The sequence below is a fragment of the Bos grunniens genome, chromosome 8 (assembly GCF_055505025.1).
Source record: "Bos grunniens cultivar Pamir isolate PY7600 chromosome 8, Bosgru_T2T1.0, whole genome shotgun sequence".
Taxonomy (NCBI): Eukaryota; Metazoa; Chordata; class Mammalia; order Artiodactyla; family Bovidae; genus Bos; species Bos grunniens.
This window is the reverse complement of record NC_141172.1, coordinates 109434486-109657622: the sequence shown is the minus strand read 5'-3', so window position 1 is coordinate 109657622 and position 223137 is coordinate 109434486. Positions and strand designations below refer to the sequence as shown.

The 223137-nt window shown below is 50.5% G+C and overlaps 1 protein-coding gene across 38 annotated transcripts; it reads left to right on the top strand.

The window, feature by feature from the left end:
• Window positions 1–5329: 5329 nt before the first annotated feature.
• On the top strand, window positions 5330–189281 carry CDK5RAP2 (CDK5 regulatory subunit associated protein 2). Of its 38 annotated transcripts, none has more exons than XR_015168771.1 (38): window positions 5330–5575; window positions 15393–15460; window positions 18860–18927; window positions 33745–33855; window positions 37730–37806; window positions 48148–48271; window positions 51129–51283; window positions 56687–56849; window positions 57953–58006; window positions 58824–58943; window positions 61644–61736; window positions 68733–68951; window positions 91247–91417; window positions 91970–92110; window positions 103071–103168; window positions 108903–109033; window positions 111129–111238; window positions 113344–113472; window positions 119663–119758; window positions 121559–121746; window positions 128042–128474; window positions 133810–134041; window positions 137039–137227; window positions 140695–141271; window positions 143680–143912; window positions 150219–150267; window positions 152806–152978; window positions 158740–158859; window positions 164303–164419; window positions 166836–167025; window positions 167911–168032; window positions 169085–169333; window positions 171749–171899; window positions 172942–173207; window positions 175658–175801; window positions 185297–185423; window positions 188730–188776; window positions 189186–189281. XR_015168771.1 is itself a non-coding variant. In XM_086413932.1 (38 exons), the coding sequence occupies exons 1-38, from the start codon at window positions 5520–5522 to the stop codon at window positions 189260–189262; spliced, it is 5790 nt and encodes a 1929-aa protein (XP_086270058.1). In that variant the 5' UTR covers window positions 5330–5519; the 3' UTR covers window positions 189263–189281. The 38 variants fall into 38 exon arrangements, 36 of the variants coding, with proteins under 36 accessions (XP_086270058.1, XP_086270059.1, XP_086270086.1 ...); XM_086413932.1 differs by having other exon boundaries at window positions 171822–171899; window positions 189191–189281; XM_086413933.1 differs by having other exon boundaries at window positions 171822–171899.
• Window positions 189282–223137: the final 33856 nt, after the last annotated feature.

The following is a 223137-nucleotide window of genomic DNA, read 5'->3' as shown; positions in this document are numbered from 1 at the left end:
AGGGGAGCCTCAACGTTTAAATCTAATGGGCTGAATCTACAGATGAGAAAAGAAGCCCAGAGAGGTGCATTGGCAGATCTAAGGCCATAGGTGCTGGTATGTGTTACCCTCTGGAGCCCAATAATCTACATGCTATCCCCTCGATACTGAGTGTTTCTCACCCCCCTCCCCACCTGGAGAAGAAAATCAGCTGGAGTTAATCTGACAGCCGGGCACTGAGCACAGCGCAGTGTGGGGCCAGGCGTCGTCCTGGAGGACAGCATCCTGTGGGGAGACGGGGGCACTGATGGGAACTGCTCAAGGGCTGCCGCTGCTGAGGGCTGGCTGGGAAGAGAGCTGTGAGCAAGGGGCAGGTCACGGGCCAGAAGTACTGCGGACCTGGGACCAGACAGACCTGGGTTCGAATCTTGGCACACCTCTGTGTTCAAAGGGCGACCTGGTCAAATCTAGGACAATTTGTGTAACAGAAGAAATAACGATGGTAATATGTTCTAACCCTCAAGGTAAAACAAAGATCCACGAGTCCATCCTGATTTAAATAAACAAACTGGATAAATGAAGGAGGAGAGAAAGCTCTCCCTCACAGTGGAACTCCAACGAGTAAAGAGAGAAGGGATGATGAAAACGCGACGGCATCGATGGGCGAAGCACGCTGTGAGAATGTGGGTAAGAATTATCAATGGGCGCTGAAATAAGCGGGTGAAAATCTGATGAAAAATGGGGTATTTATGTAGTTTCAAATATCACCATGATTTTTATTAATTTTAAAAAATAGCAATTTTATCATGGAGAATCCTCGCAGACATCACCTTACTCAAGAACACAGAGTTAACAGCACCAACTGAAGGGACGTGTTAACATCGTCTACCTCCTGGGCTTCCCAGGTGGCGCAGTGAAGAATCCATCTTTACTGGTGCAGATGATAAAGATCCATCTGCCAATGCAGAAGATGCAGGAAATGCTAGCTCAACCCTGGGTTGGGAAGACCCCCTGGAGAAGGAAATGGCAACCCACTCCAGTATTTTTGCCGGGAAAATCCCATGGACAGAGGAGCCTGATGGGCTACAGTCCATGGAGTTGTAAAGAGTCGGACACAGCTGAGCGACTGAGCACGCACACGCCTCCTGGTGGCCGAGGGAGGCACAGCATCACTTGTGCGGCACTTTTGCCAAACGTGCACGGCCTCAATGAGCCCAGATCACTGGCAGGGACTTGCCTCAAGTGTCAACATCATGAAAGACATGGACAGAGCACCATGGAGTCCTGGATGGCTCCTGGGCCAAAAAAAGGCATTAATGGGAAAACTGATTAAATGTAAATAAAGTCTGTAGTGAATCATATCATATCAATGTAATTTCTTATTTTTGACAATTGTGCTATGGTTAGGTAAAATATTAGTGTTTTAGGAAGCTGGGTGAAGGTTATATAAGTAAATCTCTGTACTCGTTTTGCAACTTTTTCTAAGATTGAAATTATTTCTAAATGAAAAGCTAAGAAAGAGAGAGAGAAAGGAAGAAAGTGTGGCTGTTGGCAAACCTCTTCCCTTCCCTGAGCCTTACTTTCCTAAACTGAAGAGCAAGACAGCCATCCTAATCTTCTTCACAGTGTTGTAAGGATAAAATGAAACAGTGCAAAGTAGCTGTGTGCGTGAACTGATGCTGTAAAAACTTATTTTTGCTGCTAGTAATGGCAGCGCCTGTGTCTTGAGGGTTCTACCCTAATGAGAAACATCTGGCTGCAAGCGACTTCCTCCCAGCCATTCGATATGACCTTGCCCAAGGAAATAATAATGCCAGCTTTGTGGCTGGGTGGCTGTCGTCAAGGAGATGGCGCCAGATAGCCCAAACAGCTGGTGGTAGTGACGTCACCTCCAGGCTTGACAGAAAGAAAGGCCATGGTGAGACAGAGACGGGGCAAAGGGCTTCGTCCCTGACCATGAAAACAGGAAAAACAACTTCCCAAATAGCCCATCTTTTGTGCAATTGATTCTATTTTCAGTTTCAAGGTTCACTATCTCTTTAGCACACAAGCCAGGAATATGGCCATTTGCTGAACAGGCAGTAGACTCATCATAAGGAGAACCCCTCCGGCTCTTTCGTCTTTAGCATTTCCAAAGTATCGAACTTAACCGTGTCAGCTCAGCATGGTCTCTCCCATTTTACACAAAGGAAAATCAAGGAGGAGCCAGAGAAAGAGACCCAGGTCCCAGGATAAGTTGGACGACCTCCCAGAGTCAGGATCCCGGCACCTAGACTTCAGGTCCTGAGTTGCCCACATCTAGATTCATCTCGGGGCTGCCTGGAAGCAGGTGTCTAGGTTGTAGAGTCTGGTGGACATATCTCTGAAATACTACTGTCTAAATGTAGACCTCACCTCTCAATCCCAAATTCTAAAGTGGAGAGAAGCAAATCGAGAGGACAGGCTTCCTGAAACCATTAGAGCTTTCAGGAAGGGTCAGAGGGACCTGGGCTCAAGTCCCAGCTTTACCACTTACCAGCAGGGAGACCTCAAGAAGGTTACTTTTATCTCTTTCAGCCTCAGTCTGCCCATCTGTAAGTGAAATGGGGATAACGGTAGCACCTTATCCGGAGGGTGGTTGTGTTAGATGCAGTAGCATTTGTGATGTCCTTAGCACAAGTGTCGCGTAAGAAATGTCAAAATGTACACAACCCCTTCCTTCTTTCCCTTCTCAAGAGCTTTCATCTGCTGGACGGAAGTTAGTCCCTTCATTCGGGAAGTAATGATTTGTAACTCAGCCCTCCACACCGGAACAGAGCTGGTTGTGCATTAGAAGCTTTGAAATCAACACAAAGAAATCTCCTCTAGATCTGTGAGGTCTTGAGACAGCCATCCAGTCCAATCCTCCCATTTAACAGCTGTAGGAACTGAGGCCCAGAAGAGGAGCGGTCTGCCAAAGATCACAGGGAGTCAGTGGTGGAATCACGGCAGGAATCCCGACACCCCAGCCTCCCTGCTTTTGGGCACGCTCATCTTACTGAACTGTTGGTTCCAGGGGATCGAGGACTGCCCCTTCCCTGCATGCCCGCTGGTTCCTGCCCACTCTCTTTCAGGCTGTTATTTTATTGCTGATTCTGGAGGTGGGTGAAGATCTGGGGATGGGAGAGGGACAGGGGCAGTGATTTGTCACCTTCACTAAGGGGTGTGTGTGTGTGTGAGAGAGAGAGAGAGTTGGTGGGGGATGTGGGAGGGAGAGAGATGGGATTACCATTGACTAGGTAATAAAGGAATCTGAGGTCATCTCCACATTGTCACAAATACCTTGCAGAATAAGATGCAAACTATTGTATATAGAACGGATAAACAACAAGGTCCTACCGTATAACACTGGGAACTATTCAATATCCTGTGATAAACCATATGGAAAAGAATCTGAGAAAGAATATTATACACGTGTGCACACACACACACACACAAACACGCATGCTCAGCTGTGTCCGACTCTTTGTGACTGCAGGCTCCTCTGTCCTTGGAATTTTCCAGGCAAGAATACTGGAGTGGGTTGCCATGTCCTCCTCCAGGGGATCTTCCCGACCCCGGGATTGAAGCGTGTCTCTTGTGTCTCCTGCATTCGCAGGTGGATTCTTGACCACTGGACCACCAGGGAAGCCCATATACATACATACATATATATATATTTATATATCGTGTCCGACTCTGTGTGACCCCAGAGACGGCAGCCCACCCGGCTCTCCCATCCCTGAGATTCTCCAGGCAAGAACACTGGAGTGGGTTGCCATTTCCTTCTCCAATGCATGAAAGTGAAAAGTCAAAGTGAAGTCTCTCATTCGTGTCCGACTCCTAGCGATCCCATGGACTGCAGCCTACCAGGCTCCTCCATCCATGGGACCTTCCAGGCAGGAGTACTGGAGTGGGGTGCCATTGCCTTCTCCATATATATATATATATATATGCTTCCCTGGTAGCTCAGATGGTAAAGAATCCACCTGCTTCCCTGGTAGCTCAGATGGTAAAGAATCCACCTGTAATGCAGGAGACCTGGGTTTGATCCCTGGGTTGGGAAGATCCCTTGGAGAAGGAGACATATACACACATATATACATATATGCAACTGAATCACTTTGCTGTACAACAGAAACTAACACAACATTCTAAGTCAATGATACTTCAATAAAATAACTTGAAGAAACCTTGCAGGATAATATTAGCCCCATTTTCCATATTGAGTGAACCGTTCATCAACATATATATTTAAACCCCTGCTGGGTGGCAGGCAAAGTGCTGGGTGTTGGAGATACAGCCTGAACAATTCTGAACAGTCTCTGCTCTCACAGAACTTCCAGTCTAGTGCCGAAGACATAAAAAAAAATTATATACAGAAGTATGGAATTGCAAAATGTGGTAAGTGCCACAAACGGGAAAAAAATAGATTGCTAAGAATACATAAAGGGTTTGATGTAGATCAGAGTATTAAAGAGGCCTCTTTTGGAAAGAATGAGGAAACTGAGGCTGAAGGAGGCTGGGTACATCTACCCAGTTATTCATCTTTTCAGGTTATTTTTATCCGGCTCTCTGAACTCTCCTGACAGTGTGCAGAGGAAGGTAGGAACACCGAGATGAGGAGAAGGTTGCTTTCACAGGTCAACCTCTGCCAAAATGATCTAGTGATTGCTGTGTGCTTTAAGAAAGGCGGCCAGGGCTCGCAGAGAGCTCGGATATACTCATAGTCCGCAGGAGCCACGGATCTGTCCTGTCCAGACTTCCGGTGCATGGGGTTAGGCGAGTCTTTCCCCTCATTTGGCCTCAGTATACTGATCCAGGTGCATTATTCGAGCCCTACAGGTAATAACAGTTCAGTAGGTGAGAGGCTGGAGAGGGAGTGTCCCTGACCACTAGGCTCATAGGGATGCGCTTATCTATTTCAAACCAAGTGTGCAAATTACTCGAGTTGGGAATATGTAGGTAGGATTTTTCTAAAGCGAGTCCCGCAACCGATTAACGGAGTTTCAGTTCAAGACGGAGGCCTTTGGAATGCTCAGACCCTAAGGTTCGGAGTATACACTTGATTAGGAGTTATGCGGATCCCAAGAAGTAGGTGCTGAATTCCCATCTCCCGCTTAAATTAACGGCCCAAATCTGGTTCAGCCCTCAACAAAGATGGCACCTGCGCTAGGCTCGGCCCGCGTGCCCTCACTAAAAATGGCGGTCCACCTCTCTTTCCTTTGGTCTTTCTGGTACAAGTGCAGGCTCTCTGCCCTTAGTTAAGATGGCGTCCCGCCAGCGCTTCCCTGCCCGGTCTCCTGGCCAGTCCGGTTGGCTTCACCGCGCGCGCTTCGGCGACCCCGCCTCGTTTCCGTAGGAAGAGGCTCCGGGAAAGATGGCGGCCGCTGCGGTTTGAATTCCAGCGGCGCCGCCGGAGTCCGAACAAGAGCTGGGTTGGAGGGGGCGGGGACCTGGGGAGCCGGGCGGGTCGCGATCCCGTGGGGGAAGCAGTGGCGCCGTCGCTAGACACCAGCGCCACCACCTCCTTTGTGTCCACGATGGACTCGGTGTTGGAAGAAGACGTCACCCTCCCCGGGACGCGTAGCGGCTGCAGGTGCGGCCCGGGCTTTGTGGGTTCGCGGTAACCGGGCCGGGGTTCCCACGGATGGGGGTTCGCTCCATCCGAGACTCGAGGTTTGCTCCTGATGGGGTTTGAGGGTTCCTGACGTGGAGAGTGTGTGAGATGGATTTCTTCGGGGGCGATCTCTTTGGGGACCCGCCCACTGATAACTGAGTGTAGGTGGTTGAGGGTCCCTACCTGCATCGCCCCCATGTCTCATTTTGGGACATACTTTGAAAAGGAGATGAGGGACAAGTAAGGGGTTCTCTGAAAGAGAGGGAGATGGAACCTCTTGGAGCATGCAGTTAGTGAGGGCTGGTTGAGGGACGGGGACCTTGAGGGTACTTGATGCCTCTTTGTGGTTTGGGGGTTTGCTTTCCTTGTCGGGAGTGTAGTTGGTCTGTCCAGACTTTGCTTATGGTTCACATAGTGTCCACCAAGACTCAGGCCATGGGGTGCAGTGGTTAAGAACCTCGGCTGGAGTTGAACAGAACTGATTCAAGTCCAGTTCTTTAACTAGCTGTGTGACTTTGATGAAATGACTTAATCTACTTTCCCATCTGTTAAATGGGGCTGGTAGTAATATCCACCCAACAGAGTTGGGGTGAGGATTAGACGAGAAGATGCTTGCCCAGCAATTTGCTTGGCAGGTGTAGTGCCTGGCATATTGTTGCTGCTGCTAAGTCGCTTCAGTTGTGTCTGGCTCTGTGTGACCCCATAGACGGCAGCCCACCAGGCTCCCTGTCCCTGGGATTCTCCAGGCAAGAATACTGGAGTGGGTTGCCATTTCCTTCTCTGATGCATGAAAGTGAAAAGTGAAAGTGAAGTCGCTCAGTCATGTCCGACTCTTAGTGACCCCATGGACTGCAGCCCTCCAGGCTCCTCTGTCCATGGGATTTTCCAGGCAAGAGTACTGGAGTGGGGTGCCATTGCCTTCTCTGGCCTGGCATATTATCAGTGCTTTAAAAATGATTTGGTCCCACCATTATCACCACCACCATCGTCGTGGTCATCAACAACAGTAGTACAAATTGGGGGATAATGGCCGAATGAACCTGTCCCAAGAGGCAGTTGGAGACCACTGCTGGTGGGTTGGGGTCTCTCTTGGGAGGAAGGCCTGAAAAGGCCCCGCACGGCTATGGAGTTGGGCCCCTTTGCTTGTCTGGGGCTCCCGGATGGGGAGAGGGTAGAAGGACTCAGAGGACAGCCCAGAGAATCTGTGGCATTTGTCTAGTTCTGCCAGGAACAGGCTGCCTCTTTTGGTCAACAGATCCTAACTGAAAGGGTGACATGTTATTTGTTGTGTGCATATCTGGATGCTTTTAAGAGTCAAATGGACACAATTAATTCCTGAAGAGCAGACATTAACAGGTACTATCTTGGCCAAACCTGGACAAATGGTTGCTCTGTTTATTGAGAGCCTAACACAGAAACCATTTATATGGATGACAGAGGATGAGATGGTTGGATGGCATCATCGACTCAATGAACGTGAGTGTGAGCAAACTCTGGGAGATGGCGAAGGAGTGGGAAGCCTGGTGCGCTGCAGCCACGGGGCCCCGAAGAGCCGGACCTGACTTGGCGACGGAACAGTTTTATCAGACACAGAGTCAGGCCCTTTGAAGCTCCTGCTGGTAGAATCCTGAGGCGATTTGTCATGTTCCTTTCTCATCGTCTTTCTGCCACTGCCTGGGTGTATTGTGGGTTTCCCTGGGAGCTCAGTCGGTAAGTGGTATATCACCCCTCACCTGGATTGTCCTGGTTGCCTTCACACCTCTGATAGCCTTTTATACTACAGCTCAAAAGCGCATTTTAAAAGTACAAATCTGATCATCACAGTCTGCCGCTTTATATGTTTAATGCCTTTCACTGCCATTAAGTTTAGTAAAGTCTGCTATTACTCAGGGCTTCCCAGGTGGCTCAGTAGCAAAGAATCTGCCGGCCAGTGCAGGAGACTCAAGAGTCTCCCTGGGTGGGGAAGATCTCCTGGAGTAGGAAATGGTTAACGCACTCTAGTATTCTTGCCTATGAAAATTCCATGGACAGAGGAGCCTGGAGGCCTGCAGTCCACGGGGTTGCAGAGAGTCAGGCACATCACTCTCTCAGGCAGCTTTTCACATCTCAGTACCAGTTTTGGAACCTTGTTCAGTCGCTCAGTTGTGTCCTACTCTTTGAGACCCCGTGGACTGCAGCACACCAAGCTTCCCTGTCCATCACCACCTCCCGGAGCTTGCTCAAACTCACGTCCGGTGAGTCGGTGATGAAATCCAACCATTTCGTCCTCTGTCGTCCCCTTCTCCTCCTGCCCTCAGTCTTTCCCAGCATCAGGGTCTTTTCCGATGAGTTGGCTCTTTGCATCAGGTGGCCAAAGTATTGGAGCTTCAGCCTAGACCTAGCTGGGTTTCCATCCCAATTCTGACACTTAACAATCATGTGACCTTGGGCTCACCCTCTGTGAGCCTCAGTTTTCATCATCTGTAAAATGGATGAGTCTAAAAGAGTTTAGCCCAATGTCTGACCCAGAGTAGCAACTCAACAAAACATCAAATATTTTCCTTGCCCTCCTTTCCCTCCTTTGCTGGTAACCCTGGTGCTGCATAGATTCCTGAGCTAATCTCTTACCTGCTTAAGACTCTCCCTGGCTCCCTTCTGCCCTCAGGATCAAGTTCTTTAATGTGGCTTTTGAGCTCCTTTGTACTGTGGCCCCATCCACCTCACTAGGCTCCTGTCTTCCCTCTCCCTTCCCTGTCTCCTCTCCAAGCCTGTCACCCCGCTGGCTGCCAAACTGTTATGAATGATCTGCCTTGTTCTTTCTGCTGCTGGGCCTGGGTGCCTGCTGTGCCTGCCACCTGAATTGCCCTCTCTCCTCTGCTTTGCCGCCTTATTTTTCACGTCTCGGTTGAGATGTCACTGCCAGGAAGCCTTCACTGACGTCCCCTCTCCCCACCTGGGCCCTCTATTCTCCTTTAGCCCCCCATCACTGATGTGTTCACAGCCCTTATTGACATCACTGAATTTTCTCTCTTTTTGACCACATCATGCCAGATCTTAGTCACTGGCCAAAGATCAACCCACGTCCCCTGCAGTGGAAGCTTGGAGTCTTAACCACTGGACTGCCAGGGAAGTCCCATGACTTCACTGAGGTTTATCGACTAATGCAGTCCAGTCAGTATATAATTTGAGCCATGTATGTAATTTAAAGTTTTCTAATAGCCACATTAAAAGCAGAAAAAGAAACTGCCGAAATTAATGTTAATAATGTTTATTTAACCTAATATTTCCATATATTATCATTCTAACTTGTAAACAAATAAATAGCAATGAGCTATTTTGCTTCCTATCTGATCTTACTGAGTCTCTGAAGCCCGGGATGTGTTTTACAGTTACCACCCTTCTCGATTTAGAGGAGCCACACCTCAGGCCTCAGTTGCTCCATGAACTGGCCGCCGCAGGCACAGCTGTCAACTTGTCTTTCCCCCAGACTCGACTCTTACTTCGTGAGAACAGGGCCTGCATTGTGACCATCTTTGTAATGCGACCTCCTAACCTGGTATCTGGCTCATGGTAGGGGCTCAGTACCTGTCTGTTAATTCCCTGAATGAACAATGGTCCGGAGAGGTGACGATTTTATTTACTTTTTCCAGGTGAGGACACTGAGGTTCAGAGGTGAAGTGAGCACCCTGAGATCCCACCAAAAAGTATGTGATCAAGCCAGGATTTAAAATCCAGCTACATATTCCAAAGCCTGGCTCTCGGTGCCCTATCCTGCCTTCCAGCTAGTTCTCTGAACCGATTCTGAGAGGATTCTGGGAGGATTTTGTGGAACTGCTGTGGGCTGGAACTGGCCCTCAAAGAGTCAGCTTCTCCATCAGGTGGTCCTAGTGGAGGAGAGAAACCCCTGGAACGTGAGGAATCTTTTTATGCTGATATGGATACTCTCCTGCTTGGTAATTTCCAGGCCCCGGTTGTAGAGACTGAACTGAAGTCTGATTGTCCTCGGCCTTTTGTTGCGTCAGGGCAGTGTGCCCTCTTGAGGCTTGATCACCGGTGGGTGCCCCAGGAGCTCCGGCTCTGTGAGGTTTAGGCCTGGATCCCGGTCCCTGAGGCCCCTTCATTAGGTCCTGCCCGATGGTGTCGAAAGGACTGGCTTTGTACGGCGCAGGACGCCTGCGTCAGAATCCTGCTTCAGCGGGGTACTAGCCATGTTGCTGGAGTTTTTCACGTAACTGTCCTAATCCTCAATTTCTCTTCAGTGACAGTTTTCTGTTTTGTTGGGTGACTTTGTGGACGAAGCAAAGTTGTATGTTTTAAGCACCTAGAACCGATGGGGGAGTACGTTCAGTGTCGGATGGTTTTTGTTGAGCTGTTACCGTGTTGTAGCGTTTTCTGGACAAAGTCCTCTGTGCCCACTCCCCTGGGTTCACCCCTTCGGTTTCATGCCCAGGATTCTGCCTCTGCCTGTGAGTTTCCGAAGGCCTGGCCAGGCCTGTTCATCTGTGGGTTCCTTAAGCACATGGCCATTAAGTGCCTCCTGCCTGGTTAGGGGCAGACCGAAAAAAAAAAAAACGTCTCCTATAGGTTTGTACACAGTTCTTTCTTAGGCGAAGAATACCTTCGTGGATTTTGTAGAAGGAGATTGAGAAAGAGGATGGCGGGATGAAATTTCTGGTGAAGGCTTGAAAGCCTGATCCAAGGCCGACCTCGGACTAGAGGTACCCCTGGGCTGTGAGGTTTGGGGAGACGCTCCCGGTCGCCAGGGTTAGCTCAGCAAGGGCAGGGAGCTGTGTGTGGCTTCTTCCCAACTGGATCTTTAGGAAGAACGATGTCTGGTACATAGTATAGGCTCAACAGTTATTTGTTGAATGAATCAGTTTTGTTCAGCCTCTATTTGAAAAGATAAATACCGTGAACACAGGCTCCCCATTTTGTAGTGAAATGCTGCTTTATAATCTGCGTGAAAAAGTGCACAGCAGAGTGTAAATGGTGCAACTTGTTGGAAGACAGTTTGGCATTAAAAATGTGCCTTGTGTTTTTTTAACAGCTTTACTGAAATGTGATTTATATGCCATAAAGTTTACCCATTTGAAATACACTATTCAGTGTTTTTTTTTCCAGTATATCTACAGAGTTGTGCAATCATCACCATAATCTTAATTTTAGAACATTTTCATCATCCAAAAAAAACCCTGTGCCCATTAGCATTTACTTCCAGTCTTAGCTTGGGCTGCTGTAACAAAAAACTGTAGACTAGGTAACTTACTGACTACCTGCGTGCATGCTCAGTGGTGTCCAACTCTTCACACCCCCATGGACTGCAGCCCTCCAGGCTTCTCTGTCCTTGGAGTTTTCCAGGCAAGAGTACTGGAGTAGGTTGCCATTTTCTACGCCAGGGGATCTTCCTGACCCAGGAATTGAAGCCATGTCTCCTGTGCCTCCTGCATCGGCAGACGGATTCTTTACCACTAGCACCGCCTGGGAAGCCCATTATTGACAACAGAAATTGGTTTCTCACAGTTCCTGCATCTGGAAGTCTGAGGTCAGGGTGCCAGTGTGGTCAGGTTCTGGTGAGGACCTCCTTCTTACTGTATCCTCACATGGTGGAGAGCAAAGAGAGGAGGTAGGAGCTCTGGAAATGCTTATAGACACCAGTGCCATTCCTGAGGGCTCCACCGTCTCCAGCTCATCTGGTCTTAATCACCTCCCCAAGGCTCACCTCCTGATACATCCCGTAGGTGGGGGCTGGGTTTTATCACATGAATTCCAGGGGACACGTTCAGTCACCACACTCCCCGTTTCCACTCCCTGCCCGCTTCCTGCACCCTGCTGCTGCTGCCGCCGCCAAGTCGCTTCAGTCGTGTCCGACTCTGTGCGACCCCACAGACGGCAGCCCACCAGGCTCCCCCGTCCCTGGGATTCTCCAGGCAAGAACACCTAGGCAACCACAATCTGCTCTGTCTATTGGTTTGCCTGCTCTGGGCATTTCATAAAAACGAGACGCTACAATGTGTGGACTCTTGTGAGATCCCTCGGTGTTGTAGCCTGTGTTAGTACCTCACTCCTTTCTGTGACTGAGGGCTGTTATAAACATGTACCCGTTTTTGTTTGTTCATTGGTTGCTGATATTTAGGTTGTTTCTGCTTTTCTGGCTCTTTTGCTATATCAACATTTATGTGTGTACAAGTTTTTGTGTGGACATAAATTTTCATTTCTCTGGGAGTAGGGTTGCTGAGTCGTGTGGTAACTCTGTGTATTTAGCATTTGGAGGAACTGCTCAGCTCTTTTCCAAAGCGGCGGCACCATCTCACACTCAGCATCCTACACTCTGTGTGAGGATCCTTATTTCTCCATGGCCTTGCCGGCACTTGTCATTGTCTGTCTTTTATTGTGGCCATCCTGTGGGATGTGGCATGGCATCTCACTGGGGTACTGATTTGCATTTCCCTACCAGCTGACCACGTGGGACATTTTTTCATGTGCTTATTAGCCACTTGTATATTTTCAAATCCTTTGCCCATTGAAAAAATATAACTGTATTTAGACATGGCAATTCCACTTCTTGTTATCTGTCGAAAAATCCTCCTGCTTGTGGACAATGAGACCCGTATAAGGAGATACAGCATTGTTTGTGAAAGGAACAACTTGGAAAAAAATTGAGTTTCCTACACAGTACCTGGTAAATAGACATCCTTTTTAGAGGTCTCTTTCAGACTGTGACCCGTGTCAACTTGTGAAATTCGATTTAGTAGGTTGGAACCAGAATTAAGCAAAAAAGAAGAAAGGAACAGAACAGCAGGCACTTGAAGAATGAAGGCTAACGTGTTTCCTTCTGTTGGTTGGGGTCAGTGAGGTTTGAAAAACGCTGCTGTAGAATGCTCTGCAGGAGTTAAGGACGCTGCTGTGGATCTGTTTGTACTGTCGTGAAAACATCTCGACACGTTCAGTGAAGACTCTGCAGAATAGTGTGCGCTTACACACGCGGAGAAAGGTCGGGAATGTCTTACTGACGAGAGTGGTTCCTTCTTCCGGGAGACCAAGATGCGAGTATAGTCAAGAAGAACTCGTCCGTCTCTTGCATTTATGTGTAGTTTTCTCTCATTAAGAACAGATGACCCAGAGTGAAAAGCACGCTGTTGAGAGACAGACCGGAGTGTACTTGGTGTGCGATTTCTGAATGGGACGTGCAGTCTGATCCAGGCCGCTCACAGCCCTTCGTCGGTGAAACGCTTCGGGGCCCTCGCCTGGACGGCCGCTGGTTGGGTGCCGCCAGGGCAGGCCCCGTTGGCAGCGGCTGAGCGAGGCGGGGCGGCGGCGAGGCGCAGGGGTGTCGGTTCACTTGCCCGCGGGGCTGAAGGCCCTGCCTCGGGGCGCTGGGCCCTCACCGCGGCCCTTGAGGGCGTGTGGGGCCGGGGTGGTACGCAGGCGAAGAGCATGGGCTCTGCAACCAGGCCGGCTGCGGTCTTTCAGCGTAGTCACTCTGCCAGGCCTCCCTTTTCCTCACTTGAGACAACGGCAGCCCTGAAAAAGGACTGCGGAGCCCAGGTGGGCTGTGGTGAGGAGGCAGTGCCAGGCCGCCCATCCCTGGGCGCGGGGTCCGTCTGTGCAGGCGCCCCTGCGGATGGCGGCCGCGGTTATGCTGTGCTCTGCAGGTGAGGACGCTGACCCTGACCAGGTGCCCTCTGAGTAGGAGCTGAGTGCCTGGAATGGGCCCTGAGACACCGGATTTTGGCCTCAACTTTGCTACCCAACCCTGTGTGATTTGGAACACATAAGCTCCTTCCCTTCCCGAAACTTGGTCTCCTCCATCCACACCATGATAAAGTCTCACCTCAGCCCTCTTTCTTTGCCTGGGTTTGATTTTGGATGGGGACCCAGAAAGCCCCAACCTAGGCCCAGAGTGAGGGATCAGAATGGATACCTAAAGCTGAAGGCTTGAAGCTGGAGGTGTGGCTGGAACCGACAGAGAGCCCTGATGCCCGAGGGTCACGACATTTCAAAGGGGGAGCAGGTAAAGCCCACATGGAGGTTTGACGGGAGCCAGGCCGGAATTTCTGCGTTTAAGAGCGGTTTCTTCTAAGAGTTGCAGTGTCAAATGGCATTTTTCATGTTTTGCCTCTTGGAAACTTGTCTAAGACCAGATTCTTTGGCTTTGCCTGCCACGTGGCTTTCAGCCGTGACTGGTGTTGGCTTGAGTCACTGATCGGCCATTTCCTCCAATGGTAGCGAATTAATGGCTGTGATGGAGAGAAGCCCAGACTTGGGGATGTAGAGACCAGAGTCGGCTGAGCTTCCCAGGAAGCTGTTTGTGTAGTTTTGGGGCCACTGAGCCACCAACTGCAAAGAGTGGTGGCAAACTTTTACAATTTGTTTAGAAAATGGAGTTTGTCCTAGTGATACTGGAGGGAGTTGAGAATTATAAAGAGTTAAAAAGGGAAATATTGAATATCTCTCCTTTTCTTACAAATTATGCTTTTTAATATTTCACTTGTTATGTGTACTTATAGCCTCCTAGTTTGCAGGAAGGATTTGAGGTGACTTTAGTGTACATGTGTTTTTTTTGTCTTTCAGTAATTGAAGGCATATCCTACTTAAGTTTGCTTTTTTTTTTCCCCTCCAGTTATCCTCATAGCAGACACATTTTATGTAATCATTTTCCTGATGCTGAAATTTTATGATATCTAATTCTTTTGCTTGATTCTGATGTTGAAGTTTCATTCCAACTCCAGAGTTTGATGATCAGACAGCATTGTCCTAGGAGCAGGATGGATCTGTATTTAGAGGCCTGGAAAGAGCAAATTGCCAAGAAGTCAAGCTGAACTTCCATCAGCTCCTAGTTTACAGCTTGGGAGAGGGAGGCTTTGTTGGGTTTTAGACATAAAATACTTGGATTCTGGACTTAGTTCTCTGACTAACTGCCCTGTGACTGGCTAGGCCACTGAAATAATCTTCCTTTGTAAAATGCATAGACCCTCAGGGAACTGGCCAGTTCTCGGAAGGTAGATCATTTACAAGTTATAGAGCGTTGTATGTTTCATGGTGACAAGGGTACTTTGCGCCCATTTATGGAATACTCACAGTATGCAGGGCACTTGCTAGACACTAGGTGTCTTGTTTAATCACCAATTACTCCGTGAAGTAGCTGCTGTTCTTTTGCAGATGAAGGAAGCGGGGTGGGAAGAGGTACTTGGCGGAGTTTAGAGCAGGAGTCAGGGAACTGCGTTTTGTGTTGAACCACACAAATCCTATCGTGGATTAGTTCTTAGCCTCCAGACTCACTGAACCTGCTTGTATAATTTAGCCAGTAAAACTTCTGGAATCAGTGAATTTTGCATTTTTGTTTGATGTTCTTAAAGCATCCAGATTAGTACCTGATACTTTTAAGCTCGTAGGCATATTGATAATGATGATAGTAGCACTGACAAAAGCAACGGTCGACGCCTCCCGCCGGCCACTCCTGTGTGCTAAGTGTTTATATGCACCAGTTTATTTAATCTTCACAGGTCGAGGGGTGGTGGCCCATGTACTGAATTAGTAAGAAAGTGTGACTCGAGTGCATGAGGAGCTTATGTTTGGCCCGGTGCCTCCGCGCCCGGCCCCTCGATGGCACACGGAACGCTTGCTGTGTGAATGAATCCCTGACCGAGCACCCTTACTCGGGCGTGAGCCACAGCCCAGCCCCGGAGCCTGGGTTCCTCACTTGCGCGCTGCCTGCCCTCAGGCTGGTGCCGCTGCCGGTCGGGGGCAGTGCAGGGGGTCCAGCAGGCTCTGCTGTTCAGGTGGTGACCCCTCTTTTGTCGCCCTTGTTCTCTCCTAGTGGCCTTGCCCTCGGTGCGCCAGATGACCCGGAAGGCATCAGCCCTGACCCTGGTTCGGGAAACGGTGGTAAGTACACAGAGTAAGACCAGGGGACGTGGATGCTTGGCCGTGAGGGCCATGAGCCTTTGAGCTGGGAGTCTGGGCCTGAGCTGCAATGGGTCCAAGGCCCAGTGCTCCCCTGGTGTGGCTTGGTGCTCCCAAGAAGGGCGCGGTGTTTAATGTAAATGTTGACCTGCTCCTCGCCTCCTTTCATAAGCACCAAGCTAGGGGACTGGATGTCCTTTGGGCCACACTTCGTGAGTTTCATTTCTCACCACCACGCTTGCATAGGGGGTTCAGCCAGTGTTTGCTGAACTGAATGACCAAGGGAGGTTGGGTGTTGAGTCGGAGACTCCGTCAGGTTCAAAGGCTCTGTTGGGTCCTGCTCCCGAATGGCTGGAGGCCCTGGAGGGCTGCTGTCCAGACCTGAGCGTGCCAAGGCCTTCCTGGCAGGCTGCTGGGCTCCGTGTGCTGGCTGGGGCCCGGCGTTCCTACGCGGGCCTGCCCTTCGGAGACACACAGCTGGGTAGACCACAGGAGACGGCACTGAGCAAATACGCAGTCTGCTGGGTTGAAGCTGGATTGTGAGGAAGCTTTCTGTTCTGCAGTTTGGGTTTTGCTAAGCCTTCCTCATAATTTTTGTTTCTGAAAGAAAGTGGATGCCCTCATCAGTGTCTGTGGGAAGTGCTAATAATTTGCCTTGTTGAAATATCTTAGAGATATTTTGACAGGTGTTTTTTTCCCCCCGTCTCCAGAGTAATGAGATTACGGGCAAAAAGAAGGAGTTTTTAGAGCAGATAACCTAAGTTTCACACGGTGAGAATATGTTAATTCTCCCTCAGGTTTTCCTTTAGAACCTGGCAACTTTTACTTTAAGCATGCAGTGCAACAGTTCTGGTTATTCTGCCTTCTGCCCCCAGGCCGTTGGGACCAGAGACTTGATCGGCCTGCTCCTTAATTCAGCCCTGGTGTGTTTCCTGCCAGGCTCGGGGCTCCGCTCCGCACTGGGGTTCAGCCTGGATCATGGCTCCGATCACGCCTGGAAGGCAGGCAAAGAATGGTCGCGCAGCCAGCTGGGGGTTGAGGAGCTGGGCGATGGGCTGAGAAGCAGGTTTCCCCTCAGAAAGGAGCGGGGCGGCCGGAGTGTCCCCGGCAGACGACCTGGCCTGGAGACCTGGAGGGTGAGGGGCCCTGGGCGGGGGCACGCGTGGGTGATAGAGCCGGCCTGTCTGAGCAGCAGGCAGGCGGCCATGTGCCCTTGGCCTGGCGTGCGGGGCCTGCTGGCCGCCCCTGCCGGCTCCCAAGCCTCTTCTCTGCTGAGCCCCGAGCGCCATGCCCTCGCCATCCTCTGGCCTTCGCCCCCCTCTACCGGCCACCCCCTGAAGACTCAGCTGCAGCCTGCGCCTCCCCGGCTCTCCCCAGGCTGCCGTCCCCAGGCTGCGTCCCTGCGCTCTCCTCTCTGAACCTTGCGTTTTCGCTGCAGTTCATTGCGTTTCTTCGTGTTGGCCACTTTAGGAGTATCCCGAATCGGACCGCTCCTCACCTGCCTTCCTTGGCCTAAGCACCGTGACCTCTGGCCTGGATTCTCCCCGCTTTCTCCTACCTGGTCTCCTCGTTTCTCTCTCAGCGCCTTTCATAAAGATCTGTTCTTAGCAAGGCAGCCAGAGGGAGCCTGTGGAAACCGAAGTCCCCCACGCTGCCCCTGAGCTCGTGTTCTGAGAGGCCCTACTCAGCCTGTGTCCCAGCACCTGCTCCCCCCTCTTCTGCTGTCCCCCCCTTTATTGCTCTCCCATCCATTGGCCTCTTGGCTGGTCCTCAGGTCCCCTAGGTCCCTGCCACCCCAGGCCTCTGTCTGTGCCCTGTCCGAGTCTGCCCAGAGGTCAGCCCTTCCTCAGTTTAACCCCCTTATTTGTTTGTTTGTGGTTTTTTTTTTTTTTTTTTGCCATGGTGTGCAGGATGCAGAATCTTAGTTCCCTGACCAGGAATCCAACCCGTGCCCCCTGCATCTTGCCCTTGCACTGGGAGCATGGAGTCTTAACCCCTGGACTGCCAGGGAAATCCTCAACAACCTCGTTTGAAACTGCGGCCCCCACCGCCCCCTTGCTACTGGCGCTTCCTGTCCTTAGCCACGGTGTTGTTCTCCATAGCATTTATCACCCTGGATATGCTCTGTAATCGCCCTCGTTTATCGTCCGTCCCTTCTTTCTGGACTGTTGGCTCCTTCTTTTTGTTTTGTTTCTACACTGGCACTGGGCAGAGAGTAGGCCGCTGGCACCCACTTGGGGGAGGAGTGAATTCATTCGTTCACTCAACACACATCTTGTTAGCGCCTGAGCAGTGCCCAGCACCTGTGCCACGCGGAACCGTCGCTCACACGTGCCCCTCTTGCCTGCTGGGCGCACGATCGCCATTGCTTTCACCGTCGCCATTCTTTCGCCACTGCTTCCCCAGCACCTCACCTGGCGCTTGGCCCAGTGGAGTGGTCTAATAAATGTTTATCGAATTAGAGAAGCTGTGGAAAGATTAGGGTTTTGGCTGAGTCTGGAATCGCCCTGAAGCAGCGATCGGCAGTTTCCGACTGCGGCCTGCTTTTGAAAGTAAACTTCTGTTGGAACACAGCTGCTTGGCTTTTGAAGCGTCGGTGGCTGTTTTGTGTTGAGTGGTTGTGACAGACTGGGGGCTTTGTGTCATCTGGCCAACAGAACCTGAAATATTTATTGTCTCGCATTTTAAGAAAAAATGTGCCAACCCCTGCTGTCAAGTCAGACAGGCTTTGTTTTAATTGCTGACGTATGAAGATGACATCCCACCCAACAGAACAGATTAAGGATCAGCAGGAGGCGTAGGTATCACGGCAGTTCTGCTTGCTTGCTGCCTGCCCCTTTGGGTCCATCTTCTGATACTTAACAGGGGGATTCCCTGGTGGTTAGACAGTAAAGAATCTGCCTGCAATGTGGGAGATGCGGGTTTGATTCCTGGGTCGGGAAGATCCCCTGGAGGAGGGCATGGCACCCCACTCCAGTATTCTTGCCTGGAAAATCCCATGGACAGAGGAGCCTGGCCGGGTACAGTCCATGGGGTTGCAAAGAGTCAGACATGACTGAACAACCCACACCTTTTTACATTCTTCTGACATTTACATGGTTACGTTGGGGCCAGTTTAAGTAATTTTTAAATATTTGAAATGACTTAATGGAGAAGGCACTGGCACCCCACTCTAGCACTCTTGCCTGGAGAATCCCATGGATGGAGGAGCCTGGTGGGCTGCAGTCCACAGAGTCGGACACTATTAAAGCGACCTAGCAGCAGCAGCAGCAGACTCAAATCACAAGACAGAGTATAATGTGGAAGCCACCCTTCCCCCGTGGGGTGTGGGGCGGTTTGCCCGTTGTGATGTTTTCCTGTGTCTGTTTTGCTTTTTTATAGCGCTCCCAAACGTGTCGGAAGAAAAGGTGTCTCCCACCAGAGCGCGGAACATGAAGGACTTTGAAAACGTAAGTAGAGACACTGAATTAGCATCCCTCACGGCTCATGTCTGTGCGCGCTGTCCAGCAGACCCACAGGGAGCCTGGGTTTTCGAGAAGCATTCAAGCAGGACGAGGCAGGGTCTGGAGGAGTGCCGGGGCTTGTGGGCTCTCTCTGGAGCACTGTGACATTCCTGCACGGCTGGCCCTTTGCACACAGGCCAGTTATGGGTTCTGACAGCATCAGTGATTTCCAGCCTTGGGGAGTTTGGTGTATTTCTGGCGTCCTGAAGGTGAAGATGTCACCATGGAGCACAGTTGAGAGGCGCTAAGGTGTTTCACGGGCTTCCCCGGTAGCTCAGCTGGTAAAGAATCCACCTGCAATGGAGGAGACCCCAGTCTGATTGATTCCTGGGTTGGGAAGATCCCCTGGAGAAGGATAGGCACTCCAGTATTCTTGGGCTTCGCTGGTGGCTCGGGTGGTAAAGAATCTGCCTGCAGTGAGGGAGACATGGGTTTGATCCGTGGGTCAGGAAGATCCCCTGGAGGAGGGCATGGCAACCCACTCCAGGATTCTTACCTGGGGAATCCCATGGACAGAGGAGCCTGGCGGGCTACAGTCCAGGGGATCGCAAGAGTCAGACACGACTGAGTGACTAAGCGTAGCACAGCAGCAACATGTGTCAGGAGCTTCCCTATGATGGAGGGTGTGCTGTTCGTGGTCCCCTCTGAAGCTGTCCTGTGACTGAGGTTTTCTGAATTAGCCCCATTTTACAGGTCAGGACTCTTCAGACCAGGAGAGCCTCACTCACGGGCGCATAGTGCATGAGCGACAGAGCTGGAATCTGAGTTTGGGTTTCTAATGACTCTAAAGCTGTTTGTTCTCTCTACCACGTGGCGCGGCCTCTGCATCTTGCAGGCTGCGTCTCTGTTGAATGAAATGTGAGCGATGTGTTCCCAGGTTGCTGTGGTAATTGTCTGAGAATGGATTGCTCGGCGATGGATTTGACTTCAGTGCTTTCTGTCTGCCAGCATCTGCGTTTCATTTGTTAGTGGATGGGGTCTGTTGTCAAGTAACAGGAAAATAAGGTTATTTCCCCAATTCCAATTCTGCTTAACAAGTTACCTGCTCAGTGTGCTCATTTATCATGGGAAGAATTAGACCCTTCTTCATTTGTAACCAAATGAAATCCATACTATGCAAGACATGGGAGGTATTTATCAGGGACAGGGCGCAGGACGCAGAGGGAAGGACGTTCCTCAGCCATGTTTCTCTCTCCCCAGTGGCCTTTCCCGAACAGAACGGGCCTGTCTCTGGATTTAATTCAGAACACTCATTACTGCTAATAGTTATCTGCAAACCACCAGTGACCAATTGAAGAAATGACTTGTCAGATCTCTAATGGAAACAAGTAATTCTGGAGCGTTGAGTTGTTATAATTTCAACTGTACAACCTGATATATGCTGTGGGGTCTGGGGCCTCAAACAAATGAGATTTGATTATTCCACATCGTGTATAATTAAAATGTGCTCCACTATTAAATGGTTGTTCGTGTTTTATCATAAGAGTAATAATAGCTACTGTTTATTGAGCTCTTGCTCTGAGCTGGGAACTATAAGTGTTAAGCTCTTCATATATATTACTTTAATATTGAAGCAGCTCTGCGAGATACAGAGTTATTTAATTTTTGAAAGGCACAGCTTTGATTTTTGTTTCTAGATGGAAAAACCTAACAATCTTAGAGATTTAGCTTCACGTGTTGTCACTGCCTTTTGAACTGGGAGAGATCTGAGAATTGAATCCAGCTCCCTTTTATGGACTGTAGCCCACCAGGCTCCTCCATCCATGGAGTTTTCCAGGCAAGAGTACCAGAGTGGGTTGCCATTTCCTTCTCCTGAGGACCTTCCTGACCCAAGGATTGAACCCGGGTCTCCCGCATTGCGGACAGACGCTTCACCGTCTGAGCCACCAGGGAAGCCCCTCGGGAGAGAGGAGACATGGAGGCCGAGGGACGCGCCGGCAAGGCTGTGCCCGGTGCAGCTTGTGCCCTGGGCCACGGCCTCGGAAGCCAGGCCGCCTGCCCGTCCGCTTCTGCTGGGTGACCTTGGGTGACCTTACCCTCTCTGCACTTCCTTTGTCTTTAAAATGGGCATGTTACAGTTTCTGCTTCCCAGGGCTATCGTGCAGCTTTCTGAGGGAAGGTACGTGCAGCGATATGCCCGGCCCTGAGTCCGTCCTGTGTGTCAGGCGTTTCTCCTTGCGGTTACGGTTACGTTTATTGTTACCGTTTTTCTGCTCTGTCACGTGACTCACATTTCCCTTTCTCAGGTGTGTTCTTGATGACCCAAATACCGATTTTCATAAAGACAAGGGAGAGCCTTCTATGCCAGCATGTTTTAGGGTTTATGTTTTGGCTTTACGACTGTGCTCCTTTGGCTGCTGTTAGGGCTTTTTTATTTTTTATGACATTAATATTTTTTATTGTAGCACTTTCAAGAACAAATTCTGCAGTTGAAATTGAAATGACAGCGTGGTTCTCAGTGTCTCCCTTTCAGGTCTTTATAAGTCACTGAAAATCCTCATCTGGCCTGAGCTACTAAATGCAGGGTCTCTGTGTTGGGATGCTTACAGGAAATGCTCTTGGCATCTAATGCTGATTTTAAAGTTCGCATACATATTAAAGAGGGGGCTATAGCACTGTGGGCTTAAAGGGGAAACTCGTGATTTCTTTTATCCTAGTCTTGGATTACGGATACCTGAACATCAGAGTCTGGTAATGACGGTCTGGCAAAACACAGGCCTCTTGGTCTTGCTTGGAGTTTAGCCATTCGTCAGTGGGTCTTTTCATTCGTCAGTGGGTCTTTTCAAATCCGTGTCCTGGGACAGGGGCTAGGGAATTTGCAGCAGATTAAGGGCCCATCAGGAGACTCACAGTCTGTTTAGGGAGATGGACAGGAAAATCATGCAGTGATTGAGGTTAAGTCCAGGGCGCTGTGGGGCGTAGAGCGGGGCCTGGTCCTGGCCCAGGGCACTCTGGGCAGCCTCCCCGGAGCACGTGTTCTTGAGTTGGGTCTCACCAGGACTAGTAGGGATTAGCCAAGGTGGGAAGACTGGGAGACGACCCCAGGCAGAGGGGCTCACACGTGCCAGAGACACAGAGAGAGCACGACAGGGCATGACGAGCCTGGGAATCCAAGTGCCCTTTGGTTGGAAGGAGGCTTAGGGGGTGCTTGAGAGAAGTGGGGCTGTTGAAGCAGGCGGGGGTCAGATTCTGCAGGCTCTTGTATGTTACGCCGCTTTGAGTTTTGTGCTGAAGATGAAGGGGCGTCAGTGGTAAGTTTTAATCTGGGGAGGGAAGTGACTGGAGTCACTTCACAGATGAGCCAGGCTGGGTGCCCTGAGGCCGGAGGTGCTGTGATCAGTAAGGAGGTGCAGTGAGTGGTGGGGTCTGGAGGCGTGGAGAAGAGAGTCAGAACCGCAGTGCTAAAAGAGCTCCCGGGACCGCCTCATCCAGGCCCTGCATCTGGCACAGGGGCCTCGAGCCCAGCGACGGGCAGGGACTTACATGGTCTTTGAACCCAGGCCTCTGTCCTTCTGCTGCACTCGGCGTTCTGTGTCCCTTCTCACACCTTCTTGTGAGTCTGTCATCTGGGGATCTGCTGTCTGATCCCTTCCTCAGCTGAGCTGTCGTCATCTGAATGGCCGGCCTTACGGTAGGAGGCTGGCAGATCAGTGTGGTCTTCAGTGGGAGCCTGCCTCGTCGGTCCTTCTGGGTGATAACGTCACGGGGAGTGCCCCGGACCAGAGGAGGCCGGGCTGAGCAGCGTTGTGTAAAGGACTCTGCTTCTCTGGTGTGACCGGTTCCAGGGACTACTCTCTGTCTCTCCCTTTGTCTCTCTCAACATGTTGTGAGTGAGCGGGGAGACCCAGAATCTGGTTCAGCGTGTCCCGTCCGGGTAGCTGTTCTTTATTCACAGATAGAAGCGTTTACTTCTGGCTTTTACTGTGACATGTATAGCTTTCTGTCTCTGTTGATACAGGTGGGTAGTATTATTTAATGGCCGTCTTAAGTTCATAAAGACGTGTGCCTAAAGGGGTGGGTTGAACCGTAATTTATGTAACCTCTTCCTGTGCGACGTTCAGACTGTGTCTAATTCCTCACTGTGATAAACAAAGCGGTGATGAGTGTCCTGGTCCCGTGTCTTTGTACACTTACGTGTTTTTTTTCCCCTTGGGACAGGTTCTGCTGCTCTTGTCTCCAGCCCAGCTGCCCTGAGGTTCTGGTGTTTGTATCGGGGCGCTTATTCTGTTTTGTTAAAGTCTTGGTCTCAGCGAGCCAGTTGGTCAGCGTTAGTGTTTTATCCGCGCCACGGCTAGGAGTCCGCATCTCCAGGTCTGCCCTGTGGCCTGTGTGTCCTGGGTGTCTTCCTTCCGGGGGTGGCTCCCCTGCCCCCTGGCCCCACCTGGTGTGTGTGGCCCCGAAGCTCTGAAGTAGCGGCGTACGTGGATACGACGCGTACCTGGGAACGATCAGAGGTGGGTGTTAGGTCTGGTGCTGTCACACTGGCAGGCCTGTGACCCCGTTTGTCCAGGTGGCTTCTAGAGCCTTCTCTGTAACGCGGAGCTGGACGCGGTCTTCCACTCAGAACTGGTGGCGAGGGCTCCGTGAGTCCTGGTGTGGAAGGCCCCTCGCTCGGTGCCTGGCGCGCGGCCCTCAGTGCCCGCTTAGCTCTGTCCCGAGGACCCTGCCTCAGCCAGCTCCCCCGCCTTCTGCTCGTCCGTTGTCAGTCTCCGCTGACCCTGCTGTTATGTTTCTTTGACCTTGGAGCAAAATCCCTAACTGCTTGCCGTGGCCCGTGTGGCCCTGCCCTGTGTCACCGGCTGCGGCCGTCTCCCATCACGGCCTGCTCTCCAGCATCTGGGCTGACCTTCCTCAGCCACGTGGTCGGGCGTTCAGCGTGCTCCTCCCTCTGCTGGCACTGTCCTTTCTCTTCCTCCTGAGCGTCAGGATCCTTGAGCGCCATGGCTTAGTCTTTACGTGACTTTATAGAGAGGCCGTCCGTAACTCCCTTCCCAGGTTTGCTAGGGACCCAGCACTCAGCATGCAATGTTTTCCACCGTGAGTCTTACGACTGTTTGCAATTATGTATTTTATTGGTGTGATTGCTTAACTTTGTCTCCTCTACTGTGTCCCTCGTGCTCAACACCCAGCTGAACAAGATGGTAGTCGATAAATTCTTATTGATAAAAATAAATGTGTTACTTTGTAAGCTGTAAATTTTGGTTGCCTTACCTGTGAAATGGGAAAGTAATATTTAACGCCTAGGGTTGTGGTGAGGATTAGGTAACATGCCAGGACAGCGCGTGGCATCCCGGGTCTTAAGCCGATGGGGGTGGCTGCCGTGTTCTTGTGGATCAGGTGGCTGGAGCGGTGTAGCAGGAGGGAGGGGCATGCAGATGCCCCCCAGAGTCTTAGGAGAGCAGGCAGTGATGAGGGTCAGGGGAGGCTGAGAAGGAGAACGGGGCGCCTTGAGAACCAGGCAGGAGAGCAAGAATCATATGGGGCGCAGGTGGGCAGAAGTGGAGGAGGACTGTCTGGAGCTGGCAGAGTGACTGTTACCGGAGCTCTGTGTGGTTCTGGCTCTGCAGGAGATGGGGCCCATCAGGGCCAGAGGTCTTGGAATCAAGTCTGTAAGTGTTCAGCGCAGAGGTTCATCTGTGTAGTAGGCTGGTCTCCTGCATGCTGGGTCAAATGCTCTGAGTGCTCAGGCCTCTGAGTGTCCTGGCCATGCCCTCTGCAGACCTGGCCAGGTGGTGGCCTGGGCAGTGTAAATTTTTACAATCTTTTTGAAGGCCATTTGGAAAGAGATTTTGATGGTCATAAAAATAATATTACTCTTGAGCCCGATAATCCATCTTGGGGAAATTCATCCTGAGGAAAGAACCCAGCAGAAGAGAAAAGCTGCGAGCATGAAGGTGTTGTCACATTGTGTATGATTGTGAAAAATCGGGAACAAGGGAGTTATATTTTACATTTGTCATCTCTTTGGCTTATTGCAACAAGCTTGTGATGAAGGTGTTTCCCAGGTGAGGAAGCTGAGCTTGAGATTCAGTGATTCACTCAGGAGTTTAGCGTGATCGAGAAACAAAAAGAAGGCCAAATGCACAGCTGGTCTTTCTGGTCGGAAAGCCCGCAGGCATTCTTCCGGAGCACACTGAATGCGTGCGTGCTCAGCAGGGAAACGGTTAAGCAATTGAATGTAAATCAATTCAGTGGAGTTCAGTGCAGTCATTTTAAGTGATAATTATGGGAATTCTGTAGCAACATGAAAATATTTAAGACATGTTAGGGGAAGCAATGGATTATACAGATTCACTTATGTTACAATTTTACCACAAATGTGTATTCATGAGCAAAGGCTGAAAGAATATACAGAGAGTAGATTTCAGAAGATAGTTGCATTCCGGGCGTTGTTTGGGTTCACTTTTAAAGTCCTGTTGTTACTCCAGTATTGTTGGCTGATGAATAGATGTTTGCCTAGCAACAGTTTTCTGGGTGTTTTGAGGACACTGGGAGCGTACTGGAATCAGAAGCGAATCCCAGGGGGTCTTCTTCGTCTTCCTAACCCTGCTCAGCTGCTGCTGGCAGAACTGTCTTACATGCGGTGTTATTTACCAGAAATGAACTCTGGGCAGCAGGATTTCGTGGTTTTTGTGATGTCTGGGTGAATGGTCTAACAGTTTTTGGACTTTCAAAGAGGATAAAAAAAATTACCGGTTGCTCGAAGGTCTGTGTATTGAGGCTTGAGCGAGAAGTGGATTCGTTCTGAAAGTGCTCCTGTGTTTTCTGCTCGCTCAGTGCCAGGCTCTGCCAGGTACTGTAGGTCATGTGGTTGTCACAACACCTCTGTGATATTGATCCTCTTTTTACTGATGAGCAGACAGGGACTCAAAGACGTGCAGTGGTTTCCCCAAGGTCACGTGGCTCACAGGTGACAGCGTTGGGAGTTGAGTCCACTTCCGGCTCCACTGACTGCGGGGCCCCTGCCCTCGGTCCTTGTTGCCTGCAGCCCAGACGTGCCCTGGTGGCTGAGCCTCCGCTATGGAGTCCCAGGCCCTTGCAAGCTGCTGAAACTGATGGCCAGGTCACCAGAAGCGCGACTCCTGGCTGAGAGTTCGGTTGGTTGGAGTTGCCCTGATTCTTGCTTATGTTGTTGGCTTTCGTCTTTCTTCCCTTTCTGATGGTGCCCTAGGCACGGAAGGCCTTTGACAGGGAGTGGGAGGAAGTCACGATGACCAAGTAGAAGCCTCAGAGAGTGTCCTGCCACTGAGCTGGGACCGAGTTGGGATGGCTCCTCCTTCGGAGGCTCCAGCTCCGTGGTCCCACTCGGGTTGCCAGGGCTGGAGCCTGGCGAGTACAGCTCTCGTGTTCACCTACTTTTGAGCGCTGAGTTTCTGAGTCATATTTGGTGGATTTTCAGGTATTTGTCCCTATTGTATGGTAAGCTATTTTCAGTGTTTCCACTTTTTTTTTTTCATTTCTTGAACTTACTTCAAGTGTAGATGAAAAGTACAAATGAAAAGAATATTAGTGTTTTCAGTTCTTACGCTGTGTCAGGCACAATACTGAACATCCCCATTCATTTCTTTTAATCCTCGTAATAGCTCTCTGCAAGGGGCATTATAATAATCCCATTTTTACAGATAAAGGAGCTGAGGCACACAGAATAAGGAACTTGACCAAACTCACTTGGCTCGTAAGGCAGCCTGGACCGGCTGACTCATTCATTCAACACATGTTGATGGGGTGTCCGTGTCCCAGATACTGTGCTACAAATCTCAGGGGAAACAGCCATGAGCAGATAGATTGCAAAGGTCCCTGCCCCCCACAAGTGGATGATCTTTGTATAACAGGCGTGATAGCAAATAGTGCATGTGTAAGGATCGAAGGTGGAGGCAGGTTGTGACAGCTTCTAATAAGAAGGTAAGCGTTCTGCGTGAGAGAGTGACTTGGTGGAGGTAGTGGAGATGGCCCTCTTTGGAGCCAGTAGTTAGGAAGGGCCTTTTGGAGCCTCTGACGTTTAAGCTGAGATGGAAGCCTGAGATGGAACCTCCCGGCAAGGGCTGCAGGAAGAGCTGTGCGCGCAGACAAGGCCCGGCTTATGTGAGGACTGGGGAGGGTGGAGCGTTGCCAACGAGGGGTAGGGCGCTTTACGGCCGAGCGCAGAGCCAGATCACACAAATCTGCAGCCACGGCACCGAGCTTTTTTTATTTTAATTTTTGCAGCCCCGTGGACTGTAGCCTGCCAGGCTTCTCTGCCCATGGAATTTTCCAGGCAAGAATACTGGAGTGGGTTGCCTTTTTCTCTCCAGAAGGTCTTTCCGACCCAGGGATCAAACCTGAGTCTCCTGCATTGCAGGTGGATTCTTTACCATTGAGCAACCGGGGAAGCCCAGGAACTTTTATTCTAAGAGGGATGGAGGAACTTCCTTGGTAGTCCAGTGGGAAAAACTTTGCTTTTCAGTGCAGGGGTTGCAGGTTTGATCCCTGTTGGGGGAGTTAAGATCCCCCATGCCTTGGGCCCAAAACTTAAAAACAGAACAAAATCGATCAAAGACTTTAAGAATGGTCCACATTTTAAAAAATCTTTAAAAAGTGATAGAAAAAAGCAATGTCTGTCTGACTCTGAGGCCTGTGGGTCTCTCCTTGCGTCACATGGCCTTCGAGAAATTGGTAAATATGCCCGGCCTTCTGACCGCTCCGTTGTTATTATGTATTAACGACTATCTCTTTATGTTGTAGACTAAAATACAAAAGAGGATATGGTTCCCCATCTCTTAGAGACGGATTGGGTAGAAAGGAAATCACCCGGCTGGTAGACTGCAGTGTGGTAGGCTGCTGTGTAAAGAAATTAAAGGGTGTGTGGAAACATCCAGCAGGACCCCAGGCCAGCTTGGTGGGGTCATCAGAGAAGGCATGATGAGCGCTCTGGCATTACGCAGAGAACGAGACTGGCATTGTTGCAGAAAAGTTGCTGCCTGTATTTCATTTTATTCACTGGGGCTTGGCTGGCGTTTGCAATGACCTTCTGAAGGCTTATTTACCTTTTCTCATTAAAAAAAATGTTCTTCACCTATAAATAGAACAAGTATTCTTTCAAGTGTTGCTGAGAATTTTAGCAGCATGCACAATGTGGGCATTCTCAGCAACCTCCATAAATAATTTATTGGTAGCCGAGTAATGGAATAAGGTTTCTCTTTATAGGAAGCATCTGGCGGGGTAGACTTTTTGTTTGAATGAATGTTTTATGTGCTGTTTCCTTAAAACATTTAAAAGGGAGGCTTTAATGAACCTATCAATAGCTTGTTGCTCTGTTCTTCTTAGCCACAGAATTGAAACTTTAAGTGTTAACAAGGGGCCAGGGCTGGAAAATTTGGAATGTACTTAATGTAGAGTATGCTTATCATTTTCTTTTATCAGTCATAAAAGTATTCAAAAATTTATTAAAAGGAGTATTATGCGCTATTACCAATTATTTTTTAAAATGTTGAAGAAAAGCCCCAATGAATATGTATTTATGGTGATGTAGTAACATTCAAGGACAGCTATTAATATTTTGCTATATTTTATTTTTGTTGTTGTTGCTCAGTCTCTAAGTTGTGTAACCGCAGGGACTGTAGCACGCCAGGCTCCGCTGGAGTTTGGTCAGATTCGTGTCCATTGGATTGGTGATGCTATCTAACCAGCTCATCCTCTGCCACCCCCTTCTCCTTTTGCATAAAATAAACCCCTGCAATTTTAAGTGTTGGCTAAGTTTTGACATACGTATACTCCCTTGTAACTTTTGTCATAATCGAGAAATGTATTTATTTGATTTTTTTTTTTTGGTATATGTGTATATAGTTGTAGGCTCGTGTGACTGTCAACCACAATCAGAATGTTCCAAAAGGCCAGAAATCCCCGAGTGTTCCCTCTCTGTGGTCAGACTCTTCACCCAGCCCTCTGGCGGCTGTCCCTCTATTTCCAGCCCCTGTAATTTTGCTTTTTCCAGAGATCATATCCACGGAATCATACAACTTGTAATCTTTTGAGGGTAACTTCTTTCCCTCACCGTAATATCTTTGAAATTCATTCACGTGCCGTGAACCACAGTGGCTGAGCGCTTTTCCACCGTGTGGCCGTGCACTTGATTCATTCACCTTTTGAAGAGCGTTTAGTTCTCTCCATGTTTTGGTGATTATTCATAAGGCTGCACTAAACATTCCTGTGTAAGTTTTTGTGTGTTTATGTGTGTGGGCATGGGTTTTCACTTCTCTAGGGTAAACACCTAGGACTGGAGTTGCTGAGTCATATAGTAAATGTAGTTTTTTTTTTTTTTTTAGTAAGAAACTGCCAAACTATTATTCACAGTGATTGTACCATTTTGCACTCCCATCAGCAGAATATGAGAATGCCATTTGTTCTACGTTTTCATCAGCATTTGGTATTATCAATTAAAAAATTGTTTTCTGGCCGTTCTAATAGATGTGTAGTGGTATCTAAGATGCTTAAAAATCTTTTCTTGTGCTTATTTGTCATCTGTGTATCTTCTCCTGTGAAGTGTTTTTTCAAATCTTTTGCCTATTTTTTTGTTGTTTTTTTTAATCGAGTTGCTTCCTAGCAATGACATTTTGAGAGATATTTATGTATTCTAGATACAGTTCCTTGGAGAAGGAAATGGCAACCCACTCCAGTGTTCTTGCCTGGAGAATCCCAGGGACGGGGGAGCCTGGTGAGCTGCCGTCTATGGGGTTGCACAGAGTCAGACACGACTGAAGCGACTTAGCAGCAGCAGCAGCAGATACAGTTCCTATGTTGGATTTATGATTTGCAAATGTTTTCTCTCACTGTGTAGCTTGTCTTTTCATTCTCTCAGCACTGTGTTTTTCCAAAGCAAACTTTTAAAATTTTGATGAAGCTCAATTTATTGATTTAAAAGAAGGGTTTCCAATTCATGAATTTGGTAAGTCTCCTCACTTATTTAGGTTCTTGATTTCATCAGACATACATAATGTCTTACTACATTTGTTCTTACAAATTTTCCTTTTTGGAGATATTGTAAATGGTATTTAAAAAATTTTCAGTTTTCAATTGTTTGTTGCTAGTATATTGAAATATGATTGATACCTATATGCTGACTTTGCTAAACTCACTTAATGAATTCTGGGAGCTTTTTTGGGTAGATTCCTTGGAATTTTTTGTTTTCATGTTGTCTGCACATAAGGGTGGTTTTACTTCTTCCTTTTCAATCTGGATGCCTTTTATTTTTTTCCCTTGTTTTATCACACTGTCTGGAACTTCAAATACATTTTGAATAGGAATCATAACAGCCAATAGCCTTTCTTTATTATTGATGTTAGGGGAATAGCATTTCGTTCTTCATCTTTAGTAAATATGTTTTTTGTAGATGTGAGATTTTTTTGTATATGTCCTTTAGCAGATAAAGGATGTTTCCTTGAATTCCTAGTTTGCTGAATTTTTATCTTGAATGATTGTTGAGCGTCTAATACTTTTTCTGCACGTTTTGCTATGATCATATGTGTTTTTTCTTCTTTGGTCTTTTAGTTTGGTGAATTACATGGATTGACTTTGGAATATTGAAGTAGTGTTAGATTCCTGGGATAAATCCCACTCATGATGTGTTACTATGTTTCCAATTTTCCAAAGAAAGGCAGTACCAAAGAATGTTCAAACTATTGCACTCATCTCACATGCTCACAAAGTAATGCCTAAAATTCTCCAAGCCAGGCTTCAACAGTATGTGAACTTCCAGATGTTCAAGCCGGATTTAGAAAAGGCAGAGGAACCAGAGATCAGATTGCCAACATCCATTGGCTCATAGAAAAAGTAAAAGAATTCCAGAAAAACATCTACTTCTGCTTCATTGACTACACTAAAGCCTTTGACTGTGTGGATCACAATAAACTGTGGAAAATTCTGAAAGAGATGGGAATACCAGACCACCTGACCTGTCTCCTGAGGAATCTGTATGCAGGTCAGGAAGCAACAGTTAGAACTGGACATGGAACAACAGACTGGTTCCAAATAGGAAAAGGAGTATGTCAAGGCTGTATATTGTCACCCTGCTTATTTAACTTCTATGCAGAGTACATCATGAGAAACGCTGGGCTGGAGGAAGCACAAGCTGGAATCAAGATTGCTGGGAGAAATATCAATAACCTCAGATATGCAGATGACACCACGCTTATGGCAGAAAGTGAACAACTAAAGAGCCTCTTGATGAAAGTGAAAGAGGAGAGTGAAAAAGCTGGCTTATAATTCAGCATTCAGAAAACAAAGATCATGGCATCCAGTCCCATCACTTCATGGCAAATAGATGAGGAAACAGTGGAAACAGTGAGAGACTTTATTTTCTTGGGCTCCAAAATCACTGCAGATGGTGACTGCAGCCATGAAATTAAAAGATGCTCGTTCCTTGGAAGAAAAGCTATGACAGACCTAAACAGCATATTAAAAAACAGAGACATCACTTAACTGACAGAAGTCTGTATAGTCCAAGCTATGGTTTTTCCAGTGGTCATGTTTGGATGTGAAAGTTGGACCATAAAGAAAGCTGAGCACCGAAGAATTGATGCTTTTGAATTGTGGAATTGGAGACTCTTGAGAGTCCCTTGGACTGCAAGGAGATACAACCAGTCCATCCTAAAGGAAATCAGTCCTAAATATTCATTGGAGGACTGATGTTGAAGCTGAAGCTCCAGTACTTTGGCCACCTGATGCGAAGAACTGACTCATTTGAAAAGACTCTGGTGCTGGGAAGATTGAAGGCGGGAGGAGAAGGGGACAACAGAGGATGAGATGGTTGGATGGCATCACCGACTCAATGGACATGAGTTTGAGCGAGCTCTGGGAGTTGGTGATAGACTGGGAAACCTGGCGTCCTGCAGTCCATGGGATCGCAAAGGGTCGGACACGACTGGACAACTGAACTGAACTGAATTTTTAAAAATTTAGTTGAGGGTTTTGAGTCTATCATTTAGAGGATTTAGTCTGTAGTTTTCTTATAATATTTTTGTCTGGTTTTATGAGGGTAATGCTGCCCTCCTAAAATGAAGTGGAAAAGTTGCCTCATTTTCTGTTTTCTGGAAGAGATTGTATAAAATTGGTAGAGATTTAAATATTTGGTAGAAATTGCTACTGAAATCATCCTGGAATTTCCTGTTGTTATTCAGAGTCCCCCAGCTGTCTCCATATAGCGTAAAAAGATTTCAGGAGTCACTGTATGATTTTATTGTTCTTCACAGTCAGGCCTCTGTTACTTCCATTCATTAGGAAAGTCCCCAGCCCTCTTTGTCTTGAGATTGTCATGGAGATTCCTGAAGAGTCCGAGTCTGTTGTTTGTAGAGCGCCCTTCATTTTGGATTTGTTTGATTGATGACTCTTGATTAAACATTTTAAGAAAAGCTGTATTCATTTGTGGTTATTTCTGGCTGCCCTGGGTCTTCCTTGCTGCGTGCAGGCTTTTTTCTCTGGTTGGCGGCGAGCAGGGGCTGGTCCTTGTGGAGGTGCGAGGGCTCCTCACTGCTGTGGCTTCTCCCGGCGCGGAGCTCCGGCCCTGGGTTCACGGGCTTCAGCTGCTGCCCGGCTCAGGCTCAGTGGGTGTGGGCTTAGTTGCTCCATGGCGGGTGGAAGCTTGCTGCACCAGGGATTGAGCCCGTGTTCCCTGCATTGGCAGGCGCATTTTTATCCGCTACGCCACCAGAGAAGTCCGACAACTCTTGACTAGTTCAAGGTTAAGGGTTGTGGGTGTTTGGGGGATTCCTTGGCAGTCCAGTGGTTGGGACTTGGTGCTTTCACTGCCAGGGTCCAGGTTCAGTTCCCTGGTTGGGGAACTAAGATCTCACAAGCTGTTAAGTTGCCAAAAAAAAAAAAAAAAGAGAGAAACAGAGAGAGAGAAGATTATAGGTATTTTAGCATTTTTAAATGAAATTGCTTACTTTCAGTGACTTAGTTCAGGAGGCACAGCATGTCGGTCTGTCCCACCAGGGGTAGTAGTAATATGTTCTGTTGATTAGGGTGATGTCTGCTAGGCTTCTGAATCGTGACGATATGTTTCCCAAATGATAAGCCGTCTGTGGGGTGGCCATCGTGAGACGGTGGGAACGCGCGCTTCCCCCAGTGCGTTTGTGTGCCAATCTCGGCCCGAGTCATTTATTTCTACGTGTGTGTGTGTGTTAGTTGAGTGTAGCAGTTGTATAATGGTGGTTTTCTCTTCCTGCTACTCTCTACATTTATTAACTTGATTTATTTTGTAAAGAAGAGCCTCCCTTCTTCCTTTCCTTTCCTAACTTGCTTTCAGTGTGGAGTCATGAATTCTCTCTCTGCACTCAGTCGACTATCATTCATTTCCGTGCTCAGACTGTCCTGCATCTGGCTCTTAATCCTGGGTTTGTGCGGTTGTAGCAAAGCTGAGCACACCCCACTCCAGTACTCTTGCCTGGAAAATCCCATGGATGGAGGAGCCTGGGAGGCTGTAGTCCACGGGGTCGCTAAGAGTCGGACACGACTGAGCGACTTCACTTTCACTTTTCCCTTTCATGCATTGGAGAAGGAAATGGCAACCCACTCCAGTGTTCTTGCCAGGAGAATCCCAAGGACTGGGGAGCCTGGTGGGCTTCCGTCTATGGGGTCGCACAGAGTCGGACACGACTGAAGCGACTTAGCAGCAGCAGCAGCAGCAAAGCTGAGCTCTTACTCCCTGTGTAGCCCTGGAAGCTATGGGCGTCATGCAAGTCTCGTCCCTCAGACCTTATTTTCAATAACTCATCTGTGCTTATTTTCTAGCAAATCACTGAACTGAAGAAAGAAAACTTTAACCTAAAGCTCCGCATCTATTTCCTCGAGGAAAGCCTGCAGCGGGAGCGTGGCGGCCGCACGGAGCGTGCCTGCAAAACCGTGAGTGCCCCGCTCGGCGCTGCCGCGCCTGGCGTCTTTCCTCATGGCCATTCGAAGCAGCAGTTCGATTAATGTTTGTTCTCAGACTTGGCACGAATAGATAGCACTGCTTTCCTTTTATTGGATTAATTACAGGGAGCATAAAGATAATAGAATGACCTTAATACTAAGCAAAGCGATACAAGATTAATTTTAAGGGAGTCTTTCTCTCTTCTTAAAATGGAATTCTGACTTAGCATATCTCAATTGCCGTTTTCTCATTATTTATAATTGAGACAAAGAGTGAAATGGTGGCATGTCTTTGGAACTGAATCCTGTTCTTACTCACTAGCTTGTGTAACTGTAGGCAAGTAAGTCCCTTCAGCTGTCTGGGCTTGCTTCCAGAGTTAAGTGATAACCCCTCTGTCCTGGGGTTATTTGTGTGGATTAAAATGAGTTGGTAGATGGAAAGCCTCAGCACACAGTCAGCCCTCGCCAGTGATCGTCACTGTCTTGTTGCAGCTTCCGTCGGCAGCCCAGAGTTACGGTTGTCATTTTTTCTGTGATAACGACTCTTCTGTATTCCTTGCATGCTTGCTTATAACTGTCAGGAAAACAGTCTATTCCTATCTCAAGTCTTGACCCAGAGGCCTCTGCCTGAAAACAAACCGTGGTTCTGGGAGTTGAAAAAAGAACTTGGCTCTCTTGAAAAGGCAGGAGTACAAACAATATTTTAGTGCCCCTTTCTTGACTTTCTCTAGGAGATTAGCCCTTGGCCTGAGACTTATTCCATTTTTTTCCCTCTTCTGAAGTTTGCACCAGTGGAAACTTTTGAAGGAGGAAAACGAACCCTCCTTGAGTTGTAGTGGGTGGACTTAAATGGACTTGTCTTGAAGATCGATTGTATTGTACTTCTGAGCCTTCTCAAGAATTAAAAAGCTCCCTTGTCCCTCAAGACCCAATTGTTTTTTTCCTTTATTGTGGGAGAGAAAGACAATGAGGATTTTTGGGAAAGAAGTGGTGATGCAATCAAAATTTTAAAGAAAAGCCTGTCACCTAAAATATTTCCTACTTATGTATGATTGTCATGTACCTCAGGACAAATATGGGTGTTAGGAAATCTCAAGGAAGGTAACTGCCTCCTCTTGGTCAGGCACCTGTCCTGGGTGTTTGTACCTTCATCATCTTCTTTTCATTCTCACGAGTCTTGTCCCGTGGAAATGATCCTTATCTAGCAGGAGAGGAAACTGAAGCTCAGGAAAGATCAGTAGTGCGCTTGATGTCGTGTAGCTGCGCCGTGAGGTGGGCTTTGAACCTGGGTCTGCCTGCCTCACTGTGCCATGTGGTTTCAGCTCTTCTTTTTCCATTGCTTGGCTAGATGGCTTGATTTGATTGTACTTTTATTTAAATTTTAATATTTTGGATAGATGTACATGGTTCAGAATCAAAAAGTGTAGAAGGTATATGCTGGAAAGACTTTCTTCCATCCTTGTCCCCTGGTTCCCTAGATCTAACCAATATGATTAATTCTTCAGGCAGAGAAGTTTTATGTGTATGCAAGCAGCCATTGCGTGTATGTATATTATGAATCAGCACCCTTTTCACGTAAACGTGAGCATGTTCTGCTTTGATGTTAACAATATCTTGCATATGTTGCCTTAATAGTGGTTTAAGAGCTTCTTCATTCTTTTTTATAATGATATTCCATTTGATACTTAAATGGTGTCTTGATTTTCGGTTTAGAAAGTTCGATCACCATGTATATAAGTTTATAGCTTGAAATATCAGGCTCGCAAAGAATAATCTCACGGACATGTTAGCTGTGTAGTCTTGTAAATTCGCTGGTCTGGGGCTGCCAGTTGGTTCATCAGAAAGCAGACCACTTAGAGCATATGATGTCAGCTGTTACGTAGAAGCTCTCTGCCCTTTGGAGAGCTGGAAGAGGACTCTTCTCTTTGAAGGGGTTTCTACAGTTTTCCCAAAACCACAGTTGAAGACGTTGTGCGCTGACACCCAGTGTGCTTTATGCAGAGGTCAGTTTTTTCTAGGAAAAGTTCTGCAGACATGGCTTCCTTAGTCTCCGTTGTTTGGTGGTGAGGAAAACAGCGTCGCCTGAGCCCTGTCTCCTGCCGCGGCTCGTTTGTTAGCTCATCCAGCCCTCGAATCCAGCAGGGCAGCTGGGCCTCGTGTTTGCCGTGTGACCCCCTGAGGGATCTGAGAGGGCCGTAGGGACTGTTTCTTCCTTTTCTTTTCTAAGATTTCCCCCACCCCCCGCATTGTGATGAGAGCTCTTTTTTTCTTTTAATGTTTATTTATTTGTCCGTGTCTTGTGGCACACGGGCCTTTGTTGTTGCACGTGGGCTCTGTGTAGTTGCAGCATCCAGGTTCTTGGATTGTAGCTTGCAGGCTCGAGTTCCCTGACTAGGGATCGAACCTGGGCCCCTGCGATGGGAGTGAGGACTCTTAGCCACTGGACCATCAGGGAAGTCCCTTGGGCTTATGTTTCTGAGGTCAGTTACAGGCTCCCTCTGCTGCCTTCGTGTTGGATATGAGCAGGAAGGCGGGGCTGTCTGCCTTGCCGACCACGGCGGCCTCGACGCTTAGCCGGTGCTCGGTCTGTCACAGGGGTCGGTGTGTGTCTGTCACGTGAAGGAACGAGTGGACGAGCGTCCGCTGACTCAGCACGGTTTCTGCCCAGTAAAGAGTGGAGACAGAATTTGAAGCCAGGTCTGGCATCGTTGATTCAATGGACATGAGTTTGAGCAAACTCTGGGGCATAGTAAAGGACAGGGAGGCCTGGCGTGCTGCAGTTCACGGGGTTGCAGAATGTGAGACACGACCGAGCGACTGAACAGTCGTCGAGTCCCAAGGCCGTGGCCTTCCCATCCTGGCAGACTTCTCAGTCAGGGGTGCTCTTCCCTTTGGGGCCGTTTCGCTGAAAGGAGGGAGGCATGTCCTCTAAGATTGTAAATCGTACTGGAAATGTTATTTTTATTTACAATGATACACATGTACTAGGGAATAGACTGTCAGTTGGTGTACATTATTGGAATAAAGCAGGCACAGGATTAGGGAAATCTGGGATTTGCAGCAGCCCTCTGCAGACCACACACTTGGACCCGCCTCTGTGCTGGGTGAATTCATCTAATCTGTCTGAGGACATCAGTGAACTGGCTCTCAAAGCCTATCCCTGCCCCACAGCCTCATGCTGTGATCCATGTGCCAAAGACCCTGCCTTTGGGTTGTCACAGGAGTTGCAAGCCCAAGGCCCTGTGTGCCTCCCTTCGTTTAGGTCAGTTAAGAGGAAGCTGGCGGGAGAGCCCTGTGGCGCCCCCTCCAGGCAGCGGGCCCCATGCAGTCGCGGCTCTTTGGGAAGGGGGTACCCCGAAATCTCACACTGAAATGAGACAGGCAGTGATGTGGCTTCCCATCCGCATGTTTTTTTGAAGCTGCAGCACATTCCCACTGCTCCAACCACCACATGCATGATTGTAAACAACCAGAAGTAATTGCCTCGGAATGGGAAAAACAAACTGCAGAATTGCTTGTAAATGTGCTTGGCGGAGGGCAAACAATTTTTAAACCAGCCTCACTTGTATGGCATGTATACCTCGATGCTTGAGTGCTCTGGCTGTTAGGTGCTTGGAAAATTTACATAATTGTTCCAAGCCTTGAGAAATCCAGGGCTTTCTTCGGAGCCCACCAGTGTTTAATAACCCCCTTTTCCCTGTGCCCCGAGGCTAATGAGGGTTTGAATCTAACATCTGCCCATTAAGAGCATCGTATCTGTTAAGAGCATCGGAGCCAGTTCACACTGAAGGTGGGTTCCCCACTGAAGGCATTCGGATGGCCTGTGTTTTACACGTTTCTTTTCTCTCCTGATCTTGTCCCGAAGAACATCGAGCTCAAGGTGGAAGTAGAGAGCCTGAAGCGGGAGCTGCAGGAGAGAGAGCGGCTGCTCATCAAAGCCTCGTGAGTACCTGTCCTCATCACCCGGCTTGGTGGTGGCGGTGGCTGGTCGCGCTGGGAGGAGAGAGCCTTGTGTTTCTAAGCCAGTTGCTCTCAGTACCCTGAGGAGGTTTTCATTTTTATTTATTTTTCAACAAACTTTTAAAATGTAATGTTGTTGTTCAGTCTGCCAAGTCCTGTCCAACTCTTTGCAACTCCATGGACTGCAGCACAGCAGGCTTCCCGGTCCTTCACCATCTCCCAGAGTTTGCTCAAACTCATGTCCATCGAGTCGGCAATGCTCTCTAAGTATCTCATCTATCTCACCATTTCCTATAAGTATGTTACAAAAATGTGACATAGGAAAATGTGCCGACGGTAAGTGTGCAGCGTGATGCTGTTCGTGGAGCGACCGGAAGGTCTTCAGGCCCCTGGGGTTGCCTTTGTGCTCCCGGAACTTACACTCCTTCACAGAGACCACCTCTGCGCTCGCCGTTAGCACCCGCATCGCTCAGTCCTGCCTGTTTTTGAACTTAGAGAACAGGAGGCGTCTGCTGCTCTCGCGCTTTTGTGTCTGGCCTCTCTCCTTAGGGATGTGTCTGTGCGATCCAGCTATATTGTCAGTTATCTCCGCAGCTCCTTCGTCTTCATCGCTGTGAAAGGCGGAGGGCCTTGGAGTCTTAGAGGGAACCCCCGGGGTGGGCGAGGCTCGGGGGCGGAGTGTGGGGCTTGACCCCCGGGGTGGGCGAGGCTCAGGGGCGGAGTGTGGGGCTTGACCCCCGGGGTGGGCGAGGCTCGGGGGCGAAGTGTGGGGCTTGACCCCTGGGGTGGGCGAGGCTCGGGGGGCGAAGTGTGGGGCTTGACCCCCGGGGTGGGCGAGGCTCGGGGGCGGAGTGGGGGCTTCAGCCAGAGTCACTAGTTTCTGTGTGTGTTTTCTGTACTAGGTTCCCTTGTAGTATTTCATAAAGGAAGGGCTCTATTGCATTAAACAAATAGAAAACTATTATTTTAATCAATTAATTAATTTAAATATTTATTGACCAGCAGTCACAGTTCAGAGAAGAGTCTGTGTCTCAACTGGTTATTCATTCATGCATAAGCATTTCTTAGGTAAATGTGCTGCGGATTTGAAAAGAGACTTCCCCTTACTCAGAGCCCCCGGGCAGCGGTGAGCATGTAAACGGGTCTGATGGGGGCGCAGTGACAGCGCATTTATGAGTACGGGGGCGACACGAGAGTGTGCTGAGTTTCACTTGAGAGATGCTGAAGACTTCCTGGAGCTGACCCACCGAGGGCCCGGCTGGAAGTTCGTGTGGTCACGCTTTGGCGGTCCTGGCGGCGGAGCTCAACGGCGGCCTGGGGCACAGCTGCCCTGCGAGGGCTTCCCCAGTGGCTCCATGGTGAAGAATCTGCCTGCAAGGCGGGAGATGCAGGTTTCTATCCCCATGTTGGGAAGATCCCCTGGAAAAGGAAATGGCAACCCACTCCAGCATTCTTGTCTGGGAAATCCCATGGACAGAGGGTCCTGCTGTCCACGGGTCACGGAGTTGGACATGACGAGCGGCTGAAACACGCCTGCAGCTGCGCTGCGCTGGGCCGGGCTCCACGGTCCCTGTTGCCGTGGCCCAGCCGGCAGCCAGCGTGGACGGCTGTGGGCTCGGGGGAGGCTAGACGGCCCCGGTCCAGGCTTCTCGGGCTGCGCTGACCTTGCACACGTGCTGTCTTCTCAGTGGGTGAGTGATGGATGAATGAGTGAACCAGACTAACCCGTTGGTGGTGGTGTTTCTGCCTTTTCTCTGCCGTGTGGCTCGCAGGATCTTGGTTTCTCATGGAACCCGGGCCCACGGCACTGAAAGCACCGAGCCCAAAGCACTGGGCTGCCAGGGGCTCCCTAATGCGTTGTTTTCGTTGGTTGCTTTTGTCATTGTTTGGGAGCAACGTCGTTCTCTGGGCAGGGAGTCAAATCGACTTTACCAAGCCGGGAAACCAGTAGTAGAATTCGGTCTGTTGCATGCTCAGCGCCCTGCCTGCTGCAGATCTTGGCCAGGACTTGTTTCTAGCCAGGCGTGTGTACATGGAGACCCAGACTCACAAAGGCTACGCGCACGCCTCGATACCAGCACACCGGGCTGAGCGTTCCATGGCTGGTGCCCACGTTTGTATGCATCGATTCCCCAAGTGCCTAGACTGGAGTTTGGGGCCCTTTCTTGATCTGATCAGCTTAATTAATTTATTCAGAAAATACTTCTCAAGCAGTTGTTACGTGCCGTACTGCCTAGGTTCCTGAGACTAGAGCGGCGGTCCAGACAGACAGGTGGGGCTTACATCCTGGCGGCAGTGGTGGGGATCGAGTACTTGGAAATACAGATCTGTAAATACAAACTGCGAAAAGAGCTCGGAGAAGAAAGGGCGCCCTGAGAGCAAGCGCAGCGGCCGTAGGTGCGTAACGAGGTCTGCGGCCGGGGAGGCGGCGTTTGCGATGATCCTGGGGGCAAGTAGGCCTTAAGGGGAAGAGGGGAGAGTCTTGGAGGAGACGGGGGTGTGCACGTCTCAGGTGATCCAGCGTGCCTCGGGACTCAGGCTCGTCTTGCAGGGTCTTGAGGCCACGCTAGAGATTTTGGTCTTTTATCCTGAGATCCCATGAAAACAGTCATGAGTTTTAAGCCACTGATACAATCAGGGCTTTGTTTTTGTTTTTAAAAAGGTCACTCTGGAGGCCGAGTGGGGAATGTTTTGTTGGGGGAGCTGGGGTGGAAGCAGGGAAGCGAGTTCAGTAGTTGAGCTGAGAGACTCGTGATGAGCTGTTGGCAGGGACTGGGTGGACATTTGGGAAGCACAGTCCACAGGGCTGGGTAAGGGGTAGGCAGAGTGATGTCAAGGAAGCCTCCCAGGGCAGAGTTTCTACGTAAGAATATTCACAGTGACTCCACTGCTCCAGCCTGCTCTCCACCAGCGCCTCGTCCCAAATGGCATGCAGATACTAAGCATGCCCTGCCCCTGCGGCTCTGGCTTTGCCCTGGCAGGACTCTCTGCTTCCCCATTCGCTGCCGGCCCTGGTGACTCTCCTGCCGCCTCCCCGCCGTAGAGGCCCAGGCTGAGTCCTGTGGCTGCTTGCAGGCCCCACCTCAGCCCCTCCGGAAACTCCTCTGGCAACCGTGATGATCCCATATGCACATCACACTTCACCGTTGATAAGATGCTTTCAGGCTCATTCACCTTCCATCATTATCCTGGGAGCTAGGCAGCTTTCTCAGAAACCTCCTTTTCATCAAGGAGGGGAATTCAGGTCTGGAGAAGGGAAATAGTGCAGCAAAACCGCTTAGAAAGACCAGAGCTGGAATTAGGACTGGAGTCCCTGACTTGTAGCCCAGCGCTAGGTTTTGGGTACTTGATTTTCCTGCATGTGATTCTCACTTCTCCAGCATGACTGTACACCTGGTGAGGCCCCGAGTCTGCTCCCCTACCTGAGTGGAGGCGGGGCCCGTGGAAAGGGCAGGGGCCCTGGCTAGCAGCCGGGTCTTTGGCTTCTGAGTCTTGGCTTCTCCGCTGTTCTTGCTTCCTGGGGCCTTTGTGTGGATCAGATCAGATCAGTCACTCAGTTGTGTCCGACTCTTTGCGACCCCATGAATCGCAGCACGCCAGGCCTCCCTGTCCATCACCAACTCCCGGAGTTCACTCAGACTCATGTCCATCGAGTCAGTGATGCCATCCAGCCATCTCCTCCTCTGTCGTCCCCTTCTCCTCCTGCCCCCAATCCTCCCAGCATCAGAGTCTCTTCCAGTGAGTCAACTCTTCGCATGAGGTGGCCAAAGTACTGGAGTTTCAGCTTTAGCATCATTCCTTCCAAAGAAATCCCAGGGCTGATCTCCTTCAGAATGGACTGGTTGGATCTCCTTGCTGTTCAAGGGACTCTCAAGAGTCTTCTCCAACACCACAGTTCAAAAGCATCAATTCTTCAGCGCTCAGCCTTCTTCACAGTCCAACTCTCACATCCATACATGACCGCAGGAAAAACCGTAGCCTTGACTAGACGAACCTTTGTTGGCAAAGTAATATCTCTGCTTTTGAATATGCTATCTAGGTTGGTCATAACTTTCCTTCCAAGGAGTAAGCGTCTTTTAATTTCGTGGCTGCAGTCACCATCTGCAGTGATTTTGGAGCCCAGAAAAATAGTCTGACACTGTTTCCACTGTTTCCCCATCTGTTTCCCCTGAAGTGATGGGACCGGATGCCATGATCTTTGTTTTCTGAATGTTGAGCTTTAAGCCAACTTTTTCACTCTCCACTTTCACTTTCATCAAGAGGCTTTTGAGTTCCTCTTCACTTTCTGCCATAAGGGTGGTGTCATCTGCATATCTGAGGTTATTGATATTTCTCCCAGCAATCTTGATTCCAGCTTGTGTTTCTTCCAGTCCAGCATTTCTCATGATGTACTCTGCATATAAGTTAAATAAACACGGTGACAATATACAGCCTTGACGAACTCGTTTTCCTATTTGGAACCAGTCTGTTGTTCCATGTCCAGTTCTAACTGTTGCTTTCTGACCTGCATACAGATTTCTCAAGAGGCAGATCAGGTGGTCTGGTATTCCCATTTTCCACAGTTTATTGTGATCCACACAGTCAAAGGCTTTGGCATAGTCAATAAAGCAGATTTTGAAATAGATGTTTTTCTGGAACTCTCTTGCTTTTTCCATGATCCAGCAGATGTTGGCAATTTGATCTCTGGTTCCTCTTCCTTTTCTAAAACCAGCTTGAACATCAGGAAGTTCACGGTTCACATATTGCTGAAGCCTGGTTTGGAGAATTTTGAGCATTACTTTACTAGCGTGTGAGATGAGTGCAACTGTGCGGTAGTTTGAGCATTCTTTGGCATTGCCTTTCTTTGGGATTGGAATGAAAACTGACCTTTTCCAGTTCTGTGGCCACTGCTGAGTTTTCCAAATTTGCTGGCATATTGAGTGCAGCACTTTCACAGCATCATCTTCCCAGGATTTGAAATAGCTCAACTGGAATTCCATCACCTCCATTAGCTTTGTTCGTAGTGATGCTTTCTAAGGCCCACTTGACTTCACATTCCAGGATGTCTGGCTCTAGGTGAGTGATCACACCATCATGAATATCTGGGTCATGAAGATCTTTTTTGTACAGTTCTTCTGTGTATTCTTGCCATCTCTTCTTAATATCTTCTGCTTCTGTTACGTCCATACCATTTCTGTCCTTTATCGAGCCCATCTTTGCATGAAACGTTCCTTTGGTATCTCTGATTTTCTTGAAGAGATCTCTAGTCTTTCCCGTTCTGTTGTTTTCCTCTATTTCTTTGCATTGATCGCTGAAGAAGGCTTTCTTATCTCTTCTTGCTATTCTTTGGAACTCTGCCTTCAGATGTTTATATCTTTCCTTTTCTCCTTCGCTTTTCACTTCTCTTCTTTTCACAGCTATTTGTAAGGCCTCTCCAGACAGCCATTTTGCTTTTTTGCATTTCTTTTCCATGTGAATGGTCTTGATCCCTGTCTCCTGTACAATGTCACAAACCTCATTCCATAGTTCATCAGGCACTCTATCTATCAGATCTAGGCTCTTAAATCTATTTCTCACTTCCACTGTATAATCATAAGGGATTTGATTTAGGTCATACCTGAATGGTCTAGTGGTTTTCCCTACTTTCTTCAATTTAAGTCTGAATTTGGCAATAAGGAGTTCATGGTCTGAGCCACAGTCAGCTCCTGGTCTTGTTTTTGCTGACTGTATAGAGCTTCTCCATCTTTGGTTGCAAAGAATATAATCAATCTGATTTCGGTGTTGACCATCTGGTGATATCCATGTGTAGAGTCTTCTTTTATGTTGTTGGAAGAGGGTGTTTGTTATGACCAGTGCATTCTCCTGGCAAAACTCTATTAGTCTTTGCCCTGCTTCATTCCATATTCCAAGGCCAAATTTGCCTGTTACTCCAGGTGTTTCTTGACTTCCTACTTCTGCATTCCAGTCCCCTATAATGAAAAGGACATCTTTTTTGGGTGTTAGTTCTAAAAGGTCTTGTAGGTCTTCATAGAACCATTCAACTTCAGCTTCTTCAGCGTTACTGGTTGGGGCATAGACTTGGATTACTGTGATACTGAATGGTTTGCCTTGGAAACGAACAGAGATCATTCTGTCGTTTTTGAGATTGCATCCAAGCACTGCATTTCAGATCCTTTTGTTGACCATGATGGCTACTCCATTTCTTCTGAGGGATTCCTGCCCGCAGTAGTAGATATAATGGTCATCTGAGTTAAATTCACCCATTCCAGATCATTTCAGTTCGCTGATTCCTAGAATGTTGACATTCACTCTTGCCATCTCCTATTTGACCACTTCCAATTTGCCTTGATTCATGGACCTGACATTCCAGGTTCCTATGCAATATTGCTCTTTACAGCATCAGACCTTGCTTCTATCACCAGTCACATCCACAGCTGGGTATTGTTTTTGCTTTGGCTCCATCCCTTCATTCTTTCTGGAGTTATTTCTCCACTGATCTCCAGTAGCATATTGGGCACCTACTGACCTGGGGAGTTCCTCTTTCAGTATCCTATCATTTTGCCTTTTCATACTGTTCATGGGGTTCTCAAGGCAAGAATACCAAAGTAGTTTGCCATTCCCTTCTCCAGTGGACCACATTCTATCCGATCTCTCCACCATGACATGCCCATCTTGGGTTGCCCCACAGGCATGGCTTAGTTTCATTGAGTTAGACAAGGCTGTGGTCTTAGTGTGATTAAATTGACTAGTTTTCTGTGAGTATGGTTTCAGTGTGTCTGCCCTCGGATGCCCTCTTGCAACACCTACCGTCCACTTGGGTTTCTCGTACCTTGGGCGTGGGGTATCTCTTCACGGCTGCTCCAGCAAAGTGCAGCCATTGCTCCTTACCTTGGACGAGGGGTATCTCCTCACCGCCGTCCTTCCTGACCTTCAACGTGGGATAGCTCCTCTAGGCCCTCCTGCACACGCGCAGGCGCCTTGAACGTGGGGTTGCTCCTCTGGCCCCTGCCCCTGGCCTCGGACGCGGGTAACTCCTCTCGTCGCCGCCCCTGACCTCCGACGCGGGGCAGCTCTTCTCGGCCGTTCCTGCGCCGTCGCAGTCTGGCAGTCTCGGCTGCTGCCCCTGACCTCGGACGTGGGGTAACTCCTCTTGGCCGCCACCCTTCAGGCATGGGGTCCTCCCGGCTTCTGCCCCTGACCTCGGACGTGGGGTAGCTCCTCTCAGCCGCGCCTGGCGCGCCGGTCGCAGCCGCCTGCGCCTGGCGCGCCGGTCGCAGCCGCCTGCGCCTGGCGCGCCGGTCGCAGCCGCCTGCGCCTGGCGCGCCGGTCGCAGCCGCCTGCGCCTGGCGCGCCGGTCGCAGCCGCGTGGCTCTGTGCTGCGTCCACTGAGCACCTGCTGAAGGTACCTGCCCTGGCCCTGAACTGCCCAGCATCAGTTACAGGAAAAGGCCTTGCTTTTCCTAAAGACCACCTCTAGGATAGGAAGAATCAAGAGGAAATGTTGAGGATTAAAAAGGATAGCGAGGGTGGTGTTCCCAGAAAAGTTCTTTCTTGTATTGGGTGGAAAGCTGGGTTAGAGCCGCTTCTCTAAACCCTTTCTCTCCTTCGGTCTTGGTGTCTGTCTCATCTCTTGCGCCAGATTCTGTAAAGAGAAGTTTCTATAAAGAAAGGGGAGAACTAACATTTTTTAAAAACGTGTATTTTTAATTGGAAGATAATTGCTTTGCAGTGGTTTTGGTTTCTGCTGTACAGCAGTGTGAATCAGCTGTAAGTTTACATGTAACCCCTCCCTCTTGAGCTTCCCTTCTACCTTCCAAGAACTAACGTTTATTGAGGTCCTACTGTGGCCCAGATCCTGGGCCTGGTGACATGCTTTATTGCATCTGATTTTATAACAGCTATTTGAGGCAGCCAGTATTCCCATTTGAGTGAAGAGAAAACTGAGGCTCAGCGGATGGGAGGACTTGCCCAGTTCTTCTGGCGGCAGAACTGGGGCTGATTTCCTCTGGAGCTCGCTCCACGTTGCCGTGCAGTAAACATATATGTTTTCTGGCTTTCTATTATTATATTTCTCAGTTACAATAAGGGAGCATTAAGAGCAAAAGCAGACATATTGTCAAGAGTAAATTTTATCTCTGTGGCTTTAAAACACAAACAAAAATAATAATTCCATTAGTAGGGGAAAATTGCACCATACTGCTGAGTATAAATTTTATTGCTACAGTAACTGTAAAATACAAAGATGATAAATGAAAAGTTGGAACATTTATTATTGGGAATACATTTTAGTGGCATAACTAAAACGCACCCGAATTGAATAATGCCAGTACTTGTTAAAAATTGTAGTCAGCCTCTTGACCATGTGTATGATGCAGACTGCAAAACACAGACGTTTGATCGTGGCTGGTATTTGCACTTGCTGGCTGTGGGGGGAGGTGGCGCGGGGTGGAGGGGAGGGTGGTGGAGCCAGTGGTTTTCTACAGAAGTTCCTGTAAAACCGAAGGGGTAAAACATTTGTGGTAGTCAGTGGAAGTTTGGGACTGGAAAAATCCTGTGTTCAAGGCTCAGGAGGGGAAAGCTTTTAAAACAGAAATCTTTCAGCCGTGTATAATGCCTCTTGAGGAGTGAATCCCAGACAGTCCTGATCAGGAAATGGTGGAGGGGATTGGGCGGGACCTGAGGACATCTCATGGCATTAATTGGCAGGTGGCCATGGTGGCCTTAGTCCCAGCCCGCGAGGATCTGTTCTTAGCTCAGACACCCGCCAAGGTGGGCAGCGAGGCCGCTCAGCGCCGCTCAGCAGGGGCCAGCACCGCTGTCTTCAGGGACACGGGCTAGCAGGCAGCACTCAGATCAGAGGAGCGACACGCGTGTTAGCATGTTAGTTCTAAGAGGTAATCATCTCATTTGTTAAATGAGGAAACCGAGGTGTAAGAGGTAGTTTAGCCAGAGTCACACTGAGGACATAATAGAGTCAAAATTTGGAAGCAGGTCTGTTCAGCCCCAGACCCCCTGCTCGCTCTTTGCAGTCGTTCACATTGAATTCCATTAAAATAATATCATGATACGGGGTGGGAGGCTTCCAAAGGCCTGTTGGTACCAGGGAACAAGATAGGAATGGAGTCTGTATTTGCAGAGACTCGTGTCTGAGATGTGGATGGCAAGCATGGCCCTCTTGACTCTCCATTGTTCTCAGTCAGAAACGCACGTGGCCTGTGCATGAGAGTGTCTGCTCACGTGGCTCCTGGTTGGAAAAATGTTATATACCCTTAAGTAGGGCACGGGAAGCTGGCGATGAATAGATTTATTCTTTTGCCGTTTTTCTGAAAAACGAGCTTTAGGTGGAGCCGTTCCTTTATTATTCTGCCTTCCGGAAATCCGTAGTCACTTTGGAAATCCGATGAGAACTGCTCTGAGTCTGTGTCTCAGAAATTCACATCTGACCCTGTTTTTCTCTTTTGAGAACCAAAAGGAAAGGCCATCAGTGGTGGTGGCCCCGTGTCCGGTCCTGGAGCGCCAGCCCCACCACCGCTGGTCAGGTGGAGCGGGCACCCCGTGATGCCCAGCGGCATGAGCTCTGGGTTTTGTGTTGGAGGTGGGGGGGCGCGAGGAGCGGGTGACCCCCTCCCCTTGGGCCCGCAGTCGCCGCTGGTGCTTACAGAACTGTCTGCTGGGTTTGAGACGCTTTCCCTCCAGTGGCCGACCTTTGCCCTCAGGTTTGTTTTCTTTGCTTCCTGACCCCTTTTCTTTCTTTTCTCTGTGGCTGCACCAGGCGGCACGTTCGGTCCCTGACCAGGGTTTGAGTCTGTGCCCCCTGCAGTGGCCGTGCAGTGTCTTAACCACTGGGCGGCCGCGGGAGTCCCCTGCATCCTGCTCCTTGCACGCTGGTTCGTCACACCTGCTCTCCGCCTTTCCTGCCAGTGGTGGAGGTGTGCTTTATCGGAAGTTTTGTGGTGGGGAATTTGGCAGTAGCTGTCAGATGTCTTGAAAATGTGCTTATCCTTTAACTTAGTAATTCCGTGTTTAGGAATTGACCCTAAGGAAATCACTGGATAGTATACAAACCACATATAAACACATACACAGATATCACATCTACGTGTTTTAATTGAAATATACTTGGCATATAACATTGTGTAGGTTGAAGGTGTACTGCATGATTGATTTAATACATTTATATATTACATTATTTCTGCTTGTGAATTACAAATATTAAAAAAAAAAAAGCGCAGCACAGGTCTGTGGGAGAAGGGCCCAGCAGATGTGCTCTGTCTCTTTGGAGCCCCTGGAGTCACCATGTGACTGTCTCTCTTGTGCATTTCACGCCTCTGCTTCTTTTCACAGCAAAGCAGTTGAGAGCCTCGCCGGAGGGGGCGGCTCTGAAGTTCAGCGGGTGAAGGAAGATGCTCAGAAGAAGGTCCGCCAGGTTGAAGATGTCCTGACCAAGAGGATACACCTCTTAGAAGAGGCGAGTCTGCGAGCCCTGAGGAGACTGTTCGTCACAGTGGGTTCATAACAGAGGGGGCAGAATCTTGTTCCTTTTCCTCTTCTCTGTAACCTGTCAGGGTGTCAGCAGAAGCAAGAGCCCTCCTGAGTGCCTCCTGGCTGCAGCCCTGCTCTGGGCGCTGTGCGTGTGGAATCCGTACCTGCGCACCCTGCACGCCACCCTTGACCGTCTGTGTCCTGCAGATGAGGGCACGGAGGGACAGAGAGAAACGCGCGTCCAGCCTTAATCCCCGGTTGGACATTCTTGTTGTTGAGTCTCTAAGTGGTGTCCGTCTCTTTGTGACCCCATAGACTGTAGCCCGCCAGGCTCCTCGGTCCATGGGATTTCCCAGGTAAGAAGACTGGAGCAGGTTGCCATTTTTTCCCACTCCATGGGATCTTCCCGACCTAGGAATCAAACCCGGCTCTCTTGTGTCTCCTGCATTGGCAGATGGATTCTTGACCACTGAGCCACCAGGGAAGCCCATTTAAACTTACAGCTGCTGGTTCTAAAGCCTGTATTTCGGCTGCCACACCACCCTTCTTCTGATCTAGTTCAGTCTTTTTGCAGAAGGGGAAGCTGAGGCCCAGCGAGGGGAGGGCCCACCTAACACAGCTCAGCCTGGAGCCGGGCTTCCTGACTCGCGTGGCCGCGCGGCCCCGGCCCCAGAGCCCAGCCTCCGGCCCCACCCTGCCCATGCTCCCTGACCGCTCTTCTTGGGGAGCCGCTCGTGTGGCCCTTCTCCCACCGACTCTCAGCCAGGTGCTGCCTGTGACTGGTGGGAGGCAGGAAGCTTCTTGGCCAAAATATATTGTCTCCTAGGTGTTAGAAAGTTTTCCTCCATGTTAAGCTAGTACTGAGGAATAATAGCAGTTCCTTCATTCTTGGTCTTTGAAGCCTTCGTTTCATCTCACTTTCTCTACCCGTAACCTTGATTCTTCTGAGCAGGTAAGAGGGGCGATGACACCTGGATGGAAACAGCAGATCCGCTTGTTCTGTGCTTTGCGGTTGATAACGGTTTTTTCCGTTCTTCCTGTTCACAGCAGCCCCAGGGGGGTGTGTAGGTCCAAAATACAGATGAGGAGACTGGCTCAGAAGGGCGGGGAACCTAGTCTGGATCATAAGCAGCTGAGCTGAAAGCAAAAGGAGAGTCTTTCGAGCACGAATTCTGAAGTTAAAACGTAATTCTGAGACTTCGGGAAACTTCACCTCTTGGCTCAGTCGTCTTGGGTTTCCCGGTTTCGTGCTCCCCGCGTTTTAGGGAAACAGCGTGCCTGGCGTGCGGGGTTGAATTCCTGCTCAGTCACCGGTTTGTCACCGTGGAGAAGACACGTGCCCCTTGAGGCTCAGCTGCCTCGTCTGTGAAATGAGGCTGAAGGCACCTGCCCTGCAGTGATTGTAATAACCTGCAGTGAGCCAGCGATTTATGGGGCTTACCGTGTCTGAGACACCACGTGTCGCGCACCTAAGAAGGGTTTCTTAGCCTTTTCATACACAGGTTTCGTTCATCCCTTCAGTAGATGTACGAGGTAACTGTCCGTCTTTGAGAACGAACCCCGGGGCCGCGGGTGCCGGGTGGGTGCCGGGCGCTCTGGCTGCAGTGCTTCCGGCTGAGCTGCCCCAGCCTGTCTCTCAGGCTGTAATTCCTGGAGTTGAGTGAGGATCACAGATGACATAAATGAAGCTCCTTGCTCAAAGCCCGGCATCAGCAGGCACTCAGCAAATAATAGGTTCTGCTGTTTTTTGTCTCAGAACATTGGTAAGTTTTCCCCAGCTGCCATCGAGACCTTCAGGCTCTCGCCCTCTTGGGAAGGCGGTGGTGGAGGACGTGCTGTGGCTGGGGCAGGGAGGGGGGCCGGCGTTTGTGGAGTCTCCTGGGATGCAGCCGGCATGTGACAGAGTCTCCAGCGACTCTGGAGAGATGGTGCTCATTCGTTTTCTGTTTCTTGTTTATTTAATTGTTTATTTGGCTGCACCAGGCCCTAGCTGAGGCGCGTGGGGTCTTCAGTTGTGGGTGTGGGCTCTGGTTCCCTGCCCAGGGATCGAACCCCGGCCCCCTGCACTGGGAGCCCTCAGTCTTAGTCCCTGGACCGCCAGCGAGGTTCCTATCCCTGTCTTACAGGTTGGGAGACGGGCTCAGGCAGGTTAGGGGCTACACGAGGTCACCCAGCGAGTAAGTGGGAGAGCTGGGTTTTGAGCCCGGTTCGATCTGACTTCCCTCTGTGTGGCGCAGTCAGAGGCTGCTGGCCAAGGGCTCACAGATTGAGACCCACCGTCAGGCGACTTTCCTGAGCACCAGGACCTTTCCCCTCACACAGACGCTGCCCACGCCATCTAGACAATTTCCCTCTGGCTTCTCTGAGCTCTCAGGAAGAGCATAGAGTTTCTCACCACCTAAATCACCTTGGAGGTTTAGAAAATGTACTTTCGAGTCGTGTAGTCATTATCTTAAAAAAAAAATAGGGGCAGTGGGGTGTGGGATGAATGTGTATGGGGATGATGGTGACTCTTAGGAATTTATGTATGTTTAGGTGTTGAGAAGCACATTTCTCTTTGTACTCATTGAAGCTGTAAATATTGATCCGATTTTTCAAAACCCCAAATACGGTTCTTGTAGAGTCTTTTCCACTGGAAATGCCTGTTACTCTTCAGGATATAAGAGGGGGAGAATGGCTGGTGAATGTATTTATTACTGATTCTCCCCATGTGTAGTACAATTCAGGGAGGGGAAATGTGCCGGAGAAAAAGTCATAAATATTTATGTTTTAATCCAATTTCCTTTCAAAATGTTCCCAATTGTATTGAAAAATTGCATCAAATGCATTTAATTTAACTCTAGGATGTGAAAGCCGCCCAAGCAGAAATGGAAAAGGCCTTTGCTGGGACAGAATCAGAGAAGGCTCTGCGACTAAGCTTGGAAAGCAAGCTTTCAGAGATGAAGAAGATGCGCGAGGGAGACCTGGAGATGGCTGCGGTCCTGGAAGGGAAGGACAGGTGGGCTCGCACCCCCGTGAGGCTCCGATGTCTGTTTGGCCGTGTGATCCACTACAGGGCCTCCCAGCTGGCCCTAGTGGCAAAGAACCCACCTGCCAGGGCAGGAGACACGACACATGGGTTCCATCCCTGGGCTGGGAAGGTCCCCTGGAGAAGGAAATGGCAGCCCACTCCAGTATTCTTGCCTGGGGAATCCCATGGACGGAGGAGCCTGCTGCGCTGCAGTCCATAGGGTCACAAAGAGTCGGACATGACTGCAGTGTCTTAGCATAGCACGGCATGATCCAAAGCAAGGGAAGGGGTCACCCCCTTCCTATCCTTGTTCCCTTCTTTTTCTACTTGGTCCCCACAGTGAGAAAACTAGGGATAAAATCAGGATGAAAGGAGAAGGAATAGGGTAGTGATATGAGGACAGAGGTGGGGTTAGTAGACAGAAATTCATGCTGAAAAGTTCTGCTTATACTAAATTTCGCATCCAGGTTTTGGCCATAAGCTTCCTGGTAGCCAAAGGAAAAAGGGAAAAACAGTCTTGGAGGGCATAGACATATTGCTCACGAGATGGAACAAGCTAGTAACTCCGGAGACACATGTGCAGCTGTCTCTGGGGGGAGGGGCCGCTCTGATTTCTGCTGGCTCTGCTTCGGCCCTCCCTGTGGTGGGACTCTCCTGGGGCTAGAGCCAGTGTGTTCCCTCCCCGGAGGTGGGCCTGCCCAGGAAGCTAAGCTGAGGTCAGAGGTGAGTTCCAAAGCACAGAGCTGGATGAACAGGGCTCTGTGGTCCTGCCCTGGTGAAGTGGGTCCAGATCTGTCACGTGACCGGCCGCCACTGAGCAGAGCCCGCCCTGGGAGGACCTCGCTTGTGTCCTGGGCTCTCACCACCCTTCTCAAAGGTAGGTGATCTAGCCGCTTGATTTCCTTCAATCTGACCTTACGTCTAGTCTGTGTCTCTAGGTCAAATACGGCCCACAGACACTTACATTTGGCCTACACAGTATTTTGGTAACTTTCAATTTGTTGCTAACATTAGGAAGAAAAAATCTAATTTCATGTGAAAGTCTAGATTTCCAGTTTCTCTTAAAAACCTGCAAGGCATGGCAGCAAAACTTCGCACCTCTGAGCTCGACTTTACTCAAACCCAGCTAAAATCTAGTCTGGGATCTGAACCCACCCTCTTTCAATTAGAATCACTCACCTGGTGTCTGGACTTACTGAGGCTCAGGTTCTTTGTGTCTCAGCTCAGAAGGGGTTCAGCGAGAGGTAAAGTGATAGGCAAGAAGTAGATTTATTAATATAAGATGCTTGTGAGAGATGGAGGTGGTCAGGCAAGAGGGCTCTGTCCTGAGGAATAAGTGGGCTACAGTTTTATAATCAAAAGAGAGTTGGAGGCGGGGGAGGGGAAAGATCGCTTTCTTCCTCATTCTTCCAGTAAAGGTCAGGCTTACATCTCTAGCTCCTCCTTTTTTTTGGGGAGGAGAGTGTCTGACCCTGTGAGGTCAAACCAGGACTGTCAGCACTGATTATTCAAATCAGCAGAAGGGTGGTGACTTGTTTTTTCTCTCACTGGATGACCTGGGGCATATTTCGTGCTTTTATTTTGGTAGCAGGCCTGTGCTGCAGTAGCTTCCTTGAGCCGTTGTCAGCTGCAGTGGCCTCCGAAGGTTCCCTAGGCTTGCTCTGTCTATATTCCCTGGCGGCTCAGTCAGTAAAGAATTCGCCTGCAATGTGGGATACCTGGGTTTGATCCTTGGGTTGGGAAGGTCCCTTAGAGGAGGACATGGCGACCCACTCTAGTATCCTTGCCTGGAGAATCCCATGGACAGGGGAGCCTGCGGGCTGCAGTCCATGGGGTCGAGTGGAGTTGGACGCGACTGAGCGACTAAGCACAGCACAGCACATAACCCCCTACTGGGACTTCTACAGCTGCCTGTATAATCATCCTGTTCCGCCCCGAGCAGCAGGGCTGGGCCAGAATCTTGCTGGACCAAGGCTGCTCTCTTAGCGGGGCGGGGGCTCCGGGTTCGCCACAATCTGCTCCTTTTCCATCCCAGTCTAGAACTTGCTTTAAGGTAACTAGAAGGTGAAGTCGTATCCGACTCTTGGTGACTCCATGGACTGTAGCCTGCCAGCCTCTTCCGTCCAGGGGCTTCTCCAGGCAAGAATACCGGATTGGGTTGCCATTTCCTTCTCCAGGGGATCTTCCCAGTTCAGTTCAGTTCAGTTGCTCAGTCTTGTCTGACTCTTTGCGACCCCGTGAATTGCAGCACACCAGGCTTCCCTGTCCATCACCAACTCCCGGAGTTCACCCAAACCCACGTCCATCGAGTTGGTGATGCCATCCAGCCATCTCATCCTCTGTCGTCCCCTTTTCCTCCTTGAGTGCAGCACTTTCACAGCATCATCTTCCAGGATTTGAAATAGTTCAACTGGAATTCCATCACCTCCACCAGCTTTGTTTGTAGTGATGCTTTCTAAGGCCCACTTGACTTCACATTCTAGGATGGCTGGCTCTAGGTGAGTGATCACAGCATCGTGATGATCTGGGTCGTGAAGATCTTTTTTGTACAGTTCTTTTGTGTATTCTTGCCACCTCTTCTTAATATCTTCTGCTTCTGTTAGGTCCATACCATTTCTGTCCTTTATCGAGCCCATCTTTGCATGAAATGTTCCCTTGGTATCTCTAATTTTCTTGAAGAGATCTCTAGTCTTTCCCGTTCTGTTGTTTTCCTCTATGTCTTTGCATTGATCGCTGAAGAAGGCTTTCTTATCTCTTCTTGCTATTCTTTGGAACTCTGCATTCAGATGCTTATATCTTTCCTTTTCTCCTTTGCTTTTCGCTTCTCTTCTTTTCACAACTATTTGTAAGGCCTCCCCAGACAGCCATTTTGCTTTTTTGATTTCTTTTCCATGGGAATGGTCTTGATCCCTGTCTCCTGTACAATGTCACGAACCTCCGTCCATAGTTCATCAGGCACTCTATCAGATCTAGTCCCTTAAATCTATTTCCCACTTCCACTGTATAATCATAAGGGATTTGATTTAGGTCATACCTGAATGGTCTAGTGGTTTTCCCTACTTTCTTCAATTTAAGTCTGAATTTGGCAATAAGGAGTTCATGATCTGAGCCACAGTCAGCTCCCAGTCTTGTTTTTGCTGACTGTATAGAGCTTCTCCATCTTTGGCTGCAAAGAATATAATCAATCTGATTTTGGTGTTGACCATCTGGTGATGTCCATGTGTAGAGTCTTCTCTTGTGTTGTTGGAAGAGGGTGTTTGCTATGACCAGTGCATTCTCCTGGCAAAACTCTATTAGTCTTTGCCCTGCTTCATTCCGTATTCCAAGGCCAAATTTGCCTGTTACTCCAGGTGTTTCTTGACTTCCTACTTCTGCATTCCAGTCCCCTATAATGAAAAGGAAATCTTTTTTGGGTGTTAGCTCTAAAACGTCTTGTAGGTCTTCATAGAACCGTTCAACTTCAGCTTCTTCAGCATTATTGGTCGGGGTATAGACTTGGATTACTGTGATATTGAACGGTTTGCCTTGGAAACGAACAGAGATCATTCTGTCGTTTTTGAGATTGCATCCAAGTACTGCATTTTGGACTCTTTTGTTAACCATGATGGCCACTCCATTTCTTCTGAGGGATTCCTGCCCGCAGGAGTCTTCCCAACCCAGGGATTAAACCCTGGTCCCCCACATTGCAGGCAGACGCTTTACTGTCTGAGCCGCCGGGGAAGTCACCTTAAGGCAACTAAAGCAGGTCGGTTTTATTGAAGTATAAGTTACATGCGGCACAACAAGTCCGTTTTAAGTGCAGTTTGATGACTTTTTGCCTCTCTAGTTGACTGTGTGATAATTTCAGGTTGGAACCCCTAGAGAGCAGTCTTACTCCTCTTTCCAAGTTTTGGGGGGCATTGCCCCCAAGCTGCCAGTTCCCGCTGTGCTCAATTATTTTAGTCCTTTTGGGGTGCCATAACAAAACATCACAGACTGGGCAGCTTACGAACGATAGAAGCTCACTTCTTACAGGTCTGGAGGCTGGGAGTCCGAGGGCCAGGTGCCAGCGTGGTTGGACCAGGGTCCTCGTCGGGGTCTCAGGCTTCTCGTTGTGTCCCCTCGCTTCCCGGCCTACGGGGTCTTTCTGCAGCTTCATTCATGTTGCCGCTCAGGAGGGTTCTAACCTCACGACTTCAGCTCTTCCCAAAGGCCCCACCTCCTAATCCCATCACCTTTGGGGTTGGGATTTCGGTGCAGGACTCGTATAGGTGGACGTGGATTTTCAGATGCTCCAATCCGCGTTGCTAGGTGCTTCAGCTGCGTTTACTCACGCCTCCCCTTCACCTCCGGCGCTCAGGAAGCTCTGAAACTTCCAAGCCGTTGCTCTTTTATCCTACCGAGATGCTTCCTAGGCTTAGCTAGAAAGACTCTTCCGAGGGTCCGCCAACAAAATGCTAATTGCTGAATGTTTTTTTTTTAAAGTAATCATAGCCACTGCTATTTGTCGAGGTCTGCTGTGTGCCTGGGGTCATGGAGCATTTTAAATAACTTATCTTCATTCCACAGAAGCGAGTGGTCCCCACTTTATAGCCGAGGGAGTGCAGACTCAAAGGTTAAATAGCTTGGCTGAGGTCAGGGAGCAGTTCCTACAGGGTAAGGGATAATTCGATGACCCAGAGAGGGATGTGCTCAGCTCTACCTGAGGGGGCCTGGCTGACCATGGGCGGTGAATGGGTGGGCATCCATCAGGTGGGGGTGGGAGCAGAGTTGTGAGGGGGTTCCGGGTAGACGGAGTGTGGTGGGGCCTCGAGCCGCAGGACGGAGGTCCCTGGAGAGGCCCTGGGGCGGAGAGGGTGGCCGTCAGCAGGGCCGCCGGCCGCCTTGGCCCTTAAGCCAGGGCCTCGAGTGCCTTGCTGAGGAGCTGGCCCTTTACCTTGGCAGCCAGTCTGTTACACGTTGCCCTGAGAAGCCTTGGAAGACGCACTCCTTGTTTTCATTATCACTGCAGCAGCTCATCTCTGTCGGTCCTGTTTCTTTAGCCTCACTGCCAGATTTCCTTGGGAGAGAAGATTTCCCGCTCCACCCCCCGCCCCCCTGCCCCGACCTGGCCCAAATTCATAATCCATGGCCGTCGCTAGAGGGGGCTGATGAAAGTCTTTGAGGAGGAGGGTGACTCGATCTGGCCATAGTCTGGCTGCTCAGGGGGTGGATTGGCCATGACTGGGCTGGAGGTGAGGGGACCGCTGATGCCCCGTGAATTCTGGCCCTTAGTCTCCCACCTGCAAAACGCAACTCTTCAGTCCTCCGGACATGTCTCCTTTGAAGGTGTCTGGCCCCATTTCCTGCCTCCTGCTCCACTGAGCTGAGGGAACAGCTTAGAATTAATATTTAAATTGTGTTCTCTTTCAGACTGATTGAGGAGTTGAAGCTGTCTTTGAAGAGCAAAGATGCTTTAATTCAGTGCCTTAAAGAGGAGAAATCTCAGATGGCATCTCCTGATGAAACCGTGTCGTCTGGAGAACTCAAAGGACTTTCTGCTGCTCTGAGGGGAGATGGGGAGGGCGAGGCTGAGGTGAGGCATGGCGGGGGTGGAGGCTTTAATTACCTGACCGGACCCCCCTGTGGGATGAGTGCATATTCAGTCCCCACAGTCACACACTCTGGCCTTCAAAATACCAGGTCCCTGTCGTGAGCTGAGGAATTAGCAGAAATCCTCCTTTGCCAGGGGCCCTGGCAGTTTTTTTCTTTCCAGTCTCGGGTGTTTGTAGAGTTGGTTAAAAATACAGTCCATACCCGAATGCCTCTGTTTTACCATGTGTTAATATGCTGTTGCCTGGGAAATTTGTTTTCATCCATTGGATTTTTTGAAGGGTGGTGTCATGGTATGTACCTGTTTTGTCGCTGGGGTCAGAGGTGGGCTTGAGGCGAGGTCTGGTCTGAAGCTTCAGAGGCGGTGGGGAACGGAAGTAACTTGCCTCGGGGCCTGGCTGTACTTGGAGTGGGGGGTCAGCATTCCACCTTGGTTAATCTTGGCACCTTGCGAGGCGGAGCTCATGTAGAGACACACTCAGAGAGTTGTTCTGTTCTCCCTGGCTCCAAGAGGTGGGTCGCTGGTACAGACCCTGTAGCCCCCGGGCCCCCTGCCCTATGCCTGGGGCTCCCACGGCCGCAGGTGGGCAGGCCCTGAGGTGCAGGCAGCCCCGGCGGAAATCTTCTGGTTCTGGTTGGACCCAGGGTGGCTGCGGGTCCGTTCATGCCTGGGGACGCTTTGGAGTGCGTGGAGCGTCTCAGTCTTTCTGTGGAGCAGGCTCGTCTTTGTCCTGACCCAGCTGTGAGCTCTGTAGCCTCCCTGGCTGCCTTTGGCCGTGACGGGCCTGCGTCCGCCCCGCCCTCTGGCCCCTCTTGCTCCCTGCGTGCTGTGCAGTAGTGGCTTTTGCCCCTTCCTGCAGCTCCTTGGTTCGTGCTCCATGGGGCTGGTCGTCAGCCGGTGGGGGTTACTTGTCTTTGCGTTCTTCCCTCGGGCAGACTTCAGGTGAGCTGTAAAGAGTGGATGCTCGGGCTCGTGAGAGCCTCAGCATCGGAGACAGAACGTAAATGGAGCGCTCATTCTCACTATTCTGGGGGAGCTCCTGGTTCGTGGGTTCCTTCCGGGCACCAATGAATGCCTTTTCTTAGGCTGCACAGATGGAGCGGGAAAAGGAGAGAAGTCGCTTTGAAGAGAGAATCCAGGTATGTTGATGCCGTTTCTGAAAGTGTCTTGAGGATGTCCTTCGGCTCTTTCCGGGGTGCAGCAGGTAGTTCTGTGTGACGGCCGGTGGTAGGCACTGAGCGCCACTGCCTGCCAGCTATGCCGTAGGCGCGTGGGAGAGGGTTTGGTAGCCTTGGCGATGACTTGGTGGAGCGGGCCTTCCCGTTTGCAGATGTGACCCAGGAGGCTCAGACAGGCGAGGTCCCGTCCCCAGGTGCAGCGAGGATTCAGACCCACCGGCCCGACTGCAGAGCCGCTGCGCTGGGGTCCCCTGGTCCCAGCTGCCCGCGTCCGAGTCCTGCCTGCAGCGGAGAAAGCGCTTTCATGTCCATCATCTCATTTGATCCTCAGAACAGCCCGGGAGGGAGGCAGTGGTGATTAGAAATGAACTCAGACTCTAAATGCATATATTCAGTCTCCATCAAACCGAATTCTCTGCTAGCTTTTGAGGCATTAAGGAGTGAAATTAATGATCTGTTATTTCCCCCAAATAACCCGGTACGGTTTCCGAGGCTCTGCTGTGACTAAATTCAGGCTCCAGAAGACACTGGAGTCCTTCCCATGGGACTAGCTGTCACCATCCTAACTGATTTGATTCCCTTTCTCCACCCATCCCCGTCGCCGTGAGCGGCAACGCGGTAACCGGGAGCGACGCTCAGCGCTACTTGGAAGCATTAATCACAGGTTGACAGGAGGAGGATGGAACAGCTGCGTTTGAGTGTGCTTTTAGAGATGTATTTACAGCGCATTTTGGTTAGAACGCATCAACTTAGTGAATCTGTTTCTAATCTAATTTAGGCACTTCGGGAAGACCTGAGGGAGAAGGAAAGAGAAATTGCTACGGAAAAGAAAAATAGTTTAAAGAGGGATAAAGCCATTCAGGGTCTAACCATGGCATTAAAGGCGAAGGAAAAAGAGGTATGTCGGATACACCCGAAGTTAGATTTTTCTTTGTTAGCTTCTGTGACTGGCCTGTCTTACCCTAAATTTTTAGCTTTAGGTAAAAAGTTTATAAGAGAGCTGAGCTGAGTGTGGAAAGTAGGGGAAGGGTTGTATTGTCCGTTAGAAGTTCTTCTGTAGAGGCTAATCCAGGGATGTCCAGTATGAATATAATGTGAGTTACAGATGCAATTTAAAATTTTCTAGTAGCCACATTAAAGGTAGCAAAAAGAAACAAGTGAGGTTCGAATGTTATCCTTTCACCATGTAAGCTGGAAAACAAAAATAATGATGAGGTAGTTACCATTTTTAAACTCCGACTTTTGTCTTTGAAGTCCGAATAGGCTTAGCACATCTCAAGTCAGACAGACCACATTTCAAGTCTCCAAGAGCCCAAGTGGCTAGTGGCTACCATGTCGGAGAGTAGGCCCAATCCTCTGAAAGACAACAGAAAATTGAGATGACGGTGTTTTGGGAGACAAGGCCGTGGCTGTGACGTCTCACCTGGATGGTTCACAGGCCCCTCCGCGTTGGTCCTTTCTAATCAGACTCAGCACCTCCCTCACCGCCCCTCATCCCACCGCGATGCTGCATTTTCTCTCGCTTTTGTCTGCGTTGTGGCACCGCCGTATCCCCAGTCACACCACCTGGAAGTCTCCCTTGACTTTTGCTGCCTGGCTCGCTGCCCTGGGGATCCAAGGTGGTGCCTGGGGGTTCTTTGTGTTCTTCCTGTTGTGAGGATCGTGATCTCTTACGTCTCAGTCACTGCTGGGCACCGATAGTGGAGACAAAAGGCAGTATGAGGGGTCGGGACTGAGGGGAGCGCAGGCGGCTGTGACGTGGAGGGAAGGGGGCCTGGTCCCGCTTAGAGTGGATGTGGGAGCTCCACCGCGGTCACCCTCAGTGACTTCTGGAGCTTCTGAGCAGCGCAGTGGAGTGCTTCCTCTGGGAGCAGGGGTCCGGGCTGAATCTTAGAGGGGGACCAAGAGTTAGCTGGGGGGCAGGTGGAGACGCGGAGCCGCCTCATGCAGGGAAGAGAACGCTGGCCAGAGCATTCAGTTAGGAAAGAGCTCCTTGTGTGTTTGCAGAAGCAAAACAGTTGAAGCCTGTCAGAGCGTCACGTACAGAGCTTAAGTGAGGCGAGAGAAGGAGCCAGCAAGGCTGCGTGGGGCAGTGGTGGTGGAAGTCAGTGAGTTTAGCTGCTCGGGTAGCGGGCTCTGGAGCAGGAGGCGTGTGACTGTACTCCCCTCCCCAGGGATGAGACTGTATCCAGACGGGGTGGCAGGAGGGAGAGGATGGCGGCAGGGAGGCCAGTGCTGAAGCGAGCCCCTAGCCCCCCATTCAGAAAGCCCGAGTCAGCAGTGATCACAGCAAGTAGGAGGGGAGGGGTGGGGCTTATTCAAGAAGTCAGATTGGAAATAATGAAAAATGAGAAGTAACTCTGGGGGATTTGGTGATGAGATGCAGGACTTGAGAGGAGGAGCAGCACGGGGCAGCTTCTGGCCGCACACCTGGGCTGTGGTGCTCCCACCAGCCCCCTTACAAGCGCGGGTCGCGGAGGGCCACGGAGAGGCGGGGCGGCCCTGGAGGTGATGAGCCTGTCTGTGGTGGTGCAGTCACGAAGGCGTGTCTGCCTCTTTGCGACCCTGTGGACTGTAGCCTGCCAGGCTCCTGTGTCCATGGGATTTCCTAGGCAAGAATACCGTTTACAAGGTATCAACTCGGAGGAGCCCCCGGACTGTTCAGGTGAGAAGTCCAGGAGGCAGTCGACATGCCAGTCCCAAACTTGGAGAAGGCCCGGGCCTGAAGGTGTGGATCTGGGAGTCAGTCTTCTACACGTGTGGGTGAAATTCTGAGAGCTGGTCTCCTTACCCAAGGAGAGCACAGGGTGGGCAGGAAGGCGGAGCCTTGGGCTGCAGGGGTGCACAGTTTCACAGATAAGGAGAGGAAGGTGGCCGCAGGGGCAGGACGCTAACAACCAGGAATCCGGGGTTGGGGAAGCCAAGGAGGCAGGAGTGTGAGTAGCCACTGGTGTCAGCTGCAGCGGAGGCTTGGCTCATAATCGCAGTCCGTGTCCATGTCGCGTGTTGGGAGCTCGGGACCCAGCTGAAGGCAGAGCTCGCTGCTGTGCAGGGCCCCAGGTGGTGGAGCAGGTGCCTTCTCGCAGAGGCCAGGGGCTGGCTGGGGAGTTTGTGGCTGAGTCTGGGCCATAGGAGAAGGTCATTGGAGGCGGTGGAGTTCTGGGAGGAGCCAGGCTGGGTGGTGTGGTGGGTCATCTCTGTGAACAGTACTATCGGGTTGGCTAAAAAGTTCGTTTGGGTTTTCTGTAGGATGGTTAGAAAACCCGAAGGAACATTTTGGCTAACCCAATAGTAACCCTCAGCGTGAGCGGGACATCAAGTTAGCACCTGTACACGTCACACTGTTGAAGCCTAACAGTGCTTCGGTGGGGTGAGTGTGACATCCTCGTGTTACCACTGAGGGGGTGAAGTCTCAGAGAGGTGAAGTGCCTGTCCTAACGTCGTCCAGCTAGCGGCCAGTCGCACGAGAAGTCCCACTGTTCTGACTACAGAGCCCTCAGTGATAAGGGCTCCCAGTTCAGCAGGAGTGGCGTCTGGGCCATGCAGAGAGAGGAGATCCCAGTTGCACACTCGGCTACTCTTCCTTATTTTTACCCAGATTGAAGAACTTAACTCTGAAATCGAAGAGCTCAGTGCTGCCTTTGCTAAAGCCAAAGAAGCCCCCCAGAAAGCACAGACCCAGAAATTCCAGGTAAGTGTCGGCTTTGTTTGAAGTGGTCCTCCCTGTGATCCTTACCCCTGTGAGGTGAGGACCGTGCTGCTAGAAGGAGCCCAGGGAGCTCCGAGAGGTCGTGAGAACAGAGTTGGCTCAGCCGGTTAGAGGAGCTTCTCCCGCAGCTGTGGGCCGCTCGCCAGCCCCCTCGTCAGTCTGACATGAAGACGGTGACGGCTGCGCCCAGCGGTGCGAGTGCCGGGCGCAGGGCCGAGTGCCCTAGCTCAGGAGTTGGAGTAGACTGTGAGATGTGTGGATTATCTCATCTAACCTTCACAACCCGGTGGGGAAGCCAGTTTTCACCCCCCACCCCGCTTGTATTTGAGGGTTTTTTGAAGTTTCAGCAAGGGTATGCAGCTGATTCACTGTCACACAGCCTTGTGAGGGCCAGGACTTACGTGCAGTACTTGCTGATCCTAACAGCTGGCCTCTGTCGAACATGCTCTATGTGCCAAGTGCTGCGCCACGTGGATCAGCCCAGTGAGTCTGCCCAGCAGCCCCCTGAGGGAGGCACTGTTCCCATCCCTGTTCTCTGCTGAGGACATCGAGGTTCAGAGGATCGAGTAGCTTGCTCAGGGTCACCATAGTGGAAGGAGCTAGGATGTGACCCCAGAGTCGGTCTCACGCCCCAGCCTGTGCTCTTCCCTGTCCCTCCCTACCTCCCCTCTGAGCCTGGCTGTTCCGGGCTTCCTGCTCCTGGGCAGATATCTGTTCCAAGCCTTGGTTAGTTGACCTGCCTGTTCTCTTTTTTCCCTCCAACATGGGCCTGCAAGGACTCGTGCTGCTCATCCCCTGGTCGCCCGTCTTTCTTGTTAAATATGCTTCTGTATTTGGAATTAGCATTTTCTTTCCATGTTATACAGTGTTTACCTGTTACTAATAACTGGTTAATCGATAAAGCTCCATCATCTGATGAAGCCCATACTACCTTAAAACTCTCCCCTCCCACGTCTCCCGCTTATGTTGTTTTTAGTTATAAAGTAGAAGTTAGGAGTTAAATCTAATTTAAAGACTGCTTGGTTCCTAAGATTCATATCCCATGCCTTATCTTTTCAGAGCCTTGGTTCACAGTAAGAGTAACTGAAGTAATTTGGTTTCAATCCTGGTGTATTGCAAGGAGAGATACATTTCTGTTTTGGGACTTTCAGCCTTGCCTTCCCAACTATTTTGGTGGTGGTTGATGAAATGGAGCCAAGATTATACTTTGCACTGAGTTTTTCTTTTTTTTTTTTTTTTTACTTGCTTAGAAATTAACAAGCCTTAAAAGCTGAATTCTCAGGAAAACCATCCATATTACCCATTCCTTAGGGAAAAAAATATATGTTGGCAATTGATAAGCAAAGACCAGATATCCTTATAAGAGCTGTGATATTTTACTTGCTGTTGGCCCTTGATGGATAGAAAAGTCTTATCCACTCAAATGTTACCCTGACTTATTGTGTGTGTTCGTTAGTTTCATAACCCTCAGTCCTAAGGACTGTCAGAGTGATTTTTGAGGTCTTGTAGTTTGGCGTCGGCCAGGTTTCTCATCTTGAGAAGTGTGAAGAGCAGACACTGTTAAAACACCTCAGGTTCTGCCTGGCTTGTTGGCTGTTCAGAGAGCACTCGTTTAATCCTTAGCCATGAAGGTAGAGCGTTCCCCTGTTTGACAGGTTGCTAGGACTTCAACTCGAGTCTGACTTCCAAATCTGTGCTCTTTCCACTCTGATCATGTGTGTGAATAAACGCATACCAGACCCCTGTATTGGCTCATTAATTACAAGGTGTATACAATGTGAATATTGGACAGACCCTTGAAAATGCATTGTCTTTGACATTTGAGGACCTTTTGGGGATGTTACGTGATTTGAACGAACTGTAGCGTCAGAGCCAGAGCTCCAAGGCTGGCGTTGAGCCTGACCGTGGAGCGACGGTTAGCGGTGTTCAGACTCTCGGATTCTGGCCACAGCGCAGAGACGTGAGTCCTAATCATAGGGTGACTCTGAGGACTGCAGTGCGGCCTGGCTGTGCCGCCTCTGAAGCCATCTGAACAGCGTATTTTCAGATTGGAAGCAGTGTTATGCCTCCTCCACCCCCTGCATGGCTTTATAAAAGTAACATTGCACATTGCAAGAAATTCATAAGATATTTAAAATGGTGGAAAGAGGTTGATAAAAGTCACCAGTAAACTCACATCTGAAGATGTTCACTGTTAACACCTTAACTCTTTCAAAGCGCATATGTATATATGTATCACCTTTGAAAAATTAAATAGCATCATTATGTATTTTGTTCTATAATCTCTTGTTTTCATTTAACATTCTGGCCATAGCAGTATATATAGATCAACCAATCCTGATTTTTTTTTTTTAGATCTAGCCGATCTTTAAAAAAAACCAATATTTTGAGATAATTGTAGATTCACATGCAGTAAATTTCTGCCTGCTCCTTACCTAGTTCCCCCGCAGCGAGCGTCTTGTGTGACCGTAGGACTGTGTCATGACCAGGGTATTGGTGCTGTCTGCTGACCTCACTCAGATTTCAGCAGTTTGACACCACTCGTTTGTGAGTGTGTGTGTGTGTGTGTGTGTGCGCGTGTGCGCTTTTTATACAGTCTTTTTAAACAGCTGCATATAGTCCACTGTGTGTATCATCTTATTTTCATTGGGAAGAACCTGGGGTGGGACGTGGACGTGCGTCTGACTCTGCCTCGCCAGCTGGTCTCATTTTGGTGAACGAATTTGCACTCTCCAGTCTGCCTACACATCATAAAATCCAGACAGTCACACGTCCCCTAATCCTTATCAGGGTTAAGTAGAGTGTGTATCTGGGCACAGGTAGTGACTCAGTAAACGTCAACTCATCCTTAAGTTGGGTGGTGTAGTTCTGGCATAAAAATACAGTAGTATTTATTTTGGTCTGTTTTCAGATTCTGTTAATGACATACACGTAGCTTTTAGCTTGAGGAAAGTCTCCTTATTATCTGTTGATTGAAAGATAGTAGAGTAAGTGATGGCAGAGGGGGCCTGGATTTATTTATCCCGCCCCAGCTGAAACAAGACTGTTTGTTATCATCTTCTACCTTTACAACAATCCTGTGAAATAGTGATCAGTCTCACAGTAAGATAACGAACTTTACAGAAATGAACTTCTCCCTGGTCACACAGTCTGAACTGGCCTTAGAACTCTGGGCCTTCTGCTCTTTTCAGCGAACTCATCATTTTTACACTGTGGAGAACAATTGGTTGATACTATTTGGGCTTTGGTTTCTGGCCATGTCCCACTGGGCCCAATGTCGCCACCTGCTCATTAGGCGCTTGAGTGATGAAATGGAATCCAGAAGCCAGGCTGTCCTGCAGGAGAACGTCAAGAAACAAAGGCAAAGAGCAGCCTCTCCGGGGAAGCTTTCCCAGGGCCATCTCAGAGGAAAGTAGCATGGGAAGTGTTTTCATGGAGTGAATTGGCTGTATGAATTTGATTTCTTTGAACTTAGATTTTTTAAAGAGGCTTTGTGTTGTTATTTACATGGTTTTCCCACAGGACTTTGATCACTTTATTAATATCTATTATTTAAATAACAACCATTGCTGCGCTATATTTAACAAACTCTGAACTGGTATTCTTGTCTCTAGCCTTCCCCCATTAAATTCAGTCTTCTTGTTTTAATTTTTTGTAGTTTATTGATGTTAATTGGAAACTTCCGTGGAATGGGTGAGGTGGAAAATGCCCTGGAAAGAGCACAGGCTCTGGAGTCATTTGAATCCCAGGTTTAATCCCTTATGGTCTGAAGACAGGCCAGTCATTTACCAGTCTGAGCCTTAGTGACTTAAAGAGGGATGATAATGTGTATTTTGTCGGGTTGGTGTGCTGCTGCTGCTAAGTCGCTTCAGTCGTGTCCGACTCTGTGAGACCCCATAGATGGCGGCCCATTAGGCTCCCCGTCCCTGGGATTCTCCAGGCAAGAACACTGGAGTGGGTTGCCATTTCCTTCTCCAATGCATGAAAGTGAAAAGTGGAAGGGAAGTCGCTCAGTCGTGTCCGACTCTTCCCGACCCCATGGACTGTAGCCCACCAGGCTCCTCCGTCCATGGGATTTTCCAGGCAAGAGTACTGGAGTGGGGTGCCGTTGCTTTCTCCAGCGTTGGTGTGAGAGACAGAGATACAATACTTGTAAAAGTGCCTGGTTTAGATAGTCATGTATTATCAGTGCTTACTTAATAAGAGGTAACTATGAAAATTGTTCGAGGTGAGCATTTCCCCAAATCATTGTTTACCTTCTTTTTTGAGTTTATTTAGATAAGCATTGCCCCAGTTCCTTTTTGGGGTGAGGTGGAATGTGGCCTAGGTTTTCGCATTTCTCTCATTTATTTCAGTTTTAAAGGAAACGGAAAGCAAAAGCCTCTGTGAAGCCCACTCTGGAGTCTGACTGGTGCTCTTCCTCCGTCTGTGGCGCCGCGTCCTCGAGAATAGTTGGGGAAACGTGGGACCATGCGGCTTGGCTGTAGGGGCCCACGAACAGCAGAGCCCCTGCACCTCCAGATTGATTGTGGCTGTAGCCCACCTCTGTGAACACCTGGGCTTTTCTGTCGACGGAGGCAGAACTAGATTTCTTGGGAGGCCCAGAAGCTGGGGCCGGTACCTTTGTGCTACAGTCAGCGTTGAGACCTTGACAGCTCAAGTGTCCCTTGCTCTAAAATTTTTAACCTTGTCCTTAATCTAATTCAAAAGACACATTTTAGAAAGAAGTTTATTTTCTTCTATTACGAGTAGTATATAATTTTATTCCCGAAGATTAGAAAGAAGGAAAAAAGGGAAATTACGTAATCACCCAACCACTATTAATACTTTGATGATTCTCCTCCCTGGTTTTCTTCTGGCATAGCTTTTATTTTTTAGCTCGTTTGCATTTGATTTTGGGGTTGTCTTTTTTTATATAACATCCTGACTTAGAAATATTCACATAGTTCAGTTGCTCAGTCGTGTCTGACTCTTTGCGACCCCATGGACTGCAGCACGCCAGGCCTCCCTGTCCATCACCAGCTCCCAGAGCCTACTCAAACTCATGTCTGTCAAGTTGGTGATGCCATCCAACCATGTTATCCTCTGTCATGTAATCCTTTTCCTCCTGCCTTCAATCTTTCCCAGCATCAGGGTCTTTTCAAATGGGTCAGTTCTTGGCATCAGGTGGCCAAAGGATTGGTGTTTCATCTTCAGCATCAGTCCTTCCAGTGAATATTCAGGACTGATTGCCTTTAGGACAGACTGGTTGGATCTCTTTGCTGTCCAAGGGACCCTCAAGAGTCTTCTCCAACACCACAGTTCAAAAACATCAGTTCTTCAGCACTCAGCTTTCTTTATAGTCCAACTCTCACATCCATACATGACTACTGGAAAAACAATAGCTTTGACTAGACAGACCATTGTCGGCAAAGTAATGTCTCTGCTTTTTAATATGCTGTCTAGGTTGGTCATAGCTTTTCTTTCAAGGAGTAAGTGTCATTTAGTTTCATGGCTACAGTCACCATTTGCAGTGATTTTGGAGCCCAAGAAAATAAAGTCTGTTACTGTTTCCACTGTTTCTCCATCTGTTTGCCATGGATTGATGTGACTGATGCCATGATCTTCGTTTTTTGAATGTTGAGTTTTAAGGCAGCTTTTTCACTCTCCTTTTTCACTTTCATCAGGAGACTCATTAGTTCCTCTTTGCTTTCTGCTGTAAGGGTGGTGTCATCTGCATATCTGAGGTTATTGATATTTCTCCCGCCAATCTTGATTCCAGCTTGTGCTTCATCCAACCCAGCGTTTCTCATGATGTACTCCGCATATAAGTTAAATAAGCAGGGTGACAATATCCAGTCTTGATGTATTCCTTTCCCAGTTTGGAACCAGTGTATCTGCCAGTTCCATGTCCAGTTCTAACTATTGCCTCACATATTATCAGCTCTTTGTAAATAATGGTTTTAAGGTTTTATCATGTGGCTTTGTCATATTTTATTCATTTTTATATTTTGCATGCTTAGGTTGTTTCTTATTTTTTATTCTGTGTAATTCTGTGATGAATGACTGTATATAAAGCTTTCCCCCCTGTATATTTTGAATTCTTCTCCTGAGATTGAATCCTAGGAATGGAATTGTGGGGCTGGTTGTGAACCTCTTTGCACAGTGTGTTCACGCCTGATGTCTGGGACCTGTCCTCAGGGAGTCCTGTCAGTGTATCCTTGGCTTCTGGATGCTTGGCCAGTCTAGAGAGGTGAATGTTGATCGTATTGTTTCACAGTGAGCTCGCCAGCACTGGGTAGTCTCATTACAACAATCTCCCTTGTTATGTGAAAGGTCGTTTTTAATTTGCTCTTTTTGATTATTGGTGAGTTATGACATTTTTTCGTATGCTTGATAGTCACATATGTATTTTCTCTGCTGAACTGTATTAATGAGATAAACCTGTTCTTGATGCGTATAGCCATCTGACTCTGCTGAAGTTAAAGCCTCCCATTCCCTTTTCTCTGGATGACTCTGGATTGGAGCCATCCTAACAGAGATGAACATTGCTCGTGCTTGACTCCATCTCTGCCTTTTAAATAAAATTCTTTATCTTCTATCTTTTAAAAATAACAATTTTTAAAGCTATTATAGAAATAACATGCTCAGTAACCCTATATTTGAAAATACAGAGAAGAAAAAAATCATGTGTTCACATCCCACTTAAGAGAGTTACCAACATTTGTGCTTTTCTTTTTCGTCTTAAAAAAAAAAGTTCTTTTACACAATAACTGTAGTCTTCCCCCCTTAATATCAGCAGCGTATCATAAAGGATGCCCTGTGTTATCTAAAAACATTCATGTAATTTTTCTTTGGGTCCTGAATGTTGTTTAGGTTTGTTTCCACGCCCCCCGCCCCCCACCCCGGCCCCGAGGGTGACCGAGGAGCACCTGTTTCTTGGTTTGTTCACTGAGCTGTGATAATCAACCCAGCTCCCCTCCCCTCTTCTTCTTCTAGGGCTCTGAAGATTACGAGGCTGCTCTGTTAGAAAAGGCAGCCCTTTTGGCTGAGCTGCACTCAGAAAACCTCAGCAAGAGCACAGAGAACCACAGACTGCGAAGGAGCATTAAGAAGGTCACCCAGGAGCTGAGCAACCTGCAGCAGGAACGGGAGAGGCTGGAGAAGGCGCTGGAGGCAGCCCGCCAAGAGAGGAGCAAGGGAGACCACACCATCCACGTGAGTGCTGCCGCTGCCCTCTGGAATAGGCCCACAAGCCTGGGGGCTATGTGGCTGGTTTTGGTTTTAGGGAGATAGATATTCATTGCTGAAAACTTAGAAAAACGCCCCAAATAGAAAATATTTCACTTGTCTTCTCATCACCTAGAAATGACCGGTCTTAACTGTTTGACGTTCTAGTCCTTTTCTCTGTCTCTCACAGACACGGACACGCACGTGCACATTATTAGTATCGAGCTGAAAATGCATTGTTAAAGTTTTTTGGCCATGCAGCAAAAAAAGTTAGTTCTCTGGCCAGGGATTGAGCGCGTGCCCCCTACATTGGAAGCACAGAGTCCTAACCGCGGGATCACCAGGAAAGTCCCTGAAAATGCATTTTTGTATTCTGTTTTGCTTTTTATTCTTTTATTTTGGTGTGTGGCCGTTAAGAGTTTTCTTCAGAAACTTTTTTTTTTTAAAATATGTGAACACAGTAGTTCATCGCTTGAATGCACTACAACTTATTTAACTAGTCCTTACTGTAGGATGTATAGTTTTCATTTTGTAACAAGTCCTGTAAGAAACATCATTGTACATAAATACTTATCAACTGATTATGTACTGATAGAGGTATAATTACTCGGTCAAAGACTATGCATGTTCTTAATGCTGTTTTATAGATACATTCAAATTGTTCTCCAGAAAGATTATACCATGCTCCCTAGAGGAGAGTGATCTTTTTAAAAGACTGCTCTATTTAGCATTGAGTGTTAGTATTTTAAAAAATTCTCTCTGAATTTGGTAGACAAAAATTATCTCTTACAGTTTCTATTGTATTTATTTTTTTTGAGAGATGTACTCACCTGGTGTTATATAGCCGTGTTTTGTTTATTTTCACTGCTGTGTACTGCTCTAGTATGTGAGTTTATGGTTACTTATCCATTTACCGTAGATGGAAATTTGGGCTGGACCTTGTCTTTGGCCATCGTAACCGACAGCCTGTTGAGGCAAACACGTGTGTTTTCTATTACATCTAAACTTCAGTATTCAGCATCCTTGGAGCAGGACATGGCAACCCACTCCAGTATTCTTGCCGGGAAAATTCCACGGACAGAGATGCCTAGCAGGGGACAGTCCATGGGGTCTCAGAGTCGCACACGATTGAGCACGCACACGTTGTATTTCCCATTCAGCATCCCGAGAGTCACATCCGGTTACAAAGCCTTGGTGCAGTCGGGTAGGATGGGGTCTGAGGCTCACTGAGGTCAGGTTCAGTGAGTTCCCAGCACGGGGGCCTGGGAAGGTCGAGTCATGGGAGGGCTCCAGGGAGAGCCCGCAGGTTCCAGGGTCCTCTGGTGGCTGCCCTTAGCCGGGATGGGACGTCAGGATCCATAGTTTGAAGTCCTAATGCTGACACCAACAAGGGGAGTGAAATACCAGCCTTGTCTATTTTAACAGAAATCCCAGGAGGGCAAGAGAGCAGTAATGGAAACCTGAAAGTGAAGTCGCTCAGTTGTGTCCGACTCTTTGCCACCCCATGGACTGCAGCCTATCAGGCTCCTCCGTCCATGGGATTTTCCAGGCAAGAGTGCTGGAGTGGTTTGCCATTTCCTTCTCCAGCGGATCTTCCCGACCCAGGGATTGAACCCTGGTCTCCCACGTTGCAGGCAGATGCTTTACCGTCTGAGCCACCAGGAAATGGAAACTTAGGAAAATAAAAAATCTCGCCTGAAGTTCCACAAGCCTCCTGGAGTGTCACCCTTCAGCCCTGCTGCATGGGGGCCCGGCTGAATCAGGCTGCGTGTTGTTTGGTCGCCTGCTTCGCCGTGAGCGTCTCCCCGTGCCTTTCTCTCTCATGGCCATCTCACCCTGGTGTTTAGGCTCCAGAGCCATCCTGCTGAAGGGTGCATGCGCTTCATGGAGTAGATTCCACATGACTTACTTGATGATTTCCTGCTCTCTCGGGCAGTTTGCCTATCTCAGTAGTACCGCAGTGCCCGTCTTTGGGCTGTAAGGCATTGTTTTCTTGAAATGCCGAGGATCTGAGGAGTGAGATCACTGGGCCAGATGATACAAATATCTGACACTAGTTAATCACGCTGCCAAGTTATTTGTTCAAAGGGCCGGATTAATCTATGCTTCACCAGCAGTACTGGAGTCTACCAGTTTATTGCATGTTAGTAAAAAACCTTTTTCTCGTATTTATGCAGTGTTACTGAGCAGCAAATGTATCTGGGCTAGATGCTGATGGAAATATGTGGCACGATCTCTGAATGTTTTAATTTTTTCTTAAGGGAGATGAAAATGTTATACATGGCAAAATGCAAAGCAGTGGAGACCCAGCGCTAATTCATGCAGCTTATGTGTTCAGCACAGAAGATCCTTGTGGGAGAGAGCAGTCAGGAAAACTTCCTAGGACAGCGGTCCCCAAACTTTTTGGCCCCAGGGACCAATTTTCCTGGAAGACAGTTCTTCCATGAACCGGGGGTAGGGAGGATAGTTTGGGGATGATTCAAGCTCACTACATTTATTGTGGACTTTATTTTTATTATTGTAACATCAGGTCTGCCTCAGGTCATCTGACATCAGATTGAAGGGGTTGGGGACCCGTGCTCTCGGAGGAGATGACACTCGAGTGAGCAGTGTGAGATTTGAGTCGTGTGGCTTTGTAGATGAGTGAAAAAAAAACTGGCCAGAAAGGGTCCTTCTGTAGAGGTCAGTTTCCATAATCAGTTCTTAGATCCTTCACTGTCGGATAATTCTTTCCCCCTTAGTTTAGTTTATCCCCTCTGTTCCTCACTATCATTATAAAAATGTTTATTCAGTAGAAATTGGATTTGGGGGCTACATAGGCATGCATGTGTACGTGTGCACACACACACACACCCCTATAAAATACGTAATTGTTTCTTTACCTTATAACTTACTCTTGGTAAACATTTGAAATGGCTGTATAACTTTATATCACGGTGGTACGCTGTAATTTATTCACCTATCCTTGTATTGTTAGACATTGTTGGTTCCATAATTCACTTATTCATGAAAACCCTGATGCTTCCTAAAGGAATTTTGGACTGCAGTTGATAAGATTTCTAAGTAGTATGCATACATCTTCATAACGAGGCAGGGAATGCTTGGCAGGAAGTGGAAGGGGCATATGACGGGGAGAGGGAGGAATTGGATCAAGGTCTACTCTGGGTGGGAGGTTTTCTTTTTTTGCAGGGCTAGAAACTCCGTTCCTTAGGGAACTTAGGCAGAAAAAGGAGTATGTTACTTTGGATAACTGAACACCTAGAAGGACAGGGCTGGCAGGAACTCTGCCAGGACCGAGCCTGTGTCTTGAGAGCTGCCTTCTGTTTCTGGCGTCCACTCGACTCCAGCTGCGGGTGGTGGACCCACCACTGCCAGGCCTGCTGGGACGGCCACTGCTCAGTTTATTGCAAGAGAGGAAGGAGGACTCGTGCACTCAGCCCTGGTCAGGAGGCCCGAGGGCTGAGCTGCTGAGAGGCTCAGCCCGGGTCACAGGCTTGTTCTTCGTCAGAAGCGAGTGCAGGTGTGAGCCCGTGCTCACTGGCGGCTCCCCCAGAACCCCGAGCTGGGAAGGGATCAGCGCTTCCCCAGAGAGCGCGGCTGTCCTTCCGGGCCCTGGGCTCCAGTGCTTCTGTGTTCACCTCCGTTGCGCATGGCTGTGACGGAGCATCCTTGCGTCTCATCACGGCTGCTTTGCTACATTAAGTCGTGCTTGTCTCTTACAGGACAATCTGGCTGTGTTTTTTTTTTTTGTGCTGCATGTATTGCGTCACAGCCGAATCTCCACTTAACTTCTGGCTTCATCCCAGGAATTTGCTGTGTCCGTCTCATCAGTGTGTTCTGTACCCGATCCTGGGGGCACTGGCTTGTTCAGGGTCTGGGAAAATGTGCTGGGCTGACTTTACCTTCTGGTGCAAAGATGCGCGCAGAGGTAGAGCATGGCCACCAGCCTCGTGTGTCTTCTCAGCTGGTTCTGTTAACTAAGCTCTTCATTAACTAGAGCCTCCCACTCAGCAGCTGCTATTGCCGTTGCTTTTGGAGTGACGCAAACAAGCCCAGGCCTTTTCGTGGCCTCTGTGTCTGGCTTGGCAAAGGAGGAGTCCATTCGTGCGTCCAGCCACACTGAACGCTTTGTGCAGGCTCTCTGCTTGGCCTGGGGACAGCTCCCGAAAGGAGACAGGAGCAGAGAAGCATGGGAGCACGGAGCAGGGTCAGAGAAGGTTCCCAGGGAAAGGGACCTTTGAACTAGCTCTGAAGTTTGAGTTGAAGGTTATGACGTAGGCAAGGGAGAGGAGGGCTTTGTACAGGAGACAACGGTACACCGGTGTGAGAGAGTGGTGTTTGGTGGAGGAAGAGTTTGGAGCGGTAGTGAATGGTGCTTTAACCTGGAGAGAGGTTGAATTGTAGAGGGCCATGTCACGGTTTGGGGGAGTGGACGTGACCTCTACGGAGTGTGGCCCCCATTGAGGGGGACTTAAGGAGAGGGTTGTTAGGATCAGGTGTGCAGTTTAGAGAGCCTTGTCTGGTGGGCGTCTGGAGAATGGATTGTCTGCAGAGAGCCCTGAGACAGGAAGATGAGAACAGGCGTGTGGCCTGAGAGACTGGCTCCGAGAAGCCAGGGCAGAAGGAGCCTGTTCCTCTGCAACGGGTGTGGCTTCTGGGATGTCCGAGTGCATATTCAAAGCTTTCCCCACCAGGACTCTTGAATATTCAGCAGGTACTTGAACTCGCCTGCCTCCCACAGGTGGAGCTGAAAAACACTGGTAAGAAGATACGTTCCAAAGTAGACAGCCAGGGGGACCTGCTGTTATATAGCACAGGGAGCTCAGCTCAGTGCTCTGTGATAACCCAGAGGGGTTGGGCAGGGGTGGGAGCGGGGCTCCAGAGGGACGGGATATATGTGTACAGAGGGGCCTCCCTGGGGCTCAGCTGGTAAAGAGCCCCCCTGCAGTGCGGGAGACCTGGTTCGATCCCTGGGCTGGGAAGCTCCCTGGGAGAAGGGACCACTACCCACTCCAGTATTCTGGGCTGGAGAATCCCATGGACCACAGTTCACGGGGTCGCATAGAGTCAGACACGACTGAGCGACCGCCACTTGGCTTTCACAGCTGATTCACTTTGTCGTGCGGCAGAAGCTAGCGCAGCAGTAAAGCAGCTGCGTGCTCAGCCGCGCAGTCGCACGCTGAAAAAGCACGAAAACGTGCTCCAAACATTGGTCTTTTTCTCGGTTCACGTTCAGCTCCGTCTTCAGCATCCTTTTTGGTAGTGAAAATTGGTGTCGGAGTGGTAGAAATAAAGCAAATACGATCTCTTAGGTGTGGCTTTCTTTGGTGTGCTTTGCAGTTAATAAAAGGACCGCCTGTCTTTCCCTTGGTGCTCATAGCCCTGCGATTGGGCATAGAACAGGTTATTCCCATTTTACAGATTAACCGGAGCCTCAGAATTTAAATGGCTTTTTAAAAAAAGAATTTAAATGGCTTGATCATGGTCACCTGGAAGAGGATAAATAATGTGATATGGATCCAGGACTGTGGACTCTTTAGTTTCAGGACTTTGCTAAGATACTATGCTGAGGCTATGCCAGACCGTCAATATTTATGTTAAGAATACTGTGCTTTTGGCAAAAAGGAAGACTGATAATTTCAGCTTTTCAGTGGACCACAGTAATCTGTTTTCAAGACCACCCAACTTGTGTCTGGGTTATTTGAAGCTTTCAAACTTGTCATTGTTTCTGTGTTTCAGAAACATTTTCAGAGATTTATGGACAGTCAAAATTAAATGCGTTAGGGTCACAGAAAAATGAGGATGACGAGTGAAATGGAAGCAGGTGAGGCAGGAGAGATGCCTGCTGTGATCGTGGTCGCAGTGCTAGAGACGGGACTTAACACCCGGCTGGTCGTTCCTGGCAGCGACAGTAAAAAGGGAAATGTAGTTACAAGGTCTCCAGTGTCTGTAAAGATGAAGACATTAAGATAAAGGGACAGCCTTTGCTGGCACTGAGGCCTAAGGGAAGTATTGCCTCTGGTGGGTTTCTATGAACAGTTCTCTGAGCAGTATACAGAGCCCTCAACAATACCCCATTCAATAAAAGCAATTTTGCCCAGGGCCAGATCAATGTCATCCAAGTCGGGTAAGCCTGTAAGTATTTAGGCTTTCAGTCCCCGGGACTGTCTCGCTGTTTCCCAGTGTTCTCGTTTCTTGGACAAGAATCACAAAGTCAGCGGGAAATAATCCTGCAGCTCTGTCTTGAGACGATCCCTCACTTGAAGCCTTGCAGTGGCCCCTGTCGAGCAGCACGGGTCGAGCCAGCCTCTCTTGGATGTGATCGAACCATCCTGTGCTCGTGCCAAAACCATGTACTGCCGCCTCATTGTTCCCCCTGCTAAGCATTTTGGAAGGAGACAGTGCCTGTCGAAGATGCGGCTTGGATCTGAGGCGTCTGAATTCATGGTGTCTGATGGTGCGTGAACACCGAGACGTTTGGCCGGGAGAGTCAGTTCACTGTCTGTAGCTTTGTTTTAATTGCCTGTGATTGCAGTGACCCACGCCAGGCTCCCCGGCCTGTGTCGTCATCTGCAGCTTGCTCGTTTGTTTGTTGAGGGGACCGTTGCTGAGCATTTGCAGCGTGCAGGCACTGTGGGTAGGCTCGCGTGAATCCAAGCTTCAGCCTCTACCTCGGGAGTGCTATTCACGAAAAAAAAAGAACAAGGTCAAAAAGTGAGGGTCTCACAGATAGATCCCCTTTATTGTATTATGCCTCCTCACCAGCAGAGGGACCCAGAACTCTTTAAAGAAATTCAGGAGGCCTTTGCAAAAAACAGTCAGACCCCCGCCCCCAGTATTCCTCAGTCGATGTTCTGACTGTGATGTTTAAAATGTCCTAGCTTCTGTGGTCTGGGGCTTCCCTGGTGGCTCAGATGGTAAAGAATCTGACTGCTGTGTGGGAGACCAGGGTCTGATCCTGGGTCGGGAAGATCCTCTGGAGAAGGGCCTGGCTACCCACTCCAGTGTTCTTGCCTGGAGGATCCCCCCATGGACAGAGGAGCGTGGTGGGCTGCAGTCCGTGGGGTCACGAGAGTCAGACACGACTGAGTGGCTTCACTGGGACTTTGTGCTCTAACAGGAGCTGCTTGGTTTCTTACAACCTTGCTCTCACATCTCTGGCTTTGACAACCTTGTTTGGCTCCAGAGACTCGAGGTGCTGCCGCGTGTGCGTGTGTGCGTGTGTGTGGTGGAGTGCCTGTGCGTGTGTGTGTGTGTGCGTGTGTGCGTGTGTGTGGTGGAGGACAGCACAGGCACGTCTCGGTTTTGCGTTTGCTGCCTCTGGTGTGCTGCCGCGTGTGCGTGTGTGTGCGTGCGTGTGTGTGCGTGTGTGTGGTGGAGGACAGCACAGGCACGTCTCGGTTTTGCGTTTGCTGCCTCTGGTTCAGGCGCTCTGTGCTGCTCCGGGTGAGCAGGGGGAGGAGAGGAGCAAGTCACAGGCTCTTCCTTCCCCTCTGAGGGCCCCGGTCCTTAGACGTTGATTTAGCCTGTTCCCCAGACTGTCTGCTAATGCTCTCGCCTGTTATGAGACCTGTCTCCTGCTACTCTGACAAGTGTGTGCTTCAGAACCTGGGCCCTCAGCTCTGCGGAGATGGGTTTTACCGGCTACAGCCCCCAAGTCTTGTTAAAGTTGTATCCGTCACCCAACTGGCTGATCCCGTGTGCTTTGACAGGGGTGGGTTTGATTCTGGGGCGGTTCAGCCTCAGCCTCTCTTGGCTCCTCGCGTGTTTGAGGCTGGGTGACCCCGGGTGGGGTTGCAGCAGCATTCAGGACATCTCTTGGTGAGCTGTCATTCAAAGCTGGCGCTTGGAGACGGTGTCTGTAGACTGCTTGGTTAGGGCTAAGACCACAGACCTGAGGTAGTGTGATTTGTTGTTGTTCAGTCGCTAAGTCCTGCCCAACTCTGCAACTGCAGCATGCCAGCCTTGTCTCTCCTCCACTATTTCCTGGAGTGATTTTTACCAAGGGTCAAAGCTCCTCTTCCCCCAACCCCTAGCCTTTGTTTTTAAGGTCAGGTGTGAAGAGTTTGAATCAGTGTCCTTGTCAGATGTGCAGTTTAAATGACCTGTGAGAGAAATTTAGTCTTTGCAAATCCCAGCTCCTCCTAAGAGAGGCAGAATGCAGAGACGTGGGAGTCAGGCCGGATTTGAACCCTGGCTCTGTCGCTTGCCAGCGGTGGGTCTGGGAGCCAGCTACTTTGCCGCTGCTGCTGCTAAGTCGCTTCAGTCGTGTCCGACTCTGTGCGACCCCATAGACAGCAGCCCACCAGGCTCCCCCGTCCCTGGGATTCTCCAGGCAAGAACACTGGAGTGGGTTGCCATTTCCTTCTCCAATGCATGAAAGTGAAAAGTGAAAGGGAAGTCACTCAGTCATGTCTGACTCTTAGCGACCCCATGGACTGCAGCCTATCAGGCTCCTCTGTCCATGGGATTTTCCAGGCAAGAGTACTGGAGTGGGGTGCCATTGCCTTCTCCGTGATGTCCACCTCTTGTTAGAAAACCAGGCATTAGTTGTGAGGGTCCCATGAGAAAAGATAGAGCACTTAGCGTAACACCTGGCACATCACCAGTGATGAGTAAGTAGTAGCTGTTTTGTTGTTGATGGTCTTGGGTGCTAGAAATGCAGCAATTTAGTGTGTATCTTTGGGACTCGGGGAAATGGTGGCAAACTCAGGTTGGAATCTCAGCATCAGTAGGTGCTTAACTCTAAGCTTCTAAGCCAGTTACTTAGTTCTTCTCAACTTACATTTACTCCCCTAAAATGGGGTTGATGACGTCTAATTTGGAATTAAATAATGGATAATAAAGTTTAAGGCAGGAGAAAACACCTCCTGTGGTTCCCAGCACACATAGGGCGCTGATCAGCACCTCAGGTTCCTTCTCTTCCTTCGTCTTTCGTTGCCTTTTAATTGTGTGGCAGGTGCTGGCGCAGGGCTTGGGGTGACAAAGCGTGGCCCCGAGACTCTCTGCCAGACCCTGCTGGCTAGTAAGTGTGGTCTGCCCTTTCACCAGTCAAGGCAACAAAACCATACATTCCTTCTTTGATCAACAGTCACCTCTCCCCTGGAGAAAGTGCTTGTGCGTTCCTTTCCAACCTGCTGATCCCTCTAGGAGGGGCATCAGAACCCTTTTCAGTGACAGACTCTGGGGTGTGAGTGGCTCACGTGGAGCTGCTGGCTTTGAAGGCCGTTTCCATCACTTCTCATCGGAAATTGCTATTGTCTTTCTGGGGCGTAAACAGAGAGACTTTCTTTTATCTCTGGCTTTTCCTGTATAATTTTTTGTGCCAGGCCCTGTCCTGGGCACTGAGGAGACAGGACTGAATCAAGTCAGATGCAGTCTCTGAAGGAATCTAGTAGAGAAATACAGTGGAAACAAGAGCTTCAGTCGAGCATGATGAATGCTCATGGAGGGCTGGCCCGAGTGCTTCGGGAGCACGGAGAACAAAATCGTGCTAAGAGGGGAGGGGAAGTGGGGGCTTCACAGAGGACGTGGGTGTGAGCTGAGACCCGAAGGATAAGCCCCTGTTTGAGGCCGGGGGTGGGGATGGGTTTCTGGTAGAGGGAAGGCCTGGGTCGAGGCTGGGGTGTCGTGAATGAGCCCGGCACGGGCACAGGCTGCGGGGAGGGCGGGCGTGCCCCATTGCATTGCTGGGGTGCCTCGCCTGGTGCCCGGCACCTCGAGGGGTGCGCCCCGACCCCTGCTCAGTTTGAACTTCCCCACCTTTGTCCGTTTGTCCGCCCCTGGCTTCCTGGTGACACCCACATGGAGCTCCCTGCTCAGAATCACACTGCTCACGTGGTTACTGGTCTCTGTGGCGTGGACTGTCTCATTTCAGTGGTCTCCGTTTATTTTTTGAGCACATGAATTCTTTGTTCGTCTTCCCTGGAGGCTCAGACAGCAAAGCGTCTGCCTGCAATGCGGTAGACCTGGGTTCGATCCCTGGGTGGGGAAGATCCCCTGGAGAAGGAAATGGCAACCCATTCCAGTATTCTTGCCTGGAGAATCCCATGGACAGAGGAGCCTGTTGGGTTACAGTCCATGGGGTCGCAAAGAGTCGGACACGACTGAGCAACTTCACTTCACTCATTCTTTGTCCAAATAACTCTTCTGGAGAGAAAACACAGAGGCAGAGCTGCTCAGGGAGAGTCACAGTAAGAAGCCGGGCGGCCCCTCTCTCCCCACCACGTCCGCCTCCTGCCTCAGTCCCCAGGAGCCACGAGGCTCTGCAGTGTGACTGGAGCACCAGTATCTCCTGCTCTTTCTGAAAGTTCTTACATCACTGAGTTTCTATACCTCATTAAGATTTTAGCGAAGTTTTCCTCTGTATGTTTAAAGGTAACCACTGACAAGCTTTCTCATAGTGAAGCCTCCTGATAAGATGGAAATTTGATGGATGAGAACCTTCTCATTCTCCACCTGGCTGGTGATAAAACAAACTAGCTGCCTGGCGAAGGAAGTGTGAGGGCCTGGCTTTTCATTTCTAATGTGATTCTAAGATTATAGGGATATTTTATTTTTCATATAATCCACTTAAAAAAAAAAACACATCTGCTGTAAGAGAGCCTCTGATATGCAAAGACAGCGCTCAGCTCGGTGCTAGGAATCTTCAAGTCAAAGAGTGTGGCCCATGTGGGTGGAAATTGAGGCTGCTCTGTTGATGGCGTCATGAAGGCTTGCTGGGGCCACTCATCGTGAAGGGTGGTGGTCTGGTGTAGGGTAGGGGGTCTTCAGATTTTTTCCCCGCGTCTTTTTGTTTAGAAGCAGGTAAACAGATGTATCTGCAGATTCCTGCATTAAAACCCATTATGAACTTGCGTGCTTTCCTCCAGCCAACTGACTCAATTTCTGGAGGAAGGCCTGGGAACACGCGGTTACATGATGCAGACAGCCGGCCAGGCTTCGGCACTGCTCATCCGAGGGCTTTGTTTGCGAGCTCAGTTTGAAAAACCACTTGTTTAGTGAAAAGGACACAGTTAAACCTGGTTTTGAATCTGGATTCCACCACTTTTCTCCTTTGGTTAAATTGCTGGAGCTCTCTGAACTGCAGTTTCCTGGTTGGTGGAGTGGGTATTGTCAGAGCCTCTGCTTCGCAGCCCGGTTGCTGCGAGGATTGGAGGAGGTGCGATGGATGTGAGGTGCCCAGTACTCTCCAAAGTGCTGTGGAGGTTCGTAGGAAAAAGTGGGGGGTAGTATTTTGGGAGGACGATTGCAGAGGGTCAGAGGAATCAAGAAGGGCTTTGTGGAAGGCTTGGCCCTGGGATTGGCCCTTGTCAGATAAGCGTGCTGTCTCCAGGCAGAACTGGAGAGGTTTTTATTATTTTCTTTCCTGGGGGGGATGGATGGAGACAGGCGGGGGCCTGGGAGGCTGATGGAGCAGTTGGGTGAGATAAAGCAAGGAGGGAGCCCCCGCTGCCCCCCGCCCCCCGAAGTTAGCCGGGAGCGACTGCTTGTTAGGGCAGCTTCGTCCCGCAGTTCACTCGGAGCTGCTGAAGGTTCAGGGCAGAGATGCAAGGATCAGAGGAGGGCGTGTGTTCTAGTGGGTGAACCAGAGTCTGGAGGGCACTTAGCGGCTGCAGTTGAGCAGACGGGGGCCACAGCTGAAGCAGTATGCTGGGCTGGGGGACGAGGGGCTGAGCTGCGGGAGGAGTCGGGGGGTCGTTCTTCTCTTTCTGCCCTGAGTGCTTCAGCTTCATCCTGCCCCTTTTTAAGGCCTCCTCCAGGAAGGAGGAGGGATTCTTCCGGTTAATCAGAGACCAGGTTCTTCATGGGGCTGTGCTTTGCTCACGGGTGTGTTACTATACCCTAAGTTAAAAACCCAGGTTTCAGATCCTGTGGCTTTCCTGTTGCTGGCTTAGCTGGCCCTGGTCCTGGCTGGGTGGCCCGATGTCCTCACTTCTTCTTTTTCCACTTCTGCCACTACTTAAGTAAGAAGACCCAGGCAATGGTATTGGTACCGAGTCTGCAGTCCTCATCTCTCAAGGGCTCCGTGTGGAGGATGTGCTGGGCTTCAGGCCCAGGTTTCCTGTGGGGTGGGGAGGTGTGTGCGGGGGCGAGCGGGCAGAGCTGCACCTTGGATGGGATTCAGCTGGGCCCACACGAGGAAGCCTGGGAGGAGAGGTCAGCCTGGAGGGGCTGGTGCGGGGAGGTGACACAGTATCACTTCCTGGGCATCCGCTTCTGTGCTGGGCACCCACCTCTCCATTAAGGATGCTAGGAATCTATATGAATATCTCCATTTACTGGAAAGACAACACTCACAAAGATTCATGTTCTGTATCTCTGGCCTCACAGCTAGTTAGCAGTAGAGCCAGGATTCAAGGCTAGGTCTGCCTGTCTTCACAGCCCAGGAATATTGAAGGAGGTTTGGGGAAGCCACCCAAGTTTATCAATTTTCAGTTCTGATTGTTTTGCTCAGGCGAGACATGCCGTCTCCATGCCTCCCCTAAACATTGATTATAACTCCGCTGGGGCCGAGCCCGGGAGCCCGTGGGCTGTCTCTCTGTTGCCATGGCAGCCGCTCCTCCTCAAGGCCACCTCGGCACACGTTTTCCCCTTCCCGCAGTGGTCGTTTGACTTCGAGCCTTCTCCGACTGCTCTTCATATGAGATCCAAGATCCTTGGTCCTGCCTCGTTCATTACCAGGGGGCAGGGGGCGGCCGTGTCTGAGGCTGGTTATTCCATCCACCCTGAGTCCTTGAGAAGCTATAATGCCAGCCCCAGGGGGTGGATTGCTGCCCAGGGCGGGCCCGTGTCACAGGGCAGTTTTCCACTTTCTTTGGCTTCAGCAGTAGCGCGGTTGAGTTAGAAGAGCACAGAGTTTGGAGTCAAACCGACTTGGGTTTGAATTTCAGCCCCTGAACTTCCTTGTTATAAGCTCTGCGAAAATCTCTCAACCTCCACAAGCCCTAGTTTCGTCTTTGTAAACACAGGACTAATAATACTACCCTGTAGGCAGTCTTATGGGTTAGAGATGTTTTAATAAATGCCTTGGCCTTGGTAAATAGTAGTTCTGTTACCAACGCTTATGAGAGAAATAGTTTGTGCTCATTGATGTTCTAACTCTCCTTGAGCTCCTGATACATGCTGAGGCTGCTGTACCCCCAAAACATTCCGATGCACCCATTTCTGTGACTCGGAACCCCCGATCTGGGGGCGTGACAGAACTCTGCGTCCTTTGTGGGAGCCTGGAACAGGTGGGCCATTTTCGTGTGGTCAGCTCCGTTGAGGGGAAAGGCAACAGCGTTAATTGGTAGCTTTTATCACTTAAAACAGGTAAGAAGTTGTTAACCTAGGGAGCTGAATTTAAAAAAGAATTAGAGAATGCAGTAAATGATGGCCGAACACACACACAGAAGTGTGACCAGACATCCAAATACGGGTCTGAGAAGTGTTTTATGAGCAGGGAGCCGAATCTGGGAAACGGTGTAAGTGGGCCTGTGACTGCTATGTGCGTGAGCAGCGTGTCCTTTCTACCTGGCCGTAACACATACATATTTTAGAATGGAAAACCAGACAGGCTCTTTCTAGGATGGCAGGCAAGTTTGTTGTGAATTTAAAGATGCACCTACCTCAGTGGCTTAACAGCAGGTTTTATGGTCCCTTTCTCAGTAATTTTCAGGGTGGGGTTTCTTTAAAAGCAAATGTCAGATGACCATTTGAGTGTGTTGGAATCATTGCTTTAGTGCTGATACCGAAGAAATCCAAACCCTTGTCCTTGTGTGGAAGTGAGCTGAGAGGCTTGGAGTCAGATAGCTGCTGTCCCTCGGTGACTGTGGCCTTGAGTGAATTGCTTTAATTATCTGGACCGGTCTGCTCATTAAATAAAATGGGAAGAATCCCATCTGCTTCATTCATTTATTTAGTCATCCAACAGATACTCATTGAGTGCTGTTTTGGTTATCTGTTGCTCCGTAACAAATTATCCCTAAACTTGGTGTCTTAAGAGATTATCATTTGATTGTATTCCATGGTTTTGTGGGTTAAGGGTTTGGGCGGGGCGTAGCTGGGTGATTCCCGCTCTCTGCTGCCCACGGCCCAGGCCCCCCGTGGCACCAGCTGGCGGATGGGCCGGCCTGGAGGGTCCCTAGCGCTTCCGTCACACCTCCGCTGCCGCCTTGGAGGGCGGCCGGAAAGCTGACGCGGCTGGAATTGCCACCTGGAGCCCTTGTGTGTGGCCACGGCAGCGTTAAGGCAGTCACGCGTTTTCGATGGTGATTCATAATTCCGAGAGGCATGAGTTGGAAGCTGCCAGTTTCTTAAAGCCTGGACCCAGAAACTGGCTTAGTGTCACTTCTGCCATACTCCTTTGGTTGTGGTAGTCACCCCACGGCCCAGACTTAATAGGAGGCGACAGAGACTGCGCGTCTTTCAGGGGGAAGGTGTGGAGAAATCAGCTGACGGCACGGCACCAGCCAGCCTCCCCTGCCCCACTCCCTCCCGGCCCCTTGTGCTGTGTGAACAGCGGCGTTGCCGGCCTTGGTAGCACTGCGCCTGTGCGCACTTGGCCACGGGCCGCCTTTGTCCTGTTTTAGTATGTCCGTAGTCTTTGAAGACTCCTGGCTGCTGCCGCCTGGAGAGAATAAACATGCCTGCAGTCCCTGTGGCTCCTCGAGTCCTCCTCCAGCTTTCCCAGTCCTGCCTTATCTGCCCTGGGTTCAGTGAACTGTGCGAGCGGCAAGACAGAGGTCAGAGAACTCACGGCTATCTGAAATCGGCCACGAGTGCCGACTGTGCCCGCTGCCGTTCTAGGGGCTGGAGACAAACAACAGGAAACAGAATGTGCAGAAGCTCCTGCCCTCATGGAGCTTACATTCTGCTGTGGAGACTGTAACCAAAACATACACATAATTAAACGCCGTGTTAGCAGATGCTATGGAGAAGGCAGTGGCACCCCACTGCAGTACTGCCTAGAAAACCCCATGGACGGAGGAGCCTGGTGGCTGCAGTCCATGGGGTCGCTGAGGGTCCGACACGACTGAGTGCCTTCACTTTCACTTTTCACTTTCATGCATTGGAGAAGGAAATGGCAACCCACTCCAGTGTTCTTGCCTGGAGAATCCCAGGGATGGCGGAGCCTGGTGGGCTGCCGTCTATGGGGTCGCACAGAGTCAGACACGACTGAAGTGACTTAGCAGCAGCAGCAGCAGATGCTATGAGGAAGACTAGAGAAAGGAAGGGATTTGGGGAGTGAGGCTGTGGTGGGACTCCTGGGGGTTCTTTTGGGCAGGATGGGCTGGGAACACTGGATTAGAAGTGACATTTGAGCTCAGACTCGATGGAAGTGGGGAAGCAGCCTCGGGGGATTTTCCAGACAGAGGTGCAAGCAGATGAGTCTTGGGCTGGGAATTTAGGTGGTATGTAAGAGAGATGGCAAGAAAGCCGGGGTTGCCTGGACAGAAGAGTAAGGGGGGAGCAGGAGGAGGGGAGGCCAGAGAGGTAACGGGGATGCAGGTGGGACAGGGCGTGGGGGCCGCCGTGGGCTGTGCAGGTCACGTGGGATCCTGGGACTCGACGCACAGTAGCTTTTCTTACCAGTGGAACCAGGTGTGGCTGGGCCCAGATGTGGGCAGTTCCGGGGCCCCTTCATGCTCCTGCCCACCAGCCAGGGCCCCCCGCCACCCTGGTGCATGTTCTCACCCTGATTGGGACGGCTCGCTGAGCACTCAGGAAGGCAGGTGATCACGAAACATCATCAACTGCCTGTGGCCTGGTAGCAGCAGTAAGACGGATGGACTCTGTCCTGGTGGCCTTTCTGATGCCTATGAGCGTGTGTGTGTGTGTGTGTGTGTGTGTGCGCGCGCGTGCGTGCACACATGTGAGTGTGTGTGTGTGCACGCGCGTGTGTGTGTGCATGCATGTGTGTGCGTGCGCATGTGTGCTTGGGTATGCGCTCTGTGGGCGATTCTTGTTTTTTAGATTTTTAGTTGGAGGATGCCTGCTTTACGATGCTGTGTTGGTTTCTGCTGTACAGCGTGGATCAGCTATAAGTATATATATCCTCTCCCTCTTGAGCCTCCCTTCCACCCCCAGTGACCTCATCTTGCTTTTCCCCTGGATTCAGAGGCTGAGAGGTTGTAAGCTCAGGTGCCACATGCTGTGGACCTCACTCTTTTTTGTATTTTTTTAAAAAATATTCATAGGACATTATACTCTTAAACGTTTAAATTTTTAAGAATTTTTTTTTTTCTTCATGTTTCATCGTGTACTCTTTGTAGGTTGTGGTGTAGTGGAATAAAGTACAATGGGGAAAAAAAGCCAAACCAAAATTAAAATTGTCTAAAAATTGTGACTCCAGAAATGTCTGCAGTGGGAAAATGGTTTAATTTGTTGGCACAACTCTAAGGTGGGAGAATGTTTTTATTCTTTAACTTTAGAATTCTGTTACTGTTGCTTTAGTATTATTTGTGCATTAGAAATCTTCTTTCTCTAGAATTGAATTTCTCTTTACATTGATAATTCATGATAGGTTCTTGGCCTGCTTGTTTTGTATTAAAGGTTCAGGACAACCTTATCATCTGTTTGCCTAAGAAAAAAAAATCAACATTTAATTTTTAAAGTGGTTTCTGTTTTTAAAAATGTTACTTTAAAAATGTTTATCCCCCATTATGAGTGTAGTCTATACTTAGTATAAAATATTTTAAAAATTGAGAAAAAATAATTTAAAAAATCATCTATAATCATTTTGGTATGTCTTTTGGATTTTTAATCATTGCTTTAAAAAAGGTACTTATTAAAGAAAAACTCAAATACACAGAAAAGGAGAGAGAATAGTGCACTGGCCCTCTGGCGCTTGTCACCCACCTCAGCACTGATAAACTCTTAGCCAACCGTCCTTTATCTATGCCTTCCTCCCATCCCTCTCTTTCAATACTCAAGTATTTTAAGCAATTCCCAGGCATATTATTTCATCAGATTTTCAGTATGTTTTTTTTTTTAAACAAAACCCAAAATATGTTCATTTCAAAAAGGTTAATTCTTAATATTACCAAATAGCCAATTAATGTTCAGATTTCCCTAATTTAAAAATTGTTTTAAACAGTTTGTTCAAACATTGATTGATAAGTCTCCTTTTAAAAGGTTTTATTTTGGAATGATTTTAGATGCAGAGGACAGATGTGAAACAGTATTAATTGCAGAGCTCCTGTTTGTCCTGCTTCCCCGGAGTTCATGTCCTGCATGCCTGTGGGACGCTCCTCAGAAGCAGGAATAGGCACCGGTGCAGTCCCGATACGCGCGGCCTGCGTCTGACTGTTGCCAGGTCTCCCACTAGCGCCCCCTTCTGGCCCAGGCCCACGTTGCCCTTGACCGTCACGCCTCCCGCGCCTCGTCTGACCGAGGACGGTCGCTCGGCAACTGTCCTTTGTGCCCGTGACCCCTTTGCAAGATGATTGTTTTGTTACTGACCTTCCATTTGGGCTTGTCTGATATTTCTGTCATGAATAGATCGGGGTTATGCATTTTTGGTAAGAACAGCACAGGCAAGCTGGGTGCATCATGTCAGCTTGTTCTGGTGAAGTTGGTGCTGATCCCTTGGTTAAGGCGGGGGTCTCCTGGATTCTCCACAATCAAGTTACTCTTCCCCATCTGTGATAGTGTTTTGGGGGAAATACTTTGAGACTACATAAGGGTCTTGTTTTTCATCATACCTCTAAGACTCTCACCGATGGTTCGTGCCCACGGCGGTTCCTGCCCTGGAGCTTGCTTAGTGGTGGCGCCCGTCGTTCGTGCTGCACTTAGAGTTGTGATTCTTCTGTAAGGAAGGGCTGTCCCTTCTGCAGCTTTTTATTCTTCAGCCGTTTATACCCGTGTGAACTCATGGATTTTTGTTTCATTCTATAGGTTGTTAAGCCATTATTACCATGATTTCTTTTCTTGTTCAGATTGACTCAGATTTGGCTTTGGGGAACTCCTCCAGATTGATTCCTGTGTCTTTAACATTTCTGAGCACTTCCACACTTGCTAGGGTCACAAGATGTCCTGGACTCTTGTATTTTCCCTCATCCGGTTCTGGAATCAACCATTTCTTTATGGATCCCTGGTCTCTTTTATTGGAGAATGGCATTTAGGAACCACGGTCTGAATGACGGGCATCATCATCACTACCAGGCCTTGGCAGTAGGCAGTTTGAAATGTGTGTTTACATTTTTTTATATACGCATGCAGAATGTATACAGGCATACACTTACCTGTATTTACTTCTGTTCATACAAAAGTCCATGGGGTCACAGAGAGTTGGACATGACTGAAGTGACTTAGCACTTACCCATACAAAATATATACACACATATACACATATATACACCCAAGTAAACTATGGCCAACTCTGTGTGTGAGCAAGTGTGTCTGTGAATGAAGGAAGGAAAGTTCAAATGAACTCAGAATTTGTAGAATCAATATGAATTTGTGAATTCATACTGGCCTTCCCTAACTTTCCTAATTATTATTTATTCTACAAGTTCTCTCTTTTTATTTTTTCTTTGTAATTTATTTGTTGACTAAGTTGGGTCATTTGTCCTTTATTTCCACATTTTAGATTTTGTTGATTGTATTTTTGTAATGTCATTCAACTTGTTTCTCTGCTGACTTTATTTCGAGTAAATTGCTAGTTAGATAAGGTGCATGATCAAGTTCAGGTTTAACTTTTTGGCAAGATTACATCATAGGTGGTCTAACAGCAGGTATGTAGTGTTTGATAGTCCCTGTTTTTATGATTTACTCAGTCAGTTCAGTCGCTCAGTCGTGTCGACTCTTTGTGACCCCATGAATCGCAGCACGCCAGGCCTCCCTGTCCGTCACCAACTCCCAGAGTTCACTCAGACTCATGTCCATTGAGTTGGTGATACCATCCAGCCATCTCATCCTCTGTCGTCCCCTTCTCCTTCTGCCCCCAATCCCTCCCAGCATCAGGGTCTTTTCCAATGAGTCAGCTCTTTGCATGAGGTGGCCAAAGTACTGGAGTTTCAGCTTTAGCATCAGTCCTACCAGTGAACACCTAGGACTGATCTCCTTTAGGATGGACTGGTTGGATCTCCTTGCAGTCCAAGGGACTCTCAAGAGTCTTCTCCAACACCACAGTTCAAAAGCATCAATTCTTCAACGCTCAGCTTTCCTCGCAGTCCAACTCTCACATCCATACATGACCACAGGAAAAACCATAGCCTTGACTAGACGGACCTTTGTTGGCAAAGTAATGTCTCTGCTTTTTAATATGCTACTAGCCATTGATAATTGCAAAATGATGATAATTTAATTTCATCAATCCTTTTATATAATAGCTATATACTTCTATTAAGGAAAACTTGTTTTTCATATCTATACAGTTACTCTGGGGTGTAGTTCTTACAGAAAAGACAAAATAAGAGTCCCCTGAAATCTTCCAAAGGTGACTGTATTAGTTTCTTTCTGCTGCTGTAACAAATCACCACAACTTGGCTGCTTAGCAGCACAAACTTAGCCTGTGGTTCTGGAAGTCAGAAGTTTGAAGTGGGTCTTACCATGGCAGGGCTGTATTCTTCCTGAAGGCTTTAGGAGAAAATCCATTTCCTTGTCTTTTCCAGCTTCTAGAGGCTGTCTGCATCTCTCGAGCTGTGACTCCCATCATCTTCACTTCCAGAGCTGGCTGATGGGGTCTTTTTTGTGCCCCCCTCTCTCACTTTTAAGGATCTTTGTGATTATGTTGGGGGCACCTGAGTAATCTGTCTGTTTCAAGGTCAGCTGATTAGCAACCTCAGTTCCACTGGCAACTTTTTGCCATGTAATCAGCCTAGTCAGAGATTCTGGGGATTAGGGTGTGAACATCTTTGGGGGGCCATTATTCTGTCTACCATAGTGACCAAAGGGTTTTTGTTTTTTTCAGTCATTATGAACTCATGGATTTAAAAAAAAACATTTTTGACATATATTAATTCATTGTCATTATCTTTGATATCCTAATTGTCCTATCTTCTGACAATGAAAAATCTTATTCAAGTTGATTCCTGAGTTCTTTGGATGTGAACATGGAGTCTTTGATAGAGTCTTTCCTTCTGACATGATGAGATGTCTGAGCTCATTATGTATTCCTGCCCAAGGTCTGGACTCATCCCTTTCTATAAAGCACTCTCTACTGTGATTTGGAGTCACCTGGAGGACTTATTAAGGGCTTCCCAGGTGGCTCAGTGGTAAAGAGTCTGCCTGCCAATCCAGGAGACACAGGAGATGTGGGTTCAATCCCTGGGTTGGGAAGATCCCCTGGAGAAGGAAATGGCAACCCACTCCAGTATTCTTGCCTGCAGAATCCCCATGGACTGAGGAGCCGGTGGGCTACAGCCCATGGGGTCGCAAAGAGTCAGATGCGACTTGGCAACTGAACACGCGTGCACGGAGGGCTTATGGAGACAGATTGATGGGTGCGCCCTCTTTCTAGAGTTTCTGATGTAACATGTGTGGGTGGGGGCCCAGTGATTGGTGGTGCTGATAACGCTGTTCTAGGGCCTACACTTTGAGAACGACTGTTTTAAAGGATAATGGAAGTTTTTTTGTTTTTGTTTTCTGTGAGCGATGGTATTTAGCGACTAAGCCTGCATGCTAGGGAGGGTATTGATTCTAGGTTTTTTTAGTGAAAGGAAAGAAATAATTGAATGTAAGTTCCTATTCATGTTTCCAATTCAAATTTAGAATTACAGGTTTTAACTTATTTTATATTTGTGTTTTCTGAGGCTTGGTTCTTATGATCGTAGTAATTAGTTATTTAATAAGTATGCATGTATTTATACACACACAGTTTCAGAATAACAATACAAGTATTATTTCCTGCAACACGATTACTGAAAGCAGTTGAGGGTTTCTGCAGCAGCTCCTTTGTCGTTGGAGAAAGATCCCACTAGGGGTGTAGAGATTACTCGACTTTTTCGTTATTGAAATCATTCCTCTCTGTTTGGTTAGCCAGTCAGCTTGATGCACAGTTAAATTCTTTTCCTGTGTCTTGTGCTTTTAGTTTTAGGAGACTCTCATTTAATTTTAAAATACTTATCTAAACATTCAAATGCTTTCACTGTCACATCTGTAAAATGAATCTGCTCTTTCCTCTGTCTTGCTCTCTCCTTTTCCTTGTCGGCAGCCATTCCTGGTGATTGATTAAGCGGCAGGGTGCTGTGCATCCTGTTTTTCCTCTTGGGGTCCACACCGCCCTCCACCCCACACCCCCTCCTGAGCAGTATATTTGAAGGATTCCTTGAGGGCGGGATATTGATGCAGCCCTCATTCCTGTTCCTTTACGGCTTCTGAGCGCTCCGCCGTGAGGAGGCACACGCGTGGATCCCTCTGCTACAGACATTTGCTATTTCCAGCCTCTTGCTATTAGGAATAGTGGTTCCGTATTACAAATAGTGCACATTTTGAGATAGTTAAAATTCACACTGTGTACTGTTTGATTTCTGTGTTTTTCCTTAACATTATAACTTGAGCATTTTCCATGTATTGTAAATGTCATTTAAGACAGTTTATTTTTATGATTGTGAAAGTAATACAGACTTAGAGCTTTTAAGAAGCTCAGGAAGATCAATATCAATACAAAGTCACCCGTAATCCTTCTACTTAGGGATACTGTATTATTTTGATGTGTTTCCTCCGAGCCTTAAAACTATTTGATGTGAGCAGTTAGAAGACCGTCAGCATCGTGTCACATGGTCTCCTGCTTTGTTTTTCTCTTAACTGTGATGTTTTATACTATATGCTTTTTCTAAAAAATACTTTTAATTGGAGGATAGTTACTTTACAGTATTGTGATGGTTTCTGTCACACATCAGCATGAATCAGCCATAGCTAGGCGTATATCCTCTCCCTCTTGAACCGCCCTCCCATCTGCCTCCCCGTCCCACCCGACTAGGTGGTCACAGAGCACCAGCTCTGGGTTCCCTGCACGTATAGCAGATTCCCACTGGCTGTCTCTTTCACATATGTCATGTTTATGTTTCCATACTGCCGTATGCTTTTTATAATTCTGTGTTGTTAGACGTTTAGTTTCCTTCTGGTTGTTTCAGTATTGCAAATAATTTTGTGATAAATGTGTGCACCTGAAGCTTTCCCCAAAATTTCAGATTATTTTTCAAGTTGGTTTTCCTAAGACCTTAAATAAGGAGGAAGCTCATGTTTGTCAGTTATATCTGTTTGGCTTGCTTTCTTAAGCAATACGGTAAAAACAGGTGAAAGGTTGTTACCTCGACTTGTCAAGCAACTTCCGTTTTTTCTTTTGCTTCTGGTAGGACCTTAGAAATGAAGTTGAGAAATTACGCAATGAAGTGAATGAGAGAGAGAAAGCAGTGGAGAGTCGTTACAAGAGTCTGTTGAGTGAAAGCAATAAAAAATTGCAGAGTCAAGAGCAAGTGATCAGAAGCCTCAGAGAAAGCGCCGCTCAGAAGGCCTCGTTGCCTCAGGTACCACGTGTCCCTCTTGTGTTTACACGTTCTTACTTCAGCGTAGCTTTTCTTTGTTGTTGTTATTGTGCTTAAAAACTCTTTTCTAAGGATGCTCAGAAAAAGGTGAGTCTGGCAAAAAAAGAGGGTGGTCTTCACTGCTGTCTGTCAGCACTTTGGAGCTTTCTTTGCGCCATTTGGACCCCAGCCACCATGGAGGTGAGTTTGGAAGAAAGAGAAGGTCCAAGAAGAGAAGGGCCTATGACTAGTATTAACAATTCATTTGGGTTTTCCGTAAGTTCCTGTGGGCAAACGTGGCTGAGCTTTTCGGCCAGTCCAGTGCGTGGCGAGGCCTGCCTCACCGTCCTTGTCGACACCCGGCTGAGTGCTGCTCTCGCGGTTGTAACAGTGCATGAACGCATTTGTAATTGCCTGATACTGGTGGCTGATGGAAACTATTTAGAGGATATCTGGGTATTGTGAAAAAAGTAAATCTTCCATTAAAGAGTTTGGGACCATCTCTTAGTATTTTTTTTCTCGATGAAAACTCATATGATTTGTTTGTTTCCTTAGAAATTCAATGAAAGAGATCTGGAAGTGGCACAGCGGAACTGTGGCTCAGTGCCGGCGGAGGAGCCCGAGTTCAGGAGTGAAGACTTGGTAACAGAAAAGTGCTCTTCTCAGTCACCAGGCGGCAAAAGCATCTTCTCAGAGGTGAGCTCGACTGAAACTGGACACTCACGTGCAAATTCGTATTCTCTCCTGATCTGAAGATCCTCCCAGGCCTCCTTGCTGATAATTGAGCTGACAACAGGCAGGAGGAGGGCTTCTGTGTCTTGCCTCCTTACAGACTGGTGTCCTTCAGCCACGTGTTAGTATTTGTGCTGTGCAGGAAACCTAGAAACCACAGCTCGTTAAAAGACAAGCCTCATATCTGCCTCCTAGGGTCCACCTCTCGAGAACTGTGTAATCTTGAGGTAAGACCATTTTCCAGCTGACGTGAACACGAGCAGTGGCTCAGCAGGCCCTTCCCAATTGGGCCCCAGGCTAGCTTTCCGGTCTCCTTTTCTTCCGTCCCCCGTCATCTCTGACACCTCCCGCAGATGTGCGGAGGCACCGTGTCTGCATCGCTCCGTGCCCTGTGTGTGCTGCCTCGTCAGCCTGGGATGCCTTGTCCTTCCCCGCTGACCTGGCGGCTCCTGCACTCTCGGGCTGCCGCTGAGCGTCGCGGCTCTGGGGCTCCTCCCCTCCCTCGAGACCCAAGCACCCCGGCAGGCCCCCCAGGGGAAGGGAACGGCGTCCGTGTCTGAATCGCAGCGCCTGCCCTGTGCCTGGCCCAGGATGTTTGTTGAGTGAATGACTGATGGTACAGGTTTGTGGAGATGCATACAGAGTGTTCTGACCTGAAGCTTGCCTGTAATGCAACGAGGGAGCCAGAAATGGCAAAGGAAAGGAGTTTATTGTAGGCCAGGTTTTTTTTTTAAGCTTGCCTTTGATTAAGTTCAGGCATTCAGAAAACAAGGAGTTCTTACACAAACTCGTTGTCTGGTGAATGACTCAGATCATGACTTGTGGTTTTTGGAAAGGATGATTCTTAGAATAACAGCTGGTGTAGCCGGGGCACGCCATCAGAACAGACGCGGGCGCTCGGGCTGGAGTGGGCTGCTAGAGGCCTGCTCTTGTGCAGGCACCAACCCCATGGCTGCTGGTCTTGGGGAGGGGCTGGGGTGGTTGGGTGCACGCAGCAGGGGCTGTTCTGTAGCTGGTGGAGAAGTGGTTTCAGTGTGTTGGCTCCAGTCCTGGCCGTGGCACTGCGTGTCCACTGTCAGCCCTGGTCTTGGAGGGCGCCGTTGCTGAGCCCTGGGAGCTCTTTCGTGGCTCTGAGCACTCCTGAATCTGCCATTGCTTGAATAAGAGTGTCAGTGTGGACTTGGCCTTTGTACGGGGCTAGGCATCTGGAGGCCTGGGTTCCTCTCTTTGCTCTGTGTCTTCCCGTGAGTGGTCATGTGCAGGCACGGTAACTGGATCTCAGGGGCCTAATGTGTGATTCTGAGTGGCTTACCGTTCCTCGACATTGACCAAATTTAATGGGATATTAAGATGCACAGTAACCCATAATCAGGCACAGTCTGTTTTTTTAAAACTTTTAAAAATGTTAAAGTGCAGTTAATTCACCCTCGTTGTGCTAGCTTCAGGTGTCCACAAAGTGATGCAGCTCTGCGTGTGCGTGCGTGTGTGCGTGTGTGTGTGTGGGGGCCCCTCATCGCAGTGGCTTCTCTCATCCCGGCTGGCGGGCTCTGGAGCGCAGGCTCAGCAGCGGTGGCCCTCGGGCTTAGTAGCTCTGAGCCGCGTGGGGTCTTCACAGACCAGGAGTTGAACCCATTACCCCACATTGGCAGGCGGAGGCTTAACCGCTGAGCCACTACGTAACTCCCTATATACTTTCTTCTTGAGATTCTTTTTCAACATAGGTTATTACAAGATATGAAACCTAGTTCCTTGTGTATACAGCTGCTGCTGCTGCTAAGTCGCTTCAGTCGTGTCCGACTCTGTGTGACCCCAGAGACGGCAGCCCAACAGGCTCCCCCGTCCCTGGGATTCTCCAGGCAAGAACACTGGAGTGGGTTGCCATTTCCTTCTCCAATGCATGAAAGTGAAAAGTGAAAGTGAAGTCGCTCAGTCGTGTCCGACTCTTAGCGACCCCATGGACTGCAGCCACCAGGCTCCTCCGTCCATGGGGTTCTCCAGGCGAGAGTCCTGGAGTGGGCGCCACTGCCTTCTCCGGTGTATACAGCAAGTCCTCGTTTGTTTTGTATATAGTGGTGTGTATGTGTCTGTCCATCCCAGATCCCAGCTTCTCTTTTCTCCTCTGCCCCTTTGGTAGCCACAGCTTTGTTGTTCTGTCTGTGAGTCTTCCTGTTTCTTAGATAAGTTCATCTGCATCATTTTTTTTAGGTCCTACACATACGGGTTATCATATGATGTTTGTCTCTGACCTCACTCAGTACGACAATGTCTAGGTCCATCCGTGTCGCTGCAGATGGCGTTATTTCATTCTTTTTATGGCCAGGTGATACTCTATTACATATACATACGCATCAGTCAGTTCACTTCAGTCGCCCAGTCACGTCCGATTCTTTGCAGCCCCTTGAATCGCAGCACGCCAGGCCTCCCTGTCCATCACCAACTCCTGGAGTTCACTCAGACTCATGTCCATCGAGTCAGTGATGCCATTCAGCCATCTCATCCTCTGTCGTCCCCTTCTCCTCCTGCCCCCAAGCCCTCCCAGCATCAGAGTCTTTTCCAATGAGTCAACTCTTCACATTAGGTGGCCAAAGTATTGGAATTTCAGCTTCAGCATCAGTCCTTCCAATGAATACCCAGGACTGATCTCCTTTAGAATGGACTGGTTGGATCTCCTTGCAGTCCAGGGGACTCTCAAGAGTCTTCTCCAACACCACAGTTCAAAAGCATCAATTCTTCAGTGCTCAGCTTTCCTCGCAGTGCAACTCTCACATCCATACATGACTACTGGAAAAACCATAGCCTTGACTAGACGGGCCTTTGTTGGCAAAGTAATGTCTCTGCTTTTGAATATGCTGTCTAGGTTGGTCATAACTTTCCTTCCAAGGAGTAAGTGTCTTTTAATTTCATGGCTGCAATCACCATCTGCAGTGATTTTGGAGCCCCAAAAAATAAAGTCTGACACTGTTTCCACTGCTTCCCCATCTATTTGCCATGAAGTGATGGGACCAGATGCCATGATCTTCGTTTTCTGAATGTTGAGCTTTAAGCCAACTTTTTCACTCTCCTCTTGCACTTTGATCAACAGGCTTTTCAGTTCTTCTTCACTTTCTGCCATAAGGGTGCTGTCATCTGCATATCTGAGGTTATTGATGTTTCTCCTGGCAATCTTGATTCCAGCTTGTGTTTCTTCCAGTCCAGCGTTTCTCATGATGTACTCTGCATTTAAGTTAAATAAGCAGGGTGACAATATACAGCCTTGACATACTCCTTTTCCTATTTGGAACCAGTCTTTTGTTCCATGTCCAGTTCTAACTGTTGCTTCCTGACCTGCATATAGGTTTCTCAAGAGGCAAGTCAGGTGCTCTGGTATTCCCATCTCTTTCAGAATTTTCCACAGTTTATTGTGATCCACACAGTCGAAGGCTTTGGCATAGTCAATAAAGCAGAAGGAGATGTTTTTCTGGAAGCTACACACACACACACACGTATGTATATGGGGTGCATGTGTCCTTTCAGGTTAGAATTTTCTCTGGACCTTTGTCCAGGAGTGGGAGTGCTGGATCGCATGGCAGCTCTGTTTTTGGTTTTTAAGGTGTCTCCATACCTTTCTCTTACTCCTTGGAAGAAAAGTTATGACCAACCTAGATAGCATATTGAAAAGCAGAGACATTACTTTGCCAACAAAGGTCTGTCTAGTCAAGGCTATGGTTTTTCCAGTGGTCATGTATGGATGTGAGAGGTGGACTGTGAAGAAGGCTGAGCGCTGAAGAATTGATGCTTTTGAACTGTGGTGTTGGATAAGACTCTTGAGAGTCCCTTGGACTGCAAGGAGATCCAACCAGTCCATTCTGAAGGAGATCAGCCCTGGGATTTCTTTGGAAGGAATGATGCTAAAGCTGAAACTCCAATACTTTGGCCACCTCATGCGAAGAGTTGACTCATTGGAAAAGACTCTGATGCTGGGAGGGATTGGGGGCAGGAGGAGAAGGGGACAACAGAGGATGAGATGGCTGGATGGCATCACTGACTCGATGGATGTGAGTCTGGGTGAACCTCGGGAGTTGGTGATGGACAGGGAGGCCTGGCGTGCTGCAGTTCATGGGGTCCCAAAGAGTCGGACACGACTGAGCAACTGAACTGAACTGATACCTTTCTCCCCAGTGCCTGCACCAATTTTATACCCCCGATAACAATGTAGGAGGGTTTTTTTTTTTTCCTCCACACTCTCTCCAGCATTTATTATCTGTAGACTTTGTAATGGTGGCCATTCTGATTGGTTTGAGGTCATACCTTATTGTAGTTTTGATTTGCATTTTTCTAATAGTGATATTGAGCATCTTTTCAGGAGGCACAGTTTGTTTTGAAATAAGATAGCAGCCCATCAGGTTTTTTTAAATTTTTTTAAAATTTATTTTTTAAAAATTTATTTATTTTAGTTTTTAACTTTACAATATTGCATCAGGTTTTTTAGATGGACAGATCGTCACTAATTTGAATATATTTAGTTAAACTTTACTATTTTGAATCATATTTTAGACATGTAAAAAATGGTGTAAATGTTGAACAAAATATTTCTAAATTTATTGGACAGTTGAGTGATTTAAAATTTCATGTCTGTAGTCTGATTGTCGGTATCACTGTGTTTTCAGTCTTTCAGGCTAATGTTTTCTGTACTTCTTAGAACCACAAGTATAAAGTCATCCCGTGGGCATTTCCATTATATTTTAGATCCTGGTGATGTTTAAATGACTGCAAAAATACTTAGGTATTTTAGCAAAGGTTTTAATTCTGTTCTGCAAGAGTAATTGCAAATTGAGGATAAAAGATTATAAATGATCTTTTAGAAATTGGAAATTTCTAGGTGTCAGTTTAAGAAATCCCAGCTGTTGCAGTCTACAGTATTTTTCCTCCTGAGAAAGGTGTTTTTTTCAGATTGTAGTTCTTTCTTTGTAGAAAACATGAATTTTTTTTTTTTTCCCGTGCTCTGCCCTTGGCTGTTTTGTGTTGATTTTAGAGTTTATTCTCTACCCATTTCTATGAAGAACTTGAGGCTGTCATGATGTCTCCACTGACTCTGGGCAGTCTGTTTTCCTTCTAATCGTGTGTGATCCTGAGAATTAATGCTGGATGGTCAGGGAATTGAAGGACAGGGAGTAAAACACAATGACCATGTTTAACTTGCTGCAGCCGGAGATTTATAGGTTGGCTGCTGATGTGGTTGGGACATCACTGCTCAATTTCCCGAGTAGTAAAATAAATGTCTGTGTTGCAGAGCTGTGACATAGCTCCTGAAATCGACCAGCCTCTATCTACCAGGCTACTGAATTGCCCTGATTACCAAGAAGTGAGCCATTAAGCTTGCTCTTCACGTGTCTGCGCCTCTCCAGATTGAGGTCTGGGCATTGCACGTGTTTCCTTCCGGTCTCTGAGGAAACTGGTGGGGCAGACGGTGCCTCGGCTTTGGTGTCGGCGTGTCAGTTCTACTGCTTGTTAACTCTGTGACCTTGGGCAAGTCACCTCCTCTCTGAACTCACCTTCCTAATCTGTAATATGGGGAGTTACATGCCTACCTCTTGAGATGATTAGAAGTAATGTACAGGTATCAGTTAAACTTCTTTTGACGGCAGGCCTTAGGATCCAAGGGTGAAGAGTTTGAGCAAAACAGCAATGAAAGGGAGTGTGTATTGGGAACGTCCTGGAGACTCATAGGTGCCAAGGGGCGTGGACTCCAGGGCTCTGCCTGGTGTGGAGGGGCAGGGTGGAGGGTGGGGGGCAGGGGCTCCTCGTGATCTCCCTCGGGCCACCTGGCCCTCTGCTTCTGTGCTGAGGAGATCCAGGGGTTTTCAGCTCTGCCCAGGGAGCCAGATGACTTCACTGTAATCGGGCATGATTCAACGCCGAGGAATAGGTGATGGATGAAATGGGACCCAGACGGCTCCAAAGAGTTCATTTGTTTAACGTGGGTGAGCGATTTGCTTCTAGGAAGACACTGACTCACTCTGACTCCATTGTGCAAAATACCCACAGGGGTCTCTCCGCTTAAGACTCATTGGTCCCTGTATTCCCCTTGTATCTTTGTAATCAGCATTTCAGCATCTGCGGCGGCATTTGACCTGTGCCGAGCAGTGTGCCTGGCTCGGGATGACCCCTTGCCCCCGAGGGGTCCGCAGGCCTGTGAACTTGCAGTTGGTCCACAGGCTCTGGGTGAAGGGGAAGGTGAATCGGGCGCCTCGGGGCTGGGGGAGGGTCTCCCTTTGTAAGGTGTGAGGAGGGTATCCCTGGAGGGGGCTGCCTGCTGGAGTGTGGTCTCCAAGGAGGAGGGGCTGTTCCCCCTGGGGAGCCCAGGTGGAGGGGTTTCCTGACTCTGTTGGGACGGAAGGGCAGGAAAGGGAGCGCAGGTGTGGCCAGCTGGCAGGTGGAGGGTGGGGGCCGAGGCGAGCAGTGGCCTGGGAAACCCGGGGGAGGCTCGCAGTGGCTGCTGGAAGGAGGGGAAGGGACCCAGCCAGGCCCCCAGGCCCCACACCGCAGTGGGCGGTCTTCTGGGGCTTCTACCCCGGCTCAGGACGATCCAGGTAAGGCCCCCAGGGTCGGGATTCTTTCCCTGGGTGTGTCTGTCCTACAGCTGGAATCTACACCATCCACCCACCCAAGGTCCATATTTACTCATCTTTCTTCCTAGTCCTTCTTGGTTAATTATGTACCTAAGCACACATTCTGACTGCAGCTTAATAGCTGAGTGGACTCAAAGACATGACCTGTCCTCTCGGAGAATCAGTTAATTCATATGCACAGTGGGAAGGCTGATACACCTGCTGGGGTGGTTGTCGCTGTTAGAGATGACCTGTGTGATGGACCCAGCCTAGGACATAGGCATGGTGAGAGACAACCTGTGTGATGGGCCCGGCCTAGGACATAGGAGTGGTGAGAGACGACCTGTGTGATGGGCCCGGCCTAGGACATAGGCGTGGGGAGAGACGACCTGTGTGATGGACCCGGCCTAGGACATAGGCGTGGGGAGAGACGACCTGTGTGATGGACCCGGCCTAGGACATAGGAGTGGTGAGAGACGACCTGTGTGATGGGCCCGGCCTAGGACATAGGAGTGGGGAGAGACGACCTGTGTGATGGGCCTGGCCTAGGACATAGGCGTGGGGAGAGACGACCTGTGTGATGGACCCGGCCTAGGACATAGGAGTGGTGAGAGACGACCTGTGTGATGGACCCGGCCTAGGACATAGGCGTGGGGAGAGACGACCTGTGTGATGGACCCGGCCTAGGACGTAGGCGTGGGGAGAGACGACCTGTGTGATGGACCCGGCCTAGGACGTAGGCGTGGTGAGAGATGACCTGTGTGATGGGCCCGGCCTAGGACATAGGCATGGTGAGAGATGACCTGTGTGATGGGCCCGGCCTAGGACATAGGAATAGTGAGAGATGACCTGTGTGATGGGCCCGGCCTAGGACATAGGCATGGTGAGAGACGACCTGTGTGATGGGCCCGGCCTAGGACATAGGCGTGGTGAGAGATGACCTGTGTGATGGGCCCGGCCTAGGACATAGGCATGGTGAGAGATGACCTGTGTGATGGGCCCGGCCTAGGACATAGGCGTGGGGAGAGATGACCTGTGTGATGGACCCGGCCTAGGACATAGGAGTGTTGAGAGATGACCTGTGTGATGGGCCCGGCCTAGGACATAGGAGTGGTGACTGTGGCTGACACTCATCAAGTGTTTACTCCATGCTGGGCATCAGCGCGAGAATGTTGTGTGGATTAGCTCAGCTCCTCTCTTTCACAGCCCTGTGAAGTATGCAGAATTATTAGCTCTGTTTATAGGTGAGGATATTGAAGTGCAGAGAAGTTGAGTGACTCGCTCAAGTTCACACAGCTAATAAGGAAGGTCACATGCTCTTAACCATCCCTGCCTCTCATGGTAGACGCTCAAGGTGTAGTAGGTTTTCTAATTTTCCTTGTCAGTGTTGGCTGACCTTTAATGCGGCTGACAGTGACCGTGTCCCCAGGCTCCCAGGGCTTTGCATCCATCGTGGGTCATTCATGGGTGGATTGAGGAGCTCAGGCCCTGGATCCTGGCCGCCTGGGTCCACACTCTGCCTCCGTACCGTGCCTCCATGCTCCGGTTCCCTCATCACCAAAATGGGGAGAGTGGTAAGGCCTGAGCCCACTGGCTTGTGAGGATTACATGAGAAAATGCTAGAGTGCACTTGGCACCATGGCTGACGGCCTCTTCGTCTGGATACCGTGGCACGTTCCTCCAGGCGCTGCCCCGGGGTCCTCTGTCTGCACGCGCGGTGTGTGTGCGTGGGAGCTGGCGCTGGGGACTGTGTACGGAGGCAGCTGGGCGCACCTTGAGCCACTGACCTGTGACATGAATTACAAGAGGGCCTGACGTTTCTAGCGCTGTGGGTGGCTGACTTCTCACGACCAAACAAGCGGGTTAGCGTGGAAACCTTTCGTTGGCAGGGTTGCCTTGACCTTGGTGGTAGCAGCGTTCTTCCAGGTAACGGGCTCCTAACCTTTTTGCCCTCTGTATCCCTTTGGTAATCTGCGGGAGCCAAGGCCTTCCCTGGAAAAGTATTTATATGCAGAAAATATGTGCACAGGTTTATAAAGGAAACCAGTTATTTTGAAGTTCGATTGTCAAAATATAAAAAGTTGGCTGTAAATATAAAAAACTGGTGTTGCTTTGGAGTGGTGAGCAGCGACTGCCGTAGTTTTTAAGTAGTGATAAGAATAGATATTTTGAGATACCTGCAGCATGCACCTAGTACCTATGCTTCCTCTGCTGACCAGATCTCGGGGAAACACTCTACTGAACTGCTGGGGTTTGTGGCCGTAGCAGCGTTCCTTCAGCTCCTAAATGAAGAAAATGCTAAACTTCAGGTAGAGGTTAGTGGGAATGAAGACGTAGCTTTTCCCCCTCCTGCGTGTTTGAGTGTCCATCGGGGTCGGAAGCGCTGTCTCAGGACGCTACCTGAGCTTTAGGGGCCAGGCTGAGGCCACGTGAAACGTGAGGACCGTTTGCAGCCCCTCTCTGCACAGACCAGGTGTCTTCCTGGCATTCAGGACCACCTAGTCTGTGCCAGGGGTTGTGCACACGTTAACTTTCCTTCTTTATTTTTACTTTTTCTTATTTTGAAATAATTTCAGATTTATAAGCAGATTACAAGAATAAAGGGTTTTGCTTGTCCTGAGCCGTCTGAGAGTCAGTTGCTCGTGTGGAGCCCGTCGCCCCGAGTACTGGACTCCTGTGTGTGCACACTCCCCGAGTGTGCACTCCTGTAGAGGGGACGCGGTCCCGTGTGACGCCGCACGGCCGTCACACCAGGGGCCGGCAGGGACCCGCACCACCGCCGACCCTCAGGCTCATTCGCATCTCGCCCGCTGGCCCGCTAACGCCCTTCCTCACCGCAGGAGCCAGTTCAGGGTCACGTGTCGCATTTCACAGTCTTTAGCCTTCCGTCTTTTTGACGTTCTTGGCCCTGAGACTTCCGAAGTGTCCAGGCCAGGCCTCTTGTGGCGCCTCCTTCAGGTGGGTCTGTGCGACACTTCCTGGTGACAGGATTCAGCCGAGGCCTCTCTGGCAGGGTGTCCCGGGAGAGAGGCCGAGTTCTCAGCGTGTCCTCTCCGGCAGCACGTGGCTTAGATTTGCCCCATTCCCGGCCCTGCTGACTTGGGTGCCTGTGAGGGTGGCGTCTGCCTGGTCTCGACTCTGCCGTTGCTCTTTCTCCCTTTGTAACTAGTATTTGAGGGGAGGTGTTCTGAGTTAGGTACACATTCGGGTCTTCAGACTTTTGCCCATCAGTTTTAGTATCCTTTTATGGAGGCTGAACTATTTATTACCATGATGGTTGGCAAATGGTGATTCTTCTAACTGTATTATTCCTTCTACATTTATTAGTTGTTTTGCTGTAAAGAAAAGCCTGCTCTTCTTCCCGTGTATTAACTTACTCGTGGCCTTGTGGACAGGAACTTCGGTTTTCCTCAGTGGGTTGTATCTGTTACTGCCGTTATTTTGATGCTCAGATTGTCCCAGGTTTGGCCTTTTCAAACCGGCTCCTGTGTCCTTTTGACAGTGCTCCATTATTTAAGCACTTCCTTGTTTTCCGACGTGGCAGAGTGCTGTAGACATGGGTTGTTTCTGACTTTCTTGGCCTTTTCCCCTGGGATCCTTGGTTCCTCTAGCACACAGTTGAACTTTTATCTGCTTGTAGCCCTATAAAGTGGTGACGCTTTCCCCCATTTTTCAGGTGGCCCTAGTAAGTAGCTTCTTGCGGCCCCAGAACTGGTAAGTACCAGAGCCAAGATCTGAGCTGTAAATAAAGCTTCACATTTGTGGAATTCACAGAATTACATACGCCTTCATAAACGAGGAGCCTGCATCTCAAAGAGGTGTGCTGAGCTGGCTAGCTGAGGTCACGTAGCCAGCAAGTGGCAGAGGGCCCTCAGGTCTCTCTCACCAGTCTGCTCACAGAGCCTGGGAAGCACGCGTCACCTGACCTATTAAGTCCCTTGTCCCTAATGTTGTCGGGTTTTGTTTGAGGAATGTCTTTTCTTGGGAGGAAGAACACATGTGGAAAGGCCACCTTCGTAGTCTGTGAAAATGACGGCCTGCAGCTCTGAGGGGGTGCGGTCTCACAGAGGGCAGCCGGGCAGCAAGGTGCCCCTTCCGCAGCAGCTGGGTAACGTGTCCACTGTGGGTGAGCCCTGCACGCCGCCTCCGCTGCCGTGGGCGGTCGTTCCCCACTCCGCCTGCAGGTGGCGCTCTCCGACCACGGCCTGGCCCAGAGCCTGGCACGGGGCATCACCTTTGGATTTACACACCAAAGCGTCCACATCTGTTTGCATAGTGTAAGGATGCGCTCCTTCGGAATTCTTCTCTTAATGTCAGATGCCCCTTGTCATTTTCAGGAAAAGCAACAATTAAGCTATGAAGAGCTGATTCAGGTCATAAAGAAAGAACGGGACATCTACACACGCCTGGTAAAATCTCTACAGGACTCAGACAGGTAAGGGTTTCTGTTGGACTGACACGTAAACAGAACACGCATGTGTTTTGAATAAATGCTGCTGCTTTCTGAGGCAGCAAAGACTTCCCACTTTGCTTAGGAAGCTTAAGATACTTGGACAGTGATTGCCTTTTTAAATCAGGTATTCCTACTTCCTTAGCAAGAGTGGTTGGAGAAGGCAGTGGCACCCCACTCCAGTACTCTTGCCTGGAAAATCCCATGGACGGAGGAGCCTGGTGGGCCGCAGTCCATGGGGTCGCGAAGAGTCGGACACGACTGAGTGACTTGACTTTCACTTTTCACTTTCATGCATTGGAGAAGGAAATGGCAACCCACTACAGTGTTCTTGCCTGGAGAATCCCAGGGACGGGGGAGCCTGGTTGGCTGCTGTCTATGGGGTCGCACGGAGTCGGACACGACTGAAGCGACTTAGCAGCAGCAGCAGCAGCAGCAGCAGCAAGAGTGGTATGATTTTTTTGGCAGCAAATACAGGATAAGGGCTCCCCAGGTGGTGCTAGTGGTAGGGAACTCACCTGGCACTGCAGGAGATGTACGGGTTTGATCGCTGGGTCGGGAGGATCCCCTGGAGAAGGAAATGGCAACCCACTCTAGTATTCCTGCCCGGAGAATCCCAGGGACAGAGGAAGCTGGTGGGCTACAGTTCATAGGGTTGCACAGAGTCGGACACGACTGAAACGACATAGCACGTACATTGGATAAAAACATTACTAATACTAATTACTCAGGCTTTTACCAGACCTTATTACAGATATAGAAAGTGCCTCCACGTGTGCCACCTCTCCTAGCCCCCACGGCCGCTCTGAGCGGTAAATGTCATTACTGGCCCTGTTTTCCATAAACAAGGCCATGGAAACTTGGAGAGGTGAGATGACCGTCTAAAGTCTCGCAGGTGGTGAGTGACGGCGGTGTGTCCCTGTCCTGGCGTGGCCTGTGTCCTCACAGCACTGCCGCGGTGGGGTGGTGCCAAGAGGCATGGCGAGAACGCTGATGGTCGGCTGGTGGCCTGGCTCCCACCCTGGCCGGCTCCAGGCAGCTGACACCCCTGGGTTCCTCTGGGCCCAGCCCCGGGCTGGCCTCAGTGATTCTCCTGTGCAGAGGTCACGTCTGTGCGTGGTGGGATGGTGACAGGTGGAAGGGTATCAACCTCTGGGCTTCGTTTCACGGCTGCACAGAAGCGGACGGTGCGGGCGGGCACGTCGACAGAGGACAGTCGGCCGCGGCCCCCGGCTCTCAGGGCAGGCTGTGGTGGGTGGGGGCTCATGATGTCAGCTTGTCTTCATCTGTTTATGTCTAAAGTTTCCCGTCATAAAAGGCTGAGGAAGCTCACCCTTCACCGCTCCTTGTCTTCGGCCACAAAGGAAGCCCAAGAATACTGGAGTGGGCAGCCTATGCCTTCTCCAGCGGATCTTCCCAACCCAGGAATCGAACCAGGGTCTCCTGCAGTGCAGGTGGATTCCTTACCAGCTGAGCTGTCATACGTAGAGTCCTCGTTGTCCCTGGGGCTGGGTTCCCTGCCTCTGCCTTCAGTGGGCTTCTGCACTCTGCTCTGCCCCCAACTCATCCTTGAGCATTCGAGGAACCCCCTTGTCGGGAGGCCTGCATGAGCCCCCAGGACAGGTGCCCCTCTGCTGTTCTGCCCTCGCGATGGCCCTCCCCTCCCTCCGTCACCGCCCTGCAGTGGCTGGCCGCCTCTCCTGGCCATCAGCGCCTTGTGGGCCGGCGTCCTGTCTGGTGTCCGCATGTTCCAGTGCTTGTCACAGGGGCTGGCACGCAGTAGGCCCTCGGGAGATACTCAGTGGATGAATTCTCTCTTTAAAGTCCGCCCCTCGCCCGCCCCCAACCCTTTTACGTTGAGATAATGTTCAGGATTTTTAGTCTGAAGTGAGTTTTAAGGAAAATGAAAGCATGCTGATGAAGTTCTGGAGTCGGTCTCACTCTGAAAGGAAGCTTCTTTAAGAAGCCTCTGGGGCTCGTCGTTTTCACCTGGGGTGGGTTGAGTAGTCTGGGGACCTCAGATGGGGAGTGGGCGTAGTGGGCTTGACTGTGGCGCTAACCCTGACTGGGCGCCCAGAGGCTCTGTGGGCAGAAGTGACTGCTGTCACCCTCCTCCGCCTCACGGGTGGTGGCTCTGAGTCCTGCAGGCTCTTCCTTAATGAATCAAAGCGTGCATGGCACGAGGGCAGGCCAGACCGCGTCTAACGGATGCTTAAAAGGTCTCCTGTCCATGTTCAGAGTCAAAATGCATTCAGCAGCTCTCAGCTCCTGGATAAGTCACTTTTCACCCTGAGCCTCAAGATACATGTCAGTATTTGTGCATTGAGCTTGCCCTGCCTACAGACCTACCTGTTCACCTACCTCCCTACCTACCTTAGAGGGTTGTTTAAAACATGATGCTAATATGTGAAGTCCTGATGCCTGGCACAAAGGAAACACTCAATAAATGTAACACTTGTTAAGACTAACAGCGATGTGAGAAGTCTCATACGCCTCAGTATCCCATTGTCCGCACACTCAGCTTGCAGGGGGCTTTGAGCCCTCAGACCTTGCTGTAGCCAGAGGGCGGAGCCATGGGCTTGGGTGGGCTCAGCCACCCTCCAGGGCTGCTCACCCCCTGCAAACTGGCAGCGAAAGGTGGGTGACTGGAGATGGGTGACGTACTTGTAACTAAATTTGGTAAGAGCAGGTGGGGAGAGAGCAGCTGGCCACGGACAGCTTTATGATTCATTCCTCACAGCGACACTTCAGCCCCGTGTCACAGAAATGGACATCTGCTCTCAGGGATGTTAAGGGTATTTCTAAGCTCCTGCACTTAGGATTCTCAGAGCTCAGAGCTCCCTGGCTCTGGGGCCTGGGCCCTTACTGCACAGCTGTCATCTTGAGGACAGGGGACAGTTTGTGTTTGCCTGTGACTCAGATTTTCTCATTCTCAGCACTGTTGGGATTTGGGGCTAGATAAATTTTTGTCAAGGGCTTCCCAGGTGACTCAGCGGTAAAAGAATCCACCTGCAATGCAGGAGACACGGGTTCGATCCCTGGGATGGAGAGTCCCATGGAGAAGGAAATGGCAGCCCACTCCAGTATTCTTGCCTGGGAAAACCCATGGACAGAGGAGCCTGGTGGGCTGTAGTTCACGGGGTCACAAAAGGATCAGATACAACTTAGTGACTAAAGAACAACAACAACTTTTTGCCTTGAGAGGCTGTCCTGTACATCGTAGAATGCTTAATGACGTCTCTGGCTTTTGCCACCACGTGGCAATGACACCCTCCCCTGCCCCAATTGTGACAACCAGCGCTGTCTCCAGATGCGGCCACATGTGCCCTGGGGGGTTTAAATCCTCTCCAGATGAAGATCATGGCTGTGACTCACGAGTCGCAGAAGGTTGGGCTTGTGAGTACCTGCTGTTTGGGAGTCGTTAACTTACATGGAAGGAAGGAGCTGATGTTTATCGAGACCTTGTGTGTGTCAGGCACTGTGCTGCACTCTTTCCCTTATAACATCTCACTGACTCCTCGAAACACCTGAAGGAAAGGCACCGTCCCCGCTTTACAGAGGAGGGCAGCAGGGCAGGCCGGTGATCTGACCGCTGAGGTCCTGGAGCCGATGAGTGCTGGCGCCCTGGGGGCAGGCAGGCCCAGCTCCTGCCCGACTCCTCCCCGGAAGGAGGAAGGCGCAGGGCTGTCCTTTCTCTCTGAGAGAAGCTCCTTTGGTTCCCCCGACTCCTCACGCCGTGCAGGGATCCTGGGGCTGGGGAGACAGGGATGACCGACGCAGGAGCAGCAGCTGTGTACATTTCTCCCTGCCAGAGAGTGGAGAAGGAGTGAAGCGGTCAGCTCGCCCCAGCTCTCATCGCAGAAGCTTCGCTGGAGCAGTCTTTCTTTTTTTTCCCCCTGGTTAAATGTGTCTGCAGCACGACCGCATCCGAGCGAGTGCTGTGCTATGACACCTCTGTGAGGTTTTCCATCAGCCTTACAAATTGATCATTATGATTGTCTTGAAATGGAACTAGGTACAAGTTGCTGGGAAGGCCCCTTCCCTGGCAAGGAGGCTGCCTCACAGTGAACCATCTTCAAAGCAGCGAGCATAGAAGATTAGACATGATGGTTTATTTTCCTTCCAATAGATGTTGATTTCTTCGTGCAGTTCGATGGACGGAGCTGGAGGGAGTCGCTGGAGGAGAAGAGGGACTTGAGTCCGTGGCGCTCGTATCTTAGAGCGACGTCTCCTTAGCATTTGGGGCTGTGGACCCCTCTAGAACAACCCGATGAAAGCTGATGGGCCCACTCCCTAAAAAAAAAACCCACACATTGATAAACTCTTTCCTACATTTTCTAAGTGTTGATGGGCCTTCTCGGGGAAAAAAGGTCACGTGCGAGACAGAGTGACGCATTTCTTGGTATTTAAGACGAGCTTTCTGACTCGCTAAGGCGTTTCAGGAGTTGCAAAGCGTGTTCGTTTGCTTTGACCCAGTCGTCGTGCTGCAGGGAATCTGTCTCCAGAAGCTAACCTGGGCGAGAAGCAAGCCTCTCGGCACAGGGCTTTGAGGGGACAGTGTGTGTGTCGCTCAGGTGTCTGCTGGAGTCCGTGTCCCTGCAGGAGCCTGTGGAGTCGGTTCAGACCCCTGCCGCGTGCTCACCCACGGAGCCCCGCCTGGAAGCATGTGCAGTCCGGCAGCCGCTGGCCGTGTGACCGCACATGTTTCAGTTACCACACCGGGCATTCGGTGCCTCGGGGTGTAGCCCCTTTCAGACGCCCAGCAGGCGCGACCCACCGGTGGCTGTGCCGTGCTCATCGGTGTGGATACAAGGCGTTCCCATCACTGGAGAGAGCTCGGGGGGACGGCCCTCCCCCGTCAGTGTGGATTCTGGGAGGTGGGCTTTCTCAGGGCCGCCCCTGAGTTCATCAAGCCCTCTGCGCAGGTCAGCACCGTATTGTTACATCGTCCCACCCCTCAAACAAAAGTCCATTTGGCTCTTCATCTGTGAGTGGCTAACCCACCGCTTTAGTCTTTTGTTGAAACTTAGATCAGTGCTTCAGTCCCTCCTGCTTTCAGCTCTCACTCTTCTCTTCTTTTTCTTGTCCCTCTTGCCCCTCGCCCTTAACCTCCAGCGCCACCTCTTTTTGGGGTGACAGCAGACCCTCTAGAGCCTTCCTTCCATACCCAAGCCTGTGCAAGACAGTATTCCAAACAGAGAAACATTCCGAAGAATTAAATGATATCTACCTAGCTACATCTGGAGCAGAAACTTGGGAAAGGACCCGAATGTTCACTGATAGGGGAGGATTTAAAGTAAACGCTGGGTCGTTTACCCAGCTTAATATTACATAATCATTAAAAGTGATGCTTGTAAATTATTTCTGAAAATGGAGGGAGATATTTAAACGAGCAATGCACAATGTAGTTTTTTATGTCCAGTATGATTTCAACCTTATAACAATACTCAGGGAGAAAGATTAGAGGGAATACAGTCTGCCATATGTTCTTTGATGTTGGGGTTATAGTAATTTTTGCTTTTTTCATACTTATATTTAAAAATATTTTTTTCACTTTTATATTTTAAATGTTCTATGAATTTGTATTTACTTTTATAGCCAGAAAAAGAAAAAAAGACAAACATCTCACAAATAACATAAAAATCAAAGGAAGGCTGGCTGGGTTTTTTTACAGCACAAGTAGATCTTTTATAAATTATGGTATCTTGTTTTACCAAAGTGTCAGTGCCCTGCAGGCTGAGTTGAGCAGTGTCTTTGCCCTGCGGAAGCGGCTGGAGTGGGACGTGCTCTCGTACCAGCACCTGCGGAGGGCCCTGGAGGAGCAGATCAGCGAGATCCGGCGGCGGGAAGGTACTCGCTCCCTTGCATGCGTTTGCACGTGGAGGGCCGTGCGGAGCTTGGCAGGAGTCCTCAGGCTTCAGTAGGAGACGCAGCACCTTGGGGCTTTCGTCTGGGGAGCCTCTTTTGCAGGGACAGTGTTTTTGCTGCTATTCTGGCCTGGACTCGGGTGGCTGCGGCCGGTGGCGGCTGGGGCCCAGCACGTTGCGTTGGCTCCCTGAGGGCCAGCTGCAGGGCCGCTTGCTCACTGCCGCCGCTCTGTTCTGCATCATTTGACTTCTAGCTCCAGATAACCTCAGGGCCTCGTCATCCCCTTTCTCGGATCAACAGCACTCATTGCCCCAAACATCTGGGTCTGGCCTCCCCAGGCACCCAGTGCGTAGACGCGTGGGGGTGAAACTGCTGTTTGCTGCTGGAATACTGCTTTTCGAATTGTCGTGACCACAAGGGGCTATGATTCGGGAGGGTCCCATGATGCCTGTTTTTCGAATTGCCCTGGGAGGTCCCATGGTACCTTCCCTGCTGTGCTCAGGACAGCAGCATTTGGCCCCCTCGCTGCCTAGAACCAGGCTTCCCTGGTGGCTTAGATGATAAAGAGTTCACCTGCAGTGCAGAAGACCCAGGTTTGATCCCTGGGTTGGGAAGATCTCCTGGAGAAGGGGAGTGACAACCAACTCCAGTATTCTTTCTTGGAGAATCCCATGGACAAAGGGGCTGGGCGGGCTACCGTCCGTAGGGTCGCAAAGAGTCAGGCACAACTGAAGTGACTAGGCCTGCATGCACTGGCTAGAACCTGAGTCCTGTAGACTCCAGATTGGTATCTTCATCCTTTCCGTGTCTCTAGCCTGGTGCTGGCATGTATGCTTAAAGTCAGTCATCGCAGTGATAGGTTTGACAGGTCTTGAGCACCTGCTGTGTACAGGGCACAGTGGGAGGCCCTTAACATCTCACCCCGATCCTGGCCGTCGACCCATTGGGTAGAGTAGGCACTGACATCACATCACAGATGAAGACACCCAGATTTGAGCCAGGACACCTTCCGTTGAAGTCCAGCTCTTTACAGCATGCTAAGCATATCAGCTCTTCCCCACGTGTGCTAAGCAAGATCCTGCTTCACTCACTGCCTAGCCTGGCCCCTCTCTGCCCCCGCGCTCCTAGCCTGGCCCTGCTCTGCCCTCGCGCTCCTAGCCTGGCCCCTGTCTGCCCCCGCGCCCTCTGCATAGCCTGGCCTCTCTCCACCCTCGCGCTCCTAGCCTGGCCACTCTGCCCTCGCGCTCCTAGCCTGGCCCCGCTCTGCCCCCACGCTCCTAGCCTGGCCCCGCTCTGCCCTCGCGCTCCTAGCCAGGCCCCTCTCTGCCCCCATGCTCCTAGCCAGGCCCCTGTCTGCCCTCACGCTCCTAGCCTGGCCCCTCTCTGCCCCCGTGCCCTCTGCATAGCCTGGCCCCTCTCCACCCTCGCGCTCCTAGCCTGGCCCCTCTCCACCTTCGCGCTCCTAGCCAGGCCCCTCTCTGCCCTCATGCTCCTAGCCTGGCCCCTCTCTGCCCTCGTGCTCCCTGTGAGAGTGTGAGCTTTGCTGCAGAGAAAGCAGACCCTTCATGGGTGACCCAAGACTCCCTATCATAGATCTCACAGGCAATTTCTCCTCTCAGTGTGGACTCGCTGCCACGGTGGACTCTGGAGCTGGAAAAAAAAACACATCAGGCACTTTTTATTTCCCTTGAGTTCTACCCCTGAGGGTCACATCTGATTTTTCTAAACAGAATCACTCCCTTATTTAAACTGAAAAATCACCACTTATTTGTGCCACTCAGAATGGTCTGCAGACAACACTGGATACGCAAATTATAATTCAGAATTGGCCGCAGGGAAAGCCTGCGGCCCACGATGAACCCCTGCATTGAGTATCAGCCTGTAGAGACCCAGGAAAATTGGCTCCCGCCCCAGAGGAGGGGCCCTGAAGCCCTAGGAGTGCTCGCGCCCCTCCCACCCCTCCTGCAGCTCAGGTGCATTAGGTGGGCTGCACTGGGGTGGGTCTGGGCAGGATCTCCTTCTGACGTTCTGTTGCTCTCCTCCTTTTTTTCTTTCTTTTTTTTTTTTCTTGGTGCAGAAGAAACATTTTCATTTTATAGTGATCAGACATCCTACCTGAGCATTTGCCTTGAAGAACACAGTCGGCTGCACGTGGAACATTTTTCTCAAGAAGAGCTTAAGAAAAAGGTATTGACTTTATTAACTTTCAGTGCTTTGTTAGTTATTTGTTGTCTCTTGGGTTCCTGATCAGAGGTGTGAGGTTCCAAAAGCCCTTCTCCCTGCCTCTGCTGCCTCTCTCCCTGCCCGTCTCTCCACGGACATTCCATGGAGACCGCCCCCCCAACCCCCGTGTCTGATGCACTCTTTCTCAGGCTTGAGGACCCCCACCCAGGCCCCATCTCCTCCAGGAAGCACCCCATCCCCCCTGGAATTAGCCCTCTTTCCCTCTGGTCTTCTTCCTCTCTTCTTGTACCTGATTTCATTGATGTCCTTGCTATACTGGTCTATAATTATCTGATTATTCTTCTATATCCCCAGTAGGCCACTCACCTTAAAGTGAGTGTATCTTATTTATTTCTGATTTCCCAGTGCCTGCCTGGCACATATAGTGGGAGTTAATAGATGGTTTTTGAAAGAATAAAGGTTCAGGTTTGGTCAATAAATCTTTTCTAAAACTTGGAAAGGTCTTCCCATCTGTTATCATTGGTGTGGTTAGGGTGGTTGAGTATTTCAAGGCTCTAAGAGCCATTGATAAGAGGAGGAAGTGTGAACTCAGAGGACACTGTGGTTTATTGTAAAATGATCATCTGTGTGTGACAGGTTCAGATTCTGTCTTGGAATAAGTCGCATCCTGGTAGAGCAGATGGATGTGTGTCCGAGCCGTGTTACTGCAGAGTGCACAGAGGGCTGTGCCAGGCAGAGATGCGAGGTGCAGGCGCAGCAGAGAAAGAGAGGTTGTCTGTCTGGTGGGGGTAGGGGGTGGGGGAGGCCCTTCCCAGATCAGAGGAAGCGTCTCAACAGAAATGAGACCTGAGGTGGGTTTTGGACAATGAGTAGGAGCTTATCTAACTAGAAAACTTTCTCGGCAGAGAGGGAGAGGAAAAAAGGTACAGAAAAGATAAAAAGCAGGAGTGTAGAAGTTTAGTTATGTTCAGAGGAATGCAGCAGGAAGCACTGAGGCATCTGTCCGTGTTCTGAGGGTGAGGAAGCTGAGGTGGTAGGAGCCACGGCTGGTCCCTACTGTGGCTGTGTGTCGGGCGGGAGCTAGTCCCCTTGGCTGGCACTCCGTGGCTGTTTGCAGGGTCAGACTGTCTCGTTCTTCCCTCTGTAACCTTTAGGGTTGGGTCTGATTGGTGTTACGTTTGGGTGCAGGGGACACCTGCTCTTTGTGCTGAGGTGGGATTTCCCGCTTATTTCAGGGGCGAATGATTACCCCTTGAAGAAGGGTTTGGAAAGTCACTGACCACTGGAATTTGAAGTTTGCAGGAAATAAAGGTGGTGTCTGATCAGCTGCTTATGCACCTGTCCTTGTGAGACCTGTGCCTTAAGGAGGGGCCTTGGACCGGGAGTCCAGGCCTGACTCTGCTTTGTGCGGGCAGCTGCCCTTGCCCGCTTGACCTGGCACTCTGGCCAGTGTTGTACATCACTGAATTCTCCAGGAACCCCAGCTCTGGGGCCTCGGGCAGTGAGCTGCTTTATACCTGAGGCTTTTCCTTGTCAAATGGGGACAGTCACACCGGCCTGTGCACCTCCGTGGGATTTTTGTAAGGAGTGATTGACTAAAGCTCGAGGGAGTGTTTCAGTTGCCATGAATTGCTTTGGAACTGAAGACTGTTGTTATTCTGGACAGTGGTAGATAGGCATAGAGAGAGGAAGGTGGAGGCCATAGAACAAGCCTCCGACACAGCCTCAGAAGTGTCAGTCTTGGGGATTTTCCTCTGGAGGCTCTCAAGTGCAAGACAGAGGTGCTGTACGCTGTCATGGATGGGGTACTTAGACTGCGCGGGGGGCATTAGTGCACCGTGGCCGTGGTCACCTTCCGTTCTCGTGGTAGCCCATTCTACAGAAGCGGAAATGGAGGCTTAGACCAGGCAGCTTGCCCAGGATCTCTGGGGCTACAGCAGAGAGATGCTGGTGTTTTTCTCACTGTACCTGGGGGGAGCCTGAAGCCTGGAGTCAGGCCGCCTGGCTCTCCGTGACTGTGATGCTGGGAGGTCTGCTCAGTAACCATGGCCCCAAGAGGCAGAAGTGTGCCTGTGGGTAGCCGGGCCTCTCCTGCTCTGATCTCTCAGGTCGGCGACCTTATCCAGCTGGTGAAGGAGCTGTACGCGGACAACCAGCACCTAAAGAAAACCATTTTTGATCTTTCCTGCGTGGGTTTCCCAGGAGACAACAAGCCTGAGTCAGTAGATCAAACAGAGGTAAGAAGGAATGCTCTTATCATCACGAGCTCATCACAAAGAGTAACAGCCCCGCACATGTGTCAAGGCTGCGTCTGTTCTGGGGGTCTCTGTGGAAATTCCCTTTGCTGTGGACGGGCTTTGGAGGCCTTCTTAGGTCAACAGGTCTGCCCGTAGGTTTCCGCAAGTTTGGGTCGTTTCTGGGAGGATGCACTTGATGTTTTGTGATGCCCACACTCCAGGCCTGGCCCTGGGATCTGGGCTGCAGGTCACGGGCATCTGGGCACGTCTGGAGGACTGGTAAGGTCCCAGGAGTCGGAGAGTTGTCCCGTCACCAGTCACTCCGGTAGTATAGATGGAACCTTAACAAACCCATTACCTTGGAAAAACAAACGAGTAAACACTCTTTCTGTCTCCTTCCTGAGTTAACCCTCTAAACGCGCCTTCTCACTGCCATGCATCTTCCCCTGGCTTTGGCCGGATGCATGTTCTTTCTTCCCGCACTTACCCGGGACCCCCTGCGCCCTGCCCCCACGGCGGACCCGATAAGGAATAGACAGTCGGTGTCCCCGGGCCCACATGTCCAGCTTCCTGCCTCTGGAAGTTCTCACGTGGCGGCATTTGAGAGTCTGAAAGGGCCAGGGAAGGTTAAGTCCTGGCGTCTGCGCTGCAGAGTGTGTGGTTCCTGGGCGTGCGGGTTGCTCTGGCAGCCCACCCCAGGGGCAGCAGAGGAGCCCTCTTGGCCCGTTGAGTCTGGCTCTCTCCTCGTCTTTGTGCTTTCCTCAGTCAGTGGCCTGACCACACACAGTGGGGGGAGGCGGGTCCTGCTGTGACTCAGGAGGAGCTTATTTCCTGAGTCCCTGCCTGGGCCTGACACTCCCCGAGGGGTGCCTCGCTCCAGGCCGGTGTTGGGCTAGTTAGTTTCAGAACTCTGGACCTGTGCTTGCCATGAGATGCACCCGGGCCCCTTGCACTTGGGTCCCCCACACTCTCCCTGGTTGGCCTTGTCTTGAACCCAGCCTCGTGTGCCACGTAAAGGGAGAGCCCGTTGCTACACCATTTCTAGGGAAAGATCCGTCAGCCTGAAGTGGTCTCCTCCCTCCTTCAAAGTGGGAGGCTCTCACAGGTGTTTATTCCTCCCTCCTTCAAAGTGGGAGGCTCTCTCAGGTGTTTACTCCTCCCACCTTCAAAGTGGGAGGCTCTCTCAGGTGTTTACTCCTCCCACCTTCAAAGTGGGAGGCTCTCTCAGGTGTTTACTCCTCCCACCTTCAAAGTGGGAGGCTCTCTCAGGTGTTTATTCCTCCCTCCTTCAAAGTGGGAGGCTCTCACAGGTGTTTATTCCTCCCTCCTTCAAAGTGGGAGGCTCTCTCAGGTGTTTATTCCTCCCACCTTCAAAGTGGGAGGCTCTCACAGGTGTTTGTGCTGTGCTCTGGCCATCTGCTCCCTTGGAGAGACAGAATATTATTGATCTTAGTCTCCAGGGCTCCAGATAATTTTGAGAAGCAAGAATATGTGCGGTCCATTTAGGGAGAAACAAGTCTCTTGGTTTGTTTTCTCCAAGGCGGTGTTTTTAATAAGCCACCCATTCTTCATCTGCTTCATCTGAGTCGCAAATGGCGAGAGTGTGTGTGTTCGTTTGCTCTTTGAAAGAAATCTGTTAAATGTCCTCTCATGTCCTCTGGAGGACAGAGAGTTTTTCCTCTTTCCACTCTGAGGTCTTAATAGCAGCCAATTCAGACCTGAATCGTTGGTCAGGTTGCACGGCAATTTTATGATCCCTATGAATAGCCGTGTCCTTTGCTGCCCCAGCCCCTGTCTTCCCCCAGAATGCAATGGGAAGATCCGCGCGGCAAGGGCGGCGTTCCCACAGGCATCCTGAGCTGGGAGAGGAAGGAGAGGTTGTGAGGGCCGAGGGGAGGCTGCTGTTCCCTGGGAGGGCGTGTGTCTCTCTCCTTTGATGAGCAACACGGCAGACACAAATGGGGAATGCCTGCGTGGGCCACAGCCTCGTCGGGGCAGCGGCTTGTGAAGCAGGGATGGGCCCCGCTCCAGCTCTCTGGGAGCCTACGAGTCAGAAAAGGAAAAAAAAAAGACAGCAAATATATTGTGTATTTTTAAGTATACTCAGTCTTTTTTCCTCCAGTATTTAATTAACCCACAGCATTGCCTAAATTTGGAAAATTCAGAAATGACCCCTGACCTGGCACTTCCCAGAGCCTCTCCCCCTCCTCGTGTGCAGCGCGTGTACACGCGCTCGTGTGGCCCCGTTTCCCGTGTGCCCCAGTGGCTGCCGCGTTAGCACGTCTTACTCCGTCTTGGGGGTGCCCTGGCTTTAACTCACTGCCTCGCGACTGTCGGGCATGGAGGTTGTTTCTAGGGGTTCACTATCTTAAATTACCTGATGAATGTCTGGACACAAATCATTTTCTGGGCTTACACTTCTTTTTTTTCCCCTTAGACTGTGTTCCTGGATGAGTAATTACTAGGTCAAAAGTACACATACAGATATGTATATGTGTATGTGTATATATAATAAGCATATAATTTATTTTCATATTATGGCCCTGCACACACACGGCTTTTAACTTGATAAAGGCTACGAAGAGCAGGAGGCCCTGATGCAGTTTGCCAGGTGTGTCCTTAGAACAGAGGCCCTGGGCTGGAGTCCTCCTGAGCTGGGCACACAGTGCTTCTTCCCTGCATGTGGGCAGGTCACAGAAGAACCAGCCAAATCAGCAGAAAGCCAAGAACAGGCATCCTTGTGTTTTAAAGCATATTAAAAAAAAAAAAAAGTCTCTCGTGGGCTTGCTCTGATTTCCCTGTATTTTTTTGTGGACTATACTTTATGTATTCTGGGAGATGTGGTTGAGGATGGACGTGTGGGAGTGATTTGAACGGCCCGCGGTCAGGGAGGTGAGCATGGCCAGCCTCGGGTGTGTGGCACGCAGCTGTCACCTCTGGGGGCCAGATCACGCGTGCGAGCACCCAGGAAAGGCTGCTCGCTATCATCATTTACTCAACGTTGTCATTTTTTTAGGGATGGTTAGAAAACTAAGGGTTTTTTTTTTTTGGCATGGAGAGGAAACATGGATTAGGGGCATAATTTAATTGAACTCATGTGTAGGGCTGTCATCTTGAATAAGAAACAGACCTAGTGTGACTTCAGAGGACAGAAGTGGAGCTCAGAAGTACAAGCTCGTTAGCATCTGGTATTAGCAACAGACTAGAATTTGGTTTGTCAGAAGCAGATTGAATTTCATCGAAAGGAGGATGCGTCTAACAATTTGACTTCGTAAGTTGTTACGAGTTGTAGCCAACTTGTGAAGCCCTTGGCATGGTGCCTGGCGTGTAGTGGGCAGTCACTATGTAACACAGCTACTTCAGTGTTGCTTTTTAGTGAAGTGTGCGAGCTGCGACTCCAGCCCTTTTCTGACTCTGTTCAGTGTCGTTTCGGGGCCCTTGTTAACGGGAGGATTCTGGTCCATTGAGCCTGGCACGGGGCCTGCGAGTCTGCGTTTCTCACGCGCTTCCGTGGCTCCAAAGAACACACTTGAGCAGCAAGATCAGAAGCAATGGTTCCAGCTCTTTGTTTTGGGGAAAAAAAAAAAAAATTTGGGAAAAAAAATTGTCCTTTTAGCAGTGTTTCCTGAGCACTGGGCACTGGTGTTAAAACTGAGCCAGACATGGTCCCTGCCCCCTGGCGAACGTGATGCGGAGAAGCAGAGCTGGGACAGGGCCTGGGGGCCCTGGGACGGTCCCGCCTCCTCTTCTGAGGTCAAGAGCTTCTCTGTGGAAGGACAAGGGGCGTCTGCAGAGGCCCGAGAAGGAATAGCCCAAGAGGTGGCGGCAGATCCAGGCCACGCATTTGTTCAGGAGAGACGTCTAGGGAGGGCCCTGCTGATTTGTGTCAGACACTCGAGCAGACAAGAGAAAAAGACAGCGGGGAAGTCGCTGGGGACCGAGCAGTGGAGCAGTGAGGGGAACAGAGGCTGCGTGGCAGTGGGTGGAGAGGCAGCGAGGGGAAGAGGCGAAGGGCGAGCGGGGCCCGTGCGGGTGTGTAGGGCTCCTCTCCTGCGGGTGGTGGCGCCAGAAACACCCGCCTGCCGCGACACGCTGGTCTCTATTGCCTTTGCCTTTGAAAACCGATCAGTCACATATGGCATGGGTGACATTTCTCTGTGTCACGGTATTTAATTTCTTGATCAGTGCTGGAGATTGAGATCTGACTTAATTTTAACCAAGTCAGCAGAGGTAAAAGGAAACGAAAGCAAGTTTTTATTTCAGAGTACTTAGTAATGGTGTGGTTGTGGTTCTGGAAATGAAGAATAGCTTGCAAGCTTTTGTGATGTCATTTTGGAATGACACATGTTAACAATACTTTTTGCTCAGCTATACCTGCGGGAAGACCCTTCTCCTGATCCTCAGGGTGGGGGGCAGCGCCTCTCTGCCTCCTTCCTGTTCCCAGGAGGGTTCGTGCTCCTGCCATAGAAGGTCTTGGGGTCCTTTCCTAAGGAGTTTCTGGAGGGTGTTGGCAGCAAAAGCCACGTTGCAGAAGGTGAGGGTGCACAGTCCTTTCAGGAAGCCTGGAGAGAGGCAGGCAGCACTAGTGACCAGAGCTGTCGGTGGACCAGAGAGGAAAACGCCATTACTTGGCTTTTTTTTTTTTAAGACGAGAGAGGCTCCCCCCTCCCCACCCCCCCCCGCCCCAGCGTTTTATTGTGAAAAAACTCAAATATAGCAAAGGGAAAAGAACTTCAGAGTGGACACCCATATACTCACCCCCTAGATTCTATTATTAATCTTTTCCACCAGCTATCATCCTTCCACCTTATCTTTTTGATAAATTTTCATGTAAATCACAACCAGTATGTTGTTACAGTCAGTCGTGTCTGACTCTGCAGCCCCATGGATTGTAGCCCACCAGGCTCCTGTCCATGGGATTCTCCAGGCAAGAATACTAAAGTGGGTTGCCATTCCCTTCTCCAGGGGATCTTCCTGACCAAGGGATCAAACCCGGGTCCCCTGCCTTGCAGGCGGATTCTTAACCATCTGAGCCACACATGTAAGATTCTGACCCTGGGAAGTTTTCTGTAAAAGACTTTCCGAAGTCACTTTGCTTTATTTTTTTCTTCCAAAACAAGGGTTTCCTTTAGAAAGAAGATCAGGAAAGTTTGAGTTGGGCTGGGAAAATTATGGGGTGAGGGACTCAGTGTAAGAATTCCTGAAATCACAGCATGGAGACAGAACCTCGGATGTGTCGTATGTACGGCACGGCGGCCGGTGGCGGAGGCTCAGCTCGTGGTTTAATGCCGTGGTGCCAAGCTCACTCCTCCATGGGTGAGGTGAGCTTCAGTCCAGTTTTTGAAATGGCATTGGTCACCTCCCCTCTCACTTTTTCTCTGGATGATCTGAGTGTCTCATGCTAGAGTTTTTGCTCTTCCAGAGAGCTGGGATCTGGCCCTGTTGACAACTGCTGTCCCTTCTGTAGAATACAGACTGCAGAAGCTTTGGGATTTACACTGCTTTAGCACATTAGGGATTTAGGCCATCTTTCTAAATAACTCTCCTTCATTTTCAAAAGCAGAAAGTTATTGTCAGGCAGGCTTGATACTCTGCTCATTAGCCATGAGGACTTTTTCATCAGCGAAATGACTATGCGGCTGAGACCGTCCATTGCAGATGCATGACCGTCCAGGAAGAGGTTCAGCCCCTGTGCTAAACAGGGGCAGGTTTGCAGAAACTGGGCTCACCATAACTTTCATTTCCTGCTTTCTTGCTGTTTGATATTTTCAATCCCATCAATAGCTATTTTCCAAAATCTGGTTACTTTTCTATAATCTGAAAGCGAATTCAGCAACGGCAGAAATGGGAACAGCACATTGGACGGCATACTCAGCTTCCAGTTGGTCAGGAAGGCTGTGCGAGGGCAGAGAGAGATGGCTGTCCTTATTTCTCGGGGAATTTGTCCTTAAATTTTGCCTGATTCCAGGCAGCTGTGTGTGATTTGCCAGCACTAGCAACTCTGACTTTGGCTAATTTTTATTTCTTGGCTTTGGCATTTGTCTCTGCCTCTTTTTTCGGTTTTTGGTTTTTTTTTTTGTTGTTGTTCGTTCTGCATCTTTTAAAAAAAGACATCACCGATTTCTTCATACATATTCATGATGCACACATTTTTGGGTTGCGTTTTCACACCATGCCATGCTCCATGTAGCTTCTGGCTAGCAAGGAGGACGAGGACTCAACCAGAACTGGAGAGGAGGACGAGAGTAATTTGCTGAGTGACGAGTGTCTGGAGCAGCGTCACAAGGTAGGAACACGCCCCTGTCTGTGCCCAAGCCCGTCTCCCGTCTGGAACGAGTCCAACGGGTTACTGTTCCCTCCGCCTGTGTCGAGTGCCTGCCGTGTGCCCGTGGGGAGCAAAGAGAGGAGCTCTCTCCCTTTGCAGAGGCTACAGGTGTGGTGGTAGAGCCACTCAGGAGACAGGAGAGCAGACATATAGTTGTAAATAAAAAATGTGGCTCTTATAGAAGAGTATTAAAATAGGTCTTGGACATTGGGCCTACACAGCTCTTTAGAACTCTGACCCAACCCATTCATTTTATGCATTGGAATCAGAGGCCTGGGAGAGGAGATGGTTCGTCTGGGGCTCAGAGTAGGTCAGTGACACAGTCGGGACCCGTGCCCTTGTCTCGGGGACAACTGTGGACCCCCAGATCGTTTGCTTGCTGTGTAAGGAGCCACCGATAGAGCCACCCTTTCCTTCCCTGGGCCCGTCTGCAAGCTCCTGATCTGAGACCCGGATTAGTGCCGCCCTGGGGCTGTGAAGAGCTTCGCTCCAGGCGCATGGAGACTGAACGCTTGGAGCAAATGTTCTCCAAGTTGAAAGAACTGTAGACCAGTGTGTGGTGGGAGCTAGGAGGCTGCAGATTTGACGTTTGTGGCTTTCAAGGTGTTCAGGTTCATGGAGTCATCTTGTGAGAGTTTTGGAGAATGAATTAGTTAAAAGTCGGGGCTCTGGAATCAGATGTGATTTTGAGTCTTGGTCACTATCTCTGTGACTTTGGTTACTCCTTGCTTAACCCCTAAGCCTGTGTTTCCCCATCAATGAAGAGAATAATACTCCCTTGTTAGAACTGTTGTGATATTTAAATAGAAGATATGTACTAATTGCTCAGTGAATGGCAGCAACCTTTCTTTTTATTATTATATTCTAGACTTTTCCTTCTGTGGAGCTTGCTTATTTAGATGGATTTAATAACTAGATCGGTGGCAAACAAGACCCTATAAATAACAGCTCATATGTGTGGGTCTTGTCTTCTGTTTAAAAACCTCAAGCATTTTACATGTGTGGAGAGAGGGGTGTGGTGGCCAGTGTGTATGTTACCAGCTGTAATGAAGCCAAGGGGAGTTATTTATAGACAGGTAGAAGAAATTTACAGCTCTGGAAATGGGGAGGAAGAATGCTAATTGCAGCACCTCAGGACATGCCCGGCACAGGCTTTAACTAGGTGTTTCCTTGGCCTCACTCCTCTGGGACCCTCAGTGACCCAAGAAGGCGGTTCCGTAAACATCTCATCTCCATGGGAATTAGGAGCTCTCCATGGTCCTGATGAGACAAATCAAAGTCACGATAATTAGGATGTGTCTGTAAGGAGGCTGGCTTTCTGATATATAATGAGGAAGATACATTGCAAGAGGTGTATAATAAATGTCTGCAGCATTGTGGGTAACAATTAACAATGTTCTGGATTCTTCTTAGAAGGGAAATGTAGAAAGTAGGCCGTGGGGTAGGGGAACACAGCTAGAGCGGGTAAGACACCGTGGCACGAACTGAAGTGGGCCCGCCATCCCGTTTTGTTCTCGTCACTGCCTTGGCAGGTGGCGTTACTGTGCCCGTTTACAGATGAGGAAACTGAGGCTGTGGAGAAGTAAGCATCTCTGCATCGTGGGCAGAGTGAGCGCGTGTGGACCGCAGGCCTGCGCCCCGCCCTTCGTTTTCTCTCGGGTGTTTGTACTCGCTCATCACCGCCTGTCTCCATCCTTTCTCTGCCCACCCCCTGACCCCTCCCCTGTGTCCATTATCTGACCAGATACTTTTGATTTGCAGACTATGGAGGACAGTTCCAAAGGGGGCTGCAAAAATGGATATTTAAGGCACGCAGATTCCAGTATCTTAGACTACGGTGGAGCGCACACGTCCGGCGGCCCTGGAGACCAGGGTCTGGAAGAAGGCGAGCTCGTGAGCCTGCTCACCCCGCTCTTCGGCGAGAAGGCTGTGTGGTTCCTGGAATCCAGGTAGACACGGGGCCCAGGCGGTGCGCTGTCTGCAGTTAGAGGGGAGGACAAGCTCATTGTGTTAAATGGCTTTCGATGGTGGTGCTCTGCAGTTTACCTGAGAGAGCTCCTGAAATGGCTTGGAAGGAACCTTGCCAGTCGTGCAATTAAGTAATTAGGCTGCGTGCTCGTGGCTGCAAGGGGACTGTATTCAGCAGAGCCACGCGCACGCCCAGCACAAAGAGCTGAGAAAGACCCTTCAGAGTCGCTCCTGGGAGCTGGGGAAGGCCTGCCCGGCTGTGCGCGTGAGGGCTCGCCCTCCCGAAACCCCTCCCAGTGTCTCCAGCAGCATCACCACTTCCGTTGTAGCTGTGACTCTGCTGTCTTACGTGGAGCTTGAACCACAATCCCCTTCTCATTATATCTGCTGGGAGCTGTTCCTCTACGAGGAAACACTCCAGAGTGTTTTCCTGAAAACAAAAAAGAAGTCTTCAGTACACATGTATTATCAAAACTAGTCCTTTAGGAGCAGATTTCTCCTCTTGCCCATTCTTTTCACTCCACCGTAGCAGCTGCTCTGGGCTTGGGAGCCAGAGGGAGCTGCACCTTCCTCTCTCACTTCCTCCATCTCTCCGACCACTTCGCGGGGTCGCCACTAGGAGCGGGAAAACGCTGTTCAAGGAGAATGGCTGGCGTGTGCCGGGTGTTGAATGAAAGCTTTGTCCTCCTCCAGCACAGATGGACAGATGGAGCTGGTGCCACGCCCGGCACTGCTGGCACGACCAGGAGCCTGGTAGTGCTCGTGTCCTTGGTGGGCTCAGCCTTGTGGGCGCTTCTTCAGTTGAAAGATGGCAGTGTTCTCTGAGCTCAGAGAGCGGCCTCCCCAGCCCCTGGCATCTGCTGAGCATTTTCTAGCTGAGTCCTCTAGGGCAGCAGGCCCCCACTTTCTGGCCTCAAGGACCGGTTTCTTGGAAGACCGTTTTTCCCCGGATCGGGGTGGGGCGTGGTTTGGGCGTGGTTTGGGATGATTCAAGTGCACTACATTTATTGTGCACTTTATTTCCATTATTGTTATGTCAGCCCCACCTCAGATCATCGGGCGTTAGATTGTGGAGCTTGGGGACCCCATTCTGGTATATTATCACAGGGAGTTAGGTGTCCATAAGTGAGAAACGGGTTTCCTCAGCGTCAGCTGCTCCTGTGTTAAGAGTTAGAAGATGCACGGAGCTCTCTCTGAGGACCACCTGGGGCACTTGGGTGACGTGAGCTGGGGAAAGAACGGCAGATGGTGGGGTGCAGGGACTCAGGGCCTGGGTGCTCCCTCCTGGCAGGTCGGAGCTCTTCAGCCCCAAATCCCTGCTGTCATGAAAGCACGTGGACTCAGAGCTTCCATCAGTAAAAACCCAAAATTTGTATTCCCAATCTCCTGATGTTTGAAATTTTAAACTTCATTTTTAAAGAAAGCGCTTTATGGACTGACTCGTTAAAAACTTACATGCGATTATGTTTTTTCTATGCTTAAACCCTCTCGTGGGTTCCTGTCGCCTTTGGAGTGAGCTTCGCGCCTCTTGGCCCGGCTTCAGCCTGTCTCTCTGTCTTCTCAGCGCCCACTGTTGCTCACACGGGTCTTTCTGTCCTCAGTCATCCCGGCTTGTCCCCCCCGAGGTCATCCCGGCTTGTCCCCCTCCGAGGTCATCCCGGCTTGTCCCCCCCGAGGTCATCCCGGCTTGTCCCCCTCCGAGGTCATCCCGGCTTGTCCCCCCCAAGGTCATCTCTTGTCAGTGCCCACTCTTGCTCACACGGGTCTTTCTGTCCTCGGTCATCCCGGCTTGTCCCCCCCAAGGTCATCCCAGCTTGTCCTCAGGGCCTTGGCACTGCTGTTCCCGCCCCCTGCAGTGCTCTTTTCCAGGACGGGGTGCTGTTCCCTCCTCCTGCAGCGCTCTTTTCCAGGACGAGGTGGTGTCTCAGCTCCGCAGAGAGGCCTCTCCCGCCCACTCTTAACGAGAATCCCTGCGTCTCACTCCGTCTGGGGACTGGTGCCCTCCGCCCCCCTTACCGGCCCTTCTTCCTGGTACTTCTCCTTGCTGTGTGTTGCCTTATTTAGACATCAGTGTCTGTATGACTGTCTGTCTCTGTGGTGAAGCGTCAGCGTCATGATTCTCCTTTTCAGCTAATCTGCCGTCGGCTGCGCTGGGTCTTCGCGCGTGGGCTTTCTCCATTGCAGCGAGCCGGGGCCCTCTCCTGTTGTGCTGTGCAGGCTTCCCGCCGCGGGGCCTCTCTCACTGCAGAGCGTGGGCTCGCGGGTGTGTGGGCTGCACTGGTTGTGGCTCATAGGCTTAGTTGCCCCGTGGCATGTGGTATCTTCGTTCCTGGACCGGGGCTTGAACCCGTGTCCCCTGCATTGGCAAGTTGACTCTTAACCACCGGGCCACCAGGGAAGTCCCAGCGCCAGGATTCTCTCACACCGTGCATTTCACGGCTTTACGCGACAGATGGGAGGGGCTCGATGAATATTTGAGTGAATATACTGGCAGCTAGAAGCTCAGCATCAAAGCAGAAGGTTTACGTTTAGAGGAGAAAGAGCACGGTGCCTCTCTGGAGTCAGAGAGGCCTGTGCTCTGCAGCCTCTGGCTGCCACTTTTGCTGGGAGATCTTGAATCCGCATCTGTAAGATGGGCCAGTAGCCCATCGTAGTCTCCCTGTGAGGACGGAAGGTGCTGAGTGTAACGGATCTGGCGCCGTAGGTGCTAGTGAGTGTCCGGGCCTTTGCCCGTGTGCCTTCCGCGCGGCAGAGATGCTCAGGGTGAATAAACAGTGTTTGGGCCTCTGACAAGACCCTCGAACTGAACCATTAGAAAGGTCCTGATTGTGGCGACAGCTTAATGAATCTGCTGTTCAGATTTCTAGCAGAGCAACACTTGAAATGCTTTATTTAACAGCACTCCCACTTTGGTGTATTCTAATGGCCTCTTTCACCACCTTTTACTCCCCATTTGTAAGTCTTTCTTTCCTGGATTTTATCGTATGTTGTTTAGTTGTGAGTAATGGTCCTCCTCTGGCTAGCTCAGTAGCAATTGTCATTATTTTTAATCTAAATTAAGGGAAGGAGAGGAAAGGAAAATTTAGTTTAACGTGCTTGAAATACCAGAAATATTTTTGAAGTCTGAGTTTACTGAATTTTAAGATGGTTGGTGTCGTCTAGATGACTCCATATTAGAAGTGAAAAATGTACCACCCATTTTAATTCTGTTTTCCATACTTTTAGTTTCCGCCATATTTCCACGTGCTGTGACTGCCCCAGAGCTGGGTGTTAGGAATCCAGATATGAGTCAGCTGTCGGTTCTGCCCTTACAGGGCCCAGTGGGAAGGTAGCACCAGGGTGCCTGTCACTTCCAGTGGCAGCGAAGGCCCAGAGGACGGGGAGGCTGGAGTGCGCTGAAGGACTTGGTAGCTCTGGTCTGTCTGGCCAGGTGTTTTGAAGTGAGGAGACACCACAGCAGCGGGAAGGGTCTGGTCCGGATGAGGCCTCTCCTGCTCTCCTGACCACACCGCGCCCCGTCCTGACCGCATCTTCCTTTTCCAGCTGGCCCCCTCCCTCATTGCTTCCCCCTCTTCCTATCCTTCTTATTTTCTTCATAATTTTCTGCCCCCGTTGCATAAGTTCCTTTCATTTTTATGAATCTCTTTTCCTCCCTTTATTTTTCAGATGATGGAGACATGCTTCTTTAAGTCTTCTTCAGGCCACTTTGGCTTCTCTGTCTCCTTGAGCGTGGACGCTGCTTTGCAGCTTGCCGGCGGTCTTTAGTAACGGTGGAGCCTGTCTGCAGGAGCGGCTTGTCTGTGTCCGCGGCCCTGCTCTGCCCTTCTCCCCCCCCGGCTCCTCCCTGTGCGGTGGTTTTGAAGTTGCCTTGACTTGTCTCTCTGGGTCTCACTTTCGGGGCGTGACGTTTGCCTGACTCTTCTTTCCGCTGTGGGAGTTGAATGCCTTCCACGGGTGCCCCCGCTCTGGGTCTCCCGTCTCTGTCCTGTGGACGTGTCTAACTGGATTTTGAGTCCTGTGGTGCGCCTTGGACACTTTTGTCTTTCTGCTTTGCTGTCATTTACATATGTTTAGTCGCTCAGTCGTGCCCGACTCTTGGGCTCCTGTGTACTATAGCCCACCAGACTGCGCTGTCTGTGGAATTCTCCAGGCAAGAATACTGGAGTGGTTTGCCCTGATTGTTCAGATGGTAGAGAATCTGCCTATAATGCGAAAAACCCGTTTTCGATCCCTGGGTTGGGAAGATCACCTAGAGAAGGGAATGGCTACCCACTCCAGTATTCTTGCCTGGAGAATCCCATGGACAGAGGAGCCTGGCGGGCTACAGTCGACGGGGTTGCAAAGAGTCGGACATGACTGAGCGGCTAACACTGACCTCACTTTCACACGTGTCTAGGGCAGAACAGAAGGGCTCTGCGTGCAGTCACCCCGTACTCACAGCTGATGGAGTCTCCGTTCGTTCTCTGTGCACAGCCAGTCCCTCCCTGAGCAGGCGTGCCCCGTGTCACACAGGCCGCGTATGGCTCCCCCGCCCGTGAGAGGGCTTGTCCTCCCCGCCTAACTCCCCAGCCTCCTCTGCCTGTTCTTCACGGTGTGTCTTGACTCCGTTCATGTTGTTTTGTCTGCTTAGAAGAAGGTTCCACTTCCTTTCCCTCAGCTAACCTCTCCTCAACTCTGGAGGCCCCTTCCTGGTGCTCTTCCTGCCACCCCGAGTGTAGACGCTCTGGGCTGCTTGCTCATAAGCCTGCTGGCCTCCCACAGAGCCCGAGTCTCACTGTGCAACCTGTGGAGTGGTGACTGGTGTGCATATCTGCCCCGAGCACGTCCTGCAGGCAGCTCTGCAGCCCCAGCGCCTAGCACAGCGTCTGGCTCACAAAACAACTCACGAGCGAGTCTTCTGGAACTGCTCCAGAGTCTTTTACATGCTGAACTGGTTTGATTCCTGGGAGAGCAACGTCTTGAGATATGGACCTGGGTACAAGGGATTGATTTAGGATGTGACTGCAGGCAGCAGGAAGGAGGGATGCAGAGAGTGAGGGAGGGAGGCAGAGGCGGGAGGGCTGCAGTATGGTCTGGTTCCTGCCATGGGGAGCCGGGCCGCTGTCCTGCCAGCTTCTCAGGGACGGTGTCAACCCGTGTCAGGGCTAATCCTCTGAAGCTCGGGGGACTGGGATATTCACCCGAAGGCTCTTTTCCTCCCCTAGTCGAAAGTGTCCCCTGGAGCCGTGAATGAGCTCAGAGGGCCCTGGGAAAGGGCCCAGGGCCGCAGGGAGATGCCTGGGGCACTGGAGGAGGGATATTTGTCCACAGGAGCTATCCCCGCAGTTGCAGCTGAAACCCCAGGGAGGCCCGGGCTGTGCGGCAGGGGACGAGAGAGGCACCTGCTGTCCATGTATGCTTTGGTTCAATCCTTGCAGCGTGTGTGGAGGGAGACTCGGCTTTTGTTGTGTTTCTGTGTCGTGTTCAGTCTCTACCGTTATTCAGTCCCTGTGGCTGTTCAGTTGGACTCGTGTCCAGCTCCTTGCGATTCCACGGACTGCAGCCCGCCAGGCTTTCCTGTCCTTCACTGTCTCCTGGGGTTTGCTCAAATTCATGTCCATTGAGTCAGTGATGCCATCTAACCATCTCATCTTCTGTCGCCCCCTTCTCCTCCCGCCTTCAATCTGTCCCAGCATCAAGGTCTTTTCCAATGAGTTGGCTCTCTGTATCAGGTGGTCAGAGACTCGCTGCACTTCCCTAGAATTGCAGTTAGAACTTGAAGCCATCTTTTCTGACTTCAGAGCCACGGCTGTTTCTGTCCGCAGTGGTTCCCAGCACCCCTTCATCCAGCAGCTTTACTGAGCGCCGATCATGCACCCAGGCGGACCAGGTCACTCATGGACCTGCCAGGTTGGCCATGTTCATGCAAAGCCGTCCTTTCCCCTGGACGCAGGAACGGCGGATCTTGCAGTTGTCATGAACACTTGATCCCGTTTGGTTGTCCTACGCCCAGCCTGCATCCAGGTGGTCGTGCGGCCCCTCGCGTGCTGGGCACCTGTGTCAAAGCAGCTCTCTTCTCATCCGTGAAGCAGACGTGAGGTGCCTCCTGGTGTGGCTGTTCGGAGGTGACCGGATAGCCTCCTTGGCGCGGGTCCTGGCACACGGCTGGAGCTCACGGTGTTTAGATTCAGCAGAATCCGGGCCAGAATCAAGGGGGAAACTTGGGAAACTGGGTGGGGGCCAAGGCCATAGAAGAAAACTGAGTCCTCCCATTTCCTTTCCCTTTTGGAAAAACAGGCCAGACCTTCTGAAAATGCTCCGTGAACTGCTTCTGGAGCAGATGCGCTTGACGGAGCAGGAGGCTACGGAAGAACACCTTGATGGTAAAACGGAGAGGATGCTGAGGCAGGTGGCCGTTCAGCTAAGAGGTGAATTCGGACATTTCATCCAAGCCAGCTCGTCTCCCATGCCACCTGATGAGCTGCAGTGGCCTTGGGGAGCCCAGCTGGCACAGGGGGCTGAGGCGTCCAAAGCTGAGCAGAAAGATGCCTCCGTGCAGACCTCGGCCGTGGAGGGCGACACGCTCAGATGCGGACACGAGGGCCCGAGAGAGGCTTGGGAGGAGCAACCGGCAGACGCCGCGTTCAGTGCTGGACGTCGGCCGGAAGAGCCGTGCAGGACGCTGGGGCGGCAGGCCCCCACCCCCACCTTCCCCAGGAGGACCGAGAGAGTAAGCCCTCCCACCCGCTCCTTACTTAGCTACCTACTGCATACAGACAGAACACTTACACATGATCTCCGATCCTACTACCTTAGAATATTTATATAGTCTGGTGTCTCCCTCTGCCTGTACTTATCTTGACCTCCACCTAGAGGTGTGTGTCCTTGCTCACCTTCCCCAAAGTGTTGCTGACATCTCTTCCCTCCCTCCCTCTCTCCCCCCATCCCAGCCCTCTCATTTATCTGTGTGCCATGATATGTATAGGGCTTCCCTGGTGGCTCAGATGGTAAGGAATCCACCTGCAATGCAGGAGACGCAGGTTCAATCCCTGGATAGGGAGTATCCCCTAGAGAAGGAAATTGGCTATCCACTCCAGTATTCTTGTCTGGAGAATTCTATGGACAGAGAAGCCTGGCGGGCCATAGTCAGTGGGGTCCCAAAGAGTTGGACACAACTGAGTGGCTAATATACTTTCATGGTATGTTTATGTTTTCATCGTAAAAAGCAGAGTCACATTTATACATCTGCCTGTAGCTCTCTCATGTTACGTATCAGGAACTTCTTTCCTTGTAATGACTGATAAGATTCCATTGTGGGACATATGCCAAAATTTACATGATTTTCCCCCGTTGATGGACTTACTTTGCAGGTTGCAGTAAAACTGATAACCTGACTTGACCTGCAGTAAAATAATAAAATTTTAACTTGCAGTAAAACTGTAATAACCTGACTTGAGCGACAGGGACGAGAACCTAGGTTTTCCTTTGTACAGACTTTGTGTCTCAGAGGCAGCGTTCTGTGGGCACCGTCTCTGTGCTCTTATGCTTACAGCACCCGTTGGAGCTGAGGAAGCCAGGTCGCAAGTGCCCATGGTCAAGGTCAGCCGTTAGGGGGCTGAGCTGGGCCCCTCACTGCCTGGCTGCACAGCTGATCACTTCCCCTGGGTCACCCTCCTCGCCAGCCCACGCTGGCCTGAGTGGGAGGGTCGGGTGTTGGTGGCCGAATGTTTGCAGTTTGCTTCACTCGAGATGCTTTCTCTAAGCATCTTCTCTCACACCGTCAAATATGCCCGATTATTAAAAGCCAGGCTCTCCTGGCAGTGTTTGAAATCCTTGTAAGGAGGACGGGTTGGGGCTGAGGACCCCACAGCAGGGAGACGGGACTGGCCTGGGAGAGGAGGAGCAAGGTCGTGCTTGTGCCGGGGCTCCAGCGACGGCGGCTGGTCCCCTTGTTTCTGAGGGGTGTTTTGCATCTGAAAAATAACTGTATACTCTGCTTCATAGCATCAGAATGGAGAATCAAGTTTATTTTCTGACCGCTAAATTACTGCTTTTGTGCCTACCAAAGAGAGTTAGATATATCATTAGCAAAATTGCTTTTGATTGTTTTAAATTATGCACCAAAACTGTAATTTCTGGAGAAGGGTTTTCTAAAGATATCAGTAGAGACCAAAAAAAGAGACGTTGCCATTATATTAACAGTACTCGAGATGCAAATGTGTGCAGTTTGGCTGGAATAGAAATGCTCTCATCTGCCCCAGCTACTTTAGTGTGTACCTGCATGTTAGGAAAACGAGGTTTCGTGTGTGCGTGCCTGAGTTTTTCCCCACTATTTGCGTGGGAGATAGCATCTTACATCCAGGAAAATTGGATAATCAAATGAACTTAATTTCCCCAAATATATTGAAAAAATTTTCCATTTGGAATTATCTTCTCGTTGGTGTCTTCAGAGGGAAGTCTGCTGTGTTTGTGTTTTTGCATCTGCTATATATGCCTGCAGCGCGAGATTTCTATCCCTGTAGCATCCCGTTTAATCTTCTCACCAAGCACATGAGTGAGGTAGGCATCACCTCCATTTTGCATAGGAAGAAATGCAAGCTCTGGAAGGCTCAGAAAATTGTCCTGAGTGACTCAGCTGTTGAGAGGAGCAGCAGGCGTGCCCCATAGAGTCTGGCTTTAGAGGCAGACAGGGATGTGATAATCCCACCTTTCTCAGGAACGGGGGAGCCTCATATCAGCAGTGTGGCCTCCCATCTGTGCAAAGTAGAAGAAAATTTAATGGTTTTCTTTGTGGCTTGTGGTTAGTCAAGGAGTCAGTAATCCTCAAACTGAAGCTGGAGCTCTGGCACCCTGTTAAGAAGAACATCTTTGCAGCCCAGGGGCGAAACAGAGAAACGAGACCTACTTCTGGTTCAGTGACAGAGGCGAGATGCTGTACAGATACACCAGCGATTCCTTTGGGCCTGGCTGTTCACCTGCTTTGAGTCCTTGCGGCAGTCACCTGACTCTCAGGGGCTCCAAGGGGATCCTGTGACCTGGCGCCCGGGGCTGGCGTGCTGGGTCAGAGAGGCAGTATGTGGTCAGTGCCTCGTGCCGTGTCCGTGGCAGGAGCTCAGGGTTTGTGTGTCCCCGTCCCCGTTCCCTCCCCAAGTGAGAGATCCAGGATGACACCGTTAATAAGGTGGTAGGTGGGACTCTGTTCGGCGTCCATAAGGTAGCATTTCGGGTGGCGTTATTTTGGAAGCGGCGTTAGGGTGACTGCCGGCGGCTCCTAGCCTGAAATTGACTTTGGCGTTCGTGCCCTTGGAGTGTCTTCTCTGCTGCCATATGACACACAGATTTAGATCCAGGAATATCGATCGGTGGAGATGGAGGGCCAAACAAATGGTTGTCGTTTCCCAGTCCTCTTTGATGAGGCGCCCACCCCTCCCACATGTCCCCGTCACCACCGCAGACTGTTCTTGTCCTTGAACCTCTTGTCTCCTCTGGCCTGGAATGTCGGGGTAGAAAGGGTCTCACTTTCTTTAACCGGGCAGTAATGTCTGAAGAGCTTGTTTGAGGTTCAGCTCTGCAGCCTTCTTCTTGTTCGATACTGGTCTGGTTGGTTGATGTCTCAGTTCTCTGTCCAGAAAATAGGCATAATAACTTCTCTTACCCTGTGAGCTCCAGAAATGCAGACTTGAGCTGAGGATTACGGGAGAAAACCCTGGAGAGCATTGGACGTCCTAGAGCGTGCAGGAAGAGCTCTGTCTTCTTTCCTTCCTGAGAGGCTTGGCTGGTTTCCTCCTTCCCGAGTTTCCCAACCTTCAGCAGTCACAGTCAGGTTTAGACCATGTCTTTCTCCCAGGCGGAAGCCCTGAACCCCTTAGCAGTCACTTCCTGTTTTCTCTACCTGTGCACTCCTAGCTGTAGGCAACCACCAAGCTTTATTCTGTCTCTATAAATTTGTCTGTTCTGGATGTTTCATGTAAATGGAATCACGTGGTCTGCGATCTTTGGTGACGGGCTTCTTCCACTTAGCATAACTTTTTCAAGAGTCGTTCATGTTGTAGGAGGTGTCAGTGGTTCATTTCTCTTTACGGCCTAATGATAGTCCTGTGTGGATATACCACGGCTTATTCATTCGATCATTAGTTGATGGACATTTAGACATTATGGTTGATGTTGCTGTGGACATTCATGTACAAGTTTTTGGGTATACATGTGTTTTTTATTTTTCTGGAGTATCTATCTAGGAGTGGAATTGCTAGGTCACGTAGTAACTCTGTTTAATGGTTTGAGGAACTGCCAGACTCTCTCTAAAGAGGCTGTAGCTAGTTTACAGAAGTTTTCACCAGGATGTGGGGGCTCTAATTCCGCCACATTCTCACTAACGATCATTGCTATCTTTCTGATTTTAACCATCCTAAGGGGTAGGGGGGGGTGGTATTTTGCTGTGATTTGATTTGCAGTTTCCTGATGACAGATGAGTTGAGCGTCTTTTCACCTGCTTACTGGCCTTTGTGTTTCTCCTTTTGAGCGATGTCTTTCAGGTGGTTTGCCCATCTTTTAATTAACTCACTTGTGTTTTTATTGAGTTGTCGTAGTTCTTTCTGAATTCTAGATTCACATCTTTCTTCTCAGCTTTGAGTGTGTTTAAACTTCCTCCACTTGAAAGGCACCCCCTCTTGGCCTCTTAGGATAGCGTTTGCAGGCTCATGCCACACCTAGTTGTTGAGTACCTGCCGTATTTGAGTTCTTACGCTGGAAGCTGCGGAGAGAGTACAGCTTCTGGTGCAGAAGACAGACGGAAACGCGTAGGCACTTACCATAATGGTCCTAATATTTTCCGAGGAGAATTCCAAGGGAGCAGTGAGTACATAGAGGAACCAAGCCCCATTCTCTTGAGGAAGGCGTGTTTGAGCTGAATCCTAATGAATGTATCGGGATTAGTGGGAGAGGTGGGGGTGGGCAAGAAAGAGTGTTCTAGGCAGAGCAGACGGCCTGTGCCAAGGCCCCGAGTGGAGGGACCCGAGCACTCTGAGGAAGCGGTAGGAGGTCCCTGTGGCCGGGGAGTTGGGGGCGTGGGGGAGCCGTGGTGGGTCACTCTGTCTGCGGTCATGCACAGCATGTGGGCTGTGCTGTAAAGACTGACCTTTGTCATACGGGAACTGGGGAATGATTAAGGTAGATTTAAGCAGGAGGAGGGGTTGCCTGCTTCGGTACAGTATGGCCAGTGGGTTAGAAGGGCAGGAGTGAGAGTGGGGAGGCTGCTGGGGAGGCTGTCGCGGTGGCCTGGGTGAGTGCTTACAGCGTCTTGGAGGTGGGTGGGGGCCACAGAGGATGAGAAGAGGCAAAAGAATTCAGAGACAGCCTGGGAGTTGGAATCAGTGGAACCTGGCGCGTGATGAAGGTGGGTGATGCCGGTAAAGGGAATTTTAAAAGTGACGCCCGGGTTTGGGGCCGTGCAGCAAGTGGAGGCTGCCGTGACTCCGCAGGCAGAGGCTGTTGGAGCGGGTCGGCGGGTGGGGGCCCGGGGTGATGGATCAGAGAGCTGAGCTTTCGGTTGACTTGGGAGGGCATGTATAGGGTGGGCAGGTCAGGAGCCGCGGGCCTGAGAAATAGCCATGGGGCTAGGGCCATGTAGCCCCGAAAACCTTAGTAGGGTGGTTCTTGTGGCCTGGAGCGGGAGGCAGGTTGTCTTGGGTTGAAGAAAGGATGGGAAATGAGGACACAGATAAGGAGCTTTCCTAGATGCTCCTTCTGAGGAATGTCGCCCAGAAGACCGCGCTGGGAAAAGGTTGCCGTGCGGAGAGCGTCTGGAACATGCGGAGGCGGCAGGCTGGGCCAGAGGGCGTTGGGGGGGGGGTGGGGGTGGGGAGCTTGGCCTTTGTCAGTCAGAGGGGCGCCCTCTGGAGGCTGGGGGCTTCAGAAGGGGGCCTGCTGAGGCACAAGCTCTGTGGGCCGGGCGTAAGCACAGAGGCTGTGGCCCGGCAGCCCCTTTGAGTCCTGTTGTCTGAGGTCGGCTCGAGCGGGTCGACTGCGGCCTGGGGAGGGTGGTCATTATTCTCCCGGTGTGTTTACAGGATGCCAAGAAGTCCCGCCTGCCCGTCCTGATAAAAGCGTCGCAATCGCTGGGAAGCGTGTGCTGGCTCCCTGCCTCCCGGGAGGCTGTGGCCCACCTGCAGGCCCAGGTCCTGAAGCTGCAGGGGGAGCTGAAGGAGTCGAAAATCCGCAACAAGCAGCTTCACCAGAAGTTAATTCTGGCGGAAGCAGTGACAGAGGGGCGGCCGGCACCAGAGGAAGCGCTCCCGAAAGGTAAGCGCCAAGGAAAGCGTGTCCTCCACGGGAAGACGGACGGCCCGACCGCGCGGCCCGAAATGTCAGCCGTGGTGTTTGGAATTGCAGGAGGTTGGAGGATAAATTTCCTGAATTGCTGTGACTAATCTTGACTTGACAAATACACAATCAAGGGGGCACAGTCAGCAAAGCGCATCGTTTGTTTTCATTCTGTTCTGGAGGGGCAGAGGGGGACGGGTCGTGCGCCCTTCACTTGCGATTGTCTCCAGGCGCGGCGTGACCTGAATCCAGGTTGTTTCCCCCCCACCCACCCCCGGCACCATCTGTGGAGGCCTTAGTCGTCTTGGCAGCATTCTCTGAGAGGCTGGGCCGTAATTGTTTGGGTTCTAAAGGGCTGATTGCAAACCCTGCTGACCTTATGGCTTCTAGAATTGACCTGCCTCCCTACTCTCTTAGAACCTGCTGTCTCTGCTCTCCTGGGAGCTCCCCAGATAGCCCTTGGGGTCCAGAGTCTCTGGCTGAGACTCCTAGACTCAGAGGGAGACCTCAGTGTGGTCCCCAGCCCAAGACATGGACATGGTGGTGCTTGGACATGTTGCCTCTGAGAGTAAGGAAAGCTGAGGGCCCTCACAGAGCAGGCAGGGGAGCATGCGTGCAGCAGCATCCGTCATCTTCAGAGTGTTCCTGAGTCCACAGGAGCACTTCTGTTGGCTCCTGGTGTTGACCTTCAGCTGTGAGCAGATGACGCCAGCACACAATGGCAAGAGCGGTGATCTTGTATGTGGTTATTCAGAAAGGATGCATCAGATCCTCCTGTGTGCTGGGCACCGGCGAGAGAGTGAGCATAAGAGACCAAGTCTGCGTCCAGCTTCCGTGTCGCAGGGGGAGGAAGAAAATACACTGTGAGCAGCACTTGCTCCTTGGAAGGAAAGCTGTGACCAACCTAGACAGCGTGTTCAGAAGCAGAGACAGTACTTTGCCAACAAAGGTCCACCTAGTCGAGGCTTTGGTTTTTCCAGTGGTCACGTATGGACGTGAGAGTTGGACCATAAAGGCTGAGCGCTGAAGAATTAATGCTTTCGAACTATGGTGTTGGAGAAGACTCTTGAGAGTCTGTTGGACTGTGAGGAGATCCAACCAGTCCATCCTAAAGGAAATCAACCCTGAATATTCATTAGAAAGACTGATGTTGAAGCTGAAACTCCAATCCTGTGGCCACCTTATGCAAAGAGCTGACTCATTGGAAAAGCCCCTGATGCTGGGAAAGATTGAAAGCAGGAGGAGAAGGGGACGACAGAGGATGAGATGGTTGGATGGCATCACTGACTCGATGGACATGAGTTTGAATGAACTCTGGGAGATGGTGAAGGACAGGGAGGCCAGAAGTGCTGCAGTCCATGGGGTCACAGAGAGTTGGACACGACTGACGGACTGAACAGCAGCAACCTCTGCGGGAAGGCGGGGTCGGTGGTGGGGTGATCTCATAGCATGAGCCACAAAACTGGAGTTCTTAAAGAAGAGAGATGGTCTGGAAGCTTCAGAGATGAGCAAAGGCACTCAGCATTTCTAGGCCCACGGTACAAGGGAGGAAGGGAAGATACACCCACTCCTGGGGAGGCTGCCGGAGAAGCAGTGTTTGCCGAGGAACGGCTACAGGCCGACGTGGACAGCTGCATCCGAGCAGTTCGGGGCTGGGAGGGGGCTGGGGGCCTCTGCCTGCCTGTGGCAGTAAATATAGTCAGATGTGTGCCTGTTACCTCCTGAGCTGCGCTGCCCACTTTACACACTTGGTCTCCCTGAAGCCTCCTCCCAGTCCTGTGAGCAGGTACACTAGTTATTCCCACTTGATCACTGAGGCAGCAGTTTCAGAGATACAGGGACTTGGCTACGGTCACACTGTGGGCGGACACCCCAGCCTGAACCAGCTGCCTGGTTTCAGAGCCTTTACTTTACCCGTGGTGTTTCCCAGAGCCTAGTGTGCGATTCTGCGTGTGCAGATTTTATGATGATCTGTAGCCAAGAGTATCTTCGATTTGATTTTAGTTTCTTTTGGGTTTGAGGCTTCCCAGGTGGCTCAGTGGTAAAGAATCCACCTCCCAATGCAGGAGACTGGATTTGACCCCTGGGTTGGGAAGATCCCCTGGAGAAGGCAATGGCAACCCACTCTAGTATTCTTGCCTGGAGAGTCCCATGGACAGAGGAGCCTGGCGGGCTACAGTCCACGGGGTCGCAAAAGATGTGACTTAGTGACAAAACAGCAGTGTCTTGGCTTTAGCACAGTTGAGGTTTTAAGATCAGCCTCCGTTGAAGTAGGCCTTCGGTAGGATGGCTCTTCCTTTCCTCCTTCCTTTCCCAGAGTCCTTCATCCATCCATCTGTCCATCCATCCACCCACCCATCCACCCAGGCAGCTATTCACAGTCAGTCAACGTTCTCCGGGCGCCTGCGATGCTCCTGGCTGCCTGCACACAGTGGAGGAGAGAAGGGAAGGAGACGCAGTCCCTGCCTCCTGAGGGGAACCTGTCCGGTGGAGCAGGGGCAGATAACTAAGTACATCAGGGCAGCAGGAGTGCGGCTGCCCTGGGGAGGAAGGAGGCGCGCTGAGTCGCGCTGGGGCCCCGGCACCTTGCCCGGGGCTTGCCACTGCACTGAACACTGTTGTGATTCCTTGCTGAGACCCAGGGGTGCCTTGGCCCGGTGCTACTTCGGCAGCCACCTGGCGGGCCCAGGGGGCCTCTCTTCTTGGGAAGGGCGGGCATAAGTCTGTAGAATTCATTTTCTCACTCATGGTTTTTCGAGAGCCCGGGCTTAAACCATTTCAGACAAGCTGCAGTATATTTATGCTTTTTATGTCCTGTTACAGCAGCTCGATAGATTAATTTCATCTCATAAATTGCATTTTGCCTCCCAGTGTTTTTATTCTCCCTGTTGTATCTTTGTGTTCTTCTTAGTTGCTTGGCTAAGTTTCAAGTCGAGGGTTTTACTTACTTTGCTCTCTCTCTGCGGATGCCTGTAGCCCAGAACCTCGTGAGAACAGCCTACCAGGACGGGCCGGGAAAGCAGGGAGGCCTGGAAGCCACGCCCCGCGTCTGGAGAGACAGGGAAGGGGACGAGGAGCAGCAGGCCACCCACGAGCCTGGCCAGCATTCACCCCCTGTGCCTGCCGACCAGCTGCTGTGTGCCGGGCACCATTTGGGGGTTTCATGTAAGAACCAGGACTGCGCCCCGCAGCAGGCATCTTAGGATGTCTTTGCTGTCCCCGTTAACACAGGGGGAGGGAGGTTGGGGTTTTGAAAGAGAACTGGTCCAGGGCCACCCAGCTAGTAGGTAGGTGGACGAGTCACGGCCCTCTGGGACGAGTCACGGCCTGCTGGGTGTCTGTCCGAGCGGACAGTCCGTTTGTCTGACACTTTTCTACCAGGCAGTGGGCTGGGTTCTGGCGGTTTGGCCTCAGAGGACACAGCCCTACCCGGGCTCTGGGGAGACCCTGGGCTGCGGGCCCTGTTCCCAGTGGCATACGCTTCCCGAGGCCTCCAGTCGGGGTGCCGACGACATGCTCACAGGCTGCCAGGGGCCCTGGGCTTCGAGGAGAAAGCCACTCTCCCGGGTAATCGAGTCCCCTGGCTGCACTGTAGGGATGTCCAGAACTTCAGTGTTTCCTATAATGTAAGTCAGTGGCCCTGGGTACCTGTCCTGTGCAGCAAAGAGATTGCGTTACACACAGAAGCATCCTTTTCTACATTCTTTTCCATCGTGGTTTATCACAGAACTGGACACGGTTCCCTGTGCTGCACGCAGGACCTTGTGTTTATCTGTTCTGAATGTAACAGTTTGCATCCGCCAGCCCCGGTCTCCCCGTCCAGCCCTCTCCCTGCCCCTCCTCCCTGTCCTCTATGCCTGAGTCTGTTCCTGTTTCACAGATAGGTTCGTTTGTATGTGTTTTAGGTTCCACTTACGGGTGTTGTCACAGGGTGTGTGTCTGTCTCTTTCTGACTCACTTCAATTAGTGTGAGAATCTCTAGCTGTGTCCATGTTGCCGCAAGTGGCGGCTTTTCGTTCTTTTTACGGCTGAGTGGTGTTCCATTGTATATACGCACCACATCTTCTTTATCTATCTGCCGATAGACATTTAGGTTTTTTCCATGCTTTGGCTATTGAATAGTGCTATGCAGTGATTTTTAAATGAAAAAAAAATTCTGCTTGGAACTTTACGAAGGGCTACAGAGCAGAGACTGCAGAGCCACGTGGCCGTGCTGACGCTGAGCTGTGAGACTCGCTATGTACTGGCCCAGGTGCCCAGAAGTCGGCCCTTGCCTCTGTGAAGTCACAAATTGCTGTAGATGAGGGACATTTCTGAAGTCAAAATTTGGAGTGTCAAGTGTCTAAAGGAGCTGTAAGGAGCAGAGTTTAAACTGCTGTGCAGGTGGGAATGTGAGGAGGACGCCTCCTAGCTGTACTGAGCGTGTGTACGTGTGCATGTGAACAGCAGAGGCGCCACAGCCTGTATCACAAAGGACATTTGTATGGGCCTTCCGTTTGTCTTTGCCTCGCGATTACTTACCGAAAGTCATCAGAACTGATCTTTATTCCCATGAGTGAACATCACTTCCTGCCATGAAATTCCATTATTAGGAGGTTGTTAGAGCAAAGCTATTTCCTTGCCTTGGAGTGTGACTCATAGGAAAAAAGCCTTGTTGAGCTTTCTCCTTCTGTATCTCTCATTCATGTTCAGCCAGCAGGACTCCCTGAGCCCCTTCTCTGCCCCAGGCCCCGGGCCAGACCCTGGAGAAGCAGAGGTGAATGACATGGTCTCCACCCTGAAGGCCCTCGGAGCTAGTGATTGTAACACATTTTGTTCAGTAAAAATGCTCTGTTAGGAATGCTTTCCTGAGGTCACGTAGCAGTGGCTTTCTAAAATTCCTAAGTTTATTTTATGTTATTTGCATCGTGAGCAAGGACAAGAATGGGCTTAAAGCCACGAGGAGCAGCTGCAGAACCCAGAAATTGGAATAGACAGCCTGACAAGGATGTGTGTACGCCTTTCCTTCTGCGTGGTCTCCTCGGTCATCTCAACCAACGTACCCCGCTGCCTTGCCCACCTTTCCCCAAGTCCACAAGCCTTTGCTCACGTGTCTCCTGGAATAGGCGTCCTCTCCCATCTTTGAACACCTCAGGAAAGCAAAGCATATTCATACTGGCTGGTCTCCTTCACTACTGTGTACCGGACATTGTTAGCCTTTTTGCAGATACTGTCCCATTGGATACTAAAGACAAAAGCAGAATACAAGGTGCTCTCTCCCTTTTGCAGATGAAGCTTCTGAGGCTCAGAGAGGCTAAGGCACTTGCCTAAGGTCACACAGCCATTAAGCAGAGCTTTAGTGTGAAACCAGATCTGTTGACTTTCAGAGATGGATTTTTCTCCCGTGTTCTGCTGCCTCTTACGTATTCAGACAGCTGCTTGTGCTGAGCTGAGCTTTCCCTCGGACAGTGGGCAGTGTGGCCTGTGGTTAAGGACAGATGCTCTAGATTCAGGCCTGAGCTTGAAGCCTTACAGCAACAAATAAGATGCTGCTTTGGGGAGACCAGCACTCTGGGCAGTAAGGTCTTACCCGAGTCTGTGCAGCCAGCAGGTAGCCCAGCTGGGGGTGAGCCCTCTCCACTTTGTCTTCAAAGCCGTGTGTTCTTCCTGCAGCACCACCCTGCCTCCCACAGGAGTTTGGCTGCAAACATGGGGATTGAAACTAGCTGTAAGGAGATGTTTCCTGGCAGGATTATGAGTCAGCCAAATAACTTCTCGCTGTAGGGACGTCATGGCGTCTCCTGGAAGCTGGCAGACATGGAGATGCGGTGACTTCTCACCTGCCGTGGATTTCAGAATTGCTCGTCTTTGATGTCACTTCCCTCTCCAATGTTTGTCTGCCCTTCATTCACATCTAGTCTGGGCTGGGTGCTGTACAAGGCCCTGAGCATGAGAAGATGAAAGGCCAGTTCCTGCTGGGAAGGAACATGCAGTCCAGTGAGGGAGAGGAATCCAGTAACTAACTGCTGTGTGAATGAATGAGCCAGATGTCCATCCTGTGCCGGCACCCACACGTGATCATGTCTGTTGTGGGTGTTACATATCAGGTGCCGTGGAAGTGCAGTGGGGAGTGAATGTTGTGCATAGTTTGAACATGGGTTCACAGAGGAAGGGCAATCAGATTTGGGTGTTGAAGGATGAGTAGGAGCTTGTTGAGAGGGAGTAAAGTAGGCGGCCAAGGGGGAGCAGCACATGCAGAAGCAGGGAGGCATGAGCAGCCTGCTGTATGCAGGGAATGATGGTTACTTTAGTAGGGAGTCTGCGTAGGTGGTGGCTGAACATGTCCCTGCAAAGATTGCCTGGAACTCGATCATGGAGGGTCTCAGATACTGTGAGAAGTTTAGACTTAATTCTCAAGATGGTGGGGGGTGGGTGAGTTGTAGGTGGGGGTGGGTGGTTATCAGGGTGGAATCACTTTTCAGCACAGTCGCTCTGAGGAGGAGGCTGGATTGAGAAGAAAGAGGGAAGGACTCGAGCCAGAGGGGCTTGGCAGGAGGCTCCCACAGTGTCTGCTCGGCGGGGGGCTGTGAGCCAGGGCAGAGGGCTAGATTTCAGCAGTGGAGAGACTGATGTAAACGTGGTTTGATTTCCAGGCTCTGAAGTTTACCAGCCAGATGACCCTGCCGTCTTGCCACCAGGCGACGAAGACCCCTCTGAAGACTTCCCAGGCCCCCTTTCAGCAGCTACACACTTGAGTTCCAACACTCAGTTTTCCACTAAAGTCAGTGTGGTTGGGACCGACCCGCTGGAGAACACTGACACCTCAAATGATAAAGAAAACTTAGAACGGAAAATCTGTGACCTGGAAACGGAGCTCGAGGGCTACCGGAATTTCATCCTGCAGCTGCAGAAGCACTCCGGGTTCAGCGAGGCCATCATCACGGTCTTGTGTGGGACGGAAGGGGCCCAGGACGGCTTGAGCAAGTCGAAGGGCAGTGCCGACGAAGAAGAAATGGCCTTCTCGAGTTTGCGCCAGGTCCGTTATGTGAAACACATGAAGATCTTGCACCCTCTGGCGCCAAAGATGATGGACGGCGGGGCGCTGGGGAGCCTCGGCCAGCAGCTGGTGGGCCAGGAGTACGAGCTGCAGAAGGAGCAGAATTTGAACATGGAGCTTTTTGGTGGAATCCATAACCTGCAGAATAAGATCAGAGACCTCTCACCCTCCAGGTACGTCCCACCTCTGCCTTCTCCCACGGGTGAGCCTGCAGGGCCGCTAGGTGGGCGCCCCTGACCTGGGAAGGGGTGCTGCCCTGCAGGGGCGTTGGGCATGTGCCAGGGAAGCCGTCATGGCCCGGCTGAGGCAGTTCTTCCTTGGAAAAGACGCTGATGCTGGCAAGGATTGAAGGCAAAGGAAGAAGAGGGCGGCAGAGAACGAGGTGGTTAGATCGCATCACCAACTCAATGGACCTGAATTGAAGCAAACTCTAGGAGATACTGGAGGACAGGGGAGCCTGGTGTGCTGCAGTCCACGGGGTCTCAAAGAGCCGGACACGACCTAGGGACTGCACAGCAGCAGTAACAACAAGGCCGCTGCGCCTTTGGGGGAGTGACGTGTGGGGCCACAGACCCTGGCGGTGGACACTTGGCCTGTGCCTTCCGAAATTGGCCCAGCAGGTCTTGTCCGCCTCAGGTCGGGGAGACAGGGTGAAGGTCTTAGACCCGCCACTTGGTGAGTCGTAGTGTGGTTGCTGAATGGCAGTGTTCACCCTTGACCCTGTTAACGGCTCTTACTGTCCTGCAGGGGAGGGGTGGACGACACTGAAACCGCTGTCCTAGGCAGGGTGGGGGGAAAAGAAATACTGTCCGTATCTCTACCCTTTAAGGTCATCTCAGAGAAATAAGCCTGTGTTGAAAGAGAAGAATTCTTGGGTCGTGAAGATAATGTTTTATGGGCATAGAGATACACAGTTTTGCTTCATGAGATCTGACAAACATGGGATCATTTGTAAAGCTGACCTTCATTCGTCACTAATTTGAGACAGACACGTTGTTGAGAATTGTCAGGAGCCAGAGTGCATTTTTCAAGGCTTCCCATACAGTGTGATTGAAGGCTGCTGCTGCTGCTGCTGCTAAGTCGCTTCAGTCGTGTCCAACTCTGTGCGACCCTATAGACGGCAGCCCACCAGGCTCCCCCATCCCTGGGATTCTCCAGGCAAGAACACTGGAGTGGGTGGCCATTCCCTTCTCCAGTGCATGAAAGTGAAAAGTGAAAGGGAAATCGCTCAGTCGTGTCCGACTCTTCGCGACCCCATGGACTGCATGCAGCCTACCAGGCTCCTCCATCCATTGCATTTTCTAGGCAAGAGTACTGGAGTGGGCGCCGTCGCCGTCTCCGGTGATTGAAGGCAGCTGGAGTGGGCGCCGTCGCCGTCTCCGGCGATTGAAGGCAGCTGGAGTGGGCGCCATCGCCGTCTCCGGCGATTGAAGGCAGCTGGTATTTATTGAAGGGCAGTGGTGTCAGACCCCAGGTTAGGCCCTGTTCTGACTGAATCCTCACAGTCAGATGAAAAGGAGGTGTTCTTAAACCCTGTGTTTGTAGATGAGGAAATGGAGCCTCAGAGAGGCTGCTGTGCCCGAGAAGGCGGCCCGGGAGGGCTCGCGGAGCGGGCTGGTCCAGCCTACTGAATCCCGCCCTGATGCCAGGTTTTTTCTCGTTCGTTAAACTGGCCCCGTTGGCAGTGTTGTGGTCACGTGACCTCTCTGCTCACGTGGGCTCGAAGGTGGTCACTGGTCATCATTTCAAGAGATGGTAGTGAAGAGAAGGGTCAGGGTCTCTGCCAAGCCACTCTGGGGCCAGCTTCCTGCACCCACAGTCGGTAAGAAAGACGAAGCCACGCTTCCCTCAACTTGCGCTTTTCTCAGTGTTGACGGATCCTCGCGGGCTCGCACGGGCAGACAGATACGGTGCCTGGAGGCCGTGATGCCTGGTTTAGTTAGGCTTTGAAGCGGGAACCCTATTTGAGTCACAGACCTTCACCATTTAACCGACTTTGCCATCTCTAAGAGGCAGTTTTCTCTCCCATAAAGGGAGATATGTGCGCATTTGTTAGGAGACTGCGAGGAATGAATGACTTATAAAATCGCCTGTTTCCGTGGCTGACAGGTCACAGTTCCTCTGTGCGTGGCAGTCAGGGTTAGGGTCGTCCTGTGGCCCTTCCCTCGAGAGCACAGTCCTGGGCTTGCTTTCCCGCCGTCAGTTTCCTTTTTGCTCTTCTGAGGATGTGTGCCGGCTCCCCTGCCTGTTGGCGCGCTCCTTTCTACAAATTTCGAGTAGTGTTTTTAAAGAGTGAGTGGAAACTAATTGTCCTCTCGAGTCCTTGCCGATCTGTACTTTAATTGGGGGCTTCATAAAGGTTAAAAGTGTTGCAGAAGAACCTCTGTTCCAGCATTTGTTGGCTGTTTTGAAATCGAAAGAGTCGGGACCTTACGTAGTCGCACTTGTTCCAGAAGTATACATACTTGTACAGCTGCAGGCTTTTCAAAATCCTGCTTTGTCAGTTTTCCAATTAGTGTTAAGGTCACAGAAATTCGGTTCTAACATGGGTGCCAGCGTTTCCTTTTCTCTCCTGTATCAGGTACGATTCGTTAGTTCAGGCCCAAGCCAGGGAACTCTCCCTCCAACGACAGCAGATAAAGGACAGCCACAGCATCTGCGTCGTCTGTCGTCAGCACATGAACACCATGATCAAGGCGTTTGAGGAGCTGCTGCAGGCCAGCGACGTGGACCACTGCGTGGCCGAGGGCTTCCGGGAGCAGCTACACCAGTGCTCGGCGCTGCTGGAGCAGCTGGAGCAGCTGTTTCTCAAGGGTGAGTGAGGCGCCGGCCCGTGAGTCCTCAGGTGGATCAGGCACTGGTCCAGGACTTCTCAGAGGGGCCCGGGAAAACCAGCTCCTTGGCCTCCCCTTCCACCCCCTGCCCTGACGGGGTGACGGCAGAGCCCCACTGGCCGCTTCCTTCTGGTGCCCACTGCCCCGTGGTTGGCATTCTGCTCTGTTCCACACCTGGGGTCCGGTGGAGGGGCCTCAGGGGCCAGGCTGGGAAGGCATGGCCACATGGTTGCCAGTTCCTCCGAATTTTCAAGAGAGGATAGAAACCCAGGTTTGGCAGGTAAAGACTCACGAATGTTAAATGCTGGCAGAAGCAAACAAACGAAGCAAACAAGAAAAGCCAAACTCTCATTGGTTAAAACAGATTTAAGCTTCAGAGATGGTGTGAGGAAGGATGGAAGAAAGCCTTTGCCGAACATTTGCTGTGTGCTAGGTACTTTAATGGATGTTCTTACATTACCATTCAAAAATAATACTTTGCATTTGTATGAGACTACAGCAGACATCTTCCATATAGTTCAGTTCAGTCTCTCAGTCGTGTCCACCTCTCTGCAACCCCATGGACTGCAGCACTCCAGGCCTCCCTGTCCGTCACCAACTGCCGGAGTCCACCCAGACCCATGTCTGTTGAGTCAGTGATGCCATCCAGCCATCTCATCCTCTGTCATCCCCTTCTCCTCCCATCCTCTATCTTTCCCAGCATCAGGGTCTTTTCCAATGAGTCAGCTCTTCACATGAGGTGGCCAAAGTACTGGAGTTTCAGCTTCAGCATCATTCCTTCCAAAGAAATCCCAGGGCTGATCTCCTTCAGAATGGACTGGTTGGATCTCCTTGCAGTCCAAGGGACGCTCAAGAGTCTTCTCCAACACCACAGTTTAAAACCATCAATTCTTCGGCGCTCAGCTTTCTTCACAGTCCAACTCTCACGTCCATACATGACCACAGGAAAAACCACTGGACGGACCTTTGTTGGCAAAGTAGCGTCTCTGCTTTTGAATACGCTGTCTAGGTTGGTCATAGCTTTTCTTCCAAGGAGTAAGCATCTTTTTATTTCAAGGCTGCGGTCGCCATCTGCAGTGATTTTGGAGCCCAGAAAAATAAAGTCTGACACTGTCCCACTGCTTCCCCATCTATTTCCCATGAGGTTCTGCCGTGTGCAGTCTGTCATTCTCTCCCTCTCTCTCAGCAGATGCATACATACCCGTAAATGTACACGGACACCTTGCGATAGTCCTGAGAGGACAGAGGTGTGGTTGGCCCCTCCTCCGTGGGGGACTCTCCTCCCTGACTCCAAGGAGACACCATCCGGAGTCAGTTCTCCCGCCCGCCCCCGGTGCCCTCTGAACCCTGCCTTCAGTGCGTATTCTGGATCAGCCGGTCCTGCCTCCTCACTGCCGCCACGGCTCCTGCGGACCGCCTGCTGCTCCTTGGGGTGGGTGCGTCCCGCCTTCCCTGGCCTCTGTGCGTCCACCCCGGGCCCAGAGGAGTCCGTTTCTACTGTGGTCACAGGGTCTTCACAAAGTGTAAGTCGGGTCATGACTGCTCCCTGCCCCAAATCAGAGGCTTTCCTTTGTGAGTCATGAGGCTCAAGTTAAATCACGGAGGCCAGGCCTTGGACAGAGCGCGTGGTGCCTCACCTGGAGTCCTGAGCGCTCGAGTCCTGTACTTGTCAGGAGCCGGGGGCTTCACCCTCAGGACAAGTGGTTTTACGTGAGGAACTCGGCCTTACAGGGAAGAACCTGGGTTTGGCGCAGTCCTTGTGCCTTCGTGCGGACACACAGACGGTTCACAAGGGTCCACGTGTTGAGTGTGACCCCGAGATAGAACGTGGGGTAGTCTGCCTTCTGGGCCCAGGAAGTGGTGTTTTCTCTGTTTTAAAAAGGGCCCACCACCTCAGGCACGTCACAGGCCCGTTGTCTGCCGCCAGCTCTTGGGACCCCAGAGGGCTGGAGCGCAGGAACACTTGACTTTTCCCCCCTTACACGAAATCCCGTCTTTTGGCCAAGATTTTGCAAATAAGCTAGCTTCCGTTTTGCTGTAGGAGGGATCAGTGGGTCCTCAAGATGGAGCTGTGTCTGCCTGGCCCGAGGCACTTTCTGTCTGTCTCCCTCCTTCCTCCCAGCCCTCTGCCTGGGAGCGGGAGGCCGAGAGAGACTGCCTCTGGCACCAGACGCCCACCCACCCTCAACTTTCGCCTCCCCTTGATTTATTTTTTAGTTATTTACCTTGACAAGCCCAAGGAGATCTCACTTCTTGTTTCCTGTGGGTTCTGGAAGCAGAAACATTTCGGGCTTAATAGACAACACAAACAGACCTTAATTCTCCTCTACAAAAGGCAGAAAGGTCTCAGGAACGTCTCTGCAGCTCTTTTTCTTAGAGAATAATATGTAGCCAAGATGGGTCTTTCTGGGCTGCCATCTGAAGAGTCTGGCTCCTGAATTATGAAACGAGCCCACCATAAAGTAATTTTATGTTTGAGGTAGTTGCATAGCATGAGTTCTTAAAAAATTTAAATCTAGTCTTTTTTTTTTTTTTATTAATACAAAGCAGTACCCGTTTATTGTGGAATAACAGATAAGTGAATATTCCTGTAATTGCATCATTTATACAGCAAAACAGGAACACCCTGGAGTGTACACTTTCCAGACCTTTTTATCCATGTGTGTATTTTGGGTGGAAGTAGGACAGTTTGCAGCCTCCCTTTGTTCAATTATAGACGATAAATGTTAGGCTACATTGTGAGTTTTAGGGGCTGTGGAGTGTTCTTTCGTGTGAAGGCGCTGTAATTAATCATCCCCACTCGGTGGACATTTAGGTTGTCAAAGCTTAGGGCTGGGATAAAGGCCCAGTGGATTGGAATCCTTGTGCGTATGCTTGCTCTTTCTTTTCTGATATTTAACTGGTAGCACCCAAGAAGGAGGGTGGTAGTGTGCTTTCTTAGAGCTCTTCGAGGATGCAAGGTTATTGAAGCGGCTGGTGTCCGCCCGGCCAGTAGAGGGAGCCCAGCAGGTGACGGCAGTGACTTCTGGGGGCGTAGTTTGTTTCTTCAGAGCATGAGCTCCTGGAAGTTGGGGGGTGGGGGCGTGGGGGGCGGTCTCTGTCCTGGCCTCCCGACCTAGGAAAGGGCCAGACCTGCAGTGCCTGGTCAGGATCTGCTGCTGCTGCTGGGAGTCTTATGTGGTACGGACCTGACCCTGGGTACCTGTGGGTGAAAGGCCCCCCGCCTCTGTCTGGCACGCGTCCTTGAGCTTGAGGGGGCACCTGTGGACTCTGAAGGGAAGGCTTCCGGGAGGAAGGGACATGGGAGCTCAGCCTGCCACGTCGGGAGGATTCATGGCTGGTGGGGAAGGTTATTTCCCGAATGTTGTTGGGGGCGGGTTGTGCAAGCTCTGGTTAGCTTCGTGAGCCAGGCTATCCGATAAAGTGGAGTATCCACAGAATGGTCCTGAGTAGCCCTGAACTCTGCCCTCTGCCTGGCCCCTGAGCCTCTCCTTACCTTCATGAAACAGCTCTCTCCTGCCTCGGAGATCTAGACTAGTCGTCACCTCCTCTGAACTCGGATGGTCCAGGCTGGGTGGTGCTTGGCCCCCCCCACACACAGCATCCCACGTGCCTCGTCACGGTGCTATTGTGGAATCATCTTTTGGGTCCATGGTCCCCACTCAGCTGTGAACCTGTTGGGGGCAGGCCCCCCATTCATATCTGTGTCCTCAGCGTCGGGCACAGGCAACCTGGGAGGAGAACTGTAAATATTTAATGTGAATTACCCATGAGACGGAAAGGAAGAAGCGTCTGGGTCCCGAAGGAGATGCCAGACTCTGATGTTTGAGCTTAAACTTGTACGATCGGTGGGTGTGGGCTAGGGGGGACTGTTCTCCCAAGGGACTTCTTACGTGGTGACCAGTGACCGCATACCGGGGGTCAGCGCAAGGAGGACACTGCAGGTGGGGCCGCCTGTTACCAGCCGGTCCTGCATCGTGCTCCTCACCCTTGTTCAGATGTGTTAGCGGATAACTAGGTGTCTCTCTATGTGGAGAGATGGGACCCTTCCACCGCCACATACGCTATAGCTTTTCAGGTGTAGCTGTGAGATTTGCCTGAGAGATGGGAGCAGTTTTCCATGACATGCTTCCTAAGCTTCTAGAAGAGCCAGACAGATGGTAGTGAAGGCAGATTGCACCAAGAATTCAGTGCATCGTACCAGCCATCTCCCTGTGAGTCCCACCAAAACAGTCTGTCATTTGGTGTTAAAGAACTGTGCGGTGGAAGGGAAGTGAGTGGAATCCAACTGTTGAGTTGTTACAAGCTCCCCAGAGGGTCTCTGATCTGCAGAAGGGAACCTAGGGTTGCTGGCGGCATCCAGGTCACGGGCTCCTTCTGTGGTTGTGGGCTTTGTTAGGGATCAAGGAGAGTTTTCTGCTGGTTTTGAGATGAGTTTAGTGTCGGGCAACCCAGAATGCTTACAGCCTGCCCTGGAGCAGACCCACACTGCCCTGCGAAGGCCCTGTTCTTCTGAACAGCAGTGGTAGCTGTGAAGCACGTGTCGTGATGCTGTTTGGCTGGCTGGCACCTGTAGAGTGGGCAGGCGGCTGTGAGAGCATCTCCATCTCTCTGGCTTACCTGAGTGTGCGGTGAAGTAAATGCAATGTGAACCGGAAGGGTGGAAACATTCTACCCCCGGGATTTCTCGTCGTTACCTTGAAACAGAGAGCCTGACCCTGGCTCACAGGGTTGTCTTGGGGCCCGAGGGAGATGTGGGTGCCAAGGAACCACCCGCAGGGCCCATTCTGGGAGCCTGAGCGTCCTGCCCCGTGCGGTGCTGGCACTCAGAGGCCAGCCTGGTGGGCGCAGAGGGAGCTGCGGGACAAGAAGCAAGCGTGGGTCTCTCCTGAGATCTCCTCCTCCATGCCATGGTGTTCGAGAACGTTTCCTTTTAGGAGTAGTCTTGGAAATGGTACATGTGGGTACTGTTTAATTATAGTCTCATTTTTCCAGTACAGCTACTGAAGGTTTGTTTTTTTTCTTTAGCCACCCATTCGTTTCTTCAGAGTTCCTCCCAGGCTTCAATTTCCAGAGTTCGGAAATATTTTTAAAATACAGTTGTTCGCTTCTGAAACGTGGGCTCCGTGCTCCTTTGCGACGGCGTGTGGTGGCGCGCAGGGCAGCGGAGTGCCGTCCCCAGCTGTGTCCCCAGCCTGGTTTTGTTTTCCTTTGTCATTTCTTCCTGTCACCCACCTGCGGCAGACAGCGGCTTCTTCAGCTGCACGCACAACCTCCTTTTCCTGGGAATCCCGCTTCTCCGAGCCTTTCTGGAGGAGATAATTTCAGTGCAGATAGAGCTGTATGCACAAAGATGTTTCTTTTATAAAATGAAAAATACGAGAGGACCTCGATGTCAGCTAGGGAACTAGCAGAAACTGGTCCACGTCCAGCTCCAAGGGAATATTCCTGTTCTCGTTGAACATGACGTTTCTAAAGCAAACTTGGTAAGAGAAGTGCTCGTGATAAAGGCCAAAGTGAGGGTCTCCCCTGGTGGCTCAGTGGTAAGGAATCCACCTGCCAGTGCAGGGGACATGGTTTCGATCCCTGACCCGAGAGGATCGCACACTCTACGGAGCAGCCCCTGAAGTCCGAGTCCCCCGGAGCCTGTGCGCCACAGCGAGGACCCGGCGCGGGGAGAAGCCCACGTGCTGCAGCTGGGGAGGAGCCCCCTGCTCACCACGGCTGGAGAAAAGCTCACGCAGCACCCAAGACCCAGCGCAGCCCAACATAGATAAGGTTAAAAAAAAAATCACCATTAGTGTGCTAAAAAAAAAATAAAGGCCAAAGTGAGAGATTAAGTCACAATAACTAGCATCCGCGTTAGAATGCGTGGAGGAAAGAACAGAAGGGAAGCCAGGAGCAAGTCTGTGGTGAGAAGACTCTGGAATTTTGGACCCGGAGGGGAGTGACCTGCTTTCTGTGGGTCCTGTTCGCCGTCTCCTGCAACAGGCCTGTCTTCTGCTGGAATCAGAATTGTGGGGAAGCAGGAAGAGCCTGTATCCAGCCGTGCCCTCGTGATTGCTTTTTAGATTCAGTCCTGTCGCCTTCTATGGAACCAGCACTGGAGCTGGAGCCTGCAGTCTGAGCGGTATTCTTGGTAATCCAACGGTAAATCCTCAGGACTGTTACAGAGGAGTGTTTAAACAAATGGGACAGCACCTCTGCAAATGGATGAGCAAGGGATTATTAGGGAGCACTTCTTCTTTTCTTTTAATGTTTTCCTTCTTGATGTTTCTGCTTCCAGGAAATTCAGCTGAGGTGGAAATGAAAACCCAGAGAGAAGTGAGAGAGCGGTGAGTGTGCAGCACTGGGTAAGAGGCCGCGGTGGGTCAGCTTCATGTGCCAGCGTTTTGCATTCTGGGCTGCCTCCTGTCCTCTTAGTTTCCTGCATCTGGGGAATAAAGCGGAAACGCGTAGGAAATGAACACTGGCCACACAAAACCAGGAGTCGATGCGGGTGTCCCGCAGCCTCCCTGCAGCCGTGGGAGGTGCTCCTGGCGTTGCTCTCAAGCGATCTGACTCGGGCGACTCGTCCCTTCTGTTGGCCCGAGTCCCCGGAGCGTGAGTTCCAGGCTCCCGCCTGGCCCATCTGTCCTGTGGACCCCGCGCTGCAGTCTTGTCTGACTGCTGGTGGTTCTCCAGAGTGTGCGAGTGCACAGGCAGCGGCCCTGCCTTCCTCCTGTGATTTAAAACCCTTCTTCAGAGTCGGCTCACGGGAAGCGGCCCGCGCTCTCCCCGACCCCCTCGCCTCTGCCCTCACCCCAGGGTCCCTGGCCCTTCTCGTAGCGCTGGCCGCGTGGCTGCACTGCAGCACTGGCCATGTGGTTTCGAGGACTCCCTGAAAGGCAAGGAGGCAGCACTAACTAGGTGTTAGCGTGTGCCCGCTGCTGCCCTTGGCATCCGCGTCACTGTTTCTGACCCTACAAGGTGAGCATTCTTGTTCCCAGTTTAGGATGAGGAGCCTGAGGGGTCAGAGTTGCCTACGTGTCAAGGAGAGGCAGCACTGGGGTTTGAACTTGAATCTGTTGTTACTCTCACACCTGGATGCTTCTTGTTATTCCCTCTTGCCTTTTGAGGGCAAAGACTGTCTTATATATCTGTACACCTGCTCCAGCCCCAGCTTTCTGGCATGTGATTGGAATTTTTAAAAATGTTCGTGGTTTAAGTGGATCGTTTACACCCTTAGCTTGCCTCTGTGGCCAACTGGAAACATCAAGCTTGTGGCTTCCTCTGTTAACTTGTTCAAGGTTCTCACTGTTGTTAATGCTATCGATGTTTTGCTCCTCTTGGGAGCTGCGACCCTTTGGATCCCTCGGGCTGAAATAAAGAAATAGAGACTGGTCTGGGATGTGGCGTTTCCGATTTTCTTGGCATCATGAAAGCCACCAGCATCATTAGAGGGAGCAGGCAGGGAAGCGGCACAGCTCACTGGAGCACATTTCAATCAGGGCTCCTGTAAGGTTAGAAGAAACACTCCTCTCCCACTGCAGTATTCTCAAGAATCCCTGCCAGTGCGACCTTCCACTTCCACCCTGATGATAATGGGTCTCGTCCCATCGGCATGCTGTGGAGGGGGCAGTAAGGACCTTCCCGCTAGAGCTGTCTTAGCTGAGATCTGAAGGGTGAGGCTTGGGGTGGGGTTTTGGGAGTGTGTCTACCCTTGAGGGGTAGGAGATGTGGCCCCTTGGAGCTACGTGGCTGGTGGACAGAGCACGGAGCTGGGGAGGTGGGGTGGGCGGTGGTGCTTGGCCTGGTCCTCACATCCTGAATTAAGAGCCCAGATCCTGTTCTACAGGAAGAGGGGCATCTCCAAAGGAGGGCAGGCTGGGACTAGACAGGAGCAGACTTGCTGATCTGAAAACCAGCCGTGGTTGACTGGAGAATGGGCTGGGAGAAGGCAGGGAGGCTCGGTGGCCCTCCTCAGCCACCCTTCTCATCTCTGACAGGCTTGCTTCTGTCCCTTCTGTTCTCCCATCTTCAGCTGCAGGCTTAGCACTCGCATGGGGCACTCCTAAGCTAATTAAACGGGTGCCCTCGGCCCCTTCCTCCCTTTGCAGGGTGGCAGCGAGCCTGAGCATCCATCACGCTGTCTGAGTGAAGTCGCATCTGGTGTTTACCTGTTAATGAATGTGTTGCCGCTCTGGAGTCCTTTGCTCCTGTCTGAGCTTGTGAATAATGAGACACGAAGTAATAGGAAAAAGTGGGAGAAAAAAGAGCTTAAATTAAGACGCTCATCTATAACGGGGATTCACGTGGGCTTCTCGCGAAGTTCAGGGTGTTTTTCCTCCTGCTGGAGGTGGCCCTTGGGAAACACAGGTTAATGACCAGGTGATTGCCTGAATGGTGATATTGGAACCAGCTTGGGGACCACGAGGGTTCTGAGATTTGTAGACCCACAAGTCCACCTGTGGGTTTGTGTTGTCCCCACCCCCAACATTCTCCTGGGGGCTTGGAACCAGTCAGACGAGGGTTCAGATGGTTGCCCTGCCACGTACAAGCGGGCGAGGTTCTGATGTCCCACCGACTCCCAGCCCTGCCTGCGGATGGTCCTCCCAGCGAGGACAGAGAGTGTGAAACGCCTGGTACAGAGCGGCCTCTCTCAGGGCCCCCCCTGCCAGCCAGACAGTGGGTCCCCCTACTTCACTGACTGCAAGTCGAGCCCACTGAGCCCCTTTTTGGTTTGTTTATAGAACGTCTTTGCTAAAAATTGTCCTAGGGGTGCAAAAAGACCAACGTCGCAAGTATAGGTAAATGATAAAGGGCCAGTGTCCTTATCCTGGTGTGGGGCCTTAGTGTGGAACACGATTTCTCTTTCAATCCCGATGGTCAAGGACTGAAGAAGACAGCTTCACACACCAGCACGTTCTCCCCGAGTCCCCCGCGCCCTCGGCCTGTCACGCGGCGTCCGACTGTGGACTGTCCGAGAAGTCCTGCTCCTCACAAGACCAGAAGCAAGACAGCGAGGCGGAGAAGGCGTCGGGCCTGGCAAACAACTTTTCACAAGGTAAGCCGCGCTTTCCCAAGCGTCGTAAACCTAGCTGAGATTTCCGGTTCGAACGGTAATTCACCCTCCTGCCTTCGTAGTGGAGGAGAGTGTAGCGACCTCTGACTGGTTACTGGATGAGAGGACCTCCCAGGAGGGCCCAAGCCCGTTGTTCAGACATCCGTTTATTGATGGAGAAACCTGCGGTTGTTGAAGGTGCTGGAGATTAGGGAAAAGTCGCCTTTGTTTTTGATGATGATGACTTGCCGTTTCCTCGCTTATCTGGCAGTGGCGGTCTGGAAAGCGCTGTGGTCACGGATCCGTCTGGTCAATTTCCTGTTATTTCTCTCAATCTCTTCCTGAGGCAATGTGGCTTTAAGACCCTTGGTTTGAATTGTACGGGTGCCCGAAAGGACCTCACCCCCTGTTTGGAGATTTTTGAATTTGATAAATCTGCTGTGTTTCTCTTTAGTGTGACCTTTGACCTTTGGGGTCAGCCCTTTGCCCTGCCTCTGACCGTGGAGCTGTGGGCTCAGCTGGCGGAATCATCCTCCTGAGGCTGTCCACCCTGAGCTCCCCTTACATCAGTCCTGATACCCCCTGCTGGGCCTCGGGTAGGGCTCACTGTTCATCATAAGTTCCAGGGATTGTTCAGACCCGAACAGAGAGATCTTCCCCAGTGAAAGGCCAGTAGTGTGTATCACAGGCTTTGCAGAGCACATGTCCTCTGCTGCACTGACTCAGTTGTGCTCTTGCAGCAGAAAGCAGCTGTAAAAATGCGTAATGAATGAGTGTGGGTATGTTCCAGTATAACTGTATTTACCTTTCAGACAGGCGGGGGCGCTTTGAGGCAGGCGCCCGCGTTTCCTGTATGCGTAATGAATGAGTGTGGGCATGTCCCAGTGTAACTGTATTTACCTTTCAGACAGGCGGGGGCGCTTTGCGGCAGGCGCCCGCGCTTCCTGACCCTTGCTCTAGACTCTGGGCCTCAGCTGACGTCCTCTGGTCCCTCACGTTTCCCGCGGCTTCTTTGCAAGGTGCCCAGAATGGACCCAGAGAACAAGTCAGACGCTTCCCTGCTAAAAGCTCTTTGTTGACACCTGATCATGTAGAACAAGGGTTTCAAAATTGTAAAACCTTTTTCTGGCAACAAAAACCGCCCCCCCCCCTTTTTTTTCAGATGAAACTGATTATATAAGAGATATATGAAATACAGAAAAGCTAAAACTTTCCAGAGTAGAGCCTTTATCCCCAGTGGTTGCCTCTGAGACTCGCAGTAGGATACTCAGGGTGTGGAGGAGCACAGTTTGAAAACAGGCCTAGAGCGTGATGTACGCGGGCTTGGCACAACGCAGGTGTCAGCTGCGCTCCTCCAGTAACCAGTCACCTGGATGTGTCTTCTTTGCATTTCTGGCTGTGACCCTCTGCAGTTTGTGAGTTTCTGCTCTTGGTTTTTCTGTGATTTCTGGCCGCACTATCTGCCTTTCGACTTAGGTCAGATTGTAAATTATTTCCCTGTCCATTTCGTAAATTATTTCCCTGTCCCTATCGCTCTCCTCCTCCTGCCCGAGATCCCTCCGAAGACGGAATCTTTGTGGGAGGAGCTGACGGAGGTGTGGGGCTTAGAGAGGGCGGGGTTTACAGGGCAGCAAGTCTGATCCTTGCCACTGGAATATCTGCATATCTGTGATCCCTGTTCTTTAAAATCCGCCCGCTAAGGTGGCACCAGGCACTTCCTCTTCCTCTCCCAGCCTGTCCCTCTTGTTTTCACTTTCCACCCGCTCCACGACTCCAGCCTTGGTTTATTTCCAGTGTAGAGCCATTCAGGTATCTCTTTCACCCCTTATTCCTCCTGAGGACACATGACCTTGGGCCTCTCAGGTGGGTTTTCAGGCACTTTCCTGAATGCAGACAGTGCTCTCTGGAGCCGTCCTAAGTAACCCACGGTTAGCTTCTTGGGGTCTGTTTCTCTGCTGTCTCTGCGTCCGTTTTTCCTTTTGTCGTGTTCGTAGTCGAGCAGAGGGGTGATTTACACTTGTGCTTTTTCCGCTCGGCATTGTATCGTAAGGTTTCCAACAGGTTACACAGCACTGTTTTCGGTGGCTTTGCTCGGCGTTGTATCGTAAGGTTTCCAACAGGTTACACAGCACCGTTTTCGGTGGCTTTGCTCAGCGTTGTATCGTAAGGTTTCCAGCAGGTTACACAGCATCGTTTTCGGTGGCTTTGCTCGGCGTTGTATCATAAGGTTTCCAACAGGTTACACAGCACTGTTTTCGGTGGCTTTGCTCGGTGTTGTATCATAAGGTTTCCAGCAGGTTACACAGCGCCGTTTCCGGTGGCTTTGCTCGGCGTTGTATCATAAGGTTTCCAACAGGTTACATAGCACTGTTTCCGGTGGCTTTGCTCGGCGTGTATCGTAAGGTTTCCAGCAGGTTACACAGCGCCGTTTCCGGTGGCTTTGCTCGGCGTTGTATCGTAAGGTTTCCAGCAGGTTACACAGCACCGTTTTCGGTGGCTTTGCTCGGCGTTGTATCGTAAGGTTTCCAGCAGGTTACACAGCACCGTTTTCGGTGGCTTTGCTCGGCGTTGTATCGTAAGGTTTCCAGCAGGTTACACAGCGCCGTTTCCGGTGGCTTTGCCGTCGTGTATCGTAAGGTTTCTAGCAGGTTACACAGCACCGTTTCCGGTGGCTTTGCTCGGCGTTGTATCGTAAGGTTTCCAGCAGGTTACACAGCACCGTTTTCGGTGGCTTTGCTCGGCGTTGTATCGTAAGGTTTCCAGCAGGTTACACAGCGCCGTTTCCGGTGGCTTTGCCGTCGTGTATCGTAAGGTTTCCAGCAGGTTACACAGCGCCGTTTCCGGTGGCTTTGCTCGGCGTTGTATCGTAAGGTTTCCAGCAGGTTACACAGCACCGTTTCCGGTGGCTTTGCCGTCGTGTATCGTAAGGTTTCCAGCAGGTTACACAGCGCCGTTTCCGGTGGCTTTGCTCGGCGTTGTATCGTAAGGTTTCCAGCAGGTTACACAGCGCCGTTTCCGGTGGCTTTGCCGTCGTGTATCGTAAGGTTTCCAGCAGGTTACACAGCGCCGTTTCCGGTGGCTTTGCTCGGCGTGTATCGTAAGGTCTCCAGCAGGTTGCACAGCGCCGTTTCCGGTGGCTTTGCTCGGCGTGTATCGTAAGGTCTCCAGCAGGTTGCACAGCGCCGTTTCCGGTGGCTTTGCTCGGCGTGTATCGTAAGGTCTCCAGCAGGTTGCACAGCGCCGTTTCCGGTGGCTTTGCCGTCGTGTATCGTAAGGTCTCCAGCAGGTTGCACAGCGCCGTTTCCGGTGGCTTTGCCGTCGTGTATCGTAAGGTCTCCAGCAGGTTGCACAGCGCCGTTTCCGGTGGCTTTGCCGTCGTGTATCGTAAGGTCTCCAGCAGGTTGCACAGCGCCGTTTCCGGTGGCTTTGCCGTCGTGTATCGTAAGGTCTCCAGCAGGTTGCACAGCGCCGTTTCCGGTGGCTTTGCCGTCGTGTATCGTAAGGTCTCCAGCAGGTTACACAGCGCCGTTTCCGGTAGCTTTGCCGTCGTGTATCGTAAGGTCTCCAGCAGGTTGCACAGCGCCGTTTCCGGTGGCTTTGCCGTCGTGTATCGTAAGGTCTCCAGCAGGTTACACAGCGCCGTTTCCGGTGGCTTTGCCGTCGTGTATCGTAAGGTCTCCAGCAGGTTGCACAGCGCCGTTTCCGGTGGCTTTGCCGTCGTCTGCTGAACGGCTGAGCTGCCGTTTTCCTTTTGTTTTCCCTGTTGTGTTTTCCCTGTTGCTGAACATTTAAGTCATTTTCTAAAATTTCACAATTGTGAAAAGTGCTGCGGGGAATGTCTTTGAACATGAAGCTTTCCCCTTATTTCGGGACACTTTCTTGACCTAGATTCTATAAACTGGAACTACTTGGCAGAAGATGTGTATACTGTTGTTTTGGTGCTTGCTTCTTGCAGGATGGGTTTTAAAGAATCAGCATTTGTCAGAAGGGTATTATTGTAAGAGGGACAGATAATTTTCTCCAGTGTTGTTAAGACAAGTATAGTGTTTCCTTCTGCCCAGTTAAGGCTGCATAATTAACGAGTGGTGTCCAATTCGACTGGGAATGTGTCCTTAAGCTGAAGGGATGATTGCAGCTTCCAGCCAGACTCAGAAGATGTGTTCTACCGATCGTTGCTGAGCGTTTTTGCCCCAGAAGCTGGCAGCGTGTGGCATGGATAAACCAGCAAGGAAGCTAAGTTCCTGACTCACTCGGACCTGACGGCTGCTGAGAGATTTGGGGGCACAAGGCAGAGGCGGAGGCGTGGTGCCATGACACCCCAGTGTACTGCAGGCAGAGTCCTCAGTCCGCCAAATGACTTGCCACACTTCTGGCATTAATAGGAGATAGCTGAGGATCTGGGAACTAAGTCCTCCCATAAACATTCAAATTCATGGCAAAATTACTATTTAATTAGGAAAAGATCTGTGACATTGTGCTACTTGTAAATGAAAGTCATTTTGGAGGAATTAAAACTGGGTCGTAACATTAGTATAATGTTTTAAAGCAAATGTTATCAAGACATGCTGAGTATGTCCTAATTGATGAATTAAAGGCGTTAGTTTTGCCTTTGTATACTTAATGTGATTATGCTGTAAACACTAATTCTAGAGACCTACCTTTGGACTGGAACTTTGCTTCCTTCATTCTTTCTTAAAGTGAGACGTGGCAGAGGCTGAGAAAATAATGCATTCTCGTTTTAGAAAATTCAGAAAATTTAAATTTTTATATATTGTCAAATATTATATTAAGATATAAAAGTTTTGAGAAGCCTAAGATCTACCACCTAAAGGCAACCTCTGTTAATATTTAGATGTATTTCCTTCTTTTGCATATATATATATCTTTCCTGTCTACAGGTTTTTAAACAGAGTTGTGATTATGCTGAATAACCCATTTTGTATTTATATTTTCCCATCATATTTTATGGTCTTCAAAATATAATTTTAATGGCTGTGTAGTACTGTATCATAATGGATATAATGCCGTTAATTTAATAATTTGAGTTATTTTCAATTCTGACTATTATAAAAAGTGCTAAGATGAACATTTCCATACATTCTGGTAAATGATTATCAGCATCTCTGGTGGTCTCTTTAAATAGATTGCTGAAAATAGAATTATTTGGTAAAAGATATTGTAAAGAACCTCTCTAATGATTATTAATAAAATGGTCCCCAGAGTCATATACATTTATACCCACACTAACAGGATATACTTCTTGAGAGAGCTCTTCTTAACCATTCTCACTAGTGTTGGGGTTACTGTTTTGCCTTGTTTTTAAGTCTTAAATTAATAAGTGATAAATGGTTAACATAGTCCTTTCAAAGAATTAGTCTCAAAAATATCTGAATTTGTTATGAAAGTGGCTTAATCAACTCTTTAGCAATTCAGGCAAACTTGAAAGCAATCTTTTAGTTTCACTGAAAGGAAGATTTTAAATTAATATTTGATATTTAGAAGAATAAAAGGCTGTATTAGTGTTAGCATTAAAATTGTATGAAGTGTAATTTTTCCATGTGATGTAAAGTATCTTCTTCATGGAGCGCTGCAGAGAGTCATCACAGACAGGCTGTGGGCAACAGCTCAGCACGCCCATGCCCGGGGAGGACTCTCTTAACACAGCCAGTATTTCTTAGAATTTCAGGATCACTGCATAGTTCATAAATTATTCAGTTCGTTGGGGGCTTCAGACTTTAAATTAAAAATACCCTCCTTCCTGTAGACTTACTGATGGAACATATACAAGAAATTCGAAGTTTGAGAAAACGTTTAGAGGAATCTATTAAAACAAATGAGAAGCTACGGAAACAGCTGGAACGACAAGGGACTGAATGTGACCAAGGTAAGGTGAACGTTCCCACAGGGCCGTGAGGGGTTCCTTTGTGACGCTTCTGCCTGGATAAGCATGCTGTGTATCGGGAAGAGCCTTGAACTTGTGGCCAGAGAGATTTCAGCTCAGATCCTGACTTCACTGCTTACTTAACCTTGCTGACTCTCAGTTAGCAGTGATTTATCTGTTAAGTGGGGGTAACAGTTTATTACCAGTTTATTAAACTGGTAATAAAATTCCCAGTTTATTCTGGTGGTGATGAGAATTACGGGCGCTAACACCAGTGGAGTGCCCCGAAGCCCTGGCACAAAGCGCGTGCCTGATACGTGTTTATTTCTCGGTCGCTGGGGGGTCTGCTATCTTCCAGAGTCCTGAACCGCGAGTGGCTCCTCATTTGATTCCAGAAGCTATAGTGAGACAGATTTTGTTGTTGTTTAGTCAGTCGTGTCTCTCTTGTGACCCCCATCGCCTGTAGCCCACCAGGCTATTCTGTCCATGGGATTTCCCAGGCAAGAATATTGGAATGAGTTGCCATTTCCTGCTCCAGGAGATCTTCCTGACCCAGAGATCGAACCCGCGTCTCCTGCATTGACAGGCAGATTCTTTACCACTGAGCCATTGGGGAAACACACCACCCCCCGCAGTGAGATAAGATAGATATGTTAAAATAACACAGCAGAGTTTTGTCTTTTGTCAATAACAGATTCTAAAAGCATGAGCACTTTAGCAATCTGATAACTCCCACATGCCAGTCATGAGGGCGTTCCTCCATAACCACAATTAGCCCTGCATGGAATATTCTTCCATGATAAACTTTAAAAATGCCTGTTTCTCCCATAGGTAGGACATTCACGTGGTTCAAACATTAATATCCCCGTCCTGTACCATCAGTCCTGCTCTGCCTTCTCTCCTCCCACCTTTGTTAGTTTTCTCTCCACCCTTAGAGTGTTAGCGCAAGTACAGACGTGTGTTCTTATTCTCCTCATCACCTACCTGAAAAGCAGAATACTTTATATCACTGTTGTGTTCGTCTTACCACTGAATACTCGGTTTTGGGATCTTTCCTTTTTTGCTCCAAAGGGAGTGTTCTTACCCTGGGAAGAATGTGTCTTGAGAGCAGCTTTGGGCACAGCTTTGTCTGCAAGCTGGCCTGGCCTGGACTGGGACCCACCTCTTCTATTAGCATTGTGACTTTGGGCATTTCTCCCTTCCTTCCCCATCTTCATTATCTTATAAAACGGGGTCATTGTGAGATTAAATGAGACGCTATAAATAGGGCCTTGCTCAGCACCTCACTCAATAGATGGTGGTTTTCTTCATTACCATCAGTTTTATTTTGCTGTTTTATTCTGTATAACATGATCAGTGTAACATTACAAAGCTCTGCGGTGGGTGAGGACCCCTCGTGTCATTGCCATTGATAGTGATGAGAAAAGTGGGTTCTGGAAAGATGGAGTCTCATTGCCATTGATAGTGATGAGAAAAGTGGGTTCTGGAAGGATGGAGTCTCATTGCCATCGATAGTGATGAGAAAAGTGGGTTCTGGAAAGATGGAGTCTCTTTGCCATTGATAGTGAGGAGAAAAGTGGGTTCTGGAAAGATGGAGTCTCATTGCCGTTGATAGTGATGAGAAAAGCGGGTTCTGGAAGGATGGAGTCTCATTGCCATTGATGGTGATGAGAAAAGCGGGTTCTGGAAAGATGGAGTCTCATTGCCATTGATAGTGAGGAGAAAAGTGGGTTCTGGAAAGATGGAGTCTCATTGCCATTGATAGTGATGAGATAAGTGGGTTCTGGAAAGATGGAGTCTCATTGCCATTGATAGTGATGAGAAAAGTGGGTTCTGGAAAGATGGAGTCTCATTGCCGTTGATAGTGATGAGAAAAGTGGGTTCTGGAAAGATGGAGTCTCATTGCCGTTGATAGTGATGAGAAAAGTGGGTTCTGGAAAGATGGAGTCTCATTGCCATTGATAGTGATGAGAAAAGTGGGTTCTGGAAAGATGGAGTCTCATTGCCATTGATAGTGAGGAGAAAAGTGGGTTCTGGAAAGATGGAGTCTCATTGCCATTGATAGTGATGAGAAAAGTGGGTTCTGGAAAGATGGAGTCTCATTGCCATTGATAGTGATGAGAAAAGCGGGTTCTGGAAAGATGGAGTCTCATTGCCATTGATAGTGATGAGAAAAGTGGGTTCTGGAAAGATGGAGTCTCATTGCCATTGATGGTGATGAGAAAAGTGGGTTCTGGAAAGATGGAGCCTCATTGCCATCGATAGGAGAAAAGTGGGTTCTGGAAAGATGGAGTCTTATTGCCATCTATAGTGATGAGAAAAGCGGGTTCTGGAAAGATGGAGTCTCATTGCCATTGATAGGAGAAAAGTGGGTTCTGGAAAGATGGAGTCTTATTGCCATCGATAGTGATGAGAAAAGCGGGTTCTGGAAAGATGGAGTCTCATTGCCGTTGATAGTGAGGAGAAAAGTGGGTTCTGGAAAGATGGAGTCTCATTGCCGTTGATAGTGAGGAGAAAAGTGGGTTCTGGAAGGATGGAGTCCGTGACAGCGCCCGCATCTCTGGTCCCCAAGTCCGCTCTCTAGTCCGGCATAACCATCAGCCTGGAAGGACATCTTTTCAAAGTGCTGTGTGTGTGGCGGTGTGCAAGGCAGAGAGACTGCTTCCATCTCTCTCTCTCCCCCCGCTGCCCCTCTCTCTCCCGACTGCCCCTCTCCCCGCAATCCTGCATCCTCCCCTCCTCCCCATCTCACTCCAGGGAAATTGATTAATCTGAGTTATTAGTCACATCACACACAGGAAAGAGACGCACGCCTGGGCCCACCGCAGTTACTCGTGGTAATGCCCGAATTAGATTCTGTCTGTTTTACATTTTCCCAGGCAAATCCAATCGTAGAATTATTTGGGGGGCTCAAATGGCCACCAGCTACAATGGAGCGGGCAATTGCTCTGGAGAGTAATTCGCTCTGATGGGAAGGTTTACAGAAAGACATTCATGAAGTATTTATGCTGGCGGAGAGACATGCTGCTCTCGCCGTGTTGCCACAGTCCCTGAAAAGACAAGGAAATAATAGTGTTTCAGCCTCCCCTGCTGTGAGACGGTTGTCCTGGGAGCAGGTCTGAGAAAGGCACAGCTCCTTGTAATGTGGAGGTGGAATATCGCTAAACCTGTCACCCTCGGTGTTAGGTCTTCCGGCTTGTCGCCAGTTACACAAGCTTCCAGTGATGATGCTCAGAAGAAAGACGGGTCTCTTAGCATCAGAAGTGGACCCCGCCAGCTCAGGCTTTGTCAGAAACTGTTCCTTGGCCCCATTACCTCTTTGAAAAGTGACCGCCTTAGCCGTGGTCATGGAAGACTTCTGGAGAAGCTTAGCTGCTCATCCAGGTCGTTCTTTGGTCCTCTTTTGGCTCCAGCTGGTCATCAGTTGTGTGTTAACATGGTAATAGTGAGTAATATTAGCATCGATCATTTTTATTGAGTTCATAGAGGGGTAGGGAAGTTAGGTGACTTGCCTGAGATCGTGCAGCTATTAAGAAGCCAGAGCCGAAGTTCAAACCCAAGTGTCTCTAAGAGGACACCAGAGTTTACAGGGGAGCGTGGAGGAAGATGGTGGGGAGAGAGGGATGTCAGTGAGAAAAGATGACGCTGTAACTAGGGAATCATTCCCGTGAGGAAGAGGCAGTGCTTGTGCAGCAGAGCGAGTGAGCTCTGGCTGCTGGAGACGCAGGGCCGAGCCCTCCTCCTGGGGAGTCTGAGTGCTGCGTTGCTGCTGTTTATTCGCTAAGTTGGGTCAGACTCTTCTGTGACCCCGCGGACTGTAGCCCTCTAGGCTCCTCTATCCATGGGGTTTCCCAAGTAAGAATACTGGAGGGGGTTACCACACAGGTAATCAGTTGTGTATCAGGGTGTTTTCAGCTGCAGGTAACAGAACAGGAGTAAGAAGCTGGTGCAAACAACGGGGATTTTTGTTTTCTTATAGAGCAGGCAGTCCAGGGCAGGCAGTTGTAAGCGGGTCTTACTGCTGATTGACTGGGAGCAGAGCGTGGGGTTAATACTTGTGGGGCTGCCGCCTCCCCTCCTCTCGGGACGGAGTCCAGAGGAGGGAATGGAGCAGGTGGGGCTTGCTCCTCCCCTCCTTCTCTCTTCATCCGGGCGGAAAATCTTTCCCAGAAGTTCCCAGCAGGCTTCCTGTCAAACCTCATCGACCAGAAGTGGCACAGGACTGTGCTCTAGCCGCCCCGGAGGCTGGGAGAGCAGGTGTCTGGCCCTCGGGCTCTGCGGTGTGGTCGACTCCATCAGTAAGGACGGCAAGGGAGGCATCTGTCTGCCACGTGCAGAAAGCACCTTGCTCGGCAGGTGCCCTGCAGGCGTGTGGCCATGGACAGGAGCCGTACACGTGGTGCGGGCGTGGGCGGTTCAGTGCGCAGGGAGTACTGACGCAGAGCGTCGGGGAGCTGTCCGGCCAGAGGAAGGGCTAGGATTTCAGGAGACAGACTCGAGCCCGGGCAGGTGTCTAGGGATGAGGGAACTGATCAGAGTGCGTGAGGGACCTCAGACCCAGTCTTTAGAACCTGGTGTTTTCAGTCTGCACGCTGGGGCAGTGAGCTTGAGCTATGAGTTGAAGGACGAGTGTGATTTCAACAGTTGAGCAAGGTGGCAGGCTCTCTGGACAAAGGGGATACGTGGTCCAGTAAAGCATGTGTTTAACCATGCGGTGTGTTTGGAGCACAGGGTGGCTCGGTTGGGCTGAGGGTCTAGTGTGAGAAGGAGTGGGGTGGGCTGTGAGGTTCGAGCTAATAATAGAGACTTGACGTTTGGACCTTGTGTTTGGTTGTGTGATTATCTTTCACGGTGGTGGTGCCATCAAATGGTTTTGAGCAGAAAAAAATAAAGAGGAAACCACGAACGGGCTGCGTTTAGGACGATCATTTTGTTGGCTGAGGCCATAGGGCCAGAATACGGCTGAACCACAGGGCAGAGCAGAGCGGGCCAGGGGGTGTGGCCTGACTGTGGGGTGGAAGAAGGCGCCTTTGGGCCGGCTCCCAGGGTTCAGCTCGGGTTGGGGTAGCGGTGAGACATCCACACAGGCAGGAAACAGGAGGGAGGGTGGGAAAGGTGAGGTGTGGACCGGAGCCTCGGTGGAGAGGTCCCCAGAGGGCTCGGCCCTCAGGAGAGAAGTCATGGAGGCTGAGATCACCACCCGCCTCCTGCCCGGCTCCTCCTCTGTCCTGCCCGAGGGCAGGTAAGATGCGGGGAGTCCCCTCCGTCTCCTCTTTCAAACTCACTCTCCTTTCCCTGTGGGCTCTGGTAGCGTCTTACGTAGTTCACAGGAGTACTTTTCATGATGTGTTGTGTTTCCTCATTATTTAAAACTGTTTTCTAGAAAGTTCCATGCACTTGGGCCTGAAGACCATCCATAAATTGTGACTTCTGTGTGTTTTTATAGGTTCTTCAAACGTTTTGGGTTATGGTCCAGAGGTCCACAATTCTCTGACATCAGAAGTACGTTTCCTGAGGAAGCAGAACCAGGCCCTCAATACGATGCTCGCTAAAGGATCCAGAGGTAAAAACTAGAGGTACAGCCGGGAGCCCACAGGCCCCTGTGATGTGGGAAGGGTGCGGATGCTGGAGTTGGACCAACCTGCGTTCAAGTCCTGTGGCTCTGTGCCTTCGGGCCGGTCACTCAGCCTCTCTGAACCTCAGTATCGTTAGCTGTAAAATAGGAGCTCTTCATCGGGCTGTTGTGACAGCTAAGCTGTAAGAGCCTACAGCGGGTTGCCTCCGTGGGGCTGAGTAAATGTTTCTTCACTTGTCACCCTCCCCTCTGTGCAGCCGCCTCTCACTCAGTTCACAGCGGAAGAGAGAGGGCTGGAAATATGTTACTCCCCAAATTTCAGAGACTTTCTACTACCAGGAAAGCTTTTCCAGGATTTCTTTTGTGGAGGTTTAGTCACTAAGTCGTGTCCAGCTCTTGTGACCCCATGGACAGTTAGCCCGCCAGGCTCCTGTCCCTGGGATTCTCCAGGCAAGAATGCTGGAGTGGGTTGCCATTTCCCTCTCCAGGGGATCTTCCTGACCCAGGGATCAAACCCAGGTCTCCTGCATTGCAGGCGGATTCTTTACTGAGCCACCAGGGAAAAGGACAGTGTTTCTCTTCTTTCCATTCCTTCTGTGTGGAGCTTAGCCCTCAAAGAGGTTTCACTTGTATTTTCTGACAATGCATAAAATGCTTCCGGAATGACGTGATTATTAGTCCTGCCCTACAGGTGAGCACCTGAGGCTGGGGAATTGACTGGCCTGCGGTCACAGGGCCAGAGGTGGTGGAACCAGAACTCAGGCCAGCTTATCCCATTTTCACTAGAGATACTGACTTAAGAGATGAAACTGGGGCTTCCGCAGATCATTCATTCATTCGGCAAACACCTCCTGGTGCCTCTTCTGTATCGCAGCCCGTGTAGGTTCTGATTCAGAGTTGAGTGGGACCTGATCCCTTTCTGCAGGGGAGCTCACGGTCTGACGGGAGAGAGAGCCAGGCGACTGTGTCAGACCAAGGTGAGGATCAGCCATCATAAATCCTCAGGGAGAGCGGGACCCTGGGGAAGGCATCCTGACCCAGGAGGAGCTGGCCTTCAAGAGCTGAGTCTGGGATATTAGTAGGGATTAGCAGAGGTGCCTGAGGTTTAGAGGGCTTCCCGGGTGGCTTAGTGGTAAAGAATCTGTTTGCCAATGCAGGAGACGCTGGTTCAATCCCTGGGTCAGGAAGCTTCCCTGGAGAAGGAAATGGCAACCCACTCCAGTAATTCTTGCTTGGGAAATCACAGGGACAGAGGAGCCTTGCAGGCTGCAGTCCGTGAGGTTTCAAAGAGTCAGACGAGACTTAACAACTTAAACGACAGCTAAGGTTCAGAAGAGCCGGGGCATTTTAAATAGAAAGAAGAGGGTGGACGGAGGCCCAGGGGTTAGAGGTGGGGGTGGAGTCTGGACTGGTCCAGAGTTGTAGGAAGCTCAGTGTGGTTGCAGCCTGCGGGGAGAGGAGAAAGCTTGCTCAGAGATGATCAAGTCATGGTTAAGAGTGGAATCAGAAAAGCTGGATCTGAATCCTGGCTCTGTCAGTTACTGGCTATGTGACCTCGGCAAAGCCTTAGTCTCTCTGATCCTTAACATCCTGTCTGAAAAATAGAGAGTAAGCCAAGTGCCTCCATGGAGGCCTACTCTGAAGAGTAAGCAGGAATGGTACACAGGAAGATCTCAGGGTAACAGTGAGCTCTGTGGTGACGTCAGCCATTGGCAGCACTGGCAAAGCCCGCAGCCGCCGGCGCACTGGCAGCCATCAGTGTGCTGTGAGGCCCTGAATGGAGCCTGTACCTGTAGCTCAGTTACTACTCCTGGCCACGCACATGAGGAAACTGAGGCGCAGAGAAGTAGAGTCTGGCTGAAGCTGCTGCGGTCAGTAAGCGGAGGAGCTGCACCCGAGCACGCCCCTCGTCTCCAGGCCTTGTGGGGGCCGTGTATCCCTGAGCCCCGGTGCTGCTTGTCCCTTGGGAGCGCTGGCCTCCGGGCCTGGCGGTGGTGGCTGAAGGGCCGTCTGCACAGCCCGCTGGCCTCCCAGCGGGCCTCTCAGACTTGCCCAGCACCCATCGCCAGAGTCTTGAGCCCCGTTTCTTGCCTCTGTCTCCAACGTCTGCCCAGTTTTTGCTCTGTGAAGGCACAGTAACTAGGTTGGCACAGCCCATTATTTAATAGAAAATTAAACGGGCTCATCTCATCCCAGTGACGTTTAACCTGCAGCCTTGATGTTGACAGATTTATCTGCCCAAAATGCATGAGATAATTGGAATACCACAATCACAAATGCCAGATGAAATCTCCTTCTCTCCTTTGTATTCTTGGCGTGCTCCGGCTAAAGTGCTGTATTTGCGTAATGAGGTTGGGAAAAACAAACGGTGTCTCCTCTCAGCGGCGCTTCTCTGTGCGTGCAGATAAACAGAAGGAGAACGAGAAGCTGCGCGAGGCCCTCTCCAGGAAGGCTGCCAGCCTGGAGCACCTCCAGGGGGAGCTGGCCGCTGTGCAGGCGGAGAAGGAGCGGCTGCAGAGAGAGGTAGACGGGAAGGAGAGTGAGAACCAGCGGCTGCTTCAGGAGGCATGCCACGGCCGCAGGGCGCTGAGCAGGTGGGGCCAGGGTCCTCTGCCCGGGGACGGGTGCAGTAAGCACACGACACACGGCATGGCAGGTGGGAATGAAATGAGAGCAGGAAGTCATCTGAGTCAGGGGGCAGGGCCTGGGGGCCAGGTGGCTCTGTTTCATCCCGGGAGCATCAAAGCCGGCCTCTGCAAAGGTGCTGTTGAGCAGCCACTGGAGGCAGTGAGCGCGTACACCCTGTGGAGCCTCTGGAAGATCCTTCTCTTTGGAAAGGATGAGGGCCCGGGGCGGGGTGTCCTTGGCCTGTGCAGGGCAGAGCAGGGGGCCCTGCTGGAGGAGGGGTTGGGATGGAAGAGGGCCCTGGGGCCTGGGAGGACCTTGGCTTTCATGCTGAGTGACCGGGAAGCCACGGGCGATTCTGCACACAGGGTTGACACGCATCTGACTCGGACTCTGAGCCGATCATGCTGACTGCTCCTCCGCAGGCCCCTCTGTCCCTGTGGTCTCCATCTCGTCCCGTGGGTCTCAGCAGCCCCGTCAGCTCTCCTGGTTCCCCCTGACCTTTAGTTCCTGAGGTTGCCCTGCTTCCCCAGCACAGTGCAGTGATCCGTAAGCTCATGGTCTGTGCCTTCACAGCCCTGCTTCTCTCCTGAGCTGGGCACCCCTGGGTGAGACATAACCATTCTGTGTTTCACTTCCTCACATTCCTGAGTTGGGCATTCGTAGCGCGTCCCTCTTGGGGTGTCTGTGAGGATGACCCAAGACCTCAGATGTCAAGGGCTGGGCCCGGAGGGGCCCTCAGGATGCACCTCAGCACGCCAACAGTCTCGGCCACACTCTCCGGGTCACGGTGGGACTGCCTGCCCGCCGTGTGAGACTAACCTCTCCTCCCCCTGCCGGCGGGGCCTTTGCAGGCTGCAGGAGGAGTCGGCGTTGAGGCAACAGCTGCTCTTGCAGAGCGACAAGCTCCTGAGGGCCCTGCGGGCGGAGCTGAAGGTGTATGAGAAGCTGGACCAAGAGCAGCGGAGGCCGCGAGGTACTGGGCACTCTGGCCGGGCGTGCTCTCCTCTCCACCAACAGCAGGCTGGCCCTCTGTCCTCAAACCCCAGGCCTGCCTCCCTGGTGGAGCAAGTTGACTCTGAGGCAGGCTCTCCGGCCCACCCTCCTTCTGAAGCGGCAGCAGGAAGCAGGGAAGGACTGAGGCTCGGGAGCCCAGCCGGCTGAGGTCTGGGTTCTCACAGCCTCGCATGCCCGGCTGTGCCTCCCGTAGTCAGCTTGCCACTTTGGGCCTCTTCCTTCTGCCGCAACACACGTCTGCTAATCTCGGTTCTATGCAGTCATGAAAATTAGATGCGATCATTTATTAAACGTCCTAGCACAGTACCTGGCACGTAGTAGACACTTGAGAAATAACAATTTTCCTGCGAGTGTATTTTTTTTTTTTTGGCCCATTCATTCAGCGGATAATCAGGGAGCACCTGCTGTGCGCTGAGCATTGCTCTGGAGATGGTTGCTGGTCCGCGCTCTGTCCTAGAGAGATACCGGATCAGAGTGACTTGACTGTAAACTCTGATGTTTTAGAATCAATTTTGAGGTGTGGTGGGGGGTTTTGTTGTTGTTGTTGTTTCCTTTTCAACTAATTTTCCAGATGGTTTCTCCCTATTGAAAGTTTATCTAGAAAAGGGTCACCTCTTAGCTTTCATTTTCTCCTCAAGTTGCTCTTCTTATTCCTGCTGTTGTGCCTTTTTAATACACTGCAGCTCTGAAAATCATCCCCTTTCATTCTATAATTCCAGCCCAAATAGATTTTATTACTACTAGACATAATTTTGGGGTTTGGTGTGCAATTTGCTAGGCCTTAATGGCCAGAAGCGAAGATTAATTTCCAGCTCTTACTTAGCCTGTGGAATAGCAGCAATTAAGTCTGCCAATATTTTTGTTTTTAAAGTCGAGTTGTTATTTTCAACTGTTCCCAGTCCTTGGGCAGGGGAGGAAGGTGGTGGTGGCGGCGGGTGGCAAGCACCGTCCGCTCACGGCTGACCTTTGGCAATGGACGGTGTTGAGGTTTCCCTTTGCTCACGTTCGCAGAGGCCGGTGTGGAGGTGTCAGGAGAAGGCTGGAGGGGTCGGGACCTCCTGGGCCACCTGCATGGCCTCCTGGCCGAGGTCCAGGCTCTGCAGGCGTTGCTGGAGAAAAGCATCGAGACCAACATGACGCTGCAGAGCTGGGTGGAGGAGCGGCTGGTGCAGGACGGGCAGAAGGCCCGGGAAGCCGCTCTCGCTTTGGCTCTGCAGACCCTGTCCGCCCCCGAGCGGCCCCTGCCGCTGGACGAGCCAGGTACTGTCCTGCCTCCCCCCACCGTCTGAGACACAGCCCTGCGCGTTTGTGCGGGACACGTGAGCTTCTGAGTCCCACCCTCGCCCCACAGGGGTGTCTGCCCACCGCCGCAGACTTGCCAGACCCCGGGAGCCTGGGCCTGACCGCCAGGAGGCTGTCACCTTTGGCAAAATGCCGTCGTCTCTGCCTGGGGCCTGTGGATTCTCAGGGCAGCCGAGTCGTGGCTTCCAGCCACCTTGCTGCCTCCCGCCCCCCACTTAGTCCTGTCCACATCACCCGCTGCTGGAAATCCATTTTAGTCCCTTTTACCACCTTTAAAAGAGGTTCTACGCCTCTTCCTCCAGCTGTCAGTGTCTCAGGATCTGAAAAGCTTCCTTGCAGTTTTGGACGCTGGTTCTGTTTGGCGTTTTCTTGCCGGTTTTTTGTCTGGCCTTGCAGAGGCTGTAGAGGGGGCAGGGAGAGGATAAACTGGGCTCCTGGACCCTCTGTCCCCTCCCACATAGGTCCGGAAGACACCGGCAAGGGCTCAGGCTCAAAGCAGTCAGCCAGGCCAGCCTCCTTGCTCTCTTTATGAAGGAACCAAAACTCAGAGAGGGCAAGAGACTTTTCCAGAGTTACCGCCGCAAGTCGGTGGCAGAGCTGGAGCTAGAAATCATGCCCAGCTCCAAGGCCACTGTTTCTGAAGCGCCGCCTGGAGGGCCTCGGGGGTCTGGGGTCACCGTGCTCATGCCCGCAGGGTGGGTGTGTGCATCGGGGGCGGGGAGTAAGTTTATACTTACACTCTACTTGGATTGGGACTTACACCTCTCGCCTTTAATTTAGAAAGTTACAATGTCTCAGAGACCACCCAGTCACCCAGCCTTGGAACTTGCAGTGGCTGACTCATGGGTTCCTCCTTGGGAAGGGTTTTAAAATTTGAACCAAAAAGGTGCTGTGACAATGTGGAAAAGAAAAAAGGAAAAGGTCCTTCATGTTATAAAACGTTAGTTTTTGTGCTCTGTGCTTTGCGTTGCTTCATCTGGTGATCGGGTATAGGCGTGAATTCATAAGGTTCAGATCCGTTTTTGTGGCTTTCTTTGTTTTTGCCCAATATTACGTCACCAGTGTTACCCCTTCCTTCACACGGGCTTCCTAACTAACTGTTTTCAGAGGATTGTCAGTCACCAAACCATTGCACTGGTGATGGTTAGCGTGGTCTCTGAGTCGGCGCTTTAGTGAACATCAGCATTAGCACGATTGTTCTGTTGAGCGGTGTTCTGAGGATACGATCCTGCAAGGGGGGCCTCGCAGGGCTGGGGGCGCCCCTGCTGCCGCCGTCTGCATGGGTGATGTATCAGCAGCGGCCTGGCAAGAGGCCCTTAAGTAGAGGTCTGTCCTGGCCCTTCTAGAACTTTGCGGAGATGGGACCAAGGAGACTGTTGGTGTAAGCGAGGGAGACTGAACCAGGGAGGCTAGCCTGGGGCTTGGGGTGCCCAGGATGGACTCTGGGGCAGGTGAAGTGAGGTCGTTGAACAGCCTTTGCCTGTTTTGGAGATTTGTCCAGGGTCAGCCCTGGGGTGCCCTCCACAGAGACATGTGGGAGCATTCTCCCACCTCCCCCAGTGAAGATGAGAATTATACTGTAGGCAGCAGCGTTTCCTCCTTTGCAAAAGACTTTCCAGGATGGTAGCGAAGAGCCACTGTCTGAAAGTTCTGCTCTAAAGGCTGCTGTTGTTGTAGGAAGTGATCCCTCTTGGGCCAGCTCCCTGGAGCAGACCCCCGGGGCTCCTTGGCCCCCTGATATCAAAGCACACTCTCAGGAGATGCCTGGGTGGGAATGAGCTGAACGGGACCCTGCGAGGCGGGGACACAGTGCTCGCTCCATCCCTGACGCTCCAGGTCATGCCAGGCAGATCCCTTCCCATCTCAGTCCCTTGGCCTCCTCTCCCAGGAAACCTGAACTAGAAGCCACGCTGTCCCTGAGCTCCTGGGAGCTTGGAGGTGCCTCGTAGAACGCGGCTTGGCATCTTTTCCAGCATCTGACTGGTTTTGCCCACTTCCCTTGTTCCAGTGCATCCCCTCCCAGGTCCTACTTGGGGTGACGCTTCCATCCCGTGTGGGTACCACGGCCGCCTCCAGACTCGGGCCGCCAGCCGTTCCTCCTGAAGCCCCTGCTTCACGCCCCCTGAGGTGTCTAAAGGACCCCGGCATTTCTGCCTCCTCGGGTCACCCCCCGACCTGGGCTCCCACCGCCCCTTAGCCCTGACTCCTCGGGGGACGTGGTCTGCTTACTTGTCTGGACAAAGAGGGTCCTTCCGGGGAGGGGGCCAGGCCTGCTCACTCTGTGTCCCGCAAGGCCTGGCGGGAGAGAGGCCCAGTGAGGACGTGAATGAACGATAGTGCTCGTGTCCAGAATTTGACTATATTTTCCTGCAGTTCTTTCTCTCAAATGCTGATGAGAATGAAACGAGAACTTGATGGCCTGCTTCCCGTATTTTGCCTCGTGCAGATGGTGACAAGTGTCCCGTGGCAACTGACGATTCGTGTGATCTGTTTGATCCCACTCCAGCAACGCCCCCAAGATCAGGTACAGAGCTAAAGTCTGGGTGACTGTGGCACCTTTGGGTTTCTCGGTGGGACTTGTTCAGTTGAGGGCAAGGGGGTCCCTGGTTCCAACTCAGAAGAGTATTTGGCAGGATTTAGGGTTTCGTGTTCTCAGCATTTCTAGCTGGCGATCTCATCCTCCAAGCTGGTTCCTGTGTTCCTAGGTGTTACCAGCCTTAGTGACATCATTGGCTGGGGTCCCTGTTGCCCTGGATTAGAGCGACCACCTTAGCGTGGCTTTTGAGGGCCTGCAGCACCCAGCCCCGGCGGGCCTGCCCAGCCACACCCCTTTGCCCACCTGGTGGCACACAGATGGGTCACCATCCTGCAGGCGGGCCTGCGCTTTCCTCTCACGGGGACTGTGCCTCCTGGCTCCTGCCTTTGCCAGACCAATCTTGCCCGCTTCTCTGCTAGTGAAAATCCTGCCGCTTCAAGACTCCTCCTGAATGCACATGGCTCTGGGAAATGTCTCTCCTGATGGCCCCTGTCAGAATCATCCACCTGTGCTTCTGTTGATGCAAAGGTGGAAAGCGGCAGGCTTCTTCCTCTGTGAAGCATCATTCTTGCTACCCTTGCGCCCCAGCGTAGTCGTTGCTTCTTCCAGGAAGCTGTCTCTGGTCCCCCTTTCTGCGCATAGGCTTGACTGTCCTGTCCTCTGAGATCCGGCTCTCTGATGTCGGGCTCCTACCCCTTCCGCGTGGCGTCTGTTCTCCGATCAGACTCAGACCCCTGAGGCGCAGGCCTGGCCTCGGTTCCTCTGTGTAGACCAGGCTCTTCTGCATTGCAGGGCTCTGATGAGTGCTGGTTGGGTTGAAATGAGGTGACTAATCCCAGAGCTTACTCATTAGGTGGCGCACACACTGGCATCCTGGATCCCAGCCTCTGTCTGTCCTCTCTGGGTGGTGTCAGCTGGCATTTGGACCTGAGGGCTCTTGCCTCCCGGCTGGCTTCATGTCCTTGCACACAGCCCATCGAAGGCAGGTGCTGCTCCTGGGAGATCTCACGTCTCCCCTCTCGTTGTGCAGCTTCAGAGATGCCTCCACTCTCCGGAAATGATGTGGACACCCTCTCCTGCGACAGCGGCAGCTCCGTTGTCAGTGCCTCCTACGTGTCCTCCCTGGTCCCCAGCCACCACCTCTGGGCCAGCAAGAGCGGCCGTCACATGCTGGGCCTGGCCGAGGACTATGATGCCCTGTGTGAGCAGATTGGCCAGGGCCAGATGCTCCTTGCCGAGATGGACCTTCAAATCCGAGAGGCTCCTGGCCCCATCAGTCAGGAGCTGGTAACCAAGGTAACTTCAGCGATGGTGCCGGAGGGAGAGGGACGCACGGGGAAACAGGAGGCAGAGGCAGGAGGCAGAGGCAGGAGGCAAGGGGGCCGTGGGGCCTCTTCCCCTGGGAGGAGGGGCAGGAAAGGCGGCCCTGAGGCTCGGAGGGCAGGTCCGCTCTGCAGGTTGTGCGTTGTTCTGGGGGGCCGCCTACTGAGGGGTGTCCCTGTGCTGCTGCGCTGCCCTGCCCCACGCCGGCCTCTGTCTGTCCAGGCTCGCATCCGTCCCTCTGTCCTTCAGGCCTGTCACGTGTCCGTCTGTTCTTTCCCCCGGTCACCGGTCCGCCCCGCTCCCAGCCTCCACGCTCAGCATGGCTGAGGTCCTGATCCTCACGTGGCGTGGAAGGATCGCACAGTCCCTTGGGACGCTCTTGCTGACACGAGCTGCCCCGCGCCCCCTCTGACGGGTGGCGGCTGCCCTCCCAGCACGTGGCCGGTTAGCAGCCTTCATGATGGGTGGCGTTGTGCCCACTGTACAGACGCCGAGCTGAAGGAACTCGGCGCCTCCAGGGCTGGAACCCCGCTGCATGTCCTCCAGAGCTGGAACCCTGCTGCATGTCCTCCAGGGCGCTCTGGTGTCCTGCCCCGCAGCCGTGTGACACCTCCCGCTCCCCGTACTGTGCAGACTTTCTCACGCCGGGGTCTGCTCCTGCCCGCCCGCCATCTCTGCCCGCTCCCCAGTGCTGCCCCAGCCGGGCGTGGCTGCTTTTCTTCTGCTCCCCAGGGCTGTGCAGACTTTCTCACGCCGGGGTCTGCTCCTGCCCGCCCACCGTCTCTCCTCGCTCCCCAGTTGCTGGCCCAGCCTGGTGCGGCTGCTTTTCCTCCAGCCCTGGCCCCCTGTGCCCTCTGGCTGGGAAGACCACCTACCCCTTCTTCCTGCGGCGTCCTGCCAGAATCCTCATTTTAAAGTCGAGGACCCCTGTGTGCTTGACATAAAGTTTCTCATTGACTTTCTCCAAGACTTGGGATCAAATTTCCTTCCTCCCCCGGACTGGACTCAACCTTCGAGCTTCTGTGGGTCACATTTTCTGATCCTTCTTTTTGGGTTCTCATTGAGGACACTTAAGCCCCCTACTTCATATTAGCTGTTTTGCCTTTTTGTTTTGTTTTACAATATTGTGAAAGCCAGCTTTGCTTTTTTCATCCCATTAATAAGAGTAGGGAGAGCGTGTGTTTGTTCACTCTCATATACCCACTGTGTCACCCGGGGCCTGGCAGGGAGTAGGTGCCTGGTAAATACTCGTTGAATGAATTCGTAAATATAAGTAAGAGTATTGTTCTTTTCTGATTATGATCTTTGTTTTACAGAAACTAGAAACTATAGAGAAACATAAAAGCATCTATAAAAATACCACATAGTGCTCAGTGCTTAGAATTTTCATGTGTGTACTTGTGTCTCATTCATAAAGTCTGTAAAACTGACTCATTACATATGAGTTTTGTATTTGACTTTCAGTTAACATTATATTAACATTTCAATCTTGTTCAGTATTTTCCTAAAAGCTTGACTTTTCGTGGCTGAAAAGTAAGCCAGCGTGGATACAGAGCCGTCTATTTACTCTCTCACCTGTTTGCTGGACATTTAAGCTGTCACAAGCATCCTTGTAACTGGATCTCTGGTGATACCTTAGAACCGTCCATTAGGGACGGATTTCTAGAAGTAAACTCACGTGCTCCCAGGCCGCGTGGCTTCCTAGCTTCTGTTGGAAGCCACTGCTGAGTTGCTTTCCACAAGTGTGTGTGTCAGTGTCTCCATTTACGAGTGAGGGTGCCTCTGCGCCTGTGTCTTCAGTGAGTATTTTTATTTATAAATGATTTTTTGCCAATTTGATAGCTTAACAGGGTGTGTCATATTGTTTTGTCTTTATCTACTTGTGAAAATGATACTCTTCATTTCTTTCTTTAAAAAAAAATCTATTTTGTACTTTGTCTTCTGGGGTTCACATTCTTCGCTGTCTTGTGCCCTTGAGAAACTCCCCAGTTTGACTTGCTCCTGCCTGCCCGAGGGGTGATGGAGACTTGACGGGGCAAGTCCCACTGGCGGCAGGCGGAGCCGAGGAGCCGGGGATGCAGGGGACAGAAACGACCACGCTGCATTGCTGGCTGTTGAGAGGCTCCGGGGCTGCGGAGCAGGGCGGGGGCCGGCCACGGACCCTCTTGTGGCCGAAATAAACATAGTGCCCTCAGGTGGCCACTGATCATGCTTGTTGATGGGCCTAATATCACCAACAAAGTTCCCTCATAATCTGTAATTCACCAGCTTTAACCGTACATTGATGTCGTCCACGCCAGGCTCTGGCTCAGAGTGTGGAATGCAGGCCCCGTGGTCTGGCGATTCATGCTGCCCGTGAGAGCCAGCTTGTCCGTGATCTTTCTCCAGACTTCACCCAACAGCCTTCACGTTCCCCTATGCAGGGTCCACACGCGGAGCCCCCGAGCAGCTTTGTCACCGGCGTGAGCTCTGCCAGGCGGACGCTGGACGAGGCCGCGGGGTTGCTGGTGCGTTTCTGGAAGGTCTCGCTGCCCACCGACGGCCAGTGCACGCTCCACTGCGAACAGGTGGGTGGCGGCACGCGGACACAGAGGCTCCAGGGGCCGCCGGGCCTGGGCCCCGCCGCCGCCGTGTCCAGCCCAGGGCCGGGCCCGCGGCAGTTGTGCCTCCACCGGGGGAACGTGGAGGGTGGCAGGGAAGCCTCCGTGCTTGTTGAACGACGCGTCAGACGCTGCGCTGGCTGCTGCAGGCCTGTTCTTCCTCGGTCCCTGGTGCCCTGCAAACTCGGCTACAGCCGGGACCCGACCCCGGCCCCACGCTGAGCATGTCTGTTTCGGGAGGAGCCCTATCCACATTCCACACACGAGGAAACTGTGGCTCGGGCAGTGAGGCACGCACTCAAGGATGCAGAGCCTGGTTGGAAGCAGCAGTGTTGAATCCCAAGGACAGGCTTGTATTTGATAAGCTTTTAAGTCCCACGTTGTCCTCATGGACTAGCTCGTTCCGTTCTGTTCAAGATCTCTTTCATTTCTGATGCCTTTTCTCTGGACTGTCTTGATTCCTTTTGATAGCTTTCAGCATCATATTTTAGTGGGCTTTGTAAATCTATTTTAACTACTTAGAAACTAGTTGTGCCTTTTTTTTTATTTTAAGCCAATGAAAATCATTTATTACAAAGCCACTGAAATTTCCCTTAAAAGCTAGACTTGGCAGTAACTTGAATGTGACTGAATTAAGAACAGTTGCTCCCACCCCATCCTCATTTGCATCTGCCCTGGCACAGCTCAGGAGTCAGGCAGAGCAGATGCCGTCCCTGGGTTTGTGTGTGTGAGTTCAGTTCGGTTCAGTCGCTCAGTTGTGTCCCACTCTTTGCGACCCCATGAACCGCAGCATGCCAGGACTGCCTGTCCATCACCAACGCCCAGAGTTTACCCAAACCCATGTCCATCGAGTCGGTGATGCCATCCAACCATCTCATCCTCTGTCGTCCCCGTCTTGTCAATCTTTCCCAGCATCAGGGTCTTTTCAAATGAGTCAGTTCTTCACATCAGGCGGCCAAAGTATTGAAGCTTCAGCTTCATCATCAGTCCTTCCAATGAACACCCAGGACTGATCTCCTTCAGAATGGACTGGTTGGATCTCCTCGCAGTCCAAGGGACTCTCAAGAGTCTTCTTTTAACATCACAGTTCAAAAGCATCCATTCTTCGGCATTCAGCTTTCTTTACGGTCCAACTCTCACATCCATACATGACCACTGGAAAAACCATAGCCCTAACTAGACGGACCTTTGTTGGCGAAGTAATGTCTCTGCTTTTTAATATGCTGTCTAGGTTGGTCATAACTTTCCTTCCAAGGAGGAAGCGTCTTTTAATTTCATGGCTGCAGTCACCACCTGCAGTGATTTTTGAGCCCAAGAAAATAAAATCAGCCACTGTTTCCCCATCTATTTCCCATGAAGTGATGGGACCGGATGCCATGATCTTTGTTTTCTGAATGTTGAGCTTTAAGCCAACTTTTTCACTCTCCTCTTTCACTTTCATCAAGAGGCTCTTTAGTTCTCTTCACTTTCTGCCATAAGGGTGGTGTCATCTGCATATCTGAGGTTGTTGATGTTTCTCCCGGCAATCTTAATTCCAGCTTGTGCTTCCTCCAGTCCAGCGTTTCTCATGATGTACTCTGCATATAAGTTAAATAAACAGGGTGACAGTATACAGCCTTGACGTGCTCCTTTTCCTATTTGAAACCAGTCTGTTGTTCCATGTCCAGTTCTAACTGTTGCTTCCTGACCTGCATACAGATTTCTCAAGAGGCAGGTCAGGTGGTCTGGTATTCCTATCTCTTTCAGAATTTTCCAGTCTATTGTGATCCACACAGTCAAAGGCTTTGGCATAGTCAATAAAGCAGAAATAGATGTTTTTCTGGAACTCTCTTGCTTTTTCGATGATCCAGCGGATGTTGGCAATTTGATCTCTGGTTCCTCTTCCTTTTCTAAAACCAGCTTGAACATCTGGAAGTTTATGGTTCATGTGTTGCGGAAGCCTGGCTTGGAGAATTTTGAGCATTACTTTAGTAGCGTGTGAGATGAGTGCAATTGTGCGGTAGTTTGAGCATTCTTTGGCATTGCCTTTCTTTGGTATTGGAATGAAAACTGACCTTTTCCAGTCCTGTGGCCACTGCTGAGTTTTCCAAATTTGCTGGCATATTGAGTGCAGCACTTTCACAGCATCATCTTTCAGGATTTGAAATAGCTCAACTGGAATTCTGTCACCTCCACTAGCTTTGTTCATAGTGATGCTTTCTAAGGCCCACTTGACTTCACATTCCAGGATGTCTGGCTCTAGGTGCGTGATCACACCATCGTGATTATCTTGGTCGTGAACATCTTTTTTGTATAGTTCTTCTGTGTATTCTTGCCACCTGTTCTTCATATCTTCTGCTTCTGTTAGGTCCCTACCATTTCTGTCCTTTATCGAGCCCATCTTTGCGTGAAGTGTTCCCTTGGTATCTCTGATCATCTTGAAGAGATCCCTAGTCTTTCTCATTCTATTGTTTTCCTCTATTTCTTTGCACTGATCACTGAGGAAGGCTTTCTTATCTCTCCTTGCTGTTCTTTGTAATTCTGCATTCAAATAGGTATATCTTTCCTTTTCTCCTTTGCTTTTCGCTTCTCTTCTTTTCACAGCTATTTTTAAGGCCTCCTCAGACAGCCATTTTGCTTTTTTGCATGTCTTTTTCTTGGGGATGATCTTGCTCCCTGCCTCCTGTACAATGTCACGAACCTCCATCCATGGTTCATCAGGTACTCTGTCTATCAGATCTGGGCCCTTAAATCTATTTGTCACTTCCACTGTATAAGAAATTTGATTTAGATCATACCTGAATTATCTAGTGGTTTTCCCCACTTTCTTCAATTTAAGTCTGAATTTGGCAATAAGGAGCTCATGATCTGAGTCGCAGTCAGGTCCTGGTCTTGTTTTTGCTGACTGTATAGAGCTTCTCCATCTTTGGTGCAAAGAATCCATGTGATTTCAGTGTGTGTGAGTACCATGTCATATTAGGTCCAGGCAAGTACTGACTCCGGTAATCAAAGAAGCCTCCCTGGAAGAAGCGGCCTGTCAGTTAAGGGAGAGTTCAAGCTGTCATCTTGGTAGTCTGAGAGATACTCCCTCCTTTATGTAACCTGTAAGTTTTTGGCCCAAGTCCAGCAGGAAGGCAGAAGGGAAACGTGCATTCCACATCGTCACCTATCTAGTTACCTTCTAACAGCCCTCAGAGCTCGCAGCCGTGCCAGGGAAGTAGCAGTGAAGCAGCTCTTGGCTCGGAAGGTTCTGCTGGGCCTGTCCTTGGGCGTCCCTCCTGGGATCCTGGGCAGGAACCTCCGTCATCACGCGAGGAAGTCTGTGTGTGGAGTGGAGGTGCCTGTTGGAGGGGACCCCCGCCGAGCTCCAGCTCCACACTGGCCTCGCCTTTCCTCATGACCCTCCGAGCTTGTTCCATCTCAGGCCCAGAAAACAGAAGTGCTCCCTCCCTCCAGCTGGCTTTTTCTCACCTTAAGGCAATGGCACCCCACTCCAGTACTCTTGCCTGGAAAATCCCATGGACGGAGGAGCCTGGTGGGCTGTAGTCCATGGGGTCACTAAGAGTTGGACACGACTGAGCGACTTCACTTTCACTTTTCACTTTCCCGCATTGGAGAAGGAAATGGCAACCCACTCCAGTGTTCTTGCCTGGAGAATCCCAGGGACGGGGGAGCCTGGTGGGCTGCCGTCTCTGGGGTCGCACAGAGTCGGACACGACTGAAGCGGCTTAGCAGTAGCAGGTCTCAGCTTAAATGTTACTTCAAGGTCAGAGAGGCTTCCGATCAGTTCGTCACAGCACCCTCTTCAGTTTCATGCTAACCTTTACCGTGCGTCACACTTACACACTTGTTTAATGTCTGTGTCTCTGTTTTCCATGAGGGGCCATGTCTATTTTGTTCATGTTTTTGAATGAATGAATAATTTCCTCTCATCCTTCTAAACCAGTGCTTGCTCATGTGATTTTTAAAGCACGTGTCTAAGCTAAATATTTCACCCTTGATATAGCGTTTTTGTCCTCAGTAGAGTAACGTCTGTTAAATAGATGGATGCACTTCTTGTTTCTCTTCCGAGTGTGTGTGTATCCGCGTGTATAAACACAGATTGTGGGCACATTGATCTCCCCCACTATAGTGCAAATTAGTCTAGGGACTGGTCAGTGCTTGTGAGGGTTTGCACCTTATTTCCGAGGTTTCTCAGGTAACTGATTATGCTTACTTTAGCATCACAGAATTTTAGAGCCAGGAAGAGGCCCTCGGAGACACTCCGAGATGGCTGCTGGCGCACACAGACCCCCGTGTGGTGCTGAGCCGCCTCCAGCCGCTTTTCCGTCCCTGCCTGGGTTTCGTGCGGCGCCTATTTCTTGGTGTGAAATCCGTGTGAAGCAGGTTCCAGGTTCCCATCAGCTGCTCCAGTGGTTTTTTTTTTACTACCTGGTGTTTTCTCTGAGTGTCATTAAATTGCCTTTCGCGTCTCCAACAGTCCCTAAGACTGCTCTGGAAAGTGTATATCACATGTATAAGTTTATCTAAGAAAGTTGTGAGGAGAGATACAAATATGTACACATATTTGTTTATAAAAATATTTATAGGGTGGGAGGAATTGAGAGAGTAGCATTGAAACATTTACATCACCATATGTAAACAGATAGCTAGTGAGAAGTTGCTTTGTGACAGGAGCTCAGCCTGGTGCTCTGTGACAGCCTGGTGGGGTGGGGTGGCGGGGGGGTGCAGAGAAGGAGGGGACATATGTATACTTACGGCTGAGTCACATTTTTGTATGGCAGAAGCCAACACAATATTATAAGGTAATTATCTCCCAATTGAAAATAATTTTTTTTTAAAACGTAGAAAATAAAAGACTGTTCACTCTGATCAACTGAATTGTCCAGGGGAATAGCTACCCAGACCGTCTAGTTCCAGACTTAATTTATGCTTTCAGACCCAGCAGGAAAATCACTCTCATTCTTAAAGTTTGATAAGAGATGCTGAAAAATAAAGCATAATTTGTATGGACTAAAAAAATGTTTTTAAGAGAAAGGATAAACAGGAATAGAAGAGTTTACATATGGGGGTGGGAAGGAAGAGGATGGAGGAACAAGGATAGAAGGTAGATTTCTCTGAATTGATCTTGTTTCATAAATTTGACTTTGAAACTCTATAAAATGCTTTATGTAATTGTAAATAAAAATTAAAATGGGGGGGAAAGCAATTTTAAAATATTCAAGATAAAACAAACCAACTTTCCTGTACATAATTGAAGGCATAACCACTCAAAGAGGAAACATTTCGCAAATTCCCTGCTGGTCCAGTGGTTCGCACTTGGAACTTCCACTTCAAGGGGCACAAATTCGATCCCTGGTCAGGGAACTAGGATCCTAGAGGCCACATGGCCAAACAGCGGTAACATTTCAGTGACAAACACAGTGATTTGATTGTATTTTCTTAGTGGAAATACTGAAAGAGCAGGAACGAACTGTCAAAAAATGTAAACTGTTTTTAGTAAATATATTGTTAATATTTGTATTGATGTTTTGAAATTACTATATTTTATCATAGGATAAAACAAATAACTTTTGTTGAAATTTTTACTATCAGGGAAGAGAAATGCATATATGTGAACTCCTGATGTATTTTCTATTTTAAAAATTTAGTAGTTTTCTTTACTTTTAAAAGACTCTGAAAATGTCCAAGCCAGTACCAGGGAGCACCCCTGGCGCCAAACTGGTTTCTAAGTACCTTTTATTTTCCTAAAGGCAGTTAGAACTCCTTGGTGCAATGGCTTGATTCCAGGTCTGGGGCAGGATTTGTACACCATGAGCTTAGACCCTCTTTTCATCCTAAGAAAAAAGGGAGAGGAGAGAGAGTGAAAGTTGCAGATGTTGCAGCGGTTCTCAGATCACGTGCCTCCAACACTATCTGGACCCTGGTCAGAAAGGCAGATTTTCAGGCCTCGCCCAAGACCCACGGAATCATGAAGTCTGGGGGTGGCCCCAGTGATCTGTCTTTACGAGGCTTCTTGGTAACTCTGAGACCCACTGGATTAAAAGAAACTGGAGACATAACAGTCAGATACAAAACATGAAGTTTATTTGGATGCTGAATCAAGTCAGTTGTTTTAAAACAATAATAAAAATTGTGATGCAATCAGGAACGTATCTACCAACATCTGTTCGGTGATACTAAGCAGTCATGCTCATTGTTTTAGATGTGATAATGACATTGTGGTTTTTTTAAAAAGAATCTTTTTCTTCTAGAGCTGTATACTGAAATATTTTGGGGTGAAACATGATTGGGTTCTAGGATTGAGTTTTTAAAAATAATTTTAGACTGAGGATGGGCAGGGGTGTAGATGAAACGAGTCTGGCCGTTAGTTGATAGCTGTAGCTGCTGCAGCTGGATGGGTATCTAGTGGTTCATTCTCCTGTTCTTTCTACTTCTGTAAATGTTTTGAGATTTTTCATTTTAAAAAAGAATAACAACCAACTGGGAAAAAAAAAACAAAACAGTTAGAGAAGTCAGGCAGCACACTCGTTAAGTCTCAGCTCTGATCTCAGCGCTGTGGCCCCGAGAAGAGTGGCTCTGTTGGCGTCCTGCTGGGGGTCAGGGACTCTGCTGTACAGTAGCATCTCGTCTTATCCCTTCCAGGAGCCTCCAGAGGGTTAAGGATTATTAGTCCTGTTTTTCAGAAGGAAGAACTGAAGGGAATCCCTGGTGGTCAGTGGTAAAGAATCCGCATGCAATGCAGGACATGCAGGTTCGATCCCTGGGTTGGGAAGATCCCCTGGAGGAGATGGCAGCCCGCTCCAGTGTTCTTGCCTGGAAAATCCTCTGGACAGAGGAACCTGGTGGGCCACAGTCCATGAGGTTGCAAGAGTCGATCACGACTGAGCGACTAAATCACCATGAGAACTGAAACTCACTTGCTCCATCATCTTAGCATCTGGAAGCAATGGAGCTCTGGAGCCCTGCTGTCTTCACCCTGGCATCTTCATCCTGTGAAAATGAAGATTTTTAGTTCAGAGAGACAGCAGACACTTGTATATAATGCCTTGTCTTCAGTGCTGGATAGAATTCAGGGTGTTCAGGGTGTTTTGAGAGTGCAGGTGAACCCACCGCTTGGCATATGCTCTCACAGCACCTACTTTGAGCCAGTCGCTGGGGAGTCAGAGGGAGGAATTGAGTTCTGCCCTCAGGGAGCTTATAGTGTAGGTGGGGAAGCGAACAAGTAATGACCTGTTACAATCCGCCGTGAAGTGGGAAATGTTAGGGAAAGCCCTGGACACGATGGGCACCCAGAGGAGCAGTAAGCAGCTGAGGCTGTGGTGGGGAAGCTTCTCAAGAGGGCTTCCTGGAGAAGATGCTGTCTGAGCTGACTTGAGAAGGAGAGGTAAGGTTGGGCAGGCAAGTAACCGTCCTCCCTGTCTTCAGGGAGCCTCTCCTCTGAGTCTCTGCCCTCTGCCGTGTGACAGGAGGGTCACGCATCATCCCTGTTTACAGATGTGGACCCAGGGCTCCGAGTGAAGAGTGACCTTATCCCTGAATGTGTGGCCTGTGAAGCCGCGGCCAGAGCAGAAGTCTCCGGGCTCTCAGCTTGAGGAGGAATCAAAGAAAACCTCGTGTTTTAATTAGGATCTGTTTTGGAAGCACTGTCGAAGTCCTTGTAGCTGACACGATTGGTTAATCTTAAAAGTAGGTTAAAGCAGGGAATCAAAAAATGATACATACCTTAAACATCTCAGTTTAACTTAAAAACAGTGCAATGTACATTCATTTGCCATTCTTTTGATGTCGGGCCAGGGCCTCTTCTTTGAATATGGGTCTGCTGATTGAAGTTCCCCGTCTCCTTTCTTTCATAAACTACATCCATAATGTATGTCTGTCACTTCCAATTTCTGTTTCTTGAAGATGAAGAAAAAACTTAGGTACTTGGAAGCAATTTGAATGTAGAATTCTTCTAGACTGTGTTCCTCCCACATCTTTTAGAGTTGACTCACCCACAGCTAATTTGGCAGCAATGTGGGTTTTTTTAGTGACTTGCCTTTATCAGGTCTTCTCTGAAACATATGCAGGTTTTCTTTCAACCGGTTCTGTCTTTTCATACACATATTTCATAAGTTTACTTAAAAATTAAATCACATAACTGATTATAAGAGCCTAAAAAAGTTTGGGGACAAACTAAAGCGGTTCTCCGTAAGTCGGCAGCAGAGGTGTCTCAGTGGCGCACAGGGTGGCCGGTGCCAGGCAGCCTACAGTCCTGGTGTTTCATGAGGAAGCGAGTGCGCGTCACCCCACGCACCAGTTCCGTGGAGGCTAGGCAGGAGGGCTGCTGCGTGCGTCGTGCTAAGCCTCTTAAGTCGTGTCCGACTCTCTGCGACCCCTTGGACTGTAGCCCGCCAGGCCCCTCTGTCCGTGGGATTCTCCAGGCAAGAATACTGGAGTGGCTTGCCTTGCCTGCCTCCAGAGGATCTTCCCGACCCAGGGCTCGAACCCTGGTCTCGTCACGTCTCCCGCATTGCAGGCGGGTTCTTTACCTCTGGTGCCATCAGGGAGGCCCGAGAGAGTCACCACGGGCTGCATATTCCACTTTAGGGGCCTGGGGGCTGTGGGCTTGTCACCGTCTACTCGCTCCCCGTCTCTGAAAAAATCAAAGCAGGCTCTCCGAACAGATCATACCCCCCCTAATAGTATCTTTATATCCTCTTTGTAAGATGTAAGCATTAAAAATAAACCAGCATTATAGTTTTGGGGGGGAAAAACTCAATTCTGATAAATTAAAAAAACGAAAAACAAAATATTCCAAATCCCATCTCTCAGCAATGGAACACTGTAAACATTTTCACGATGTCTCTGTTGTCAGATGGTTTAGACGTCTTGATATACACGCCTATGGATAGAGATATATGCGTTCAATTTTGTGAAACCGGCGTGCCCTGGCACACAGGAGCTGTTCTGGGCTCTTCTGTCACTAATTACCATCATCTCTCAATGTCAGTAAATGAAGTCCTACAACATCATTTCTAATAGCTGCGAAATTGCTCCATTGTATATAAGTGCCATAATTAAGTTACCTAAATCCCTATCGAAACAAACCAGGTTGTTTATTTCGTCCTGCCCTGAACAGTGCTGAGGTGAACATCCTGGAGCCAAGGCATCTGCTTGGGGCTGCACTGCCCCTCCTTGGGGGTGTATGTCCAAGCGTAGACTCACTGGTCAGAGGGTTAAGTGCATCCTAACATCTGCTATGTCTCGGGGGCCTGGGTGCACCCTGGGGTGCCCCGGCTTGCAGCTCCGCCAGCGGTCCTGAGGCCGCTGTGCCTGCACGCTTGCCTCCATCTGGCCAGCAGCACGTGGCTTCTAGCTTTTACTCAGATACCTTTGTTTGGAAGGTTGAGTGCTTTTTATATGGTTTTGCAATTCTTCCTATATGATCTGACGTTTCTATTCTTTGTTCTTTTTTTTTTTTCTAAATCCCCTTCTCTTTAGATGGGAGAACTGAAGGCAGAGATCAGCAAACTCCACAAAAAACTGTTTGAACAAGAAAAGAAGTTGCATAACACCCTGAAGCTGTTGCAACTGAGCAAGAACCAGGAGAAGGTCATCTTTGACCAGTGTGAGTGGCGGTGGGGTGGCTGCCATGTCTGGGCCCTACCTCTGGGCGGACTAAACCCGGCCCTGGGTTGTCCTGACGCCTCCTTCATTTGGGTTTCCTTGCATCTTTCACCCGGGGTCCTCCGAGAGCCTCTGGATGGCACAGCCCCCGCTGGACCGTGGGCTGGTGGCCTGTCAACATCCTTAACTTACAAGGGGCCTTGTGGGCCAGACCCAGGCAGAAGCATCAACGACCACAGGGTCCCTCGTGTGTTAGGTCCCCGTGGCTGAGCACAGAACGGCTGGGAGGTGGGGAGGCCCCTTTGGGGGCTGTACAGGGCCGTGGAGGGGCGAGGGTGGTGTTGAAAGCTAGTAGGGAGGTAGCCCTGGCAGACTGGCGGATGTCTGTGGGGCTCTGGCCTAGGAGATCAAGTCCCTTGTAGAGAAGAGGGGCACTGGGAGGGGGTCTGCGTGGGGGCAGTGCCACCGAGGCTGTGTCTGCGGTGGCGGCGGGCCGTTTGGCTGGGTCAGGTGCCTGCAGCCGGAGGAAGAGGGAGCGCGCTTTGTGCAGCCCTGAGTCCAGGGAACACTGGGGTTCACAGCCAGCAGAGCCCTGTGGCTGTTGCCCCAGGCAGTCCCAGGCACAGGAAGTGAACCCTGCCTCCAGGAGAGCAGGTTCCGGAAGTGGGTTCAGATGGCTGAGTCACTGTGGCGGACCCAGGGCCCAGAACCCAGCGCCGAGGCCTGGGTCGGGGAGCCGTAGCTCAGATCGCCCCTTTCCTGCAAGACCGGGAATAAATGACTTTAGCTCTCCAAGCTGTAGAGTCCTCACCTCTAACCGGAGACGGTAATTCCAGGGGACTCAGACTGGCTGGATGGGCCTGGGTTCTCATCACAACTTCATAAAGAAGTGCCCCTGTTTTCTCACCTGTAAGGGATGGGAGTGATGTCTCAGCTCTCTTGTACGTCTTCCTGGGACAGAAATGCTCCATCAGTGTTAGTTCTTTGGCTCCTTTATTCCACGAGGTCAGACTGAGCTCTGTGCATGGAGGTGGTGGCAAACCAGTAACCTCCGATGTGTCGTAGCATCTCCCCTGCTAGGACGGCGTCACCATCTCCGTATTTCTCCCCATGGCCCGACCCAGAGTCCGTCTCAGCTGTGGGGAGGGCCTGCCCAAGGTTGTACAGCGAGCGGGCGGCTTGGCCACGCTTGTGAGTCCCCCCAGGACCCCAGGCCCTCCGGCCTCTCCCAGGGCTGCTCCAGCTCTCAGGGACTAGGTGGAAGCTGGGGAAATGTCCCCACCTCTCCCTAACCCCGCTTGGGTCAAGGTGGACACGCCAGCTCTGCTCAGAATCTGCCGGGAAAGGAGGGGACAGACAGAGTGACTGCGAGAGCCTCCCGTGTGGTCTGGGGCTGCCCACTCCACGTCCCGCCTCTAGTGGGCAGGAGCCTCTCGGGGTGCTGACTGAGGTCGCAGCTGACAGACCGCCTGTCGCCGCTAGACGCCACTGAGGCTGGGGTCTTTGGGGGAAGGGGTCCAGTGCCGTCAGGCAGACCTGGGCTCTAGGCACGCCTCTGCCTGGGGCCAGCCCTTCCCCACTCTGCCCTTCGGGCTTCTCGGCTCAGTGGGGGTTCTTGCTCGGAAGGTGGGCGGTGCTGTTCAGATGCGGGGGCCCCTTCAGACTTGGGCCAGGTGAGACGTGACTCGTTTGATACTTTTAGTGCCACGATACTTACTCTTCTCTGGGTCCCAGGCCCCTTGGCGAATCTCAGGAGAGGTGCTGTCTCTCCCCAGAAAGATGCACACAACTGTGTACACACAGATTTGGACATGGTTTCCGGGGATTTAGGATGCCCGGAAGCATGACCCTGGACCCAAGTTAAGAACTTCTGCCCTGCAGCATGGGGCTGCGGTGGCACAGGTGGCAGCGGGCACCTCTGAGATTCACTGCACCCAGTTAAAAACAAGGCCACAGCATCTGTGCCCGCCCCATGTCACAGAGTATGTGCAGACTCCATTACCTCCAGATGGAAGCTTTTGTGAGGCAAGAAATAAGTATTTTCTCGAGGCCACCGCATGGCACCTCTTCGGAATAAGCCAGCAGGGAGTTGGTCTCAGCCTCACTGGCCAAGGACCCAGTCCAGAAGACTGTGTGTCCTCCCCTGGCGTAGACGTAGTCCCTGGCCATCTCAGAGGCCCGTTGAGGGCGTGTCCTGATCCAGCCCGACTCCGTCAGCGGTGGCCTTCCCCCTTCTCCTGGCATCTGGGGGACAGACGGGCTGCGGGGAGAAGCTGTCTTCCTTTACAGCTGTGCCCCGAGGTGGGCCCTCCACCTGCCCATGGGTTCCCACGTGCTGGGCCTCTGCCCACAGCCATGGAGCCCAGGGAGCTGCAAGGTGGTCCCGCCCCAGCCACTTCTCCAGGTGGAGCATGCTGCCCGCACAGGGAGCTGCCCCGTGTCCGTCCGTCCGTCTTCCCTGTGGTCAGGCGCCCACCCCGGGACTGCACTGCCCTCCCGCCTGGCCCTGGCCTGCACACCTGCGTTTGCTTGGAGCGGGCACTCCCCATTCCCAGAGTGGCTTTTCCGGGGGATGAGGGCTCCAAGACGGGCACAGGCCTCTTCCCTCCCCGCACCGCGGCCCAGCCCGCAGAGGTGGGCTCGGGGGTCCCCCTGCCCCTGCCGGGCCTCAGTTTCATCTGCAACGTGGTGTCACATGCCCTGCCTTCTGGCATCACAGAGCTGGTGGCTTAGACTTGAGGAGGGGTCTCTGGCCCACCCTCTCTGACAGGTCACTTGGTCCTGGGTGTGTGATGAGGTAGACACCTCTGGGTCTGGATGCTGCAGGACTGTCCACAGGCCTGAGCCTCTTGCAGCTGGAGGCCTCCTCCCTGCCCTTGGCTGGTACGCCGTCTTGCAGGGCATCCGTGTCTGATCGCCCCGTTCTCTCCTCGAGGCCTCCTCCCTGCCCTTGGCTGGTATGCCGTCTCGCGGGGCATCCGTGTCTGATCGCCCCGTTCTCTCCTCGAGGCCTCCTCCCTGCCCTGGCTGGTGCGCCGTCTCGCGGGGCATCCGTGTCTGATCACCCTGTTCTTTCCTCGAGGCCTCCTCCCTGCCCTGGCTGGTGCGCTGTCTCGCGGGGCATCCGTGTCTAATTGCCCCATTCTCTCCTCGAGGCCTCCTCCCTGCCCTGGCTGGTGCGCCGTCTCGCGGGGCATCCGTGTCTGATCGCCCCGTTCTCTCCTCGAGGCCTCCTCCCTGCCCTGGCTGGTGCGCCGTCTCGCGGGGCATCCGTGTCTGATCGCCCCGTTCTCTCCTCTCTCCTCAGTGGTCGTGACACACAAGGTCCTTCGGAAGGCCAGAGGGAACCTGGAGGTAATGTCGCTTTGAGGCCGTCGTGCGGAGGACGGGGCGTGGGGTGGGGCTGGCAGTGGCTTCCATGTCAAAGATGAAGGTGGACCGGTCACCTGTTCTCCGCCAGCTGTGTTTTTCTGCCAGCAGTGCATGGAAAGTTTCGTTTTATCGTGCCTCGTTTTTGATGGTGGCTCTAGTTATTGGTGTGTTGTTTTTTAACCGGTGAGAAACGCAGCACACGGTGCCTGACACATAGTGGGCATTTGATAAATGTTTCATTATCATCTGGTTCTATAAATATTTACTGATCAAACAGCATGTCTTTGAAAGTAGTTTCAGAACTACTCACCTTTAACCCTGTCAGGGATCATACTCCAGAAACCCTCCATGTGACCTAAAATTCTCATTTTTTCCCCCTCCCTTCTCCTAGCTCAGGCCCGGGAGTGCCCACCCTGGAACGTCCAGTCCCAGCCGACCAGGCTCCTGAGGAGAACTTTGAGCCAATAAAGCTTGGGGTTCCCGCTGAGCTCGTCCTGCCTGTCTGTCATGGGTGGGGCTCCTGCTTTGGAGGGGAGAGGGGCTGTCTGGTCTCTTCCGATGCCCACCCACCATCTATCTCCTTTCCTCGCTGGTGTCCAGCGGTCCTTCAGAAACCCACCCCCACCCTGGGCCTGCAGAGCGACACTCCATTGCTCAGTCCAACGCTCACCCCGAGGCCTCTGTGGGGGTGGGGACTCTGGGGTGGTCCAGGCTGCTCGTGTGGCCGCAGGACAGCCGAGCGACCGGCCCAGGTCCTCTGCGCCCTCCTGTCCTTCCAGACCCCGAACTGGGCCTTCCACCGCTACCCCGTCAGCTCCTGAGACGACGGTGGTGGAGGCGACGGGATGGCATCCGCTGGAGGCCTGGGGCTCAGGGAGGCAGAAGCCTGGGCTACAAGTAGGCCTGGGCCCCCACCTCTGCTTCTCACCAAGGGATGGGCAGGTCGGTGGTCAGGAAGGACCGTCTCTGCTTGGCTTCCTGTCATCTGAGCACTCATCTTAAGAAATACTTGCACACACGTACCTGAGTCCATCCCAGTGCGGGAAAAGTGAGATTTAGTCGTAATGTGGCCAGCTCCTTTTTCTAGAAGTCTCACAGCCGAGTTCCTCAAAGGAAGCTCCAAACAGCCCACAGGAGGGCTCGGCACCACAGTGTGGAGGGAAAAGGAGTCCTGGTTCTAGACCTGAGTGGTACGCTTTTGTCCTCAGTCAATACACCTGTAAAATGGGAATTGCCCTTCTTTAGCCCAGACCCGGTCACGCAGGTGAGTCTCTGCCGTTTGGAAGTCACTAAACAGCGAGAGCCTTTCCAAAAACCAGTGTGTCTCAGTGGCGGTTCTCAAGCAAGTTACGGAAGCCCTGCTTTAAGGTTCCGTGGTGACGTGCACAAAAGCGGGCGTGTTGGTGGGGATGGGGGCGGGGGCGGGGATGGGAGTGTTGGTGGGGGTCCAGGGGGCAGGGAGGCGGGTGGGGACGGGGATGGGCGTGTTGGTGGGGATGGGGGCGGGGATGCGGGTGGAGGTGGGAATGGGGGCGGGGGCAGGGGCGGGCATGTGGTACAGTGGTCAGGACTCGGGCTAGCCTCGGATTCAGATAGAAACACAGGGCAACAGTCAGTGCCTGCTTCATGGCTAGTTCTGAGTACGTGGCCTGGCACGTGGACGGTGCTCAGCCTGTGGGAGCTTTCTGGAAAGTCCGTGAGTGGAGGTCATGGTCCGTCCCTGACCCTTTGGGTGGCATACACTGGGCGCCTGAGAGCAGGGGCCTCTGGGAGCCCAGGTGGCCATTGGCTTCAGTCGCCCACAGCTTCTCAGGAGCACAGTAATCCAAAGCAGAGCATCTTTGTATCCCCCAGTTGAGAATCGTGTGAAATATTTCCAACCTTGGGCTAATGAAGGCCCGCCCTCCTCTCCGGGGAGGTGGAGGAGCAGCCCCATGAGTTTGGACTGGATTGGGCCAAGAACATCCTTGGCAAATAGGGATGATTTGGACCTCGGGGAAAGCCCCCTTGTCCCTGGCGAGTTCATTTTACCAGCAGCTGGATTCAGGAGGCTGTGAAGCCTTCACAGGAGAGGCGTCTGTTTCCCCGCTCAGGGCAAGGAATCACCACGTGTGGCTGAGGAGCTGCCCCTGAGAGACGCACCTGCAGGGAACAAATACAGAGAGGAGGGGCCGAGACTCCGGCTCTGCCCGCGGGCCCCCAGGCTGGCGCCCACCTGATGAGCAGTGCCACGCTGGGCATCGTCTCTTTCACCTGCACCGCCTGCCCGTTTTACAGGCGAGGAAACGGGTGGGCCATCACCAGAGCAAGTGCTGGAGCCAGAATTTGAGCCTGGGTCTGTCGAGACCTGTTCCCAAAACGGTCCTAGTCTCTGGACTATATCCTGTCTCCCCGAAATGCCAGCTTTTCCAAAAAACTGCAGCTCTCCCCAGCATCAAGGCCCGAGTAGTCTCCTCTCCCTCTGCCCTTTCCAAGAAGACGTCTCTGGCTGGCCGGAGCTGGGTCTCAGAGACGCACAATTGAATTCCTCAGACCCAGCAGCCCCAAGACCTGCTTGTGAACGGGGCTGTGCATGGGAGAAAGAGTGATGTTGTTAATAAGGCCTCTGAACGGTGGGGGCAGGGAACCCTGCCTGGGGGCTCCCGACCCTACCAAATTGCCTCTTCAATCTTAGCCGTATTTTAAACCTTAACTCAAAAATTCGGTTATCCCAATGACTCGTCCCGTTCCCAGAGAATCCCGGGACGCTGCCCTGGGGCCCGGTCATGTCTACCTCTTGCCGCAAATGGGGCCTTCCCAGCTCGCTCTACTGGGTGCCAGGTGGGGTGGGCCTGCCCGGGGCCCCAGAGGCCCAGGGTCCTGCTGTGGCCTTCGGGGCTCCTCATAGAACCTGCTGCCGTTCCCTCACCTGCCAGGTGATGGCGGGAAAGGGTAAAGGTTTGTAATGGCCAACTGTGAGGCCCACGGGGACCTTGGCCAGGTCGCTGGGATTTGCCTGTTTCTTCCTCCCTGAAGGCTCTGCCCAGCCGGCAGCATGTGCTGGAGGCGTCCTGGACGCCTTGCGCTCCCCTGCCCTCTGTGACCTGTCCCACCCCCGACCCCAGCCTCTCTCTCCGCGCTGCCTCCCAAGGCCACGCCTCACTTACTTCCAGATGGGCCACCTTGGACTGTTCTCTGTCCCCTGGACCACACGCTGCAGGGGCTCCCCAGCCGGCCTCCCCGTGTGCACCCACACCGGGGCTAGAACAGTCTTTGAGATGTGGAGGCGACCCTGTTATCTTCCCGGTGTGAAACGCGGCAGCTTCCCCTTGTGGCTGGCGTCCCTCGCGGGCCTGGGTGTGCCGAGTCTGCCCTCCTGAACGGCAGCCGCCTGCCTGTTTCTCAGCCCCCACGCTTCAGCTTCACAGGGCTCCCCTCTCAGCCACAGGATCAGTGCACATGCTGTCCCCTGCCTGCGGGCTCCCATCCATCTGCTAGCTTCTCTTGTTTCTCTTGCTGGTTGCCTCAGAGCCTGTGCAGAGGGTACTTTCTCACCAGGAGCCCCTACTGTGCGCTGTCCCAGGTGATGAGTCCCATCACTGGCACTTGGCCACACTTGTGGCTTTGGATTGTGTAAGTGTGAATGGCTGGGGGGATTATGTCTCCCCCATCCCTAGCTGGCAGGCCGTGAAGGCACGGAACGCACGTGGTACTTCCCCACCACTCCAGCCCCCAGGGCCAGCCACAGGCCAGCAAATATATTCAGTCACCAGACACTCCCAAGGCTTCTCTCACCTCCTTCTGGAAGGACTCAGACTGGTGGGAAGAACAAGGCCAATAGGGAGGGCTTGTTCAGGAGGTCCCGTGGCCCGGGAGGGCAGTGTAGCACAATCACAGGTGATCATGTGAAGCCTCATTGGGGAGATGTTGCTTTTCTCAGGGGAAGGACCGACTGGTCCCAGAGTGGCCTGCCCAGGGTCACATGGCCAGTTGGCCGCGGGGCTGGATTCAGACGGAGGGCCGCAGCCTCTCCCACCGCACTGCCCGTGAGCACAGTTCAGTACGGTAAGCGCGAGGAGGCGCGAGGGGCTGGGATGTGGCCCCCTGTCGGTGCAGGACGTTCCTCCACGTCAAGGCCCAGTCTTGTCCACGGCCTGGCCTCAGTCTCTCCATCCCGAACGGGAGACAGGGCGCTGGAGCCGCCTCCAGCCTCTGCTTCCATTCAGGTTTCCCAGAGCTCTTTAAGCGCGTTCATTTCGACCCAGTCTTTGGGGAAGCAGCCGCCCCCACCTTAGCCCAGAGGGCAGCACTGGGCCTGGGGAGCCCCTCTCCTGCTGGATCGTGCTGTGGTTACCAGCCACCCTCCACGGTCCTCTCAAACGCCGGCATCAGCATGGTCGTTAACAGGCATTCACACGAGAGCTTAATTGCAGGTTTCAGCTTTTAAAAGAGCCTCTGTTTGTATTAGTGCTAGTTTTCCTCTTAACAAAGCAAACAGCGAGTGGCCCCAGCTCCTCTGTGGCGCTGGACAGTGGTGATGGCCGGCGGCAGGGAAGAAGGAGAAAGGGCCGCCCTGACTCTGACTCCAGCAGGGCTGGGGGTCACAGACAGGGGGAACCGAGTCCTGAGGCTCCGTGGCTGCAGAGACCGATGGCTGGGAGCCCAGGTGTGTGTGTGTTTTCTTTTTTCGTTCTTCTCTTGAAGCCTCAGTTTTCTTCTCTGCAAAATGGGCAAACTATAATTTTGGCTTCCGTTTCACCACGGTTCTCTCGGCGAGGGTCACTTCATTTTGATGACGCTGGTGTCTCTGGGAATTCAGGTTCTCCTACTCTTCTCCCTCAAGTGTCTTTTTAAAAGAGCCAACCTTCCGCCTCCAGCCTCGTATTTTTAAGAGATTTATGTGTTTACGTGGCTGCGCTGTGGCCTGCGGGATCTTCCTTGCAGCGTGCACGCTCTTAGTTGCAGCGTGTGGGGTCAGTTCCCTGACCAGGGACTGTGGGCTCCCTGCACTGGGCCACCAGGGGCGTCCCCATCCCCTGTGTCTTTGGACGGTACCCCTACCCCCAGCCAGACTTGCTGCACTTCTCATAGGCCCTGAAGGCACCTCCTGTTCTCTGCAGCCCTGGACTTTGCACGTGTGTCTCCCCCATCCTCAGCCTGACACACACTACTCATCCTTAAAGACGCATCTCAGGGGTCGTCTCTGGGCCTCCACGCTTTAAGCCTCAGTTTATCCCCCTATAAAATGGGCATGATCATATTTCCCCTTGGAACTGGAGACAGACAGGATTTTAACTGACTACAAGCAGTTAAGTTAATGGAGACCCAAGAAGGGATCCCAAATGCTAACGGTACCTTGGCTGCATTAATAGAGATAGAGAGTCCAGACAAAGGAGGTGAATAGTCTCACTCTGCCCGTGGCCTGCCGTACTGCACCGAGAGCCTTGTGGTCGTTTCCCGGGACTTGCTTTTAGAGGGCTGTTGACACAGTGGATTGTATCACCGATGCTCTGAGCATTTTTCTCCATTCATCAAGCGTGTGTGTGTCATGTGGCACACACGTTGTCACAATAAACTGTTCTGTCCTTTAACGGGAGCTCACAGTCTGGTATTGTAATAACAAAAGAAGGCCCCTGGTAGGCAGAACTGTGTCCCTCAGAGATGTCTAATCTCTAATCCCTGAACCTGTGCATATTAACACCGCAAAGGGGAATTTACAGATGTGCTAATGATAAAAACCTGCATTATCCAGGTGGGACACGCTAATTACACGAATCCTTAAAAGAGAAGGACTTTTCCCCAGCCACGGGGTCAGAGAGACAACAGAAAGATTCAGAGCGGGAGGGGCTGGCTTTGAAGACCGAGGGAAGGCACCAGGGGTCAAGGAGTGCAGGTGACTTGGAGGAGCTGGAAAAGGCAAGGAAGTAGATGCCCTCCCAGAAACTCCAGAAAGGAGCACCGTTCTGCAGATTCCTTGATTTTAGCTCAGTGGGATCCATGTCAGGTTCCTGACCTATAGAGCCGCAAGATAATAGAGTTAAGGCGTTAAGTTTGTGGTGACAGCAGTAATGGGAATCTATTACATTAAACATATATTTACTTGGCTGCATTGGGTCTCTCTGGTTGCGGTGCTCGGTCTTAGGTTTGTATCTCAGGGGCTTGGTTGCTCTGCGGCACCTGGCATCCTAGCTCCCTGACCAGAGATTCAACCTGCATCCCTGGCACTGCAAGGCGGATTCTTAACCACTGGGCCACGAGGGGTGCCCCACGATGCTTTAAATGGTACGGATACAATCATAGACCCCATGGTGTGTGCCTGCAGTGGAGCAATTTCTTAATGACAGGACCCACCCAGTAGGTACCTGGGGTGAGCTCCTGGTCCCTGGAAGTGTGATTGAAGAAGTGCCACTGGGGGTGTCAGAGAAGGGGTTCCTGCCTCCCTGGCAGGTGCTGGGACAAAGGGCCTCCTCCGAAGAGCCTCTGGAAAGCGGAGTCTGAGCCGAATGGCCCTGGGCTGGGGAGACGGTGGTTGTCCCTGCCAGCTGGGAGACCTCTTCGTCACCCCATCACCACCCGCTGTGCCCTCCCCTTTGGTGAGTTATTATATATGGTCCCAGGACTCCATTACTTCAGAACACGTCTATGTGATGCATTGAAGGAATTATTGAAATGTGTAATTACAGTGTGCATTGTAATATAAAACAAGTCTATTATATTCATTTGATGGAACTGTGCTCCATAACGCCTCAGTTCTAACATAAAAGATCCCGCCGTTAGAGTGTTATATAGCGTGGGGATAATTGTCCTTCTGCACCCAGTTCCGTGCTTCCTTCATGAGGGTTCTGCCGGTGTGAAATCGGTGCCTGAGCTCCTGAGTTGGGAGGGCACTTTGAGGCCCTTTGGTCCAACCCGACTTTAGACAGATGGAGGAGGTGAATCCTTGAGGGGTGAGGCGGTCCATTCAAGGTCCGCCCCCCACACCTGCCCGTGGTCCCTCGCCCCACACCCCTTCGGGAATTGGAACCCTTTCTTCTGAAAGAATCTTACATACAAGCAGAGGAAGGAGTCAGCTCTGCGGGAAGCCGGAGCAGGCTACCCAGGGCCCTGGCCATTTGGCGCCCACTACACCTCCACCCCCACTTCCCCGAGGCCCCTCCGCAAAGTACTGGAGCTCCAGGGGACCCCCTTTGAAAACCAGCGGCCCCACGCCTCCTTTGGTCCAGATGGGGAAGCAGTGCTTGCTGGAGCTCACAGCCCCAACTGGGCGCAGCTGGGATCAGCCCCTTCTCATCCGCGGTGCTCAGAATCACGGGCCTTTGCTAGTTATCCCGATGGCGGGCCCAGCCACAGAGGCTGAGCTGCCGTGTGTCTGCGGGGAGATGCAGGGACCCCTAAAGGCAGCCCCGGGTCCCTGTGGTTACCACCCTTTCACAGATACGCAGAGCTCCTAGCCAGCAAGCCCCCGTCTGGGCCCTTGGGACACACAGTGGACAAAACCACGACCCCTGCTTAGATTCTAGTGGTGAGAGTGGCACAGATGAGGGAGCAAAGCCGCCCCCGTGTCCCGGGGTGACCATGCTCCATCTAGAGGGAGGAGGGCGGAGCGGGGAGGGGCAGGGGGCTCATGGAGAGAGTCTGCGAGCCGCCCCCGTGTCCCGGGGTGACCATGCTCCATCTAGAGGGAGGGGGGCGGAGCGGGGAGGGGCAGGGGCTCATGGAGAGGGTCTGAGAGCCGCCCCCGTGTCCCGGGGTGACCATGCTCCATCTAGAGGGAGGGGGCGGAGCGGGGAGGGGCAGGGGGCTCATGGAGAGAGTCTGCGAGCCGCCCCCGTGTCCCGGGGTGACCATGCTCCATCTAGAGGGAGGAGGGCGGAGCGGGGAGGGGCAGGGGGCTCATGGAGAGAGTCTGCGAGCCACCCCTGTGTCCCGGGGTGACCATGCTCCATCTAGAGGGAGGAGGGCGGAGCGGGGAGGGGCAGGGGCTCATGGAGAGGGTCTGAGAGCCGCCCCCGTGTCCCGGGGTGACCATGCTCCATCTAGAGGGAGGGGGCGGAGCGGGGAGGGGCAGGGGCTCATGGAGAGGGTCTGCAAGCCACCCCTGTGTCCCGGGGTGACCATGCTCCATCTAGAGGGAGGAGGGCGGAGCGGGGAGGGGCAGGGGCTCATGGAGAGGGTCTGAGAGCCGCCCCCGTGTCCCGGGGTGACCATGCTCCATCTAGAGGGAGGGGGCGGAGCGGGGAGGGGCAGGGGGCTCATGGAGAGGGTCTGAGAGCAAGGCTGGAGGGGAGGGCGCGTTTTGGGGCAAGGGTGTCCCAGGCCGGCTGGGGTGGCAGCTCTGGGGTGAAGGCCTGAAGGTGCCCAGAGGTGCCCGGGAGCAGTGAGGGGGCCCCGGGTTGGGGGGCAATGGCAGGAGATGAGCTCAGAGGATGAGGTGGGCACGGGGTGCAGGCTCTGGGGTGGAGGAGGGTGTGATCTGACTCAGGTTGTTACAGCGTCACTCTGGCCGCCAAGCCTGGAGGCCTGGGCCCTGCCTTCGGCCCCACTCTGTCTTCCCCACGCGCCCAGGACGTGGGGGACGGGAGGGAGCACCTGGTCTGCTGCGTGCTCGATGGCAGTGTTTGCCCTTCTTCCTTCAGCACGTCCCCGTCGTGATCACCATCTTCCTGTCACCGTCAGCCTTGTTGCCCGAGCCTCCCTGTCTGAGGTGTTTTACGCATCTTCTGTCCCCTTTAATTCCCCAGCAACAGTCCTGTGAATTAAGCTTCATCTTTTATTTTGTACTCAAAGAAGTCGTTCAGAGAGGGGAGGGGAACAGCCTGAGGTCACACAGCAGGGTCAGTGGGAGCCAGAACTCCTCACTAACGGGGGTCCCTGGGAGAGTCACCCTCGGGCCACTTGGAGTCTAGCAGTGCAAGGACATCAGTCCCAGGCAGACACATGTTGCAGTGTGACCCAGGGAGGGTCACACACAGTCACCTTGTCACCTTGTCACGTCTTTCCACTGAAGCTGCCAAGGGAATCTCTCCCACTCCCAGGATTATGAGGGCAGAGAAATGCGCAGGTCATGGTATCAGGTGTTTGCTGAGCTCACTGTGAAGGTGCAGAAGTTGGCTCAATGCCTGCCTTGCCCGGACCTGAGCAGCAGCACGCTGGGAACACAGGGAACAGTGCAGCTTCCCAGCTCCCTGGGTATTGGCCTTGTCGCCGGGCTCTGAAGCCTCTGGTCTTAGGCTGGGGTCTCGAGTGGGGTCCCTCCACCTCTGCCTGCAGCGTTGAGGTGTGCAGTGGTCAGACCCCTGGGGGGAGCGTGGCCTGACTTTGCCCTGGGCGTCTCCCTTCACCAAAGCCCTCCTGGCCACGTGATTAACTCCTCAGATTCATTGGAAGAAACAGATGCTGAAGCCCACTTTGCAAACCTCTACACTTCCCCTGGTGGCTCAGACGGAAAAGAACCCGCCTGCAATGGGGGAGACCTGGATTAGATCCCTGTGTCAAGAAAATTCCCTGGAGAAGGAAATGGCTATCCACCCCAGTATTCTTGCCTGGAGAATCCCATGGACAGAGGAGCTTGGTGGGCTACAGTCCTTAGGCTTGCAAGAGTCAGACGTGACTGAGCAACCAACACTTTCACTTTCTACACATACATACATCTATATGTAGTTAGTTTTAATTCCCGTCCCCCCCCCCCCCCCATTTTGCAGAGAAGGAAATAAATCTGAGAGATTAATTCACTTGCACAGGGTCGCATAACCCAGGGCATCAGGGAGCTGGTCACACTGCCGTGTTTAGAATGTTGGCTGAACTGTGTATGGCAGGTGTGGTGTGTTGGGTTGGCTGAGGCATAACCCCTGATAGGCGATCAGAGCCTGTTATTCAAATCCAGCGGCTCCTGCTTTACACTAACCATCATCAAAGGCTGCTGTTAAGAGGAGCCTGCATCTTCCTCTGTGCATTTGAAAAAGTTCCATCTCAAAGCCATCACGTCTGGGCAGGACCATGGAGGAGTCAGTTGGAATTAAATCAGGAGCTGGGAACAGGGAGAAGGAGAGGAAGGTCATCTTTTGAAATGACAAAGAGGTGCTGTTTTCTCAGGCGGGTAGGCGCGGCTTTGGTAGCACCAACTGGGTTGCGAATTTTAATTCTAATCTCTGCAGCTGCTAATGTGCTTGTTGCTTGGAGAATAGACACTAATTGACAAGCAGCTAAATAAATAACGTGTAGCATGAAAGCAGACACAGGCTTTAAAGGAGAAGGAAAAACAGCAAAAAGGATGAAATTAAAAGCGCCAAGGAGGGGAGTTGAAGGGTGCTTTCCGTACTCCATTCGGGTGACATCAAAAGGCTTTCTGCGACATTTGTTTTAGGTAAGGATCCAGTTTGGAGTCATCTAAACGCCTGTCCCCACGCTGCCTTGCTCGTGCTGAAGATCAGAGGCGGTGCAGTGAGGGGAGGGGGCCAGGTCTTCAAAAGGACGTGGAGAAACAGGCAGAGCCAGAGGGATGACGCCAGCCCCTGTCTTACAGGAGGACAGCCTGGGGCCAGACAGCGCGTCCCTAGGAGGTGTGGCCTCTGGGGTGGGTGGCACTGTGTCCCCCAGAAAAATACCTCGAGGTCCTAACCCCCAGTATCTCAGGATGGGACCTTCTTGGAAACAGAGTCCCTGCAGATGTAACAGACAAGGTCATCCTGGAGGGGGTACCTTAACCCAAGGTAACTGCTGTCCTGATAAGGAGAGACGAGAGGCACATTTGGAGAAGCACCAGGTAAAGACTCAAGGACACGCGGAGGAAGCGGGTGAGACAGGCAGAGGCTGGAGGGAGGCCGTTGCAAGTAAGGGAGGCTGAGAAGTGCCAGCCACACCGGGAGCTGGGAGGGGTTCTACCCAGAGTCTTGGATGGAGCCTGGCTCTCGTGACACCTTGGTTTTGGCCATCTAACCTCCAGAATTGTGAGAGAAGAATTTCTGCTGTTTTAACACACCCACTTGGGGGTGTCTTGTTACAGTGGCCCTAGGAATCACACCCACAGCCTCTGGGGGCTCTGGGCACACTCTGCACGGGGCGGCTGAAAGGAGACACGGCTCCCAGGCCCCTCAAGTGTGGCCTCCAAGACTGCCTGGCTTCTTCCGTCCAGCTGGCCCCCGATCACCATGGAGCTGAGTCATTCATCTGCCTTCCCCTGGTTATAATTATTTACTTCGTTCGTACCACTAGACTAGAAGAACCTTCTCAAATCCCATTCCAGTGTGTTCGAGCACTCCCTGAGCTTTCTAACTGTATAGAGGATCTTCAGCCTCCCCGGTGGCTGCTCTCTGCCCACACCGGCTTCCCATCGCCCCCTCCAGCCCCGCCGCCCTGCTCTCCTGCTTTTCTCCTGAAGGTGCCCCACGCGCTCCTGCCTCAAAGTTTGGGTGCTCCCTCTGCCTGGGAGGCCCTTCCCCAGACTCTGGATCACTTCCTCTCCTCTCGGGAGACTTTGCTCAGATGTCCCCCGTCAATAAAGCCTACGTGACCCCCTATTTAGAATCACAACCTGCTTGAGTTGAGCCGTGGGGTTACCCCGTGACCGAAGGGGAGGGTCCTGGAGGTCGCCAGCTCCTCTGTTAGGGCTTCTGGGCAGAGTGCAGGGTGAGAGGCACAGATGCCCATACAAAGGATCCAGTTCACCAGGAGACCGGAGGAAGGCTAAGGGGCAGACTGAAGTGGGAATCCTGTCGGACCTGTCCTGCCGGCCTCGGTCTCAGTCGCAGGTCTGCAGGTGGAAATTTCTAACCAGCCCCGCTGAGGTTCCAGGGTGAAGCAGAAGAGTCATGAGATTTGGAGTCCTTTTTTCCAACATGTCCTAGTTACGACACCTCTGTGAGCCTCGGTGGCCTCAGCTGTAAAATGGGATGACAGGCTCTGCTTCAAAAGGGCGTTTGCAGGATCAGTGAGACAGGCAGGGAGAAGCACTTGATGCGTTTGCAAGGCCAGCTCCTCAGCCTCGCTCCCTCCGTCCATCCTAGAACAAGGGAGGCACGAGCCTGTGGAACCATGGACAGGGAGGAGGGCCAGGGCCCTTAGGATAGGTCTGTGGGACGTGTTCACCTCTCAGCGGGGGCCTGAGGCCCTGGTGCCGGGGCGCTCTCAGGCTGATGAGCCCCCAAAAGAGAGAGCTGAAGTGACAAATTGGTGCCGAAGCGAGCGAGCGCCCGGCATAAAACGAAATTGCTTATCAGAGAAATAATGCTAAAAGTCAAATAAATTAGACTTCGCACTGACGTCGTAATTTTAAAAATTAATTAAGAATAAAAAGAAGATGCATCTCGAAGGAAAGGAGAAGTCTAATTTCGACAGGCGGTAATTAATCCCTCCGTTCAGGGATTCATGAGTGGCCTGCAGTACCCATGGCGCCTTCATAGGACCTGGGACTCCCTGGGGGCCTGCTCGAGGCCCTACCGGGCCACTTGGAGGGGCCAGTGTCTGGGACCCCAAGACTGACTCCCGAACGCGCTGCTTTGACTGATGGAGTGCTGGCTGGGGGTGGGGTGACTGGGGGATCACGTCTGGGGCAGCAGCAGCACAGCCCTGAGTGCTCTCTGCGCGCTGGGGCCAGGCCCCAGGCTCGCAGGGAATCGCCAGAGCCTCTGCTCTCGCTGAGCTGACAGTCCGATGGAGGAGGCTGACCGTTCTTACAACAGCGGCTACATGCTGTGCTGTGATGGGGGAGGGAGGGGGCTGGGGTTCACAGAGGAGGGAGGAGGGGACTTCTGAAATGAGTCCTCGGCTTTTAGGAGGGGCTGTGTAGGAAAGAAGGGGAGTCATCCCAGTGCACCAGCCCTGAGCGCCCTGTCTCATGCATTGAACCTGGACTGGTGATCTGTTTCACATATGATAATATACATGTTTCAATGCTATTCTCTCAAATCATCCCACCCTTGCGTTCTCCCATAGAGTCCGAAAGTCTGTTCTTTACATCTGTGTCTTTTTTGCTGTCTTGCATGTAGGGTCATCGTTACCATCTTTCTAAATTCCATATATATGCATTAATATACTGTATTGGTGTTTTTCTTTCTGGCTTACTTCACTCTGTATAATAGGCTCCAGTTTCATCCACCTCATTAGAACTGATTCAAATCCATTCTTTTTAATGGCTGAGTAATACTCCATTGTGTATATGTGCCAGGTGGGAGGGAGGTTCAGGATGGGGAACACGTGTACACCCATGGCTGATTCATGTCAATGTATGGCAAAAACCACGACGTATTGTAAGTAATTAGCCTCCAATTAAAATAAACTAATTAAATATTTTTAAAAAAGAAGGGGCGTGAGATGGGCCCAGGGGAGAAAGGCCATGGCCTCTGAGAGTAGCTAGATCGTGAGTGGAGGTCACGCACTGACACAGCACGTAGGCGGCAGGGCTGCAGCTGGAGCCCAGGCCCCCCTCCCAGCCAGACCCTGGAATAGCGAGCTGGAGTGAGCCAGTCCACCTGAACGGGGTGCCAGGAGGAGAGAGAAGTCGGGAATGTGGAGCGGTGCCACCCACCTCCTGGCTTGTAGGATATGGCACCGGCTCCGGGGTCTCTCCAGTGGGTCCTCTCCACCCCTCAGATCTCCTCTCAAGCCCCTTCCCCCTGCAGAGGGGACAGATGGGGACCTCAATTATGCAGATGCAGGGTTGGGAGTCATCTGTTGCTTGGGAGTGAGGGTACAAAGCAGCCGTTTGTTTTGGGGAGTTTCGAAAACTGCATATTCACCTTCTGGGGTTGGGGGCTGAGGTGGGGGACTTACTCACAAGGAGCCTGGAGCCTTCTAGAAGAACGTGGCTGAGAATCTCTGCTTCCAGAGACCCAAACATGGGAGATCAGTCAGGGAACTCTGCCATGGCCCTGGGGAGGATCAGGAGCAAGGAAGGGGAGGAGGCCCGAGAAATAACACTCCCTTTGGGGAAGAGGGCCTGTTGGGTGTGTAGGTGGTGGAGACAGCCCTCAGGATCCTATACGTAGCATCCTGGACGTAGTCCCAGGGACCAGGAGAGCTGCAAGTCTAAACCCGTCAGTTATGACAACACACACAAATGAACAGATTATAAAAAATGTTAGGCTGAGTGATGAAAAGCTAGAAGATCTAAAATATCCAATAATAAACAGATTGTGGTACCCTGGAATATTATGCTGGTCAAAAAATTTTTTTTAATAATTTTTAATGAAATGAGGATAGACTCATCATATAATATTGAATGGAAAAAGCAGGGTACAATATATGACATGATTTCGGGAGTGTTATTAAAACAGCGTGGAAGAAAATCTGAAATGTTAACAGGGTTTATATCTGGATTGTGGGATTGTGGGTGACTTTTATTTCCTTCTTTATCTTTCAATGTTTTCTGTGATAAACAATATTACTTCTATTACTTACCATAAAAAATTACAGTAAACAGTATTACTCTTAAAATAAGAAAAAAACACAGAAGTTGACAAAAGGAAACCTACATTGCATGGTTTGTAAATGACACCATCTCAGGGAAAAGCCATTGCAGGCCCTCCTGCAGGGGTTTCCTTACTGTCTCCAGAGGCACAGGTCACCTGAATTTATATCCTGCTAGCCTAAAAGGGCCCAGACAGTAAAGAATCTGCCTGAAAGGCAGGAGACCCAGGTTCGATCCCTGGGTCGGGAAGAACCTGGAGAAGGGAATGGCTAACTTACTCCAGTATTCTTGCCTGGAGAATTCCCAGGACAGAGGAGCCTGGCAGGCTACAGTCTATGGAGTCACAGAGAGTGAGAGCGACTAACACTTGTACTTTTTTCACATCCTAAAAAGTCCCCTTTGTCACTCAATGAAGATGGTGTTTATAAAATAAAATAAAATTTTTTTTTTTAAAAAACAGTAGAGTTAAAAGAAGAACCAGCCAGAAGGGAGCCGTACCTTGTAGAAAGAGGAAGGAGAGGCAGGCTTAGATCACCATGACACCTTCGGTGGAGTTGCCCAGTGATTGCTGGGGTAGATTTTCTCCCCAGGAGCTGGAAGGGGACACAGTGAATCCTTCATGCTTTCTCACCCTCACCACCTGGGAATACAACCTAACCTTTGTAGGGTGGTTGGGGTAGAATTCAGGTTTCAGACTGTGGTAGAGAACAAAACCAGTTTACAGTTCAACCAACCAACCCAGGGACCAAACCAGTCATCGTAGAAAGGAAAGCCGGGTGTGGTTTGTCAGGCACCTTTTCATCAGTTACGCCACCATCTTGGCCGCCCCTTGGGCATTCTTCTCTTTGGGGTGCCAGGGAAACTGAGGTCAGGGTGGTTGAGAGTCGCACCCGAGTTGCGTGGCTCCCGGATGGCAGGGTGTGGATGATCATTACCTCACAGCGTGATGTTCTGGCCGTTGAACCGCCATCTGTGCCCCATGCTGAGAGCCTCGTGTAGTCATCTGGGTGGTGGATCTAACTCCGTTTCGATGCTGATGGACACCATTTTCTCCTGGGAGATTCCCGGAGTCAGCACCACCCATCAGCACAGCACACGAGCCCAGTGGCTGCCCAGGGCACTTTATTTTTAAGTGAAAGGAGAATTCACTGGGTAGGATAACAGAAATCTGAAGGCAGCATAAGCTTCAGCACATCTAGGGACTCACTAACGTTGTTTGCCCTGGTTTACTTCAGCCTTATGGGGACGCGTGCCAAGGAGCAAGAAGACGGATGCAGACAGGCCCAGATTCACCTTCCCACAACCGGACAAGCCCAGCTGAGAGTCGGTGTCTTCCCCAGGGATGCCGGCCAAAAAGTCCCAGGGGAGTTTCTGATTGGCCAGGCTAAGTCAGGGGACCACCCCCATGGCCAAAAAGATAGATAACCCTGCCTTATCCACACAAGTGGGTAATCACCAAGTAAAGGACGTGTCTGAAACCAGACAAAAACAGACATCTACCAACAACTGAAGTTTTAAGTATTTTAATTCTGTTTCTTGACTTATGTCCTTTGGTCGCCATCTGTTTCCTCTCCACCGAGAAAAAGGAGAAACTGACCAGAACTTGCTACCTTCCACTGCTCCTTTCCTTTAGTGAGTTTCGTATTATAGTCATGGTATTGTTCTGAGTTCTTCTACTGATTGCCTGTGTAACTTTTAATACTATACTAAGTCTCTATTTCTTGATTTATTCCTTTTGAACCATGAGTATTGATCTCTGGTGTGAAAAATAGAGAAATCATTCCTTTCTTTTGTCCTGGTCTTATTCTTTCTTCTGTGATAGCTGTGCTCCTCTCAATTCTTGTTAAGTAATTTTTCTTACCTGATCAAGCTTCATAACATTTCCATTCTCTCTGTTAACGTATTGGTCTTTCAAGATTTCTCTATAGGTTGTTTCTAAAACTTTAAACCCAATAAAATACCACGTATGCACTTTGGACTATGGAACTATTTGCTGAAGAACTAAATGATGTGATTAGATCTGCAGGGAAGATAATGGAATCCTATGTCTTGAAAACTTTGCTGCTCAAAGGGAATGTTCTGAACACTGGGGCCAGTGGAATTTCCTGTAATTTGGTTTGTATTTTTCTCAGTTCTAACTTATCCTTAGCTACCGTTTTCCATATTTACTCTTTTTCTCTTCCCTAAGTGTCAACAACTGTAGCTCAAACGGTAAAGAACCTGCCTGCGATGCAGGAGACCAGGGTTTGATCCTTGGCTTGGGAAGTTCCTCTGGAGAAGAAGTGAAGTGAAGTCACTCCATTGTGTCCGACTCTTTGTGACCCCATGGACTGTAGCCCACCAGTCCATCCATGGGATTTTCCAGGCAAGACTGCTGGAGTGGGTTGCCATTTCCTTCTCCAGGGGATCTTCCTGACCCAGGGATTGGAGCTGGGTCTCCCACATTGCAGGCAGATGCTTTACCATCTCAGCCACCAGGGAAGCCTGGACGCCCTCTGGAGAAGGGAATGGCAACCCACTCCAGTACTCTTGCCTGGAGAATTCCATGGACAGAGAAGCCTGGCGGGCTACAGTCCATGGGGTCGCAAAGAATTGGACATGACTGAGCGACTAAAGCACACACACAAGTTTCTTTAGCATAAAACTTACTGTATCAGTGACTTTTTATGGAGGAGGAGGGAAGAATGGCTTTGTTTCTTTACCAGGCAAAGGGGGACACAGTAGGCTAGAGACTCAAAAACTGTGCCCCCACTGTTTCAATGATTTTAAAGTGTGCGACTAAGTACATTCACAAAATCCCTGGTGGCTCAGTGGTAAAGAATCTGTCTGCAATACAGGAGACGTGGGTTCGATCCCTGGGTTGAAAAGATCCCCTGGAGAAGGAAATGGCAACACATTCCAATATTCTTGCCTGGGGAATCCCATGGACAGAGGCACCTGGTGGGCTACAGTCCATGGGTTCGTAAGTGCCAGACACAGCTGAGCGACTAAACCACCACCACCACACATCCAATACCACCATCTAGAACTCTTTCATTGCTTCAAAAAAAGGAAACCCTGTACCCAGTAACGGCACCCCACTCCAGTACTCTTGCCTGGAAAATCCCATGGATGGAGGAGCCCGGTAGGCTGCAGTCCATGGGGTCACAAAGAGTCGGACACGACTGAGCGACTTCACTTTCACTTTTCACTTTCATGCATTGGAGAAGGAAATGACAACCCACTCCAGTGTTCTTGCCTGGAGAATCCCAGGGACGGGGGAGCCTGGTGGACTGCCGTCTATGGGGTTGCACAGAGTCGGACACGACTGAAGCGACTTAGCAACAGTACCCAGTAAGCAATTACTCCTCATGTCTCCCTCCCACCAGCCCCTGGCAACTACTAATCTTTCTCCCTATGTGGATTGGTCTATTGTGTGTATTTAAGTAAATGGACTCATATGATATGTGGCTTTTTAGCACCTGGCTTCTTTCATTTAATCTGATGTTTTCGAGTTTCATCCATTTTGTAGCGTGTTACACTTTCTTTCCTTGTTTGTGACTGATGATATTCTTTTTTTTTTAATTTATCTTTTTATTGAAGGATAATTGCCTTACAGAATTTTACTGTTTTCTGTCAAACCTCAACCTGAATCAGCCATAGGTATACATATATCCCCTCTCTTTTGAAACTCCCTCCCATCTCCCTCCCCTTCCCACCCCTCTAGGTTGATACAGAGCCCCTGTTTGGGTTTCCTGAGCCATACAGCAAATTCCTGTTGGCTGTCTATCTTACGCATGGTAATGTAAGTTTCCATGCTACTCTTTCCCTGCATCTCACCCTCTCCTCCCCTCTCCCCGTGTCCATATGTCTGTTCTCTATGTCTGTTTCTCCATTGCTGCCCTGTGAATAATTCTTTGGTACCATTTTTCTAGATTCTGTGTATGTGCTTTAGAATACAATATTTATCTTTCTCTTTCTGACTGACTTCACTCTGTATAATAGGTTCTGGGTTCATCCACCTCATCAGAACTGACTCAAATGCCTTCCTTTTTATGGCTGAGTAATATTCCACTGTGTATGTGTCCCACAACTTCTTTATCCATTTGTCTGTCAATGGACATCAAGGTTGCTTCCATGTTCTAGCTATTGTAAATAGTGCTTCAATGAACAATGGGATACATGTCTCTTTTTAAATTTTGCTTTCCTCAGGGTATATGCCCAGGAGTGGGATTGCTGGGTCCTATGGTGGTTTTATTCCTAGGTGTTTAAGGAATCTCCATACCGTCTTCCATAGTGGCTGTATCAATTTACACTCCCACCAACAGTGCAACAGTGTTCCCTTTTCTCCACACCCTCTCCAGCACTTATTGTTTGTAGACTTTTTCCTGATGGCCATTATGACCAGTGTGAGATGGTATCTTATTGTGGTTTTCATTTGCATTTCTCTAATACTGAGTGATGTTGAGCGTCTTTTCATGTGTTTGTTAGCCATCTGTATGTCTTCTTTGGAGAAATGTCTGTTTAGGTCTTTTTCCCATTTTTTGATTGGGTTGTTGGTTTTTCTGGCATTGAGTTGTATGAGCTGCTTGTATATTTTGGAAATAAATCCTTTATCAGTTGTTTCATTTGCTACTATTTTCTCCCATTCTGAGGGTTGTCTTTTCACCTTGCTTAGAGTTTCCTTTGCTGTGCAAAAGCTTTTAAGCTTAATCAGGTCCCACTTGTTTACTTTTGTTTTTATTTCCATTACTCTAGGAGGTGGGTCATAGAGGATCTTGCTTTGACTTATGTCATCGACTGTCTGCCTGTGATTTTCTCTAAGAGTTTTATAGTTTCTGGTCTTACCTTTAGGCCTTTAATCCATTTTGAGTGTATCTTTGTGTAGGTGTTAGGAGGTGTTCTAATTTCATTCTTTTACACATAGCTGTCCAGTTTTCCCAGCACCGTTTATTAAAGAGGCTGTCTTTGCCCCATTGTATATTCTTGCCTCCTTTGTAAAAAATAAGGTCCCCATGGGTGCATGTGTTTATTTCTGGGCTTTCTATCTTGTTCCGTTGGTCTATATTTCTGTTTTTCTGCCAGTACCATATTGTCTTGATGACTGTAGCTTTGTAGTATAATCTGAAGTCAGGAAGTTTGATTCCTCCAGTTCCATTCTTCATTCTCAAGACTGCTTTGGCTATGCGGGGTCTTCTGTGTTTGCATATGAATTTTGAAATTTTTTGTTTTAGTTTTGTGAAAAATGCCATTGGTAATTTGATAGGGATCACATTGAATCTGTAGATTGCATTTGGTAGTATAGTCATTTTCACAATATTGATTCTTCCTACTCAGGAACATGGAATATTTCTCCATGTCATCTTTGATTTCTTTCATCACTGTCTTATAATTTTCTGTGTACAATTCTTTTGTCTCCTTAGGTAAGTTTATTCCTAGATGTTTAATTCTTTTAGTTGCAATGGTGACTGGGATTGATTCCTTAATTTCTCTTTCTGATTTTTCATTGTTGGTATATAGAAGTGCAAGTGATTTCTGAGTATTGATTTTGTATCCTGCAACTTTGCTAAATTCACTGAGTAGCTTTAGTAATTTTCTGATTCTATCTTTAAGGTTTTCTATTTATGGTATCATGTCATCTGCAAACAGTGAGAGCTTTACTTCTTCTTTTCCAACCTGGATTCCTTTTATTTCTTTTTCTTCTTTGATTGCTGTAGCTAGGACTTCCAGAACTATGTTGAATAATAGTGGGGAAAGTGGACACCCCTTTCTTGTTCCTGATCTTAGGGGAATGCTTTCAGCTTTTCACCATTGCGAGTAATGTTTGCTGTAGACTTATTGTATATGGCTTTTACTATGTTGAGGTAGGTTCCTTTTATGCCCATTTATTTGAAGATTTTTAATCATAAATGGGTGCTGAATTTTGTCAAAGGCTTTTTTTGGCATCTATTGAGATTATCATATGGTTTTTGTCTTTCAATTTGTTAATATGCTGTATCACATTGTTTGATTTGCATATATTAAGGAATCCTTGCATATCTGGCACAAACCCACTTTGATCATGGTGTATGCACTTTTTGATGTGTTGCTGAATTGTGTTTGCTAAAATTCTGTTGAGGAATTTTGCATCTATGTTCATCAGTGATATTGGCCTGTAGTTTTCTTTTCTTGTATTGTCTTTGTCTGGTTTGGTATTAGCATGATGGTGGCCTCATAGAATGAGTTTGGAAGTGTTCCTTCCTCTGCTATTGTTTGAAAGAGTTTTAGAAGGATAGGCATTAGTTCTTCTCTAAATGTTTGATAGAATTCTCCTGTGAAGCCATCTGGTCCTGAGCTTTTGCTTTTTGGGAGATTTTTGATCACAGCTTCAATTTCAGTGCTTAATTGGATTGTCCATAATCTCTATTTCTTCCTGGTTCAGTCGTGGAAGATTGAACTTTCCTAAGAATCTGTCCATTTCTTCCAGGTTATCCATTTTATTGCCATATAGTTGTTCATAATAGTCTCTTACAATCTTTGTATTTCTGTGTTGTCTGTTGTAACTTCTCCTTTTTCATTTCTAATTTTGTTGATTTGAGTCTTCTCTCTTTTTTTCTTGATGAGTCTGGCTAAAGGCCTGCCAATTTTGTTTATCTTCTCAAAGAACCAGCTTTTAGTTTTATTAATCATTTCTATTGTTTCTTTCATTTATTTCTGCTTGGGTCTTTATCATTTCTTTCCTTCTACTAATTTTTTTTTTTCTTCTTTTTCCACTTGTTTTAGGTGTAGAGTTAGGTTGTCCATTCGATGTTCTCCTTGTTTCCTGAGGTAGGATTGTATTGCTATGAAGTTTCCTCTTAGAACTGCTTTTGCTGCATCCCATAGGTTTTGAGTTGTCGTGTTTTCATCGTCATTTGTTTCTGGAAATCTTTTTATTTCCCTTTGATTTCTCCAGTTACCTGCTGGTTATTTAGAAACGTGTTGTTTCATTTCCACATGTTTGTGTTCCTTACAGTTTTTTTTTTTTTTTGGTAGTTGATATCTAGTCTTATAGTGTTGAGGTCAGAGAAGATGCTTGGTATGATTTCAATTTTCTTAAATGTACTGAGGTTTGATTTGTGACCCAAGATATGCTCCATCCTGGAGAATGTTCCATGTGCACTTGAGAAGAAGGTAATTCTTCTGCATTTGGATGGAACGTCCTGAGGATATCAGTGAGATCCATGTCATCTAATGGAGCATTTAAGACTTGTGTTTCCTTATTAATTTTCTGCTTTGATGAACTTTCCACTGGTGTGAGTGGGTGTTGAAGCTTCCCACTAGTATTGTGTTGCTGTCAGTTTCTCCTTTTGTGTCTGTTAGTGTTTGTCTTACGCATTGAGGTGCTCCTATGTTGGGTGCGTAGATATTTACAGTTGTTATGTCTTCCTCTTGGGTTGATCCTTAATCATTATGTAGCATCCTTCCTTATCTCCTGTAATACTCTTTATTTTAGGGTCTCTTTTGTCTGATACGAGGATTGATCCAGCTTTCTTTTCTTCCCATGTGCATGGAATACATTTTCCATCCTCTCACTTTCAGTCTATATGTGTCTGTAGGTCTGAAGTGGGTTTCTTGTAGACACCTTAAATGTGGGTCTTGTTTTTGTATCCATTCAGCCAGTCTGTGTCTTTTGGCTGGAGCATTTAATCCATTTAAATTTAAAGTAATTATTGATATATATGTTCCTATTGGCATTTTCTTAATTGTTTGGGGTTGATTTTCTGGATCTTTTTTTTTTTTTTTGGTTTCTTTTTTTTTTTAATTTTATTTTATTTTTAAACTTTACATAATTGTATTAGTTTTGCCAAATATCAAAAAGAATCATATTTCTTGACTATATAATTTTAACATTTGTTGTAAAGCTGGTTTGGTGGCACTGAATTCTCTTAACTTCTGCTTGTCTGAAAAGCTTTTTATATCTCCATCAGTTTTGAATGAGATCCTTGCTGAGTACAGTAATCTTGGTTGTAGATTTTCGCCTTTCAGTTAAATACATCCTGCCATTTCCTTCTGGCCTGCAGAGTTTCCATTAAAAGGTTAGCTGTTAAGCATATGGGGTTTCCCTTGTATGTTACTTGTTGCTTCTCCCTTGCTGCTTTTAATATTCTTTCTTTGTGTTTAGTCTTTGTTAGTTTGATTAGTATGTGTCTTGGCATGTTTCTCCTTGGGTTTATCCTATATGGGACTCTTTGTGCCTCTTGGACTTGATTGACTGTTTCCTTTTCCACGTTTGGGAAATTTTCAACTCTAATCTCGTCAAAAAATTTCTCATACCCTTTCTTTTCTCTTCTTCTGGGGCCCCTATAATTTGAATGTTGGTGTTGTTTGATAGTGTCCCAGAGGTCTCTGAGACTATCCTCAGTTCCTTTCATTCTTTTTACTTTATTCTGCTCTTCAGAAGTTATTTCCACCACTTTATCTTCCAGATCACTGATTCATTGTTCTGCTTTAGATATTCTGCTATTGATTCCTTCTAGAGTTTTTTAATTTTGGTAATTGTGTTGTTTACCTCTGTATGTTTATTCTTTAATTCTTCTAGGTCTTTGTTACCTGATTCTTGCATTTTCTCCATTCTGTTTTCAATTTTTTGATCATCTTTACTATCATTATTCTGAATTCTTTTCCAGGTAGTTTGCCTATTTCCCCTTCATTTATTTGGACTTTCTGTGTTTCTAGTTTCTTCCTTCACTTGTGTAGTATTTCTTTGCCTTTTCATTATTTATTATTTTTAAAAATTATTGTATTTGAGGTCTCCTTTTCCTAGGCTTCAAGGCTGAATTATTTCTTCCTTTTGGTTTCTGCCCTCCTAAGTGTGGCCCAGTGGTTTGTGTAAGCTTCGTATAGGGTAAGATTTATGCTGAGTTTTTGTTTGTTTGTTTTCCCTCTGATGGGCAAGGCTGGTTGAGGTGGTAATCCTGTCTGCTGATGACTGGGTTTGTATTTTTGTTTTTGTTTGTTGGCTGCTGTGGTCTCAAACTGGATTTACACAGTTAGTTCTTCATCTTCGAGAATGATGGGGTTTCAAGTATTCCAATTAAAAGTCTGCAGGTCTGAAGCAGTGTCCTAGAGTGATACTCCAGGGTCAGCAGCAGGAGGGCAGAATATCCTGACTGATCTTCTAATGTATGGAGAGACTGCATTTTGTTTACTCAAAAACTGATGGGCAGCTGGGTTGTATGAGATGGTTGGATGGCATCACCAACTCAACGGACATGAGTTTGAATGAGCTCCCGGAGTTGGTGATGGACAGGGAAGCCTGGCATGCTGCTGTCCATGGGGTCGCTAAGAGTCGGACACGGCTGAGTGACTTCACTCTCACTTTTCACTTTCATGCATTGGAGAAGGAAATGGCAACCCACTCCAGTGTTCTTGCCTGAAGAATCCCAGGGGCGGGGGAGCCTGATGGGCTGCCATCTCTGGGGTCGCACAGAGTCGGACACTACTGAATCGACTTAGCAGCAGCAGCTAATTCTATCTTTAACTTGTTGATAAACTCCAAACTGTTTTCCATAGTGGCGGCCCTGGGCTACCTTCCCACCAGCAATGTAGGAAGATTCTGACTTCTCCGCTTGCTAACACTTGCTCTTTTCTGGTTTTTGATGTTAGCTCTGGGTTGGGAAGATCCCCTGGATGAGGGCAAGGCAACCCACTCCAGTATTCTTGCCTGGAGAACCCCATGGACAGAGGAGCCTGGTGGGCTATGGTCCACAGGGCTGTAGAGAGTCGGACACGACCTAAGTGACTAAGCATGCAATGACTCGTGATGCTGAGCCTCCCCATCTGTCTATTGGTCAGCGTGTATCTTCTTTGTGGTCGTATCAAGTCTTTTGTGCACTTTTTAATTGGATTGCTTGTCTTTCTGCTATGGAAACACTTTGAAAAATATTATTCTGAGTAGAAGCATGTTAATATACATGTTTTTAATTTTGAGGCAGAGTGGTAAAATTCTGACTTCTTGGGAATCATAAAAATATCTTTATTTTGCCCTCCCCCTATTTGACAGTTTGTATAGAACCTTGGAGAAAAACACTTTTCCTTGGGACCTGAAAGGTGTGACAGACTGAGTAATGCCCTCCTCCCCCCAGTATGCAGATTACCATGGGCCCCATGATCGTTACCTTGTAAGACAAAAGGGACATTGCAGGCGTGATCAGTGGTATTGGTATCGTCCTAGATTATCTAATGGGGCCTTCAATGTAACCACAAGTGTGCTGATGAGAAGGAGGCAGAGGGAGATTTACTTCCAGAGGGAAACAGCAATGTGGCCACTGAAGCAAGATGCTACCTGCTGGCTTTGAAGATGCAGGATGGGGCCCTGAGCCAGGGCATGTGGGCAGTGCAGCTCTGGAAGCTGGGATGGGCACGATGAGGAGAGAGGGAGGGAGCAAGCTCAGGCACCCTGATTTCCACCCTGTGACGCTGATTTCAGACTTCTGACCTTCAGCCTGTAAGAGAGCGCACCTGTGCAGGCTTACGCCACCACGGCGGTTTGTCACCACAGCCACAGGAAGCTCATGCAGAGGCCGGGCCTATGCCTGCGGCATCCAGTGGGCCATGGACATCAGTGGGTTCCGCGCGTTTGCTCTCTGAAGCCTTTGAAATGTTCTCCACGCCCGAGGAGCACTGGAACCTCGCCAGGAAGCGTCCGTGTCTGTCTTTCTCATTCATCGCGCGTGGCCTCGGTGCTCTGTTCTTGAGGCCACAGCTACCCTCGGTATCCAGGTGCAGCCCTTTGACATGTCACCTGGGGGGCTTCAGTGCCTCGGCCGGCGCAGCTGTTTGCATTTGTGACGTGGCCCCCTGGAACTTCTCTCTTGAAGCCGCTGCTGTTTTATCTGACCACAGTTTCCTTTGTCACTCCATCAATGTGCTGTTGTTGTTGTTTTTAATGCCAAACATTTTCAAATAAATGCAAAGGTAGTGAATAATACGAGCTCTCATATATCCAGATCTGGACCCAACCCTTACCCATAATTATCTGTTCACTTCACTTGCCCTTTTCTTTTTCTTACTCTTTTTAAAATCAGTGCTATTTTCCTTTTAAATAGGGGCTTTTCAATATTTAATGTGCTAAGAACTCACCTGGGGATCTTGTTAAATTCCAGATTCTGATTTAGTAGGTCTGTGACCGGGCCTGAGAATTTGCATTTTTGACAAGTTCCCAGGTTAAGCGGCCCCAGGGTTGTACTTGACTCAGATACCATGGTTTCAGTGCTATATAGCTTACTCAGTAGATGTGCTAAGAGGCACAGAACTGGTGTATCTCTGAAATAATCAAACATGCACGTGTGTATTTGCTTGATTCACACATTCTGGCTTCCCTGATAGCTCAGCGGTTAAAGAATCTGCCTACAATGCAGGAGATGCAGCAGGAACCACAGGTTCAATCCCTGGGTTGGCAAGATGCCCTGGAGAAGGAAATGGCAACCCACTCCAGTATTCTTTACTGGGAAATCCCACGGACAGAGGAGCTTGTGGGCATAGTCCACGGGGTCGCAAAAGAGTCAGACATGACTTAGTGACTAAGCAACATGTTCTCCTATCCTTTTTTCCGTTTCTTTTCTCCTACTGAATTATATCTGTTCCTTAATAGCAAGGAGAGCACCACTCTTTCCTGTGAAGCTTGTAAGGAGCTTCTTCCCTTGTCATTTCTCCCACAGGACCTTCCCATTGATGTGGGAAGATTAAGAAACACTTTATCTCTTTATCTGCACCCCCATGTACCTTGCAGCATTATTCACAATAGCCAACATGTGGAAATAACCCACATGTCCACTGACAGATAAATAGGGAAAAAAAAATGTGGCCTATACATAAAGTGAAATATTATCCAGCCCTAAAAATAGAAGGAAATTCTGCCATTTTCAATGTGGATGAAGCTCGAGGACACCTTGCTCGGTGAAATAAGCCAGTCACAGAGGAATAAATACTGCTTGATTCCATGTATGTGAGGTATTTAAAATGGTCAAGCTCACAGAAGCAGAGAATAGAGGGGTGGTTTCCAAGGGTCGGGGAGGAGGGCGAAAAGGGGGATGTATTATTCCATTGGTATGAACTCCAATACTTCGGCCACCTCATGCGAAGAGTTGACTCATTGGAAAAGACTGATGCTGGGAGGGATTGGGGGCAGGAGGAGAAGGGGACGACAGAGGATGAGACGGCTGGACGGCATCACTGACTCGATGGACGTGAGTCTGGGTGAACTCCGGGAGTTGGTGATGGACAGGGAGGCCTGGCGTGCTGCGATTCATGGGGTCGCAAAGAGTCGGACACGACTGAACGACTGAACTGAAGTCTCAGCTATGCGGGATGAATAAATTCTGGAAATCTCCTGTGTGACACAGTGCCTGCGTAAACAGTACTACAGTGCGCACTTCAACGCTGAAGACGTTAGATGTCCTCTCAGGTGTTCTTACCACAGAAAACAGAAACAGGCAAAGAAAAAAGGGGCGCATGGAGGCTTATGGAGGTGAGGGCCTATGTACTGTCTTCCTTATGGTGATGTATCACGGGTGCATGCAGACTTCCAAACTCACCAGATCGTATGCATCAAAGATGTGCAGTTTTTTAACCTAAATTCAGCTATTAAAAAAAAGAAAACAAAACCAAACAACAAACTACTTCTCTTGTGAGTAACAAAACCTTTCTCTCTCCTCGTGATTGCTTTACCCAAGCCACTGCTTTTGTTTTTTGAGATGGCAAGCACCGAATCTCAGCGGGGTGGGAGGGGGCGTGGTTTAGGTGGGGTGGCGGAGGGGGCGTGGTTTAGGTGGGGTGGAGCCTGATTTAGGCGGTAGAGCCGAGAGGCTGTCAGGAGCCACGCCTTTTAGCCGTTATTGCTTTCGTGTCTCCCGTGTTCAGTTTGGAGAAGGCAATGGCACCCCACTCCAGTACTCTTGCTTGGAAAATCACATGGATGGAGGAGCCTGGTGGGCTACAGTCCATGGGGTCGCTAAGAGTCGGACACGACTGAGCGACTTCACTTTCACTTTTCACTTTCATGCATTGGAGAAGGAAATGGCAACCCACTCCAGTGTTCTTGCCTGGAGAATCCCAGGGACGGGGGAGCCTGGTGGGCTGCCGTCTATGGGGTCGCACAGAGTCGGACACGACTGAAGCGACTTAGCTGCTGCTGTGCTCAGTTTGGACTATAAAGAAAGTTAAGCGCCAAAGAATTGATGCTTTTGAACTGTGGTGTTGGAGAAAACTCTTGAGAATCCCTTGGACTGCAAGGAGGTCAAACCAGTCCATCCTAAAGGAAATCAGTCCTGAATATTCATTGGAAGGACTGATGTTGAAGCTGAAACTCCAGTACTTTGGCCACCGAATGCGAAGAACAGACTCCTTGGAAAAGACCCTGATGCTGCAAAAGATTGAAGGCAGGAGGAGAAGGGGACAACAGAGGATGAGATGGTTGGATGGCATCACTGATTCATGGTGATGAGTCCATCATGGATGGACATGAGTTTGAGCAAGCTCCGGGAGTTGGTGATGGACAGAGAAGCCTGGCATGCTGCAGTCCATGAAGTCACAAAGAGTCGGACATGACTGAGCGACTGGACTGAACTGTGCTCAACTTTGGAGCCGGTTGGCCTCAGCTCCCCTCTGCACGGTAGGATCTGGGCTCCCCCTCTGCCGTTGGCCTCTGTTTCAATAGGCAAAGAAAGCGAAGACTCAGGAAGAAAGCTGGCCCCACATGGAAGATGAAATGATCTCTTGGGAACTGGCTGTGCAAATCCAGAGCTGAGAAAAGACAGCAAGGGTCACCCCTTCCCTCTCCTGAATGATTAGCACCTGCAGATCCGGCGACCCTTCCACGTTGCCCTGCTGGGCCTGTGGCAGTGGTGGAGACAGCTGTCCTCAGCCCTGGCCGAGTTTCCCCCTGGGCTGCGGAGAGACACGTTTCCTGTTTCTTTAGACCACCGGGTAGCAGGGAGCTTTCTTTGTAGTGCTTGGGACAGAAACACGCATAGGAAATATTTGGTGAATATACGAGTGTGCTTTTTATGTATTCTTCTTCAAGCAATGGTCTGGGACCTCTGGAAAAAAATTGCTGAATAATTGAATGATAACATTGTTTAAAATTCAGAGGATGACTGGATCTCTGAAAAGTGTTTTCTTTTGATCCAGAAGAAAATTTTGGAATCTTGTGAGGATCCACACGTGAATGCAAGTAGAGGGTGGTTTTTATGAAAACAGAGCAGAAAGTCATAAGGAGGGGAAGCTGTGATGAACAGATACCTTGATGAAATATATATAAAGAGAGATGGATGAGATGAGAAAGATTTACAAGGGACCCAAAAGGCGATAGAATCGTTACAATGTCCCAGGAAATATTGACAGCCGAATAGACCTGATGGAAAATCAAATCGGTGATGTGGAGGACAACCTTAAGCAGTTCCCTTAAGAAGTCAGAAGAAAAGTATAAACTCAGAAAAGATGGAGCAGTGGTGATATGATGGCGGTTCTTGAGGAAAGAGCAGGGCCCCTCCTTCCTGACTAAGCCACTGGAAGAGCCACACGGGCGGACCCTGGATAATGTGTTGGATTACAAGGAAAAAGATCAAAGTGACTAACACACAAGAATCCTGGCAGGCAAAAGCAACACATCTAAGAGGCTTCCCAGCAAGGAACAAGTCAGACTGGCTTCTATTCTTCCAAAGAATCTCACGTATAGAAAGGCAAAGTGTTTCTGCATCTCTGAGACAGGGCTAGCAGCAGTCCTTACAGGGCTGTTGCAAAGCTAAGTGAAATATGCATGGATTTAGACACTCAGAAGGGTGCCTGGCCTGGAGTTTTCCTTCATCCTGATTGGCCTTGGTGTTCTCGGTAGCTCCCAATAAATGAAGATGCTGACTTCACTGGGGCCATGTGGAGCTGGAGACATCTTGGATATCCCCAGATGTCCAGAGGGTTACTGCATCCCTGGTTTTGGAGCTCAAGACAGAGGTCTGGGGTGGAGGGGGTAATGCAAACTGAAGGGGCGGATGAAAACACCAAGAAAGCGAGTCTGAGGCATGAAGAGGTTGCAGGAGGGCCACCACTGTGATGGGCAGAGGAGGACCTGGGGAAAGTATGAGACCGATCTGAGGTTTAATAGGGGTTCCGTTCTTGGCGGTGGAGCCCACCAGGCACTTGAGGTTGTTACTTGACCTGCAATGATTATCTCCTGTGGAAGTACCTCTGCCAGATGGAAAGGCCCAGGAACTGCCCCAAATCCTTGCCCGCTGCAGGTGGACTTCCCCACAGCCTATCCCCCGCCTGGAGGGGAGCTTACCTGCTGGTACGCGGGAAGTCCCTGGCTTTTATTTGGGATCAGTCACTGATAACTCCCCTTTTTGTCGATAAGGATGTCTCCCCATGACTTCCAGATCAGGGCAGACTAATTGGGACTGCGACGTTCAGTGTTTGGAGATTGTATGATTAGGGAAATTGTACAAATTCAATTTTGCCTTGCCAGATTCAATTCTACTCTAATCAGAGAGGGAGAGAAAACTCCAGGATAATGATGATGGGAAGAAATGTTTCCTGCCGTTTAAGTGACTTACACTGTAAATACCTCCTGGGAACGAGACCCCTGGCCTGGCCTCGAGAGGCTGTGGGAAGGGCAAGGGTTTGGTGGAGCTTCCTTATCTGATCGTGACATGTCACTATCTTCTTTTCCTGGATGGCCCTTGAATGATGCCTCTGCAGAGCCTGGAGCATGATGGCAAATAGTGTTACAGGAAGAACTCATCCCTCTGCCTGGCCCAGCTTTGCATCCTGCCAGCCCCTCTGGGCACAAGTGGGAGGCCGAGCACCTGTGGGCTGAGGGGGGTCTGGGACCAGAAACATCGCACAAGCAGTGATGACCGAATCCGGTGGACGGTGCCTTGACCTCCAGCCCATGTTCTATGCACCTGCCTCTCTTTGCCTTGCTGTTTTCTCCATTAGCAATGCCCTTTCTCCCCTCCACCTGGCGAACTCTTATGCATCCTTCAAAGCCCACTCAAAATGTCCTTTCTAAAGATCAAGCCATCAGTTCCCCCTGGGAAACAAGGTCACTCTGCCTTGTCCCACTGACACCATATCTCTTGCCATGAATCTGCTTTTTTCAAGGAAGCACTAGTTAGACTGAACTCAGGATGTTTCTGTCCATTCTAGCTGGAGCCAAGCTCAGTCTTAGAAAGAAACTGAGGCAGACACCATTCTACAATGTTGGCCATGCCAGGGACCGGGGAGACTCTCAGGCCAGCTCCTTTGTGTTACATGATCATGGTCCCCTCCAGCTGCAGGCCTGACCAGCCAGGACACTGGGGTATTGGTGAGAGTGGGTTGATGGACATAAAGGCTTTGGCTTATGGAGAGGAGTGAGCTCCTATTTTTGTGTTCAGGACACTAAGAAAGGCAGCCAGGTTGACCACGCAGTGTGGCTGGGCTGGATGGCAGCTCTCATAGGGTGAAGGCTGGAGCCAGACCACTGGTGTGAGCCCTAGTGCTACCACTTGGGGGACTGCCTTAAACTCTCTGGGTCTCAGTGTCCTCATCTGTGAGTTGGGGGTGCCAGTACACCTTCCTTGTAGGAAGGCTAGAGGGTTAAATGAAGTCTCCACTTGAAGCGCTCAGGATGGCTCACAGGTCAGCTCAGCAGCAGGGCACGTTTGGCTTTCTTTCTGCGGAGGGATCAGCGCCGGAAGCTGTAGGATCCGTCTTCAGGAAGGAGCATGTGAGACTCTGGGGACAAGCAGTGGATCTCCGTGCCCAGAGACGCAGTGTGCTCTGGGCCTGGGGAGCAGGCTGGGGCACATGGCTGGTCTCTGGGAGTATGCAGGCGCAGCTCGGCATTCGGAATCAACCCTCAGGGAGCACTTTCTGCACAGTGCCTAACATTCCTCCCGAGAACCTTAGGATATCTCGATAGTGCCGGGGACCCATTTTGCAGATTGGAAAACTCAGGAGATCTGATCTCCAATAGGGGTGGTCATTGACACCAGGATTTCAACACTGACTCCAAAGTGCCTCAGGCATTAGCACTCCAAATCTTTCATCACATTTCGTATTCCCAGGGGTCCTGACTGTTGGTGAGATTCTGTGTACTTACTGTTGAGGACGTGGAGGCTAGAGACAGCCCAGTGTCATTCAGTCCATGAGCTGCAGGACCACGATTTGGTCCTAGGCTCCCTGACTTTTTCTGGGGGGCCATCAGGCAGCTTAAGGGGAAAGGCCATGGTGCTGATGGCGACTCATCTCTCCATCTTGCTTGGGGACCCAGGAGCCTGACTCAGGTGTGACCAAAGCACCTTGCCTGTGGTGAGTCATGCATCTGGATAAGCATTAGCCGCATTTAATGCTGGCCTGGGATCTGAAATTTAATGACCTATGAATGATACCGGATAATTCACAAGTTTGATATAATCAGCACTGGCCAATTCCATCCAATTATTTGTTAATAAACACCGGGACCCCCAGCTGGAATTGATGCTTCCAAATTTGAAATAAAAAAGCTGAGGAGTGTGAATAGAATGCAATAGCTGCATGTTTATAACTAACTTCATTTTGGCAGGCTGGGTGACACCCAGGGTTTACTTGCTGTTCATTTGCGTTGTGAAGTTTTTTAAAAATAGTAATTATCTGCAAAAGGTCAAATATTTGATTCATCTATCTAATTCAATTTCTCAAAGGCCTTTGGGATTCAAATTAATGCCCTTGTAATATCTTCATTGAAAAAGAAGATTAATTATGCTTACATGGAACTTAATTTGGCTTATCAGACCTTTAATATGGCTGTGATCATGAATGCATTTAAATTTAGGATTATGCGGGTGATCCTGGTGCCTTATTTGGGAGAACTTTTAATATTTGTCATTATTTTTATGCATATCATTTTTCCCGCCTGCTCAGGAAAATTAAAACGTCGGTTCTGAAAGAAATAAACATTATGTATTGACATTGGTAATTATGTTTTGGTATTTAAGGGTGCATAAAAAACTGCATGCCGGGCCTCAAATATAAATTTGCAGTTAACGTCCTCAGAAGAAAACTGGTGCACTTTGGCTGGACTCACTAAATTGGAAACAGGCTCTATCTGAGGTTGCTGGGATCTAGGCACAGTTTTTACTGGCATTCGGAGATGCTCAAGGGTTTGTGGGGCCCCAGGAACTCTGTTTTAGGGTCAGGAGGCCTGGGCTTTCTCTTTATCACTAAAATGCTGTATGACCATAACCAGTCCTAAGCCCCCTCTGAGCCCCGCGTTCCTAACTGTGAGTAGTAATCATTTGCTTAGGGGCTCTTGCTCACTGGACTGTCGGCTCCTCCATGGCAGAGCAATATCTTATTGAACCTCCAGACCCATCAGTACAGTGTCTGTTACATATAGATGATATATCGGGCTTTGACTCCTAACAAAGGCAGTGGGGTCTTGGAGACAGTGGGTACGATAGTTCCGAGTTTGGCTCTGTATCTCTGTATCAGTTAGCTATTGCTGCATAACAAATCATACCAAAATGTAGGTCTTAAAATAAGAGCTCTTCATTGCTTTTCAAGACTCTGCAGGTCACCTATGCTATTCTGCTGGTCTGGGCTGGATTGCGGGATCTTGGCAGGGCTTGTTCATATATCTTGGGTCAACTGGCAGATGGGCTGGAGGCTGGCTGGTCTAGAATGACTTTGGGTGTGATACTTCATGCATTTGCTCATTCCCTGGTGGACTAGTCCAGGCTTGTTCTCATGGCAGAACAGGAGTTTGAGGGAGGAAGCAGAACCATGCAGGATTCAGCTTCATCTGATTTGCTTTTGTCTCGTTGGCTTAAGTAAATGACATGGCCACGCCTAGAGTCAGCATGGGAGCAAAAGGGGAGGGACCCAGGGAGGCAGCAAAGCTTGGGGCCAGCATTGCGATCAGCCTACCACAGGCTCCACCTCAGTCCTGCCGCTCGATGGCAGGCAGTGTGAGCAGCGCAGGGACCTCGAGTTCCGTCTCAGTCTTCTCCTCTGTTCGGTCTGGCAGAGATGCGATGAGGTTGAAATGTGACAAGTGTATTTTAGGTCTTTGGCACCATGTTTGTGGTGACTGCCTAGCATCGCTTACCCGATGCCTGAAGGAGGAATACCCAAAGACAGGCACTGCAGGTGTGTTTGTAAGGGTGGAAAATCAGAAACCACCTAAATGCTCATAAAAAAGGGCCAGTGAAATAAATCGCGGTATGCCCATGGAATGGCACACTTTTTAGCCTTCAATTCAATAAATCAGTGTCCTGCCGTGAAAGGGGAAGAAAGTGCAATGTGCGGTGTATTATATGAAGCCGTTTCTGTGTGTGCAATGCCAGCCGTATGTTTACCCTGGCTTATAGAGAAATATCTGGAAAACTATGTTCCAAACTATAAGTAGTGGGATTTAACACTTTTAGATGTCTTGAATTTTTACACTGAACGTGCATTACTGAGAAAGCCTGCATTTCTTGAATGAAAGAATAAAAAAAAAGGAAAAAAAATTTAGGCAAATAATATTAAAAAATGATGGCCTTTAGGAGCTTCCTGGTGGCTCAGTGGTAAAGAATCTGCCTGCCAGTGTAGGAGACACGGGTTCCATCGCTGGGTTCAGAAAGATCCAACATGCCATGAAGCACCTAAGCCCATGTGCCACAGCTGCTGAGCCCATGCACCCTAGAGGCCGCGCTCAACAAGCGAGAAGCCCATGCACCGCAAGTAGAGCAGCCCCCGCTCGCCACAGCTGGAGAAAAGCCAGCGCAGCAGCGAGACCAGGACAGCTATAGATAGATAGATAAGTAAGTAGAAAATTAAAAACAAATGATGACTTTTAGGTTCTAAGTTATCTGAATGGTTGATAATAGTATTCAATGATAAATAATAAAATAGCAGGTACCATTTACTGAGGACTCATTACTCAGTCTTCCCTGGTGGCTCAGACAGTAAAAGCGTCTGCCTGCAATGCGGGAGACCTGGGTTTGATTCCTGGGTCGGC

Excerpts from the sequence above, each read along its gene's own strand:
- CDK5RAP2 (XM_086413932.1), top strand. The coding sequence starts at position 5,520 with ATGGACTCGGTGTTGGAAGAAGACGTCACCCTCCCCGGGACGCGTAGC. Across the intron at positions 152,979-158,739 it reads GGCAAACAACTTTTCACAAG|ACTTACTGATGGAACATATA; the intron begins GTAAGCCGCGCT and ends TCCTTCCTGTAG. Across the intron at positions 169,334-171,821 it reads CCTGCCGCTGGACGAGCCAG|ATGGTGACAAGTGTCCCGTG; the intron begins GTACTGTCCTGC and ends TGCCTCGTGCAG.